Raw genomic sequence first — 211,222 nt, 5'->3', positions numbered from 1 at the left:
CGCAAATAGAGAAAGCCCTCGCACAGAAACGAAGACCCAACACAGCCAAAAAAAAAAAAAAAAAAAAAAAAAAAAAGCTCCTTAGGGGGATGATAATGGGGGAAAAGGCTGAGAAACACTGGTGTAGCGTGAGAATATAATTTTTCATCCAAACTGGGACGCTCCTGAGAAAGACAGACTGCTCTTTACAATCATGCTGGGACAATATGCATAAAGCAGACTGTCCCCATCAATTATGTGATAACTTGGATTTTCCATCATGCTTTATTGACACTTCTTTTATGGCTCTTCTCTTAAATTGCTCTGTATTATAGGTACTGATGCTTTTTTAATCTTTCCATCTGGGATGTAAACTCCTTGAGAACAGGCACAGTAACTCTTTTTTGTAGCCCTGCCTCATCTCTCATCATTTCTTCTTGAGCATTGTCTGGCCTCGCGATATTGAACTATCTGTTCTTTCCTGGACGACTCATGCTCTCTTGCCCTCTTGTAGCAAGCCTTGGCGATCCCCCCTAACACCACCTCTTTGCCTTCTCCCAGGGTGAGTTAACAGCTGCCAGCATCCCTGGTCCCACTCAGCAACCCCTGCCACTCTCCACTCCTGGCAGGGGGCTGGGCACAGGCATGGGGCGAGTCTGAGTCATGGTGTGGGGCCTCAGGTATATGTGAGGGTCTGCACTCACTGGGCAAACATCCCTACGCCCAAGGGAGTGTGACATTAAGTAGCAAATAAACACCACCACAGGTTGAAAGAGAGACCACAGAAGGAAGGAAAAAGCCTTTTTCATTCTTTTTATCACAAATTATGTAGCCAGCCCTGTATATATTCATTTAAGCCTCATCCCAGTAGAATAAAGCTCCATGAGAACAGGGACTTTTTGCGGGGAAGGCGGGTGTTTACTGCTATTCCCTAGTAGCTAGAGCATGACGCTAGATTCAGTAAATATTTGCAAATGAAGGTATATAAAAGCAGCTCATGGTGTAATCACCTGGTCCAGTTCATCAACCATACTGTAAGCTCTTAGAGGTTACAGGCTTTATTATTCATCCTAACAGCCTTTACACATAGCCCAAAGCCTGGTATATACCACAGGTGCTCAGACATTTGTTCAAAGACTATGGCAGAAAAAAAAGAGGCAGCAAGGTGGGGCTGAGGATAGAATGTCACCTGCCCTTCCTGCCTCTTAACATAGGCAATAACAAACTGCAGCTTTAATTAAACCCTTTGTCTGCTCTGGAAAGGGGTGCCTTCGGCTTTACATGAACCGAGTTCCTAAAAAGCAATCTGCGATATGCTAAAACCTGGCACAACTGCCTCACTCTCAATCTGACTCTAAAAACCTCCAAAGAGCCCACGATGGCAATGGTGCCTGCTTGGTTAAAAGAAAAAAATAAGTGAGGAATGGAATTAGGTGTCAATAATACTAATGTTCGCATTAACTAGTTAGCAGTGTCATGTTTGGTCTTTTTCTCATTTTTGCTTCAACTCTCCTTCCAAGACTTTCACCTCTCTCAGACTTTCAATCTGTCATGGAATTTTAATCCTCCCAAAACCAAAACAAAGAAATTTCTGTAGTGTCCCTCCACTTTTAACAAAGGCTATTCTAATTATGATAACTTTTAGTGTTCATTTCATCACACAAAATATAGATCACAGACTTAATGAAAAACCCAAAAGTGTTATAAATACATCAGGAAAAATGTTGTATGCCTATGTGTAAGCCAATGACTTGTTTACAATCAACTAAGAAGGACAAGAGTCCTTTACAAGAAAACAAACAAATAATCATCAAGTCCATACACCATTCAAGACTGAGAGCTTACTTATCCTCAAGATCTGTGGGGTGGGGGGATGGGAGGGAGGTCCCAACGAGGAGTAGAAAGATCCTGAGTTCACCTCTTCTCAAGGGCACACCGAAATCATAACTCTGTAAGTAGCAACCACTATCGATGAAAAGACTGAAACCTACTAGAAGAGCTCTTCTACAACAAAAGATATAAAGAAGGAACTGTGAGACAGGTAGAAGGGCCAGAGTTGTGATACCGTCAAGACCCTTACCCCGGGTGGGTGACCTACACACGAAAGAATAGGTACAGTTGCAGAGGTTCTCCCAAAGGAGTGAGAGGTTCAAGCCCCAGGTTGGGCTTACCAGCCTAGGGGTCCTGCAAAAACCCCCAGAGTATTTGGCCTTGAAGGCCAGCAGGGTTTACTTCTGAGGGACCCAGGGGACTGAGGGAAATAGAAACTCCACTCTCAAAGGGGGCACACAAAATCTCACACACCCCAGGACCCATGGAAGAAGCAGTAATTTGAAAGGAGCCTGGGTCAGACCCACCTGCTGATCTTGGAGAGCCTCCTGGAGAGGCAGGAGGCAGCTGGAGTTCACCCTGCAGACACAGACACTGGGGGCAGCCATTTTGGGGAGACTGTTCTACCACAAAGACAATGGTGCTGGCAAGCGCCATTCTGGAATCCTCCCTCTAGCTTATTAGTCTCAACACCCAGCCCCGCCACCACCCACCAGCCTGGAGGCACCAGTACTGGGACGATGACAAAGGCCAAGCAACTAACTGGAAGGGACACAGCCCCACCCACCAGCAGATAGGCAACCTTAAGAATCCCTGAGCGGGACTTCCCTGGTGGCACAGTGGTTAAGAATCCGCCGGCCAATGCAGGGGACACGGGTTCGAGCCCTGGTCTGGGAAGATCCCACATGCCACGAAGCAACTAAGCCCGTGTGCCACAACTACTGAGCCTGCGCTCTAGAGCCCGTGTGCCACAAATACTGAGCCGCGTGCCACAACTACTGAGCCCACGTGCCACAACTACTGAAGCCCGCATACCTAGAGCCCATGCTCCACAACAAGAGAAGCCACCGCAATGAGAAGCCTGTGCTCCACAACAAAGAGTAGCCCCCGCTAGCCGCAACTAGAGAAAGCCAGTGCACAGCAACGAAGACCCAAAACAGCCAAAAATTAATTAATTAATTAATTAATTAAATAGCATTAAAAAAAAAAGTCAATGTATTTCCCAAAGGCAGTAGTAAATACTGAGTATCTTTAAAAAAAAAAAAAAAAAGAATCTCTGAGCCATCTCTGGACATGGCCTTGCCCACCAGAAGGCCCAGGACCCAGCACCACACACCAGTACACAGGCATTAGACCTGGGATCCCCAGGAACCTGCAGCCAGAGAACCCTAGGACCAAGCCTGCCCACCAGTAGGCAGACACCAGCCTCAGAATCTACTGGGCTCTGGACCCACCCACCAGTAAGCCTCCTCTAGCCTTCAGACCAGCAACACCCACCAGAGGAGGGACACCAGTCCTGGGACAACTACAGCCCTGCAGCCTGCCATGACAGGACCCAGCCCTGCCCACCAGCAGGCCAACACAAGCTTTGGAATACCCCAGACCCCACAGCCAGTTGTATCAAGAACTGGTCCCACCCACCAGTGGTCCAACACCAGTTCCAGGACCCCTGGGTCCTACAGCCAGACCCCAGGACCTGGCTCACCCACCAGTGGTCAGGCACCAGCCCCAGAGTCTCCTGGGCCACGATTCTGTCCAACAGTGAGCCAGTGCTATCCCCAGGGCCCCCCAGGGTTCCAAAGCCAGCCACCTCATGACCCAGCCCCATCAGCCAGTGGCTGGCAGCCTCCACACAAGGCAGGGCCTGGCAACCAACTGACCCAGGGCCAGCTACACCTACCAGACCGCCCACAATAGTCAGCCCACCACAACAGAAGGACCCACGCAGCCCATGTAGGGGGCACCCCTAAAGCTTATAGCTCTGGTGACCAGAGGGGAGTGCACTGCTGGGATGCATAGGACTTCTAGAAAAGGCCACTTCTCCAAGGTGTGGAAACGTAACCAACCTACCAGATAGATAGAAATAAAAAAGGAAGTGAGGCAAATGAGGCAACAGAAAACCATGTTCCAAATGAAGGAACAAGATAAAACCCTGGAGGTAGGCAATCTACCCTAGAAAGAGTTCAAGCTAATGATAGCTAATGATCAAAGAACTGGAGGGAAGAATGGATGCACAGAATGAGAAGTTAGAAGTTTTTAACAAAGAGTTAGAAAATATACAGAACAACCAAACAGAGATGAAGAATACAATAACTGAAATTTTAAAATGCATTAGCAGGAATTAACAATAGACCAAATGATACAGAAGAATGGATCAGTGAGATGGAAGACAGAGTAGTGGATATCACTAAAGATGAATAGAAAAAAAGAATGGAAAGAAATGAGGATGGTTTAAGAGACTTCTGGGACATCAAGGGTACTAACATTCACATTATAGGGGTCCCAGAAGAAGAGCGGAAGGGGCAGAGAACATATTTGAAGACATAATAGCTGAAAAATGCCCTAACTTGGGACAAGAAACAGACATCCAAGTCCAGGAAGCACAGAAAGTCCCAAATAGGATCAACCCAAAGAGGATCACACTAAGACACTTTGTAATTAAAATGAAAAGATAAAGAGAAAATATTAAAAGCAACAAGCTACATACAAGGGAACTCCCATAAGGCTATCAGCTGACTTTTCAGCAGAAACTCTGCAGGCCACAAGGGAGTGGCACAATATATTTAAAGTGATGAAATGGAAAAACCTACTACCAAGAATAACTGCCAAGGCTCTCAATTCAGATTTGATGGAGAAATCAAAAGTTTTACCCACAAGCAAAAGCTAAAAGAGTTCAGCACCACCAAACGAGCTTTATAAGAAATGTTAAAGAGACTTCTCTAAGCAAAAAAGGCCACAACTAGAAATATGAAGATTATGAAAGGAAAAAGCTCATTGGTAAAGACAAACATACAGTAAAGGTAGTAAATCAACCATGTACAAAGCTAGTAGGGTTAAAAGACAAAAGCAGTAAAATCATCTATATCCACATTATGCAGTTAAGGGATACACAAAACAAATAGATGTAAAATATGATGTCAAAAACAGTAATCATGAGGGGAGGAGAGTAAAAGTGTAGAGTTGTTAAAATGTGTTTGAAATTAAGAGAGCAGTAACTTAAAATAATCATCTATCTATCTATTTATAGATTGCTATATATAAACCTCATGGTAACCACAAACCAAAAATCTATTATACCTACACACACAAAAGAGAAAGGAATCCAAACTCTAAGTATAGTCATCAAATCTTAAGGTAAGAGAACAAAAGAAGAAGAAAGGAACAGAAAAGAACTACAAAAACATCCCCAAACCAATTTAAAAAATGGCAATAAGGATTTACATACATGTCAACAATTACTTTAAGTGTAAATGGACTAAATGCTCTAATCAAAAGACCTAGAGTGGGGACTTCCCTGGTGGCACAGTGGTAAGAATCTACCTTCCAATGCAGGGGACGCGGGTTCAATCCCTGGTCAGGGAACTAGATCCCACATGCATGCCACAACTAAGAGTTCGTATGCCACAACTAAGAGTTCGTATGCCACAACTAAGGAGCCCGTGAGCCGCAACTAAGGAGCACATGTGCCGCAACTAAGGAGCCTGCAAGCCACAACTAAGACCCGGTGCAACCAAAATAAATAAATTAAAAAAAAAAAAAAGACATAGAGTGGTTGAATGGATACAAAAACAAGACCTGTATATATGCTGCGCACAAGAGACTCACTTCAGATCTAAAGACACACACAGATTGAAAGTGAGGGCATGGAAAAAGGTATTCCATGCAAATGTAGATCAAAAGCAAGCCAGAGTTGCATTACTAGTATCAGATAAAATAGACTTTAAAACAAAGACTGTTACAACAGACAAAGGATTACATAATGATCAAGAGATCAATCCAAGAAGAAGATATAACAATTGTAAATATATATGCACCCAACATAGGACCACCTAAATACATAAAGCATACAGACATTAGGGAGAAACTGACAGTAAATAATAGTAGGGGACTTTTAATATCCCACTTACATCAATGGGCAGATCATCCAGACAGAAAATAAATATGGAAATACTGGCCTTAAATAACACATTAGACCAGATGGACTTAATAAACATAGAACATTCTATCCAAAAGCAACAGAATACATCTCCTTTTCAAATACACATGGAATATTCTCCAGGACCAATGACATGCTAGGCCACAAAACAAGCCTCTGTAAATTGAAGAATATTGATATCATATCAAGCATCTTTTCTGACCACAATGCTATGAGACTAGAAACTACAAGAAAAAAACTGCAAAAGCACAAACAGGTGGAGGCTAAACAATATGCTACTAAATGAACGGATCACTGAAAAAATCAAAGAAGAAATTAAAAAATACCTAGAGACAAATGAAAATGAAAACACAACAATCCAAAATCTATGGGATGCAACAAAAGCAGTTCTAAGAGGGAAGTTTACAGTATTACAAGACCAGAACCAGATGGGTTCACAGGAGAATTCCACCAGACATTTAGAGAAGAGTTAACATCTATCCTTCTTAAACTATTCCAAAAAATTGCAGAGGGAGGAACACTTCTGAACTCATTTTACAAGGCCAGCAGCACCCTGATACCAAAAGCAGACAAAGATATCACAAAAAAAGAAAATTACCGGCCAATATCACTGATGAACATAGATGCAAAAAACCTCAACAAAATATTCAATTCAAACTGAATTGAACAGTACATTAAATGGATCATATACCATGATCAAGTGGGATTTATCCCAGGGATTCAAGGATGTTTCAATGACAAAATTCAGCGTCCATTTATGATAAAAACTCTCAACAAAGTGGGTATAGGGGGATATACCTCAACATATTAAAGACTATATATAGTAAGCCCACAGCTAACAGTATACTCAACATACTCCACGATGAAAAGCTGAAGGCATTTCTTCTAAGCTCAGGAACAAGACAAGGATGCCCACGCTGATCACTTATTCAACATAGTACTGGAAGCCCTGGCCACAGTAATCAGAGGAGAAAAAGGAATAAAAGGAATCCAAATTGGAAAGAAGTAATTAAAACTGTCACTGTTTGCAGATGACATGATACTATACATAGAAAATCCTCAAGATGCCACCAAAATCTATTAGAATCTAATTAATATTAGAACTAATAAATTAATTCAGTAAATTTGCAGAGTACAAAATTAATATATAGAAATCTGTTGCATTTCTGTATATCAACAACAAATTATCAGAAAGAGAAATTACGAAAACAATCGCATTAACTAAACTTTTTCTCCCTAGTATAAACAGTTTGGTTGAGGTATTGATATCTTCCACATGTTCTAGAACATACCTTCATTTATTCCTTCACTAAGAAAGAGAACAATAAATAGCTTAAATGTTTAAATAAATAAACATTCACCCTGGAAATGGAGAAAACAAACTTTATTATGATGATTTGAGATTTTGTGCATGGTAAAGATATACACATGAATCTTGTTTCTCCTATGTTTCAAGACAGAATTAATTTAAAGATTTATTGTAGACTAAAGCATCCAAAATACTGCGGTACGTAGGTAGCTATGAACATACAAACACTTTGATGCACAGCGTTCATTCTTTTCTTCAAATAGGCAGTCAGCATTTTGATTCATAAGAGAACAAATGATGAGAATATATCAGTATCAATGTCAGAGAGCACAAGACTTAGTGTTCTATGCACAAAACATATGAAACAGACCTATAAAGGTGGAATGTACAAAATTTAAAAAGAAAAAAAAAAGCAAGTGAAAACCCCTCATACTCATACATAGGATTGAAAGGCTATAGAATTAAGAATGATATAAAGAATTCTAAGAATACACTCTGTTCATGACAGAACATTCCCATGTCATAAAGCAAAAACATTGAGTTTAAGGCTGTGTTGCTTTCAAAAGTTACTGGAAGTGCTGTACATTCATTGGAACAACATAGCCAATTTATTCATCTGTTTTAGAATATTAATAGCTTTCATACATTCTCCACAAACAGACCACACAATCACTGCCACACAATTCATCTTCAGAAAGTTTAAGATTAACATCATGATTTGTAGCTTACGGTCATTTAAAACAAAACAAAAAAATTATTTATTTATACCAAATTTTTGATGGGCACTTCGTTTCCTTTATGGCAATGCTAGATTCCTAGTTATCAAAAATATTAAAATAATTGTAAAGTTTAAAACCCTGCAACACTTACAGAATGCAACAGTATTACGACTTCTGATTTTAAGCAAAATTAGACAATGTTTGCAGCAAATAACTTCAATTTTATCCTACCTGGAAATGTCTTATTTTTAAATTATACTAAAAATGTTCCTCCTTTTTCAGAAGCTGGTGAATAGGGAGGATAAGATAGAGTCCAAATGTACATAAAGATTTTTCCCATCTGAAGTAATCTGCAGATTACCTGATGCTTATTTGCTATTTTCTCCAATTAACTCAATAGGTATTACCAAAGCATTTATGTGAACCCTTCAGTGTTAAGGATCCATAGACACTTGCTAGCGTACTGCTTTTCCAGTTAACTCCATTAGGACATACCCTGTATATTTAGTAGTAGAATCAAGTGTGTTCTAGTTGCATGGACCTGTTAGCATTTATTTGTTTCAAATCTAGTCAAAGAGTAAATTAAAAGAAGGAAACTTGGGGACTTTAGTTACTAGAGATTAAAGTTTGATCAAGATACTAAGAACCATTTTTTTAAAAATGGCTAACAGTCATAAAGGCTTTTTATTCATGTGTTTCTAGGTGGTGAAGTGACTCTCCACCCACCTCCCTGTGTCCAGCAGGGGAGGTCTGTGTCAGAGATACAGTTACTAATATCTATAAGCGGGGAGGGAATGCATGGTCACCTACCTTTACATTCTAACTGGCAACATTTTGCCATAAGTGCCCAGGGGAAATCTGAATGGGTAATTTTTCAGTGCTACTTATCGTGAATGTATGACAGGTTCTGTACACTTGACAAAGAGAAATCAAACAATAATGGTAGCCCAGAAAAAAAGTCACTTATTTTACTATCCTTCTCAGTTTACTAGAAACCATTTTTCAAAGAATGTGACAAAGTTTCATTTAAATCTTGTCTATTCGTATCTTAGCAGCAGCACTTTTCCCCCTAAAATATGCTTACTAATACAGTAAATGCACATATGTATCCAAATTTGAAATGTTATCTATACTTTAACATATATGATTACACATATTTTGGGGAAAATATAGTGTTTCCTGGAGTGCCCATAGCATGTGTTTTAGTAACAGACAGTGGAACAGGTCTGAATCAAAGTATCTCTTCTTTCATTCCAGTTTCATTCCAATGTTGACATGTAAAAAAATTAGCTTTGTATTCAATCTACTATCGAGATATCCAGTCTCATATGGTATGATGGCTGGTTAATTTCTAAATTCACAAGTATAATTTAAATGTGCAAAAAAACCTCTTTAAGTAAACTAGTCTTAAGATCAATGGCCTATGACAGAATCTACATAGGAAGCCATTTTTACTTGTGAAAATAAACTGAAATTCATTTAACCAATTTAAAAAGTTTCCTTTTAAACATTCCAGGAGTTATCAAGGGTCTAGCTTATCTTTTATGCAGAATGTTAATAAACGGTAAAATGAAATTCCCTCACTAGAGTGTAAGCTCCAAGGGGGCAGGGATTTTTGTCTGTTTTATCCATTACTTTATCCCCAGTGCCCAGAATAGCCTCTGGCACCCAGTAAGCGCTCATTAAATATGAATGTTTAAATTCAAAGACTTATTTCACTGACGTTAGGAAACAGTGTCTTAGTTTAACATTCTAAAAATGTTATTGATTTATATAACTTTATCACGGACAGTCTCAATTATTTTGAAAATTCTACCTAACTAAAAAAATACTAAACCTAAATGTAAATCTTCCTGAAAAAAATTTTTTTCAGAGGTTGATTTGGGCATAATAAATTTGATAGATAATTGGAAGATTTCCCTTCTAAATTTAAAAGTCCTGTATAAGAGAATGGCTGAATTATAAATTAGTAAGCAAGAAACATCACATTCATATAGTTATACATGTGGGAAATGTTATAGTACAGTTCTAAGGTGCTTTCAGTGAAAAAGGTCCCAAAGTCATTATTGAAAATGCCAAACATGACATCCTGTTTGGTAGAACTGAGGAGAAAATTAAACAGTGGAAATAGACCACATCTTATTTTACAGTATTAGATTGACGAAATTATTCTCAACATTTTTCAAAATGCATTTATACTTAAAGTTAAATGTAACTCAAGTTCAAGTTTTTTTTCTTTTGACCTGTTTTTTGTTTTGTTTTTGAAAGCACAGAAGGCCATTTTCTGACTTAAAAGTCAGCCGATAACAAGCATTCCTGGAAAATGGCAAAAATTAAATCTGCTTTAGGGCTTGCTCTACTAGGACGGCTTTAAACTGTGCAGTAAGGAATGTGCTGAAGATGCTTCTGTCTTTCAGAGTGCTGCCTATTTCAATACACCGAAGATTCAGCTATATATATCTATATATGATACATTCTACCCTACCCTAATCATGTATATATAGTCCTTTAATGCCTCTACTAGTCATTAGACAATGATAAATAACCATAACATGCCCTTACCTGTAATGCTTTTGAGATAACACAACTTTGGTAACACTTGTTTCTAAAAGGAAACCATTGATCAATCACATGCCTTTGGTTGACACCATCAGTCCTCCAAAGGGCTGCTTATGGCTCTCTGTCCTAGGATACTGGTGTCCTACTACATGTGCTGACATTTTGCAGGAGGTAAAGCTTTCGCATTCGTGAAGTGGAAGAGGAGAGACACATGTGAGAACGTGGCACAGAAAATGTGACTGACTTTTTCTTGATTACATTCCAGTGCATTAATCTGGAGTTAACGGGGCCGGTGTAATATGCTTTTCAAAGTATTAGGAATTTCAGGATTTCCTGAAAATGAACTTTGTTTTTTGATACAAGGTGAGCAGGAGAGAGATGAAAAGAACACATGAAGAAGATCTTCGCTCTAACTCAGAAAGGATGGGAAATTTGCATTGATTTTTTTAAGTGCTAAACTCAAGACGCTTGCTAATCCCAGCTGGGAGGATTTTGCAAGACAGTTTCCGTTTTTCCCAAAGCAATTTATATGTAGCTACTGATAACCAAAAAAATGTCACAAGGGTAATACCTACTGTAAAAGTGAGGTTAGAAGATCCCCTGGGTCTTGTGACCGAGGTTAAATAAAGTATATAACTATAACAGATTTTGTTTTTGTTTTGTTTTTGGAAGCTCTGCACAAAAGCTACCACTCACAGGATTAACAAATACCTTTACATATTCTAGTTGCTTTTTAATGCTTATTTGATTTGCAAAATTAGTTTAACTACATAAATCCCTGTCCTATAAGCCATAGTTCACAGGTGTAAAACTCTGAAGTTTTTATAGATTCAGTAGAAGAGATTTCTTTTTTTTTCAACCCTAAATGTGGATTATGGAAATCAGATATGCAGTTTTTAAGGAAATCGTTACATTCAGAAATAACCTTGGAAAGTTCACCGATGATTCCTTCTAGCATGAACAGTCTAGTATAATCTGGTCTTGCGTCGAGAAATCCATTCCAGTTTATAGTGTAAGATCTTTGTAAGGGGGTGTCCAGTTGCCCACTGTTACTGTAAGTACCGATACACCTTGAAACAGTGGTTTCCAGAGTCTGCAACCACCACGTGGCCGTCTGAAGTTAGGGCCAGGCCTTGGGGGCCATAGAGTGGGTCAGCAGATGTGTTAATGTAGGACAAAAACGATCCACTTCCATCAAAAACCTGTAAATATAAAGTCAGAGTGTAATAGGAAAAGTTACAGTAGTACGATGAAATAGGGGTTAGACAACCCTTGATGTTAATGTTTTTGATACAGAAACACGTGTGCAACCCCCCAGGTTTGTTCAGGTCACTATCACAGAAAACCCCTCCCTCCACTTACCTTGCTCTCCCTCCCCTCACTCTCTATGCCCCACAGTCACTGACAAGGAATGTGCCATTGGCCATAGGATCTCACTTATACTCTTACAGTGGTCACATGTGAGGGGAATGGCCCTGGGTGCTGCCTGAAGAATAAATCATCCTTATTTCTCACTCTAAGCTTTCACTTTTTCCCTTTCCAGCCTCACATCCTTCTTTTATTCCCAATCATAAGAGAGAAAAATCAGCAACTAGACCACAGAAGAATGTCCTGAGTCACAATGTGCAACGAGAAAATAGAAATTACTTTTTTCCTTTTCAGAAAAGAGTAAGTTATACGAAGTCAATGGTTCAACATGCACATTTAGATAGAAAGTGGTCTTTTTTGGTCTGTAAGCTTCTGCTATGAGGAAATAAGAGGAACACTCCTCCTTCCCAGGCCCAGGCTGGTTTCTTTCAACCATTCTGGGTGGCCCGTAGGGTGTTTCAAAAGGCAGGTGTGATGAGGGCCACAATATAAACAGCTTAGCATCTGTGGTCCTATACAGAACTGCTCTGTGAACTTCGTTCCCTGTCTGCTTCCGGCTTCCCATCAGATATAGACGCCTCTTTAAAATGTAGGAGGTCCACTGGGATAATTAAGCAAGATAAATATACTAGAGAAATTAAAGCATACAGTATTACATTTAAAGTCTCAACCCTTTTCCTGAGAAGTGGATACCTATATCAGATTCAACTGCTCAGCTGCTGTCCTCACAGTAACATCAGAATGCTCCTAGATTTACCCAGAGCACCCTGTGGTCCCAGGTGCACTGCACAGACCCACACAGGCGAGGATGAATTGCCCTGTCTGTAAATGCATGTTTAGATCCATGCAGGTGACTACACAAGAGACATGGGAGAAAAGAAAAGTGTTTCTTCAGTGAGGACTGAAAAGCTTTGCTCTTAATTTAGAGGAAAATCAAAATTTTGTGTCACGGTCCCCTCTGGTAGTCTGACAAAGACTATAGAGCCCATCTCAAAATAGTGTTTTAATGGGTTTTTTCCAGAATGTAACCAGTTTTATTATTATTTATATCCAATCAAAATGCCAAATGCCATTCAAGATACCATTATTCCTAAAGCATGGAAACATATTTGAATTAATTATTGTTACTCTCTTTTTTGGTTCACTTTTTATTTTGAAATAGTTATAGATTCATAAGAAAGTTGCAAAGATAGTACAGAGAGATTCTGCGTACCCTTCATCCAGTTCCTCCCAATGGTTACATCTTCTATACCTGTAGTACAATATTAAACCCAGCAAACTGACATTGGAATGTGTGTGTATAGTTGTACATTTTATCACAAGTATAGATTAATGTAGCCACTGCAACCAACATACAGAACTATTCCATCATCACAAAGATCTGCCTCATGCTGCCTCTTTATAGTCACACCCACTCCCCTTCTCCCACCATCTCTAACTCTTGCCAACCACTATGTTTTCCTTCTCTATAATTTTGTCATTTTTAGAATGTTACCTAAATGGAATCATACAGCATGTGATCTTTTGAAAGTGGCTTTTTTTCACTCAACATGATGCCCTTGACATGCATCTAAGTTGTTGAGGGTATCATCACTCTGTTCCTTTTTACTGCTGAGTATTATTCCATAGTGTGGATATACCAGTTTGTTTAGCCATTAACCTACTGAAAGACATCTTGGTTATTTTCAGTTTTTGGCTATAACAAATAAAGTTTCTATGAACAACAATGTAGAGGTTTTTCTGTGGACATAAGTTCTCATTTCTCTGGGATAAATACCCAGGAGTGCAATTACTGAGTTATATGGTAAGTGTATGCTTAATTTTTTAAGAACCTGGCAAACTATTTTCAAGGCTGACTGTCATTTTACATTCACACTAGCAATGTATGAGAAATCTAGTTTTTCTGCATGCTCACCAGCATTTGGTATTATCAACATTTTTAATTTTAGCTATTCTAATAAGTGTGTAGTAATATCTCATCATGGTCTTAATCTGCACTTCCCTAATGTCTAGTGATATAGAACATCTTTTCATGTTTATAACCTCTTCAGTGAAACTTCTCTTCATGTCTTTTGCCCATTTTCTAATTGGACTGTTTGGTTCTTTTATGTTGAATTCTGAAAATCATTATATATTCCAGGAATAAGTCCTCTGTCAGATAGTGTGGTTTATAAATATTTTCTACCAGTTTGTTGCTTATCTTTTTATCCTCTTAACAGAGTCTTTCATTGAACAAAAGTTTTTAATTTTGATAAAGTCCAGTTTATTGATTTTGTTTTTTTATGGATCATACTCTCAGTATTATGTCTAAATATTCTTTAGCAAGCCATATGTCCCAAAGATTTTCTCTTAGAATCTTCTAAAAGTTTTATAGTTTTACACTTTTCATTTAAATCTATAATCTTTTTTGAGTTAACTTTTACATAAGATGAGGTTCATTTTCTTTCCTTTATGGAGATCTTAATTGTTCTAGCACCTTTTGTTGAAAAGGTTACCATTCCTCCATTAAATTGCTTTTGTACCTTTGTCAAAAAGTCAGTTGGCTGCACACATGTGGGTCTATTTCTGGATTCTCTATGCTGTTCCCTTGACCTATGTGCCTATCCCTCCGTTAATACCACCCAGTCTTGATTACTGCTGCTATAGAGTAGCTATATAACAAGTCATGAACTCAGGTAGAGGGATTCTTCTCTCCTTTTTCAAAATTGTTTTAGCTATTCTAGTCCCTTTACTTTTCCACATACATTTTAAAATAATCTTGTGTATATCTACAAGAATTCCTGCTGGGATTTTGCGTTAAACCTGTATGTCAATTTGGGGAGAACAGACTTTTTTCTTGAGTCTTGCAATCCATGAACACAGTATGTCTCTCCACTTATTGAGATCTTCTTTTCTTTTTTTCATTAGCATGTGAGCTTTCAGATACACACACTAGACATGCTTTGTTATTATATCTAGATATTTCCAGGTTTTCAGCAATTTTAAGTGGTACTGTATTTAAAATTTTGGTTTCCATGTGTTCGTTGCTACTATATAGAAATACAATTGAGTTTTGTATGCTGATCTTGTATCCTATGACCCTGCTGAACTCTCTTATTAGTTCTAAGAACTGTTTTGTAGATTCCTTGATATTTTTTTATGTAAACAGTCATGCTCTCTCCAAATAGGGAGAGTTTCTTTCTTTCTTTCTAATTTGTAATCTTATTATTTCCCTTTCTTTCCTTATTGTATTGGTTGGAACTTCCAGCACTAATGTTGATTAAGAATGGTGAGAGCAAACATCCTTGCCTTGCTCCTGATCTTAGAGGAAAAGTTTTCATTCTTTCACCATTAAGTATGGTGTTAGCAGTAGGTTTTCATAGACATTCTTTATCAAATTGAGAAAGTTCCTGTATATTCCTAGTTTTCTGAGATTTTAAAATCACGAATAGGTATTGAATCTTATCAAATGGTTTTTTCTGCATAAATTGATATGATCATATTATTTTTATTCCTTGGCCTTTTAACGGGGTGGCTTACATTGATTTTTTTTTTTAATTCTTCCTTTATTACATTGATTTTTAAATACTGAATCAGCCTTGCGTTCTTGGAAAAAACCCCACTTGGCCGTGGAAAGATTTTCACATATTGTTGAATTCTGTTTCCTAACATTTTAAGGAATATTAAAATATTCCTCATCTACATTCATGAGGAATATGGTCTGTACGTTTCTTTTTTGTACTGTCTTAGTCTGATTTTGGTATCATGGTATCAGAAGCTGAGTTGGAAAGTGAATTGTAAAGTGTTCCCCTGTCTTCTATTTTCTAGAAGAAACTGAACTGGTGCTAACTCTTCTTTAAATATTTGGTAGAATTCTCCAGTGAAACTTTCTGAGTCTGGAGATTTCCTTTGGGGGAGTTTTAAAATTATGAACTAAATTTCCTTAATAGCTGTAGAGCTATTCAAATTATTTACTTTATATTGGGTGAGTTGAGGAGTTTGTACTTTTTGAGAAATTGGTCCATTTCATCTAAGTTGCCAAATTGATGCGTGTAGAGTTGTTCACAGAATTCCTTACTATTTTTTTGATGTCTGCAGGGTCTGTAGTGATACTAGCATTTTCTGTCTTTTTTTCTTTGTCGGTCTTGCTAGAGGTTTGTTAGCTTTACTGATCTTTTCAAAGAATAACTGTTTCATTGATTTCCTCTTGAATGCAAATGATTTCTGATACTACCTTCACTATTTCCTTCCTTCAGCTTGCTTTCAGTTTTTGCTCTTCTTCTTCTAGCTTCTTGAGGTGGGAGCTTGGGTTCTTGATTAGAGACATATTTTCTTTTCTAATGTAAGCATTTAGTGTTATTAGTTTCCCTTGCAGGTAGAATGGTGGTTACCAGAGGGTAGGGATAGGGGAGAAATTGGTCAAAGTGCACAAACTTCCAGTTAGAAGATGAATACGTCCTGGGGATCTAATGCGCAGGGTGCTGATTACAGTGATAATACTGTGTTATGTACTGGAAAGTTGCTAAGAGAGTACATCTAAGTGTTCTTACCACAAAAAAAGAAATGGTAATTATGTGATGTGATTTTGAAATATATAAGTGTATCAAATCAACATGCTGTATACCTTAAACTTATACAATGTTCTATGTCAATTACATCTCAATAGAGCTGGGGGAAAAGAATTCCCTCTTGGCAATGTTTTAGCTGCATTCCACAAACTCTGATATGCAATATTTGCATTTTCATTCAGTCCAATATATTTTTAAATTTTCCTTGAGACCTCCTCTTTGACTCATGGGTTATTTAGCAAAATAATGTTTTTAAATGCATAAGACAAAATACATGGGATTATAAAGGAAAACAATTATATTAAAATAGAGTTATCAAAGTGCTACAGAACTGTGATATAGTAATATGTGTGCTTTTTAAATTAACACATTAAATAACAAGGAACAACGATAGGTCTAATGATGACTGTAATTTTTAAGTAGTGATCAGTATAAATGATAATTTGAGATGTCTACAATTGTAATACGAAAATTTCTGTAATTTCTCTTGGTGACAAAGTTATAGGTATTACTATAAGTACTGTGATTATTGCCTATATTCATAATTAAAGGAAATTATAATTTTCAGTTAGAAGTTAGTAAAAATAATGATGTAATATTTTTGTTCAGTGGATCGCTTAAATTCTAGCTACAGACGCTTTTGGGGTGTGTGGGATACACACTAAAAATCCCTGATTTAGAGGGTTTCACTCCGGTAATATGTTGACTTTTTTCTACTCCACCTTCTCTAGTTTGATTATTTACAGTCTAATTACCTAACCAATGAACAAATGGAAAACATTCCAGTCTGGGGTACAGATGATTCTCCACTTTCAACAAACACCAATCACTCTAAACAAATAAATCCGTATTTTAATCTACCTGGATCCTGCTGTTTCCCCAGTCTGCTACAATGATGTTTCCATTTGAATCCACTGCTACACCCGTTGGAGCATTAAACTGCCCATTTCCTTCTCCATTTGAGCCAAACTTCAACATGAATTCTCCTTCCTGATTAAACACCTGCATGAAATATTTTAAGATTATTTTATTTTAAATTAAAATAGTTAAGCAAACATTATGGCTTTTAAAAATATCTGAGCAGGTTATTTAAGACATTCTTAAAAAAGAGGGGGAAGTCTACAAGCTAGAGACCTCCATTCACTTGTGGTTCCCCAATTTACTGTCTAAATCTGATTTAGCATTTGTTAACCACTTCTTTTTCTAGCTTATATCTGGTTATATTGCTATGTGAAAAGACTTTTGTTATAAATTATAAAATATATACAAACATAAGCTAATACGAGTAAGTAGAGCTGTAATTTCCAACATTATTCTTTCTGCGTTTAAATTAACAGCTAATTTCAAGAACAGGCATTGTACTTCTAACAGGATGGATGATCACTCAAAGTTGAATCAGAAAGTAAGAGCTTTTTGTTAAGCCAGATACTCAGGATTTACTACCATTCTACTAAGTCAACAGAACAAGAAAGGGTGGTAGGCTGGACCACGCATTTATAATAAGGAAAATTCATCGAGTGAGTGAGTGCGTGTGTGCGTGTATGTGTGTGTGATGGCAGCAGGTGAGGAATAAGTAAAGGGCTTTTTAAAATAGATTTTCTCAGAATATATTTTAGTTAGAATAGAGAGTTTATACGACCCAAAGGCTTTGATGAATAGAGCCCATGAGAGAGGGAGGCTGACAGAAGTTGGGGCTAAACAGAACTCTTAAGAACTCTCAAATTCTCTAATATCTGATACGGTCAAGCACTGGGCTGTTGTAGTTAATTAAATATTCTTATTAATAGAGTGTTACTGTATATGTATCAACTGCAGATTACTCAGATTACTAACCTTGAGAGAATTAAAATTTTAATATGTGTTTAATGATAAGACTATAGTAAGTATGATTTTATCTCGATGATTCTGGTGATACTTTGAAACGTCAGGAATTATTTTAAGCTTCCATTATCATGCAACACGTGTAGAAGTACTCATTAACGAATCAGAAAGTGTTACATACAAGGCGCCCACGAGGATAAGGTTCCTAAAATATGGACCTGAGAGAGGTCACTATATCTGAGCACAGATCTAATCTGAAGACGATCTCAGGACCTTTTAGAGATTCTCCTATTGCCATCTCTGTGGTTATAAAAGATTAAAATGATGCTATTTCTTTTAGCTTTTTTTTGTCTTTTTGTTTTTTTGTTTTTGGGGTTTTTTCCACCGCACCACACAGCATGCGGGATCTTAGTTTCCTGACCAGGGATCGAACCCACATGCCCTGCAGCAGAAGCGTGGAGTCTTAACCACTGGACCACCAGGGAAGTCCCTCTTTTAGTTTCTTATGATGGGAAAGTGAGACACTTCCATCTCTAAAGCCTAAACTTTCTTTAAGGTAAAAAAAAGTCATGACCACTTCCTGAATTAATTACATACTTGCCAAGTAAGTAAGCTACCTCTTTGATTCTTTGGAAAGGACAGAGACAGGAGCCAGCTTTTCCTAAGATATCATTTAAAATCTTTCCTGACTCTTTTTATCTCCTTCACATAAACATTCTAGTTTTAAAGACCAAAAGGAGTGTTTATATGCCGGCGAGGACACGACCCATTATTCTCTGATCTTTCCCTTATTAAGTTGTATGGGGGAGGGATAAATTAGGAGTTTGGAATTAATATGTACACACTACTGTAAACAAAATAGACAATCGACAAGGACCTACTCTATAGCACAGGGAACTCTACTAAATATTCTGTAATAACCTAAGTGGGAAAAGAATCTGAAAAAGAATAGATATATATATATACATACATGTATAACCAAATCAGTTTGTTGTATACCTGAAAACACAACGTTGTAAATCAACTGTACTCCAATACAAAATAAATATGAAAAAAGAAGTTGTACAAATAATTTTTTTGTTTGTGTTTATCTTTCTGAGTTAGTATGTTTTCCTTGGCGTAGTTCAAACAGCTTACGTGCTTCTGCTCCATTTTGAAATAATGGAGAAGGCCAAATTTAGTCTTAACTGTTTTGCAATGAGAAAAAGGTATAAAGTGAAGGTAGCTAAAGAACTAACTAGCCCACTCATTAGCCCTGACCTATAGGTCTGGTTTTTACATTTACCAACAGGGAAGTGACTTGAATACTAGAACTCTTGTTAACTGCCCTGTGTTATATAGGAAACAAAAGCCCAACTATTCCATAAAAGCTATATGGCAACAACTGTCAAAGAAAAGAGAAAAAACAAAATGACTGGTTTTTTTTCCCTCTAAATAAGAGGAAAATTGAGTTTAAATAACTAAATTACCTCTACACTACTGAAAACTTAAAGTGTTTTCATAATCTTAATAATGATGTCACATATTTTCTATTTTTCCCATCTAAAAATGTCATTCCATTATTTATAAATTATTCAGATGAAAACATATTAAGAGGCAGAAGTATGAGCTGAAATCTTTTATAGCTTTGCTTTTTGATAACAAATTTTTATAGCACGTTTTTATAAGTCAGACGATAATCCTTTTCTGATTTCAAAATTCTGCTCACCTCAATACCACCTCCACTTGGAAGTCTTCCCTGACGATCTTAGCAACGGACATGTATTTTCTTCTGGATATCTACAGAACTTTATATGTACCTATTTTTTAAAAGTCATTCATTGCTCCTGCCTTGCAGTCTGGTCACTCACATATGTTTTATTTCCTCCTCCAGCACCCGTCAGGGCTGGTAAACAGGAGCCCTCCCACTTACCAACACTAGTTGGTTCAGAGAGCTGCCTGGGGCGTGGGGACGGGGAAGGCTCGGAGGCCACAGGTGTGCTTAGTAGAAAAGAGCAACCTGATTAACGTCACTGTCTTCTAGTGGGGGTGGGCAGCACCTATGCCAGGCTTTGCTGGCCTTTGACACTGTTAAGATCTATATGCATTTTCTTCTCGTTGAATGCGCTACAGTTAAATGAAGGATTCCTCTATAAAGAGAGTGAAGGGCAGGAAGCGTAATAATAGTCAAGTTATCCTTTTATAGTTATGCTCATCACACAGGACTGTTACAGCCCCCTGGGAGGACCCTCACAAGCCCAGGCCCTGCTGCCTCTTTGCTCTCTGTTTCTCTCCTCCTCCAAAGATTTTCCCACTGTCCTCTCCCTTTTGCCAAGGCTGGGCATTGAGGGAAGTGGGGGAGATGGGGATGGAGCCCCACCACTATGGTAGCAACTCTGGAGAGACTACACAGCAGGAAGCAGCCTTACAAGTAAGCAGCAGCGGGCACCATTTCCCCTCATCCTGCCCCGTCACCATGGCCCACTGTGCTCTCCTCTTTGCACAGGGACTTGACACCCATCTCAAAAGCTCAAGGCCTTTCCATTTACTCAGGTTAAAAGTACCTTCTTCCAGGAAGAGCTGGGGAAACGAAGCAGTGAAGAGAGAGTACCTTAGGGCGTTAAAATCCTATCCCCATCTAGCTATTCTAGCTGTCAACAATGGCAAATTGTTTTTAGAGTTTGGTTGCTCAATGGTTGTCTCTAAGTGCAAACTTTAGTCACTGGCCTACCACCTCTGCTGTTTTCTTATCCTCCCTCACATTTGAAATGCCTCACTTTAAAAAATTTAAATGAATTTCCTTACAAGGAAAGCTTTATATCACTTCTATAAGTGCAAACCAGTATGACTTGATGTAAACAGAAGGTAACTCTAAAAATATATACACAACTCTTAAAAGAAAAATGTCTTCCAGTGCACTGCCCAGGACCACCTGGCCTCCCCTTCAATGGGACACACATCACACTTTGAGAAGCTTGGTCTAGAATGTTATTAAACATTTTCTCTTTTCAGTAAGTGAGACATTGGTTTTCAATCACTTTAGTATTTCCTGGTTTGCTCATAATAAAGGTCAAATCTCTCTTCTCTCCTCTACCTAGTAAGAAAGATGTACTACTCGATTTGGGAGAGGGGGTGAGAGTTGTTTTCTCAGGAACACCAAGCGTGTGAAAGGATTCTAAGATGTATGAAATACACTACATGAATGCATGCCAGGGCTATTTCCCTCCCCACATCTGTGGCTGTAGCAGAGTCCTGATATCTAATTTTGTTTGAAAGGTCTTATAATGCAGAAAATTGAAAAAAGTGATCCATTTTAATTTACTGAATAGCCACGAAACGTTAAGCTTCAGAAAGTTCTGCCTCTCTAAGTTCAAGCAATTGCTTTTTTGAATTTCATTTTCAAGTTATCTCCATTTACACCAGTTTCAAATTAAGAAACTTATTGCCACCATATTTTGTTCACTTTTCTGACTCGCCAAAGTCTGTATGTCCAAATTAAAACCCGCATCTTTAAGGAGAAACAAAAATCTACTCTTTTCGGCTACCTCCCCTAGGTTCTGTGTGTATATATGAGTGTTATGTTTTCTCCCAGACTGAGTCCTCAATAAAAGCAGTTAAAAGTTAACAACAATTGATGTGTTTATGGTACCTTGACAGAATGATTATGGAAATCTGTAACAATAATCTCATTATTGCTATTTACAGCTGCGAAATGGGGACCTGAAATAAAGATAGGAAAAAATATGTGATGACCATAACAACTAAAATGATTACAACAACACAGTAGTTACGAAACTTCATATATTAACTTAGTTATTTAAGAAAGAACAAAGAATCGTAAACTCAGTCCTTGAAAGGTCATTCAGCCTGACCTCTGGCTCCAGATAACATGAATTCGATAGCATTCTACACTTGTGACTGTCTACTCTGCCTTCTTCCAGATCAAGCTAAGAGTTCCAGCAGCCCTCATGAAGTGGAATGAACAATAAGCAACAGGATTCATTCTCCGCACCACCATCTGAAAGTCACATCTGCCAGCTTCCCTGATAGTCACATAGGACCCTCAGCTCTCACTGAGGAGAGACATGGTAACTCTTAGCACCAATATGTAACATTTTTTTCAAGTAGAGCAGAAACCCACACTTTATAATTTTGGGTGACATTCAGAACCTGGCAGAACTGGAGACAAAGCATAAAAGAAAGGTTATGCAAATTAACGTGAATTGCCAAAAGCATCCTTTCCAAAAGAAAATTAATCAACTGTTTTCAGCCTCTTCTTGCAGATGTAAAAAAGGAAGTGATTGCAAAGTGGCACACCAGAAAAAGAAGGAAAAGAGACCGCCCTTCCTGTGCTTAGCAAATATTCTAAACTCCTGCTCTCTTATAATCACCTAGACAGGTGAAAAGTACTCTCATTCAGAAGCTCTTTAAATAAAGCTAGGTGGAACCAGGAGGTTCTCCATGGTTCCTCAAAGATTTTTATTTAAAAAATATTTTATTAAAGCTTATATTTTATTTAATGTTAATATTCGAAAGTTAGACTTCTGAGTTGTAAACTGCCACCAATAAAAGCCACACATGGGCTGCAGTTGAACTTACTGTGGGCGGAGTCATTGAGCAGCATCTAACCACGCTTTCGCTTAGTTTCCATCCCCAGTATCTTTCCCAAAGCCAGCAAAAACTCTGGGGATGAGGCGTCTTCAACATGCTCCAACATCATGCAAATGTGAGCAGAAGAGGCATAGAAAAGGGGGTTTACATATTACCATCGAGTGTACCTGCAAACTGCCTGTCCCCATTTCCTCGGCTACCAAACCTGGTGACTATTTTCCCGTTTGGCTGGAAGATAAACACGCAGCACGCCTTGTTATCCACCACGATGATGTGCCCATTGCGGTCCACAGAAACTCCTTTGGGCCCCATCAACTTTCCTGATCCGATTTTTGTCTGTTAGAAACAAGTGCAGAAATGAAGTTGAAAGCACTACAGAACATGAAGACAGACACTGGTGTCGGCAAACATTTACTTGACTGTTCAAACAGAGGTGCACAGGGCCACAATGAGTGTCTGTCTTGGAAAACTGTCTTTGTCACATCCATTATCTGTTACCGATATTTATAGGAAATCATTTTTTTAAGGAATCACTACCAAAAATGTTCTAGAATCTCCTTAACTAGGGCCACAGTTCCCTTGTAAAGAGGCAGTGTGGTATAGCAAGAGATCACCGGGTGAGGAGTAGGAAGACGTCCCACACCTGTCACTTGCTTCAGACACACCTGATATATAGCACAAATGGATTTAATTTCCTTAAGATTCAGATTCCTTATATATTAAAAATGTCAAAAAATGACTTCAGTCACTTCCATTGATATTTCTGGAATATGTATTAAGTAAAATAAAGTAGGTAAAGTGTTTAGTGTAGAGCATAGCACATGTTAAGCAGTCATTAAAGGGAAGGAGTCACTGTCATTATTATATGGCGTAATTAATATCGAAATTGCGAGGCATCTGCCATTGAACTTTACTACAATTAAGTTCCACACGGGTGGGAATCATGCCTGTTTTATCCAGCACTGTGTACTCAGAGCCTAGCACACTTCTTGGTGCCTAACAGGTACTCAACAAATATTTGTTCAATATATTAACTTCCAAAGTCTAGCATTGTTACAGGGTAATAATGATGATTGGTTCCAGTTTTCACAGTATTTTAAAATGACAGAAAAGCATTAGATTTCTATTAAACATATACCATATGCATTTAAAATCTTACTCATTTTTCTGACTAGACTATAGTTTGTATATAAATGTCTGTTTGTTGCAAGATACATGTCTTATACCTTTACTTTTCTACCTCCATTTTCTAGAGTATTTATAAAGTAGTACTTTACTCATTCACCCATTTATTCACTAATTCTACAAACACTGATAGAGCACCCACTACATGGCACCTGGTAGACAAAGATGAGTTAGACACAGCGCCTACCCTCTACAACATCTCAGTTGCACTGTCTACCGTGACGTTTTTAAAGTGACTGGTGTCAAATGTTCAATTTGGTAGATTTGGGAGAATTCAGTAGGCTATCTCAGAAGCCATGTGGAACAACGACCTGATGAGACAGGTCAAGGAAGGAGAAGGAGCAACCAAGGCGAGGGAGCGGTGGGCAAGAGGGACTGGGAGGTGGCAGGGACGGCAAGAACCGCGGTCCTCCCCGGCACCAGGATGGAAAAGGTCAGGGCGAAGCAGATCTCTCTGTGCTTTTATGAAGGACCTTCAGATATGTTACTGAACAAAGCAAGGTACAGAACAGTGTGTAGTCTGAGCCCATCTGTATTAAAGATGTGTTTGTATGTATACATATTCCTGGAAGAGAAAGTAAGAAACCAAATAGTGTTTCTATCTCCCAAAGTGATATTAGTGATGATAGGAAAAACTCTTATTTTATACTTCTCTGTAGGCCTATTTGAAAAATCTATTTGCATTGTTACTTTTTAACTTAAAAATTTAAACCCTAAAAAAAATTACATTCTCAAAGGTTCTGTTTTAGTCCCCTTATTTTCCCTCTCTCTGTTAATGCTGTCTGATAGGAATGTAATATAAGCTACATATGTAACTTAAAGTTTGCTAGTAGCCACATCAAAAAGAGAAAAAGAAACAGGGAAAATTCATTTTAGTTATATATTTATTTAACCCAATATAACCAAAAGGTACCATTTCAATATGTAGTCAGTATAAAAATTATTAATGAGCTATTTTACATTCTTTTTGGGGGACTAAGTCTTTGAAATCCAGTGTGTATTTTACACTCATGGCACATCTCAATTCAGACCAGCCCCCTTTCAAGAACTCAGTATCCACATGTGGCTTGTGGCTACCATATTGGACAGTGCAACTCTACACACTTCTAAAATCTCATTTATGCTATGGCATCAACTTTCACCTCCATGTGTAAGAGTCTCAAATCCATATCTTTAGTCATGGCCTATTTTACAGGTTATCACCTCAAACTCAACCAATGTCAAACCAAAAAACCAAAAAAAAAAAGATAAAAAAGAAACTCCAAACTAGCACCTCCTGATTTCCTAATTACTTTTATGACACCACAGTTAGTCCAGTCGACCAGGATCAAAATTTCAGAGCAAGATTCATCCTTTCTTTCACCAGTTTGAACCTCAGTTTCCTCATCTATAAACTGGCAGCTATGCTATTTACCTCCTGGGTCGTGCAGATTCTGAAGGATAAAGGAGACGGTCAAGCACGATCTCCTTCTCTCCCACCCTATCCAGCTGACATTATACTTGACTGGCAGGATTATCTTCTTTCCCCCAAACACATGAAGATACGTGCAGAGAGAGTATGGGGAGAGGGAGGGGGACCTTTCCACAGTGGAGGTTCAGACTTTGTAGGATCTTGTAAGTTTATAAATGACTGAGATTCAGATTTGATCTCTTTAGAATAAAGAGGTACATTTACTTAGGAAGGAAACACTGGCATTCTTGCAAGGGAATCTGTTGGTTAATTTAATTCTGATTTTGCGATCTAGCCCAAAGATCAGAGACTATAACATAATAGCTTGCAAAAAATATTATATACTTTCTTTCATGTCAGATGGTAGATATGTCAGTAGAGATCAAAAGGAAGAGAGGAAGCTCTTGAGTATTAACAAGAATATTATCACTACCTAATATTATGAACAGTGTTTGTTACTTAGAATGACTCAGCCATGTAATACCAAGTGGATGATAACTATGTAGCATAAAAACAGAAAATAAGGGGCCAGTGTCATTCTACTATATAATGAGAACTAGTGCATGTCTAAAAGAAGAAACTTAAATGTTGAACCAAAACCTCTTTTCCTTCCATTTCCTTTCATCACTCCCCCTTTAGCTGCACTAGATTCTACCAAGTGGAATAAGACAATGTGTCCTGACAATGTGTCCGCCATCTTAAACAGAACAATAAGCAAGGATATTTTAGACCCTGGCTTTGGAAAAGTTAAATGAAAGTATTTAACTCAACAAATAGGTCCTTAAATTGAAGAGGGAAGAGATGAGATATTTTAGAATATGTGGTGGCCAGGGGTCTCTGTATCTGTTCTGGGGTCACAAAAGTTTCCTAGATGGAGGGAAGATGGAAAGGAAAAAATTCGAGGCAGAGAGGAATGAAAATCAGGGCTAAGAAGTTGGTGAGTAAAAGAAAGAAAAGCAGATAAGAAATTATATCCCTAGAACTACTAGGAATAAATACAGAGAATCCACATTTGTGTTAAAAGTTTGTCTTTCTGAGCACCTGTTTAATTTTACTAAATTCCACTGAAGAAGAAAATAAGTCTCTCTCTGTTTATGGTCATAGTCATCAGACTTGGAGGAAATCCCATTAAACTACAAAAGTGTTTTCACTTGCTATCCTTTTACCCTTTGGGTTTTGATCAGTATCTATTAAAAAAAGGGAATATGATGAAACTACACCATATCCATTCCCCCAGTCCTCTAGGGGGCATGAGTGTTCTTTCGTGTTTATTCCAATTGTTACCAACAGTATTCCAACTATCAGAATCCAGTTCTTCCAAGAAGAAAGCCTATTACATTTAGAACACTGAACCACTGAATGAAAAATGCTTAATTTAGGAAACCCTTCTCTCTTAAATATAAAACCTTTGTTTCAATTTAATGTACTAGATACAAAATATTTCAATAAAGTAGATATAAAACTGTTTCAATAACTATTTTAGTGTTAGTTTCTAAATTTGAAAAGACAGGTCATAGTTTTGCTAGGGTATGAAACCAGAACAAATGAGTTGTCTCCAAACTAAAAGGGTATTTTCAAGAGGTCGCTTAAGAGTGTTCATTCTATTGATGTTAAACCTGCCATATTTGGGTATGTCTTACCACAAATACAATTATGAAAACAGAAAAGAAGGGGAGGAAGTTAGAAATGCAGAAAGGCAAAAGAACTTTCTGTGTATATTGCCATCATACAGAGTCATCAAATCTCTAGTGGGACAAAACAAATCAATGACAATTGAAGATTCTTGTGCAATACGGTAGAATTAGAGATGACAGCTTTTATTCTCCTAGATTGAAAACATGCTGCCCCATGCAAAACAGAGGCTCCAACCTGAGGGTGAATAATTACATAAGTAACTTCTTTTAATAAAAATGATGAGGTGACTGTGGTGATCCAATGACTTTAAAGAGGAAAATATAAATTCCTCCAATAAGAGACTAATGAGTGAACTTCGTGTATCTTCTGGATTCCAGAATCGATTATGAAGAGCATCATCTCTGTAAGTTTGGACAAAGAAGGAGTGACTACCAGGAGGTGGTATGAGGTCATGAAGCCAAAATCACAGCTGATCAAACAGACGTCATGTTTTGGGCAGGGTCATTAGAGGCACTGGAGAAGAACTCTTCTTCGATGCCTATTTCATACAAGGCACATATACAATCCAGAAATAAAATCTCATGTAACCCTTACCCAAATCCTATAAGACAGATTTTTTAAATCCAAATTTGAAATATGAGGCTATCGAGGCTCAAGGAAGTCATATAATTTGCCAAAGGCCAAACAGTTAATAAACCGTAGAGCTGGGATTCCAACGGTTTGATCTGAGTTAAAGCTGATGTTGTCAACAGAAAGAGAAGCCCGGACGGGGGAATGTGGAAGGCATAGTGAACATGGCCTTCAAAATACCTGTGACAAAGTGTTTCATAATCTTCTTGTGAACAAATGTAGAAAATGGGCTGGATGACAATATTCTTTGATGACACCTTAGAAGAGAGATTTCTGTTGTCATCAAAGGGCTCTCTACTCTTCAGTGACTGACCGGATGAAGAAACAGAGGATGATGCTGGGAGTAACAGCAAGTGCAGCAAATGATGGGATCCCTCCAAGTGTAGCTCACTCATATTTTTTCCATGAAGCTGGCCCCCGTTTTCTTTTCCCTCCAATTCCTATATCATATACTATAACACTATGGTTCTAGATTGTACCAAACAATTTATGATTGCTTAAAGGCTGACATGAATTGTTTTCTGTTATCTCTTGTGTATTTGTATTTTTTCCTCAAAAGGCTTCTACAGTTTTAAAAGGTAGGGACAATGTCTTATTAATTCTGTTTCTCCCATATCATCTATCACAGAAAGTACTGATAGATAGGAACTGAGAAAGTAGAAGGAACTTCATAAATGACAACTTGTAGGCTAATTTGGGAAATATAAATTGCCTCTTAATAAGCTTTTCTAAAGGTTGTTGTTTTTCATTGAATTGAGGTAAACCTGACAGTATTAAAAAAAAAAAAAAAAAAAGCATTATCCATGACATTTTCCACAGAACTAAAACAAATAGTCCAAAACTTTATATGGAACCATAAAAGACCCAGAATTGCCAAAGCAATCCTGTGGAAAAAAACAAAGCAGGATGCATAACTCTCCCAGACTTCAGACAATACTACAAAGCTACAGTAATCAAGACAGTGTGGTACTGGTACAAAAACAGACATATGGATCAATGGAACAGAATAGAGAGCCCAGAAATAAACCCACACACCTACAGTCAATTAATCTTCAACAAAGGAGGCAAGAGTATAAAATGGGAAAAAGTCTCTTCAGCAAGTGGTGCTGGGAAAGTTGGACAGTCACATGTAAGTCAATGAAGTTGGAACACACCCTCACACCATACACAAAAATAAACTCAAAATGGCTTAAAGACTTAAATGTAAGACATGACACCATAAAACTCCTAGAAGAGAGCACAGGCAAAACATTCTCTGACATAAATCGTGCCAATGTTTTCTTAGGTCAGTCTCCCAAGGCAATAGAAATAAAAACAGAAATAAACAAATGGGACCTAATCAAACTTACAAGCTGTTTGCACAGCAAAGGAAACTATAAAAAAAAATTAGGGCTTCCCTGGTGGCGCAGTGGTTGAGAATCTGCCTGCCAATGCAGGGGACATGGGTTCGAGTCCTGGTCTGGGAAGATCCCACATGCCGCGGAGCAGCTGGGCCCGTGAGCCACAATTGCTGAGCCTGCGCATCTGGAGCCTGTGCTCCGCAACAAGAGAGGCCACGATAGTGAGAGGCCCGCGCACCGCGATGAAGAGTGGCCCCCGCTTGCCACAATTAGAGAAAGCCCTCGCACAGAGACGAAGACCCAACACGCCAAAAATAAATAAATAAATAAATAAATAATAAATTAGATGCTTTAAAAAAAAAAAAAAATTAAAAACCCACAGAAAAACCAAAAAGACAACCTACAGAATGGGAGAAAATATCAATATTTGCAAATGATGTGACTGACAAGGGCTTAATCTCCAAAATATACAAACAACTCATACAACTCAACAACAAAAAAACAAACAACCCAATAAAAAAATGCACAGAAGAACTTAATAGACATTTCTCCAAAGAAGACATACACATGGCCAGTAGGCACATGAAAAGATGCTCAACATCACTAATTATTAGAGAAATGCAAATCAAAACTGCAATGAGGTACCACCTCACACTGGTCAGAACGGCCATCATTAAAAAGTCTACAAATAACAAATGCTGGAGAGGGTGTGGAGAAAAAGGAACCCTCCTACACTGTTGGTGGGAATGTAAATTGGTGCAGCCACTATGGAAAACAGTATGGAGGTTCCTCAGAAAACTAAAAATAGAACTACCATATATCCTGCAATCCCACTCCTGGGCATATACCCGGACAAAACTATAATTCAAAAAGACACATGCACCCCTATGTTCATACCAGCACTACTCACAATAGCCAAGACATGGAAACAAACTAAATGTCCATCGACAGATGAATGGATAAAGAAGATGTGGTACATATATACAATAAAATACCACTCAGCCATTAAAAAGAACAAAATAATGCCATCTGCAGCAACATGGACGTAACTAGAGATTATCATACTAAGTGAAGTAATTCAGAAAGAGAAAGACAAATACCATATATCACTTATATATGGAATCTGAAATATGGCACAAATGAACCTATCTATGAAACAGAAACAGACTCACAGACATAGAGAACAGACTTGCGGTTGCCAAGAAGGAGCAGGGGAGGGAGAGGGATGTACTGGGAGCTTGGAGTTAGTAGATGCAAACTATTACATTTAGAATGGATAAACAACAAGGTCTTACTGTATAGCACAGGGAACTATATCTAATCCCCTGGGATAAATTATAATGGAAAAGAATATTTTAAAAAATGTATAAAAGAAAGCAACTGAGCAAACTAATTGCTTTATAAAATGAAGCCACATTTAGGTTATACATGAGTAGATTTATGACAATGTCATTGTGACTCTCACTTCATTAAACTTAGATGTAATGAAGTCAAGATGTCTTTACATATGAAAAACTGAATATTTTATTGGATCTGAGATCCAAAGAAAAAGACAATTTCATCTTGTATTTCCTGTCCCTTCTCTCAACTGGCCAGTTGTAGTTAATCTTACCTTAAACTTCCCATCTGATGAGAAGATGCTAACCCATTTATTATCATAATCTGCAATGATTATGTCCCCACTGGGATGCAAAGCTACTCCCGTGGGCCGCTGCAGCTGCCCGGGAGAGCGTCCTCGTATGCCAAAACGACTTTTGAACTGTCCATCATTGGAAAATATCTGGAAAACAAATTACATTCATTGGAATGTGAACTAGCATAGAAATGAGTGGGAAAGACAGGCAAGAACATCTGTCATAAGTACTACAGGTCAGAACATGCAAACTCTATTTGAAGAAAAGTCTATACACACATCATAAGCTTCCCTTTCTTTCCTTGCATCTTAAGTCTTAAGTAGGAAACTATGCAGGTCTATCTATTTATCAGTGTAAGTGGTTAAAGGTATACAATTAGGGGCCATACCTGCACGCACTGGTTGTTACTGTCTGCAATTAATATCTTCCCATTTGTAGATGCTGCTACCCCTTGAAGATTTGTAAATTCCCCTTTATTTCTTCCTTTGGTTCCTAAAAATAAACGATAAAACCACAGAAAATTAAACAATAGAGAGTTAGATTTCTCAGTTTCGGCAAGAGAACATTCAGTCTTCTATAGGTAGCCTGAGAATGTAATGTTTTTTTAAATTACACTTAAAAAAAAAAGAGGAACCCCTCCCCTGACTTAATCCATATTCTACTAAACTTCTCTTCCAGACCAATTCTGTAAAGTCTTTGCAAAATCACCTTTTGGGGGGAAAATACCAATCTTCTCTTATTAAACTATAGTTGCATATTAACATGATTAAAATATATTTAGATTTCACAAAGACACAATTATAAAAACTAATGTTACAATTGAGGACACTTTCTGGGAGCGGGCCTTATTTGAGAGCTGTGCCAAAATCCCACCCTTTCACTCAGCAGCTCTTAGACACCTGGACACTTGACTTCCAGCACTTTTAACAAATCGTAAGGTCAGAGATGTTATAAAACTAGCGGACTGATTTTCATACACTGGAGTGATTTATTTTCAAAGACTCGGTATCTCATAAGCTGTGTATCTTTCTTGTAAAAGATATCCTGACCATGTTTTCTAGATTAAATAAATAAGAAAGGCAAAAGAAAATTAATTAATCCAAGTCATACTCTCATCCTTCTAGAGTTTCTTATGGAAGAGATGAAGCAGGAGAAAAAATAAAGCTAAGGTGACTACAGTTAACAGATGTTTGTTTTTGTTTCAAATGAAGTGTTTATAACTTATTTTAATAAGACCATGCAAATATTAACAGAAGGAACTTTGCTCAGAAATGACCAGGAAGGAGGTTTAAACTTTCATAGTTGGAGACAGCGCTATGCCTCAGTTTTATCATTTCATTCATATTCAAAATAGCAACTTGATATTTGTTTTTAGACGTCAATGCAGGGCCTCAGGAAAGAGTAGAAAAGATATGCTGCCGATGGCCAATGTCAAGCTCATGCTTAGACTGCTTAGGAACAGGTAGACTCTTCTGAAACTGGTTTTTGCATTTAGGAAGTAAAACTGTGATGTAATTAAACTCAGAACAAAATCAACAACAGAACTGCTGGGTGGACCATCTTATCACCTTGTTCTCACCAGACCTACAGGGTAGTTGCTTTATTGAGATCCTGGACCCTAACAAGATGACTCACCGCCTCTCTATCTCTTCCTAACATGAAACAAAACTCTGAGATCCAGATCCTCAAAAGAATGTCTTCTAGGTTGCAGGACAAACGATTCTACTTTATTTCAGATGTTTCAGCAGAGATGATCTTTATACCTGATCTGCACAGAATCCCTATAGTATTCAAGTCCATGGGATCAGCTAACACTCTAAAAATGGTGTGTTGGCATCTGTTGGTGGGTGGCAGGGAAAGGGGTGGTTGGCCCCTGAAGGAGGTATGTGCCCACTTTGTATTAGCTTTTGGTCATTCCTTCTGATGTCTGAGTAACACCTGGTTAACAGGTACAGCAAAACCGAAGGACCAGGAAAAGAAATAATTCTTCTAAAATGCTCAGTTTATAAATACTTTTTAAAAGGTAGTGGGGGCAAGGCCAGGTCTCTCAAGAATAAAAACTTAATTCATCAAAAACGTTGATAGGGCTTCCCTGGTGGCGCAGTGGTTAAGAATCTGCCTGCCAATGCAGGGGACACGGGTTCGAGCCCTGGTCTGGGAAGATCCCACATGCCGCGGAGCGACTAAGCCCGTGAGCCACAACTACTGAGCCTGCGCGTCTGGAGCCTGTGCTCTGCAACGGGAGAGGCCGCGACGGTAAGAGGCCTGCGCACCGCGATGAAGAGTGGCCCCTGCTCTCCGCAAATGGAGAAAGCCCTGGCACAGAAACGAAGACCCAACACAGCCAAAAATAAATATAAATAAATAAATAAATTAAAAAAACGTTGATAAAGGGCTTCCCTGGTGGCGCAGTGGTTAAGAACCCACCTGCCAATGCAGGGGACATGGGTTCGAGCCCTGGTCCGGGAAGATCCCACATGCCGCGGAGTAACTAAGCCCGTGTGCCACAGCTGCTGAGCCTGTGCTCTAGAGCCCGCAAGCCACAACTACTGAAGCGCGCACGCCTAGAGCCTGTGCTCAGCAACAAGAGAAGCCACCACAGTGAGAAGCCCACGTACCGCAACGAAGAGTAGCCCCCGCTCGCCGCAACTTGAAAAAGCCTGCGCGCAGCAACAAAGACCCAACACAGCCAAAAAAAAAGAAAAAAAAAACAGGTTGATAAATAGAAGCATGGAAATTATTAGCGGGATGAAGAACTGAGGACCAAATAAAGAAACATAATAAAAAAGAGTCCTACCAGTGAGACTGGAGAAGAATTGACCATAAAGAAAAACCCAGGCTGTTCTAGATCCTGCTTTTGTAAAATTGGAAATGCACCCATGGCTCAGAGGACATACAGGCAGGGGAAAGAAATACTGAAAACGGGGAGGGGAGTAAGAAGCATCTGCACAGAGTACATGAGCATTGGTTTGCTGTCCTTAAACCTGCCTGCTGCCCTCTTCTATTTAAACTTTGGTCCATCCTGCTAAGGACAAAGCCTATTCTATTCAGAGAAGGCTCTGCAGGCAGCAGCAGTTGAGTTTTGAAATGAAAGGAAAAATGGAGACACGTGCTTTAGTAGAAGTTCAGGGGTGCCTTAGTCAAAGAGATTTAATTGTCCTTTGGAAAAAATAGAGGTGATGCTGAAGGAAGGAAAATATATGAGCAAAAAATACTAGCACTTTTTTTTTTCTCTGCAGAAATAAACACACATTTTTGAGTGTCAGTATAAATGGGAAAGAATTGTACTTGGGGGTATAATTTTAAAACTTGGGAAGACATTTAGTTGGACTCTGTATCAGTACCACTTGGACCAAGGAGAAGGAAGATTCTGCCCAGTGTGAAATGAATGTGAGGATGCTCAGTACCTGCCATGAGAGCAACACACCTGCATTGCAGAGGACCACACTGCTGGCGGGAGGTTCTCCAACCCCCTCCAAGCTCCAGGCCGACGTGTTGGCCCCCCTGTTGTTCTTGGTCTCAAGTCAACTGGAGCTTGAGTCTGCTGCCCCACAGGTAAATAAAAAATCACAGGGTTGAAGGCACATCTGTTAGTCCCAGATTGCTTACATACTTTTGAAAGAGCTAGATGCAACAGGCATTGCCATTTAAATTTTATACTTGTTTTAAAAAATCTTTCTCTTTAAGCCACAGGGCTCGGTTTCCAAATAGCTGGGGTTGGCATTTTCGTAACAACACTTGATTCTTATGAGCATCTTTTGTCCTGTCAGAGCTATTGATCATCATTTTTCTTTTTTTTTACAAAAAACTTTATTTGTGTTTTTTTAAGTACAGCAGGAACATAGTGTTACTCCTAAGGATTAAAGGAAATCTACCAGCATACTCTTGAGAGACAATTAATGCTGACTATTTTTACTAGCAGTTAAACTAGAAAGAGCTTAATGTTGAGTAATGATGCAGAACTACAGCATAGTATCATTATGCTGAAATGCCCAAAGTCCAAGTGTTTGTAAAGTGTCTTGGGACCAAAATAAAAGTGTCTAACAGAAATTCCAGAAGTTAGAAATAATTTGGGGTCATGAGTCCCTCTTTAAAATATTTAGTAAATACTATTTAGTCTATAGAAAATTTCCCCACCCTCCACAAAGTATTCTAAATAATGAAAACTAGTTCTTTCATAACAAATATAAATGTAACATAAAACATATACAGTAGTTATAAAATCTTTTCCTGTCTACTCTGATGTAAAAGATTTCACTTGATGGTTAGATTTTGGCTAACAAAATGAGTAATGTGAGTTTTAAAAGTAATTATAAACAATTTGACAACAATTCCATAAGATAATTATACTTGTTTTCCCCAGATATCCCAGATTTTAAACTAGCCTATGAAGCACAGAATGAATTTTCAAACCAACAGCTTCTCATCTGTGCTCCTGCCCTTGCCTCCAGGAAGATGACAGAAGTAAGGTCCCTGGATTGAAATAGGGGATCAATAACTGTAAATTTCTCTCACCCCCACTCCAACTTAGTAAGAAAATTAATGCTAAATGAAACTAGATACTTAGAATGGGATAATGCAAGAGGATGAAATTGAGCCAAACATAGGGTCTAACACAGGATCTTTAACCAAGTACGTGTTTAATGTATGTTTGCTGATCTTTAACCAAGTACGTGTTTAATGTATGTTTGCTGAATGAATGGGTCCCTAAATGAATTATTAATGACTGAGTAAATTACAACCCACATTACATCATGGGAAAAGGAAGTGTTCAGTAATATTTACAGCACTGTCATATACATTCTCTTGTGCACTCACTATAACAACCCCAAGAGTTAGCAGGATAAATATTATCATTCCATTTTATAGATGAGAAATTGAAGCTAGGCATATCACAAAGGTAGGAAAGAGACAGAGCAAAGAATAAAACCTGGTTCTCCGGACCCTTTATATATTTTTTAAATACACACATTGCTTCTAATTGGACATTAGGATATCAGGTTTCTGAGGTGAGGATAATTACCCTTTGGGTTCACATGGATCATGCTTTCTCCATTAAATCTTTCAGAAAACTCCATTTTAACTGGTTCACTGCCTCCCTCACTAAACTATGAGCTCCCTGGGGGATGAGGCAACATCTGTCCTGTTCTCTGTTGCATCCTACAACACAGTGCAGTGCCTGACACTCGGTAAATAACAGTGGCATCTTTTTACATTTGAAATGCAAGAGGAGTTTCCAAGGATGAGATTCTCAAGGGGTGGGGACAGGGTTCCTATAATGACCTCAGATGCCAAATTAGCATGCTCTCCTTTCCTTTTAGGGAGGGAAGGTGATGGTTTGCAGAGATGAGGCAGGGAAGAGGGGCAAAAAATATACCTTCCTGTAAAGCCTCTGAACTCATGCTAAGTGATTTTACACATCCATTTGATATGACAAGAGAGCACACTGATCTAGAGTACAAATGAACGGTTCATTCAACACATCCCAAGGATTCATTAAGGTATGGTGGATGAATTGCATAATTTGAAACAATTCATCTGTAATTCTTTCACTCCTTCCCACCTCTTCAGGCTTCCCCTTTGTTCAATGATTTTTTTTTAGTAGCTGACAAAACCAGCTCATGATTTCTAGTCAGCAAACTCTGACAGTGCAGGGAAAAATAATCCCTGTGTTTCAAGGAATCAACAGATGCCCTAAGCCACTTCCTTACACTCCTTCAGGACTGTTTTGCAATTCAATATTAGAGTAAGACAATAACTCATTCACAGTGGGCATGCATTATGTTTTCAGGTGTGGGAGATGTCATATATCTCAACTTTGGAAAACCACAGTAGTTAAAGGACATTTTAGATGAAGAGGAATCGTCGTGCAATTGAAAAGGCAGGGGCATCAGAGTCACAGATGGCTTGGGTTCCTTCCTGAGCTCTCCTGAGCCTCCATTCCTTCAAAGCTAAGGATGATTATATGTTGTCCTGGTAATTTGGCTCTTGAGGGGCAGGGGCTGTAGGGCTGGGGGAGGAGTTCTGATTTGTAGCATTGGCCTGTTTCTATTGTGTAAATGCTACCACCACGGCTGATTTCAATGAATTCAGTAAAGATGCAGATACAAAATTAACATACAAAGTTCAGTAGCATTTCTATATGCTAACAATGAATTTTCTGACAAAGAAACAAAGATGTTGATCTCCCTGATAATAGCATCAAAAACAATAAAATACTTAAGAATAAATTTAACCAAGGAGTTTGTGAAAGATCTCTACTCTGAAAACTACAAGATATTGATGAAAGAAATTGAAAAAGACACAAATAAGTGGAAAGGTATTCTGTGTTCATGGACTGGAAGAATTAATATTGTTAAAATGTTAATACTACCAAAAGCCATCTATAGATTCAATGAAATTCCTATCAAGATTCCAATGGCAATTTTTACGGAAGTAGAAATAACATTCCTAAAATTTATATGGAACCACAAAAGACCCTGAATAGCCAAAGAAATTCTGAGAAAGAACAAAGCAGGGAGGCATCACACTCCCTGATTTCAAGCTATAATATAAGCCTATAGTAATCAAAACAGTATGGTACTGGCATAAAAACAAACAGACCCATGGAACAGAATCAAGAGCCAAGAAAATTACCCAAATATATACAGTCAACTAATACTTTCACAAGGGAGCCAAGAATACTCAAGCGAGAAAAAACCTGGTACTAGGATAATTGAATATTCACATAAAAGAACGAAACTGGACCCCTGTCTTACACTACTGACAAAAATTAACTTGAAATGGATTAAATATAAGACCTGAAACCAGGTTTAATTTCTTCCTAGAATTAAACAGGAATAGAGTTCCTTGACTTGAGCTCTGGTAACGATTTTTTGGATATGACACCTAAACCACAAGCAAGGAAAGCAAAAATAAACAAGTGGGACTACACCAAACTAAAACACTTCTGTCAATGAGCAAAAGAAACCGTCAATAATGTGAAAAGGACTTCCCTGGTGGTGCAGTGGTTAAGAATCTGCCTGCCAATGCAGGGGACATGGGTTCAATCCCTGGTCCGGGAAGATCCCACATGCCGTGGAGCAACTAAGCCCGTGCGCCACAACTACTGAGCCCGTGTTCTAGAGCCCATGACCCGCAGCTACTGAAGCCCACGTGCTTAGATCCCGTGCTCCAAACAAGAGAAGCCACTGCAATGAGAAGCCTGCACACCACAACAAGAGTAGACCCGGCTCACCGCAACTAGAGAAAGCCCACGTGCAGCAATGAAGACCCAATGCACCCAAAAATAAAATAAAATAAATTTATAAAAATAATGTGAAAAGACAACCTACAGGATGGGAAAAAATATTTGCACACCATATATCTGATAAGGGGTTAATATCTAAAATACATAAAGAACTCATACAATTCAGTAGCAGAAAACTAAATAACCCAATTAAAAAATGGGAAAAGGACCAGAATAGACATTTTTCCAAAGAAGATTCACCAAAGGCCACGTGAAAAGATGCTCAACGTCACTAGTCATTAGGGAAATGCAAATTAAAACCACAACAAGATACCACCTCATGCCTGTGAGAAGGGCCATCAAGAAAAAGACAAGAGATAAAAAATGCTGGCATGGATGTGGACTGTTGGTCCTTGTGCACTGTTGGTGGGATGGTAAATTGGTACAGCCGCTATGGAAAACAGTATAAGGGACCTTTGAAAATTAAAAATAGAGCTACCATATGATCCAGCTATTCCACTTCTGGGTATTTTTGCATAGGAAACAAAAACCCTAACTCGAAAGATACATGCACCCCCATGTTCACAGCAGCACTATTTACAACAGCCAAGACATGGAAACAACCTAAGTGTCCATCGATGGATGAATGGATAAGGAAGTTGTGGGCCGTGTGTGTGTGTGTGTGTGTGTGCATGTATGAACATTATTCAGCCATAAAAGGGAGAAAAATCCTACCATTTGCAACAACATGGGTGGACCTTGAATGTATTATGCTAAGTGAAGTAAGTCAGACAGAAAATGACAAATACTGTACGATCTCACTTATATGCGGAGTCTAAAAAAAACCAAAAAACAAAAAACCAAACTCAGAAAAGAGATCGGACTTGGGGTTACCAGAGGTGGAGGGCTGGAGAGGGGCAACTGGAGGTGAAGTAACTTCCCCAACTGTATGGGTAGGAAAGTGGCAGTGTTGGGGTTGGAACCCAAGGCTGTGTAGCCTCTGAGGCCACAGCTTTAACCATTCACTACATCCCCCCTACATCACTCAAGTCAAACAGCTGGAAGTTCAATTTGGTCCTCAAGTCCTGCGCTCTCCCTCCTAAGCGTGTTATAAATCTGCCATGTCCTCTCTACTCCACCGCATCACTCTTAATTCTGGCACTTGTAACAGCTCACATGGACTACTGCAACAGGAAGCAGCTCCCTGCTTCCCGGGGGACATTGTCAGTAGATCCCCTATAATGTCCCCAGCCTCTCTAAAAACCAATGTCTCAGCAAGTCGCTACATTGCATTACACTGTTCAGTGCCTCCCCATCACCCACATGGTTCTCAAACCTCAGTGTGCAGAAGCATCGTGGAGCTGGTAGAATGCAGATTCCTGGTCCCTCCCCCAGAGATTCTGATTCTGTAAATGCAGTATGGAATTCAGGAATTCTCATTTTTACCAAGCACCCCAAGGAATTCAAGTGCTTTATGGGAAACATAGGTGTACAGAACAAAGTCTCAGCTCCTTTTCAAGGAAACAGAACCTCTTCTCTGCTATCTTATTTCGCTTAACACTCCAGGTAATGGAATCATTTACAGTTCCCGAAACTACTTAGTTTCTCATCTTCTTTCCCTTCATCTGAACCTCCCTTTTCCTCCTTTCATCTGACTGACTCTTTCTCTTTCAAAGCCAGCTTAGGTTTAGATGTCATCTCTAGATCCTTCCTTAACTCCCTGCTGCTTGCCAGCCTCCTCCCCCACCCCACCCCAGCCTCTGAAGGCACGCATACTGAAGGTACCACATTTGTCACACACTTGTCCCCTTCCAGACTATGGCCTCCTCTAGGTCAGGGTCAGAATCTCACCCCTCCCATTATACAAGGACCCAGCCACATATGAGGCACATAGTAGGAGCTCAAACAGCAGGGGCCCATCTAACTACGGAGCTGGATAATCGGGGAGGAAGGTGAAAATGTGAGTCAAAATTACCCCTGAAAATCCTTTATATCGCCCAGAAAGTGATGGCTCCCTTTCACAAATACACAAAATTAACACACGTTATTTAGGGTGGTTAAATGAATCCTAATACATGTTTTATGAAAACTATGTAGCTTACAACATGAAATCAGTGCCTCAAGAAGCTCAGTATGTGGGACCAGTTGAGGGAACAGCAGAACCCCAGTTGCCAGCTTATGTGTGTAGTTGGATTTGAATGAATTCTGACTTCAGTACGTGCAGAGGGGGAACTGTTCTAATCATGAATGTTCCAGCATCATGGAACAACCACCTAACAACCTGACTGTACAGTACAGACAAACATAGAGTCCTAAAACAAAGCTATGACTGTAACAGAAAGCTGAACTCTTCTAATTATTTATATAAACTCTCCCCATATGTGGCCAACAGTATCGATTTTGAAAAGACAGGTTCTTAGGTGGCCAGTACTGTTTGTCTAATATTGCCTAGCACAGCTCTGTGCATGGGAATACATGTGATGATTGCCCTTGAGCTTAGTGCTTTGTTGCCTGGTCTGTGTGTCCCTGGGCTTCAAAACTGGAATCTGACAGTGGTGAGCAGCAAGTTAAATCATGCAGTAAGTCATGACTTGATTCGATTCAAATAGGCAAAGTACTTGGGCAAAGTGTTCTTGTGGTTTGAGGATTATAAATGATTAAAGATGTCATCTTTGACTTCAAGTAATGCGTAATATCATCAGGAAATAAGACCTCAGCAGAAATAATAATCCACCACAGTGGATTCGAAAAGAGAAGGTGGGACTTGAGGGAAGGATAAAACTGGGGAAAGAATTCACGGATGGAAGTGCCCAGGTGTGAAAGCATAGAGGGTGTTCAAGGAGCTGTGGACTCCAACACTCACCTGTCCAGCTCCTCTCCCCAGTGCCCCCACCACTTTCCACCCCTCTGACCTTTGTTCCCCATGCATCTTCTCATGGATGTGTCCCCCCTAAAACATTAATCACGTTCACTCCTCTTCCCCTTGCCTTTGTCCTCCACACTGGTCCCTTGCCCAGGATGCCATTTCAACTTGGATAAGTTGTACTGGTCCTTCACATCTGGTTTAAATTCCTTCTCCTAATCCATGCTATTAGTAGATCACACATCTGTCACCCCAAACCTCTGTTAAGTTCCTAGAGGGAAAAGATCTCATTTCTTTCATCTCTGTATTCCCATCACCCAGCAATGTTTTATGAGCTATATTACTGCATAATGGTGGTGTCTTTTGACTAGACTCTGGATTAGATTCATAAAGTTAGAGAGGAATGGATAAGTAAGACCCATCTCCCTTGCTGCTCTTACATACCTGAGGTGTTTAGCATCTGTTATAAGCTGAACTGTATCTCCACAAAATTCATGTTGAAGTCCAGTCCCAACCTCCAGTATCTCAGAATGTAACTGTATTTGGAGTTAAGATCTTTAAAGGTGATTAACTTAAAATAAGGCCATTAGGGTGAGGCCCTAATCCAATATGACTGGTGTCTTTCTAAGAAGAGGAAGAAACACCAGGGGTGTGCGTGCACAGAGGGACAACCATGGGAGGACAAAGCAGCCAGAAGGCGGCCATCTGCAAGCCAAGAAGAGAGGCCTCCCAAGAAACCAACCTTGCCGCCACCTTGAGCTTGGACTTCCAGCCTCCAGAACTGTGAGAAAATAAATTTCCGTTGTTTAAGTCGCCAGTCTGTGCTATTTTGTTATGGCAGCTCCGGCATTAATAAACCTGGACCTAGTGCCGTATGCCAGGTACCGTTCTAAGCATTTTACAAATGCTTCAACATTTAAACACCTTCCCACCAGTGCCAGTGAATCACTATGGCTGCATTTCTCAATGGGCAGGAGGGGAGAAGAGTGTATCCCCATCCCTCTAGGGTGGGAGCTAGGCATTCAGAATAAATATAGTTGGGGGAAAAACACCCTAAGAGATATATCTCTTTTCTCAGGTGAGAATCACAGGTGGAAGGGTGATGATTGATAATAATAACAATAGTAAAATGATTGCCACCATTAACTGAGCAGTTACTGTACATAGGCAAGTACCAGCCGTATTATACGAATTCCTTCTCATTTCTCCCCCACAGCAACCTTAAGAATTAGGTAATATTTCATTCCCTTTATTTTCGGAGGAAGAAACCAGGTTAAGAAGGGGCAAGCCAGTTGTCAGTTGGCAAGGAGAATCAGAATCAGACCCAGATCTGGGCCTTTTTCCACTCTGCACACTGCCTGGGAAGTGGACTGGGGTCACTTGGCTGGGGGAGGGGAGATTCTAAATGCGAGACTGAATTTGTTCTTAGTGCAGATCAATGGGGAGCAGCAAGGTCAATTGTTTTAGAAGAAAAGGCAGCAGGGAACACCTAACAGCCTTAATAGCATGTGCAAAAACAATTGTTCTCTTTATTTAGCTCCTCCTACATGCCAGGCATTAAGCTTGGAACTGAGTCCTGAGAAGCTGATATTTTTATCTTTTCCTTTTATGGACATGGAAACTGAAGCCCAGGGAAGCTGAGAGACCTGGTCAAGGTTGAAATAAGTGGTAGAACCGGAGTGGCAGGCCTGGGAGGCTCCAATCGTGCGCCTGTCGCAGCCCACCCACTCTACCTTGGCAGGTGTCTCAATGGCTTCTGTACCCACACTGCATAAATGGCCAGTGAATGCACAAGGGTCTCCATGCCCTGAACGGAGAGTTTACTTGCCATATCATGGTCTTTACGAAGATTCACCCTAAAGAATAATAAATAGTATAGAATACTAAATAATAAAGAGAAATGAATAATAATGGAGTAGCTTTTGCCCAAGAATGCTCCAAGGAGCCTTATTTTCCCAAGACGTTCCATGGAAAAAATTCTATGGTCAGACAAGTTTGGAAGTGCTGCCTGTTATCCCTCCACTGCCTTTGAGACTGCCAGTGTGGCAGTAAAACAAACAAACGAACAAACAAAAAACTGTGCACATCAACAGATTCTAAAGGCACTACAGTAAAAAAAAAAAAATCTGATTCCTTACTTAAGCTAAGCTTTCCCCAGTCTCTCTGAACCACAGAATTGTTTTTCTACATGTGTCAGTGAACATACCTCGCAGCACCCTTTTAGAGATACTGCATTGTAGGACTGAAGAAGCAGAAAGAGAAGCAGGCTGGAGCCACTTTTGGATATGGTAGCTAACATGCAGACTTTTTTCTTAAGAATTATCAAATTGTGGGGACTTCCCTGGCAGTCCAGGGGTTAAGACTCCATGCTTCCACTGCAGGGGGCATGGGTTCGATCCCTGTCAGGGAACTAAGATCGCACATGCCGTGTGGAACAGCCAAAAAATAAATAAATTTAAAAAAAGAATTATCAAATTGTTGGTTGTTTACATTTAGTTTGCTTTCTATTGAGAAAATAAACAGCTTCAAAAAATCTGACGCAATAAATCTGACAAGGGAAGGGCTATTTGCATTCCCAAATCTCGAGGCTCATCCTAAGCCTTCTTGCTTCTGCCCCAACCCCATTCCATTTTCCAGGTTTCCACCCACCCCTTCCTCTTCGGGGCTGCTCTCCAGCTACAGGCGACTGGACATGACAACTTGCAATGCACCATGTCCCTCACCCCCAGCCCTTACAATGAGGAAGCAGTGACAGGGAGGCATCAGACCCTCTGCCCACAGTTATAGCCCACGCTGGAAGATTCCAGAGAGATGCGTGAACTTATGTGGTAGGAGTATCTCTCTGCCTTGGGGTTAGGCAGGAGTACTCTAGACATTCCCACGGCGGGGCGGAGGGGAAGGTTGCCAACATTTCCTTTAAAATGTCCAGATTATGTACACAGTGCTATATTTAAAATAGCACAGGGAACTCTACTTAGTATTAGGTAACAACCTAAATGGGAAAAGAATCTGAAAAACAATAGATACATGTATATGTATAACTGAATCACTTTGCTGTACACTTGAAACTAACACAACATTGTTAATCACCTATACTCCAATATAAAATAAAAAGTAAAAAAAAAACTGCTACCAAAAAAAAATAAGTCCAGATTATGAGTGCTGTGATTTTTCTAATTCTCTTTTGTTTATTTTCAGTTTCTAATTTTCCATAATGAATATGCAGCACTTGTGTGTTAAGGAGGAGGAGGAAGAGGGGGTAAGAACGGGAGAGAGGCGGGGTGGGGGGGAGGGAGAAGGAAAGAAGGAGGGATGAGGGAGGAGGAGGGGAAAATAAATCATAAAATCTCCTGAGAAGGAGACTGCATGAGCTCACCTAATAAAATACACGCCTATCTCCCAGCACCGTCAGCCTTAGTTGTGACCTGCAAAGCTGCAATTTGCAACACTTTCCCAGTCACCCCTTAACCAAAGCAAAGCTCAGAATTCAGGTGCAGCGCCGCCTCCCCCTTACCCACTCGGAAGATCAGATCGTCTTCGATGGGATTCTCTTTTCGTTTCCCGGTGCTGTACATGCTGGCGGGTCTCTTCACCGCCTTCTGTTTCACATGGCCGCTCCCCGGGGACTTCACGCGCCTCTTCACGCCCTCGGTGGTGGGGGACACGTCCGCCGACCGGATCACCTTCAGCTTAAACGGGCTGCCGCGGATGTGCTGGTCGTAGAGCCGCAGGGACAGGGTGAAGTCGCCCTCCTTCTGTACTGTGTACAGGAACTCGTACGTGCCGTTCTTGTTGTCCAGGATCTCCCCGTCCGCCACGCTGCCGTCGGGAGTGCTCAGCTCCGCCGTGATGTAGGCGTTGCCCGTTTTGCACAGCTCGCCATCTTTGTCCTTGGTTGTTATGGTAACGGACATGGGCTGCCCGATGATGGTCTGCCGCAGCCCCTCGCCCGTGGCCACCGTCTCGGAGGCGACGGCGTTGGTGGTTAAAATCGTCCCGAGGTTGTGGATGGACTTCTTGAGCCCCTCGGTCTCCACGATGAAGTCCAGCTGGTCGTTTTCTCGCGGGTGCAGCGGAAAATCCTGGTCCGCCAGTTCGTTCAGCTTCTCGCTCATCTGCTTCTTCACAAGCAGCACCTCCGTCTCCGTGCCATGGTTGAGGGCCTGCGCCGTGAAGCTGCTGCAGCTCTTGATACTCTCCTGCCCCTCAAGCAGAGTATCCAGCTGCGACTGGAGGACCTGCGGGGAAACCAAGCCGGGTGAGCTCTTCCCAGGGCGCCCGCGCCCGCACCTGCCCGCGCGCTTGGCCCCCGGCAGGGGGTGTTCAGTTTAACCCAGGGAACCCCGGTCTCACGCTGAATCCTAAATCGCCTTACCAGCTCCTACTCTTTCCCTTCCTCCTCGCCTGTCTCTCCCACACACATATTTATGGGGTCATGTGTCTTGGATAGGCGCAAGCAGAAACGTCACCGACAGCTTGGCAGCCAGATTGCTATGCCTGAGATCTGAAATTTTATTCAGTATTCAGTATCTTTGTCTAATGTCCAAAGTTTCCCTGTCACCACCTAAAGGAACAGAAACCAGACAAATGGAAACTCCACACCTGAATATCGGAAGCTTTCATCCCTGGTTTTGTGATGGGACATGCAGAGTTAAACAAAGGCTGCAGTCAGGGTTCTCTCTGAAGTTGACTAACAGGTTGGTGTGGGTGAGAGAGCAATTAAGAGACTATTAGACATTACAATTAAGGAAGGAAAACAATCCAATTTAACCCTAAATCCTGAAAGCATTACTTGATATTCAACTTTGCCTTGTGTCAAGTTATCAAGTGGTACTTAAGGCCACAGAATCATAGTTTTGCTGAAAACAGAAGGAAGAAATAGCTGGATAAGCCACTAAATGAAAACTACTGTTTACTGAATAACAGTGACACTTAACCCATTTGAGTCCCCTTTACCGCTGGTAGAACACAGTAAGCTAGCGCCAGGGAGGCCCCGGATAGTGCACCTCTCACAGGATGTCTGTAGGAAAGGGTGGAGTCTTACTTTGTGTTTGAGACCATAGTTGACTTCCAGCTCCATAAGCAGCACGCTCTTGCGCACATTTAAAGTCTTCTGGAGTTCATCAAAGGTAGAGTGGATGTCATCCACAATGCTGGCCTTTTGGTCGGTTAACTGATGGATGATTTCTGAGATGAACTGAAGAGCAGAATCTATTTCTGGGAGCCTGGAAGACAGTTATCAGAGGTCGTTATTATAATAAGATCCACACGGAAATAGTAAAAATAAAAAAAAAAATCTATCCAAACACTGTATTTTGTCAAGAAATATCTTCTGTGCCTTTCATCATCTTTAAAAAGTAATAATTGAAGAACAGAGTGAGTAAGACATGACATAATTACTGCCTTTGAGAGAAGAGATTTTGAGGGTCCACGTCTATTTCAATCTACCTCAATCATTTAATTTTAAAAATTGATGGTACAAAGCCTCGAAGCTCTCAGAACCCCATGGCTTTTTCTCATACTCTAAATCAGCTGTTCTCTACAATGGATAAACAACAAGGTCCTACTGTAGAGCACAGAGAACTATATTCAATATCCTGTGATAAACCACAATGGAAAGGAATTTTTTTAAAAAGAATGTATATATATATATATATATATATATATATATATGTATAACTGAATCACTTTGCTGTACAGCAGCAATTAACACAACATTGTAAATCAACTATACTTCAATAAAAAAAATAAGAAGAAAAAGAAAAAATAAATAAATCAGGCATTCTCTAACTTGACATATTGATATTTTGGGCCAGATAATTCTTTGTTGCAGGTGGCTGTCCTGTGAATTGTAGGATGTTTAACAGCATCCTTTCCTCTACCCCTCCCCCCCACACAGCTGTGACACCAAATTGTCTCCAGGCATTGCCAAATGTCCCTTGGGGGGTATCATCGCCCTTGGTTGAGGACCACTGGTCTAAATATATAGCTGTATCTTTTTACCCAATCACATGAAAAACTTATCCAAACTCAGAGTTTCCTGGGAATTTCTTGCAAGTTTCCAAGTTCTTTTAATTAGTATAGAATAGCCACACTTTTCTCACTTCAACTTTTGGTAAAGAGATTTATGTTCATTTTGCTGTTTATTTCCTCTCTTTGGTCTTTCTCATGCATCACACAGCTACTCTGTTCCTTCATTTTCATGCCAAATAAAGAGCCTGGAAGCAGGGAAGGAGAAGGAAAATTGAGCACTTGCTGCTTAGGACCATTCTGCTGGGCTCAAACAGAGATGAGCCAGTCACAGTCGGCACAGTGGCTTGTAAGTGTGTCAAGAACAGTAGCTAAGAAAGGCTCTTCAGACAGCCTGGTTTCAGGCACAAATTTCAGAGATCTCCTGAGAGTGTATTTTCCTCGAGTATATTTTGTTCATTTAATCATACTAAGGTACAAAAAGGAAAACCACCACTCATAACAAAAGGGGGTTGGAATTTTACCAAGGGGCAGGGGATGACCCTCATCACTCACTAGTTTATGACTACAGGCCTATGATCAAAGGACAATTTATCTAGGTGTCATGAACCTTCTATCCCACTGGGACACGAGACCCTGAGGCCACAGGCGGCCAGGCAGGAGCCAGGCAGAGGTATGCACACCTTTTGTTGACAGCGTCCAGCTGGACCTGGAGTGAGGCCTTGTGCTGCTCCACCACGTCCTTGAGGGGGACTGTGGGGTGTTCCGCGTGCTCCCCCTCCGTGCACTCCCGACACATGGCGGTCTCGCAGGACTGGCAGTAAAAGTCCATCACCTGCGGGTGACACAAGAGCAATTCCAGGTTTGGTGCCAGTGACTGAGTGCTGACCATGCACTAGGCCTTCACTTGCACTCTCTCAGTGAATTCTCACAGCCTCCCCAGGATGTGGGCAGTATTATATCCAGGTTCACAGGAGAAAAGGAAAGACAAACTTTTATGTTCCAGGTCTCGAACAGAGGTGGATCGGACTCCAAAGCTGTTGCTATGGCCACAAAACCAGCTTTTCTTGGCCACTCCCCTAAGGCAGAACAGTATAGGCCTTTGGTGCTCAAACTTTTTGGTCTCAGGACCCCTTTCCACTCTTTATACATGATTGAGGATTCCGAATGCTTTGTGTTTATATGAGTTATATCTATAGCTATTTATTATGTTAAAAATGGAAACTGAGAAACATTCAAAATATTGATTAATTTATCAAAAGCAAAAATAAATGTTAACATTAATAATATAATTTATGAAAAGTATATTTTGCAAAACAAAAAATTGTGTGAGGAGAATGGCATTGCTTTTCATATTTGTAAATCTCTTCAGTGTCTGGCTTCATAGAAGACAGCTGGATTCTCATATCTGCTTCTGTATTCAATCTGTTTTGCTAGCACACATAGTAGAGTCTCTGGAAAATGCCACTGAATACTCATGAGAGGTTGAGAGTAAAAAAGGTAAATAATGTTTTAGTATTATCATAAATATAGTTTTGACCTTGTGGATCCCCTGAAAGGGTCTGGAGACCCATGAGAGTTCCTGGATTGCACCTTGAGAACGGCTACTGTTTGGATAAGAGATGAGCTGGATGCAACAGTTTGCATCCTGGCTCCACCACTTATGTGACCTCACCGTGTCTCAATTTTCGCTTTGGCAAATGGAGACAGTCGTGTAACGTACTAACCTACTTCATAGGGCTGCTATGAGGATTTGGTAGATTAATAGGCACAAAGAACTCAGATGATGCCTGGCACTGGCACGTAGTAAGTTCTTAATAAGTAGTAGCAGTGATGATGGCGCTGATGATATCATTTGCTTACCTGAAAATAAAACCACCTTACCCTGACTGTGGTGAACTCTCGGTATCAATATAACATAAAGCCTGAAGGTTAGTTTCCTTGTGAAGGCATTCCCCTTATTCTCTCAGCTGGAAATAACTTCTCCAATATTGAATTCCCAAAGCACTTGGGGTGGTGGTGGGGGGGGGGGGAATCTTTTTCTTGAAGTATAACACACATACAGAAAATGGCATAAATCCTAACACAGATTGATGGATTTTCATAAAGTGAATGCACCCACTAAAGCAATTTTATTCATACCCCTTTTATGAAATACTTATAAGATTTTAAGTTACTGAGCACTGAAACTCTCTCACCCAGAGCCTAGGTAATTCCCTGCACATAGTACGTCTATAATAACATTGCTGAATGTGTGAACTCTATGCTGTTTATAAGAGACTCACATTAGGTTGAAAGTAAAAAGATGGAAAAAGATATTCCGTGCAAAGAGTAACCAAAAGAGAGCTGGAGTAGCTATTCTAATATTAGACAAAACAGGCTTTAAGACAAAAGTTGTTATAACAGACAGAAAAGGACATTATCAACTATACTTCAATTAAAAAAAGGACATTATATAATAATAAAATGGTAAATCCATCAAGAAGATATAACAATTATTAATAAATATGTAACCAACAACAGAGTCCTAATATATATGAAGCAAAAACTGACAGAATTGAAGGGAGAAATGGAGAGTTCAATAATAATAGTTGGAGATTTCAATATTCCACCTTCAATAATGATACAACTATTAGACAGAAGATCAGTAAAGAAATAGAGAACTTGAACAACATTATAAACCAACTAGGCCTAACACACACATGTAGAACACTCTGTTCAATAACAGAAGACACATTTTTGTCAAGTACACATGGAACATCTTCCAGAAGAAACCATACATTAGGTCACAAAAGTCTCAATAAATTTAAAAAGACTGAAGTCATATAAAGTATCTTCTCTGGCTACAGTAGAATGAAATTAGAAATCAATAACAGAAGGAAATGTGGAAAATTAACAAATATGTGGAAATTAAATAACACAAACAATGAGTCAAAGATGAAATTACAAGGGAAAGTACAAAATATTTTGAGATGAATAAAAACGCAACATATCAAAACTTATGACAGTGCTCAGAGCAAAATTTATAGCTGTAAATGTCTACATTAAAAAGAAGATCTCAAATCAATAACCTAGGCTTCCACCTTAGAGAACTAGAAAAAGAAGAACAAATTAAACCCAAAGCAAACGGAAGAAAGGAAATAAAGATTAGTGTGGAGATCAATAAAATGGAGAACAGAAAAACAATAGAGAGAATCAATGAAGCCACAAGTTGGCTCTTTGTAAGAATCAACAAAATTGACAAATAGAATACTATGGACTGTTGTATGTCAACAAATCAAATAACCTAGATAAAATGGATAAATTCCTAGAAACACACAAACTACCAAAACTAACTTAGAGAAGAAATAGAACATATGAATAGACCTACAATAAGTAAAGAGATGAATCAATATTCAAAAAACCTCCAACAAAGAAAAGTCCAGGGCGAGATGGCTTCACTGGTGAATTCTACCAAACATTTAAAGAAGAATTAACACCAATCCCCAAACTCTTCAAAAAATAGAAGAGAAGGGAACATTTCCTAATTCATTAGGCCAGTAATATACTGACACCAAAGTCAAAGACATCACACAAGAAAAGAAAAGTAAAGACTAATAATCCCTATGAATGTAGGTGCAAAAATCCTTAACAAAATACTAGTAAACTGAACCCAGCTGCATATTAAAAAGATTAAACACCATGACCAAATGGGATTTATTCCAGGAATGCAGGGGTGGTCCACATACAATAATCAATATATGTAATACACCACGCTAATAAGATGAAGGGGAAGAATCCCACATGATCAGATCAGTAAATACAGAAAAAGGATTTGACAATACCCAACACCCTTTCATGATAAAAAACAAAACAAAACAAAACAAAAAACACATCAAATTAGAAATAGAAGGAAAATTCCTCAACTTGAAAAACGGCATCTGCAAAAACCCCACAGCTTACTTAATAGTGACTCCCTCCTAAGATCAGGAACATGACAAGGATGTCCACTTTTGCCACTTTTATTCAACAATGTACTGGAAGTTTTAGCCAGAGCATATAAGCAAAAAAATAAAATGCATCCAAACTGGAAAAGAAGAAGTAAGAATTTCTCTATTCAGAGATGACTTATATATGGAAAATCCCAAAGAATGTACACATGTGCACATGCACACACACACACACTATTAGAACTAACAAATGAATTCAGCAAAGTTTTAGGATACAACATCAACAAACAAAAATCAGTTGTATTTCTATACACTAGCAATGAACAATCCAAAAATGAAATTAAGAAAATTCCATTTATAATAGCATCCAAAAGAATATAAAATACTTAAAGAATAAATTTAACAGAGAAGGTACAAGACTTGTACACTGAAAACTACAAAATATTGTTGAAAGAAATTAAAGAATACCTAAATAATGGAAATAAATGGAAAGATATCCCATGCTCATGAATTGGAAGACTTAATATTGTTAAGGGGGCAATATTCCCAAATTGATCTACAGATTCAATGAAATATCTATCAAAACCCCAACTTCTTTTTTCACAGAAGTGAACAAGCTGTTCTTAAAATTTATATAAAATTACACTGGTACCCTGAATAGCCAAAACAATCTTCAAAAGAAGAACAAAATTGGAAACCTCACACTTCCCTATTTCAAAACTTACTACCAAGCTAGAGTAATAAAAATTGTGTGTTACCAGCATAAGGATAGGCATATAGATCAATGGAATAGAATTGAGAGTCCAGAAATAAAACCATACATTTATGGTCAACTGATTCTTGAAAAGGGTGCCAGGACCACTCAATGGGGGAAAAGAGGCTTTTCAACAAGGGATGTCAAGACCACTGGATATCTATGTGTAAAAGAATGAAGTTGAAACCTTACCTCACTCCATATACAAAAATTAACTCAAAATAGATTAACAACCTAAATGTAAGAGCTAAAACTATAAAAATCCTAGAAAAAAAAATAGGGTTAAATTTTCATGACCTTGGACTTGGCAATAGATTCCTAGATATGATACCAAAAACACAAGCAAAAAAAGAAAAAATAGATAAATTGGACTTCATCAAATTAAAAACTTGCGTATCAAAGGGCAGCACCAGGAAAGTAAAAAGAATGGGAAAAATATTTCCTAGTTATATATCTGATAAGGATGTAGTATCCAGAACATACAAAGAACTCCTGCAACTCAAGAACCCAATTCAAAAATTGTCAAAGGAATTAAATAGACATTTCTTTAAAAAGGGTAAACAAAAATGGCCAATTTTCACAGGAAAATACTCTAACATCATTAGTCACTAGGAAAATGCAAATCAAAACTGCAGTGAGACACCACTTCACACCAGCTAGGAGGGCTAGACTCAAAAAATCAGATAACAAGTATTGGTGAGAATGTGAAAAAATCAGAACTCTCATACTTTGCTGGTGGGAATGTAAAATGGTGTAATTCTATGAAAACAGTTGGTGGTTCCTCAAAGGTTAAATATTACCATATGACCCAGCAATTCCACTCCTAGGTATCTACCCAAGCGAACTGAAAACGTATGTCCACACAAAAACCGTACATGAATGTTCATAGCAGCATTATTCATAATAGCCAAAAGGTGGAAACAACCCAAATATCCATCAACTCATGAATGGTAAACAAATTATGGTATAATATTTAGCCATACAAGAGGAATGAAGTTCTGATATACGCTGCAATATAGATGAACCTTGAAAACATTATGCTAAGTGATAGAAGCCAGACTCAAAAGGCCACATATTGTAGAATTCCATTTATATCAAATGTCCACAATGGACAAATCCTTAGAGACAGAAAGCAGGCTGGTGGGTGCCAGGGGTTGGGGTGTCGGGGAGGGGATGCTGCTTAATAGGTATGGAGTTTCTTTGGGGGGTAATGAAAAACTTCTGGAATTAGATAGTGGTGATGTTTGGACAACCTTTTAAATATACTAAAAGCCATTGAATTGTACACTTTAAAGTGGTTAAAATGTTGAATTTTATGTTAAGTGATTTTAACCTCCAGTTTAAGAAATTGATTGCATCTTTGAAGAGATAGCAACAGACCTGGGTAGTTGTCCCTGGTTCTGTATCTTGCATGTTTCCTGGGAAGTAAAGGCCCTGAAATCATTTTGAAGCTCTACAACTAGTCATTCTCTAATGCTTGTGCTCAGGTTCTGACAGCTTTGACTCAAGCTGAGACTTCATTGTGGGAGGTGAGCAACTCAGTTGAACTCATCCATCTTGGGTGAGAGGACACTGGTGCTCCCAAGGGTGGGTGGGCCAGAGCCCAGGATGAGCTTGTTGTTGTTGACAGGTAGTCACCATCTGTGTTCATTAGAAGAGGAGATGGCAGGACTATATGCATAATAACGTGCTGAAAAGGATGGTCAGGGCCTTGCAGCCACCACCGCCCACCCCCCCACCAGGCTTCTGGAAGTGGGGGCTGATTAGTGGCAGGGCATTCTTTTTTTTTTTTTTTTTTTTTTTTTTAGTGGCAGGGCATTCTTAATGAGGATCTCTCCTTTGCACCTCTTAACATGCTTGTTAGGAAGGCACCTAAGCCAGCAACAACAGGGCCTAAGGATCATTTGTGTTCTGGGACTTTGAGGCATGAGCTCAAACGTCTGCTTTAAGTGCAAAGAACCTCTTAAATCACTGACGATTATTCCCATTTTTCTTTGTATTTGAACAATGCAGCCATGGCAGTTTAATTAGAAGACAGATAGTGTCACAGCACTTAAAGTAAATGACAGGCTTTCATCCACATGTGCTAATCAGCACCAGGCAGTTTATGAGGGCAACATCCTGCTTCATTGTTAATTACCCGATTTTATCGAATCGTTTGAATTGTTTTTAAAGATTTACCCATGGCAATTAACCACAGCCATTTATCTGTAATATTGCATGCATTTGACTTGAATATGCAGTGAGGACCCCTGTTTCAGAGCATCAGCAGAGAACTCCTACAATCTATGGTGGAACAATAGAATGATTCAAGACACACAGTAAATTTTCCAAGGCCTCTTGCTAGTTTATACGTTTTATGATTCCAAAGACTCATAATGACCCAGCATAGAAAAAGTGCTCAAAACACACTTTAAATAGCTTCATTCACCTCCAGGAGGATCCAACTCTTTAGAGTTAATTTTTAATGTGATTTGATGTGATATGTTTGGTAGAGAAACAGGGAACGTTTCAACCTAAAGGCTTCTTTACCTTTGCTGGAATTAGCATCTCTGTGAGTGTTTCTCCTTAGCAGCCTATGGCATCCAAGGGTCTCTATTGCTCAGGCATGCTCAGGAAATACATCTTTAGGAATTCTTTGTGAAGCTTTACATTTATTTTCTCCTATGATTATTAACTGTCTATAGATCGCCTGTGAATTTTTCAAGTTCTAAGCTCATTTTCTTTTGTGATATTCAATATTTTTCTTAATTAGTAAGTAAGTGCTCTTACACGGTAAAAGTTTGCTGGGGTATTTTATTTTATTTATTTATTTTTTTAAAAAAATATTTATTTATTTTGGCTGCGCCGTGTCTTCCTTGCAGCACGCGGGATCTTCTTTGCGGAATGCGGGCTCTTAGCGGACTCTTAGTTTCGGTATTCACGCGGGATCCAGTTCCCCGATCAGGGATCGAACCTGGGTCCCCTACATTGGGAGAGTGAAGTCCCAACCCTGGACCACCAAGGAAGTCCCTGCTCAGGTATTTTAAATAAGAATTTTACAGCTACTTTCATAAACTGACTGATTCATAGTTTTCTTCTTGTTCTGTCTTCACTAGATTTTGGTGTCAGAGTTAATGAGTATATCATAGGTGAATTTGGGAGCTTCCTATCTTTTCCTGTGATCCAGAAGTATAGATATTATGAACCATATCTGTTTTATACAGGTTTGAAAGCATTCAGTTTTAAATGAACTTTCACCAGTTTTTTTTCAAGATTATAGGTCGATTTGGGTTTTCTTGATCATTTGTAGTTTCCTAGATAATCATCCACTTCATTCAAACTTTCACTATAGGGGCTTCCCTGGTGGCGCAGTGGTTGAGGGTCTGCCTGCCAGTGCAGGGGACACGGGTTCGAGCCCTGGTCTGGGAGGATCCCGCGTGCCGCGGAGCGGCTGGGCCCGTGAGCCACAATTGCTGAGCCTGCGCGTCTGGAGCCTGTGCTCCGCAACAAGAGAGGCCGCGATGGTGAGAGGCCCGCGCACCGCGATGAAGAGTGGTCCCCGCTTGCCGCGGCTGGAGAAAGCCCTCGCACAGAAGCGAGGACCCAACACAGTCATAAATAAATAAATAAATAAATAAATAAAAGAACGTGAATTTCTTTAAAAAAAAAAAAAAAACTTTCACTATATTAGCCTTTAGCACAGAAAATTGATCTACTAATTTTAAAATCTTCTTTTTATCTATACTGATATCTCTTTATTAGTCCCAATTTGATTTATTTATATTTACCCTTTGGTGCTTTACCAGATGTCAGATTATTTCATTAATTAAAAAAAATTCAGCTCTTGTATATATTCATCAACACAATTGTTTCATTATTTTCAAACTCTCCAAGGTTATCTTTACTATTTTCTTTTTTTCATATGCCATATATTTATTTTAATGTTCTTTTCCTAACTTCTTGAAATGGACTCTTTTTAAATAAAATACTTAACATATAAAATTTCCTGAGTATAGATAATGACTTTATCTTATACATTTAATAGATAAAGCTTACACTTTCAATATTTTGTAAATAGTCTAATTTTGCTATTTTTTCTTTGATTAAATAATTATAAACTTTTAAAAAAGATTTGGGGTTTCTTCTATAACATATGTTACTAGTGTAATTTTATTGCATTGTGGTGCAGGAACTTGGTCTACACAACGGAAAAATACAGTGATTTTTAAAAAATGACCTATTATATGATCAATTTGAATTGCTCAAATTCTCACACTCTTAATAGCTTAGTTGAACAGATTTTAGTATATGCCTTTTTATTAGTGGGAGGCAGATTCTCAAGTGAAAGAATACTCTTTTCTCTGAAATTCATCCTTCCTTCTCCAAGTCCATTGATGCTTTTCTTGTTCTACCCCTTATCATCCCTCTTTTGGACGACTCAATACTAAACTCAGTTGGTGGTGCAGCCTCCAGTCTCTGCTACGCTGTTCCTCCACAATGCCATTAACATACCCACCGCCTGTTTAAAAGGTTTTAATGCTTCTCCACTGCTTATGGAACTTAGATCAAACCTTTCCTCGATGACATTCTTAGCTCATCACAATTTCTCCCCTCTATCTTTCCAGACTCATCCTGTATTCTCCAGCCCACCTATGTTCCCACCACCACTGGGGCATCTCCATGCTCTAGCTGTGCTGAACTGCAAGCTCATTCCTGAATTCCACGACACTCATGCCTTTACTTATTGATGTAATCTTTTCAGTTGCCATTATTTCTCATTCCACATGATTGTCCTTTACACCCCAAATTTGGACCAGTGTCTACAGAAGATCTCCTAAAGTTTCTAAAATTTTACTCCCCTATCAAGTCAGATCTCCAGAGAGCTCCATGCCTGGACTACACTTGAAGGGGACTCAGGTAGCTGATGGAAATGCCTTCCCAGACTAGTATTTAGAATGTGAGCCCCAGGAGGAGACAGCCTTAGCATTCACTAAGAGCTAGTGTGAGAAGCAGTCATAAGGGCACCCTTTCAAATTCCTTTTACAAAACTTACATGGTAACTCTCCCTTGGAGTACAGTGCGCAAAAAATCTACAGTTATCGATAGCCTGGTGTGCTTTTGATTAAATAATTAAGGATATGTAATCCACGATGTCTCTCTTGTTTTGGCTACCAAAACACTCAGGATGCTATTTCCTCCTGGTCTAGCTTTTATGATGTGTCAACTAGCTGTGTGACTTAAACTGTTCAAGTCTCAGTTTCTTTATCTATAAAATGAAGGTAACCATTACCAATTTACACAGAGTGGTGTGTGAGAAGCCTAGCATGGTGTCTGGCCATTTGTTTAAAAATATGTACTACTGACTTCTGAGAGACTGAATATAAAAATGTACACGGACCATACAAAAATAAAACTCTGACCCACAACCTGCCCAAGAAACCAACCTCCTTATATCCACAATGAAACAAACCAGGAAGCCAGCCTGCTATAAGTCAGACTGCTATCTCTGGTAACAATCCAAAAAGCTAAACAATAACTTCTGTACCAATTGACCCCAAATGGTTAGGACTTGATAATTAACAGCTTCTATAATTTTTGTCCCTGTTTCCAACTTAGGACCAACCAGAGAAAGCCAAATCTGTACCTCTAAGCAGTCACGTAGGATGTCCCCCTTCTAATTAGTTGGCCCCCAGCTTCCCCATGCCAACCACTCCCAATCAGGGCACAGCTGAAGCCTCCCCTTTTTTCCACTACAGAGCTTTCCCGCTCCTCTGCCTGACTTTGAGTCTCTGACAAAACATAAGTGATGGTCTGACTCCTTGTTACAGCAAGTGCTGAGTAAATAGCCTTTGCTTTTCCTCATTTGGTTGGTCTCTGTTTATATGTACACTTCCATGTGTAAGATGCTGTGCTGAGTGCTAGGGGTATAATGATGAACATGGTCCCTCCCTCTTGGAGCTCACTTTCTACAAGGAAAGCCAGCAGATACACAGCTGGAGGCAGGCAGAACACGGCAAATGTCATGAAGGAAATCAAGACAGTGGTATGATGGTGGGAAACCGGGTGTCAGAGGCGGTCTGCCCTAGAGCATGCGCTAGAGAGGACTGCCTGGTGTAGGAGAAATTTGAGCTGAGACACGGAGGGTGAGAATGCGCTAGACACATAAAGAGGGAACGAAGAGCATTCCAGGCATGAGGAACAGAGAGCAGCCAGGGCCCAAGGTGGGAAACCACTTGGCAAGTTCTAGGAGGCCAGTGAGGCTGCAGCACAGTGGGTCTTTGAGAGGTAGATCAACAGTTATTAGTTACGGCTAATAATTATTGCTTTGCCCTAAGAACCTCATGTTACTTCAGTGGTTTGATTATAGCAGTTTCAGACACTTTTGAAGTGGTCACTACGTAAAGAAAAAAATGAAATAAGCCATTAATTAGAAATAATTTTAATAGCTAATATTTATAGAGAGCTTACAGTATGCTTTCTATGACTAAAATATTTAATTCTCCAAATAATCCTGTATGGGAGACTGTTATTACTTTCCTTCTGCAGATGAGGGAGTGAGACAGAGAGTTTAGTAAATTTCCCAAAGCTGACACAGGAAATGAGTTTGAAGAACAGGATTTGAATCAGGCAGTCTGACTCCAAAGCTGGCAGTGAGCTGCTATGCAGTGCTGCCTCTTCAGGCTACACAGCTGCTGTGAATCCATGGTTTGATGGCAAACACCGGTCCTCCCGAGTTTATAATGGTTACTGTGTTTGCTGGCAGCAGGAAGTATGTTTGGAATCTACAGGCTATAATCTCTGATCAGGGATTCACATAACTTCAGAGTATTTATGATTAAGGAATAGGGTCTAATGGAGCATGAGAAAAATTTCCCTCACAAGAAAAATAAAACACTTTAAATAACATTTTAATAATCATTCTCAACTTGCAGAACTTATCTACTATTAAATCTTTCTCCATAATTTATTACACAGATGTTTGTGGGTCAAAGTATGCCCAGCTTGCAAACAGTTGTGAGTTTGCTCTCCTGGGGAAACCAACAATTTGTGCTAAGTCGGCACAATGAAGATTGATCTTATTATTTAAATAAGTTGGGTCAGGGCTTCCCTGGTGGCGCAGTGGTTGAGAATCTGCCTGCCAATGCAGGGGACACGGGTTCGAGCCCTGGTCTGGGAAGATCCCACATGCCACGGAGCAACTAAGCCCGTGAGCCACAACTACTGAGCCTGCGCGTCTGAAGCCTGTGCTCGGCAACAAGAGAGGCCGCGACAGTGAGAGGCCCGCGCACCGCGATGAAGAGTGGCCCCCGCTTGCCACAACTAGAGAAAGCCCTTGCACAGAAACGAAGACCCAACACAGCCAAAAATAAATAAATAAATAAATTTATAAATAAATAAATAAAACACTCATCTTAAAAAAAAAAAAAATAAGTTGGGTCAGAGAAAGGAAGCAGGCAAGATAGTCTGAGGACAGGTAAAAAGTGTTTTCAATCACTCATTTTCCAGGTGGAGTTCTGTTTCAGTGTATATACCCTCTGATTGACCAAAGCCTCCCCAAATCAAGCAGCCCCTCGGCCAGGCAGTGCCTGCAATCCGCTCACTTACATTCCCATCGTGGTTTGGGCAAGAGAGAGGCTTCCCCGCAGCCACAGCGGTGACTGTCTCCAGGATGGAGGACTCCTCAGCATTGCTGCCTGGAGTTCGCTGCAGCACGTCCATCAGGTTTGTGATGAAGAAGTTGTTCTGGAGCGCGGCCACCCCCTTCTCGGGCAGGATGGAGGTCTGGCGGCACACGGGGCAGGAGAGGGTTAGACTGTGGGCAGGAATGTAGTTCTGCAGGCACCTGTCACAGAAACAGAAGCGGGGCGGTCAGCACAGTGGGGCTCCTGCAGGGGGTACCAGACAGGTTCTCGGTGACTACAGGGCTACTTTGCATAACTTCCGTTGTGGTCTCCTTCACTAGGAAAAGATTAGTTCTGAAGTCAGTAGGTCACCTCACATTGGACTGGTCAACTGATCAGACAATCTCATTGACTTTGGTACTGTTTCCTCGAGCTTTGCCACACAGGCAAAGTGTGGTCCACAGGTGAGCATCACTGGCCTCAACGGGGAGCGTGGAAGAAACGCAGACTCGCAGGACCCACTCCAGGCCTGATGAATCAGATTCCCAGGCGATGTGTATGCACATTTAAGATTGAGAAGCACTGGCCTAGAATACCTAGTATGGCGTTCACGAATTTGTGGACTTTTACACAAATTGGAAGAAACATGTCACATTTTTTCTGTTAGCGCTGAAACTCTTTTTACATACAAAATCATAAGCAGATTTCAGATGTTAAAAACACATCGAAGTGGAAATGTTTTGTTTGAAACAGGGATGGGACACCCAGAGTCCCACCAACACCATCTCTTCTTAAGAGCCTCTCCTTAAGAGCCATCAACTTAATTCATTTAATCAGCGAAATGTATGGCTAATACAGTTGACCCTTGAACAACGTGCGAGTTACGGGCGCCGACCCTTGGTGCAGTGGAAAATCCGAAAATCCACGTATAACTCAGAGCCAGCCCTTCAATTACCCAGTTCCTCCACATCCGGGATTCTACACCTGCAGATTCAACCAACCGCAGATCTTGTCATCCTGTAATACTGACTACTGAAAAGAATCCGCATATAAGTAAACCCATGCAGTTCAAACCCGTGTTGTTTGGGGGTCAACTTTACTTCCCATAATCCTGTGATCACTTTTAAATGTATGAGGAAAGACAGGCAGAGAGAGGGTAAGTTACTTGCCCAAGGGACTTAGGCCGTCAGAGGCAGAGTGGTTGTTCAAACCCAGGCAATTTGGCACCAGAATCTAAGCTCGACATCACTACAGTGTTTCCCAGTTTCTCCAACAAATTTGAAAACCTCTGATTTCGCCCCATTTCTCTTATTTTGCAGATGGGGAAACTGACATCAAGGAGGTTAACTGACCTTCCCTGTGTCACACAGTAGATAGCACTGAATCAATACCAGAGATGAAACAGCTTTTGCTAAGGTCACTAGCGACATCTAAATCTAATACACGTTTTTCGATTCTGTCATTCATCAAGCTTGAGCACTGCCTCCCCACCCCTCCTTTTTATGAAACTTTATCTTTCCTTGGTTTCCGATACCACACTCACCTGGTTTTCCTTCTGCCTGGTCTCTTTTCTACTGAGTCAATATAGTTTGGAGTTAATCAAGGTTTATCGTAAGCCCTCTTCTTTCCCTGGGGTATTATATTATATTATAATGCACGATAAGCATAACACTCTCATATTTATGTTTCTTCCCACGGATGCCTTCTCTGAGCCCCATAACCGTACACCAACTGCTCTCTTGACATCTCCTCTTAGAGGTCTCACAGGTCCTAAAACTCAACATGTTCAAAACCAAACCCATGATCTTCCCGCACGCTGTGTCCTCCACCCATCAGTGAACTGCACCTCCATCCCTTCATCTAAGCAAACCAGAACCATGAGTCATTCTAAAAACAGTAATTCCCGTACTGGTCTTCACTGTCCACATGCAACCCATCACCAAAGCCTGGAAATTCCTCAATATCGTTCCAGCCTCCCCAGGTCTCTTCATCTGTATGAAGACACCCTTGCTTAGATGTCTGCAGTCGCCCTACCCCTGGTATAATGCCATCCACCTTGTACCCCCCTCACCCTTCTCCATACTGCAACCAGAGTGACCTTTCCCAAATGCAAAGCCGGCCATTTAAATCTCCTCCCCCTCACATCTAAGATGAAACCCTTCCACGGCTTCCACTGTTCTTACAATGAAGACAAGAATCCATATGTGGTAATATGGATTACCCACCTATACGATCTGGACCTATTTATTTTCTGTCTTTTCCCCTCATTTGCTGCACATTTGGGCCTATCTAAGTTCTTCCAAAGTGGTATAGTCCCTCTCACGCTACACCTTTGCACATACCTGAAATTCTCTTCTTCTGCTCACTCCCCTTTGCTAAATTAATTTTTCCTCATCCTTGGGATTTCTGCCTATTCATCACTTCTGCAGGGTAGCCTTCCCCGATTAGAGCAAATTCCCCTATTACGTGGTTGCCTGTGTACTTCTGGTATATGGCCTTTGTCACTGGTTTAATCTCACATTAATCTGAGTGAGTAGGTGTTTAATAACTGGCTCCTGCACTTGGCTGGAAGCTTCATAAGGCCAGGGACTGTGTCTGTGTCCTCCAAGCGCCACTGATGGCATTTTAGAACAAACGAGAGTAAGAGAGCGGCTGTCCACTGAGCAGCCGGTGTTTGTGCCCAGCAGGAGATGGAGATAAGGGGTCCTGGGTCTCTCTCCATGACAAGCCGTGAAGTTTTGTCTCTACATAAACAAAATTTTCCATCTTAGGGAAAGTTGCCAGCACCTTCAAAAGGAAATCAGCTCAATGCACACGATGCTAAAACAATTTCAACACATAGCATTCCCTAGGGACTTGCCATGGTGGGATCCTGAAAATCTCCAGCAGTAGCTACTGGATGGGGAGTGGAAGTGGCGTGGGCTAGACCTAATTGAGAGGGCAGGAGGCCAACCTCGGGCAGCCCAGAAGTGCTGCTTCTCACCTGCAAGAGCAAGGAAACGGGAGCCAACACAGCCTGACGAGACACTGAACACTGGGGAATGGGGCCGCCCTGCCAAGCTCAAGCTGAGTGGCTCTCAGCATCGTGTATAAAGAGTGCCCAGCTATGTCGACTGCTCCCTCTCAAGTAATGCCCTTACCATGTGAGCCCAGGAACCCATGGACAGTTAAAGTTGGTGGTCATTCTTTAGCTACATCCATTGAGTGAGAGGGAAAAAAATCACTCTCCATTTTGCCATTTTGGAATATGAATTTTAAAGTACTTAAGCCAAGGTATAAAATTATGAATAAAGTACAAAGTATCAGTGCCCTATATACCACCACTTAAAACAAACAAAAAACTGTACACACATGCACACACACACACAACCCCACAACAATCCAAAACAAAGAAAGCAAAACAAACAAAACACCACAACCACCAGTAACAAATCCACCTTCTCCATCCATCCATCACCACCAAAGATGTAGTTATTCTGTTGCAGTTGAGACCTTCCAAGGTAAATCAACTCAAAGCACGTTCAATGAGATAACAAATGTACCTTAAACTGGATGGTAAATGTAATTACCATTGATTTGAAGTCATTGGAAATATCAATTTCCTGTTCTATGATAGGAGGTAAAAAGTTTTAACTATGTGTATTAATTAATAAAAGAAAATGTACTTAATAAACTGCTATAAAACATAATTAACACATTTGTCTTTAAGAAAAATATGTAAACTTACTAGGGAAATACTAAAATTGGACCACAGATAAACTAATTACCAACAACATTTTTTTATGCTTAATTGCTGATGGGGTAAGTTGAATGAGAGGGTAAAAATATGTTTTGAAAACTGATTAATTCAATGTAAAAAACTATTCAAGAAATTTTTTAAAAAGAAGTGTGTTTTCAAAAATAAATAAATAAAAAATAATAATAAATAATTTTAGTTTACAAAAAAAAAGTGTGTTTTCATATGTAGCAAATTGTATATTCAGGTGATTTATAATTATTTAATATATATATAGCTTTTTTTCTTTATCTGAAACATCATCATGTTCAAATATGCCATTAGTATGTGTCTTCTGAAATACCTGTGGAAGAAAGCTCCCTCCTTTCAACTAACTCCTCATATATGTAGGTATTTTACCTGATTTGTTATATGGGAGAAAATGATAGATTTTTTTTTTTAAAGATTTTTTTGATGTGGACCATTTTTTAAAGTCTTTACTGAATTTTTTACAATACTGCTTCTGTTTTATGTTTGGTTTTTTGGCCACGAGGCATGTGGGATCTTAGCTCCCCAACCAGGGATCGAACCGGCACCCCCTGCATTGGAAGATGAAGTCTTAACCAATGGACAGCCAGGGAAGTCCTGAAAATGATAGCTTTTTAACTGGCCCTCACCAAAGATCCACCATGAGGGATCTATGGTTGGCAAAAACTGTTTCACAAAAAACAATGGGAAAATTTTTAAAAATTTTGAATCTTAAAATATTTAATGCTCCATCTCCTGTGGAAATAAATCAGTAGCTATTGGATTGCTTTCTCCCGCTTATAATAGTTCTTCTTTGAAATAAAGTACATTCTTGGCAACTCATGATTGCGTTTCTAGATGTCTATCAGAAGCACAAAAGATTTATTGTCTCCCATAGGTAACTGTAGAATTCTGGAAAGAACCCTTTGGCAGGTTGTAGGAGGTCAGTCTGTGAAACCCCCTTCTCTGAGCACAGAGGAGGCTTACCTCTCGCAGAAAGTGTGCAGACAGGGGAGAACCTTGGGATTCTTGTACCTTTCCAGGCATATACTGCAAATCAGAAACTGCTTGTCAATCTGGCGCACCACAGGACTTGGGATGTTGGTGGCTTCACTTGCCATCCTAGACCACTGACATGGGGGGCCGGCTGTCTTTGACCCTGCACGCTGCTGCTGTCAGACAGAAAAACCAAAACGGAAAAACATATAATAATCTGCAAATGCAAATCAATCATTGGTTTATTCGCTAGAGGCATTGTGTTATGAATACGGGTAGAATTCCGTGTTGTGACCTTGACATGACCATAACCAACCCTCATCGCTATAGAGGGTGTACAGTGAGGGGCCTATTTGTAGATCGATAAAGTAATCACAGGTTCAGCATGCAAAGAAAACAAATTAGAAGAAGGTATGTTGTACAAAGAGGTAGCTTGCTGGGAGACTCACAGATATAGAGAACAAACTAGTGGTTACCAGTGGGGGCAGAAGGGTGATATAGAGGTGGAGGAGGGGGAGGTACAAACTATTGGGGGTGAGACAGGCTCAAGGATGTGTTGTACAACACGGGGAATAGAGCCAAAATTTTGAAATAACTAAATGGAAATAACCTTTAAAAATTGTATTAAAAATTAAATTACTGCAAGAAACAAAGAAGAGGTAGCTTGCTGGGTTTCAAAGTGGGGGCAGCTGAAGGGATAAATACTTACATAGCCCTGCCTGTTCATGCCTTCAGCCATGACTATAACTGAATATATATATATAGTCTTATTATAGTCTATATTAAACAGAATAGTCTTATTAGGATAGAATGTGTTTTCCCAACTATTATACTTGAAGGGGGTCAAAATATGCCACCCCCAAATAAGCCACTTTGATATAAGGATTATTTTGAGCTGAAGGCGACTGAGAAGCAGCAGATGAGGAAGAGCCCTCACCCTCTGCTATCTGCCTAAAAGCAGGGCACATATTTCCCATTTGTAAAGGTGCCCCACTCTCCCATACCAGGAAGAGAAGAAGACTCTTAATCACCAGAGAGGAGTCTGCATAACAAACCTTACTAAACGACCCTTATCTACCATACATATCCTGGTCCCCTTCCCACAATTTACTGCCCCTTGGAGTCCAAACTCCCTTTTCCTTTGCTTAGTCGATTCTCCATAAACTGTGGTCTTGGGTCTAATGGCCTCTTCTTTTCTGTGAAGTCCCTATGCATGTAAAATTTAAACTAGTAAATCAATGAAGTTTAATAAAATATATATTTTATTTTGGAAAAATGAAATATCAATAAAATGTGTATACCTTTTTCTCCTGATATCTGTCTTTGCCAGTTTAATTCACAGGCTTCAGTTACAGAACTTAAGTGTATAGAAGAAAAGTGTTTCCTTCCCTACATACTATTAATCTCCAGGAATGAAATAATTACAATTTTTCATTAAAAACTTTGTATGGGGTTCAGAGTATTTTCTTCAGAACTAAAATGTGTTTGCCATGGAATGGGGACAAAAGCTAGAGGTAGTCTCTATTATTTTAAGAAATGTCTGTTGGTATTCGCATGTGGGCAACTGAGGGCCTGGTGAGTGAATTAATTCAGAGGAGGTTTCAAAATGTGAAAGGTCAGGCCAGAAAATGAGAATCGGAAGAGGGTAACAGAGAAAGCAGAGGGCTTGTGAAAGAATAAGGGAGGGAAAAATTACAACATAAAACATAGCTCCATTTATCACCTTAAAGAATTTCTGGCTTGTATCCCAGAGGGGTGAACCAAAGCTGAGCTAAAACTCACTACCTAATTTTCTAAATATTTGGTAAGGTGTCCACAGCCTCTTAATTCCCAATGGAAATGCTCTTTCCAAAAAAAAAGTAGTTAAGGTTCAATATGACCCTAGGCAGGAAGTAGTATTATTCCCATTCTATAGATTTTTAAAAACCGAGGCTCAGTTAGAAAGTTTGCCAGAATGCAAAACCCATGACCTTTTCACCCCTTAAACAACCACAACCCTTGACCTTGGGTTTTCAGAAAGCTGTGCAATGGAAGCTTGGTTTACATATAACATTTTAACTTGGCCTGGGACCTGTGTTTACAGAATCAACAATTCCACATTTTCTAAAGGAAACACTCTTTTCCAAATAAAAATGATGGTCTTCTTTCTCCCCTACCAAATCACCAACTTCTAAAAAAGCATGTCAACTTTTCTCCAGAAAATTCTGCTATTTACACATATTGGAGTATAGTTACAAACATGACACACCCATTTTCCAACTCTGTGCCTTCTAGGTAAGTTCTCTAAAGAGCATGATTAATAAACAGATCAAGCTTGTAAAAGCACTTGCTGTACAAGAGTGTCACGTTCAATCGGTGCATTAGTTAAACAGCGTAGGTGTGACATACCTAATTAGCCAGCATTATCTGCTAGACTTTCATAGACTGTTTTCCTAAAGAACCAGAGTAGAGAATGATACCCACTGATTGGATTAAATGCAGCTCTTCTCTCAGGAGCTCAAAATGTTGGCACATTGTCTGCTTTTCTTTAACTGCATCCCTAAGACATCAGCATAGGGAAGGAATGGATTTGTCTGGCTTTAAGATAAGGAAACCAAAGCTGAGGGTTTAAATGATTTGCCCAAGGTCATCCAGTAAAATCAGTGAATCAGAAAGCTCGGATTTCAAGATTTCTGCCTTATCTGATAAGTTGAGGTTACCTAATCTTAAGCAAGTTTAACACTTTCCTGGCATGTGTGAGTGTGTGTGTGTGTGTGTGTGTGTGTGTGCGCGTGTGTGTGTGTGTGTGTGTGTGACATAAAAATTGTAGAGTGCTCACTTCCGCAGCACTAATATTGGAATGATAGAGAAGATTGGTTTGGTCCCTGAGCAAGGATGACACGTCAATTTGTGAAGTGTTCCATATTTTTAAAAAAAAATCATATTAAACTTTTCAGTTAAAATCAGTTAAAAAGAATTTTATTTTGAATAGCTTTTGAAAATGTTCATTTTACCCTTCAAAATAATCAGTCATGTGGAGTACTGAAACAAGCAGGGAGAAAACATCATATTGGATTTTACTCTTTTTTTTTAACCTTAAATTTTGGATTTTTGGCAAGGAAAAAACATTTGTTTTAATCAAATGATATATGTTGACTAAATGAAATTTCCTGAGCTGACATTTTTATTCTCCAAAGTGGAAATAAAAGACATTTCATTCTAATTTTCACTCTAATTTCATGATAATTATTGTAGTGGGTGAGAGTAAGTCTTTGTCAGTATTGTTAATTTATATGGTAAATTAAGTTTACTCATTAGCAGTAATTTAAAATTATGACAATATTACAACCTGTCACAAGTGACCTGTTGAAGACATCTGGATTTCAGGACTCCCAGAATCAACACAAAAGGTTTCCACCCCTCAAAGAGCCCCAAACCAAGACTTTGCCAGGATAAGGATGGTTCCCTGAATATAACTGGACACCCACAGTAGAAAGGAACTTGACTACTCCTGAAGGGAAAATGGAGGCGCGGGGCATGCTCAGAAGCACTGTGGGAAGCCTTCTATCCAACGGAATATGCCGCAAGGAATGTACACGAAATATCCGACAGCCTTTCATCAAAGTGTTTGGGCACACCACAGTTTCTGGTCTCCTTTGATTAGCAAAGCTGTAAATACTTATCTAGACTCTCGGCTGTTCTCCTTTTCCCCATCTTGGTTTCTGAACTGTCAAAGATCCTTCTTACTCACATAACCAGCAAAAATAAATGTATGATAATAGAGATCAGAATATAGAACTGCTCTTCTGCTGGAGATCTGCAAAACTAATTTCTAGAGAGAAACACATGAAAACACACCTGGCTGGACTTCGTCTCTGAAGGAGCCAAAATGCTTTTGGATGCAGGAACTAGTACCAGACACATTGACAAAAGGCCAATAGAAAGGAAATGATACAGAAGCGAAGGCAGGAAGAGCCATTTTAAAACTACACAAATAGCCAACATTAGTGTAATATTGACATGAACCAGCTATGAGAGATCTTGTGTGGGGAGACCAGCTGAGGTTCCTTGTCGGCAGAAAACCAACAATACTGCTTACAGAGGGGTTCACTCCCCTCTCCAGCTCTTTGCTTAACATCACCTTCTCACTCTGACCATTCTGTTTCAAACTGAAACTTGCCCCTATCTCCTAGCACTTGCTACCACCCCCATCACTGCTCTGTTTTTCTCCATAGCACTGGTCTCTCTCCAATGCAGTATGCAACGTATTTATTTTGCATATTGTCTCCCTCACCCCGCCCACTAGGATGGAAAATTCATGAGGGCAGGGATTTTTATCTGACTGCTCTGCAGAAGTCCCAGCACCTAGAATTATGCCTGGTAGTAGTAGACATAGTAGACATTTTTTTTTTCAAATGGACTGAACAAATGAGGTATAACATGGGAACAGACCCAGTCCCAGTAGCAGAAAAGAGTAGCACTTTCTGATCTCATGTGAACATTTTCACTTGACGTCAGACATTACCTGCCTTCCTAAGTGATAGTCTAATGCTTAGCAACATAAGCCATGATCCAGAGGGTAAATATTTAGTGACGTATTTCAACACACTCACAAATGCAGGAAAAGAAATTGAGAACTATTGAAGGCACATATGCATGGAAATAAAAAAATCTAAGGAGGTTGACACATAAGTTCTTCATTAGTGGGGATTTGCCAACTAAACACAGCTTGTGTGGGTAAAAACAATGCAACCATCACAAAACAAAATCCTTGGGCATAGAAAAACCCTGTCCCAGCATTTCTTTCCTCACGTCATCTCTGGTATTTTGCCCGGCTCACTTTCTCAAACCTACAACTTGGTGGAAATTACAACCAAATGGAAAAGAAGAATTTGATAGGAGGAGATGAAATGAAAGAAAAATGCCCGAGTCCACAATTCCAAAGTTGAAACTGTATTTCCCATTCCAAATTATACCACTGAGATCAGAAAACTTTCCAAACCCTTTATTTCTGACACTAGAGTGAGGAAGAGGAGGAAAAGAGGATGGAAGAGAAAAGACAGACTGAAAGCATCTTCTGGAGAAGGGGAGGGAGTTGGTGAAAGCTCGTCTGGCTGGGCTAGGAAACATGGTTGGGAAACAGGTCAAGAATCCTTAGGAAAATCAAATTTTAACATGTGATTTGCGGGCAAGAAGCAGCATATTTGATTATAAATCACCTTAAAGGCACTAGATTCCATCTCTATTGTTTAATTTTATGGCATTCCTGGATTATGGCTTCTCTTTGTTGCCACGTAGCTGAATTTATTTATTAATATATTTACCTTTTTTATTGTGGTTGGGTCAACGACAGTGGTGCGGCCATGCTAAAATCAGCTTCCCAAGAAGTTAAAAATCTTCTTTTACATTTATAGAAAGTAGATCTTCAACCACTAGGATTATCTATAACTCCCAGTATGCTACCTTTTCCCTGCCAGAGCAGGTCATACCTAGAGCTCAAGGCACAGATTAAAACACAATTTTAAAAACAAAGTATTTTGAATTTTTCAACTTTATGAGCATACTATTATTCACCTTCAATGGAATTTGCATTGTTACTGAGGACTCAACCAGAGGAAAGAAAAGAGGACAATCTTCAGTGAAATTAAAACAGGGTGACCTATTTCCAGTTAAATCAAGCCTCTATCCCAAATGGCCATTTTGTAAATTAGAAAAGCCAGATACAATATCTTTCTTGACAGTAGGCGTGTGAGTGTGTGTGGGGGTGAGGAGGGGGACCTGAGGAGGCCGTCCACTTTAACTCCTGTCTCCAGGAAAGGATGTGCCCAAGCTCTCCAAGGGCTCTCCTTCTCCCCAGGGTCAGATGTATGACAGCTTCCCTAGATTGCTGGGATTTACCATATGGAAGTTGATTTTTAAGCCATGCCCCCAACTTGTCTTTATAATATTTATGCCTGTTTCCCCTACCTCTTTCCTTAGTAGAGATAACTGTTTGTCATTACCTTCTTCATAAAAGTCCTCACCGTTTGTAGTCAGTTCTTAAGATTTGCTTTGGGTTTTCAGGGCTTCCCTGGTGGCACAGTGGTTAAGAATCCGCCTGCCAATTCAGGGGACACGGGTTCGAGCCCTGGTCCGGGAAGATCCCACATGCCGCGGAGCAACTAAGCCCGTGCGCCACAACTACTGAGCCTGCGCTCTAGAGCCCGTGAGCCACAACTACTGAAGCCCGTGCACCTACAGCCCGTGTTCCACAACAAGAGAAGCCACCACAAGGAGAAGCCCGCGCACTGCAACTAGAGAAAGCCACGCCCAGCAGTGAAGACCCAGCGTAGCCCAAGATAAAAATAAAATTAAAAAAAAAAAAAAGATTTACTTTGGGTTTTCTAAGTTCCAGAAGGCTGGCCCTGTGTGATGAAGTGTTAAGTGGTCAGGCTAACTGACCTTCACTTTACAGTGCCCTGGGACAGTCAGGGTGAGTGGGGTCTCCTGTGCCCACATTCATCACCTTGCCAAGTCTCTTCCCTTGCTTTCCTTGGGGACTACACAAAGAGGCTGAATATTCTGGGAAAGGCAGAGGGCAGCCAGGGCCCTAAGCTCTGGGAGTTGGGTGAGGCTGGTAAGAAGGGGGAAGAGAAATGCATTCTACATCAGAACTTCAAAAGACACAGTCCTACAAAACAGCAACCCCCTCTTTGCCCGGGTGGATGGAAGCATATTATTTAAATCTGTTGTTTATTAAAATAAATGTTTACTTAAACTATTAAGTTTTCAAGAATAATAATAAAAAGCACTTAACAGAGTGCTGTTAAGTGGAAGCTCTTGAGAATATGAAGGCAGAAGAGGGCAAAGTAGGAAAAGGTAGACAGACTAGCATGCAAAAAGCAGGAATTAATGTCTCCTCCAATGATGCTATTTGAATAATTATACTGGGCTTCTTTTTCTTCAGTATTTGGTCTAATCTAAATCTTCAAATTCTAGAAGGAAACCTGATCAGTTAAATTCAAACAATCTGCATAATAATAATATTCAAAGAACCCTAATAGCCAAGCTCATTATAGAGCATATTCTATAAAATCTACACTAAAATTCTTACATAAGTAATAAAGGGGTACAGATGGCATCAGAGATTTTTTTTTAAAAAGCAATTACAGGTGTGTGCAAATGAGAATTTTGCCACAATTAGAAGTAATTCAGTCACTTTTTTTAAAAGAAAAAAAACTGATTGTAAATAATGTGGTAGCAATTTTTTTAAAGTTTGAAAGTACTTCTCTTCTATACATCTCAATAATACACACAAATGTTTGGTTAAAGTCTTAGTTTTATCTGAGAGATAATGAAAAAAAGCACACGGGAGTAAAAAAATTAAGCTTAGTTAAATTCTTAAAAATTGCCACATATTTAGGATTTTTTTCCTACTTAATAAGGATAGATAAAAGAAAGTCATGAGTTTGGAGAAATTCATGTCTAATGGTATCCAAGTGAAGGACATTTTTATTTCTGAGTAAGACAAAGAATGAGTAATTTTTACTTTATTTCACAAGCAACAAAATCCACTCAGCTTTTGTTATCATATAAATAAAAAAATTAAGTCATCTCAGGATTATAATATTAACTATGGTGAAAATATGTATATATTTTATTCTCCATTTTAAAAATGTGTGGGTTATATATACGCTACATTCCTATTTCTTGAAACAGCACATTCTATCAGAGAACATTTTTACTTCAGCCGTGTTTTAACCTTTCCGATGCCAATCCCTTGTGTCTTTCTAGGAGAAAATTGGAAAGAAATACTTAGAGGTTTAGGAAAGGCCACTATTCTCATCTCTGCAACAGAAAGCTGCTTTCTTGTACCACAGCACACAGGAAACTTCTCATTGTGTGCTTGCTTGGGAGGGGCGTGCATTATTTAACACTACAGTGGCTTGGGAAAGATGCTGCTAAAGCATCTGCCCGAAAATACTGAAAGACACCAGAAAATAGGTTCACAGTAGGCAGGAGTGAATCCTAATACTTAAGAGATTGATTCAAGCAACTGCGCAAACAAATGGCTCTCCTTACATATTCTAATTAAAATAAAAACCAAGAACAAAAAACCTCTAACAATTTATTCACAAGGAATAAAACTACTGTAAAATGATCTAAGCCAAAGAACCGAACTAATAATTTTTAAAATGCCTCATTCTGAATTGAGATCTGTTCCTTAAAGCTGTGACACTGAAACCATCGTTTAAGACAGAAATATCATTTTACCTTGATGTTCAGAAATCTACTAATTAACATTTAATTTTTAGTTTAAAATAAATAGTCTTCCTACTTGCTCTCCTATCCCGCCCCCCTCCCCCACCAAATAAGGAATAATGACAGGGTGGGGCATCATTGTTTCTGCAAAGATGATACAAAATGAGACCCACTGTTTCAGGAAGCAAACCTAAGGTCCAACCCAGGTTTTTTTTTTCTTTTTTTTCTCCCTTCTGTGTAATGCTACCATTGAACTCCACCCAGATTTGAGCCTATTTCAAAGGCAGGGAAAAAAATGTCAGAAGAGACCCCAAATGATCTCCTGCATATTTTCCAATTATCAACGGCATTCAGAATTCAGAGGGTCGAGGCATGCATTATGAATGAATGGGTTTCCAATGGTAACTGGGAACTGTGGCACTCAACCCCAGGGTTCTCTAACAGAGGACACAGTGGGGGAAGGGTCGAATCACACAGTCTCCTCCACCCTGGGGTACCAAGGAAGGAATCCTGCAAATTAAACACTTCATCCCCATCTTTGTACCCAGCAGAGAGATGCACGGGGAAAACAAATCTTATATTTAAAATATAGGCCGACATACACATTAAAATAAAGACTAGTAAAAATAAAGATCTAGTCAGATCACATTAGAAACGTGATAAGAAAAATCCTGCATGACTTTCTCCCTATTCTTGTTAATTTGACGCTTTTGTTTAAGCAGAGTGGGTCTCCCTCTATCTTATAGTTACAGAGCATACAGCATCACCATGAGAGAGAAGGGGTGGGGGTCTCGGGGGAGCCAGAACAGAGACAGCAGAAGAAATTAGTTATTCACCTGGCATAAGACTAAGCAATCCGAACATTTAGGACCTACCCATTTCTGCAGACAGACTAATTAACGAACGAGGCAAAGAATTCAATCCTCCCCGGCCTGGCGCTGCAGCCCCGCGACAATCCACAAGATCAGTGCACATTTCTGCTAACATCTCAAGTTTGGAAACACCATGCAAAGAGACTGGTTAAAATTCCCTACCATGCAGCGCAGCCATCATCAGAAGCCCAGCATATCTTCCGCTCTATGGAGTGATGTACCAGCTCATGAACAGAAGAGAGGAAGAGAGAACTGGAGGAAACAAGAGAAGGCTCAGGAAAGTCGGCAGCAAGGTTTCTGGGTCATTAACAAGTGGGAGACCCCTTTCGGTATTCAAACCAATCAATCTTTATCTTACAGGACATCTTTTTCTCACTCAGCGTCTGTTGAAAAGACTGCAGCAGACCAAGCAAGGGATTATGGGATAGGGATGCAGCAGCTAGCTGCAATGAGATTCGTGGGTGGCTTGCTTTCCCCTCTGAGTCAGCAGTCAGCTGTTTCCACGTTCTGGTGCTGGGCCGCTGGGGTCCATCACCAGAATGTGGTTGCACGGTTACCAGGGGGAGGGCTGCCCGTGCACATCTCTCGCGCCACGCAGCCGGGACAGGCGCCGGGTTACAAGTCGTAAAGAGGGTGTGCTGTTAAGTAAGCAAAAGGGGATGCAGTGGGATCCCAGATCCCAGAAAGAAAACTAGGCACATGGGACCTCAGTTCGAAAATTTCAAATTTAGAGGAGTGTTTTGGGTGAGTGTGAGAGCACACACTCACTTTCTTTAGTAAGGAAAAAAAAAAAAAAAAAAGAGCTATTTCCTTAGACTTTTTAAGTAGCTTGAAACACCAATGCAAATTTTTAAAAATGCAAAACAGCCCAGTTCAACAAGCCTCTACTACCTTTTCCCTTCTTGATATTTACCCAGAAAAGGGTCTATAAAATACAGTTCCTCAAAGTCAGATAATGCAAATGACATTTCCCTGCTTTTTGTGGTTCTAGTCATTTACAGAAAAATCATATAAATCGACATTTACTTCATTCAGGGGGTGAACAGAACCTTTTGTTTTTCTGATGACGCAAAAGTTTTCAGTTTAAAGGTTGAGAACCTTGTCAAACTTGACATATTGACATAACCCCTATAAAGTCATTCAACTGATTTTGAAAAGCTTTGAATAACATAAAAATGACCAGAAAGAATATTACAAATAATACTTTAGAATTAAAAAATCTTACATATCAGAATGGAAGTCATAATCATTCCCTTTTCTACAGCAATGGAGGTAGGGAAACCTATTGCATTCTATTCCTTGGTTAGTTACTAGCTTAAAAGTAGACACTAATCATTTTCTTTAAATAATTAAGACTGAATTTGCATATTTGATGACATTAGTATTCATCACATTCTTTCCATGTAGTCAGGCATTGCAGTTAGCCCTGTGAAGGGGCACTCAGCTCTGCAGAGGGGAGGGGGGTCACAGAGAATTCAGTCAACTTGACAGACTCAGGAAAATGCAGACGTGCCAATTCTGGCATGCTCTTCCGGGTGGTACATAGTTCTCAAAAGCCCAGGTTAACACCCTGCTTTAGAAGTTTTGTTTTGTTTTTAACAGCTTTATTAAGATATAAGTCACATGCTGTACAATTCATCCACTTAAAGTGTACAATTTCCATCATTAAAAAGTCACAAATGATAAATGCTGGAGAGGGAGCAGAGAAAAAGGAACACTGCTGGTGGGAATGTAAATTGGTGTAAGCCACTATGGAGAACAGTATGGAGGTGCCTTAAAAAACTAAAAATAGAGCTACCATATGATCCAGCAATCCCTCTCCTAGGCATATATCTGGAGAAAACTCTAATTCGAAAAGATACATGCACCCCAATGTTCATTTCAGCACTATTCACAATAGCCAAGCCATGGAAGCAACCTAAATGTCCATCGACAGAGGAATGGATAAAGAAGATGTGGTACATATATATATAATGGAATATTACTCAGCCATAAAAAAAGAATGAAATAATGCCATTTGCAGCAACATGGATGGACCTAGAGATTATCATATTAAGTGAAGTGAGAAAGACAAATATTATAAGGTATCACTTATATGTGGAATCTAAAAAAATGATACAAATGAACTTATTTACAAAACAGAAAGAGACTCACAAACATAGAAAACAAACTTATGGTTATCAAAGGGAAAAGGCAGGGGGAGGGATAAATTAGGAGTTTGAGATTAGCAGATACAAACTACCATATATAAAATAGGTAAACAACAAGGTCCTACTGTATAGTACAGGAACTATATTCATTATCTTGTAATAAATATAATGGAAAAAAACTGAAAAAGAATATAATTGAATCACTTTGCTGTACACCAGAAATTAACACAACATTGTTAATCAACTATACTTCAAAAAAAAAAAAGCTGTACCCTTTAGCTATCACTCCCTACCTTCCCATACCCCACAGTCCTAAACAACCACTAATCTACTTTCTATCTCTATAGATTTCCCTATTCTGGCCTGTAAAGTGAATGGGATCATATAATTTGTGGTCCTAGGCATCTGGCTTATTCCACTTAGTATAACATTTTCAAGGTTCATCCACATTGTAGCATGTGTCAGTACTTCATTCCTTTATATGATTGAGAAATATTCCATTGTACGGATATAGCACATTTAGTTTATCCATCTGTCAGTTGATGGACATTTGGGTTGTTTCCACTTTTTGGATATTATTAATAATGCCACTATTGTGTTTGTGGGGACATGTGTTCTGTTCTAGAAATTTACAATTTAATTAGAACCAACTTTGGAAACTACAGGCAGGCAAACCCCACTGCATGTTACAATGTCCTCTTCCTAAGACAGGCCATCACAATGGTACCTGACTTGCTAAGACGGGAGTCCCCTCTTCTTCTCATGTGTGTTTCTGATGAAATTTACTGACCACGATGAATCCAGTAGCCAAATTCTTCAAAAGCAGGTCCTCCCCTATGACGTTCCTCTCCCCTGACCTCTCTTCTTCTCTTCTTCCACTCAACCCAAACTCTGGGGCGTGCAACTGGACTGAGTCTCTGTTCTCACAAGATGGTAGAGAAGTGGGAGAGATCCTTGGTCTTGTTTCTGGGCTTGTAGTCAGAGAAGGTTAACTTACTCTCTCAGTCATTCATTCCAATGAACACTTAACTGAACGTCCAGCATGTACCAGGCACTGAGTAGGCACTGAGGATACAGAGAAGAATAGACTGGTTTCTCAGCCCTCAGGAAGGTCAGAGTCTAGTGTGGGAGATGGGTTAGTAATCAGGCAATTGCAACTGCGAATGGTAGGTACCTTGACTGGTGGCCGTGGCTGTTGGTAAAGAACGGCTCAGTTGCTTTCTGAGTTGTAGTCTGCTTGTATTGAGACCTTATGCAGCCAGAGTGCGGGGCCATAAGAGCAGAGAAGAGCCCAAGATCCTTGGGATTGAGTCTGCTGCACACCTTACTGACTTCTTGGAGCTGTCTTTCCCCTCCCCAGTGTTTCCCTTCAGTTGAATGGACGGTAGAGAGCTAACCGTCATCAGCCAGTTTGACTGCGATGTACACTCGGGAAGTGTACAGACAGTGCATATGCATAAGAACAGGACAGGTGCTAACTGAAGTGGGTTTGGCAGGATCCTGAGAGATACAGAGATCTGAAATTTATTGACCATGTATTATGTGCCAGGTTCAATCCAAAGCCTTTAATATACCATCTATCTATCCCTAATCAAGGACATTTCCCCTAGAAAATAAACTCCTTAGGATGGCATATAAGGCCACTTGTGATCTGGCCTCTGCTTTCCTCATTTTTTTCTTCCCCAATCATACTCTTGCTCCTAAGTCACGTGACTGTTCATTTTTTAGCAGTGGTTCTCAACCAGGGAACGGCACCAGTCTCCCTGATGGAGTGGTGAGGTATGCATTTGTAAATGGGAAGAAGCATTTTTGACTGTCATACTGATTGTGTGTTTGGGGGTGGGGGGGTGGGGAGGTACTGTGACGTTTTGTGTCTGAGGGCAGGGATACCTGCCATCCTCCAATGCATGGGAGGGTCTCATACGAGTACCTTTGTCCCCTCAAATTGCTGATAGCACCCCCTTTGAGAAACACTGTTCTCTAGGTTCACACGCCACTTGGTCTGAGAGGAATGCTCATCCTCTCCTGACTCCTTCACCTGGTTAACTCCTTCAAATCCTCCAGAACTCAGCAAAGACACCCGCACTCTAGGGAGGATTCTCTGCGACTCCTCCAATCCCAGACCCTCCCACCCCCGTCTGGATTGGGTATCAACCCCATGTGCTCCATAGCATTCTTTGCTGAAAATTACTGACAGCTCCATCTTTTACCTCTAATTCCCCAGCCCCTATGCCTGTCACATAATAGGTGCCCAATAAGTAGATGCAGAATGATGGAAGTCCTTCTATTGATACAAATGGATGAGTGACATAACATGATGTAAAGGTAAACGCTCATCTCAGAATTAGAAAATAGTTGGATCAGAGACCATTAGGGAAAGGCAATTCTTCATATCTGATTGCTGGTTTAGAATTTAGAAAGCACCTTCATAATATAAAGCAAAGCAAACCCAGAGACCGAGTGTAACAGGGAAGAACAAATCTGACTCCACATTAGCTCTTTTTTCTTTTACTTTAACCTTTGTATTCTATTGCTTTTGCTACAAGTTAAGAATGTTGCCTATTGTCTGAAGTATGCCGGATAGCCCATTCTCAAGGCTCTGACCTCTAAAGGTATAACACTTTTCCATTCATATAGAGATAAAAAGTTGCAGAACAGAGCATAATATCTTGTTGGAGGTTTCTAGGAACATTGTGACTGGACCTCCGTGGACAGCTGCAAGAACAAAGGATTCCGGCATCAAGAGGTTTGCTGCAACCAAGCACACCCCGTCCCCTTTTAGTATAAAAGAAGCCTGAATTCTAACTCGGGGAAGATGGTTCTTTGGCACACTAGTCCACCATCTTCTTGGTCTGCTGTCTTTCCAAACAAAGTCACTATTCCTTGCCTCAACAACTCGTCTCGATTTACTGGCCTGTCATGCGGCCAGCAGAACAAGCTTGGACTTGGTAACAAGAGCAGACTTATTATTATTTTAGTGGAAACTGAAGTTCAGAAAGTTTACAGGACCGGCCCAGAATGGAGTAGACATTAAGCAGTAGAGGTGAATTAGAGTTCAGGCTTTGTGACTGGCATAGTTCCGCTTTCAGTGTGTACAATGCCCCTCAAGGATGGGCAAAAACTGAGACAGTTATCAGGCAATTCTGCAGTGGAACAAAGCCAGCTGATTAGAGAAGTGATGTGTTTCAGTGAGAGAGAAATACAGTCAACAAGGAGGAGGCAGCCTGAAATCAGGAGCCTGTAAAGTCTGCCCAATGCAATCATCATTTAGTTTAGTTTTTTTCTTTTTTTTTTTAATCTTTGCTTGCAAAAGCTTTTATGAAAATTGTTGCCAAATGGTCTTCTGAAAGAAGATGGTAAGGAAAAATTATTTCCTGCCTTCAGTTCAGGCTTGAGTGAGTGGAGAATAGATATTGTTAGGATGGATTTCACAGGTCAGCACCCCACATGGGACCCCTCAGAACCAGGCTCTTCCAGCCAGTCCAGACTCTTTGCAACCAGTTTGAGTGAGTGGTTTGGCTTGGACCCCAAGAGGCTCCTTCCTCTCTATTGGTAGAGGTTGCAGAGACCCTCCCCCAACATTGGGGGTTAGGGGCCATTCTTTAGTGGCCATGGGGAGATCCTAGACCAAACAGGACTGTTTGAAAATAATGGTGATGAAGCAGAACGGATCTTCCCTTTAAAAATGTCCTTAAAAAGAGAGATGGTCCAAGTTGGCCTTAACCTAGTGGGGTTCTGCGGATAAAAATAGAACCAGCTCACCCAGTTACAGCCCAGGAACTCACACCAGAACTGGTCTTGGGATTACCATGCAATCTGGCGGTAGGGGTGGGGATTACCATTTAATGCTATATATTTCACAAATAATTATGTGCCAGGTGGTATACTAGGCACTGATGACACAAAAATAAATAAGACATGAGCAGAACCTCTCACAATCACTCCTGGGGACAGAGTTTTCTGCCTCCAAGTCACAGGCAAGTTGACTGGGTCTCAGGTGTCAGGACAGGCCTTCCCAGACAGGCGGTGTGTTTGCAGTAAAGGTGACCCAGATCAAGCACCCTGATTCCCTGCCCAGTATCTTAGCATCCCCTCAAGATGCCTGTGCATTTCTAGGGGGTGCTGCTTAATGCTGATGACATAATCCAGGCAGGGTCTGCCCAGCACAGAAGAGAGGGAGACCCATCGTTTTCCTTGATCTAGGCCGTATCCTTTTATTATGACCTCTGAGTTCATTTTACCTTTCTTGGCACTTTTGTCATGTTGAATCATATTGAACAGATAATTAAAATTCTAATAACTCTATCAAAAAAGGAATTCCAAATTGGTCTGGTATAATTTATTCATATGGAACCTAGGATGCTTTCTTTTTCTACATGCTTGTAAACCATCCCATTAACACTCCCCTATAAAATTACACTTGATAGAGTTCCTTAGCTTACAATTTGTGGGTTTGATCTTTGTAAATAAAAAGTATATTTGCCCACCTCCAGTCTTTAGGAAACTCACCTTTTCCCTAAGATCTCATAAAAATCAGGATCTGTGATTTGGCAATCTTGGCTATGTATTATTTTAAAAAACCTAGAATGTCATTTACTGAAGCCAGGGGGTTTAAAATTTATTTAGGGCAATTGAATTTTCTATTTTTACCTACTGTATTTGTTTCCTAGGGCTGCTGTAACAAAATACCACAGACTGGCATGACTTACAACAACAGAAATTTATTTTCTCACACTTCTGGAGGCTAGAAGTATAAAAATCAAGGTATCAGCAGGGTTAACTTCCCTCCAGAGACTCCAGGTGCGGATCCTTCCTGTCTCTTTCAGTATCTGACGCCCCCAGGCACTCCTTGGCTTGCAGGTACATCACTCCAATCTACTTCTGCTGTTACACGGCTCTCTTCTCCCTGTACGTATCTATGTCTTCACATGGAGCTCCCGTCCCTGTATCTCTGTTTTTTCTTCTTATGAGGACGCCTGTCATATTGGATTACGGCCCACCCTTATAGAGTGCGACCTCATCTTGATTATATCTGCAAAGACCCTATTTCTAAAAAAGGTCACATTCATAGGTACTGGGGTTTGGGACTTTAACATATCTTTTTGAGGGACGTAATTCAACCCATAATGCCTACTGTGGGTAAAAGGCTAACATGAGGCCTGGGCTGACACAGGCCCACCTGAGAAGGACCTGGCTTTCCCACAGCACTGTTCTCTCAAAAATAGAGTTGAGATAAATGGAGAATGTTCTATCTGCCTTGTTTCTGGTGTGCATTAGTGGAGCTGTGAGGTGGCCGCATAACTAGGATGGCATAAAAGGTTGGTGGGAAAAAGGGAGTACGACGTGTGTGTGTCAAGGTGAGTGCTACACACCTTGGCTCTCATCCCTGGTACACACCCCAAGTGGGTGAGGGGCAGAGAAGCTTCTGGGCCTCCCGATGAGATGAAGGTGCTGTATCTCCTGCTTTGCCTCCTTTACCAGTGCTTACTAACCATATTATTAAATTAAAGACTCTTTGTGTCTTGTGAGTCTGATTGGCAGCTTGAACCCACAGCTGTGCTGCTGGCCTCTCCTGGTCTGAGTTCCTTCTTATTAGCCCCCCGAAGGCCCTTCTCAGCTTCAAGATGTCCTATGCACAGAAGACTCAAGCAAAGCACAAGGCTCTGCCATTCGACATACATCAGACACCCCAGCAGCATGCTTCCTCTTCCTTATTCTTTGTCTTGGTCTGACTATGACAAAAATAACAAGTAAAAGCAAGCACACTAAGTGCTCTTCTGTTTTGCCTTCTTTTGGCCTGGCTAATTTTAAGCTGACTGTCCTGAGTATACCTGGAAGATAACGTCCCAGTCCTAACTCTGGATCCCTAGTTACACCGATGTCCACACTGATGAGCACATCAGGAACCAGCGTTGTTTTTCTCTTCATCAGTTTCGTGATTACACTTTTCATTTGGACAATTAAATTCAAGTCAGTGCCGAGTTCCTGCTTGCCTCAGCGGTTTACTTTGTTTAACTAATCACTGCAGGGGCTCTGACTACCAGGTTGAGATTTATTAGAGTCAGGGATCCCAGGTAGCAAATCTCCCTCGGTGACTGCCCTGCCAAGGCCGAGGCCGCAGAGGCCGAGCCCAGACCTGAGCTGGGCGGGGTCGGCAGAGGCCCGACCCGCAGGCGCCGGGAGCCGGGAGCCGGGAGCCGGGAGCCGGGAGCCGGGAGCCGGGGATGGCTGATGTGGGTGCGCCGCTGATGATGCCTTACTGGACGCTGACTTCCTCTTCCCCATGTTCCTTCCTCTCTGTTCCATAAAGGGGATTATTTTTTAACCAACATGTAGTTCAGACAGAACCTTACAAAAGTTCATGTCTGTTGACCACGTAATTCCGCTTCTAGAACTCTATTCTAAAGGAATAATCACAGATACGGGCCATTCTCCCACAGCCCGGGCTTCCCAGGCCAGGCGGAGCCCGGAGAACATTCACCGGTCGCCACACCACCCCGTGGTGGTTTCTATGGCAACAGGCTCCTCCCCATGAGGCCCTCTGCGTAAAGGCGTCCGCGACTCAGCTTGTATTTTAAATCTCCTACCCTCCCCCCCCGCGTCCCCGCCCCGGAGGTTTCCTTTCCTAACCTTATTTCTCACCGGGAGACAGGACGACTCTATAAAATAACTGATTCAAGTGGTGGCGATGGCAGCGGTGCCGATGGGGTGGGGTGGGTGTGCGGTGGGGAGTCAGGCCCTTTACTGCGGCGACAGAGTTTCAGGGATCGCCCAGGCCTGCCCCCTCGCGAAATGTGGTTGCGCCAACTGCGGCCCTTTCCCATCCCCAGGGCTGCGGCTCTCCTGCCTTTCTCCAGGCAGGGTTCCGCATCTGAGCTAACGTGACCAAGGTGCCACGCAGTCAAGGGGAGACTTTCTCCCGTTAACAGGCCTGAGTTTCCTGAGGACTTCTAGAGCTCTGTGCTCTAACGCGAAGGGTGGTACTACAGGAGGAAGCTGGGCACCTTGGCAGGGGGAATAATCTGAGGATGGTGGAACTTGGCATCACCCGCAGGAGGCTGCCTCCCCCGTACCTGTAATCAGGAGAGATTATTTTCCTAAGCAGCGAATGCGGCACACGCCACACTGGTCACGTATATTAGAATCATACTGCGAATGTCAGCATGAAGCTGTAATTAAGGCACAGGCTCTGGAGACACATCTGTATTGGCTCTGCAATCAGGCTGCTCCTTGCCTCTGTAAGCTCATTTGTGAACTATCACCTCATAAGGCTGTCGTGATGATTAAATGGTATAGCGTGTAAGTGTCTTAGCACCTTGCTCAATGCACAGCGAGTCTCAAGTAACTATGACCAGGGCAGTGGTGGAGAGTATGGGCCTAGGGCCAGGGTGGGTTTGAGTCCTGGCTCTGCCAAATATGACTTTGAGCAAGTAAGTTAACCTCTCTGTGCCTCAATTTCCTCCTCCGTATAATGGGGATAATAACCTAGTTCATTGGGTTATTGTGAGAATTAAATGGTTTAGTCTATGAAGAGAACCTACCCCAGCGCCTGACACGCAGCAGTCAGTTCATGTACTAGTAGAGCAGTGGTACTAGCAGTATCACCTCTATTAGATTTGAGTTCCTTTAGGAATGACTAATGAGCCCCTTTTGTATTCCTAGAGGCTGGCTCATGTAGGGATTCAAAAAACATTTATTTGAATGAATGAATAGACTAATAATATACTACTCCCCATTAAATTCTTTTCTTATTCCAACGAAAATAAATCAAGAAATGAGAGTGGGCAGAATCATGCAAAATCAGAAACAATGTATCTATCCACTTTTCTCATCTTGGAAGGACAGGCCTCCCTTGGCCTCCACCACTTAACACTGCTGTCTCCCAACTGGCTTTGACACAGTTGAGGAAGAGGCTGCAGGGCTACTTTGTTGCTCTGGGTGAGTTCTCACACTAACTCCCCATCGCAGGTCAGCCCCAGGAAGGAAGAGGTCTCTGCTCCAGCTCCCCTGCCCCTCGTTCTGGTGACAAACAGCCCTGGTACTTTCTGCTGGTCAGCAGCCAGTTGAAATGAGTCCTCATCAGCCAGTTTCTCGCTTTTAGACTCAGCAGCCTTCTTGGAAAGATAAGAAGAGAAAGGATTCCTTTTGGCACCTTTCCAAAGTTTTTCCCTTTGATGAAAGTCATCCTCTCTAAATGTAAGAATGGGAGGCCTCGCTTTCATGTCCTCCTCTGAATGGACTTGCTCTAAATACCGACGGGCCCAGCCCTCTTCCCTCCCTCAGCAGTTGGCAACGTGTCTGGGCTGGATGCCAGGAAGCCACGGTGCCACCAGAGGCGAGGGGATCAGGGGCAGGAGAATGCGAGTAGTTAGGCCGCAGCAGACGGGTGTGCACACCAGTCACGTCAGGCCTGCCCAGCCCAGGGCGTCCTGTGAGATCTGGTACCAGGTGAGCCACCTTGGTGCCAGGCGGAGCCATCCATGGCCTGAGGGCCAGTGCTGGAGGCATCCCGACTCTTCCTTGATAATGTCTTTCCTCTTCCTGTCTCTCTTCTTCCCCTCTTCTCCTGCCCTCTCCCTCCTCCCCACCCACTTCCTTCATTCAACCAGCTTTTAATTTCCCTCTACTATGTGCTGGGCACTGTGCGGGGGTCCACATTCAGTCACCATCCTTAAGGGGCTTGTGCACTCTCATGAGAGACAAACATAAAGTCTCAAACATAAATTAAACTAATAAAAATAAATTTGATCTCAAACAATTTTTATCTGTGGCCTCCACCTCAGACCCAGTGAGGACACTCACAGGTGTCGCTCCAGCTGACTGGGACGGCGTTCTCTGGTGGATGATATTCCGGACTCTGGAATCAGAAAGATGTGCATGCAAATCCAGCCCTGACGCTGACCAGAAGTGTGATTTGGGGGAAATTACACAACCTCTCTGACCCTCCTTTTCCTCCTCTGTAAAATGGCAATAAAAGGGTTGTTATGAGGATAAAATAAGCTAATGCCTGAAAGACACTGAGCACAGTGCCTGGCACACAGTAAGACTCAAAAGACATCAACTATGGTGGTGGTTTTAATTACTCAAGCCTGGGGGTCAGCAAGCTTTATTGGTAAACATTTTAGACTTTGTGGGCCTGTTAACACACTACCTGTTAGAACTACTCAACCCTATTGTCATAGAGTGAAAGCAGCCATAGACAATATGTTAAGAAGTGTAGCTGTGCACCAATAAAAGTCCATTTATAAACACTGATTGTGAAATTTTATATAAATTTCATATGCACAGAAAATTATTTTTCTTTTGACTTTTTCCCCACGCACTTAAAAATGTAAAAACCAATCTTAACTCACAGGCTATACAGAAACAGGCAGTGGGCTGGATTTGGCCCACAGGCTATAGTTTGCCTACCCCTGATCAAGCCTAATGAAAGGGCTGGTACTTCCTTTCATGGATTTTGCCTCAAAGGGAAATCCAGTTGGTGGGTCCATAATACCCTAATTCAGTGTCTACTTCAAGCCTGACTAACTTTAACAAGGGTACAGACCAACCCAAGGACAGCAAAAATCTCATAAAAGAAAAACAATACCTACAATTTACATGTGTCCAAGATAAGAAATAGAACAGAAAATCCGTTCCTTAGATGTACAATCGCCCTGTGTTTTCTAGACAAAGGCAAGCTGTTTCCACAGGTGCAAGAATTAGCAATGTGTGTACTTCACTTCTCAGGGCTGTGTACAGAGACACCCAGCTGTAGGAAACGTCACAGAGGGTCCCAACACCCCTAAGTTTTATACAAAGGGGGTGAGAGGAAACAGAATGCATGGTGAGTGAAGAAGGCTGGGGAAAATGAGGGTGGGCAGGAGAGACCTGCAAGAAAACAGGCCAAGTCCCACCCCCCGTGGAAATCAAATTGCAGATGATTGTTTATACAACAGTTAGGGACCCCAAGTAATGCCACATAATTTCTAATTCCCGCCTTTCCTTGCCTCCTCCCAAACTTCCTCAGTATCTGCAGATGGAAATAGGACTTTGTGCTTTACTTTCCACTGCAATGTAGGAAGGTTTTCATTCTCTAGTTCATATCAAATTCCTCTCAGGCCAGACATTCTTTCTCTAATGCTATAAAAAGGCCATATTCTAGATACACTGCAATTAATAATTAAACTTGTTTCCCTTGACCCAGAGGAAATGCAAAGACTTCCTCATAAAGCCATTCCAAGAAACAAATCTGTTCTTGTACATCTTTTAAAAACTATACACACTACTATGTATATAAAATAGAACCAACAAGGACCTACTGTATAGCACAGGGAACTATACTCGATATTTTGTAATAACCTGTAAGGGAAAAGAATCTGAAAAATAAATAGATATATATGTATGTATAACTGAATCACTTTGCTGTACACCTGAAACTAACACAACATTGTAAATCAACTATACTTCAATACAAAATAAATTTAAACAAAACAAAACTGTGTTATCCATGTCCTGCTCTCATTATTGGATGAAGAACCTGCTAATCCTGCCTGACTGAACTGTTGAGTGGCCCTCAAGGTCGGACGTCACAATAATGTCCTCTAGCTTGGCGGGGACTCTCCCCAGGAGAAGCACAGCTCAGTCACAGACGTATATATAGTTCAAGTCATCAATAACCTGCTGGCTCCGTGCTGAACTGCCTCTCTGTTTTAACTGCTACCTAATGTGGAAAGAAAGCAAGGCTTCTTTAGAAAGGAAAAAGTAAGGAGCTGGGATCTAGGAAGGAACCTTGGCCAGGATTTACCTTGGCAGGGAGGGAGCACCCAATCCTCCCTCCCTGCCCATCCAGAAGCACAAGTCCGAGGTCAAAGAACCTGGCATTTTCTTTTATCTTTCCCATACCACATGGCGTGGCACTGGCACTCTCTAAAGGGATACAAGCCACCCCTCTGTCATATGGATCTTCAGTCTCAGACCTTGTCATATGGATCAAGGGCATAAACTCCATCACTTTCTAGTCCCACTGGGGGCCCAGTTCACCACCCCAGCTCCTGGCCTGAATCCTGATCCACATCCCATCTTGCCCCAGCAGAGCCTCTCCACCAGTGACTGGAAGCAGGAAGGCACAAGACTCTCATCCTTTCAAAGACTCAGTAGTATTTAAAGTTGGAAAGGACAGAGAGATGATACAGTCCCATGGTTTTAGAGCCGCAAAATACTTTCTCTATAAAGACCTGGTTCTGATCCTGGGGGCCCTGCCAACTTGCTTGCCTCTCACTTTGCTGGGCCTGACACATCTCTTCAGAATACCTAGAGGTCTTGTGGCCTCTGTGGCCATATCTAGTCCAGATCACCAGTGTATAGACAATGAAACAGGCCTGGTGAGGTGACGTAACTCCCTTGATGCCGTACAACTAGCTAGTGGCAAAGCCTGACCCTGAGTGCACTCCTCTCTCCATTTGGCCCCTGCCCTCTCTACACAGGCAGACCTGGGGAGCTGTCTTTGCAGGCTGCCTGGGTTTCATTATGATTCCATTAGTTCTCTGGAGACTGTTCCCCAACAGAAACAACCGGAAATACAAGCACAGGTGTATGTCTTGCCAAGTGAAAACAGAAAACTGTATTGAGGAATAACAAACAGCTCTCATACTACAGCTGGTCTGCTTGAAGAGTTAAAGGTTCAGAGTTTATGAATATGCAAACCTTGCAGTCAAACAGCAGGAGTTCCCAAGATAGCAGAGAAACAGGAACCTGCCACAAAGGATGAGAGTACTAAAAGGTTAAAATGCCGGCCATCCACTCAGCAAAGGGCAGGGAAAAAATAAACCATGACATCCTGTTAGAGCGGGATTCATAGAGAAGGCAGGCTCCCGGGAATAGAAAGGAAAAAAAAGAAAAGATACAAGAGAGGATATTTACCAACTTTGCACAGTTAAAAAGCTGCATATCTTCAGAATGACCTTGACAATAAAAATCTGACACTAAAATAAACACAGAAGAGTGGAAGTTAAATCATTAGCTGTTGTATAGACTGCATATGAAGCCTTTTCAGCTAGTCAAATTTGAGAGTAGGGTAAAGTGAGAAAAAGCACACAGGTTTACTCAGAAGAGCGTGCTGTTGACATCAGATGGCCAGTGTGTTCTGGCCCTTCTCTTTTCTGTTCCCTGATGGGCCCTGGTAGAATTTCCATTCTATTTTTAAAAAGCTATTAACACATGTTTGTTTGTCCCCAGAAATGGAAATAGAAGAACCCAGTCTTAATTTAGACTTGCCCATAAAGCTGATTCATGATATAAACAGGTTTTATTTCTATTTTTCTTTTTATTCTAACAGGGCTCTCCTAGCAGCATTCCGGGACCTTTCTCCAGCCTTCCTGTGCCCTCAGGCTCCTGCTCTTCCCTCCACTATTTCTGACTTTTCAAGAACCAGTCAACCGGGAATTCCCTGGCCGTCCAGTCATTAGGACTCCGTGCTTCCGCTGCCCGGGTTCGATCCCTGGTCGGGGAACTAAGATTTTGCAAGCCGCGTGGTGTAGCCAAAAAAAAAAAAAAAAAAGGACCAGTCAACCCATTACCTCAAGTCCACTGAGATCTCAAGTCCAGAGAAAGAGGCTGCCTCTTGTTAGGAAGTGGCAAAATGACTGTGTCTTCACGAGGGAGGACTCTCTGTGCCTACCGTCCCACTGCTCCCAGCCCCCCACCCCAGGTGCAAGGCTGGCTCTCTGCCCAAATGATGCCTCCTCCCTGAGGCCTCCCCTGACCCTCTCATTGTAAGTGGGTGTCCGCCCCTTTGTTTTTTAGCACTTTACCCTGTTGGAATCCTGTATGACAACTGTGACCGCTTGTAATGACATATCTTTTTGCACGCTTGGTTAGAGCTGTCTTCCCCACCAACCTGTAAACCCCATGGGGACAGGGTCCTACCCCAAGGATGCCACAAGTGCACGTGCAGTCCTGGCACGTGGCTTCCAATAGCGCACGAGGCAGACCCACCAAGAGTCGGCCTGCCTGCATGTTCCCGGGGCTGGACCAGAGCGCCTAGGAGAACATAGTCTCACTGGTCAGGTGCTCCTGTAAAACACCTCCAGAAATACTTGTTATGATTGAACCTCCACTAAAGATAACTTTGAGCTTTATTTGTAGAAGGGATCTGCTAGGAAAATGGTGTAAGCAAGACGATCAGGACAGTGTAACCTGCTTAAGAGTTACATTCCAGGAAAAGGTGTTCGTACCACTTACTGAAAATGTTTTCATCTGGTAAAGGTATGCTTTATAACACACTTACATGGGTGCTGGATAAGTGTAGATCTTGGAAGTCAGAAAAATAAACAGGTTTTTCGATATTCTGTAACTCACCCTTGCTTTTTCATGTATTCTGAATTAGTGAGCCCTCACAATATGTAGAGTCCTAGAAGCAACAGAGAAAAGGATACCTTTTACTCCCAGACTAAGTCCTTTCACAGTGGGTGAAGGTAGCCTATTAAAAGTTATTTGATATTCTTTTTTTTTAAGTAAGAGAAAAATACTGCTTATGCAAATACATCGTTTTGAAAGAGTAGTTCAAACTACAATGTAAAACCTCTTCCTTCAAATAGGGAGCCTAAAACCATATTGGAAAGAAAACACTACCAAATAAGATGTGTCTCGTCATTTTTATTGCTTGGCCTTAAGTATCTGCCATCTTATTAAAGGGAAACTTTTCCAAAAATAGCCTCTCAATCCTTATGCACAGTTTGGCAGTAATAATCTTTTACATTTAAGTAAAATAAGGAATTATGGATGTGATAGTCAGCTTTTTTTAGTGATCCTATCTGTCACTGCAGGAAGTCCAGATGCTCTCATGCACAGGCATCTTATGCTTCTCTAAAATTCTGCTTCTGATTAAGCCAAAGATGAACAAGGGAGATATTACCTGATTAACAGTCATGTTATTTGTTGAAGAGAAAAGAGGAAAGTGGAGAGACGGGAAAAGGAGAGAGGACCAGGAGCAGGCCACTGATTCGTGACATGCATTTATCCCTTCCTGCCCTCCACTTTCACTCAACAATGATGTTACTGCTTTACCAGGCAGCACTTCTGCACAGAAGGGGAACTCAAAGCAGTATGATGGTGATTCTTTGACGATTACAAATAAGGAGATAACTTTTTCTCTAGATCACAAGGGACTAGAAAGAGAATAAGAAAACAGAAAGGCAAAAGAAAAAGAGAGCTGCCTATACGATAAAAATCTCCAGAACAATTCAATCAAAGCCAGAGTTACTTTCTGAGACTTCCCTGGTGGTCCACTGGGTAAGACTCCGCACTCCCAATGCAGGGGGCTTGGGTTCGATCCCTGGTCAGGGAACTCGATCCCACATGCATACTGCAAGTAAGGAGTCCGCACACCACAACTAAAAGATCCCACAACTAAGACCTGGTGCAGCCAAAATAAATATTAAAAAAAAAAAAAAAAAGCCACAGTTATTTTCTAACTGGGAGATTGAGCACTAATCTCACTATGAGGACCCCACCTTCATGACTTCATCTACCCTAATTACCTCCCAAAGGCCCAATCTACAAATGAATACCATCATATTGGAAGGTCACAGCTTCAACATCTGAACTTTGGGGCAATCAAACATTCAGTCCATTACAGGAGCCTTTAGGTTTTTGTACAAGAGGGTCTGGACCTCTTTGGCCTCTGTGACCTCATATCCTGGTCCCCCCTGAGGTGACTAGAGCACTGAAACCACTCCAGGTCACTGGACACACTAAGATCCCACGACCAACCGTGGGACACTTAAGCCCAGCTGCTGCAATGCACGTAATTGGGGCTGGAATTGCTGCACTTATTGGCTCCAGGCTTGCCCTCCAACAAGTTTTCTATGAAGGATTTTAACTGCATTCATTCTAGGCCTCCAGAGAGTCCTGAGTTATTCCTCTCCCTGTGTCTTTTAAACCTTTGTGCTTTTATACATGCTTTCCCTCTGCCTGGAATCCAATCCTTTTCTTCTCTTGCTAGAGATTCAGTTGATACATAACCTCTATTCTGAAAACTGTCCCAGTAGCCCTTTCACTCAGGCAAGGTATTCATCCCTCCTTGTATATACTACTATTGCAGTACTTATCACTCTCTGCAGCAATTATTGGTTTAAACGTCTGCCTCTCCTACTAGAGAGTGAGCTCCGGGCCTGGGCCTTACCTGTCTTTTTATCCCTGGATATAGCAGGGTCTAGATGTAAGTAAGTGCTCAGTAAATAACAGTCACTTATTCTATGAATATTACTTTTCCCTTACACACATTTTGGTTCATGGTATGTGAATGGCAAGGAAACTCACATTTATTTAGCACCTACTATGTACCAGGTTCTATGTTAAATACCCCATTTTATTCTCAAGACAAATTTGTAAGATAGGAATCATTGGTTTGAATAAAATGGAGACCAAAGAACCATCTTATTAGAAATAGGAGAAGAGTATTTATTCAAAATGTCTAGGGACCTACCTAATCTATTTTGGATTAATAATATTTCTGGAGCTTAGTTATCTTAACTCTAAAAGAGCAGTGATTGAAAATGGGGCTTTACAATCCCACTCCTAGGCATGTATCTAGACAAAACTATAATTCGAAAATATACATGCACCCCTACGTTCATTGCAGCACTATTTACAACAGCCAAGACACGGAAACAACCTAAATGTCCATTGACAGATAAATGGATAAAGAAGATATGGTATATATACATAATGTAATATTACTCAGTCATTAAAAAGAATGAAATAATGCCGTCTGCAGCAACATGGATGAACCTAGAGATTATCATACTAAGTGAAGTACGTCAGAAAGAGAAAGACATACTATATATGATATCACTTATATGTGAAATCTAAAATACAACACAAATAGCATATCTATGAAACAGAAACAGAGTCATAGATATAGAGAACAGACTTGTGGTTGTGAAGGGGTGGGGTGGGAGAGGGAAAGATTGGGAATTTGGGATTAGCAGATACAAACTATTATATATAGGATGGATAAACGACAAGGTCCTAGTACATAGCACAGGGAACTAACTATATTCAATATCCTGTGATAAACCATAATGGAAAAGAATATGAACAAGAATGTATATATATGTATAACTGAATCACTTTGCTGTACAGCAGAAGTTAACACAATATTGTAAGTCAACTATACTTCAATAAAATTTTTTAAATGGTGCTTTAACAAATACCATGTGTTATATGAATGACTGAAATTTAACATTTAGCATAGTCTGGACCTACCAAAACATGTAAATGACCAAGAACCACCCAACTTGGCATTGACAGTAAGACCGCCTTGATGTTAGTGGAGCGGTCCACCATGGTCCAGTTTACCCTGCATTCAGTGGATTGTGTTGTTGCAACACCACCCACTAGTCCTTTGAAGCTGGTGGATCACAGCATCCCCACTCACATTGTTCCTCAGCGCAGATGTTCTTCAATAATCACACTGCATGATTTTAAAAACTGGATGAAAAAATTCTTTAAAAATAATGCCACTGTTTGGATACTTCTGGTGTTCAGATGCCCAGATAAATGACCTTTTATTGTCCTGATTTTGTGGTTTCCTAGGACTAACATCAAAAGCGCACAGAAGTCATGTTTTGGTTATCACCAATATACTCCACATGTCTCTCCTGTCAGTAAGGGCAGATGTGATATTTCACAACAGCAAACTCATTACCTTTACCTCCAGGAAATCTGCTTGGGTGTAAATTGTGAAATGTGTTATGCCACATAGCATGCCTTAATAATTTTGGAAGTTAGGAGCCGTCAAAACACATACACAACTGAGAACTGGCAAACTTTCCCTAAAAACTGTTGTGTTAATTTGGTTTGTCAACTTGTTCCTGAGTACTGTTTGGACTCAGACACACAAAAGCTACAGCCACCACCACCTTAAGGCTCACAGTTACTCAGGGGTTAGATGGAAAGAGGGGCAGAAGCACAAATAAAGGTCAGAAGGTCCAACTGCCTGGCCCTTTTGCTTAGAGGAAGGAAGTTCAGTTTCATGTGTAAAGAAACTGAGCTTTAGACTGTCTGGACCCAGGACCAGCTCTGAAGGTCATCCGCACCACCACGGCAGATGGCCCGTGACACACCTCAAGCTTTGCACGACCAGGGAAGCTGCAGACCACAGAGGGATTGAGTTGGAGAACAAACTACCAATGGACCTTCTCGTCTTTGAAAAAAGAAATAAAATTAGGTTTCAATGTTTGTAAGCCCATTCATAGACTGTTCTGATCCTCCAGTTTTTTGCTTGATAATGTAGAGTATATACATATATATATGCATATACAACTACCACCCACCAATGTGTATGTGTATTTACATCTTCACATTTCATTTGACTCTTTGTTTTATTAGTATGTACACTCCTAAGTCACTAAGAACCATAAACACTGGACTTGAAGGTATATTAATTCTAAAAGAAACCAAACCACTAATTAGTCATTAATTCATCAAACATGCTTATTGATACAATGGTGGTGTACAATGTGGTTATACATGGTTATATATATATACAATGTGGTTATAACATGGTGCCAATGTACAGTTAAATGAATTATATTTAAGAATCAAAGGGCAAGGGTTAAACTCTAATCTCTCCTACCCCAACCCCCCAAAGTTAAAGCAGCAAGCAGAAAGGAGAGCCAGATCTGGCTGATTTTCAGTTCTGTTTGTTTCCTTACTTACGAGAAACGACAAGTAACATGATGTTCCAGACGCTGGAAAGTTCACATAGAAGTTTAAGACACAATTCTAGGACTCAAAACACTTGCCGTCAAAACCAAATATGTACATAAGTTGCTGGATAGAGAACAATCTTCTCCAGGAGAGAAGACCGTAGCAGATTGCAGAGGGTGCAGAGGGGGATGGAGGAAAGTTACTTTTGTTTATTAAAAAATGGATCAGAAAGGTTCTGGAATTGTCATATAGTAGCATTGAAGAGGGCTTCACAGGGTTTGTGGGGCCCACTCCACAGGGAGGGAAAACAGCCTGGTTTTCCATGGTTAAGGTAGAGAAAAATAGAAAAGTCTGGAACACTAAATAGAAGCCATCTTGTGGGTAGTCCTAACTGCCAGTGTTAACTGCCGGAGTGCAGTGACCAGAGCAGTTTGAGAAGCACAAGGGAATGACAGAACTCTAAGAGAACTAATCTGGTTGCAATTAACAGAATGAATTTCCTGAAAGAGAGAAGGCAGGAACACCAGTCAGGAAGTAATTACAGCAGTTTGCTCATCCATCCATTCATTCATCGAGGATACATTTATTGATCATGTAATATATTTTCGGGCATCTGCACGCACTGAGGGAGACTGGGATACGGCGGTGAACAAGGCACAGAGCCCTCAGGACTTAGAATCCAGGGAGAAAAAAGGCATCACAGTTCAGGAGGCAAGAACTCTGATGGAGCTGAGCACAGGGTGCCCTGGAAGGTGACCCTTGGGTTGAATCTTAAGGGTTAGGTAGGGGTTGGTCAAGGGAAGAAGAGTGGGAAGGGTAACTGGTCAGAAGGAACAGCTGGTACAAAAACACTGATCTTGGACAACCTGACACATTCCGGTCTGCAAGAGGCTCTGGTCCAGAAGGATGTGAACTGAATCTTTTCTTATTTATTAAAAATAATTATATTAAATAAACTACAATCATAGCCATTTATTCATTAAGTACTTAGTATGTGCCAGGCACTGTTCTTTACACTGTTGATTTAATCCTCACAACTCTATGAGGTAGACATTGCTATTCCCATTTTACAGATGCACAAACTGACTTCAAGTGCCTCAGAAATTTGCTTCTCAGAATCACACAGCTATTGGGATTAACATATACACACTACTATATGTAAAACAGATAATCAACAAGGACCTACTGTATAGCACAGGGAACTCTACTCAACGCTCTGTAATGGCCTATATGGGAAAAGAATCTGAAAAGGAATAGATATATGTGTATGTATAACTGAATCACTTTGCTGTACACCTGAAACTAACACAACATTGTAACTCAATTATACTCCACTATAAAATAGAAATTAAAAAAAAACTATAAAGCAACCAGGACTAAAATAAAAATAAAAATTCTTTTTAGTACTTAAAAAAAAAGAAAAGAATCACACAGCTATTAACTATTGATTAGGGGATTCAAACCTAAGTCTTTCTCACTCGAAAATCAACCTTGAGCCCTGAAAAGACAAGTAAGAGCTATACAACAGAAAGATGGAGCAAGCATTCCAGGCAGAGGAAACCTCAAGGCATGCATGTGTGGGCCACCAAGCAAGTTGGAATGATCAGAGAGTGAGGCACAAGGCTAGGGTGGGAGAGATGAGGGTGGAGAGGCGGTCAGAGGCCAGGCCATGGTGGACCTCGCTTTGTAGGCTGAAGGGTGTGAACTTTAACTTGGAACCCGTGAGAGCCATTGAAGACTTACACACATGAAAGCCTGGAGGGGACAGACACATGCGCGCTGAGGTGTGGTGAGTGGGGAAAGACTGCTGGCAGAATCTCACTAATCCAGCGAGTCTTGATGGTGACCACGCTCAGAATTCTCTTCCTAGAAGAATTAGTAAGATGATGTTCAGACAGCCTAAGTGAGAGGGGAGTGATGGCAGCTCTCATAGAAAAGTGGACTCCAGAGCACAGGGGTCTGTGTGCTTGGGAGGGGGGATGGGTTGGTGGGAGGGGGTGGATCGGAGAGAGAAGGTGCTGATGAGTTGAGTTCAAGTTTAGACTGTTGGGTTCACAGTTCTAGTCTCAGAAGAAAGGTCTGGGTAGGAAACAAAGGTTTGGGTTATAGATCTGGGCAGGAAAAGAAATCATCATAATAAGCATGGACTATTAACCAGGTACTATTAACCATGGACTATTAACCATAATGCTTTCCATGTATTTTCTCTGTAATCCTTTCAAGAACCATATGAAATAGATATTGTTATTACCCTCATTTTACAGACTATGGTTCCAACTAAGCCACGAGGACATTAAATGACCTGCCAAGGGCCACACTATTAGTAAAGGACCCATACACCACACCTCAATTTCTCACACATTTGTGAATGCGATCCACGCTAGAAACACCTTTTACATTGCCGTCCAGTCCAGAAATGTGTATTTCACTAAAACCAAAGTTGCCTGAGACCACACTTAGCCCCCTGCTGCCTTCTATTCTATTTCATTTTTTAAATAGGCTGCTGGCAACCCACAACTTGATTCACAACCTGCTCGTGAAACCCACAGTTTGAGAACGGTTGTTCAACTCCTCCTACCTCCCTCGCCTGAACTGGGTGACAGCGGTGGGACCTCAAAGTTGAGGAGAGATGTCAGCGACATCATAGACCCCAGGAGGGAACTTCACTGCAGGGTGATTTAAGCCAAAAGTATAACATGATGAGAAGTGAATCTCTTTTGCCAAATTTCACCCTGAGGACCTGTCTGTGGAAGCTAGCCCTTCGGCAGTGAGTCGTTCACTGGCTGTCACACACATTTATGGGGATGGAAGCCTTTTTTGCTGCCAAGTGTTTACACTGTATGGTTCAGGAAAAGATGCAGATGCACTTCGGAGAATATTGAAGTTGTTAGTTCTAACATTGCTACAGTATTCCGTGGCAGCAGAATGTGGGCACACAGCCCAAAGCAAACCAAATTCCTACAGACAGTAATTGCAATAGGAAACAATACCTCCAAGGAGGAAGTTATGGAATACGGCAGTCAACATCTTGCTCAGCAGGAAATGATTTTGCTGGCAGGACTTTAGGAATCCACCGCCAAAATATATCATAGACCCTGAATGTATGCACTCTCCCTGCTGCCTCATAGGAAGAGGGGAGATGTTCCTTTTCACTGGAATTAACCTGTTCTGAGTGGCCTCCAGGGTCTCACTCCCTCAGTTAACCCTTCCTTCCTCTTTAGCGCCACCATTTTCTCCTATAACATAACTTCCCTCCCTTCTGACTTCAAATACACGCTAGTTTCCTCTCCAAAAGCCCCTCAGCACGCAGGAATATTGGGGGAGCTGCAACTGCTCTCCATGTTGGTAGTGGTGGTGGTTACACAACTGTGTGCACTGTCAAAACTCACAGAACTGAACACCAGAAAGGGTGAATTTTACAATTTGTAAACTGTATCTTTAAAAAAACATGACTTCAGAATAACCGCCCCCCTTTCTGAATCCTGCCACCCTGTGGTTACGTCCTCTTTCCCCCCACTTGCTCTCCCTGTGGTCTTCATTTGAGCTAAAACCCAAGTCTTCCCCCAGGTCACCACCCCCACTGCTTCCGCCCCCCAGTTCTCCTCCTATTCCCTTCCCACTGCTTCCGCCCCCCAGTTCTCCTCCTATTCCCTTCCCACCCTCTATAGCTCCTGAAACTGCTACTAGAAACTCTCTTTTAATTCAGAACTTCGCTATCCCTCCTCTACCTCTTTAAACGCTGCTGCTTTGACTTCCTAGCAATCCTCTGACTCTGGGAATTTGCCAAAATTCCAAGCCCACTGCCTTCTCCTTCTGTATCCTCTCCCTCAGAGATCTCGCCCACTCTTGTGGATTAGAGGACAGCTTGAGTGCATCTGACTCCCAAATCTATGTCTACAGAGAGGACAGCTGGCTTGGGTTCCCAGTGACCCAGTGGCCATCTCCACTCTGTCACTGCCTCAAATTCAGCACGTGCAGCTGCCTTTGCCAGCTGCCCTCACTGGTGTGGATGACTTCACCGTCGGTCTTTCTCCCAGGCCAGAAACCCTGGGATTCCAGACAGTCATCAAGATCAAAGCAGGTAGCACAGCGGAAATGCTCTTGTGAACTGCCATGTTCTAGACTGATTATCATTTCTACTCCTGAAATCTTTTCAGCTACTCCTTTGAAATGTCTGTAGATGTCACCTATTTTTTTCTCCATCCTCTGCTGCCAGCCTACAGCTCCCTCCCTTCCCTCCAGTGTACTCTGTATTCTGTTGTTTGTCTATCTTTACTGAAACAACCTTTCCCCCCTTACTCTGCAGCTCAGGACTCTTTAAAACCTCCTGTCATGCATGGGCTGAATTGTGTCCCCCCCACCCCGGAAAAAAAAAGATGTGTTGAAGTCCCCCAGTGCCTCAGAAAGACCTTAGTTGGAAATAGGTCTTCACAGAGGTGATCAAGTGAAAATGAGGTCATTAGGGTGAACCCTAATGCAATATGACTGGTGTCCTTATAAAAAAAAAGGAAATTTGGACACAGAGAAGGAAGACGACATGAAGAAACAGGGAAAAGACCATCTACAAGCCAAGGAATGCCTGAGGCCACAGGAAGCTAGGAGAGAGGCATAGAACAACTTCCTCCCAGCCCTCAAAAGGAGCCAACTCTGCCCGCACATGTTATGGACCAAAACACCAGTCCATGTTTCTCCATTTGGCCCTAAAGGTCTTTGATCTGGCCCCATCTTCCCCATTCAAACTTAATCCCACGACTTCCCTACTTAGACCTTCTGGTCAGTCCCTCCTCCAATCAGATGTGTCTCCCTCTAATCTACATCTGAAAATGGCTCTCCGCCTTTGCTTGGGATGTCCCCAACAGCCTATTATACCCTACCCACTTCTTTCTCCCATCTAAACCTCGCACATTCTTTAAGCTCTAACTTTAGTCCCTCTTCCTCCATTACACTGTCACTATTGTTTTCTCTCCCTTCTCTGAACTGTCAATGTACTAATCGTCTGTATCCTATAAACTGACACCTGATCGTGTCTCGTTCACATAGTTCCTTAATGGTTTCTTGTGTAATAGTCTCGGGTCTTGAGTTAAGTTTTAAGTCCCCATTGCAAACCACTTTTCCAGACACCTTTGGAAAAGTGGTTTCCAATTTGTTTTCTCAGTAAAACATCCTTTCGTCCAGATCTTCCCACAATTCTTGTATTATTTTATCACATAACATCCAATCAAATATTACTGAGCATCATTTGGGTTAGCGAGAAGGACATCCTAGCTGTGATTTCTAACTCTTCCTTTCCTGGAAAAGTCACTGGACTTCCCAGAGCCTTACTTTCCTCACCTCTAGAATGTTACTTCTCAGAGTCATTGTAAAGATAAGATGGAATGATTTATGTGAAAGTGATTTTTAAAAGGTAAAGATTTGCTCAAATGTGAGACTCAATCATTATTATCATCTCAGTGGCAAGTTAGCTGACCTAGTTAGCTGCCTTGTTGAAGAAATTATGGGTTTGAGTCAAGTGAGCTGGTTCTTCTAGATTCGTGCCACCTGGACCAATAAATTTCATGACTAATAGAGTGGGAAGAAGGATGGAGAAAACCGCAAAGCACATCCAGTGGGTCAGCAGGGTTATCTTCATAAATAAAAGATAGATAGCGTGCAGTCACCTCAATCTACCTGAAGGCATGCAGCACCCCAGGCTCTCGGAAGACATACCTGACAGTCCCTGACACCATCAGCTCTGGTGCAATAAATCTGCAGGTAATATTATGCCGAAGTCAACAGGTTTAATGTTTTGTTCTGTTTTTATTTGGTGATTTAATTCTACTGGTTTTATGACTGAAAGCTAAACAAGAACTGCTAAATATGCCTGAAATACAAAAAGCAAGTCAACCTCTGTCAAGTTAGAATCTCAGTATGGTTCATCCCATGAGCATATTGAATCAAAGAAGAGCCAAACTCTCTCCAATTTCCAAAGAAGACAAGCTTTAGTGGTATATGGAGTTGATGTGTTTGGTAAGTATTCACATCCCCAAACCACCAAACTTTCCCCAGCCATATGAATTTAGACTTGTTGTTTTTCTCAATTTAAATGTTGCTTTTTTTAAAGGGGTTAAATTAACTTTTTTTCTTTTACTTCACTTTGGTACTTGTTCCAAAAACTTTAAAGCCTGGGCAACGATTTTGAGTGAATTAAGTGATCGGTCTTAAGTTGTGGATGCCAAATACAGCCTGCGTGTTAAGAATGTAAGTGTTGCAGCAATTTTTATGTGTAGAATTCAGAAAGCTGAGCCTTGGGTCTCTACGGCCTGGAAGATACATCTAGGAGACAAGCAGGAGGTCTGAGTGTCTCCACTAGGAGTGACTCCCTCCCTCTGGTCTGCTGGTGACCTCCTGTCCCCACGGGCCACCCATCGACAGATTCCAGCTCAACAGCTGAATAACGCAGATTGAAGACTAAAGTACTCGTAGAGAGACCTGGCAGCACTTTGGTGAATGCCTTTACCCAAGGGACTTGATGAAGAGGAAATGGTTTGGGAAAAATATCTAAGAAAAGAAATCCATTCAGTTCTATTTAGATTTAGTTCTAGCATGGAGCATGCTGTGTGGAATAAGCCCCGAACATGCTAAGAATATCTTGCCCTGCATTACAAATTGAAAACCAGCTCCCATGCAGATGGAATTCAGAATTTTATAACTCAACAAATCTGCTCCCTCCCATTACAGAAACTGCTTTTAACTATTCAAAGCAAATTCTTAATTATTCTTGACAGGTAAAGGCTTTTTTAGAAAGTAGTATGAATTTGATCTGTGATAGATGCTTATTAAAAATTGAGAAGCTTTGTTTAAGAATTTCCTCAAGTAAAAGCCTTATAGAGGAAATCCCAGAGAGATCCTATTGTTTTTTTTTTTCTTTTAATGACATTGTGTTAAAAATGAATAAAACATACCTTCTTCTGTGGGGTCTGTAGCTGAAGCAGAGACATTAGAATAAATGTCACAGGAAAAAGGAACACTTTGCACAGACACCCCCTCACACTCCCGAATCTTCCCGTTTCAGGCTCCTAGATCTTTCCATGTTGTTTTGGTGGGTGGCTTGCAGCTTCGAGTGGGTTTTTGAGCCTTCAGGCATCAATTACTCTGTACTTCAGGTTTCTGGATTGAGATGTTTGGGGAGGGAGGGGATGAAAGACAGTCGAAAGGTAATTGCTACTTGATGGCTGAAAGCAGACAAAAGCAGCAGGAAGACCCCAGTTGGCCTCTGCTCATCCTTCCTCTAAGCAAATGGCACCCCGTCACATTACTTCCTTGTACAACATGACTGTGTGACTTCCAGGTGACCTGGGGCAAAAGACAGCATTTGTCATCTAAGGCTCTTTTGTTGTAGAGTAGGTAGCACAACAGATTTATGGGCGCGTTGCTTCCCTAAAATGGAAATAGCTTTGTAAAACAAGACTTCTTTTTCATGGTACCAGGTATCTGGAGAACACGTTCTGTAGCTCTTTGTTAAGTTTGGCTCTGATCAATGTCCTCATTATTGGCTAAGATTTAGAAGAGAAAGGCACCTAATTTTTGCCATTTCTGTTCTGCAGCTATCAGGATGCAAACATTCAACCCTTTCGAGTACCTTTTTATCGTCTTCCCTTGGGTGACTTCTGATTGGTCACACTAAAAGAAGAAGGGTATCCAGGATATGTGCTCACCTTTCATAAGAGGTTCACTTTTACAATCTCCTTCCTTGACTAATCTGGCAATTATTTTGCCTTTCATAAGCAGAATCCAATGCAGGAAGATCTAAATAGACATTTCTCCAAAGAAGACATACAGATGGCCAAAAAGCACATGAAAAGCTGCTCAACATCACTAATTATTAGTGAAATGCAAGTCAAAACTACAATGAGGTATCACCTCACACCAGTCAGAATGGCCGTCATCAAAAAGTCTACAAACAATAAATGCCGGAGAGGGTGTGGAGAAAAGGGAACCCTCCTACAGTGTTAGTGGGAATGTAAATTAGTACAACTACTATGGAGAATAGTATGGAGGTTCCTTAAAAAACTAAAAATAGAGCTACCATATGATCCAGCAATCCCACTCCTGGGCATATATCCAGATAAAACTATAATATGAAAAGATACATGCACTCCAATGTTCATTTCAGCACTATTCACAATAGCCAAGACATGGAAGCAACCTAAACGTCCATTGACACAGGAATGGATAAAGAAGATGTGGTGCATATATAAAATGGAATATTACTCAGCCATAAAAAAGAATGAAATAATGCCATTTGAGGCAACATGGATGGACCTAGAGATTAGCATACTAAGTGAAGTAAGTCAGACAGAGAAAGACAAGTATCATATGATATCACTTATTTGTGGAATCTGAAAAAAAAGTGATACAAATGAATTTATTTACAAAGCAGAAACAGACTCACAGACTTAGAAAACACACTTATGATTACCAAAGGGAAAAAGTGGGGGCTGGGATAAATTAGGAGTTTGGGATTAACATACACACACTGCTATATATAAAATAGACAAACAACAAGGACTTACTGTATAGCACAGGGAACTCTACTCAGTATTCTGTAATAACCTATAAGGAAAAAGAATCTGAAAAAGAATGGATATATATGTATGTATAACTGAATCACTTTGCTGTACACCTGAAACTGACAAAATATTATAAATGAACTATACTCCAATAAAAAATTTTAAAAAAAAAACAATGCAGGAGGTAAGCAGAGGGAGCCCTGGACATATGCTGAACAATACCGGAGAGCCAGCTGCCCCAAATCTGCAAGGAGATGATTCACTCACCAATACCGAGGAGATGACTGTGCACTGAGATACAGCCTGCGCTGCCGCTAAAGCAAGCTGTGCCACATGAAAAGATGCTCAACATCATTAATTATTAGAAAAATGCAAATCAAAACTACAATGAGGTACCACCTCACACTGGTCATAAAGGCCATCATTAAAAAGTCTACAGGGAATTCCCTGGCAGTCCAGTGGTTAAGACTCCACGCTTTCACTGCCAAGGGGCCAGGTTTGATCCCTGGTCGGGGAACTAAAATCCCATAAGCCGCACGGCATGGCCAAAAAAATTTTTTTAATTAAAAAAAGTCTACAAACAACAAATGCTGGAGAGGGTGTGGAGAAAACGGAACCCTCTTGCACTGTCGGTGGGAATGTAAATTGATACAGCCACTATGGAGAACAGTACGGAGGTTCCTTAAAAATCTAAAAATAGAATTACCATATGACCCAGCAATCCCACTACTGGGCACATACCCTGAGAAAACCATAATTCAAAAAGAGTCATGTGCCGTGGAGCAACTGCGCCCGTGAGCCACAACTGCTGAGCCTGCGCGTCTGGAGCCTGTCTGTGCTCCGCAGCTGGAGAGGCCACGATGGTGAGAGGCCCGCGCACCGCGATGAAGAGTGGCCCCCACTTGCCGCAACTGGAGAAAGCCCTCACACAGAAACGAAGACCCAACACAGCCAAAAATAAAAATAAATAAAAAAACAATTCTGTACATATTAAAAAAAATTAAATAAAAAAAAGAGTCATGTACCAAAATGTTCATTGCAGCTCTATTTACAATAGCCAGGACATGGAAGCAACCTAAGTGTCCATCATTGGACGAATGGATAAAGAAGATGTGGCACATATATACAGTGGAATATTACTCAGCCATAAAAAGAAACGAAATGGAGTTATTTGTAATGAGGTGGATGGAGTTAGAGTCTGTCATACAGAGTGAAGTAAGTCAGAATGAGAAAAACAAATATCATATACTAACGCATATATGTGGAATCTAGAAAAATGGTACAGATGAACCAGTTTGCAAGGCAGAAATAGAGACACAGATGTAGAGAATAAACGTATGGACACCAAGTGCGGAAAGCAGCGGGGTGTGGTGGTGGGATGAATTGGGAGATTGGGATTGACATGTATACACTGATGTGTATAAAATGGATGACTAACAAGAACCTGCTGTACAAAAAAAATAAATTAAATTTTTAAAAAAGTCTACAAGGAATTCCCCGGTGGTCCAGTTGTTAAGACTCCACGCTTTCACTGCCAAGGGCCCAGGCTGGATCCCTGGTCAGGGAACTAAGATCCCATAAGCTGCGTAGCATGGCCAAAAATTTTTTAATTAAAAAATAAATTTTAAAAAGTCTACAAATAACAAATGCTGGAGAAGGTGTGGAGAAAAGGAACCCTCCCACACTGTTGGTGGGAATGTAAGTTGGTGCAGCCACTATGGAAAACAGTGTGGAGGTTCCTCAGAAAACGAAAAATAGAATTACCATATGATCCAGCAATCCCACTCCTGGGCATATATCCAGACAAAACTATAATTCAAAAAGATACACGTAGGGCTTCCCTGGTGGCACAGTGGTTAAGAATCCACCTGCCAGTGCAGGGGACACGGGTTCGAACCCTGGTCTGGGAAGATCCCACATGCCGCGGAGCAACTAAGCCCACGTGCCACAACTACTGAAGCCCACGCACCTAGAGCCCATGCTCTGCAACAATAGAAGCCACCGCAACGAGAAGCCCGTGCACTGCAACAAAGAGTAGCCCCCGCTCGCCACACTAGAGGAGCCCCATGTGCAGTAATGAAGACCCAACCCAGCCAAAAATAAAATAAATAAAATAAATTTATTAAAAAAAAAAAAGACACATGCACCCCCATGTTCATGGTAGCACTATTCACAATAGCCAAGACATGGAAACAACCTAAATGCCCATCAATAGATAAATGGATAAAGAAGATGTGGTACATATATACAATGGAATACTGCACAGCCATAAAAAAGAACGAAATAATGCCATGTGCAGCAACATAGATGCAACTAGAGATTACTGTACTAAGTGAAGTAAGTCAGAAAGACAAATTTCATATGATACCACTTATATGTGGAATCTAAAATATGACACAAATGAACCTATCTATGAAACAGAAACGGAATCTGGACATAGAGAACAGACTGGTAGTTGCCAAAGAGGAGGGGGTTGGAGGAGGGATGGAGTGGGAGTTTGGGGTTAGCAGATGTAAGCTTTTATATATAGAATGGATAAACAACAAGGTCGTACTGTATAGCACAGAGAACTATATTTAATATTCTATGATAAACCATAATGGAAAAGAATATTAAAAAAAGAATGTATATATATGTATAACTGAATCACTTTGCTATACAGCAGAAATTAACACAACATTGTAAATCAACTATACTTCAATTAAAACTAAAGCAAAGCGTGCTGTTAACCTTGAACTACACAAAAAGGGGAGGGGTCAGAACTGACCCCAAGCTTCCCTTCTTTTGAGTCCTGCAGGTTCCTGCCCTTTCCCTTCCCCATCCTGCGCCTCCAGTTCACTATCTTCACTCCCAGCAGAATTATAACTAAGGCAGCCTGCCCAGCTACAAAGACAGCTGTGCACCCTCCCATTGTGTCCAACAGTGAGGATATCCAGACAAGCTAACAAGATGCAAATCCCCTGCAATGTGGCTAATGCCTTTTTTATCCCTAAGCAAAGGCCCAGAAAATTCATTCTTTTAGGTGGTTTTATAATATAGCTTTGACACCATTGTCGAATGTGCAACACTAATTTAAATAAATTGCATGTGGTCAGCAAAAGAGACAGTTCTGTCTGTTTAATCCGAGAGGTTATTTTCATGATTAAAGAGACCTGATGTCGTCCTCTTAATTAAGGCAAATCTCAAGGATAGCTATGCCCCCATTATGGGTCATTTTGATGCTAGCCTGGTCACTGTCGAACTGCTTGGTGGCTGGGGAAGGAATATTATAGGAATAGAGTCTTGCACCGAATAGGAGTCTTCGGGATAGGTAGAAAGTGTCACTTTGTCTGGGTCGTGTTTAAGAGCCAAGAACACACCTTCTGCTGCCAAAGGAATCAACTCTCAGGTCAAGGGGCCATCATGAGTCCCTCAGGAATCTGAGCTGAACTACAGAGGGGGTTCCTACCACAGCCCTAGACCTGGTTTCCTAGGTGAGGAAATCAGAGAACAGGTGGGAGAAAGGTGCTCGCTAATGTCTAAAGGTACCACCAAGGCTTGAAAATCCCTTCAAGGCTTATGCTCTGCCTTTTACACTATTGTACTTTTCAGATCATAAAGCAGGGGGTTTGAAACATAGTATTTGTTCAATAAATCGTCTTGATGGCAGACTGGGCTGGAAACACAGCTTTCCTTTCTTCTACCTGATTGGACAGAACACTCTAAAACAAAACTGGGTCTAATCTTTCACATTTTTGGTCTTCCGTCAGATCTCTCTTTTCAGGAGTCTTAATCTGAGAACCTTTCCATGTTGTTTGCTTCCTGATCCTCACAATCGGCATCCCTGAAGGTCAGCAATGAGAGTCCTAAAATGCTAGTTCTGATCCTAATAGGAAAGAAGCAGGTCAGCCAGACTTTATGCCTCTCCCCATACTTTGGTTTAAATCAATTACTATACTTAAACTAAAAAAGACATCCCTCAAACAGCAGACATTCTGAAACCTGAAAAACATTTCTAATGAGACCGTGATTTAGAAAGCTAATCAACTCCCAGAACTCCAATTGCCTCCAGCATATTTGTACAAACTGCTCTGGTTCCAGAAGTCTGCATGTTGATTCATTTTACTGCAGTCAGGTTGGAAGAGAACCAGTTTCACAACTTCTATTTGGGACCTTCTAAACTGTCATAAATTAATAAAGATGCTGACCGATACAGTGTTTTTGTCTGACTCAAGGACACATCCTAAGCTTCCTGGCCAGCCCTTCTGCCTAAATAAATTTAATCTAGACATCCAGTATGTCAAGAAAAAGAAGGTATTGTAAATTCTAGGGAGAGGATATTTCTGTTCAAGGATTAAGATGAGATTCAAAGGCAGGATATGCAAAAATAATAGTTTTACATAGGAAGGAATCAGTATTCATTAAGGCAAAATATTTGCCAACAAGAGCTCAAATTCTGAGGTTGAATTTCCACTAAACTCTTTCTTTTTTATCAGTTTATTTCTTTAATTTATTTTTGGCTGCACTGTGTCTTCGTTGCTGTGCGCGGGCTTTCTCTAGTTTCGGCGAGCAGGAGCTACTCTTCGTTGCGGTGCGCATGCTTCTCATTGCGGTGGCTTCTCTTGTTGCAGAGCATGGGCTCTAGGCACGCAGGCTTCAGTAGTTGTAGCACTGGGCTCAGTAGTTGTGGTTCTCGGGCTCTAGAGCGCAGGCTCAGTAGTTGTGGTGCACAGGCTTAGTTGCTGCACGACACAGGGGATCTTCCCAGACCAAGGCTCGAACCCATGTCCCCTGCATTGGCAGGTGGATTCTTTTTTTTTTTTTTTAATTTAAATCCTGGCACTTTTTTTTTTTTTTTAATTTATTTATTTTTGGCTGTGCTGGGTCTTCATTTCTGTGTGAGGGCTTTCTCTAGTTGCGGCAAGCGGGGGCCACTCTTCATCGCAGTGCGCGGGCCTCTCACTATCGTGGCCTCTTTTGTTGCGGAGCACAGGCTCCAGACGCGCAGGCTCAGTAATTGTGGCTCACGGGCCTAGTTGCTCCGCGGCATGTGGGATCTTCCCAGACCAGGGCTCGAACCCGTGTCCCCTGCATTAGCAGGCAGACTCTCAACCACTGCACCACCAGGGAAGCCCCCGGCAGGTGGATTCTTAACCGCTGCACCACCAGGGAAGCCCTCCACTAAACTCTTAAAAGCTGAGTGGCTGGTAAACAGTTGGCTTTTCTCACTAGGTTTATTCCTCTTCATTTCCCCTCTAGCTACTTATCTCAAAGGTTGCATATACCAATTCTTCTAAGAACAAATCCTAGCCATATCAAAGACCTACCATTCTCTTCCAGAGAAAATAAACTAAACTCTCAGATAACTTGCAGTGACTTTTTCGGACCTGCCGACTGGCAGGTCAGTCTTGAGGTCTGATATCTAAGAGCATAAGAAATAATGCTGGATACGGAGCATGCCAGTGCCTCAGCCTTGACTCAAGGTTTTTAAGAAAACAGTCTCAGAGAAGCCTCTCAAACAGATATTCGGGAAAGTATTATATTTTTCTTACGAAACCCCAAAGGAAAACCATCCCCGTTCCTATCTGCATCATTAGCAGCAGCAGCAAAAGTGTACTGCCAGCACCTGCCAGCATAAACCTTTAGAGCCTGTATAAATCAAGCTAAGATTGTCTTTTGGGAATTTATAATCCAAGATGGATTTTGGTGTAAACCAAGCAGTGTCATTTTTAGTGGAGTAATGAGAGAAGAAGAACATGTTATCTTCCCAGATTTTAGAATTTCAGTATGGCACTTTGAAAGGTTTTTTCAGCATTGCTGTATTACCAGATTGGGTTATCTCTGTTGAGCAGCCAAATTCTCACCTGCAAGCAGTGGCTGGAGAGGTGGTGAGTTACTGCTGCTCAGAAAAGGCCAAATAAACAGATCACGCCTGAGCCCCAAGGTAAATATCCAGCCTCTTTCTAGAGTAAGCAGTGGACAGAAACTCCAATGACAGAATTCAACCTTAGGACAGACCAAAGAAAAGGTCAGAGTGTGTGCTCTTAATTCTCAAGGAGACTCCTTAACCCACTTATATTCAGTGTCTTATATGCGAAGTTCTTTCTTTCTTTTTCTTTTTTTAAATTAATTAATTAATTAATTAATTTTGGCTGCACTGTGTCTTTGTTGCTGCGCGCGGGCTTTCTCTAGTTGTGGCGAGCGTGGGCTACTCTTCTTTGCGGTGCGCAGGCTTCTTATTGTGGTGGCTTCTCTTGTTGCAGAGCATGGGCTCTAGGCACGTGGGCTTCAGTAGTTGTGGCTCACTGGCTCTAGAGCACAGGCTCAGTAGTTGTGGCGAACGGGCTTAGCTGCTCCACGGCATGTGGGATCTTCACGGCCCAGGGCTGGAAGCTGTGTTCCCTGCATTGGCAGGTGGATTATTAACCACTGCGCCACCAGGGAAGCCTGCAAAGTTCTTTCCATTTGTGTTTCAATATGAAGCAGAAATAAGCTGACCAGACAATCAGGAAACCATGCAAGTCAACATTAAAATGATGATGCAAGAAAAAGAATTCAAGATGTAGGTGCCGAATTTGCTTTTGAAAGATACAATGGAATTTCCAATGGAGGCTTTAATAGACAAAGAGTTTTCCAGGGAAATAAAGGCAGGATTTGGAAAAATGTTCTGAGAATACTGATAAGGGGACACTGTCATCTAAACAAGTTGACTCTAAAAGGTAATTATATCCTAGATTCCATGATCCAAAAGAGTGGCATGGTATGTACCTAAATAAGACAGTATAGAAAACGGTAGGGAAAAAAGGGAGGGTCCAGGAAAAAGAATGTGCCAATATGGCGGTGATCTGGTGCTATCCTCTTGTACCCAGTCAGAATATGAATTATCTCACCATGAAGACATTTCATTAGCGTAGGTGGCCATGCCCGACTCAACCAAATCTGTGTTTATCCTGAGGGTGGAGGGAGGTCGAGTTTTTGCTTGTTTTTTTATAATTGATCCTTAATTGCTAGATATACTTAGGTTTGAAGAGGAAGGAACAAAGTAATGTGCGTCATAAAGAATTCAATCAAATCCCTTGCATCTTTGGTTAAGGTTGTGGTATCCCAAGGATTCTGAGTCATTCCTGCTCTTTTGTTTCTTTCCACCGAAAGGCAGGTACTAGGTCTGCAGGGTTGTAATCACGTGGCAAACTGAGACTGGAGGTCAAGAGAGCAGGGTGGTAGTGAAGCAAGCACATTACCTCTTCCACCCCCCGGTAAGGACTCGGAAATACAAGGAGCCGCGCAACAAGCCCATAACTGTATTCTAAAATGACTGATGGAAAAGTTACTCTCCATTTTTAGAAGAAAATAGGCTAAAAACTGTCTCGTGGGGGAAAAAAGGCATTGGTGAGCATACCCTACCACCCTAGGGGCTCAGCCACTCTTTGGATGTCTGGAACTCTAGGTGCTTTAAAATCAACCATTTCAAAAGCGGTTGAATCTAAAGCTGTCTCTATTCATAAATTAAGGTTGCTGAATTCTGGGGGGAGGGGAGGGGTGAAGACCCAGTTGCCTGTGGGGTTGGATTACAGGTGGGAACGAATTTTGAGTTCATAGAAAGCTTGGGATCTGACAGGCACTTCATGCGACAAACGTTCCTCTCCACTCCCAGCCTCTTACCTAATTTGTCCGCAGCATGCGGTTTGCAACATGGGGCATGTCTTTTCATAATGTATCAATCCAAAAAAAGCCCTGAAAACCCTCAAGAAATCAACATCGCTCTCCTCTAAGAAGCCAAAACTGTAGCATGAACTTGGGCAGAGGATCTGAGTAGAGACTAATTAGGAAGGAAATCGGTTTCAGCAGTTGGTTGTAGGGAAACGACCGAAATGTAAAGAGAGAAGGAAACCCATCTTTTCAACAATTATTACATCTACTGCTTTAAGGTTGCAGAATATCTTTTCTTTTCTTTTCTTTTCCCCTCAGTTGCAAAATGACGAGAAAAGCGTTTCTTCCGAAGCTCGGCGCACACCTTTCGGGACTGGCGGAGAGTCCCCGCCCCAGGAGAGCGAGGCAGGCGCGGGGCTGGCAGCCGGTCCCTGGCGCCCGCCCCATGCACACCCCCGCCCCACCGCCTAGGACCCGGAAGCGGAGCCTCCGCCGGCTCCGCACACCTCGGTCCACGCAGACCTTGCCCAGAGGGGAGGCTCCATGGGGCCGGGTCGGGCCCACCGGCGCAGCCGCGCACGCACAGCCCGGGCCGCGGCCCAGCAACAACCGACTTACTGAGCGACGGCGACCCGCTCGGCGACAGAAGAAGCGCGCACGGCCCGCGGCGGGTGAAGCCACGGCACCGCCCGGCGCTCTCGGGCTCTATGCTGAAGCTGCGAAAACCCACGAGCTGAGGGAGAGCCGCCTCCCGGCTGGATCCCGAAGAGCCTCAACTCGGTGTCCTCGCTTCCAAGAGGCGCTCGGATCGGTCACTTCCATCCTGTGCTCAGGCCCGGGGCTGAGACATCTGTTTTCCATCAACCGCGCGACCGCGGCAAATCCTGGATTACGCACTGCCCGGCGCCCGCGGCGTTTCCGGCCCCCGGCGCGGCCGCTAATCCCCGCACACGCAGCAGGCAGAGCACACGCAACGCGGCGCCCGGTTCCCGACTGCTTTCCGCGCGCGCTGACTGCGGGCTCCCGCGGCCCGCCGCGGGGGAGGACCAATCGCAGTCCCCGGGCAGAAGAAGGGTGGGCGCGGTTCTCAGGGCTACTCCCGAACACGCGTCCTCCCCCCAGCCCTGTAAACACGCTGCAAAGTCTGTCCCTTCGGGGGAATGACTTGTTTGCCCTGGCTGCAAAGGGTCAGTCTCTAGGACAGAATGGCTCATTACTCAGAGCAATCACAACTCCTGAAAGTGAGAGAGGAAAAAAATCTCTGCGTTTACTTTCAGTAAATTCTGACAATGTCAACGAGGACACAATCGGCACCGAAAATGAGGAGAAATTACTGCGTCTCAAGGTCTTATATTTTACTCTGTAAAGCAGGTTAGGGTAGGGAGTCTCCCCCCTCCCTCCCCTCCTCTTCCTTCCGCCTGGAAACATTTGCGTGTACCAGGCACTAGGCTGAGAAAAGAAAGTTGGAAAAAGCCTGAAGTCTCTACTCTCAAGTGCCTTACTAGTAGCGGGGCGGGGGGAGAGAAAGGGGGTGGAAGCCAACAGTTGCAGTGCGTTGTGAAATTGCTGTAATAGTCTACGCTCAGAGGGTTGCTGGCACCCAGAAGCAGGTTTTGAATCATGCTGGAAATCAAGGAAGGCTTCCCAGAAGAGGCTGCATTTGAGTTTTGAAGACTGAGCGGGCATTAGGTAGAATGAAGACAGGTAGGAGGAGATCTGAACGTCTGTATGTCAGCAGAAAGCAGGCGAGAGGTGCAAAGGTGAGAGATGGGGTTATCCAGGGTGGCAAGCAGTCAAACCATAAAGATCTTATCAGCTAAACTCCAGGATTTGACCTTTGTTTGGAAGCTATGAGGCCCCTCTGAAGAATTTTAAAGCAGATAAGTGAGTTGATTAGATTTGTGTTTCAGAAAGATCGCTGTGGAAGGCATCTGGAAGGGAGTGGAGGTGGGTTTGGGGTGGACAGAAAAGACTCCAAAGATGTGTGAGAGGTGTAACCTTTAGTATTTGATGGCCCGTCACAAGGCGGGGAGCAGAGTTGTAGGCTGTCACTCAGGTTTCTGACAGTGGGCAATGGGGTAGATTCAGCAAGAGACAAATGAAGAAGGGGGAACAAGTGGCATCTGAGAAATGACGAGTGTGGTTTAAGAGTTTCTAGTTTCTATGGGGCTTCCCTGGTGGCGCAGTGGTTGAGAATCTGCCTGCCAATGCAGGGCACACGGGTTCGAGCCCTGGTTTGGGAAGATCCCACATGCCGCAGAGCAACTAGGCCCGTGAGCCACAACTACTGAGCCTGCGCGTCTGGAGCCTGTGCTCCGCAACGAGAGAGGCCGCGATAGTGAGAGGCCCGCGCACCGCGATGAAGAGTAGCCCCCACTTCCGCAACTAGAGAAAGCCCTCGCACAGAAACGAAGACCCAACACTGCCATAAATAAATAAATAAATAAAATTTTTTTAAAAAATGAAACTTTAAAAAAAAAAAAGTTTCTAGTTTCTGTGGGCTATCCAAATGCAAATGTCCTAGCAGACAACACTGCCACATAGATCTATAAGGTATTTGGGGGTGTTACGGGCTAAAAACATACATTAAGCAGTTGCCCACCTGTAATAGAAGATACGGGGGTAAAAGAAATTCACATTTGCTAGGACTGCCATAACAAAGTACCACAAACTGGGTGGCTCCAACAGAAGTTTATTGTCTCACAGTTCTAGAGGCTAGATGTCCAAGATCAGTGTGTCAGTGGGGCCATGCTCCCCCGAGGGCACCAGGGAAGGATCTGTGCCAGGACTCTCTCCTGGCTTCTAGTAGTTTTTTGGCTCGTGGCAGCAGTACTTCAATCACATGGCTTTCTCCCTGTGTGAGTGTCTGGGTCCAAATGTCCCCTTTCTATAAGAACACCAGTGATACCTGGATTAGAGGCCACCCCACTGCAGTATGATCTCATTTTAACTAATTACATCTACCCTTATCTCTATTTCCTGTTTGGAAATTACCCTATTTGCATATAAAGTCACATTCTGAGGTACTGGCTGTTAGGATTTCAACACGCGGATTTTAGGGGGACACAATTTAACCCCTAATATTCACAGTGCGAATTCACAGCAGGATTGAAGGGACTTCCCCAGGGGTCCAGTGGTTAAGACTTCACCTTCCGATGCAGGGGGTGCAGGTTTGATCCCTGATCGGGGAGCTAAGATTCCACATGCCTCCTGGCCAAAAAACCAAAACATAGAACAGAAGCAATATTGTAACAAATTCAATAAAGACTAAAAAAAGAGCAGGATTGAGTTTGGAGATGTGGAGAAACACCAGTTTTAAGTGGACAAAGAGAGCAGCTCTGGGTGGAAAGTGAGAGAAAAATGATTAGAAAGGTACAAGGGGGGTGACCCACAAACCATGAAGAGAAATGTTTAAGAGAGGAATGATTAACATTGCCAGATGCTTACAAAGTCAGGCAAGACAGAGCTAGAAATTGCCATTGCCTTTGGCAGTGTGGTAGTCATTGGAGAACTGTCAGAACACATGAACTTCAAAGGGCTTGTTTAGCTCCAATATTTTGTTACTTTAAAATCGCTGTCCAGGGACTTCCCTGGCGGTCCAGTGGTTAAGACTCCTCACTTCCAACGCAGGGGGCGTGGGTTCAATCCCTGGTCGGGGAACTAAGATCCTGCATGCCTCTTGGCATGGCCAAAAAAAAAAAAATTAAAATAAAACAATAAAATAAAGTCATTGTCCAGCAAACTCCCTGAGGGAAGTGGGAGGTGGTGGACATTTGTTTGACTTGTCTCCTACAACCAACCTCCTTTCTCAGCCTCCTTTGCAGTTAGGGCTCGAAACTGCGGCCTAGGCTCTGGCAGTCAGGCGGATAGATGCTAGGCTTCGGTCCGGATGAAAGCAATATGGGAAATCAGACTCTAAGGAAGCTGCTTTCTGTGAGGTGATGGAGTCTGGTGGGAGGGTATGGAGGCCCAGAGGCAGCAGGGGCGGAGGTCCTAGATGCCTGTGCCCGGAGGAGCGGTACTGGGGCTCATCCTGGAACCATCCTGTGATACCATTCAGGCATTGTTCTCAGTGGGGTAGCCTCCAAGCCTTCAAGAAATGCAAGTCTCTGTATTTCTTGAAGATTCTCTGAGTCATGTAATATTCTTTTAAAAAAACCAAAAAACAAAACAAAACAAAAAAACCCAAGCCCACAACTGCTTTTATTGAGATATAATTCACATAAAATAAAATTCATCCATTTAAAGTGGACAACCCATATATATAAAATAGATAACCAACAAGGACCTACTGTATAGCAAAGGCAACTATACGCAATATCTTGTAATAACCTATAAGAGAAACGAATCTTTAAAAAAAAGATATATATATGTATAACTGAATCTCTTTGTTGTACACCTGAAATTAACACATTATAAATCATACTTCAATAAAAAAAAAGAATCTTCAAAAAAAACCAAAGTGTACAATGCAGTGGCTTTTAGTATGTTCACAAGGTAGTGCAACCATCACCACTATCTAATTCCAGAACATTCTCATCAACCTGAAGAGAAACTTCACACACACTAGCTGGTCACTCCCCATTTCCCCCTCCTCCCAGCCCCCAGCAACCACTAATCTACTTTGTGTCTCTGTGGATTTGCCTGTTCTGGACATTTCATATAAATGGAATCATACACCACGTGGCCTTTTGTGCCTGGCTTCTTTCACTGAGCAAAATTTTTTTAAGATTTATCCATGTTGTAGCACATATCAGTACAGCATTCCTTGTATTGCCAAATAATATTTCATTGTCTGGATATACTACATTTTGTTTACCTGTTCATCAGTGGATTGTTTTCACTTTTTGGCTAGTATGAATAATGCTGCTATGAACATTTGTGTACAAGTTTTTGTCTGAAATATATTTTCATTTCTCTCGGGTATATATCTAGGAGGAGAATTACTGGGTCATGTGGTAGTTCTATGTTTAAAAATGTGAGGAACTGCCAGACTGTTTTCCAAAGCAGTTACATCATTTTACATTACCACTAGCAATATTATATTAGGGTTCCAATTTCCCAATGGGTATAAAGTGGTATCTCATTGTGGTTTTTATTGGCATTTCCCAAAGGCTAATAATGTTGAATATCTTTTCATGTGCTTTTTGACCATTTGTGTATCTTCTTTGAAAAAATGTCTATTAAAATCCTTTACCCGTTAAAAAAATTTTTTTAATTGTGGTTAAAAATACATAAAATTTACGACTTTAGCCATTTCGAAGTGTACAGTTCAGTGATATTAAGTACATTCATTCACATTGTTGTGCAATCATCCTTCTTTGCCCATTTTTGTATTGTTATTTATTTATTTTTGGCTGCATTGGGTCTTCGTTGCTGCACGCGGGCTTTCTCTAGTTGCGGCGAGTGGGGGGCTACTCTCTGTCGTGGTGCACGGGCTTCTCACTGCGGTGGCTTCTCTTGTTGCAGAGCACAGGCTCTAGGCGTGCGGGCTTCGGTAGTTGTGGCACGTGGGCTCAGTAGCTGTGGCTCACAGGCTTAGTTGCTCCACGGCATGTGGGATCTTCCCGGACCAGGGCTCGAACCCATGTCCCCTGCATTGGCAGGCAGATTCTTAACCACTGCGCCACCAGGGAAGTCCCTTTAATTGTCTTTTTAAATTTATTTTTTATTTTTTAATTTTTATATTCTGGAAACAAGTCCCTTATTGGAATATGACTTGAGAATATTTTCTTAAATTCTGTAAGTTGTTCTTTCACTTTCTTGATGGTGTTTTAATATTCTTTAACGAATTCCATTTATGCTCAAAGTAACTAGTGTTAACACTAGCTAAGAGCATTGACAGATGCGCTGGGTTCTGTTAAATACCATCTTTTTCTACCTTTTTTTTTCTATAACAACCTGTCTCATATCACACATTCTATCCAATATTGCCTTAGAACTTTGTTTTTTTTCCTAAAGCCTTTCCTATTCTATCTGAATCCCACCCCATGATATTGTGATTTATAATAAGAAATACCTATTTGGTCTTCGTTCCATTTCTGGCACAGAGCTCCTAAAATTCTTGGAATTTCCTAAGTGATGAGACCCATAAGAATGTCTTTTTTTACGTTAATGAGGTGACTTTTGGACCACACCTAAGGATGGGGGCTGGTTGCCAGGAGAACCAACATTGTCATTTGAGGATTGCAATGTTCAGTCCACACCCTGACCTCTGGGGAGGGGGAGGGACTGGAGGTTGAATCAATCGCCAATGACTAATGATTTAATCAGTCATGCCTATGTAATAAAGCCTCCATAAGAACTCAAAAGGACACAGTTCTGAGAGCCAGGTTGGGGAACACATGGAGATCTGGGGAGAGTGGTATGCCTGGAGAGAGCATGGAAACTCCTCACACTTTCCCCACACCTTGCCCTGTGCATCTCTTCCATCTGTCTGTTCCTGAGTTATAGCCTTTCATAATAAACTGGTGATCTAGCAAGAAAAATGTTTCTCTGAGTTCTGTGAGCTGCTCTAGCCAATTAATCGAGCCCAAGGAGGGGGTCATTGAAACCTCTTGCCTGTGGCCGGTGGATCAGAAGCATAGGTGACAACCTGGACTTGTGACTGGCCTCAGAGGGGGTGGAAGTGGGTGGGAGTGTGTGTGCGGGTGTAGTCTTGTGAGACCAAACCTTTAACCTGTGGAGTCTGATGCTCTCTCGAGGTAGCAGTGTCAGAATTGAGCTGAATTGTAGGACACCCTGCTGGTGTTGCAGAGAATTGCTTGGTGGTGTCGGGGGACCCAGCCCCCATACAAACATTGCAAATTGTGCTCAGAACTCTTTTACACCCACATCTTACATTTCCTGGGCACAGACCCAAAGTATCAATGGCCACAATTATGAGCATAACTTCCAGCAGCACTTCCATTTATTTGCCACCTCTATCCAGTCCCAGTGCAGACCCCTGCAGCCCTGTGCAGTGACCCCCCCCACCCCTCCCCTCCACTCCCCCCTTTCCTGTTACAGTGCCATATATTCACACAGAATCTAATGAATGAGATCAATGTCCTATTTAATCTTTGGATCATTTTCAGTGCCCAGGACAAGGCTCTGCAAAAATTTGGAGCACAATAAATGCATGTTCCATGGAACCGAAACTTGTGCCTTATTTCCTTGTGTTTTTTTATTCTAAAATTATATTTATGCAGTCCTTGATTTTAAACTTTTCTCTTAATGACCACCTTCGGGGGATTAGGGCCTGAAATGGGCAGCAGGGCAATCTATGATGTTCAATTTATGACTGGAGGAGCGGAATTCTTTGGGGAATTCATCTCTATGAGTTTGTGAAATGGGGAAAGAAGGTAAAGCTTTACAGATAAAGTTCTCAGGACCCAGAGAGGAGCTAAAGAGTAGTATTGGGGGCATCACAGGTCTAAGGTGAAGTTATTTCCTGGCAGATTCTTCTGGGGGGTTGGGCTTCATGACTACCATTGCTCAGTGCTTTGGGGCTACTTAGCCTTTGTAGGCATCTCTGATCTCACCTTCTGCTCCTGGGCCTGTACAGCAGTCTTCAACTCTTCTGAGCAGGTGCTAACTGCAGGGCACCTGTTGGAAATAGCTGGAAAGAGCTCATGTTCATTCAGTCATAGGTCCATACACAGAAATCTGTCGCATTTCTATACACCAACAATGAAAGATCAGAAAGAGAAATTAAGGAAACCATCCCATTTACCATTGCATCAAAAAGAATAAAATAGCTAGGAATAAACCTACCTAAAGAGGCAAAAGATCTGTACTCTGAAAATTTAAGATGCTGATGAAAGAAACTGAAGGTGACAAAAAGAGATGGAAAGATACATCACGTTCTTGGGTTGGAAGAATCAATATTGTCAGATGACTATACTACCCAAGGCAATCTACAGATTCAATGCAATCCTTATCAAATTACCAATGGCATTTTTCACAGAACTAAAACAAAAAATTTCAAAATTTGTATGGAGACACAAAAGACCCTGAATAGCAAAAGCAATCTTGTGAAAGAAAATCAGAGCTGGAGGAATCAGGCCTCCTGACTTCAAACTATACTATAAAGCTACAGTAATCAAAACAGTATGGTATTGATACAAAAACAGACTTATAGATCAATGGAGTGGATAGAAAGCCCAGAAATAAATCCACGCACCTGTGGTCAATTAATCTATGACAAAGAGGGCAAGAATATACAATGGAGAAAAGACAGTCTCTTCATTAAGTGGGTACTGGGAAAACTGGACAGCTACATGTAAAAGAATGAAATTAGAACACTCTCTAACATGATACACATTCAGTCATAGGTCCAACTGTCTATTAAGCACACACCTTATACAAGGCACTGCTCTGGGCACAGAGAGGAACAAGATTCATTTCCTATAATCAGGAGTTCAGTGACGAATAGAGGGTCAAGACAAGCACAATTAACTATCATCCAAAGCAGAATGGACCTCCAATAAAAGAGGCATAAAAGCTGTTTTGAGGATTCAAGGGAAGAAGAAATCACCCACTTTTTCAAGTAGCAGGAAAGGCTTTATGGAAGGTGGGGAAGGAGAGCTAGGCTTTTGCTTAGATACTCAGGACCTCTAAATCATAATCCCTGTTCTCCAGTAGCTCCCAAACCAGTTGGGATGAACATCATACATACAGTGGCTCCAATTCAAGACCATACATGTTAAGATCAGTATGAAAGAGTCATAGAAAAGCTAGAGATTATTTCCTATTAGTGTAACCGCGAAATACTTTATGGAAGGGTGGACTTGGGCCCCAAAAGGTAGAAAGGTTTTATTAAAATGCATATTTTGGACAAAAAGCAATTAAATGCTCTAGAAAATTTGGAAAACCCAGCAAAGTATAAAGAATAAAATAGAAATCATCTATAGACCCACTAGCTACAGAAGAATACATTGCCAGACATACAATATGCTTAATAAATATTTGCAATATGAATAAATATCATTACAATTTATTATCTCTATTTTTTCCTCATGTATATTTTTATTACATACATAATTTTGGAAAATGTTTTTTTAAAACATTTATAATATGCAAATTTATATCAGTAAAATTATTTGAAAACACATTTTTAAACAGCTGAAGAATATTCCATTAATTGATACATCATTTATGCAGCCTATTTTCCAAGAGTTCACATTTAGATTGTTTCTAAATTTCCAATTATTATAAATTAAACTTCAGTGAAATTGTTAAACACACACCTTTGAACACACCTCTGTATTCTCAGCATAGATTCCTGTAAGTGGCATTATCCCATCAAGGTGTATTAATATTTCTGGGGCTCTCAAGAGAGTAAAACATTGCACAATTACTTTCTAGAAAGGTTGTAACAGTTTACATTCCCATTAGCAATGTGTGCCATGAGACACACACCCTCACCAGCAGTATCATTTTAAAATATTTGCTAATCTGATAAGGAGAAAATAGTAACTCATTGTTTTTAAATTTTGTATTTATTTGATCACTAGTGATGTGGAACATTTTAAATATGCTCCCTTCCATGAATATTTCCTTTATGTTGCCAGTTCATATGTTTACATCAAGTGTTGTAAGTGAAATATTTTGGTTGGGGGGAACTTGGAAAGACTCTTCTGTTCTCTCAGCCAGTCTTGGTGCTCTCATGGCTTTCTTTGTGTGAGCATCCTGCCGTGGTAAGTGTGATCTTATTTTTTAAAGATACAGTCTCATTCCTTCATTTTCCTCTCTCTCCCCCTCCCTCTCCCCCACACAGCACAGCCAGCTACATACTTCATCTGGTGCGCAAAGAAACTGGTCTGTTGCAACGCTGGAGAAAAAATTGATGGCATCAGAATTACTGAGACAAAGTATCCAGATTGTCAAGGGCCATTTAGTCACAGTGACTCTTTTTAAGTACTGATTTCACAGCGTGACCAACCTGCTCTTATGCCCTAAGATTAGCCTCCACAGTGCTCCCTCCTGACTCCCTCAGTTCCAACTGCACTGCACTTTCCTGCTTCCTGGTGCCCACTCCTGCTGAGCCTGGTGTGGCCTTGTCTACATCTTCCCCAGTCCACAGCCTGCCTGTCCCTGATTATGATGCTCAAATGGTGGCCCTTGGAGGAGGATAATCTTTTCCTCTGAATCCTATAGCATAGCACGGTGTCTTTTAAAGAATCTCCAGCCTTCCAGGTATTCTGGTTCTTTGTGCATGCAATCATCTCCTTCATTACTTTATATAAACTCCTGGAGGCATCTACTTGAGTAGGGTCTATGTCTTCTTTATGTCTGGAATCCCATAGTACAGTTAGCAGAAATCCAAAAATGTTTTACATATTAAAAAATTAAATGTCATTTAAGAGAAACACTAGGGGGAAAAAAAGACCTACTTTGAAAGGGAAAACAAAGCTTAATTTTTCTTTTTAGGCCGTGCAGCACGTGGGGTTTTAGTTCCCCAACCAGGGATCGAATCCACACCCCTGCATTGGAAACATGAAGTCTTAACCACTGGACTGCCAAGGAAGTCCCAACAAAGCTTAATTTTAATTGTAGTGACTCTGGTAATGTTATGGACTGAGTTGTGCCCTCCCTCAAATTCATATGTTGAAGCACTTACCCCCATTTATTTCAGGGATATTTGGAGACAGGGCCTTTAGGGAAATAATTAAGGTTAAATGAGGTTGTAAGGTGTGGCCCTAATCCAATAGGATTAGTGTCCTTATAAGAAGAGGAAGGGACACCAGAGATTTCTCTGTCTCCACATGCAGAGTGAAAAGACCATGTGAGGACACAGTGAGAAGGCTGCTATCTACTAACCAGGAAGAGGGCTCACATCAGAACCCACCCATGTGGGCACCTTGATCTTGAACTTCCAGCCACCAGAACTGTGAGAAAATACATTTCTGTTGTTTAAGCTACCCAGCCTATGGTGTTTTGTGATGTCACCCTGAGCCGACTAACACAGTGGTGAGATATTTGGTAGAAATGGAAGAAAGTCAGTCTAAATAAAGGAATATTAATAACTTAATCAAAGAACTTGCAGAATCTCACGTTGAGACTTTGGCAGGGGGTGGGGGTAGAAACTAAAGGAAGAATTGGGAAACATGGCTCCTTTTGTCGTGTCATGAAAGGTCCTCATCCTGCAGCCACTTCAGTCCTCTGTGGCAGAGGAATAAAAACTGATAAAAATTACAACTGGAGTCCAGGAACTAAGAAATTGAATGGGGCTAAATAATTAATTTTAGATCAAATATAAAGTCAGTAGAGGGAAATAAGCACTAAAATAATATTTTAAAACAATTGGGAAATTGATAAGGAAGTTGCAACTGGCTTCCATTAGAGTAAGAGCATACTTTCTTATAATGTTTTCTTGAAATGATGATATATTGATCTTCTTGGGCTGATCCATTAGCCATGGAAAGATGTACCTGAGTCTTTAGGGACATTACTGAATAGAGGCATCAGGCCATATCACAGAACCCAGTACCTCAAAACCAAATATTAAGGAAGAACACATTAGAAAGCGAAGACAGAAAGAGAACAACTCTCTCTGGGGTCATAATCATTGCTCTCAAATCCTTGCCAAAAACTCATTCATCATAACTCTGACTATTTTAAATTTGCGTCATACTTTTGAAGTTTCAAAGAAAAAAACCTTTCTTGGACAAAACCAAAACTATAGAAACAGGCAAAGGACTTTTTTAGAACTGTATTTCTTAGGAATATTGTGGTTTAATGTCTATTCAATTTTCATATTAGAGATGAGAAAAAAGGGAATCAAGAAACTGTTTCTTGTAAAATCTCCTTTTATCCAACATGTGGAGAAAACATGGTGATGACTGAGTCATTTTCTTATTCTTTACAATGGATTCCAATGTATTCTATCCCTAACTTCCAAAAGGTTATATTTAATAGTTTTTTTTTAAATTAATTAATTTATTTGGCTGCGACGGGTCTTAATTGTGGCATGCAGAATCTTTCGTTGTGGTGCTCGGGCTTCTCTCTAGTTGTGGTGCACGGGCTCTAGAGCGCACGGGCTCCGTAGTTGTGGTGCGTAGGCTTCAGTAGTTGTGGCTCACGGGCTCTAGAGCACAGGCTTAGTTGCCCCGTGGCATGTGTGATCTTAGTTCCCTGACCAGGGATCAAACCTGTGTCCCCTGCATTGGCAGGCGGATTCTTAACCATTGGACCACCAGGGAAGTCCCTGACAGTTTTTTTTTTTAATAAATTTTGATTTCTAAATTTTTAGAATTGCAGCACAGTTGATTTACAAAGTTGTGTTAGTTTCAGGTGTACAGCAAAGTGATACAGTTATACATATATATATTCTTTTTCAGATTCTCTTCCATTATAGGTTATTAAAAGAGATTGAATATAGTTCCCTGTGCTATACAATAGGTCCTTGTTGTTTACCTATTTTACACATAGTAGTGTGTAAATAAACTTTTATTAAGTATAAATTACAAACAGAAAAGTGCATAAGTTCTAAGGCAATAGCTTGATGAATTATCACAAGGATAATTCATCCTTGTGATAACAGGGTAAACACCACCCAGATCAAGAAACAGAACATTACCAGCACCTCAGATGCTCCCACCGAAATGTAGTTTTGAGGCAGACATATATTTTATTTTCATAAAAATAATATCATTAATGATAGTAAATGCCCGGATTCACTGACAAAATCCAAAAGGTTTATGGACACGTCGCCCAGGGGCTCACCCAACTTTTTAGATTCCTTAATCAACTGCATAGCACTCATGGGAATACAAATTAGCATAAGTATCCAGTGTTCCTGGAAAATAATTTTGTGATATATGTCCAGATCCTTAAAAATATTTCTATCCTCTGCCCTATTAATTCCAGCTGCAGAATCTTTCCTGAAGCAGTATCAGAGGTGTGGTCACAGACCGATGTCTAGACAGCATCATAAGACCAACAGCTTTGAGATAACCTCTGCCACCTCCTAATTGTGCAACCTGGGACAAAATATTTAACCAACTGCTCTGGTCTCATTTTTCTCATTGGTTAAACAGTACTAATAGTAGTCACAAAGATTAAGTTAGTTACGATGCATAAAGAACTTGAAACAGTGCCTGTCACCGTAAGCAGTTCAATAAATGTTAAGAATTATTAGCTATTATTACAGAAACATTCATCATTATATTATCAATAATAGGAAAAAATTTTGAAAGAAGTTAAATAACCAGAAATAGGGGCCGGTATCGCATATTGGTTAAAAATGCAGCTTCCGGAGCCAGAATGCCAGCCTGCCCCTGACCAGCTGTGCAACCTTGGACAATTTTCTTAACTCTCCGAGGCTCAGTTTCCTCACCTGAAAATAGAGAATGATGATACCTACCTTGGAGGGGTAACTGGTTCATATACACAAAGCCCTTAGAACAGTCCCTGGCATACAGTTGGTGCTTAATCAGTGTTAGTCCCTCCATTTTAAGTGCTGGAGCCTGATGGCTCTGTGATCTACCACACGCACAAAGCTCCCCAGTCCAGGGCTGGGAAAGTACGTGCCTGGGAATTGGAGGAGATCAGAACAAAACCTAAGTTCCCTTGGCGTTAATAGAAGGACTTAGAGACACAAGCCTCGGCCTGGGGGCTACGAGCTGGAAAGAGTAGTTCCACGGGCTGCACCAGTACGGATTGCTCTGATTCAAAGGAAAAACGAAAGGCCCCCAAACAAAAACTCCCACCGCAGTAACAAACAAGCCTTGGCGAGAGGAAGGAGCTGCAAGCTTTTCCTCCTCTCCAGCCCCGCCCCACTCCGCCTCTTTTCTTCTCCCTGCCTGCCGCCCCCAACCCCTTCTCAGGCTTTTCAGAGACTAAAGAACAAAAATGGAGGAGAAGGGAGATTTACAACCACTTGGGGGAGGAGATCTGCAGTATCAGCTTCCACAGAAAGAACTGGGAGCTGCTCCGATGGGACTCCCTTCCCCACCCGGATCCTAAAGCCCTCACAGGGGTGTGGATACAAGGACGTGTTTCCACCCTAAAGGAGCAGGTTTACAACCAGCCTTGGAAACCCGGAAGGTATTGAGACGTTTCTCTGACCCAGTGACTCCAATTCCCGGAAAGGACAAGGAGCAGCGGTCGCCAAGCCCTCCTTCCACCCGACCCGATTCCGCCCTGAGCCCAGGTCCCCTCCCTAGCGGCAGCTCCCCTCCCCCGAGGACCCTGCCCCTCGTAATGCGCCCCAGGTCTGTGTGCAGACGGCGGCTGGGGAGCCCCGGTCGGCAAGGAGGCCCGTGTTCCCTGAATACCCCGGACAGCGATGGGGGACGCTGGGCGGCTGCCAGGGACCTCTCCCACCCGCCAGCGACAGCGCAGACAATGCCACCCCTGCTTCAGTGCCTGAGCTGAGTGTGGGAAGAAAGCTGCTTTTCTCAGGCCGTGTCACTGCCTTTCCTTGTCACAGTTCCAGCAAGCCCTCTGGGGCTTGTAGGGTCACTGCTAGAGGGGTCTTTCCATTTTCTTTTCCTAATAGACTGGCATTAATTAATATTTATGCTGCGCCCCCAGTGTGCCCAGATCACAGAGAGTATCCAGAAGACACAATACCCTGAGGGTATACTGAAATGGGCCACATTTCTGAGAAATCACCGATGGCTGCTGTTTTCTCGTTAAAAATGCTCTTAAGATAATAGAATCATCCAGTGAGGAGCACAGGTCAGGAATCCTGTATCCTAAGAGTCCTGGTTTTTGTCGCTTGGTTCCCAGTGCAAGAACCTGTGTGTCAGTGACACAGCAAAGAGACTCGGCTCTCCTGATCAGTCCTGGAAATGCAGTGATGGTCCAGGTGCCCGCCGAGCGCTTGAGGACCATGGAAGGAGGTGGCCTTGCAGATTTCACAGGGCTTTTGCACTAAGAGGCTCCTCAGAAAGATTCTGCTTAAAGCTCCTGCAGTTAAAGTGAAATCACCCAGTGTTGCAACTAGGAAACTATATGGACTTGAAACTACCTTGGAAAACACGTGAGTGCTCTTTATGGTACATAGTTCTGAGGCCAGGTTACAGCTTCAAAGTTCAGCGTGAACTCTGTTTTACCCTTGTGGGCAGAGTGGGAGAAGTCGGAGGGGGGAAAATGCACCCAATGAGAACTCTGTCCTTGGAGGGTCCCTGGTGGGATCTCAGTGAAGATAGGCTTAGCTCCCTAACACACTGAAGAACACACATTGAACACGGCCTGCCCTGACCAGGTCTGTACCGAGGCTTTGAGGATGCTCTAGACTTAAATACCTTCCTCCTACACAACCATTAAGGATGGACAGCATTTGCCAAGTTAGTTCCAGAGACCGGTGTCAAGAAGCATATCTGGTGTTTGTAAAGTCAGAGGTTGGCCCTTTGGCTCCTTGCGGTTTCTATACAGTCAACCGGTTGAGGAATTTCACTGAAGTTCTATTTTGCACAACAGCTGCAAAACATTAAGTGTGCCGTTCCCTCAGTGTTGACTCATCAGGTATGGTACTAGAAAGCAAGGGCCAAGAGTGGGCAAACACACCTGGTAGTTAAAGACCTACATACCAGGAAATGCTCTCCTTGAAAGGCTGAACAGGACTGCAGGTGTGATAAGGGATCGTGTTCCCAGCAGGTTTGGCTTGAGGTGAGATGATGCTTATCTAAATGGCTCCCAGGGGCTCCCCAGGGGATGAAATCCCTGTCTATGGTTCTGATCTGCTTTCCATCTTTCTTGATGGGTCCTTTTAACATCCAGGATGACCAAATTGCATGCTTATTAATTATCATTAATTGCATGTGAGTGGTGGTGTGAGTGTGTCTCACTTGACAATTTAAGTAGACAGAGAATACGTGAAATGCAAGGGATTATAAATGTAAATCAAATTGGGGTTCCATTGCTCTAGGTAGGGAGGGCTTGGGAGAGCCAAGGTCACTGGGCTCTCTGTCCCTTAGCCATCTGCAGGGCTAACCTTTGTAAACTCACACGTGTCAGTCTGTGGTATGGATGTTTTTCAGGCCACTTGTCTAGCCCCAGATTTGCTTACAGCTCAATACCTTGCTTTGCAGGTTCTTGCTTGTGTAGCTTACAGAATATTTCAAGGTTCCCTGCTTGGAACCCTCTACAGCATCATCTAGAAACCTCAATCAGAATGGATGAGACGGTTCATCTGAGAGGGAAAAGGGATGATTCCATGCCAAACGCTATGGAGGGATGTCTACATGTTCTGTCATCTCAATCCTCCTAACAGCCCAGTGAGGTGGACATTATTACTCCCATTTTCAGGTGAGGCAAATGCGAACTGGAGGGGTTCAGTAACTCGACAAAGTCTCCAGTAGTCACTAGAAACCAGAAGACCTGGGATTCAAGTTCAGCTCTGTTTGAGCTATGTTCTGGTCTTGGTGCATCCTACTTTTTACAAAATTTATTATGAAAAATTTAAACAAACACAAAAGTAGATGATGGAGGACTTCCCTGGTGGCACAGTGGTTAAGAATCCACCTGCCAATGAAGGAGACACGGGTTCAAGCCCTGGTCCGGGAAGATCCCACATGCCGCGGAACAACAAAGCGTGTGCGCCACAACTACTGAGCCTGCGCTCTGGAGCCCGTATGCCACAACTACCGAAGCCCACGCGCCTAGAGCCTGTGCTCTGCAACAAGAGAAGCCACCGCAGTGAGAAGCCCGTGCACTGCAACGAAGAGTAGTCCCCGCTCGCCGTAACTAGAGAAAGCCTGTGCGCAACAAAGACCCAGTGCAGCCAAAGATAAATAAATTAATAAATAAACAAATAAATAAATAAATTTATATTGAAAAAAAAGTAGATGACGGATCCCTAAACATCTACTACCCTGATAAAACAGGTGTCAAGATCTTGCCACTTTGCTTCATCCTTATGGAACAATTTTCTTTGGCTTCATTTTCTGTCAGTTTCATCTCAGCCAGAATCACTCGTTCACTCACATGCTAGGTTTCAACCACACTAAACGAGCAGTTTAGTTGTTCCCTGAATACTGCCTCCTGCCTCTGGACCCTTTGGCTCAGTGGTTTCCAGCCCTGGTACACAGATGTTCACAAGACCCACCACTGACCGACCACATCAGAGACTTCTAGCACTAGTCACCCTTCCCTCCATGTCCATTTGACCCACTCCTCCTCCGTCTTCAAGACTCCCTTCTGGAATCCTCCCTCTCTCCACGAAGCCTTCACTGATATCCCCAATCTGGCTAAGGGTGCTCCCGCCCACCCTCCCACTGCGCCTCGTACATATTTCTATCATAACTCTGCCCTGGTGGTTCTCCAACAGACTGTGAATTCTTCCAGGGCCGACACCATGCTTCTGAGCTCTATGTCCCCAGGGACTTGCACATAGTAACTAGGGATCTGTAAATGTCTGAGCGAGGAAGGGAGGAAGAGGAAGAGAGCGGCAGGAGAGAAAAGGAAAGAACGTGAAGCCATCCTGGTTCCTAACCCTGCCGGCCTTGGGATGTGAGGAGCCCCTAGCACCTCTTCGATAAGCGTTTGGCACGAGAGTTGCCTCCATTGCAGGACGCAGTGTGGGTCTTAAAACAGCCAGCTGGTGGGCAGAGAGAATAAGAAAGAAAATGACGGTCCATCCGCTCGCCCCTGCTGATCGCCCAGCAACAGCACACCTCCTCCCTCGCCTCGTGTGGCCCTCTGCCCTGGGAGAGGTGTCTACTCCGCCACAGGGGGCATCCAGGGTCATGAAATCAGGCACCGATGAACAGCCCTCTGCCCTCGCTCACTGACATGCCCAGGAGCGCTGGCGAAACCCATTTCAGGGCTCAGCCCCACCTCTCACGTGATGTCCTCTGGCTCCACGGGCTTCTCTCTTGGCTAGTCAAGGACAAATGCTCTAATCGCCCGTGGCTTTCCGTCATTCCTGAGCCCCACTGCAGCCGGCCTTAGTACCCTCTGAGCACTTTTATGGGGCAATAAAACTTTACAGCCTGCAGCTCTAAACCGTTCCCAAATTTCTGAATAGAACTATTTATGGCAAACAAGACTACTACGGTTTGCCCTTTGAAAACACCAGCAGATCTTAGACCCTTTCAAAGCGGGTTGGCTGAGTTACACGGGCTAACAGCTGGCTTACAGAAACCCCACAGTGGCAAAGCTAAACTCCCGTCTGTGAACAGCTAAGTTAGAAAATAAAACAGGCTTTGAGTCTCACAGCATCACCGAAGTAGCCCTACGCTTTGCCTCTTCCGTGTTGCTTTGGTGTCAAACCCGCTTGCTTGCATCTCTCCCCAATTTTTTCCTTCCCTGCTCCTTTCTTGGCAGTGTTGACAGGGATCCCTATGAGCTTCGCCTGCAAATCCAGAGAACCAATCTCTTCCTTCCGTCTTTAGCAGGCAGAAAATTAAAACCAGGAAAAAGCTAGCAATTCAATCACAACTTGTTTCTCCAAAACAGTGCTCAGGATCAACCAGCCAGCCCAGAAAAAGCATCACCACACACTTAGAAGAGAAGCGCCCTTACCGGTGTTCCATATCAGCCACTCCAGTGCATCAGAGACGGGCCCCAGCCTCCTCAGATGTGGGGACTCAGCTCTCTGCAGCCCACAGACAATCGGATCCATTATAGTCATCAGGCTGCCCAGTTAAAGGGTGGCCCTTACAAAAATATAAACAGCTTGTCAGCACAAGCCAAGGGGGCGGGGCTGCAGCCTCAGGGGACAATGGGAGCCAATGATCAGCCTCTTTGGGTTCTGTTAGCTTAAGATATTGTGTTTCATTTTGAAGAAGGGGAGACAGAGAGCGAACACTGGAAGGCCCAACCCAGCAGCATGAAAGGGGTCCAAGTTGAAAAGTTTAATCACCGCTTGCAGAGCATTTTCAAGGAGGAGTTTGTGTGCCTCGCACATAATAATATATATTTTTAGAACTCACAGACATTTGTGTTGCACTAGCCATCTCTGGTCTCCTGGGGATAAAAAATGTAGTATTCGTTGGGGTAGAATGGAATTTTTCAATCAAAGAACAAAGGAAAGGAACAAAGTCCAAGGACAATGCTTTCATGACCCACTTATTTTGTTGAATATAATATCCGATCAGACGTACTCACTACATCTACAGAGAAAATGCTTGATTTGATACGTTTGTCTTCAGAACCCAGAGAAGTGGGCTTATTTTATTCCCCAAATATAAATGCCTCACATTTTTTTTTAAAATGCTCACTTAATCTGATCATACTTACGCACATGAAACAGAAGTTAGTTCCATGTATTTGGGAGAAGGCAAATACACTGGCTGTTGTCTCTCTTCTGAGTTTAACTAAATTCTGCTTGTAAAGCTACTAGATCAGCTTAACCTTTCAATACCCTATGACAATAACCAAGAACCAGAAAATAAACTGTGGCTTTTTTTTTCCCTGTATATATTTCTAAATAATACACTGAGGTAAAAATAAAGTTAAGATCCATTTGGCTGATTTGTGGTATCAGGTAAATTATAGGCAAACAAACTTTGAGAAAAATACAGTCATTGCAATTTGGAAGAGTCTCCTTATTTATAAAGGGAAGCACAGTAGCTATCAAAATTAACTAGCATAGAAACAGAAAAATGTTGAAATACTGGGTTGGCCAAAAAGTTCATTTTGGTTTTTCCATAAGATGTTATGGAAAAACCTGAATGAACGTTTTAGCCAACCCAGTATAATCATTTCCACAAATTTTGTATCAAGCCTTCTGACTTTGATTTTAAAAATAATAATTCAAAGACACTGTCCTTTCTGATCTATGGTAATTTTAAAATATTTATGATTCTGCCACTGATGTTTAATTTGTATTGAAGCGAGATTCCTCCAGTAGCTTCTCTAAACAGTGCTTGAGGTGGCTTCTGGCCCTTCTATTCTTCCATTGATTCCAAAGGAGCTGTTACATCTGTATTTGCAAGGCTCTGGATTTTAAAGTAAAGGTTATCTTCTGGAAAAGGTCTAGTTTTCCTCGAAAGCATTAAGTCCCTGTCATAAAAAAAGCTTCAGGACACCAAAAGCATGAACAAAAGAAAAAAACAGATAAATTGGACTTCATCAAAATTAAAAGCTTTTGTGTATCAAAGTCCATTGTCAAGAAAGTGAAAAGACAACCTACAGAACAGGAGAAGTATGTGCAAATCATATATCTCATATGGGTCTAGTATGCAGAATATACAATGAACACTTACAATTCAACAACAAAAAGACAAATAACCCAATTTAAAAATGGGCAAAGTTCTTGTAGAGAAATTTCTCCAAAAATGATATACAAATGGCCAACAAGCACATGAAAAGATGCTCAACATCATTAGTCATTAGGGAAATTCAAATCAAAACAATGAAGTAGCACTTCACAACTATTAGGATGGCTATTAAAAAAAAGAAGTGTTGAGGAGGATAAGGAGAAACTGGAATCTTTGTACAGTACATTGCTAGTGGGAATGGAAAATGGCACAGCTACTGTGGAAAACAGTCCTTCAAAAAGTCAAACATACAACTACCATGTGACCCAGCAATTCCACTCCTGGGTGTGTAGCCAAAAGAACTGAAAACAGGTACTCAAACAAATACATGTATACTCGTGTTCATAGCAACATTATCCACAGAGAGCCAAAAGGTAGAAATATTCTAAAAGCCCATCAACAGATTAATGGACAAATTGTGGTATATACATACAGTGGAATAGTGTTCAGCCATAAAAAGGAATGAAGTACTGATAAATGAAGTACTGATAAATGAAGTACTGATACTTCAAAGAAATGAAGTACTGATACTACAGTATGGATGACCCTCAAAAACATTATAGTAAATGAAGGAAGCCAGACACAAAAGGTCACATATTGTACAATTCCATTTATGTGAAATATCCAGAACAGGTAAGTCCATAGAGACAGAACGCACATTGGTGGTTGCCAGGGACTAGAGGGAGCAGGGAAGGGGGAGAAACTGCTTAATGGATGCAGAGTTTATTTTAGAACTAGATAGAGGTGGTGGTAGCATAACTGCAGATGTACTATATGCCATCGAATTGTTCACTTTAAAATGGTTAATTTTATGTTTTATCTTACTTTTTATAGCTTCACTATCTTCTGGATTCAACAGGAGACTTCCTTGAAAGGTCATCCCATGAGTATACTGAAAATTTTTTTTTTTAATTTTAGAATTTCATTTATTTTTATACAGCAGGTTCTTATTAGTTATCCATTTTATACATATTAGTGTATACATGTCAATCCCAATCTCCTAATTCATCACACCATCACCCACCCTTGCCACTTTCCCCCCTTGGTGTCCATACGCTTGTTCTCTACATCTGTGTCTCTATATCTGCCCTGCAAACTGGTTCACCTGTACCATTTTTCTAGGTTCCACATATATGCATTAATATACGATACTTGTTTTTCTCTTTCTGACTTACTTCACTCTGTATGACAGTCTCTAGATCCATCCACGTCTCTACAAATGACCCAATTTCATTCCTTTTTATGGCTGAGTAATATTGCATTGTATATATGTGCCACATCTTCTTTATCCATTCATCTGTCAATGGGCATTTAGGTTGCTTCCATGACCTGGTTATTGTAAATAGTGCTGCAATGAACATTGGGGTGCATGTGTCTTTTTGAATTATGGTTTTCTCTGGGTATATACCCAGTAGTGGTATTGCGGGTCATATGGTAATTCTATTTTTAGTTTTTTAAGAAACCTCCGTACTGTTCTCCATAGTGGCTGTATCAATTTACATTCCCACTGACAGTGCAAGAGGGTTCCCTTTTCTCCACACCCTCTCCAACATTTGTTGTTTGTAGATATTCTGATGATGCCCATACTAACTGGTGTGAGATGATACCTCATTGTAGTTTGATTTGCATTTCTCTAATAATTAGTGATGTTGAGCAGCTTTTCATGTGCTTCTTGGCCATCTGTATGTCTTCTTTGGAGAAATGTCTATTTAGGTCTTCTGCCCATTTTTGGATTGGGTTGTTTGTTTCTTTAATATTGAGCTGCATGAGCTGTTTATATATTTTGGAGATTAATCCTTTGTCCATTGATTCGTTTGCAAATATTTTCTCCCTTTCTGAGGGTTGTCTTTTTGTCTTGTTTGTAGTTTCCTTTGCTTTGCAAAGGCTTTTAAGTTTCATTAGGTCCCATTTGTTTATTATTATTTTTTTTACTTCCATTACTCTAGGAGGTAGAACAAAAAGGATCTTGCTGTAATTTATGTCAAACGGTGTTCTTCCTACGTTTTCCTCTAAGAGTTTTATAGTGTCCGGTCTTACATTTAGGTCGCTAATCCATTTTGAGTTTATTTTTGTGTATGGTGTTAGGGAGTGTTCTAATTTCAACCTTTTACATGTAGCTGTCCAGTTTTCCCAGCACCACTTATTGAAGAGGCTGTCTTTTCTCCATTGTATATCCTTGCCTCCTTTGTTATAGATTAGTTGACCATAGGTGTCTGGGTTTATCTCTGGGCTTTCTATTGTGTTCCATTGATCTCTATTTCTGTTTTTGTGCCAGTACCATACTGTCTTGATTACTGTAGCTTTGTAGTATAGTCTGAAGTCAGGGAGTCTGATTCCTCCAGCTCTGTTTTTTTCCCTCAAGACTGCTTTGGCTATTCGGGGTCTTTTGTGTCTCCATACAAATTTTAAGATGATTTGTTCTAGTTCTGTAAAAAATGCCATTAGTAATTTGATAGGGATTGCATTGAATCTGTAGATTGCTTTGGGTAGTATAGTCATTTTCACAATATTGATTCTTGCAATCCAAGAACATGGTATATCTCTCCATCTGTTTGTATCATCTTTAATTTCTTTCATCAGTGTCTTACAGTTTTCTGCATACAGGTCTTTTGTCTCCCTGGGTAGATTTATTCCTAGGTATTTTATTCTTTTTGTTGTAATGGTAAATGGGAGTGTTTCCTTAATTTTTTTTTCAGATTTTTAGTCATTAGTGTATAAGAATGCAAGAGATTTCTGTGCATTAATTTTGTATCCTACAACTTTACCAAATTCATTGATTAGCTCTAGTAGTTTTCTGGTGGCATCTTTAGGATTCTCTATGTATAGTATCATGTCATCTGCAAACAGTGACAGTTTTACTTCTTCTTTTCCAATTTGTATTCCTTTTATTTCTTTTTCTTCTCTGATTGCCATGGCTAGGACTTCCAAAACTATGTTGAATAATAGTGGTGAGAGTGGACATCCTTGTCTTGTTCCTGATCTTAGAGGAAATGCTTTCAGTTTTTCACCACTGAGAATGATGTTTGCTGTGGGTTTGTCGTATATGGCCTTTATTATGTTGAGGTAGGTTCCCTCTATGCCCACTTTCTGGAGAGTTTTTATCATAAATGGGTGTTGAATTTTGTCAAAAGCTTTTTCAGCATCTATTGAGGTGATCATATGGTTTTTCTCCTTCTATTTGTTAATATGGTGTATCACACTGATTGATTTGTGTATATTGAAGAATCCTTGCGTCCCTGGGATAAATCCCACTTGATCATGTTGTATGATCCTTTTAATGTGTTGTTGGATTTTGTTTGCTAGTATTTTGTTGAGGAGTTTTGCATCTATATTCATCAGTGATATTGGTCTGTAATTTTCTTTTTTTGTAGTATCTCTGTCTGGTTTTGGTATCAGGGTGATGGTGGCCTCAAAGAATGAGTTTGGGAGAGTTCCTTCCTCTGCAATTTTTTGGAAGCATTTGAGAAGGATGGGTGTTAGCTCTTCTCTAAATGTTTGATAGAATTCATCTGTGAAGCCATCTGGTCCTGGACTTTTGTTTGTTGGAAGATTTTTAATCACAGTTTCAATTTCATTACTTGTGATTGGTGTGTTCGTATTTTCTGTTTCTTCCTGGTTCAATCTTGGAAAGTTATACCTTTCTAAGAATTTGTCCATTTCTTCCAGGTTGTCCATTTTATTGGCATAGAGTGGCTTGTAGTAGTCTCTTAGGATGCTTTGTATTTCTGTGGTGTCTGTTGTAACTTCTCCTTTTTCATTTCTAATTTTATTGATTTGAGTCCTCTCCCTCTTTTTCTTGACGAGTCTGGTTTATCAATTTTGTTTATCTTCTCAGAGAACCAGCTTTTAGTTTTATTGATCTTTGCTATTGTTTTCTTTGTTTCTATTTCATTTATTTCTGCTCTGATCCTTATGATTTCTTTCCTTCTACTAACTTTGGGTTTTGTTTGTTCTTCTTTCTCTAGTTCCTTTAGGTGTAAGGTTACACTATTTGAGATTTTTCTTGTTTCTTGAGGTAGGCTTGTATAGCTATAAACTTCCCTCTTAGAACTGCTTTGCTGCATCCCATAGGTTTTGGATCATTGTGTTTTCATTGTCATTTGTCTCTAGGTATTTTTTTATTTCCTCTTTGATGTCTTCAGTGATCTCTTAGTTATTTAGTAACGTATTGTTTAGCCTCCATGTGTTTGTATTTTTTATGTTTTTTTCCCTGTAATTGATTTCTAATCTCATAGCATTGTGGTCAGAAAAGATGCTTGATATGATTTCAATTTTCTTAAATTTACTGAGGCTTGATTTGTCACCCAAGATGTGATCTATCCTGGAGAATGTTCCATGTGCACTTGAGAAGAAAGTGTAATCTGTTTTTTTGGATAGAATGTCCTCTAAATATCAATTAAATCTATCTGGTCTATTGTGTCATTTAAAGCTTCTGTTTCCTTATTAATTTTCTGTCGGGATGATCTGTCCATTGGTGTAAGTGAGGTGTTAAAGTCCCCCACTATTACTGTGTTACTGTCGATTTCCTATTTTATAGCTGTTAGCAGTTGCCTTATGTATTGAGGTGCTCCTATGTTGAGTGCATATATATTTATAATTGTTATATCTTCTTCTTGGATTGATCCCTTGATCATTGTGTAGTGTCCTTCCCTGTCTCTTGTAACATTCTTTATTTTAAAGTCTATTTTATCTGATATAAGTACTGCTACTCCAGCTTTCTTTTGATTTCATTTGCATGGAATATCTTTTTCCATCCTCTCACTTTCAGTCTGTATGTGTCCCTAGGTCTCAAGTGGGTTTCCTGTAGACAGCATATATGTGGGTCTTGTTTTTGTATCCATTCAGCGAGCCTGTGTCTTTTGGTTGGAGCATTTAATCCATTCACATTTAAGGTAATTAATGATATGTATGAAAATTTTTTAAAAGAAGATTTATTCAATTCAATTTATTCATTCATTCATTATTTGTGTATTGTTCCACATCTGTTCCGCATCAGATACTGTGGGGCAGTGGGTGCCAGGAGACCCACTTGCACCCTCTCTATCAAAGGTGAGAAAGAACAGGACCATCCAACAGGGAAAGGAACATGGCAGGCAGGGTGAGAGAATTAATGTTTGATAAATGGCTGCTACCTGCTAGGTCATCTCATGTTTGATCTCATTTACTACTCGAAACCACTGGGAGTGGAGGTGGTTAGAATTACTGCTCCCATTTTTATCGAGGCAGAAACTGAGAATCAGAGAGTTTAATTACCTTCCCAAAGTCACCCAGCCCATAGTCAATGGGGCAGGTTCTTTCTCTTCCACCAGCTTCTCCTTGAGCAGAGATGTGTGAGAAATGGAATCCATTCCCAATACAGGAAGAAAAATACATAGACTTAAATTTACTAAGAAGCATTTTAGGTGTCAAAAAAAGCAGTGTGGCTCTCTTTCTAATGGAATAAAGACACAGAACCAGGGGAAAAAATAACATTGTCAAAGGCTTACTCAGAAAGTTTCATTTTCAGAAAACAACCACAGAACTTTGACGCAGAGGAATTTTCTAAGTAATCTGACCAGATACCCTAGTTTTTCTGATGGGAAATCCAATTCCCTGCAAAATTAAGTGACATGCCCAGAGTTATACAGCAAAATAGCAGCAAAACCAGGGCTCAGATTCAAGTCTGTTAACTTCTATGCCACAGACACAAAATTAAGAAACCAATCCCAGATTAATCTTTTACTGAGTAGATCTCAAATTCTCTACCTGTCCATAGAATTAGCAGACATAATTTGACTCTCTATTATAAACTCCGAGTGTAATGACCTACAGCATATATTTGATGTTCTCCGAGAGTTTACGATTTCTTTCTTCATGTAGTTTGTTAAACACCAATAAAGAAGAGAGAGATTCACAAGTTATAATTTGGGAAGGATTATCTTTGGACTCAGTTGTTTTTAACACAGGTAAGCCTCTTGGAAAGCTGGAACAGGAAATGAACTGAGAAAAAGGAGAAGGAGGAGGCTCTGAAAACATAGAAAGGAGACTTTGCCAGGACTTTCATCAAGAAAACACAACCAGGTAGGACTGAAACTTTCTGAGCATGCTGTCCCACACACCCCTGAGGCCTGTTCTTTCCTGACGCCTGTATCCTTTGGCATTGGCCTATTGCTGTTATTAAACATAATACACAAAATAATTACAGAGGGACATATATGTTCTTTTAAAAGATGGGGAGATGACATCATTACTTTCTAGATTTCAAACCATTAGATTATGCAATTCAGAAAATTGCTATACCCCCTTTGAGAACACTCATTATCCAATTAAAATTTTACCCTTGATCCGAAACAGCTACCTCTTAGTCACCCAGTTCTTGGCAACCTGAAGCTTCAATTACCCATAAGCAGAGCTTCACCCAACCCTCCTAAGAGCTGAAGCCTCAATTAGCTGACTTAGTTCAACATCCCACAGTGCTCTTGTTATCAAGCCCCTGAGTTGCCAACATACAACGCACTATACTGAAGGAAAACTATTAAATGGTCTACTGATATATTTTTGAAAGTGATGCACACATAATACTAGATTCTCATATTAGCAGAGCATACGGTTAATAGAATTGAGTAGTCAAAATAGAGGTCCTTTGGGTAAAATATGGATGAATGGTCAGACGCCTTAAGTCTTCTCAGAAGATTCTGGAAATTATAAACTTCTAAGGCTAAATCCTTTACTTTCTTTTTAGGAAAATATAAGTGATCAATAGGCAACATGGCTTAATAAAGAGGAGAAGCTGAAATTTAATCATCAGTGGCGTTGAAGAACTTTTTAGATAGAAGGAATGAGAGTTACAATATTTTCTTAACTTGACAAAGCTTTTGATTTTGTTCTGCTTAGCTGCTCCTTAATGCATTGTCAATTATGGATAAAAATCATTCATTCTTGGTCTGCCCACAACCTGTTAAAGAGATGAATAGTTCTAAACACATTCCACTAAATTTTCATCATCCTCAAACACACTTGTTCTTTGCAGATGAGGCATTTATAACTAATTATGTGGATGTTCCAATATTATTATTCTATTTGACATCTTTGTACTTCTCTGAGGAAGACAGCAATGGTAATGCTTAAAGTCAGGTTCATATGAAGATGGGCCATGAAGAGGACTCTGCTAACCACACATCAACATGAACGCACTTTTATTTTTCCAACCATGCTGGCGGATTTTTACAAGCCTCCTATAGTCTTTTGCTCTGTCCCTAAATGAGCAATGGCCCACATTTGCAAAATAATGCTTAAAGTTAGGCTGTAGCCGTGGAAAAGAGAGGTAAACTGACTTATATGGTGGACCAAGCAATGACCTTGGGCCCATCTGCTCACCCAGCCCACTGAGCTAAAGCATGACAAGCTTTGACACCACAAAGGCTTTCAATTAGTCTGTAAAGATCATGAGGGGGGGTTGCTGACAACCTAGCCCAGAATTAAGCCCAGGACCCATAAGAAAAGGTCCTTCCAAGAATAATGCAGTGTTTTCACCAATAACCCATATGATGGAAGAAAATGTACCACCAATTTTGAGGAAGCTACAAGTTGAGCCACCCCTTCAGAAGTGGGAGGAGAACTTAATAACAGAGGTAAAAATATGTATACAGCATCTGCTATATGCCAGGTGCTGTTATAAGAGCATATACATGTATTAACTCGTTTAATCCTCCCAACCAACCCTAGGCAGCAGGTACTCACACTCATTTTACAGACAAGGAAACTGAAGGTTAGAGAAGTTAATGAATAGCCATCTAGGTAGAGGTAGCCAAATACCAAGAAAATAAATTCTAACAGGACTAGTTCCAAGAAGGAAAAACAAACAGCAGAAATAAGATATAAGGGGAGTTCCCTGGCGATCCAGTGGTTAGGACTCCATGCCATGGCCCCGGGTTCAATCCCTGGTTGGGGAATTAAGATCCCGCAAGCCATGTGGCACCAGCCAAAAAAAAAAAGAAAGAAGATATAGAGTTATAACCAGCTAAGGATAGTAAGGAATAAAAATACCTAGGGGCCCTGCATTAGTTTGCTAGGGCTGCTGTAACATATTACTGTAAGTGTAAAACAACAAAAATTTATTGTTTTACAGTTCTGGAGGCCAGAAGTCCAAAATCAAGGTGTTGGCAGGGTTGGTTCCTTCTGGAGCTCTGGTGAGACCCTGTTCCATGCCTCTCTTGTACCTTGTGGTGGGTGCCAGCAGCTCTTGGCTTACAGCTGCATCACTCCAATCTCTGCCTCTGTCTTCACAGGGCCTTCCCCTCAGCGTGTCTGTGTCTTCTCCTTTGATGTTGCTTTAAGACCACTCGTCATTGGACTTAGGGTGGGCCCTAATCCAGGGTGATCTCATTTTGAGATCCTTACCTTAATTACAGCTACAAAGACCCTTATTCCAAATAAGGTCACTTTTGAGGTTCCAAGTGGAATATCTTTTGTGGGCCACAATTCAATCTACTATGAGCCCTGCGAAACCTCCAGGGCCAGGGAGGGTTCCTCATATCAGAAAGGAAGAGAGGGGCAAGTGTACTTAACCCTATACAGGGAAAATCTGCTGAGCAAAGGTGTTTCTACCACCACCCCTCATCCCCAACTTAAAAAAAAAAACTAAGAAGAAAAGAAATTATTTATCAAATCTTAGGAAAAGGTGAAAGTTTTCAACTTAAAAGCCTTGGGAAAACAACCCCAAAGAACAGATTTATGGATCTGATCATCCCCAATTTTTTGTGACTATTTTTGATAAGTTTTGACATAAATGTGCACCTACGAAATCATTACCGCAATCAAGATAAGAATATATCCATCCCCTCCAAAAGCTTCCTTGTAGCCCTTTATAATCCCTCTCTCCTGTCCCTTCCTGTACCCCAGCCCCAGCCCTAGGCAACCATGGATCTGCTTTCTGCTACTATCGATTAATTTGCTTATCTAGTATTTTATTTCAAAATGGAATCATACAGAATATAGTCCATTCAGGATGCTAGAACAGAATACCACGGACTGAGTAGCTTGTAAACAACAGACATTTATTTCTCACAGTTCTGGAGGCTAGAAGTCCACGATCAGGGTGCCAGCATGGTGAGGGCCCTCTTCCTGGATGCAAGTGTCTGTTTGTATCCTTCTGTGGTGGAAGGGAGTAGGAAGGTCTGTGGGGCTTCTTTTATACAAGCACAATCCCACTCATGACGGCTCCACCCTCATGCCCTAATCACCTCCCAAAGGCCTCAACCCCTAATACTATCATCACACTGGGCATTAAGATTTCAACATATGAATTTGGGGGGGACATGAACATGCAGACCACAGAAACTTCTTTTATTCCACCTTGTTTTGAGATTCATCCAGGTTGTTGGGTGTATCAGTAGTTCATAATTTTTTATTGCTGAATGGTGTTCTACTATATGAACATAGCACAATTTGTTTATCTTCTCACTTCTTAAAGGAGTGCTTTAATCAGTGAATTAATTTGATATTCCAAGATTGGGGGAGAGATGAGAGAACATGAAGGGTAATTTCTCAGAATCTGGGTTTTCCTCTATCTCTCCTCCTTCTCTCTCCTTGCCTCACCTCCAAATTATTTTCACATGCTCAGGCCCATGTCCACACTTCTTTCCCCAGCCCTCATTGCATCAACCATTGGCCCAATGCTGCCATTGGCTCCTGAATTCCACGCTGGAGAGAAGGGTCCTAGTAAGGCTGCTGCTGAAGCCTAATTTAGCTGCTTCTCGTCAGCCTTTCCCGAGGCCCACTCCTCTCCCCATGTCTACCTGGGTCGCCCCACCCCTGCTCTCACTTGCATAGGCCTCCCTTATTTCTTTTACCTCTTCCGAGTTGCCAACTTCAACTCTTCTACACTTGGGTGTGATCCACTGCCTCATCTCCAACATCCGTGCTCAATCACCTTACCCAGAGAGCATCCTATGGTTGGCCCCAGCCCAAATCTGTGCAGTTTTGGGTTTCTGTCAAATATATTTCAGTTAATTAGGGGAGGCAGCATGGTAGTGTTTGAGAGCACAGACTCTGGAACAGGCTGCAGGTGCCTCTGTTTCCTCATCCACAAACTGGGGACAGTAATAGTCCTACTTCATACGATTGTCATGAGGATTAGATGAGATATATTTGTGAATAATTTAGAAGAGTGTTTAGCACATAGTAAACATTATATACGTTTTCCATAAAATAAAGAGATAAAAATAAATGTTCAAGTGCTCTTTCTCATCACAAAGAATTCTACTTGCATTCATAGATTTATTCATCCAAAAATTATTTATTGAGGAGCTCTTTGTGCCAGGAACTCTTCTAAGAGCTGGGGAATAAAGCAGTGAACATAACATACACAAATTACTTTCTACTAGGGGAGACAGACAGCACACGAATTGACAACTAAAAATATAGACCATGTCTGTTAAATGCCGTGAGGAAATATAAAATAGCCTAAAAGGACGATTGGGAATTTCCAAGGGTGGGTTGGAGTGGGCTGGGCTGAACGAGACAGCTGTGGTGAGGATGACCAGGAAAGGCCTTGCTGGGAAGATGCTCTCTGAGGGAAGACCTGAATGGGCCCAGGGAGACTGCCATGGGGCTGCCTGGGGAAAGACCATCCTTGGCAGTGTAAATAACAGGTACAAAGGCCTAGAGGCCCTGGCACCTAGTTGTTCAGGGGCTATTGTGGATTGGCTGACTGTGGATGGGCACAATTTGTTGAACATTCATTAAGTTCATGCGTTTTACTTGCAGACCTTGACGTTTAAATTTTAAAAATATCTTGACTTTTTTTTCCTCTAAAATGTTTAGAGATTGAGACTTTGATTGTGAATTTAGAGCCTCAACACTTTTTAGCGTATGGATACAGTGCTGGTTATGGTGGAATAGAAGTGAAATGAGTTGGCCGCGTGGCACTGTGGTTACACAGTCACCACGATGCTCGGAGCAGTGGGCGCTAGGAACGACCCCATTGTCCTCAGGGCTTCACTAGATGACTGACCACTTAAATCTGGGCTTAGCATCCAACAGGGAATTTGGAGATAGTTGAGGGGCTTGTAGCAGGAAGTAACTAACATAATAAAAGAATTGGAAAATAAATCCAGAAGGGACATTTTAGGATCTGAGCATGCAATTACTTAGTATGAAGAAGAGATGCTTATGTGTTCTTACCCATTTCCTCTGAGAACAAACTGGAAGAAAACTGACTTGACTTGCAGCATGATGACTTTAAGGACATTTGTAAACAAACAAATGAACAAACAAAAAACACTGCAGATTGTTTGACCCCCAGTCTCTGAAATTATTGAAAGGAAGGGGAATATATATATATATATATTCCTACAAAAAACAGGAAGCTTAGCTAGCATCTCCCTAGAATTCTGCCTGAGTACATTTCCCCAAGCACAGCTTACTTGAGTTCCACTGAACCCTGTGGTACACTGAATCAGTTGTACAACTATGCATTCTGATTTAAACATTTTTAAGCTTAAAGGTACCCATGTTCCTCATTATTGTGTTCTACACATCCACTTGATGGTAGCTGTCCAGTTTATAGTGATTTCTCCTTCTCTGGGATGGCGCATGACACGGAGGTGGTCCCCAAGGGAGCTGGTCTTTCTCGGCCTTTGGATGGAATTGCTGGCAGGTCCCCAGTAGCTTTTTCAGTCACATGCAGGTAATTGAAAGCTCTGACAAGAGTCTGTATTTATAGAGACCCTATCATGCGGCACACAGTTCTAAGAGCACTAAGCATCGTTTCCTTCAGTCTCACAACTTCATGAAGTGTTGTTAGAAATGTAATGTTGTATATGTGAAACTTTAAAATATATATAGATACGGATTTTACCAAAAAATTTAAAATACAAATATAGAAAATAAATAAGTAAAGGTCTGCTGAGCACTTTCAATACCAGGAAAATCTCATTTCAGTAATTTGAATGCCTTATAATGCAAAAAGCACAAACAATAACCAGGAAAATTTGATAAATAGAACTTTATCAAAATTTAAAAACATCTGGTCTCCTGGGGAATTCCCTGGTGGTCCAGTGGTTAGGACTAGGTGCTTTCACTGTAGTGGTACAGGTGCAATCCCTGGTTGGGGAACTAAGATCCCACAAGCCACGCAGCAGGGCCAAAAAAAAAAAAAATCTGGTCTCCAAAAGACACCATTAAGAAAATGAAAAGGCAAATCACAGACTGAAAAACAATTTTAGCAACTATATCTGACAAAGACTTGTGTCCAGACCATATGAAGACTCATACAACCCAATAATCAGAAAACAAATAACAATAGAAAATAGGACAAAACATTTGAATAGGCATTGACAACCGAAAGTCTATGAATGGCCAATAAGCGCATAATAAGATGCTCAACATCATTAGTCATCCAGAAGATGAAAATTAAAACTACAATGAGATAGCACTACAAAACCACTAGAATAGCTAAAATTTAAAAATCTGGGCTTCCCTCGTGGTGCGGTGGTTAAGAATCTGCCTGCCAATGCAGGGGACATGGGTTAGAGCCCTGGTCTGGGAAGATCCCACATGCCACGGAACAACTAAGCCCGTGCGCCACAACTACTGAACCAGCGCTCTAGAGCCCGTGAGCCACAACTACGGAGCCCGCGTGCCACAACTACTGAAACCCGTGTGCCTAGAGCCCGTGCTCTGCAACAAGAGAAGCCACCACAATGAGAAGCCCATGCACCGCAACGAAGAATAGCCCCCGCTTGACGCAACTAAAGAAAGCCTACATGCAGCAACGAAGACCCAATGCAGCCAAAAATAAATAAATAAATAAATTAATTAATTAATTTAAAAAAAAATGTCTGACATGACCAAAAGTTGTCAAAGATGTGGAGCAACTGGAATTCTCATACGTTGTTTGGAGGAGTAGAAAATGGAAGAACCAGTAAGGGAAAACATTTTGACAATTGGTTCTACAGGTAAACACACATCTATCAAACAACCCAACAATTTCCACTCCTAGGTAATTACCCAGAAACAATGAAATCATGTACAATGAAGACTTGTAAAAGAATGTTCATAGTTTTATTAATATTAGCCCATATCTGGAAAAAACCCAAATGTCCATCCATAAGTGAATGGAAAATAAACTATAGTCTATCCATTCAATAGAGCACCACTCAGCAATAAAGAGGAACAAACCTCTGATACACACAACATGGATAAATCTCAAATATATTACACTGAGTGAATGAAGCCAGACAAGAAAGAGTACATACTGGTATGACTCCATTTGTATGAAATTCTATAAAATGCAAATTAATCTGCAGTGGCAGAAGGGAGAAGATCAGCGGTTAGCTGGGGCTGGAGGAGGATAGGGAATGGCTGTCAAGGGGCACAGGGAACTTTTGGGGATGGTGGAAATACTGTGTGTCTTGACGGTGTGGTGGGTATGCAGGTATAGACAGGTGGACAAAGAACGTCACCAGTAAACAAAGGATGCTGTGGCCATCAAGCCATCAGCCACTGCAGCCTGAGGGGATTCAGGATGGAGAAAAACATGATACTGGCCCTAGATAGCTAAGGCACCTATCAAAGGACCGACTTCAATTAAGTTCAGACTCTTGCACAGAAGAGTACACAGGAAAGCACTAAGTTCATTAACTTGAGATGTCTGTTTTTCTTTAATTAACGGTAATCTTTTGATGTTCCGACTACCTGATCTTTGTTGCAAAAACTCCTGTACATCCCGGCTCCTCCTTGTCTATTTGGAACAGTCCCTCAGAGCTCTTTGAGAGGCTGTTTCTGAGGCTTAAGTCCTCAGCTAGTCTGCCAAATAAAACATAATTCTCAGCTTTTAGGTTGTGCTTTTTTTTTTTTTTTCAGTTGACACACAGTTGTCAAAACTCAGTGAATTGTGCACCCCAAATGGGTGCAGTTTATTGTATGTAAGTTAGACCTCTTAACAAAGGGAATTTTACCCCTTCCAGTGTAGCAATGACAACTTCGACCCCTTGGTTTATTTAGGGCTTCTCCTTCCCTGGTTCCTTTATGCTTTCATCCTGGAAACCTGAGTGGAGATATGAGGAAAAATTGGATTTTTTTCTTTCTGCTAGATTTTACTTACTTCTCCCAATGCTGTGAGGTTTCTGACCTTCTAGAGTTACCCTAAGGAGGGAGAATTGGGGAAAGATGGTCACAGTCTTTGGGTACAGATATAATAGGACACTGGTACCCTTGGGACTTGGCAGATGTCTAAAGCTGGCACTTGTCTCCTGGAAGGCTTTTGGGGGCCTTGGAGCTTGCTGGGTTGTGAACCCCAGTTGGAATTCCCATGATATGGCTGCCACTGAGGGTCAGTGCCTCCTCATTCAGTGTCGACCTCACACAGACTCTCCCTTTGTCAAGGCCCAGGCATTCCTCCACGCAGCCCTCTTGGGCAAGGGCCTCTTGAAATGGCTCCCACTGGACCCTCAGGAGAGGGGGACTTGTCCCCACCACCTGGGGGCAGCAGTGACTCTCAATGTCACCTTCTTCCTCTCCCTCTGTCTCATACTAGTCCTTACACTCTTACAGCCTTTGGGATGAGTGTCAAACTCTGAACAATCCTCTTGAATTTCCTGTTGTCACGTTGTCACGTGGTTTAAGGTGAGCAGGAAGCACACCCTCTCTCGGCCATGGGCGGGGGTGGGACAGGGAAACGCACACAATGACAACCTTTCCAAGCCTCAAAGTGGGTGATGGGCTCAGGGCCACATAACAGGTACTGGTCCCCGCCTTGGTAAGTCCTTCACGGAGAACTTATCTTGCTTTTGCTCCTGACCGTAGGTGGCATCTACTAATTTTTTCTTGACCTTTGGAGCCTTTGATTTCACCGATACAGAAAGCATTCTGTGTTAGCATTCTAATTACATGTATATGATTGGTGACTGTAAATACCTACAAATAAATTCTGATATTTCCATGAAAATATTGCTCAAACTTTCTGAAATTAGAATTTATCATATTTGTGATATGGTAATAGATCCTTAATTAGAGTTATATCATATAGAATTTTCTCTTTGTAAACAGTGTGTTTTACAAGCATGATTTGAATTTTTAATACTGGGAAAAAAATTTTGCAGTACAAAAACAGCCTTTACTATTTTGTGGCAAGGGAATTTATTAGAATTGATTTCTTTTTCTGGAAAGTACCAATAAATGTAATATCATCAATCTACTGGGGCAACTCCAACAGTTTGTGTTTTCCATAGACCAGCTTCCCCATGCAGGCAAAGCTTATTTTCTCATTCTTTCCCTTCTGGTGGTTTCTTAAGGTCTAGAAGAGCAGGCTCCTTTTGATAACAAGAGAGATGGGTGGCAGACAGGGAGCGGCTCTAATTCATTCAGAGCACAGGGAAGAAAGGCCCAGGCTTGAGAGAGCTGTGCCTCCCTTTCAGGGACTTGGCAGCTGGGACAATACTTGAAAAGCTGCCCTCAGGTGCAGCCGGCTAGCATCTTAGATTCTGTGTAACTCGAGAAGATTCTGTTCCAGGCTGTCCCTTGAGTCCCAACAAGAATTCCTTCCTTAGTGACAAAGCATGAGAATGAGGCTCTTGCAGTTCCTTTTACGGACTTTATGAGGATGAAATGGTTCAAATTTTTAAAGATTCGCCTGACGTTTAAGCACTATTTCCTAGTAAGTCTCTTAAAAACCCTCCACATTTCTTCTGCTTCTTTAAAAGTATGAAATTCTGAAGGTATTCACATCCCGTCTTTAATTTCCAGGTTGAGTCAGCTTCACTGCATCACAGAATGTTAGAGCCAAATGTAACCTAAGAGGCCTTTACGTCATAGATAAGGAGATGGTGACCCAGGGAGGCGAAGTGGCCCAGTTCCCACCACTCTGCCCGGACTCCAGCCTCTCCGCCAGCCTATCACGGGGGCTCTCAGCCTCGGCCCTCTTGCTATCTGGGCTGGAGAATTCTGTGTGTGGGCCTGTCCTGTGCACTGCAGGATGTTTAGCAGTATCCTTGGCCTCTACCCACCAGAAGCCAGAGCACCTCTTCTCCCTCCTCCGTGGTGACAGCCCAAAATGTCTCCAGACATCGCCAAATGTCCGGTGGCAGGGGGGCGGGCAAGGTGGGGCAGTGGCGAATCAGCCCTGGTTGAGAACCGCTGGTCTAGCAATTTCCTCAGCCCCCTTCCGACGGTGGGCTAAGGGATACCCAGTTTTAATAACAAGGTTGTCTGCACAAGCCCCCCTTCCTTAGTTCCCTTCCCCTAACCAGCTGCTAATCGAACTCAACCTTTCTCATCAAACTCCTCCTCAGTGAGAGATGAGCCCCAGTTGGGTTAACAGGCCCTCAGAAATCAGTCCTCCTCAGGTGATTTCCTGTCTATGTACAGCCTCCCCGACTCCTTTCTGAGCTCCTGAGAGTGGAGGTGCATCCTCCTTGATTGGCGTAACTCAACCCATGGCCGCCCCTACTGCCTGCAGTGCTATAAGGACAAAGTAGAAGCACCACCAAGGCCACTGGCTAACCAACTCTTCAGGAAGGCTCTGTTCAAACACAAAGGCACAGCTGCTCAGATCACACATGTAAACATCAGAGCAAAGGTGAAAGGAACGTCCCTTGGAAACTGACTCAAGGGCAGTCGCTCTAGGGCTCAAGACCCACGGAGTCATCCGGAGAACGCACAGGCGGTGAGCACACAGAGGTAAAGTCTTGAAGATCGACACTCTTTTTCACTTTATGTAAGTGAGGCTGGAACTCACTTGAGGTAAAAAGGCCAACACGGTAAAAATGAAAATATTCCTGAGATTTCCAAATGTATATACTGTATGATGAGTCTGTCACTTAAGAAACTAACCATATTAGGTGCTCTTTCAGCCAGAAAGCTTTTGTGGAACTCTGCTATCAGGAAACTACAGTCAAAATGAAAGAGACTCATTCATTCATCCATTCACCCATTCAAAAAATACATGGGAAGAATGTATGTGTAAAAAAGGATGAATCATTATGGAACAATGCTGCTGAGGGAATATCAGAACTCCCTGCTAGGGAGTTTGTCCTAGAAAGTGGTATTTGAAAGTGGACTGTATTTGACTCCCCAAACTAGGCATGGCATCCTCACCACAGAGAAGATGATGGGGCAGATGGGTGCTCTGGGTGGCGTCGCCAGGTGTGAAGGGTGGGCCTGTACTTCTGGTGAGGGTTCTCGTATCTGAGAGACCCCATGCCACTTCCTGAGGACAGGAAAAAAGCAGCAGTACTGACGGTAACATCCTGAATTCCAGAGGGCCGATCTTTGCCATGCACACGGGAATATCACTGTGAGGCCAATCACAGGTGAGCAATGCTGAACCCATCCCTCCTTGCACCTGGGATCCAAAGCCCCCCCAGGCTACAGCTGGGGAGAACAGGCCCTCTTCAAAGTGCCCAGAGGACTTCCTGTCCCTCAAGCTACTCCTTATCCTCCCATTTATGGACTGAATATTTGTGCCCCTGCCCAAATTCATATGCTGAAGCCCTAATCCCCATATGGCTGTATTTAGAAATGGACCCTCAAGGAAGTAATTAAGGTTAAAAGAGGTCATAAGGGTGGGGCCCTGATCTGACAGGATTAGTGTTCTCACAAGAAGAGACAACAAAAAGCTCTGCTCTCTCTCTCCACGTACACACACTGAGGAAAGGTCGTGTGAGCACACAGTGAGCAGGTGGCCATCTGCAAGCCAGAAAGAGAGCCCTCTCCAGAACCCAGCCATGCTGGCACCCTGATCTCAGATGTCTAGCTTCTAGAAGTATGAGAAAATAAATTTCTGTTGCTTAAGCAACCCAGGCTGTGGTATTTTGTTATGGCAGCCCAAGCAAATGCCCTGCCCAAGGTAAAAGGCCCTTGGTTCACCCAGTCCGTTCTGGAAGCTCATCACCATGCAGCCTGGCTTTTACACTATTGAGTGTACATGCTTTACCCTGATGCTCCCACTGAATCTCTGCGAGGTTGGCAATTGTCATCCTCACTTTACAGATGAGGAATGTGAAGTTTAGAACAGTTAAGAAACTTGCCCAAGATAAGACTGACCTGTGTTGTGGAGCTGGAATTATATAGAACACAGCTCTGAAAGCTCCTTGTCGTTCGACCCACACCTGCAAGGGCTGCTAACTTCTGCTTGGGCGTTTCTCTCATTGCGAATCTCTGACCTTGCTTATTCCTTCATGGGGCGCCCTAGGCTCTTTCTCACCCACAGGCCAGGCCCCTGCATTCCACATCCTCTCTCTTGGATGAGCTTCCTACAGATTCGGATGTACTGATCTGGCCCTGATCTCACATCAGCCTCTCCCTTCCTCTATAGCACTCTGGACCATCCTGTCTTACCCCTTGGGTGTAGCTCAGGTTCTCAGCACCTGTGTGCAGAGCTGCAGCTGGAGGCATGGTCCATATCCCTGTTCCAAGCTTTGTCACCTTCTCAATACAGCCCTCCGCTACCTAGCAGATGTCTTTTTCTTTTCCTTCACACAATGCAGGAACATTCATCATCCCGCTGAGGCCACAGGGCTTCGTCATGGGAATGGGAAACACTGCAATGGTGAAATCATAAAGACGACTCTGAGGGGTGGGAAGCAGCCCATGCATCGTCTCCCAGGGACGGCACAGACACGAAGGCTGCGTCTGCAGAGACAGAGGTGGCTGTGCACCAGCACAGGCAGGAAAGGCCCCGGAGCAAGTGGCATCTGAGGCAGCATCGTGTGGTGGGCTCAGGCTTTGGGGCCAGGCGCCCATTCATTCATTCATCAAATCTTTATGGTGTTCCAGGTCCTATGCTGGGTGTTGGAGATACAGCAGTGAACATGCTCTCTGGGGAAATCAGACAATAATGGATCACAGGCTGGGACAACGGCTCTAAAGGACTATCCAGGGTGATGTGATAGAGGGTCCAAGGGACAGGAAGTGCATCTTGAGGAAGTGGGGAGAGCACCCTAGGCAGAGGAAGGAGCAGCCCTCAGGTAGGGAAGCACTTTTTGAGAATGAGGAACACAAAGAGGCCAATGGGGCTGGAAGACAGTGACAGTTCTACTAACTTAACTCAAGAATTAAATTATTCTGAAACACCTGATGGTTTTGGGAAGAAATCCACAAAATCATAAAATGAACAATTCTATATTGTATGCACTCCAAATACTGAAAATGAACTCTTTTTAAAATTTTACTGAAGTATAGTTGATTTACAATATTGTGTTAGTTTCTGGTGTACAGCAAAGTGATTCGGTTATATATATATAACTGAACTCCCACTCTATCCCTCTCCCACTTCTCCTCCCCTTTGGCAACCACAAGTCTGTTCTCTATGTCTGTGAGTCTGTTTCTGTTTCGTGGATAAGTTCATTTGAGTCATATTTTAGATTCCACATATAAGTGATATCATATATTTGTCTTTGTCTGACTTAATTCACTTAGTATGATCATCTCTAGGTCCATCCATGTTGCCGCAAATGGCATTATTCTGAAAATGAACTCTTGTTCCATAACGCCAACACTGGGTGGGCGTCTACTACATGGCAGGCACTGTGCTCACTGCTCTTATTTTCATTTAGTAGCTCACTCAATCCTAATAACAGCCCTATGGAGTGTGCCCTACTTACAGATGAGAAAACTGAGTCACAGGCACACGTTACCCAAAGTCACATGGCTGAGAAGTAGCAGGTGGGGGCTCGAACCCATGCTCTCGGGCTCCAGGCCTGGGCTCAGTCATGACACCACCTCTGACATCTTTCCTCTAAGGCCCTTGGAGAAGGGCAGCTACATCAAGAAGCCTGACTTGGACTCCAGTCTCTTTACTATTCCCAAGTTCTATGATCTCAGAAAATACTCAGTGTCTGCAAGTGCAGTGGTTCAGGCTGCGGCCTCAGGAGCCTCACCACCCCAGAGCCCCCACCGCTCTGGCTTCACTTCTGATTCTGAACCAAAGGATTTCTTCCTCACCTCCTATCACGTATTATCTGTCCAAGGGCCTCAATTTTGTCACCTGTAGAATGGGCTGCTGTGAGTCCTCAATGGACTAAAGTGGGTAGGGAGCCTTCTCGGCCCTTCCCTAGCTTTCCCCTCAAATACCAGAAGGAGTCAGAGGCCCGGATGAAGCAAACCTGTTCATTAGGACTCAGCCTCACCATTTTCTAGAGCACGCCCATTTCTAAAAGCAAAGTACTCCACTGCCAGACAACTGTCTGGAGGGTGGAAACGCACGTCTTCTGACTCCTGTCCAGCACCCTCCCCAGCACAGGGCGCCAAGTGTCATCTGGGGACAGGAAGGGAGTCATGAGCTGGGCCACGAAAGGGGCAGGGCAGCCAACAAGCATCTGACGGCCCCAAGTAAGCAGGATGCCCTGTGCGTGCTGCCTGCAGCCCTGGTCTACAGGAATGCTGGGATTGAGTCCAAACAAGAGGGGAAGGGTGCCAGGACTCATTACTGCCACATCCCTGTCTTCTGCATTCTGGCCCCGTACCCTTATCCTTGATGGAGGAGGGAAGGCTGAAAGCCAGAGCTGCCTTCAGACCGGGAGGTGGTGGGGTGCAGGACCACAGTCTGCACAGCCTCTCACAGTCCGGAAGGTGTTTGTTTGGTGTAAGTCTTTCTGGTGTGTCTGCTGGGGGCTGGGAAGGCAGTGAATCTTCATTCTGTTCAATGGCTATCCCAACCTGACTCAGCCCTTGGCCATCACATGGTCCTTGCCTTGTGTGCTAGAACCACTCCCCTGGCCTGACACTTGTGATCAGAGCTCATGGGGCCTTCAGAACTGCTTCCTTTCCCTAGCCTGCCTCCTAAGGGCTTTCTAGAGAGGCAGTACTGCTGAGTGGTTAATGCGAACTGCCTGGATGGGATTCCACCTCTTCTGTGAGATCTGGGCAGGTCACTGCACCACTGTGGGCCTCTATTTCCTCATCTGTAAAATGGATTTAATCATGGTAACCACTTCAAAGAGTTGTGATTGAAACCGAGCAGGACCCTGTGGGGTCACCCGTTTCTTGTTTGTAGGCAACAGACTCCAGCCTCCATGACCTTCCCTGAGTTCCAAAGAGCAGGTTCAAACAGTTGCTAATCGGGGAAGGGAGGGGATGCAGAGACAAGGGAGGAGCAGTCAAGAAACAATAGTGCAGCCCTGGGGCAGGTCCTGGTTCCCCCTCACGGGATACACATAACACTATCTTTGAGCTCTTTACAGAACTAAAACCCCCAACAAATGGAAGACATTAACTAGCTGATGAAGCATTCTTCATTCCAGAGAAGGTCACAGTTTGATAACCACAGAAGCTCATCAGGAGATCACCTGAGACCAGATTAAACGATTGCAGGCCCTGCACACACCCTGATCCTTATCAGCAACCCCACCCTTGAACCATTGCTATGAAACTGCTCATCAAATCTTCCCTGGTTGGGACACACAGTTTTTGAGGGCATTAGCCTGCTGTGACCCCCTTTGCCTGGCAAAGCAATAAAGCTGTTCTTTTCTACTTAGCCCAAAACTCTGTCTCCGAGACTCAATTTGGCATCTGGTGCACAGAGGCCGAGTTTCGGCATCATGATAAGAATACATAAGTATGTACTTAGAATGGTGCAAGGCTCTTTATGTGAGAGTTAGCTCTTGTTCTCATTATTATTACAATTATACATGTTCACTCTCCTGTGGTCCTCTTCCTCAGCCCTTGTCACTTCCTACACCCCCAGAGGGCTCTATGTGACACTTGGGACAAATGACGGGCACATCTCTGAGGGCGGGGCACCCCTGGTGCTCAGGACAATGCCTGGCACAGTGGGTACTTCATACATATGTACTGAATGAATGAATGAATGCAGTGCTCTGTAGGATGCCTAGGAGCTAGCAAGAGTGGTTAGTATTTTTCCCAAGGAATTTTTTTTTTTTTAAATTTCTGGGCAAGATTGCAACCCCCCCCCCACCCCAACTTGCCTTTCAAAGGCTTTGTGCTCACACAGCTAAGACTTGGGACCAGGAGCCCTGTATCTGCTTCCAGCCATGTCCCAATTAGCTGCAACACCTGAGGCTGTCTAAAGCCTCTTTTTTCTGATAAGAATAACAACACCCAATCCTAGGGGTGTGGTCAAAATTAATGAGATGGCATGGGAAATGGGCCATGAAATTTGCAAAAGAAAACCTTACTATTTATTCCCGTAAAGCAACATTATTTAAAATGTACCCAAAACACATTGAGTTAATGGGGCTGTTTATTTATTGAAGACCAATTCCTCTTCTTTAGTTCCCTTCCCAGAGGCAAGGGTACAGTGTTATCAGCTCTCTGAAGATAAAGCAAATCCATTTATTCACTGCAGCTTTCAAATGCAAAGTGAAACTATCCATCCTCATCTCCTCACCAGCTTAAATAAAACTTCATTTAGTATGTATTCTGAACACCGGACACGGTTTGGAAGAGAACTCCAGGTCTTCATTCCTTGTCCAGTTAACCATTATAGATCGGGTGATGAAAGTCTCACAGATAAGGCTGTCTTCCCCCTGAGGAGGCACCCTAAGCGCACGCAGAGCCACGGCCATCTCCATTCTGGGCCCCGGCAGGCATGCTGCCACAAACAAGGTGTTGATCTTCTATACATTCCTTACAAACCACTGAGGTGCCAATCCACCTTTCCCCGGGACTGCAGCTACCATTTGCTTCCAAATTCAGCCATCTGAAAAAAAACCTGTCATTATGTTTAATAGTGACTTATGCCCCATTTTTTGCACGATATGTACCATCAGAATCCAGAGTTGCTATATCAATATGAAGCTGAAGGCAGTTTAATAAGAGCTTCATGACGCAAAAGCATCCTTGATATACCATTTTCCAAGGTGGGCTCCATGGGAGAGAAGCAAGTAAGAGAGAGAAGGAAAAATTAAAAGTTGGCAACAAGAAGGCTGGGGACTGTGAATTAAACAGCCTTCCTTACTGCAGAACTTCTCAGAGCTTTTAGTGTATTATTATGTATTGTGAACATTACAGTATACATGATCCTCAGACAGAAGATTATAGTATACACGATCCTCAAATTGGTTTGACCAGAAATCATTTTTCATTCCCCTTGCCTCAAAACCAGTATCTCAAGGAACTATAAAAACTGCTTATTAGCATAGCAAACTTTTCCACAAAATAGGCCTTTTTACCCTCTATCAACTGCAAAATAAATATTACTCTTGTGTCTCTGTAAGCAGCAAGAAGAATATTACTCTTTTATTTTTTTATTTATTGATTTGGTTGCTCCGGGTCTTAGTTGCAGCAGACGGGCTCCTTAGATGCGGCTCACCCGCTCCTTAGTTGTGGCATGCAAACTCTTAGTTGCGGCATGCATGCGGGATCTAGTTCCCTGACCAGGGATCGAACCTGGGCCCCCCGCATTGGGAGCGTGGAGTCTTAACCCCTGCGCCACCAGGGAAGCCCCAGAAGAATATTACTCGTCTGCCCAGAAGTATGGGAGGCAGCCAGAAGGCGCTAGAGTCTTTATTCCGACTCAAGATATCCTCTTCAGTTTGTTTTTTTGTTTGTTTGTTTAATAGTCTGTCCTCTTAGACCAAAACCTTCTGAGGGAATAATCTTCAGCAAGTAGAGTAATTGGTCACCGGCAAGTGAGTCTCCCACGAATCCCGTTTGGCTGAGTGGGGTGGGGTGGTGGTGGAGCGCTGTTTGAGATGGCAGAGTATTATGGCACCTATAGCCTGCGAGCGTCACCCACTGCGTTACGTGAACTGTATTCAAGGGGGCCGGCCTGACGGCCCAGCCGGGCCCTTGGGCCACAAGTTCACGGGGGCTGCTGGGCAGAAGCGGTCTGTGTCCGGTGACCTCATGTGGTGGAGGCTGCTAATTGTTTGCTCACTGTCCATCCTCCTTTGTTCCATATACCAGAAGCCCTGATGTAAAAAAAAAATTGTTTTTCATGGAAAGGCATTTTATGTGAAATACAGCAGTGTGTACATGTCAATCCCAAATTCCCAATCTCTCTCTCCCCCCCGACCCTTCCCCTCTGGTAACCATAAGTTCGTTTTCTGAGTCTTTTTATGTTTTGTAAATAAGTTCATTTGTATCATTTTTTTAAAAAAGATTCCACATATGTGTTATCGTATGAAATTTGACTTTCTCTGTCTGACTTACTTCACTTAGTATGATAATCTCCAGGTCCATCCATGTTGCTGCAAATGGCATTATTTCATTCTTTTTTATGGCTGAGTAATACCCCATCGTATACATATACACCACATTTTCTTTATCCATTCATCTGTCAATGGACATTTAGGTTGCTTCCATGTCTTGGCTATTGTAAATAGTGCTGCTATGAACATTGGGGTACATGTATCCTTTCAAACCATGTTTTTCTCTGGATATATACCCAAGAATGGGGTTGCTAGAAGCCCTGATTTTTAAATGGACCCAGGAATACCTATAAAGGATTCATTTCAGAGGTTCTCTTCCAACGAGCTGTGGCCAGAGACTACGTTTGGACCAGTGAGATGTACGTGGAAACACTGAGTGACAACTTCCAGGAGACCTTGTTTTAGGACAGCTGACCTGGGCCCTTTTGTTCTCCCTCACCTTTTTCTTCAAACCCTTCCTTCCTGCTGACTAGATTGAGGGAAATGGCTGGTACTTAAGCAGCCCTATTAGTCCATGAGGTAGAAGCCAGTTACAGAGGGTACCCAAAAAAACATGAGCACTGGAGTCCTAGACCCTGACAACTTTATGAACTGGGCTACTCACCTCTGGATCCCTTTTACCTGAGAGAGAAATACATTTTCCTCTTGATTAAGTTATTGTGGGTTTTCTGTCACAGCTGAATTGTCTTAACTAATGCAATAGATAGCACCTAAACATTTTCTTATTGGGAAATAATTTTAAACTTACAGAAAAGTTGCATGCATATTACAGAGAATTCTGGTATACTCTTTATCCAGATTTGCCAATTTGTTAATATTTTGCCACGTTTGCTTTATCATTCTTAACCTCTCTGTTTCACTTTCCCTTCATGCACACACAATTTTTAACCACTTGAGAAGGACCTGCGTACATCATGCTCCTTTACTCTTAAGTACTTCACTGTGAACAAGGACAAGAGCTCCCACATAACCACAGTCACCAAATTCAGGAACTTTAGCATTGATACAGTACTATTACAGAATCTATAGTTCATATTCCAATTTTGCCAGTTGCCCCAATAATGTCTTTTCCTGGACAGCTACATGTAAAAGAATGAAATTTGAACATTCTCTAACACCATATACAAAAATAAACTCAAAACAGATTAAAGACCTAAATTTAAGACCAGATACTATAAAACGCCTAGAGGAAGATATAGGCAGAACACTCTTTGACGTAAATCATAGCAATATATTTTTGGATCCACCTCCTAGAGTAATGGAAATAAAAATAATAATAAACAAATGGGACCTAATTAAACTTAAAAGCTCTTGCACAGCAAAGGAAACCATAAACAAAACGAAAAGACAACCTACGGAATGGGAGAAAATATTTGCAAACAATGCAACCGACAAGGGAATAATTTCCAGAATATACAAGCAGTTCACACAGCTCAATATCAAAAACAAACAAACCAATCAAAAATTGGGCAGAAGATCTAAATAGACATTTCTCCAAAGAAGACATACGGATGGCCAAAAGTCACATGAAAAAATGCTCAACATCACTAATTAGTAGAGAAATGCAAATCAAAACTATAATGAGGTATCACCTCACACTGATCAGAATGGCCATCACCAAAAAGTCTATGAATAATAAATGCTGGAGAGGGTGTGGAGAAAAAGTAACCCTTCTACACTATTGGTGGCAATGTAAATTGGTGCAGCCACTATGAAGAACCGTATGGAGGTTCCCTGAAAAACTAAAAATAGAGTTACCATATGATCCAGCAATCCCATTCCTGGGCATATATCCGGAGAAAGCTATAATTTGAAAAGGTATGTGCGCCCAAATGTTCATAGCAACACCATTTACAATAGCCAGGACATGGAAACAATCTAAGCGTCCACTGACAGATGAATGGATAAAGAAGATGTGGTATATATATATATAATGGAATATTACTCAGCCATAAAAAACAATGAAACAGTGCCATTTGCAGCAACATGGATGGACCTAGAGATTACCATTCTAAGTGACGTCAGACAGATAAACACAAATATCCTATGACATTGCTTATATATGGAATCTAAAAAAATGATACAACTGAATTTATATACAAAACAGAAATAGAACAGAGACATAGAAAACAAACATGGTTACCAAAAGGGGGGGAGGGATAAATTCAGAGTTTGGGATTAGAATATACACACTACTATATATGAAACAGATAACCAACAAGGACCTACTGTATAGCACAGGGAACTCTACTCAATATCTTGTAAAAGAATATTTATGTGTGTGTGTGTGTGTGTGTGTGTATATATACACACACACATATTTATATATAACTGAATCACTTTGCTGTATACTTGAAACTAACACAACATTGTAAATCAACTATATTTCAATAAAAACTTTTAAAAAAATGGACAGTCTCATTAAAAGTTATTAACCATAAGAAAAAGTTCAGGATCCAATTAGAATCATATATTTATTTGTTGTATCTCAGATAACCATTTATTTTTTCAGATAACCATTTTTAATGGAGTATTTCTTAAAAAAAAAAAAGAAAAAGAAAGAAGAATCCAGATTAAAAAGAAATCAGATTATTTGCATACCCAGCTCACCGCCACTTCCACCTCTTTACTGATTCACAAATCCGCCATTCTCCTGCTGTGAAGCTCAATTCTAGGCCCCTGAATGCAGCAGCACCCCCGCCCCAATGTGTCTTTCTAGATCTGCCCACACCCCCTTCTCCCATTGTTCCCCATGCTACTTCCAGGAGTTCTGAGCGTCCCAGTCACAGCGAGGCCGTGGTAACTTCAGTGTTAGCAATTCTCACCTACGGGGTAGTCAGGAGTGGAGATCACCCCATCGTGCACACCATTTCCAATAACTGCCTGATGGACTCAATACACTGGAAAAAATTGCACGGGCACTTGACAAAGAGGCGGGAACAGTGATCATTTAAGCCTCCTGGATGTAACCAGCCATTAAACAGTTGTCTAAGTTTTGTTCAGATGTAGCAGCAATCAATATCTTGAATGCATTGGATAAGGTGACTTAGGAGGTAATGATTTATTCATCCTTGAGGGTTTATTTCCACCATATCTGTCTCTACGGCAAGAAGCAGGCTTGCTGACAACCCATCGCTGATGTACAGCACAGCTCTCCGCATCTTCACTGAGCTTATTCTTTAGGCACCAGTCATTTCCTTCCTTTTTATAAGGAAAGAGATAGGATTTTTTTAATTAATGAAATTTATTAATAGGCCTAGATGAGTGTATTACTAAAATAGTCTCTCTGCTCCCAAGAAAGAGTTACCGAGGAATCATCGGGGGTGGGTTGGCTGCCACTCTGTGGGGAGGGCAGGAGGCCTGATAAGTGGGTTGACAAGGACCCCTCCTTTGGACACCCTTGGGGATCCTGCTGATGAGCCAGGGAAGCCCCACACCTAACGATAACCCCACTGGCCTAGGAGACACTTATGTGCTGTTTCTCTCCATTGAACTTGGGTCTCAGGCTGAAGCCTGGAGACTCCTGCCAGCTGGAAAGAATAGGGATGGGGTGGGGGGGTCATTGACTGCACTTTCAGGGAAGACCGCTGTCTGCATAATTGCTGCCACATCTTCAAACTGCAGTTGCATTGATTCAGAATCACTGGATGGGAGAGGAGAAAACCATGGTCAGTGCAAACGTTTCCCCTGAGAAGGAAGCCGTTGTTAAAGTACTTCCTGCTGTGGCTGTCAGGTGGGCGCCCTTGCCCTTGCACATGCTGTGATGGCCGAGGGTGGGCCGGCTTAGAGGGGAGCGGGGCTCCAGGCCAGAAGGCAGAGAGAAGAGGTGTGGCGGGCCGCTCCCACCTGTGACCTGGCACTTCTGGGGTTGTCCCTCCTGAGGCCACTATGAGAATGTGTCACCTGCATTTCTTTTTTAGGACTTTGAACCTAAAGATGGAGATGTCAGTGCTCTAACTTCTGTCCCCATCCAGCTGTAGCCCCACTGGGATGCTGCTATATCTCCCACAGTGGATACAGGGCAGGCACACAGCAGGCCTTCAATACACATTTGTGCACTGAAGGAAGGATTATGATCTAACCCAGAATCCCATCAACAAAGACACCGTTCCAGAGGATACTGGGAGTGAAGAACTCCTGAAAACTGGGCACCATCAACGCCCTCTAGGAAGTGTTTCCTGAGTCATCTAAAAATCACTGTAATGGACAAATGCCCTGGTTTCTAGAAAGAAAAGAAAAGAAAGGGAAAGGGAGGTAGGGAAGGAGGGAAGGAGGGAGGAAGGGAGGAAAGGAAGGAGGAAGGGAAAAAGAAAAAGTCAGTCACTAAAAACAGAGGCATGGGAGGGACTATAAGAGAAAAAATACAAGAGACAACCAAATGCAATGTGCAGATAATTTCCATTCTGATTCCACAAAGTATAAAAAAAAGTTTTTGTGACAACCAATATGAATATGAATGAGGTATTACATGATATTAAAATGTTACTGTTAATGTTATTAGGTATGTATGACAATTGCATGGTAGTTATGTTGTTGGTTTTTTTTTTTTAAGTCTTAGTCTGTTATTCATATTGAGTATTTATAGTTGAAATGACCTGCCTGGGATTCGCTTTAAATATAACAGCAAAAAACAAAACAACAAAAAGTTGGCAGGGAAGGGACACGGCTGGCAAAATGTTGGTAACTGTTGACACTGGGTTTGGATTCATGGAGGTTCATTATCCCATTTTTTCTATTTTCTGTGTAATTTTGAAACCTTTCAAAAGAAAAATATTTTACAAGTGGAATCCACAATCTCCAACCCCTGAACCAGGTTGTATCATCTTTTTTCCATTAGTTAATTTAACGCATATTTACTGAAACCCTGCTATGTGAAAAGCATTGAGGTAGGAACTGTGAGGGGTACAGAGCTACATAAGACATGATCAAATATCAAATATGTACGGGATAAATATCTCCGGTGGTTTATATTTGGTTGCCTGGGCATGGAAAACCCTGACTCTTCCTGGAAGCGGGGTACGCTCATCAGTAGTCAGCAGTCTCCATTCTAAAGCTGGCCACACCCCTTACTAACCAGGCCGTCTTGGACAAGCCACTTATCTTTCCTAAGCCTCTGTTTCCTCATTTATAAAAAGCAGCTAATGGTAGGACCCACTTCGTGAGCTGGTTATGAGTATTAAGATAATAACAGGCTTAGCCTAGTACCTGCTTAGGCTATTGATACAGAGCCAATGACAATAACCAACATCATGATCTGGTTAGAGCAGCCTAGCAGTGGCCCTTTGTGCCATTAGAAAAAAGTGCCCTTTTCTCAGGGCTGGCACGGCCAGGAACAAGGGTGAAGGGCTTGGCTGGTTTTACCCCTGGCTGGGCTCCCCGGTGTAGGGCTCAATCTGTATATCATATGTGGGGCCTCGGAATACGTTTCCCAGGCCCATCCTGATCCCCCTCAAATTTCCCAAAAGGAAGGAAAGCTCCAGAGCTTGCCTACAATTGAGCATGTGGATGAATGTGCTTAGCATTCAAAAAGCACATTGGTGCTTGGTGCTGACAACTTGTGTTTGGGGGTTATTGTGGCAGGGTTGCCAGGTTAAGAAAAAACAACCACCTATACAGCAGATGCTTTACAACTAACTCCCCCCATGCCCACTCTGCCCTTCTACCACCAGGCTTAACCTCACAGGGCTTGGGTCGTGTTAAACATGCCATTCCTAGTGCTCAATCCTATTGATGGATTTTAAAATTGTATTTTCATTTCTCCTAAATGATGGTAATAGGAATGGTGACTAATGTATTAATGTAGATTAATTGCTTGTTTTACTGGGAATGAAAGTTACTTTATCACTAGTCTTGATTGTCCCTTATTTTGTTTTGTCTCCTCTTTCTCCTCCTCCTCCTTTCCGTCCCCCACCTCCCCCTGCTCCTCCTCCCCACCCCCCTTCTTTAATTAAAAGGCAAACACTGTTATGGCCAACAATCAGGCCATTCACTTCAGCAAGTATTTTGCTATGTGGTGGATTGAAATGTACCATCCACATCCCAGCTGCAGGTGCCATTAATGCTTCCATGGACAGTCACACAAGCGCATATCTGTTTTGTAGATGCAGATGAAGCTAGAATGTGCCTGACTGCGTGGATGCCATTGTGAAGGGACACGTGTCTCACTCATGCAAAGCACTGGACTGTAGGGGGAAATGTACATGGTTCACGTGTACCACATTCAGGACTTTCAGGCATGGACAGATGCCACATGTAGACATTCAGAAATCAAAAATGCAAATATATTCAAATCCATTCCAGACTATCTGGACGGCTGGAGAAATATTTCACAAGGTTGGCGCTTTTGTCATTGTTATGGCCAAGGATCACAGGGAGCCTTCATTAATATTAACATCTCTACAAATACTATGGCTTAGGACTATCTTTTCTAGTAAAATGCCCTATAATTACATATACATTTGTATACATTTATAAATTTTGAATTACACCAGAAAAATGACAGATAAAAAATGCTGCCTCAAATAGTCAAGGGAAATTAAATCCAAATTCATATACCAAGGTAGATCACAATAGCACAGCACATTACACAGTTTTTCTTTGACTAGTCCGATAACCAAGACAACTGCCTTCCAGATAACAAGTGTAGGGATAATTTTAAAAAGCAAACAAGAAACATTAAATCTATATTAAAGCATGGTGTGTGAGTCTACATTTTCTGAGGCATGCCAGTCACAATGATACATTTCTTCCAAGAATCTGCTTGAAATATTGGCTCTAACTATGTCATGAGTAACAACCTCTCCACCCTTCAACGTGGAGTGACTTCTTGAAGAGAACAAGGTGCCTCCAGTACCACAGAATTTATATCAAATGAAAATCTTTTAAAGAAATTTGAGTAAGTGCTAGATTAGAGCTGGAAAAGTCAACACTTTGGGAATGTATTTTAAAGATCTTTTAACAATGCAATTAAATCAACCGCTGTATATCACTATGTTTTCTAATTTAAGACACAGTATTTTTATATCTTTAAGCCTGTTAAACTGGTTTCATTTGAGAAAATGGAAAATTAACATTTTGAGTTATTTCAAAGAAGGTCTCTATAGTTTTAATCTCAATCAATCCTGATTATCCACTATGTGTATATTAAGGTCTTCTTCTAACTCCATGCTTCCCATTGTCTGCCTTTGGTCACTTTATAGCCATATACATTTTTTTTCTAGTTTCAAAAGCAATAAATGCTCTTTGCAAAAGTTCAACTATCATCTATTATCCTACCACACAGAAATGATTACTTAACAATTCAGCATCATGTCAGATGGTTTTCTAGGCAAACATACTAGTAAAACAGTGCTTATTAAAACAAAATAATTCACAGTAATTTATCATTTCTTTTACCTTCCTACCAATAACATATCATGGATAACTTCCCTTATGGAAATGTTTGGGTCTATAAGCCTATTTTTTGGTGTGTAGCTGCATAGTATGCTGTTTTATGGATGTAACATAATTTATTTAACCAATCCCCTATGTAGATAAATCAATATTACAGACAAATGCAAAAAAAAATTCTTGTATATATACCTTTGCAAATTTCTCCTATTTAAAATGTTTTCTTGGGACTTCCCTGGCAGCCCAGTGGTTAAGACTCTGAGCTTCCAATGTAGGGGGAGCGGGTTTGATTCCTGGTCAGGGAACTTAGATTCCACTTACCCCATGGTGTGGCCAAAAAAGAAAAAAATGTTCTCTTTACATATAAGTAGCTGGTTATATTTCCCCTGTTTTATTATTTTCTTTAAATCACCATAGATAAATCAAGAATTAAGTAAGTGACAGGGAAATTGGCAAATGAGCCTTGGAAAGTACATGTTTTTATATTTTATATTATTCAAACCCTTCGTATTTTGTCATTTTCTATGGTTTTGAACCAGAGAATCTGAAGAAGAGAAATTCTAGGTGGAGGGATTTAGGGACACTTTCAACAACAAGCATAGGCCCTTGGGGGACAGAACCTCAGGACTGTCTCCTTCTTCCTGAATTGTGTTCTTAGTGAGGGTTTGACCAAAGACTGTCTGCATCTCTCCTCTCCTGCACTTCTCTTGGGGCAGTTGCTCTACTCCCATTCTTACTGTGGGAGGTGTCAGGTTCTCTGCATCCCATAGTCATACTTTTCCCAGAGGCAAAGGGAATTCAGGAGCTGAGGACTAGCCCATGCTAACTCTAGGTATGGCGTGTGGTGGTGAACTGGAAACAAATAACTTGTTAAAAGATTCCAAACATGAAAACCGAATAAGATTTCAAAATAAATTTTGTTTCCTTGCCATTTTGTTGGACTGCTTTTGATCCTTTCGTAACACAAAATTTTCATTCAGGACTTCTTTCTATGTTGCAATTTGCCATTGCATCATCCTCCTGTCATGGTATATTTCTCAATGGGCTATTTGTTTAGAGACCTTTTTCTTTTCTTTTTGCCAAGTTCTGTGAACAATGAATTACTTCAGTGGGAAACTCCATACCATCTTTGCAGAAAGATCATGTGTGCAGTTGTATTCCTTTGTGCTTTCATTGGTTTGGTTGTACAAGAGAAATCATTTTAAAAATACAAAATCAATAGTTCAGATTAAAGAAAAATAAAGTCTCTTTAACCTGAAAAAGAAATGTGCTCTTTTCTTCCCTGAGCATTGCGATGTTCACCTTTAGCATGGAGTCATGAACTACAGGGCTTAGGGAACTTGACCAAGGTCACAACCAAGATATGAACCCAAACAATCTGGCTGCAGAGTCCAAATTCTTGATATTATATACTATATGGCTGATTTCACCACACACACCCAGTTTTGTGTTTAGGTAAAAAGTTCAAAAATTATTCAAGAGGAGAATTTAATCTGAGTTCACCAGACGGACTCCTGGGAGGTCAAAGCACATCAAACTGAAAGCTAAAGATTAAAATGAAGTCTGTATAACGAATGATAGGCATTCCAGATTCTGTTCTCTTTCATGCTCCCAGAATGGTGAAAATCAATTTTATCCATCCAAAGCAGAAGAATTCTTAGGAGACTTCTTAGTCTTAGAAGAAACTAAATGTTCCCATTAAAGAAAAATCCTTCCAACACTGCCTTCTGGGGTCTCCCGAAGAAAAACTTGGCTCACTGCCAGATCATTCTTCAAAGGAGGTCCACCAATTACCAAACCAACCAATTACACAAAGACTGCAATCACACATTTTAGAGCCTCACTCTTAACTGTGTGTGGACAAAGATCTCCAGACACATGAGTCTGAAACAAACAAATAAAAAGAATGGAACTCAGAGGCCATAGAAACAATACAGGGAGTAGAAAAAAGGTTTTTAAAAATCCACTGTGTTTAATATCTTTGGAGCCAAAAAAGAAGATACTGCATCCATGAAATGACAAGATATTTTTTAAAAATTAAAAAACAAGAATGACACCTTAGAAATTAAAAATTTGAAAACAAAAGATCTCAATGGCATGAAAGATAAGAAAATTAGATCAGTTCAAGTGGTGTGTTGTTCAGCTAACCAGAGTTCCAGAAGAGAAACCACGAGGAAATAAAAGGGAAGGAATCAGTAAAGTGAAAATAAAGTACATTTTCCCAGAAATGAAAAGCATGAGTTTCTGTATTAAAAAGGGCCAAGTGATCAGAATAATTAATGAAAAAACACTCAAATCATGGCAAATAGCTGTGAAATAGCAGAATATATAGGGAGAAAAAACACTGAAGGAGATGGAGAAAGGGAATGAATGGCAAAGGACTTCCCAGTAGCAATAATGGAGACCAGAGGCAAGTACATGAGCCTTTAAAATTCTAGGAAAAACTATTTTCATCTAGAGATTCTATACCCAGCCAAACTATGAAGTGTGTGGGTAGAATAAAGACATTTTCAGATATACAAGGACTCAGAATTTACCTTGTATGTACCCTTTCTTTAAAAAGCTACTGGAGGATGTATTTCAGAAAAACAGAATTAAATCAAGAAAGAAAAAGACACTGGGGTCCAAGAAAAGAGAATCCAACACAGAAGAATAGACAAAAGCAAGTCTCCAAACAACAGCTCACTGGGAGTAGAGAAAAAAACAAAACAAAAAAACAGTCCAAACTGGAGAACGAGGCCATGTGACACATCTGCTAGGACAGTTGAAAAAAATATTAACAATTGGCCCATAGAAAATCTAATGAAAAAATGAAGTGTTTATTAGCTCTGGGTAAAATAAAATGCAGTATACAAACTACATTGCTCAGCAGTGACAGCATTTATATAGTTATAATGTAAATAATGATTTAATCAAGACTTGTACTATAACTGAGTTGTGGGGAAGGAAGTGAGGAAACAGAGTATAAGAGAGAAAGCTAAATTCTCATCTCCTGTGACTGAGAGTCAACAGATAATACCCAAAATTGATCAGTAAACGGTAGTGTATGTATATGTAAGGAAATCTCAGGAAAAATATATGAGGGGTGGGTGATATTGGTTGCCTCCAGAGAGGGAATTAGAGAGTCTGGGGACCAGGGTTAAAAGGAGACTTTTCATTATTTTTACCCTTTTTTCTTTTGAATTTTGAACTATGTTGATATACTACCTTTTTGAATAAAGAAAAGAAATAATTAAAAAGAAATAGCAGAAAGAGGATAATTTTTAGAAACATGAAACAGCTAATGAAAAATGGTTAAGACTGTTCAAAGGGGTTGTTTTTAGGAAGGAGAACTGGGGGATGGGGTAACAGATAAGAGCCTGCTGTATTTAGGTATAAGCTTTTAACAACACCATTTTATTTTTAAAATGAAGTGCATGTATTTATATAAATAAAAAGTCAAAACAACATTAGACTATGAGAACAATTGTAGAGGTAAACTAGGTGAGGTGAAAGAAAACTGGCTACAGCAGGAATTTATGCAGGTGTCAACCCTGAGTGAGCAAAATGTTAATGTCTTTAATAAAACATTTTTCCCCCCAAAACACTTTTTGTCTAAAAAGGTACAGTAGAAAATAAATTTGTATGAGAATAACAAAAATAAATACTACTTAAATCTCAAAGAAGGGACATGTTTCCTAAGTTTCTTTACGTCGCAGCACATTTTTAACATGTAAATCTAGAAAACTGATCCCAGAGTACATGACATGAGTTATGATTTTAAAGAATCAATAATCTACAAATTTCAGAAATCTTCAGTAACCACCTAACTGCATTAAAAAGCAACTAAAGAAAGTAGTCTTGAATATGGCTATGTATACTTGGGTAACATAAAGGTTAATTTTTCCATTACGTCTTGGAAAAGCTAGGTTCTTACATGTTTTTAGGATTCTGATGCCAAAAAAAATCTTACCCCTCAGTTCCAGAGAGCATGATACATGTGTCAACCCCTTTAATTCACTTGATCCAGTGTTTACTGATCACTTGGGCACAAGTGGCCAAAGGAAGATTCTCCCAGAATCTTGGGCATCATGGTTTCAAACTCTGTAGTCTGTTGGTGCTGCCCCACAAGGAAGAAGAGTCCTTTTTATTAGCAAGATGTCATTTTAACTGAAGCCTGCAATAAGAGACCAACCCCTGACATCCCACTTGCTCTGCTGCAGTCCAGAAACTGCTGCTTCTCATTTACTCACTCACTCATTGTGATGGTTAATTTTATGTGTCAACTTGGTTGGGCCACAGGGTGCCCAGATATCTAGTCAAACATTATTCTGGGTGTTTCTGCAACTGTGTTTTTGGATGAGATTAACATTTTAATTGGTAGAGTAAAGCAGATTGCCCTCCATAATGTGGGTGGGCCTCATCTAATCAGTTGAAGGATTAAATAGAACAAAAAGACAGCCCTTCTCCCGAGTAAGAGCAAAATAACCAGCAGACTGCCTTTGGACTTCATCTGCAATATTGACTCTTCCTGCCTGATGGCTTTTACCTGGAACATTGGCTCTCCCTGCATCTCCAGCCTGCTGTCCTCCCTACAGATTGGACTTACCAACCTCCAAAATCACATTAGCCAATTCTAATCAGTCAATCAATCAATATCCTATTGGTTGTGTTTCTCTGGAGAACCCTGGCTAATACACTCATTCAAACAAATGTTTATTTAACATATACTGTGTGCCAAGCAACAAGCTAAGCGCCAGAATAAAGAGTTAAAACGACGGTCCTTACCTTTGGAAACTTAGAAGTTTGACAATAATGATGACAACAAATAGTTTCTCCTAAGAGTAAGTTGGCAAGAGAGAATTTACACATGAATTTCATTTAGGAGCTTGAGACTTCATCAGGCTTATTCATGATTAGAGCCTGATCAAATTTGCTTAAGTACTTGGCTTTTCCAGTCTTGCCTTATCTGTTTTTTTCCAGTGGATGGAAGGTTCTAGTGAAAAGCTACAACTTTCCACACCCTAATAGGCCAGTTGCTGAGGACACAGTGCATTCACCTGCTGGTGGTCCATGCAGCTACCCTTACTACACTTCTGAGTGGGTCTTAGACACAGTTTCCCACCTTGAAATACTGGCCAATAGTCAATCATCCAGGATATTTGCTGGACCTGCCTTGTACTGGTTGGTTTATGAGAACTAGATGATTCAAAGAAAACTAGTACTGGTCTTGTCTGTGAGAATTCTTTGAGCGTGAACCATTCACTCATTAGAGAACTCTAATGAAATCCAAACTGGGGAACAGACTATTCCAAAGGATTCTGCTATGTCTCATACTGTATGAGAGTAGAGTAGAGTGTACTGGAAAGAGCTATGGCTTTAAAGTCAGACAGGTTTGAGGCAGACTCCTGGGCCTGCTTCTTAGTAGCTGGTGACCTTGGACAACTGATCCAGCCTCTTGGACCTTGTAAAATGAGGACAACAGTACCTTCTCACAGGATTCCTGTTAGGACTCAATGGGATCCCAGCTGCACAGTGACGAGGACAGTGTCTGCTATATAGCACACATGCGAATCCACGGAGTGTTGGTGGATCTTTAATCCATCTCTGTGCTTGTAAAAGCAGTAGGGTTGGTTATAAACATTAGTTTGCAAAGCATTTCTTTATAAAGGAAGGATTACAGTTCTCATTTCAAAATTTTGTGTTGAGCTTTTTGAACAAAGGACCTACGTTAGTTCCAAGTAAAACAAGATCTTTGTTACTCAGAAAACTAGAGGATGGGTGGTAAGTGGATGTCCAAAGAATCTGGCCAATGAAGAGTTAATTCACATTGGCAAGAAAACCGTGCCTGGTCTCCCTCTCCCTCCTAGGGAAACATAAATGTGAATGAAAGAACAGAAAATGGAAGGCTTTACTGTTTGTGAGGCACAGAGCTGGCCCCCAGCCCTCCTCGCCCCCCTTTAAAAATGAAGCCTGGAAAATAATCATCTTCTAAAAATCCTGATACTACCTCACAAGACTGATTTGTTTTCCTTTGGGGAAACTAATGAGATCAGTGATTTTTGCTGGATTATCTCAGAAATGCTTATGCTTAGGAACTTGGTGAGGGGGGAGAGTCAGATAACCAAGTTTACTCCGCTTCAAGATTATGTTTAATAAAGACAAACTCAAAGGAATTAAGGAAAGGAGGGAGGGGAGGAGTAGGGAGAAAAATTTCAGAGAAACATTTCGCTCAGAAGGGTTATAAAAACACTCTCAAAACCACAGTGTGAAGACTGCAACTGACTCATATTCTAAAAATAACACCAAACAATTCTGGAAAGTTGTAAAATAGAGATATAACAATGGAAACATATTGCTCATTGCCAAACCAAAAGCATAGTAAAGTTGCAACTTTTACTTAAAAGAGCTAAAAATAAAGGGTTGTGGGGAAAAGTCCAAGAAGAATAATATGCTAGTGGAAATGAGGCAATCCTATGTATTTAATAAAAATTTTTGAGTAGTGAATTTTCACAAGGTTCATCTGTCAAAGAAGTAACTGGCAGTTAGAGTTTATCACATCATTAAACTCAGAGCTACTGTTAGTTCTCCAGGAAGGCTGGAGGCCAATACAATACTGATCACAGATCACACAGTTTCCTGACAAACCATCTTGAGGGGCAGTCTTCTCACAGATTCAGAGGAGTGTATTTAAATTCTGGTTAATCTGTCCAAGTCTCAAAGTTTGAATTACAAACACAAAAAAGAAGAGAAAAAAAATCCAAGCAGAGATTCAAATGGTCATAAAGGAATTTGTAAAAATTTCGTGAGCTTTTTTGTAAGTGGTACAAGACATTTTCCTTTTCCTAAAGATCCTACGATGGTTCCATATTGTCTTAAGAACAAGTTCAAATTCCTCATTCTTTGAGGACATTGAAGTTGGGTAGGGTCTTACCATATGTCTTTCTTGTTAACAATACTCATGACAGGTTAATCATCTGGGTGCCATGAACCATGCTGAACCCTTTACATCATTTCCCTTTATTCCTTAAAATAATGAAATGGTCGTCCCCACTCATTGATGAGGAAACTCATCTATGTGTGTTATGCAAATTGGTCAAGGTCACACACCTTTGGGATACAAATACCGATCATCTGCCTCCAGAGAGAAGGCCTGTTTTCTTTCTCTCCGGTTAACCATCAAAAGTGAGCTGCCAACATGAAAAGATGCTCAACATCGCTAATCATCAGGGAAATGCAAATCAAAACCACAATGAGATATCACCTCACACCTGTCAGAATGACCTTCATCACAAGAAAGAAAGAAAGAACTCTCCTCCTTCCAATGATTATAAACTATTTTCCTTAAAAAAAAAAAAAAAAAAAAGGAACCCACACAACAAATGTTGGTGAGGATGTGGAGAAAAGGGAACCTTCATACACTGTTGGTGGGAATGTAGATTGGTGCAGCCACTGTGGAAAACAGTATGGAGGTTTCTCAAAAAACTAAAAACAGAATTATATATAACCCAGGAATTCCACTCCTGGGTATATATCCAGAAAAAACAAAAACACTAACTCGAAAAGATACACTCACCCCGATGTTCATAGCAGCACTATTTACAATAGTCAAGACATGAAAGCAATCTAAGTGTCCATCAACAGAGGAATGGATAAAGAAGACGTGGTATTTATATACAATGGAATACTACTCCACCATAAAAAAGAATGACATTTTGCCACTTGCAGCAACATGGATGGACTTGGAGGACATCATGCTGAGTGAAATAAGTCAGATAGAGAAAGAGAAATAGTGTATGATATCACTTATATGTGGAATCTAAAAAATACAACAAACTAGTGAATATAACAAAAAGGAAACACACAGAAATAGAGAACAAGCTAGTGGTTACCAGTGGGGAGAGGGAAGAAGGGAGGGGCAAGACAGAGGTAGGGGATTAAGAGGCATAAACTATCATGTATAAAATAAGCTACACGGATATATTGTACAATGTGGGGAATATAGCCAATATTTTTTAATAATTATAAGTGGAGTATAACCCTTAAAAATTGTGAATCACCATATTGTATACCTGTAACTTATATAGTATTGTACATCAACTATACTTCAATTTAAAAAAAAAAAGGTAAGTTCCCAAATCCATGACTTTTGAGCCACTGCTTAAGCTGTCTGCCTTTAGGTGAAAAATACCTCCACCTTCTCTGCTTACCTTTCCAGTTCTAGACCATTCCTCAAAGCCCTGGAGCCACCACAGAGCACCTGATTATACCCGCAAGCATCAATGTCCCCCTTTCTGGCTTTGGCATAGAACAGACTGTCTGTGTCACTTGCTCCCACATTTGATTAGTCAGTCTAGCACTCCACCTAACACTTTCTTTGTTATACTCTTTATCTGTTTTTGTGTGTGTAAATCTTTCTTCTAAACATGATGGCAAGAGCTAGTTTTTAAAATGGTCATATGCTTCCTTCTTTTTTCATACTTAGTGGGAGAAACAGGGTAACTATTTCATAGATTTAATTTAAAATTTTCTGCATTTTGGCAACATGGAGGGACCTAGAGATTATCATCCTAAGTAAGTCAGAAAGAGAAAGACAAATACCACATGATATCACTTACATGTGGAATCTAAAATAGGACACAAATGAACTTATCTATGAAACAGAAACAGACTCACAGACACAGAGAACAGACTTGCAGTTGCCAAGGCGGGGGGCGGGGGAGGGAAGGATTGGGAGTTTGGGGTGAACAGATGCAAACTAGTATATGTAGGATGGATAAACAACAAGATCCTATTGTATAGCACAGGGAACCATATTCAATATCCTGTGATAAACCATAATGGAAAAGAGTATGAAAAAGAATATATATGTGTAACTGAATCACTTTGCTGTACAGCAGAAATTAACACAACATTGTAAATCAACTATACTTCAATAAAACTTAAAAAATAAAATTTTCTGCATTTTGGTTACCCACTATATATAACTACACATTAGGATAATTTACTTTTTGGCTTACCACTATATGGTGATGAGAATAATCTACTTTAAAATAAACTTTCCAATGGAATTGTTTTTTTAAACCCTTTATAGTTCATATCACTGCATAACTGAACTTTTCTAATATGCTTATTAATCTCATATAACAAGAATATTTGATCATGCGGACAGAGATGAACTGAATAGTCATGAATATATAGTTGCATTTTAGCCAACAGTATCAAATTTCCCCTTAATCCATTTTTCTACCACCATCATGAAGAAATTCAAAAAAGTGGAATGGAGTTTTACCTTTTCTCTCTGTCCCTGGACACACATAAAGAGATCTTCTGTTAAGAGTAATTTACTAAAAAGAGCCAACAGGAAGTTTATAGAATGGAAAGGCAACCGGGTAAACTACCTCAAGAGAAACTAGAAGCTGCATGCGTAACCCTGGTAGACAGCTCACGGGTCAGGATGCTCCACAGGCAACCTGTCATTATCAAGCCAGAAATGGACGGAACTTGCTGTTCCAGGCATTGGAGGGCAGGCAATTGGTATATTTAACAGTCAGCCTGGGCTATGGCGGGAAGAAGGACAGACATAAAGGGAAGCTGATTCCAAAGAACACTCTGAAGGTTGGTCCCAGGACTAAAATGAGCACGAGTGGGAGCAGTCTTGTATACGGCCCATTCCTGAGCCACAGTCCTGAGGCTGCACGGTGGTGTGAAGTGAGTCAGAGCCTCAAAGGGACCTCACAGCGCCCCATCTTACATCCAGGTCCTCCGAAGCTGGTCCCCGGCCAGTGGCAAAGGCTGATGGGGTAGAATGTGTTCATCTAGGATTCCCATGGGAGAATCAACCACTTTTTTTCATGCAGTCATTAGGAGAGAGGAAGATTATACCAGAGTAGAGCATCCTGCCGCAGCCTAAGGCCTTGGCAGCTCAACATTAGGGCTGGTATGGCTTCTGCCCCCTCTAAGACACTAATTTCTGGGGTTTGGCACCCAGAATCCAACCAAACACCTGGATCCTATTTCCTTCCCCCTTCTCAGGGCTGTTTCCACATTCTAACTTCAAAACTCTCCTTCCGGGGCTTCCCTGGTGGCGCAGTGGTTGAGAATCTGCCTGCTAATGCAGGGGACACAGGTTCGAGCCCTGGTCTGGGAAGATCCCACATGCCGCGGAGCGACTGGGCCCGTGAGCCACAACTACTGAGCCTGCGCGTCTGGAGCCTGTGCTCCGCAACAAGAGAGGCCACGATAGTGACAGGCCCCCGCACCGCGATGAAGAGTGGCCCCGCTTGCCGCAACTAGAGAAAGCCCTCACACAGAAACGAAGACCCAACATAGCAATCAATCAATCAATCAATAAAATAAATCTTTAAAAAAAAAAAAACAAAACTCTCCTTCCTTTCTCCTTGATAGTGAAATCCTTGATCACGGGTACTGCTTTTTTGACTGGAGAGCCGAGGGGCTGGCAAAAGGACTGAAGACAGCATGGCCGTGGCTTTGGGAGGTTTTTCACAGCCTGTAGAGGGGAGCCAGGCATCTGTTCAATTACTCTGGTTTTGCCTGCCTACCCAGAGCCTATGGGAAGCAAAAATGGCAGCTGCTAAAGAGTGCTTTTTTCATTTACGTACCGTGCCGCCTTACTTGACAAAGCTGTTTTGAACAAAGCTGGCATCTGCTCGTTGCCCTGGGGTAAGTGGTCATCTCCTCTGTGCTGAATCCCTGCCACTGTGCACACCCAGGTCTGTGTGTCAGCCCGCAAGGCTGCCTCGTGTCTGGGGAGGGAGGTACCACCCTGGTCTCAGCATTACAGTGGGAGGAACAGCCAGAGAGAGGCAGGTGTTCTGCCTTCCTGTTACTTCACCTGACCCCACATCCGAACAAAATAACAGCAGCCCTAAAGCAGAGGGAAAAGGCAGGGAGAATCCAGCCAAGTCGCATTTTAAGGTCCTCTGGGTTTTTCTACTTCTGGCTAAGTTCTTATCTGTGGAAAGTGGTGTTGAATGCCCCCTCTTTGCTCGTGGAGACACACCTTCTTCCGTTGCTTATGCAGCTTAGGGAAGGCTTGAGGGAAATTTAAAAGATGTGTGAACTGGGAACTTTTGAAATCACATTTCAACATCAGTACTGCTTATATGCATGGACAATTTATGGTACCCATTCCCTCCCCGCAACCCAAGTGATAGCAGAAGGCAGCTTCAGGACAGTTCCCAGGCCTCCCATAGAACGGATCAAGCCTCCAATCCTCACTCGCCTTATCTCCGCGATCAGCAGAGGGAGCCAGAAACTCTGAGTGGTAGATGTTGGGCAGGGGGCATGCTGGTTACTTCTTACCTCGGGGGCCTGTGGGCACTATCCCAATCCCCAGGGCCAGCACCTTTAACTTACAGTCAGGGGAAGCTTAGGGAACAGAGAATGTTTCTTCATTCAAATAATCGAGAGATCTATCAAAGTCTACAAATAATAAATGCTGGAGAGGGTGTGGAGAAAAAGAAAACCCTCCTATACTGTTGGTGGGAAAGTAAATTGGTGCAGCCATTATGGAGAACAGTGTGGAAGTTCCTTAAAAAACTAAAAATAGAGCTACCATATGATCCAGCAATCCCACTCCTGGGCATATACCTGGAGAAAACTATAATTTAAAAAGATACATGCACCCCAATGTTCATAGCAGCACTATTTACAATAGCCAAGATGTGGAAGCAACCTAAGTGTCCATCAACAGATGAATGGATAAGGAAGATGTGGTACACATATACAATGGAATATTACTCAGCCATAAAAAGGAATGAAATATTGCCATTTGCAGCAACATGGATAGACGTAGAGATTATCATACTAAGTGAAGTAAGTCAGACAAAGACAAATATCACATGATATCACTTATATGTGGAACCTTAAAAAAATGATACAAATGAACTTATGTACAAAACAGAAATAGATCTACAGACAGAAAACAAACTTATGGTTACCAAAGGGGGAAGGGGAGGAGGGATAAATTAGGAGTTGGGGATTAACATATACACACTACTATATATAAAATAGATAATCAGCAAGGCCCTACTGTATAGCACAGGGAACTATACTCAATATACCTTATAATAACCTATAAGGGAAAAGAATCTGAAATAGATACATATATACACATATATGTATAACTGAATCACTTCGCTATACACCTGAAACTAACACATCATTGTAAATCAACTATATTTCAACTTAAAAAAGAATAAATAGATAAAATAAATTTACTAAAACAAATAACAAAACAAAGCAAAACAACAGAACTCAAACTAGAAGAGGTCCTGGGATAGGCTTTATTCCAGCCCCTGCTCCTCCCCTGAAGAGAAGGCACAAGTCTGTGGCTGAGGTTGCCTAATCTGGCCTGTGGGATGTGTTTTGTTTGCCAAGCACAGTTTACTTTTAAATGTTTTACTCTTAATTAGTTGCAACCCTTAAAGATCTGAAGATTTCATATCAATAAATAGATAACTGGATTTCCAGAAATCCTTGATAAAGCGGAAGATCTGGCAAAGCTGGCTGACATCCCCGTGTGGAACATAGCTGCCTTCCCTCCTTAAGCCCCAGCAGCCCCTGGCCCTCCTCCGGCATGTATGCTCCCTGTTGGCCCCTGCAGCCATGGACTTTGCCCTCTTAGGCATGACCAATGTTTCCCTACCTAATGTTTCACCTAGGAAGCTCTGACAAAATTCCACACCCATGTTGAGACCAGTGAAGGCAGAATCCGGGCCTAGGGAGGGACCTGGGCCTTAGAAGAGTTCTAAAGTCCCTACATGATGTGAACAGGCAGCCAGGTTTATGGAGGGCTGGGGCTAGACCATGAAGGGCAGATGGTAAATTATTCTCTTTTGGAAGCTCCTCAGTGCCTCATTTTATTATTTCACCATTTTAGAAGTTCATTCTAGTCTATCGAAACCTGGTTATCTCTTATTCCATTCTTTTCAGAACCTCACCCAGCCTCAGGATTTTAAAAAAAAGTTTTTTTTGAAAGCTTCTCCTCTTTCTGCTACATTGTTATTTTGGTTGCTCCATTCTGAACCCCTCCTCCAGTGTCTCCACATTCTTTTTAAAGTTCCATGGACAAAATTAGAAATAATACCTTAACCATTATTTTACTAGAGTGGAATTCAGGAGGGGCATTTATTCCTGGTTCTATCATATCATACTTAACACCTCAGAACCACATTAATTTCTTTTCACAATGTCTTTTTTTTTTTTTAAACTTATCATCTGGTTTTTGTTAACAAGGAACTCATTTGCAAAAACCTGAGACACCACACTCCAGGATGGAAAACCAAGTTTGGGGGCAAATAAAGCACCGAATATCAACCCTCGTTTCCCTGTTAGAGGGACATCAAACTTCCTCAAGGGCCACAACCTGATAATGTAAAATTAAAGAGGCCATATGGGGAGCTTCCTGGTGGCCTACTGGTTAGAATTCCGGGCTTTCACTGCTATGGCTGGGGTTCAGTCCCTGGTCAGGGAACTGAGATCCCTCAAGGCATGGCGTGGCCAAAAATAAATAAATAAATAAATAAATAGACCATATTCATGTCCATGACAGTTTTACTTCTTTACTTATACATTAATTTCCTCCCAACAGGCTAGTCTGTTTTTAGGGAATTTCCAAGCTAATTTGATAACTGCTTTTCTTAGGGTTATTTAATTTTTTTTTTTTCCATTTTGTAGGCTTCTCCTTTCTTTCCTTTTTGTTTTCATTAACATAATCCTCAACTATCAGGTTATAACAGAAAAGCTGCTTAGCGGGAGACGGGATTGGAAGACCAGCATCTCTCTATTATTTTGTTGTGCTCATTTTATAGATCAGGAAACTGAGGCCTGGAAAGGCTCCCCCACCCCACAGCTGACTGCCCACACACACAACATCGGAGGAGTCCTGGCTCTGGCCGGGCCCCTGGGCAAGGTGAACCTTACCTGACGCTGGATATCAGACAGCACAGCAAGAAATCCAGCCTCAGAGATGGCAGAAGTGAGGCTTTCGATACTATGTCTCGGTATCACACATTCGGGCCTGAACCAGATCGACATGGAAACGCACACGAAATATTGAACATGATATTCCGGAGCCAACTGACACTGTTAAACGCTCCTTGGAACCCCTAGGGGAAAGCCAAGGTTCTTTAAGAAATATACAAACCAACGAGACACCCTGGCATGATGCCAGCTCTGGAATGTTGGAAATCTTGTCCAGAAATACATATAAAACCGAAGCTGAACTTAAAGATTCCCTCTAGCAACCAATATAGTAAGAAAAAGCACACCCCTTCACACTCATACTTCGGGGAGAAAAGGGAATTATTTACGCATGGTGTTCATAAAATATCTGCCCTGTTAGAACACAGTGTGAGAGGAGGCGAAGGGAAGGAGCGAGCTCGGTGTTTGGGACCTGACGCCCAAGAGTCTTTTAAATCGCAAAAGAATCCGGACGGGCCGCCGTCGGGAGGCGCGACCCTGTGGCGCGCGATGCTCTCGGAGGTGCCTCCACTCCTGGGTCCCCGCAGGCCTGGCCGCGGTGGTCACTGCCATTGCACAAGGGTCCTCCCGGGCGGGAGGCCTAATCTCATTGTTTCGAGCCAACCGTAAAATGCAGCTTCTCCCCTTTCTCAAAAAGGACCCGAGGTCCTGGGGGCTGAACAGCACTGTCTACCTCGGCTGCCTAGGCCCGAGGTCTTTTCTTTGTGCATCCGTCCCCAAAGCACAGGACCAGATCCCAAGGCGTGCGCTAGAAACCGGGCGCTCCAGCCTCCTCTCGCAGCCACCCCGGTTGTCGCCTCCTTGTCGCGCCAGCGCGCACCACCTACAGACAAGGCGTGGCGAGGCGCGTCGCGAGGCCCTCCCGCAGCCCGATCCCCCGCGGGCCGGCCTCTGCTCCCGCTGCCTTTGCGTCCCCGCCACTAGGCTGGAAGCCCTAGGAGCCGAGCCGCCTGCAAGCAGTGCGGAGCCACAGATACTCACGTTTCCAAGTGTTTTCGTGAAGTGCGCGCACTCCCCGCGGCCACTAACAGAAGCCAGAGAAAGCGCTCTGAGAGCCGCCTTTCAGGCAGCGAGAAGTGACAAGCTGGCGCCCCGCTGAAAGCCCCTCATTTTCTACAAGCTCACTCAAAATGCGCCTCGGTGCCGCCAGCGCAGCTGCCAGGTTTAATAACTGTGTCAGACAGCCCCTCCCCCCAAAAAGAGACACAAAGATGACAGGCTGGGGACCAAGGAGCTCATGTTCGACCGCAGTCACCCTGCCTCATCCCTAGCGATGCCGCAGCTGGAATGACTGCGCAGGCAAGGACTGGGAAAAGGTTCAAACTCCAGCCTTGACCTAGGAATTCTCCAGAAACCTCAGTTCTTTCCTAGTCGCTCTGAGCATAAAACTGATACTCTTCCCAACGATACTTGTGAAACAAAGCAAGAGGCGAGTGCCTTCCCAGTTAACCCAACCTGCGTCTCAAATGTAAAGGGGACTTAGAGGAACGCAGCAAACCTCAAACCTCTTAATACTTGATTTTCTGGGCACTGGTGGAATATCCTGGCACTATGCAAAGCGCAAGAAGCTCATCAAACTGGGTTTCGCTCACGTTTTGTCGCGCACACGAATGCTGCAGCCTCTCCAGAGGACACTGGCCAGCAGAACCTTACTGTTTGGGGGGGGGGGGGCTCCTTCGCAGCTCCTCCTCGACCTGGACCATCGCCAAAGCGCGGGCAGCGCCTCGAGAGCCACTGGGTTTTTATCAAGCCGGAAGGAATTAGTGGTTCTGTTTTGCATGTGAAATATCCCACCAAAGGTAGTGCTTGATAAAATATAGTACATATATAACCCATACAGGGCGCTAGGGGCCCAGCCCCGCCCCGAGGGTTCCTCCCAGCGCCACCCGCTGCGCCCGCCGCACCTGCTTCTGCGGGGAGTGGTTTCCGTGGAAACTCCGGAGAGCCAGTCCTCTCTTCGGACACGCTGTTGCCCTGACAACTGCGACCTAGCATTAGGCGGTCCAGGAAGGATGGCAATGGATGCCTGCTTTAAATCACAGATTCAGAGAGATTCTCGAGGGTGGGAGGGCAGAAACAGGAGGGCAGTGAGTGATATTTGGGAATGGAGGCGGAGCCGCGGGAGCCTGCTTGTGGGTGGGGATAGTGGACATCGCAGGCCCGGGGGACCGCATATCTCCCCCCCCTTCCCCCTCCACTAAACGAATTTACACTTGGTTTTAGAACAAATTCCGTCATTCTCGTCAGCATATTTACTTTTCTCTATTCTGCTTAAGATACTATATAAAAGTTATTTTGCACAGACGGAGCACTAGCTAGTTCCCGGTAGAAGTGAGGAGGGGCCCACAGAGATGTGTGAAGCCGAGGGGAGACCTCGTGTGAATAATATTTGACTGTGCACTATCAGGCCACGGAAAACACACGGCTACAAAATTACACTCATGTGATGGTTTGGGTGGGGAAAAGGAGAAGGATGGATGAGGCTATCCATATATGTTTAAAAGGCTCAATGTTTGTATGCCATCTTGTTACTTCTGGGTATGGGCATTTTATACTCGTCAAACAAGTCGGTATTCAAAAGTAAAATGAAACAAGTTAATGTGCTTTGTGCAAGGCACAATAGGATTGCAGACAAGTACACACATACCCCATATTGGTTTGTCCTTATTCTAAATTTTATGTTTCGTATCTGAGTTATTGAAAGTTTAAAATCAATGGCATATTTGAATTGAGGAGATTTTACTATACACATTATAATAATATGATGATTTTAATTAACCTCTGGGTTGAGACTGAAATACATATATTTGTATGTATGTGTGTGTGTGTGTGTATACACAAACTCATCTCTTTAAAAGTCATAAATGCATTTCTGTTAAGTTCCACATGCACCTAATTTTCATAAAGGAAGTGATATTTCTATATTTTAAGAGAACAGTTTCTGTGAAAGAAAACATACAGGAAATTTTTGTCATAAAGCAAAGACTTTCATCAAGAAGAGCCATCTAATTTACATGTTTTGAAAATCCACATGCTGCATCCTGAATCTGCTTTGAAGCACATAATTTTGGAATCATGTGATGTGATGTTTATTTGCAAATGAAGATCTCTAAAACAAAAAAGTATAGCCAGCAATAGAATAGTCATCCACCTCTCTCTCTTATTACATTTCAAGTTTGAGAAAATAAAAGTATCAAGAAGATTATCTTCACGTCTAACAAAATTTAACAGTGAATACTGTAGAAGACAGAAGAATAGGGGTAAAGAAGTTAAAAAATACTAAGCAATGAACCATTTAAAAATATCGCTCCAAAAAATAATTAAGAGGAAGACGATTATGTTTAAAATATCGTATTCATAGGTAATATTAACTGAGATTCAAAACAGTAGATAGTTATGATCCCAATTTTTTCAAAGTTATTTGTGTGTGTACCTGTACATATGACAATGATGATACAGGGGAATTCTTGGCTTTACACTTGCCTATATCACTTGCCTATATTCCTCTACACTTGCCTATGATTTCCACAACAAATATTACCAGTGAGAGCAGTGCGGTAGGCTGCTTGAAAGAGGAGGCTCAGAATCAAATAGCCTTGGCTTAAGTCCCAGCTGACGCTTCCTGGCTATGTGTGCTTTCTCATTTGAAAAACTTGGCTAAGAATAACACCTTCCTCATAAGGTGGTTGGGAGGATTAAGTAATATAAGGCCTCAGCACAGGGCCTGGCACTGTGTTCATTATAGCAAATACATGAATCCCAATTTTTAGGCTATTTTTCCCAGGATTTTAATTCTACACTGAATATTTTTGAAACTTCATTTAGAAATTATTGTTTCATATATGCAATGTTGTTTACAGTTGTCCACAGTTTTTACCTATATTTCCCATCATTCCTTTTTGCATCTCAGAACTTCCTCTGGGATTACTCTCCTTTTCCTTAAAGTACATCCCTAAGAACATTCATAGTGAGGATTTTTGTTACTGAAATCTCCCAGTTTTGGTTTGATAATGTCTTTCTTTTGATTTTGTTCTTGAAATATGGTTTCACCTGACATATAATTTTAGGTTCATGGTTGTTTTCAATCAGCACTTTGAAGATAGTCCACTGTTTCCTGACTTCACTGTTGCTAATGAAGAATAGCTGTCGTGTAATTTTCACTTTTTTTCTAGGATATCTGTCAACTTTGAATGTTTTGTTCTTTGTTATGCTCTTATTCCATTATCTTATCTCTTTAAAAATATTAAACACACTTATTTAATATTGTATGCCCAATCATCCAGTATTCATAGTCTTTACAGTTTATTGGCGCACAAGACTCTCAATTCCTTATTTATTTAGTGATTTTTATTTATTGTGAATTCACATACCTTTGAACTTTATCAGCGGGACCTCTTTGAGTCCTGTGTTAAAGTGAAATGCCCAGGTAGATGGGCTGGGGAGGTGGGAGCACTACCAATATGGGACCACTTTAAAATAAATTTTATGTTTAAAGTTTTCAGGTCCATGTAGGAGATGTAAATTTCAGGCTCAAACACTTGCGAGTGGAAGCCTAAAATTGGAAGTACTTTAGGCAGAGTTTTCTTCCCAGTGCCAGGACTGAGGTAGGTAATATTTCCTTATGCAGGCAGGTTGTGCTCTGGTATAACCATTGTGCTGTCTTTCAGGGGTTCTGGCCTCCCACCCTGCTCAAGCCCACTGCTTTTTATCTCCTGCCTCCTGGACGTGGCTCATTCAAACTGAGACTCTGGGGTTGGCCGGTGCCCCCTCTCCTTCATCCCACTCAGCAAAAGCCTGCTTTCCCCCCTACAATCAAGCTTTTCAATAGTTCTGCCTTCCCTTTACTTTACCACCAGCTCCGCAGTGCTTTGAAAGAGTAAGACAAATGATTCAATTTTTTTAAATAGGCAAAAGATTTGGACAGACATTTCACTGATGAAGACGTATAGATAACAAATAAGAACATCAGGGAAATGCAAATTATGAAATACCACAATGAAATACCACTACGCAAGAATGGCTAAAAGATGAGAAAGACTGACAGTATCAAGTATTGCCAAGAACATGGAGCTACTGCAAACCTCAGATGTTGCTGATGGGCATTTAAAATGGTATAACCACTTGGGAATCAATTTAGCAGTTTCTTATGAAGTTAAACATACATATATGTATTCGTTTTCTATTGTTATAACAAAACCACAAATTTAGTGGCTTAAAACTACATTTGGTTTTTTATCTCATAGCTGTGAAGGTCAGAAGTCTGGGACAGTGTGGCTGGGTTGTCTGCTCATGGTGTCACAAGACTGAAGTCAGGGTGTTAGCCAGACTGAGTCTTCTTCTGGAAGCTCTAGGATGAAATCCGCTTCCAAGCTCAGTGAGGGTGTTGGCAGAATGCAATTCCTTGTGGTTGCAGGACTGAGGTCCCCATTTCATTGCTGGCTGTCAGGTGAGGTCTTCTCTCTTAAGGCTGTCCATATTCCTTCTAAGGGGTCCCCTCCATCTTCAAGTCAGTGAGGACACATTGAATCTCCCCTGTGCTTCACATCTCTCTGACTTTCTTTTTTGTCTAAAAGTTTTTAAAAGGCTCACATGATTAGATTAGGCCCACCCAGCTAATCTCCCTTTGCCATGTAAGGTAACATAATCATGGGGGCGATAGCTCATCATATTCACGTGTCCCACTGACACTCAAAGGGGAGGGAATTAGGCAAGGGTGAGGGTCATTGGGAGTCTTTCTCAGAATTCTGCTTACCATACCATATGAGCCAGCCATTCCATTCCTAGGTATTTACCCAAGAGAAGTGAAAATATATGTGTACCCAAAGACTTATAGGTAAATATTTATATCCACTTATTCATTATAGCAAAAAACCAGAAAGAACTCAAATATCCATCAACTGGTGAATTAATAAAACAGATTGTGGTATATCCATTAAGTGGAACACCACTCATCAACAGGAAAGGAGCAGACTCCTGCCATGCACAACAGCATGGAGAAATCGCCAAAGCATGGCGCTCAGTGGAAGAATTCGAATACTGTTGGTCTACTTTATTCTGAAACCTGAAACTGGCTCCCATACACAGAGGGCAGGAAGAGACAGAAGAAAGAGGCAGACCACTTCATATTGGTAGGTGGCAGGTTTAATATCCAAGGGAACTTATTTACAAGGCTTGTCTGGGGCAGCTGCAAGATGAGTCAATCTTCACACCTGCCTGCCAGAATCTTAAAAATTTATGTTAGAGGCCTTAACTTAGTTTAGTCCTGTATACTGTCCCAATGGCCTCAGCACCACATCACCATCTCCAGGCTGCGTCCTTGGGCGGCTTCTAGCACAAGGAAGGCAGGCAAAGCTCACATTCCAAGGACAGGGGAGGAGGTAAGGAGCCTCCAATTGCCCAGCTCTTGGGTCAACTATTGGTCATGTCCTCTTGATGACCTCCTCCAACAAACAGAGAAACTACATGCTGTATGACTTAATTTATATGACGTTCTAGAATAGGCAAAACTATAGTAATTGGAAATAGATCAGTGGTTGCCAGGGGTGAGGGGGAGGGGAAAGGACTGACAATAAGGGGGCACAGGGGACTTTGTGGGGTGATGGAAATGTACTGTATCGTGTTTGTGGTGCTGGTTACGTGACTCTATACATTTGTTGATATTCACTGAATGGTACAATTAAAATCAGTGAATTTCATTATATGTAAATAATAACTGAACAGAATGGACAAAAAAGACTAAGGTTTTTATATTTTATCCAGCATTTTACGGTGTTCTATACTGGGAGTTTCTCTACCCATTTAATCCACAAAATTCATCTAAGACTTTCTTAACTGTGTATAAATGTGCCTGTATGTTTCATGCCTGGCCCTTACCCTCAGTGGAATTGCACAGTCACTTGGTTATTGTTTATCTCCTCTGGGCTAGACCATAAACCCCATGTGGACAGGGTCATGTTCACCACTGTAACCCAGGACCTGCCCAGAGTGGGCCTTGGATAAATATTTGCTGGATAACAAAAATATTTGTTGACTAAATGAATAGCCCCTCTCCCAGAGCTATTTGGAACACTGGAAAATCTGATTCCACATCTTTCTTCCAGCTGATCTCTTGTTACCTTCAATTCTATTACTAAAACATTTTCTAAACTGTAATTGAAAGTTGGAGTTAGAAACCATTCATTTAGCCCCATTACGTTATAGAAACCACTTATCCTCGCTTCTGTTTTCTGGGCTGGAAGCCCAGGGTGCACTCAGAGTGTCACCACATGGGCTGAGAGGGGAGAAGTACAGCAGCTGAGGCTGAGTCTTTGGGCTGCTCTGGCTGGACCACCCCTCACCCCCGGCCCCTTCCCGATTTCCTGTCATTTCCAGTCCTCTTTGGTCACAGCAGACTAAGCACCCTATTTCACTCCAAGGCTTAAATTCCGTTTTCTCTTTAAGGTACACATGATTCATCTAAACTTTCAAAATATACGTATATTAGCATTAGTCAGAGGGCAGTGTCATTTAAGATCAGGTGATCTCAGTAACATGAACAGAAACCAAAGAATGCAGAGCCCGCTGGGCTGGAGCCAACAGCACCCTCAGAGGAGAACAGGGCCAGGAGGGCACCAGACATATTTCTTTGTTTAGGAAACTAATTAGGCCCTCCATTCATTTGACCTTGGTCTTTGGTTACTTATTTGTAAATGTCACACCCGCCACTGCCCCCCACCTCCCCCTTCCAGGACAGAACCAAGGTACAAAACTGCCAAGTGCTAAAATCCTTCCTGGTTATTGTGATCTATCAACAGGGAAAGTCAGGTGAGAAATAGGTATTTCCCTTGCCTTTGCTTTTAGTATACAAATCTGTAAGCACAAATCTGGTGCTCCCTCTTAAAAATGTAATATAGTGCACATTGGCTATTTGCTACCCAGCATTTAACATCCCAGCCTGGCAACAGATGCTCGAATTTCCAGAGAAAGTTTGGCTTGGGTCAGATTGAAACTAAGTTCCAGGAGTGGGCCCCATAATCTTAAACCAGTGGCACACCTGCTTGTGCCCGCAACTCACCTGGATTGGCACTAACCCAATCAGAGCCAGTGAGCCACAGGAAGATATTTGCTGAGACTCTGGGGAAAAATAAACCTTCTTTTTCTTTTAGCAATTCTGGGAGAACAGACTATCCTTTTTACTCTGGATAGTATGGTATGAGAATGTGACTTTTGGAGCTGCTGTAACCATTTTTCCATTAAGGGAGACCTTGGAGCTGCCTTTGTGGCCACCTCATGGAGGCTGAGGATAAAACCAACACCATAGAAGGCAGAGTGGGGAGGAGAGAAACCTGGCCCTAGGTGGCATCTGTTGAGCTGCTGGATCAAACCTCACCTGAAGTCAGCACCTCTAGATTTCCAGTTACCACTGTATCAATAAACTCCCTTTGTCTTATAAGGCAAACTGATTTCAGTTTTCTGTCATTTACAATTTTAAAATGTGACATTTAGTTTAAGGATGCTCATATTAAAACTACAGTGTCATTTAGACATTGCCTAAAAGTTCTATTTTGCCTAGATTTTTCATAAATCTTTCACAAAAGTTTGGCAACTGTTTTTCAAACTTTCAGAATTCTAACATGCAGACACCAGGTTGACTGCTGCCCAATGTCCTGACACTCAGTAATTCCCTGATCTTTGTAAGGCTTTTCTACTGCGATGCAACATAGAATGTTATGTGCCAGTTCTTGAAGCAAAAGCCTAGAAAAGGCCAAGGAGAAAAACTAGAGGCACAGGAACAGAGGCATTGTTGCTACTTTGTCTGATCCACTTGAGAAGATTGGATCCTCAAAATGAGAACAGTAATTCTGAAGAACATCAGTAGCATGAAAAATGTATGGTACTTGTGATCAAAGACAGATCCTCAGGGTCTGATTTACCACCTTTATCTTAAAACTTTCATTAGTGATTTGATACGAAGAAAACTTCTTTTATTGAGCAAACATAAGTTTATTTTTTCCATCTTATGGCTCTCAAATGAAAGTGGTTGACATTTATCACTGCTGACTGTATGTCAGACACTGTGATATGCTTCACCTCATGTGATCCTCAGATAATCTTATAAAGTTGCAACTTCATTTTACAGATGAGGAGACTGAGGTTCAGAGTGGCTAAGTAAGAGACCACACAGCACGTGTGTGACGGAGCTGGGGCCCAACTCCAGGTCTGAAGCCGAAGTCCCTGTTTTAACCAGTTCTCCATATTTGTCTCCAGCTCAGCCTGTCCACCTCAGTTCAGATTGTTCCAGCGTTTCATCCAAATAACAGCCAGTCATTATCCCCTTTCGCTGCTGCACTCTATCATGAAAGCATTCTCTTGTCTATAAGTGAACCATCCTCCTCCACTAGTCCTCTCTCAGGGCTGGACACACAGGAAGGGAGGAGCAAACAAACACTTTGCAGAGGTGGGAAAGCTGTGGGTTCTGAAGATCACACTTAGCTCTCCCACCCCATCCATCAAAATCCTACGCACCCTTCGCCAGAGACCACCCTTCTCAGACTGAAGGAAACAACTCCCTCTGGGGAGGCTCAGAGCCCTTCATCTCCCTTCCCTTTGTCCTCCAGAACTGAGAATACACACCTACTGTGCGACTGCACACCTACTGTGTGCACCGCTCTTTGTGTACTTGTCCCATTCTTTCCATGAAAACGTTGCCTTTTCTCACTGTTGTAACTCAGAGTGCATAGCATTGGCCCAATGTATTGAGTCAGTAATTTTTTAATAGAAAAAAAGAAAGAGAAAGAAAAAATGTGAACGGCAGCATGCTGCACCACAGCTGATGGGTCAACAAGGGGAGTGGGCATGTTTGGAACACCTACTCCAGGTGCTGGATGCAGGTCCTGTATTGCAGCCAGCCGCACTCTGGGAGGCGGGACCTCTTCTCACTTTATGGAGAGGGAAACAGATGGGGCTTGGCCTGTAACACCCAGGGAAGAGCCAGGGCTGCAGCCGGGGGGGTGACCGGGAGTGCGCTATGAGAAGATGCAGGACTGTGGGTACCAAAAGCTGCTGGGATTCACCCTGGAGCAGGAGTCAAGCCCCCACATGACACCTAATGAAAGGCTGAGGGGACCACGTCCTAGAGTGAGAAACAAGAGGGAAGGGGGTGGGAGACCAGGGATGTGGCAAAGGGCCAGAAGCAAAGGCAAACTCATTTTCCCTCCATTCTGCCCAAAGTAACCACAGCCCTAACTGGGAATAAAGTCCGCAGGAACTAACTGGTAAGGGGTGCCTGCTACAGAGGACAAAAATCAGTCCCACGGGTTCTTGGAACTTGACTGAGCGGCTTGCTTCCTACTAAGCAGGACCTTCCTCCAAATTCCTGTTAAACCTCAGTTTCTCCTGATTGTACGGACACTCATTACATGGATTTATGACATTTTGTTTAATAAAATTTCATCCTCAATTCCCTGTCTTCAACAACCTCAACAGAAATGTGCCTTTCTGGAGATGGGGGATGGTGATGGTTGTGCAACAATGTGAATGCACTTAGTGCCGTGGATCTGCACTTAAAAATGGCTAAAATGGTAAATTTTATGTTATGTCTATTTTATCACAATTTTTAAAATGTGATTACCAAGCGCTTACCAAAACTCTTCACCAACTTCTATTTAGGTCCTGTGACTTTATGGTCACACCCAAATCGTCCGGAGCCTGGACTTTTAATTGTGCCCTCCTCCAAGTGTTCCCTGCCTGCCCTCCACCCAACATCAGTCCCCCCCACCCCCTCCTACCCTGCAAGCCCGGTCAGTCCCGAGGGGGCAGGCACAGGAGGAGATATTTAGCTGTGGGTCTCGCTCATGCCTCCTGGTGAAGCCTTATTGCCTGTGTCTGCGATTTTAGAAACAACGTACATCAAGGCTCAGCAGTCCCTGGCCTACGAATGCACAGTGCATAGACTGAGCTCCTGGCAGAAGGGGCATCTCTGGGGAAGATACTGGGCACGAAATCACTTTCCCTGCAGGTGCTGGAAGCAAAGAATTTCCTATGTTCTACCAGCACGTGGTAGGAAACAACCCTCAGGGTGAAGACAGAGGCCACCTTTCAGATTGTGTTTTATAGCATCTAGTTTCTTCTTTTAATTCATCGGGCATGAGAAAGATCCCCATTCATATTGCCTAAATCTGCATTCACTGGATTGTAAAATTCAGAAATTGACTCAAAAGAGGCCAGAGTACTCAAGTGTTATAGATGTGTTTCTGTGTTACAGATATACTCCCAAAGAGTGGGGGGAAATCAATTGTTGAGCGTGACAATGACAGCTAACTTTTCCTGAGCGCTTCCCTGCACCTGGCACAGGGCTAACTTTCCCCCCATGCTTTGTCTCATGGAATCATCCAGGCAACCCTATGCTCAGGGCACAAATGAGGAAGTTTGGCACAAAGCAATTCCTTAGCTCACCCCAGATCCCAGTGGGTATACATGGCAAAGCCAGACTTGAGCTCAGGTGGCCTAAGATCAGAGCTCTACCTAATGTTAGAGCTCTTTCTTATCACCAAAGTACAAAGGAACCTTGTAACAACCTATAAAAGGGCTTTTGATAAATCCTTTCAGGGAGAAGAGAAAGATTCAGCACTGAAGATGATTGGACCATAGTTCTTTCCATTCTGTACATTCAGACTTTCATTTATCAGATTTTAAGTGTAAAACATACTTTCACACAGTTCACCTAAGATGTTTTGTGGCACATTTAACATTTCATTGTCAAGGCAACAATCCAAATATGGTAATCCTTAGAACTTGGAAGAGGAGCATATACATCACAGTCTGTAGAAAATCAGAGAGAAATGAACATTTCTGCTACCAAAGCCTTTTGCTGAAAAGAAGAAAAGAGGCACTTAGCTCTCTGAGTAATAGAAGCCTTCTGTCATTTTAGATAAGCTGCCAGCCACCGACCAACCAGAACCCACGGGCCTGGGGCGGGCATCCTTGTTCAGATAAAGGCTGCACATGACCAGAGCAGGAAATAAAATAAAACCCGAAAAGCAGTTCTGAGGGTGATGAGAAAGATTCTGATGCTGATGAGATTGTTTGGCACTTTCTCCCTTGCAACCCACACCAGCTTTTGTAGTTTCCTGGGAACACTTGATCCCATGATGTTTGCAGTCAGTGATTCTCGGCTGGAACTGGGTCGTGGGCTGTTCTAGAGGTGATGCTGCTGGTCTGTGGAGTCCAGGGCTGGAGCCGGTACCTGGGGAGCAGCGTCCGCCCTCAGGAGGCTCTGGCCGTCCCTAACGCTGTGGGTTCAGGGCTCGCTCTCATCCTCAACCCCACCCCTTAGCCCAGCATTCTTCCACCCTCACTCCTGAGATGCTCCTTCCCAACAACTCAGACTGAAGGATCTTTGATGTTAAGCACCTGCCATGTGTCTGCTGCTGAATCCATGGGGGGAAGGGGAATACCTTTTAAAAATTTCAATAAAGTAATGGGAGGAAACCATCCCCTTTGAAACCTTCCCTTCCTGCTTTCTCCTGTTGAAACCATTTTTACAAAAAATAGAGAACTCCCCCAAGACATATTAAATAGAATCTGACTGAGGAAAATTCAGTTTTTCAGACACACAGAAATGTTGTGTCTGTCATCTGGCAGGTCTGAAGCCGAGTAGACACCACGCTCTGTCTGGCAGTCGCTGGAGAATCCTGTGAGTCATCTGTGATTCCTCATCCTCGGAGTTTAGGGAGGGGCCGGGGACGTAAGCCAGGAGAGCAGGGTTTGGAGAGTCTCAGACTCAGGAAGCTTCCAGACTTTCATTTATGGTTTTTGGATACAGTCCAGCTGGGTAGGGAGGGAATTACCTGCAGCTCCTGGCACCGCTCAGACTGTGTGTCCCAACACGGGCTGGATAGGGGAGCAGGTGCTGGAAGTTAGGAGCCGGGCTCTAGGGCACTTTTGGTGATGCTACAACGACCAGAAGCAGATGTATCTGCTGGCGCCCTGGCTGACAGTCGTCCAAGATTAAGTCCAAGATTAAGTGAATGTCTCTCCCTTTCTTACATAGCTCACACTCTCTTATTCTGTCTGCATGAAGAGTGCAAATGGCCCATTTTCTTTTTCTTTTTTAAATACATTTATTTATCTTATTTATTTATTTTTGGCTGTGTTGGGTCTTCGTTGCTGTGCACGGGCTTTCTCTAGTTGTGGCGAGCGGGGGCTACTCTTCGTTGCGGTGTGCAGGCTTCTCATTGTGGTGGCTTCTCTTGTTTGTGGAGCACAGGCTCTGGGCACGCGGGCTTCAGTAGTTGCAGCATGTGGACTCAGTAGTTGTGGCTCGTGGGCTCTAGAGCGCAGGTTCAGTAGCTGTGGCGCACGGGCTTAGTTGCCCCGCGGCATGTGGGATCTTCCCAGACCAGGGCTCGAACCCGTGTCCTCTGCATTGGCAGGCGGATTCTTAGCCACTGCACTACCAGGAAGCTCCCCATTGTCTTGAAATCACAACTTTACTTCCACCCGTGTTGAAATCCCATGCTCTACCACGTGTGGCACACCTTGTCCTGGGTGAACTTCTGGGGCAGTTACATCTGTCATTCTCGCCGCAACCCCCCCCCAAGAAGGGCCTGTGAATACCCCGCTGCTGCCCCGCCCCCACCGTGGGCCGTTCCCTGGGCGTCTCTCAATCCGCAAAGATGCTCCTGCCATGCTTGCTGGAAGTCTCATTATGATTCTGGAAACACCTGCTTGGCGTTTCCCTGCTTTAGTTTCTGCTTCAAAATGATTCTGTCAGGGTTTTATGTCACAATCACTTTCCTAGTCAGTTTTTTCTACTTTTCTCTTTTGAAAATCATAATGCTGGTGACACTTTGAAATCCCACTAGTACACACGAGGAGGGAAAGCGAATAAAAACCCTCATGGTGTCTACCCTCTGTGCCAAGAACTTTGCTTATGACTCATGTGAAAGTGCATCAAGAAAATAGCAAGGGATCATATTGCATATGTGCATGTGTGTGTGTGTGTGTACATATATCATTATTGAACAGTAACAATAAAAGCATTTTAACAAAACCCCACCCATTATTCTTCTACTAACGCAAAAAATACTTTTGTAGTTGTGCATTCCATTCCCACCTTTGCCAAATACATACATTTTATATGTTAGATCACAGAAAACATACAGTTTTATTTGCTGACAAAGGAATTCCTATTGACAGTGGTTTCTTTCTTTGCACCTCCCCCAGAGCATATCAGGTAATCCACATTTCTAGTCTAGCAATTATCTCCCTACACCACAATTAATATTTGTGTATCATTCTTTCCTGTCGCTAGAGGGGAGAGAGCAGGACCCATTTATCTTTACATTCATAGAATCCAGCATGGTGTGCCTGGTACATAGCTGGCACCTGATAAGTACCTGTTAAGGGAGTGATAACAAGTACAATGCAATCTGAGTAGATTAGTCTAGACTGAGGTTATTCTTGCTCCAGGGACTGTGAGTTTGTACAGAGTCCAGAGACCATGGAATCCTAGACATTTAGTACATGGGATTAGAGGGGGCACTCTGAAATTTTCAAAAAGCACACCCATAGTAAGTTCTCAGTAAGATGTAATCTGCAAGATGCACAGTAGACATGCAAAGGCACCAGGAAAGATGAGCCACAACTTGAGCTGTTGCAGCTCAGCTCTTGGTCAGAAGCCTAAGGTAGACTTGCTGTATCACTGGCCTTGAGGGCTGCTGATTGCTGAATGTGATTTGAAAAACTCAGAACTCACATAGCATTCAGCTCTAATTAACCATAGTGATGAAGAACATACACCATTTGAAGTAACTAACAATCCCCATTATGATGATCAACCTCGACCTGAATCTGCACTATACAGATGAATCAAGTTCAAAGCAAATAGCAAATTGAAAGGCAAATTAAATTTCATTGGCAGTGAAATGGTCTGAGAGAGATTCTAGAAAGATGGCAGTGGTGAAAGAATAGTTTTTTTAATCACACCAAATTTCCTCATAAAAAGCAACAAAGTAGCAAAACCAAAACCCCATGAACAATCTTTACAATGAAGCTGGAATTTAAACCACCCCCACGAACCCCAAACTACAAGTAGATGAGACACTGACAGACCGTTGAACAGGAGAATCCCAAAGTATCATCAAGTGTTCACTGGAAAGCATGATGCAGTTTGATAGGGGCAGATGAAACCAGAAGGGGTCCATCCAGTCCAAGAGTGGGTGAATCCAAGAGGTCCATGGTAAGCTCAGTCTAATCCCTATGAACCCTCAAAACAATCCAGCCAGAGCCCCCTTCAGGCACAGAACTCCACGTGGAGGAGAAACTATGCAATCAAAATAGAGCAGGACATGGACAAGAAAGACAGGAGAGAGAAAGTCCAGATAAAGGTAATGAAGGGAAACAGAGCCAGGAAATCTCAGAACACAAGTCACACACACACACACACATACACACACACGCACACACACAATCAAAAAACAAGAGGGAGTTCTGTGAAGATAGAAAAGCTACCCTACCTCCTTCTAAAAGTTGAGAAAAATTAATTTTTCCTATAAACAAACAATATAAAAAGTCAAATTCCATATAAAGTTCTTAAGGGGGAAAAAAAGAGTGGAATAACAATATTCAGACATTGAAAGTATACCAGAAAAAAAAGTTCACAGGAAAGATCACAGATATAACATTCTCTTTCAAAATGAGCTAAAATACATTAAGAAAATGATACAACTGAATAGACATTCCTTCAAAGAAAACATAGAAATGGCCAATAAGTGTATCAAAATATGCTCCACATCATTAGCCATCAGTGAAATGCAAATCAAAACCACAATAAAAAATCACTTCACACCCACTGGGATGGCTATAATCAAAAAGACAGACAGGGGCTTCCCTGGTGGTGCAGTGGTTGAGAATCTGCCTGCCAATTCAGGGGACACGGGTTCGAGCCCTGATCTGGGAAGATCCCACATGCCACGGAGCAACTAGGCCCATGAGCCACAACTACTGAGCCTGCACTTCTGGAGCCTGTGCTCCGCAACAAGAGAGGCTGCGATAGTGAGAGGCCCGCGCACCGCGATGAAGAGTGGCCCCTGCTTGCCACAACTAGAGAAAACCCTTGCACAGAAACGAAGACCGGACACAGCCAAAAATAAATATAAAAAATAAAATAAAAAAAAAAGACAGACAATAGCAAGTGTTGCCAAGGATGTGGAGAACTTGGAAACTTCACACACTGCTGGTGGTGGTGCAGCCACTTTGGAACATAGTTGGCAGCTCCTCAGAAAGTTACACAGAGTTACCATATGACCCAGCATTTCTACTTCTAGGTATTTAACCAAGAGAATTGAAAAAAATATGTCCACACAAAAACTTGTGCATGAATATTCACAGCAGCATTGTTGATAATAACCCCAAAGTGGAAACAACCTAAATGACAATCAATTGATGAATGGATGGACAAATTGTGGTATATCCATACAATGGAATATTATTTGGCCATAAAGAGGAATGAAGTGTTGATCCATGCTACAACATGGATGAACATATGCTAAGTGAAAAAGCCTGGGACAAAAGACCGTATATTGAATTTCATTTCTATGAAATGCCCAAATATGAAGATCAATAAAAACAGAAAGTAGTGTAGTGGTTGCCTCAGGAGTTGGGGGGAAATGGGGAGTGATAATGGGTATAGAGTTTCTTTTTGGAGCAATGAAATGTTCTAAAACTGTGATGGTTGCACTTTTCTGTGAATGAAACAGAGTTCCCCTAAAACTGAGTTCCTCTGCCGAGTCTATAATTAACCTCTCTATGTGAAACGTTATTCCCTCTTTGTCCAAAACATGTTCTGCTGAAGATTGAGGAGTAACAAAGAAAAGGGTGATTGAAACTGAGCAGGACACTGTGGGGCCCTCCTGAGCACAAAATCCTTTATGTGTCCTTCATATCTTGTTTGTAGGAAAAAGTCTTCGACCTCTTAGACCTTCCCTGAGTTCCAAAGGGCAGATTCGAAGAGTTACTGCTTAGGGAAGGGAGGGAATGCAGAAACAAAGGAAAAGCAGTCAAACAATAGGGCAGCAGTAAAGCAGAGCCCTAATTCCCCCTCAAGGAATATACATAACAATATCTTTGCGTTCTTCTGTAGGAATTAAGGCCCCCACTCAGGTGGAGGATGGTAACTTCAGGCTGAGCACAAGATTCCTGGAGCACCGCCCTGTTACCTCACCACCAATTTACTTCTGACCAATTAGAAGAAAATCACACACTCTGCAGCCCTCATCCCAAAATTTGCCTTAAAAACTCTTCCCCAGAAACCATCGGGGAGTTTGGGTATTTTGAGCACAAGGCACCAGTTTTCTTTGCATGGCCCTGCAATAAACCTTTCTCTGCTCCAAACTCCGATGTTTCGGTTTGTTTGGCCTCACTGTGCATCAGGCACACGAACTTGGGTTCGATGACACGAATACAACTAAAACCCAATGAACTGTACACTTTAAATAAGTGAATTGTATGGTATGAGAATTTTATTTCATAAAGCACTTATTTAAGGGAAGAAAATTGTAAAAGACATAAAAGAACAATATAAACTAGAATTCAAAACTCAGAAATGAGGTGATAGAATTCAGAAAGAATTAGAATTAAAAGAAAAAAATCATTTCAGAAATGAGGACTAAACTACAAGAAACAACAGATTAAATAAAAACAACAGATAATGTTTTAAGAGACATAGAAGGTGAAAAGGAAGACATTTTTAAAAATCAAAAAGAAATGAAAGATATTAAAAGGATTCAAGAGAAAGTGACAAATATTGGAAACAAAGAAGATCAAACACATAGATAGTAGGAGTTTCTAAAGAAAAATATCAAAGCAAGGGAAAAGAACAAACACTGAAAACTATAATTCAAGAAAACTTTCCTGAAATGAAAAAGATTTGAAACTATGTATTGAGAGATAACACACATCCTGAGTATTGACAGAACAATCGACGCCAAGATCTATTTTAGTAAAATTACTGGAGTTAAAAAGAAAAAAAGGAAGAAAGAAAAGAAAATACCCTTTTGTTGTCCATGCAAAACTAATGAGAGACTTATAAGAGAAAGAAAATCAGATTTTCATCAGAAGAAAACAGAATAATATATTTAAGATACTCAAGAAAAGAAAATGTGAGCAAAGATTTTATATCCTGCAAAACTGGCTTTCGGGTAAAAGGTACAAACTGTTATCAACATCAGAGAATATTGTTTCCATGAGCTTTTCCTGAGGAATCGATTAGAGAAAGACTCTCAAAAAGCCAGAATGATTAGAGATACATTGATATATGGACTGAGGGGGGAACATTAGACATATAGAACTAAAACTAAGTGAGGGTTAAAAAGGAGAGTATATAGTGTGTCACGGCTGAAAGTGCAGACAATGTGAATATAGAACAAGTATAAAAAATAATAGAGGAGAATAGAAAGAGCACATGCAAAAATTTTAGACTATTCTCAATAATTTTATTGGTGATGGTAGTAATGTTATTCTGAGACTGTTATATATGTAATGTGGACTAAAGCAAATGAGTATTATGGATATACTAATTCTATCATCCCTTGAGAACCAGGATTGTCGTTTTCAAGGAGATACAACTATAACAGAAAAGAGATTATAAAAAACCTGAAGTCCTGAATTGAACTGGAAATATCAGTAGAAATTCATGAGATATTTTATCTCTATCTATCAATCTATGTATTGATATCTATGTATCTACCTATCTATTGAAAGAGGCCTAGAAACAATCACCCAATCCAGTTGCAGTGAACATTTCCAATACTCAGACAGTGGCTTAAAATACCATTTTCCACTAAAAGAAACCAAGGCTTCCTGGAGAAATGTTTGAATCCCGGTACAGTATTAGCCTGGACTATCTTGTCACACAAAATAGGAGTCAACTAGCAAAGACCACTAGAGTCATGTCAGAAGGACTCAGAAACCAACTTGAAGGGGCACCATTGACCAAATAAGGGACAATTTGAGAATCAAAAAGTATAATAAAGGCTACCAACTGAAATCATGAAATATTTTTCAATTCAGGGTTCGTAAGTCATTTCTTTTTTTTTTTTTTTTTTTTTTTTTAAATTTTATAGCTACTTTATTTATTTATTTATTATTTATTTTTGGCTGTGTTGGGTCTTCGGTTCGTGCGAGGGCTTTCTCTAGTTGCGGCAAGTGGGGGCCACTCTTCATCGCAGTGTGGGGACCGCTCTTCATCGCGGTGCGCGGGCCTTTCACTATTGCGGCCCCTCCCGTTGCGGGGCACAGGCTCCAGACGCGCAGGCTCAGTAGTTGTGGCTCACGGGCCCAGCTGCTCCGTGGCATGTGGGATCTTCCCAGACCAGGGCTCGAACCCGTGTCCCCTGCATTAGCAGGCAGATTCTCAACCACTGCGCCACCAGGGAAGCCCCATAAGTCATTTCTACGTACTCTATTGTTTGAGGCAGTCACATGCCCTCCCAGATTCAATGGGAGGGGACACAGACCCCACCTCTTAAGCTCAGAAGTGCCAGAGAATTCACAGCCATGTTTTAAAACCATCACAGGAATGAATTCATTTTCTCAGAAACTGGTAATTAAAGCAAAGAAAATTAAGCTATTTCTATGTGAATGGTGCCACTGAGAAAGCAAACACAATATGAAGGGAAGCCACCCTTTACAAAAATGTCCAACTAATGAATAATAAAAATGATTAAATAAGAATATCACAATTTTGCAGACCTCAGTGAATTAATGGAGATAGATGTTGAGTAGCAACAGCGGGTAACCTCACAAAAATAGAGACTACCAGTGATAACCTGTCTTGTGATGAAAGAAGACACCACCACCTGGAGTCCTGCAGAAGGGACTGAACGTGAGTGTGATCCAGCCTCCGGATCCAGCTATGAATGTGCAGGATATACAGAGGACGGGGGAGATGCTGGATTGTACCCACAAATCCGCAGTCATGGAGGCAAAGATCGAGAAGATGCAAGAAATGTTTAAAAAATACCTAGAAGAATTAAAGAACAAACAAACAGAGATGAACAATGCAATAACTGAAATGAAAACTACACTAGAAGGAATCAATAGCAGAATAACTGAGGAAGAAGAACAGATAAGTGACCTGGAAGACAGAACGGTGGAATTCACTGCTGTGGAACAGACTAAAGAAAAAAGAATGAAAAGAAATGAAGACAGCCTAAGAGACCTCTGGGACAACATTAAATGCAACAACATTCGCATTATAGGGGTCCCAGAAGGAGAAAAGAGAGAAAAAGGACCAGAGAAAATATTTGAAGAGATTATAGTTGAAAACCTCCCTAACATGGGAAAGGAAATAGCCACCCAAGTCCAGGAAGCGCAGAGAGTCCCATACAGGATAAACCCAAGGAGAAACACGCCGAGACACATAGTAATCAAACTGACAAAAATTAAAGACAAAGAAAAATTACTGAAAGCAGCAAGGGAAAAATGACGAATAACATACAAGGGAACTCCCTAAGATTAACAGCTGATTTCTCAGCAGAAACTCTACAAGCCAGAAGGGAGTGGCATGATATACTTAAAGTGATGAAAGGGAAGAACCTACAACCAAGATTACTCTACTGGGCAAGGATCTCATTTAGATTTGATGGAGAAATCAAAAGCTTTCCAGACAAGCAAAAGCTAAGAGAATTCAGCACCACCAAACCAGCTCTACAACAAATGCTAAAGGAACTTCTCTAAGTGGGAAACACAAGAGAAGTAAAGGACCTACAAAAACAAACCCAAAACAATTAAGAAAATGGTCATAGGAACATACATGTCGATAATTACCTTAAACGTGAATGGATTAAATGCTCCAACCAAAAAGACACAGGCTTGCTGAATGGATACAAAAGCAAGACCCATATATATGCTGTCTACAAGAGACCCACTTCAGACCTAGGGACACATACAGACTGAAAGTGAGAGGATGGAAAAAGATATTCCATGCAAATGGAAATCAAAAGAAAGCTGGAGTAGCTATACTCATATCAGATAAAATAGACTTTAAAATAAAGAATGTTACAAGAGACAAGGAAGGACACTACATAATGATCAAGGGATCAATCCAAGAAGAAGATATAACAATTATAAATATATATGCACCCAACATAGGAGCATCTCAATACATAAGGCAACTGCTAACAGCTATAAAAGAGGAAATTGACAGTAACACAATCATAGTGGGGGACTTTAACACCTCACTTACACCAATGGAGAGATCATCCAAAATGAAAATAAATAAGGAAACAGAAGCTTTAAATGATGCAATAGACCAGATAGATTTAATTGATATTTAGAGGACATTCCATCCAAAAACAGCAGATTACACGTTCTTCTCAAGTGCGCACGGAACATTCTCCAGGATAGATCACATCTTGGGTGACAAATTAAGCCTCAGTAAATTTAAGAAAATTGAAATCATATCAAGCATCTTTTCTGACCACAACGCTATGAGATTAGAAATGAATTACAGGGGCTTCCCTGGTGGCACAGTGGTTGGGAATCTGCCTGCCAATGCAGGGGACACGGGTTCGAGCCCTGGTCTGGGAAGATCCCACATGCCGCGGAGCAACTAGGCCCATGAGCCACAACTACTGAGCCTGCACGTCTGGAGCCTGTGCTCCGCAACAAGAGAGGTCGTGATAGTGAGAGGCCCGCGCACCGCGATGAAGAGTGGCCCCTGCTCGCCGCAACTAGAGAAAGCCCTCGCACAGAAACGAAGACCCAACACAGCCAATAAGTTAATTAATTAATTAATTTTTAAAAAAAGAAATTAAAAAAAAAAAGAAATGAATTACAGGGAAAAAAAAGCACAAACACGTGGAGGCTAAACAATATGTCACTAAATAACCAAGCGATCATGGAAGAAACCAAAGAGGAAATCAAAAAATACCTAGAGACAAATGACAATGAAAACATGACGATCCAAAACTTATGGGATGCAGCAAAAGCAGTTCTAAGAGGGAAGTTTATAGCTATACAAGCCTACCTCAAGAAACAAGAAAAATCTCAAGTAAACAATCGAACCTTACACCTGAAGGAACTAGAGAAAGAAGAAAAAACAAAACCCAAAGTTAGCAGAAGGAAAGAAATCATAAAGATCAGAGTGGAAATAAATGAAATAGAAACAAAGAAAACAATAGCAAAGATCAATAAAACTAAAAGCTGGTTCTTTGAGAAGGTAAACAAAATTGATAAGCCATTAGCCAGACTCATCAAGAAAAAGAGGGAGAGGACTCAAATCAGTAAAATTAGAAATGAAAAAGGAGAAGTTACAACAGACACCACAGAAATACAAAGCATCCTAAGAGACTACTACAAGCCACTCTATGCCAATAAAATGGACAACCTGGAAGAAATGGACAAATTCTTAGAAAGGTATAACCTTCCAAGACTGAACCAGGAAGAAACAGAAAATATGAACAGATCAATCACAAGTAATGAAATTGAAACTGTGATGAAAAATCTTCCAACAAACAAAAATCCAGGACCAGATGGCTTCACAAGTGAATTCTATCAAACATTTAGAGAAGAGCTAACACCCATCCTTCTCAAACTCTTCCAAAAAATTGCAGAGGAAGGAACACTCCCAAACTCATTCTGTGAGGCCACCATCACCCTGATACCAAAACCAGACAAAGATACTACAAAAAAAGAAAATTACAGACCAATATCACTGATGAATATAGATGCAGAAATCCTCAACAAAATACTAGCAAACAGAAACCAACAACACATTAAAAGGATCATACACCACGATCAAGTGGGATTTATCCCAGGAACGCAAGGATTCTTCCATATACGCAAATCAATCAATGTGATACACCATATTAACAAATGGAAGGAGAAAAACCATATGATCACCTCAATAGATGCAGAAAAAGCTTTTGACAAAATTCAACACCCATTTATGATAAAAACTCTCCAGAAAGTGGGCATAGAGGGAACCTACCTCAACATAATAAAGACCATATACGACAAACCCACAGCAAACATCATTCTCAGTGGTGAAAAACTGAAAGCATTTCCTCTAAGATCAGGAACAAGACAAGGATGTCCACTCTCACCACTATTATTCACCATAGTTTTCGAAGTCTTAGCCATGGCAATCAGAGAAGAAAAAGAAATAAAAGGAATACAAATTGGAAAAGAAGAAGTAAAACTGTCACTGTTTGCAGATGACATGATACTATACATAAAGAATCCTAAAAATGCCACCAGAAAACTACTAAATCTAATCACTGAATTTGGTAAAGTTGCAGAATACAAAATTAATGCACAGAAATCTCTTGCATTCCTATACACTAATGATGAAAAATCTGAAAGAGAAATGATGGAAACACTCCCATTTACTATTGCAACAAAAAGAATAAAATACCTAGGAATAAACCTACCTAGGGAGACAAAAAACCTGTATGCAGAAAACTATAAGACATTGATGAAAGAAATTAAAGATGATGCCAACAGATGGAGAGATATACCATGTTCTTGGATTGGAAAAATCAATATTGTGAAAATGACTATACTACCCAAAGCAATCTACAGATTCAGTGCAATCTCTATCAACTTACCAATGGCATTTTTTACAGAACTAGAACAAATCATCTTAAAATTTGTATGGAGACACAAAAGACCCCGAATAGCCAAAGCAGTCTTGAGGGAAAAAAACAGAGCTGGAGGAATCAGACTCCCTGACTTCAGACTATACTACAAAGCTACAGTAACCAAGACAATATGGTACTGGCACAAAAACAGAAACATAGATCAATGGAACACGATAGAAAACCCAGAGATAAACCCACGCACCTATGGTCAACTAATCTATGTCAAAGGAGGCAAAGATATACAATGGAGAAAAGACAGTCTCTTCAATAAGTGGTGCTGGGAAAACTGGACAGCTACATGTAAAAGAATGAAATTAGAATACTCCCTAACACCATACACAAAAATAAACTCAAAATGGATTTCAGACCTAAATGTAAGACCAGACACTATAAAACTCTTAGAGGAAAACATAGGAAGAACACTCTTTGACATAAATCACAGCAAGATCTTTTTTGATCCACCTTCTAGAGTAATGGAAATAAAACCAAAAATAAATAAATGGGACCTAATGAAACTTCAAAGCTTTTGCACAGCAAAGGAAACCATAAACAAGACGAAAAGACAACCCTCAGAATGGGAGAAAATATTTGCAAACGAATCAACAGACAAAGGATTAATCTCCAAAATATATAAACAGCTCATTCAGCTCAATATTAAAGAAACAAACAGCCCAATCCAAAAATGGGCAGAAGACCTAAATAAACATTTCTCCAAGGAAGACATACAGACAGCCAAGAAGCACGTGAAAAGATGCTCAACATCATTAATTATTAGAGAAATGCAAATCAAACCTACAATGAGGTATCACCTCACACCAGTCAGAACGGGCATCATCAGAAAATCTACAAACAACAAATGCTGGAGAGGGTGTGGAGAAAAGGGAACCCTCTTGCACTGTTGGTGGGAATGTAAATTGATACAGCCACTATGGAGAACAATATGGAGGTTCCTTAAAAAATTAAAAATAGAATTACCATATGATCCAGCAATACCACTACTGGGCATATACCAAGAGAAAACCGTAATTCAAAAAGACACATGCACCGCAATGTTCATTGCAGCACTATTTACAATAGCCAGGTCATGGAAGCAACCTAAATGCCCATTGACAGACGAATGGATAAAGAAGTTGTGGTACATATATACAATGGAATATTACTCAGCCATAAAAAGGAACGAAATTGAGTCATTTGTTGAGACATGGATGGATCTAGAGACTGTCATACAGAGTGAAGTAAGTCAGAAAGAGAAAAACAAATATCATATATTAATGCATGTATGTGGAACCTAGAAAAATGGTACAGATGAACCGGTTTGCAGGGCAGAAGTTGAGACACAGATGTAGAGAACAAACATATGGACACCAAGGGGGGAAAACCACAGTGTGGTGTGGATGGTGGTGTGCTGAATTGGGCGATTCGGATTGACATGTATACACTGATGTGTATAAAATTGATGACTGATTAAAAAAAAAATCCAACTATCTTTACTGAAAACAAACATCCTACACACCCTTATTATTCATTCTGTTTCTAATCTTTAAAAGGGAAGGAGTTTTAAATCATATGCTTAAAAAAATTTATATAGAGGAAGAAAATAATTGATTTGGTTTTTAAAATAAAATTTTGGCTATAAAGTGAAGCCATACCATTTATTTATTTATTTATTTATTTTCCAAGTTTGTTAATCTTTTATTATGCATAGGAGATTATAGAAATTTTGGCATTTTAAAAAAAGGGACATTGGGGGCTTCCCTGGTGGCGCAGTAGTTAAGAATCCGCCTGCCAATACAGGGTACATGGGTTTGAGTCCTGGTCCAGGAAGATCCCACATGCCGCGGAGCAACTAAGCCTGTGCACCACAACTACTGAGCTTGCGCTCTAGAGTCCGTGAGCCACAACTACTGAGCCCACGTGCCACAACTATTGAAGCTCGCACACCTAGAGCCCATGCTCTGCAACAAGAGAAGCCACAGAAATGAGAAGCCCACACACCACAACGAAGAGTAGCCCCCACGTGCCACAACTAGAGAAAGCCCACACGCAGCAATGAAGACAAAACGCAGCCAAAACTAAATAAATTAAATAAATAAATTTTTTAAAAAAAGGGACATTGGGTCCTGACTTAGTCTAAATCCCAGAAACCTAATGCCATAGGTTTATTATACTTTGTGAGAATGAAATTCATTTAAGTGAAATACCTCAACTATTAAGACAGTATCTGAATCAAAACAGTGAAAGCCAGCTATGAAAATTATACAGTATCCATTTTCCCAAGCAACTTAATTTTAAATCAGTGATCCATATTGATGTATAATAATAAACTTTTTTAAAAAATAAAATGAATATTTATTAAGTGAATGAATAAAAGTTGGCTGCACATTGCAATCACTGGGGACTCCAAGTGATTACAAATGCCTGGGTACCTCCCTGGATGTGCTGATGTAATTATTCTAGGGTGTGGCTTGGACATCAGGTTTTTTTAAAATTTTGTTTTATTTTTTAAATTTAAATGTAAATTTTTATTTATTGAAGTATAATCGATTTACAATGTTGTATTAGTTTCTAGTGTATAGCAAAGCAATTCAGTAATACATATATATACTTTTTCAGATTCTTTTCCATTATAGGTTATTGCAAATACAGTTCCCTGTGCTATACAGTAGGTCCTTGCTGTTTATCTATTTTATATATAGTGGTGTGTATCAGTTAATCCCAAATTCCTACTTTATCCCCCTTTCCCCTTTGGTAACCATAAGTTTGTTTTCTATGTCTGTGAGTCTGTTTCTGTTTTGTAAATAAGTTCATTTGTATCATTTTTTTTTTTAGATTCCATATGTAAGTGACATATGATGTCTTTCTCTGTCTTACTTCACTTAGCATGATATTCTCTAGGTCCATACATGTTGTCGCAAATGGCATTATTTCATTCTTTTTTATGGCTGAGTAATATTTCATTGTATAGATGTACCACATCTTTATCCATTCACCTGTTGATGGACACTTAAGTTGCTTCCACGTCTTGGCTATTGTAAATAGTGCTGCTATGAATATTGGGGTGCATGTATCTTTTCCAATTGGAGTTGTTGTCTTTTCCGGATATATACCCTGGAGTGGGATTGCAGGATCCTATGGTAACTCTATTTTTAGTTTTTTTAGGAACCTCCATACTGTTCTCCATAGTTGTTGCACCAATTTACATTCTCACCAACAGTGTAGGAGGGTTCTCTCTTCTCCACACCCTCTCCAGCATTTATTATTTGTAGACTTTTAATGATGGCCATTCTGACTGGTGTGAGGTGATACCTCATTGCAGTTTTGATTTGCATTTCTCTAATAATTAGTGATGTTGAGCATCTTTTCACGTGCCTGTTGAGGCCATACCTTTTAAAGAAAAACTATTAAAATAAGGTGTCTTCTTGTCTCTCCAAATCACTTTGAAAATTACAAAGCAAAATATTTTATCTTCTAAGATAAAAGCAGACCCTTTAAATGCACAGGACTTATTAAATTTCTTTTGTGTTCTCTACCAAGAAAATTCAGATGCAGGGCCTGTTTGATAACCAGGCCACTGCTTCCTGAATTTGCAATTAGTGGATTGTCCAGAAGGGGGCACTTGTTCCCCAGGCTACTCAACGGACGCTTGACGGGGTGAAGCAGAGCAGCTAAGAACAAAACAGACACAACCCACCCAGAGGACCAAGAACAAAAGGGAAAATTTTTTAAAAGCAAAAGAAACTCAATATTTAATGCTGCCTCCTGTAATCTCCACAAACAGCCTAGAACTAGGCCACAGCTTGTCACAGACAGGCTGAATTCTGAGTTATAAAAATAAACTAGAAAAGACCTGTTCTTTTTTTAATGATATTGTTTGCTTAGTGTAATAAATTCCATCCTAGTAATACCTATTTATCCAACAGCCAGTTTTGCCTGACTTGTGTTTTCCCAGAATGAGATGCACTCAGACATTGCTGAATCCAAAACCAATAGATTTAAACATGAATCATGCATTTGGTGGGACAAAATATAAGTGCTCTGTTTGGTAAGTTAGTGGTCAGACACTCAGCCTCCCCCGAATCAGGCCCCATGTTGTCCCTGGCTTTGTTCTGGTTTACTACTGAAAACACATCCCATCCACATGAAGAGCTTTCCTCAAATAATTATACTTTTAAAAACTTAGAGCAAATTTCATGGTCCCGTTTTTAAGAAAACAGTAACCATTCCTCAGCAAACACAAAGAGAGGAATATTTCAGAGTAAGCAACTCAAAGCAAACAAATGGAAACCCAGCCCCTTGTTTACTTACAGGTCTTTAAGCTCCTAATATTGACATTAGTTCCTGAGGTCTCCTGTGCATGTTCTTTTCTATAGCAAACAAGAGTGCTTGAATCTATAAAGAGGCAGGTTTTGCTGCTCCAGAAAGATGCGTTATTTGTCTCCCCAAGGACAAAAGACAAGTAAACGGTTCGGAAGAGCTGACAGGCTGAGTTATTGGAAGCAAGGGGCAAGAAGTCTCGGTTAGCAAAATAAGCTCCTTTGCATAAGCTATAGCGATGCATTACAGAATCCAGGATAATGACCCAGAACAAGAGACGGACAATCGGAAGATTACAGTGTCTGAGAAGGATTCAGCTACAGCTTTTTCTTAGGGTCTGTGTTAAAGTATTACCTTGAACTTCAGCATGCCTCTCCAAAAGGTATTTTTAGAAGCAATTATGTTAAAAGCTTTGAGCTCCTTGGAGTTTTATCTATACGGCTATCTCTTGGCCTAAGGGACCTTAAGGTATTGAATTAAGTGAGTTTCCTCTTAAAAAGCAAGAGCTTCTCTATAGAAAGACAGCAGCTACACTTGCAGCACACAAGCTGGAACACATCTGAAGAAGGCCAGGTGCTCTGGGGAGGAGGTGAGAGTGCTTGCTGTCAGCAGTCATTTTCCCTCAAGGGATAAATGGATGTATATGTATATAATCCATTCTTTTTCAGATTCTTTTCCCATATAGGTTATTACAGAGTATTGAGTAGAGTTCCATGTGCTATCCAGTAGGTCCTTGTTGATTATGTGCAGACTTGATAAAGGGCTCATCCCCTTCCAGGATGGTCTCTAGGAAAAGGACTAGATGGCACATAGGAGAGCCCTCTGCAGCCTTCCTTCCCCTGTCCTTTTTGATTTCCTCTCTGGATGAGCCCAGTCACCCCTGCTATGACCACCTGCAGACCCAAAGCCCGTTCAGCCAGAGCTCGCCCTTCCCTCAGGTCACATCCTCCATCAGTGACGTTTTCAACTTCTGTGACTTCCCTCTCGTTTTCTAGTGCAGGAGGTTTTATCCTGGGGCCTTAAGGATGGACGATTTCAGGGTCTGGAATGCCTTGAAGTCATATGTGAGAGGTGTGGTTATAAAAATGTGCATTGTCTATTCATAATAGCCAAGACATGGACATGTCCATTGACAGATTAGTGGGTAAAGAAGATGTGGTATACATATAAACAATGGAAATACCACTCAGCCATAAAAAGAACGAGATAATGCCATTCACAGCAACATGGATAGACCTAGAGATTATCATACTAAATGAAGTCAGACAGAGAAATACAAATACCATATGATATCACTTACACGTGGAATCTAAACTATGACACAAATGAACCTGTCTATGAAGCAGAAACAGACTCACAGACATAGAGAACAGACTTGTGGTTGCCAAGGGGGAGGGGGTTGGGAGGGATGGATTGGGAGTTTGGGGTTAGCAGATGCAGACTATTGTATATAGGATGGATAAACAACAAGGTCCTACTGTATAGCACAGGGAACTATATTCAATATCCTGTGATAAACCATAATGGAAAAGAATATGAAAAAGTATACATATGTATAACTGAATCACTTTGCTGTACAGCAGAAATTAACACAACATTGTAAATCACCTATACTTAAATAAAATAAATAAAAAAATAAATAAATAAAAATATGCATTGTTTTCCTTAGAGGATGAGCTTAAACTTTCATTGGCTTCTCAAAGGGATTTATAGCTCCTGAAGGGCTGTGGAAATCGCCCCAGAGGGATTGTGGGGGAACTGAGGTTGGAGAAGCCGCATTGACTCAGGGACTTGACAGGTAGAAGAGCCCCAAAGAGCTGACAGAGCCTCCCATCCCACGATGTCTAGGAGACCAAGGGACCTCAGAGGTCATCCCATCCCAGTCGTTGATTTTATAAATAAGGAAACTGAGTCTCTAAGTCACCCAGGGTGGGCATAAGCCAACACCTGGGTCCCTAACTCTCACCTGGGAGCTCCTTCCATAATACCACTCAGGATGATCAAGTTCTTCTAGTTCTGATCCTGGAAGTTGTGGGGAGACGTGGCAGGAGAAAGATGACCTCCAACATCATCAAGGTCCGTTCAGACTTTACAGGGTTTACATAAGCAGCATATTGTTGGGAGCATGGCCTCTGGAGTATGGGTGTGAGTCTTAACTCTGCCTCTTCTATGTGACTTTAGGAAAATTATCTCACTCGATGTGCCTGTGAAGTGGGAATAATAGTAGCACGCACCATATAAGATTTTGTTGTGAGGATTAAATGAGCATATATCCCATGTATATAGAAAAGGATCTGACACGTATTAAGCACTTGGTCTCATCCTCATCTATTATTGATATTTTACAAGCGTTTATTGAGCACCTATTATATTTGAAGCATCATAAGAGATACTAAGGATACTAATCAAGACAAAGACACAGTTTATTCCCTTCAGTCGGGTGGATTGTGGGGGAACCGCGGTTAATTAAAATGTACTGTGACAAGAGCCTCCTCGATAGTGGCTGGCCCAATGCCCTTGGTAACTGGGAGAGGCATCAACACCTAATGTCTTACATTTTTCATGAGACTCAAAATGCAAACCTATACAGGTAAACCACAGTCTGCTCTGTGGATCTACCTACCAAGGGACCCTGGAGTGATGAGGGAACACCATATGCCAATGCAAACATTAGGAGCAGGGTTGACAGGAGCTCCGCGTGGCAGTTTGGGATTGGATGAAGGAGCAAATTTGGGGGTGAGGGCCATGGGTTGGGGAGAATCCGGGTGTGAGGACCAGATGCTGCACCAGCTGCCAGAACATCCTGGGATCTGCTTACACCCCAGAGCTGATGGCCAACAGGTGCAAAGACAAAGAGAAGGAGAGCTGGGCTGACTTCCTCCGTTGTGGCTGTGTATTCTGTGATCCTTTTTGAAGGCATGTGGCCAGGACCCCAAGCCTACCAACCCTCTGGGTTAAGTATAAAGCCCTCTGTATTAGTTGGGGTTCTCCTGAGAAATAAAACCAATAGGACATGTATATACAGAAAGAGATTTATTTTAAGAAATTGGCCATCCCACTGTGGACGCTGGCAAGTCTGAAATTTGCAGAGCAGGCCAGCAGGCTGGACACTCAGATGGGAGTTGAGGATGCAGTAGTGAGTCCGAGGGCTGGAAACTCAGGCAGAGTTTCTTTGCTGCCACCTGGTCTCTCTTCAGGAGACCTCAGTTTTTGTTTTTGTTTTTTTTCTTAAGGCCTTCGACTGATTAGATGAGACCCACCCACGTTGTGGAAGATAATCTGCTTTTCCCCAGGTCGACTGATTTCAATGTTTATCACATATAGAAAATATCTTCACAGCAACATCCGAAATGGAGTTTGACCACACAACTGGGCCCGTTGGTCCCACAGCCTCGCCGAGTTGACACAAAGTGAACCATCACACCCTCTGACGCCAACACTCACCAAAGGCTGTAAGCCCATGTGAAGGCAGAGGGAAGGAGAGCCTTTTAAGTTTAAAATCCTAGCAAATCTGAACCTTTTCTCCCAACTCTCGGTGACCTTGTCGCCTCCTCTGCAAAGGTGCTCCTGGTTCTGTGCCAAGAGTATGTCCCCATCCCCTGTGGAGCCAATGTTGCCTGTGGAGCCAGTGTCCCCTGTGGAGCCAATGTCGCCTGTGGAGCCAGTGTCCCCTGTGGAGCCAGTGCCCTCTGTGGAGCCGGTGTCCCTCTGTGGAGCCAGTGTTCCCCGTGGAGCAAGTGTCCTCTGCCTGCCCCATGACCCTGTCAGTTCTGGGTTGTAACCATGTTTATTCTCCCAACCCTGTATTTCATCCTTGGACCCCCAAGGGCTTAGCTTTCACTGCACCTACTGCGCACAGCAAGCGCTCAACAAATGTTTGTTCAGTGATCAAGTTTCTGCTTCTGGAATTCTGCCTGAGCCTACAAGACTGGGGAAGAGAGGAATTCAAGTTCCCTGTCAGACCTTGACGCCCAGAGAGCCCAGCACCTGCAGAGGCAGGAGCCTGTGTATTCATGTTAGACCTTGAACTTACCCAAGCCCACGTCATGGCACGATGATGAACATGACTCTTCTATGTAACGTGCTAACAGAAATGCATATTTGTCTTATTCACCATCAGATAGCAGCTATGAGTCCCTTCCTCAGGAGTGGGAGTTCAAACTAAGGATCCTGATGTGGAAGTTTCCAGACCCAGTTCTCTGGGCTTGTCTCTTGTTCAGCCCTTCCTGTACCCTGAAAGCATTTCTTGGATGCTGACTGGCCCAGGAACATAATCCCAGTGCTCAAGGAATGCATGGCCTAGGGCTCAAGATTTCCCTTATATCTTCATAAAGAAATGCCAGATTCACTTGATATTTTGCCATAAGGAAATATAGTGAATCTTGGGTCAAAATGTATGCTTTTTCAATGACTTCACCGTTAAACTTGACGCGAAATCAGTGCTTTGGGCGTGGTGAGGCACTGGGCCACTTCAAATTTGTGCCATTTCTTCTCTAGCAAAATGTGAGATATGAGTGTCCCATATCAAGCTATAATTTCTGATACTTTAACCACTGCAAACTTGGAAAAACCCAAAGTCAGGGAGGAAAACTCCCTGCTCTCCCCCTTTCTCTGGCCAGTGCTTCCAAATTGAACTTGGAAAACCAGGGGGAAGAGAGAAAAGTTTCCTTTGTAATTATCATAAGATTAGCATATTGTGGAATTTTAGATTACAAATTAGAAGGAAATTTGTCCAGAGGGTTGCTTTATAAAACCCAATATGGGGACTTTCCTGGTGGCACAGTGGTTAAGAATCCACCTGCGAATGCAGGGAACACGGTTTCAATCCCTCGTCCGGGAAGATCCCACGTGCCGCGGAGCAACTAAGCCCGTGCACCACAACTACTGAGCCTGCGCTCTAGAGCCTGTGAGCCACAACTACTGAAGCCTGCGCGCCCTAGAGCCCATGCTCCACAACAAGAGATGCCAGCGCAATGAGAAACCCACGCACTGCAACGAAGAGCAGTCCCTGCTCGAGGCAACTAGAGAAAGGCCGAGCGCAGCAATGAAGACCCAATGCAGCCAAAAATAAATAAATAAATAAATAAATAAATAAATAAATAAATAAATAAATTTATTTATTAAAAAAAAAAAAAACAATATGTCTCAAAGTACAAAATATCCTTCCGTTGCATCTTGTATTACTAAGCCCACCTGTACAATGTCACCCCTGAGAACTCTCTCTTTTGCCATCCGCGTGCTGATGAAGCATGGGAGGTGAGCGTTTCATTCCCACATCTGGCTCAGGAGAGCACAGCTCACGAAGTCCTTACAGTGTGCATCACAAAGAAAAGAAACTAGATTTGAGATATTTTCCAAATAAAGTACAATATTTAAAACATCCAGCTATTTCACGTCTAAAGACTTGCATTTTAGCTGTAGGAGTTAGACTGATGTGGAATTTCAAGTCAATAGAACCTGGAGAGCAGTTTTGACAACACGGCAGCCTGGGCTGAGATGACCTCTCCCCAGTGACGTGCTGGTAAATGTTTCACAACCAGCTCTTCCGAAATGCTGTATGTGTATATAAGCTTATCACACATTTTCTTGATTTAAAGGATGTGTATAACATACAGTTTACAAATAATAATTAAATATACTCTTTACAGTAGATTTCATATCACCACTTGACTCTCACAGAATGCGTTTGTTGAGTTTTGCAGACCACTTATATCTGTAGCGAATCTCTGTTTGCAGTCCAATCATGATTTGACAAATGGAGTTGCATTTTAATCTGCTAACTCATTTCCTAATAGGTTTATTGTTATAAAATCTGGTACGTGACTCACAGTTAAACTATTTCTCATGCTTAAACAGATTATATTCATTAAGTTGAAACCTTTTACAGCCTCAGCACTAGATATGACATACTTTTAAATTTAATTTGCATTATTAATATTTTCTCATCACCTTCTTAATTCTAGACCAGGGATTAACAGACTATGGCCAATGGGCCAAATCTGGCTCGAAGCCCGTTTTGTAAATAAAGTTTTATTGAAAAATAGCCACACCCATTTGTCTCCATAGTATCTGTAGCTGATTTTGCACTGCAGGGGCAGAGTTGAGTAGTTACAACAGAAACCGTGTGAACCACAAAGCTGAAAATACTTACTCTCTGGCCCTTTAGAGAACAAGTCTGTCAACCCTTGATCTAGATGATCAACAAATGATAAATCAAGCCCTGATTTGTGGTATTAGCAGGCTTCCATGATGTAGGTACTCCCACCGCAGTCAGTTTCAAGTTACCAACGTGACGTCACTGAATGCAGAGTTGGGAAGAATTGCTGAGTAGAAACCATCACACAGAAATCTGACCACACAGATACAGTAGATGTAAATGACCTCAAGAGCATAGAGAACAGTAAAATGTCCAATAATTTGCAAATGACAAGTGTTGAGTTTTATTACCTGTGTTTTTATTATAATGTATTTAATTGTGAGTTTCCATAATTTAATTTTTAATAATGGCTGTGTTTAGCAACTGGCTCGTAAAATTCCTAAACATTTAATAATCAGTTCTTATGAACTGATACAGACCAACTCCAGTACACCACTGCCACCACCCTAAACTAAAACTCATGGGAATGCTGGTTGAACTATAACATATCAACTATAACAGGTGCTAGAAACAAAAAGGGAACTTGGAGCCGGAGCTGGAGTGGTGAGTGAGCTAGAAATAGGAGAGTGGGCCAAAGGGCCAGGGGATGTCAAACCCTCAGGGTTGCAGGGCCTAATGCCCAAACGGGGACAGCAGCCATGTCTGGGTGTGTGCAAGATAACTGAGACCCAGTGTTAAACAGGGACCATGGAGGGCAGCCCCTATCTGTAAAGAGATTAGAAAACGACCCAGCAGCCCAAGTAATGGCAAGGAAGCATGTCTCAGGCCTGGGCAGATTTTTTTTTAATCTTAATTTTATTAGAGTAGAGTTGATTTACAATGTTGTGTTAGTTTCCAGTGAACAGCAATGTGATTCAATTATACATATACATGTATTCATTCTTTTTCAGATTCTTTTCTCATATAGGTTATCAGAGAATACTGAGTAGAGTTCCCTGTGCTATATACAGTAGATCCTTGTTGGTTATCTATCTTATATATAGTAGTGTGTGTATGTTCATCCCAAGCTCCTAATTTATTGCTCCCTCCCACCCCGATACGTTTCCCCTTTGGTAACCATAAGTTTGTTTTCTATGTCTGTAAGTCTGTTTCTGTTTTGTAAATAAGTTCATTTGTATCATTTTTTAAAATTAGATTCTACATGTGAGTGATAGCATATGATATTTGTCTTTCTCTGTCTGACTTTACTTAGTATGGTATTCTCTAGGTCCACCCATGTTGCTGCAAATAGCATCATTTCATTCTTTTTTATGGCTGAGTAACATTCCATTGTATATATACACCACATCTTCTTTATCCGTTCCTCTGTTGAAGGACATTTAGGTTGCTTGCATCTCCTGGGTATTGTATAATAAATAGTGTTGCAGTGAACATTGGCGTGCATGTATCTTTTTGGATTATGGTTTTCTCCAGAGATGTGGGCAGAATTTTTTTTGTCTCTTATGAGAAATCAAAATCCCAAGCTTGTGTCCAGTGTGGATGTGAGGTCCAAATTCATACTATCTGCAGGTTGAGGGGATTACAAGTCAAAAATTACTATAAAAATTGTTCCTGAACCAGTAAAGTCCTAGGGCCAGGGCAGAGGCTAACATTTTTTCTCTGACAAACAGGTTCCAAGTTCCAAGTCACAGATTGGGAGAATGCCCAGAAAAATAAAGAATCCTACAACTCAATAAGAAAAAGACAAACAATCCAATGGAAAAATTAGCAAAGAGTATGGAATTAACAATTTGTGGAAGAGGAAGTATGTGTGGCCATTAAATAATGGGGGAAAAAGCTCTACCTCATTGGTAATCAAAGAAATACAAATTTACATAACAAGGGCCTAGCATTTCATACCTATCAAATTGACCAAATGTTAAAGATGCTAAAACCAAATATTGGCAGGGTTGTGGGAAGGTCAGAAGCCTCAGCCAGCACCGGTGGGGATGTAAAAGTCACCACCACAGGGGAGAGCAATTTGTTATCCAAACAGTGGGAATGGAAAACAGAAAACGTCAATCCTTGGGGGTGGCTAAGTAAATTGTGGCAATATTCATACACTGGAATACCACGTATCAGATAAGATGAACCAAATAGATGTATTAATATAGATATATTTGGAAATACTTAATGTGAAACAAACAAAAGAAGGTGCAAGAGGCTTTTTGTACCTAAAAAGGAACCGAAATACCATATACTATGGTATATAAATAAACACACTAAACAACAATATATATATTGAAGTTATTAAACCGTGGGTGAGGGACACATACCAGTTTCAGGGTCATTACTTCTGGAGAGGAAGGAAGGGAAGGAGATAAATGGGATGGCAGTGAGGACTCCAGTTGTATTTATAAAAATTTCTTTCTCTCCAAAAATGTATGAAGGAAATATTGCAAAATGTTAAAATGTGTTCAGTACTAATGTTTGGCATGTGGGTATCTGTTAAATTATTTTTTGTGTCTTTTTTGTGTGAGTTTGAAAACTTTTTTTTTTTTTTAATAAATTTATTTATTTTATTTATTTATTTT

General features: G+C 41.4%; 1 protein-coding gene and 1 pseudogene across 11 annotated transcripts; one reads left to right on the top strand and one right to left on the bottom strand.

The window, feature by feature from the left end:
• Nucleotides 1–7,334: 7,334 nt before the first annotated feature.
• On the bottom strand, nt 7,335–127,500 carry TRIM2 (tripartite motif containing 2). Of its 11 annotated transcripts, none has more exons than XM_007189427.2 (12): nt 127,409–127,500; nt 63,830–64,014; nt 59,084–59,321; nt 47,497–47,648; nt 45,888–46,068; nt 44,358–45,081; nt 31,141–31,244; nt 30,731–30,898; nt 23,034–23,214; nt 21,917–21,987; nt 17,329–17,469; nt 7,335–11,754 (listed from the first exon to the last, which is right to left on the bottom strand). In XM_007189427.2, exons 2-12 carry the CDS (start codon nt 63,961–63,963, stop codon nt 11,602–11,604), a joined length of 2,247 nt encoding a protein of 748 aa, XP_007189489.1. In that variant the 5' UTR covers nt 63,964–64,014; nt 127,409–127,500; the 3' UTR covers nt 7,335–11,601. The 11 variants fall into 11 exon arrangements, with proteins under 11 accessions (XP_007189489.1, XP_028024090.1, XP_057402688.1 ...); XM_028168289.2 differs by having other exon boundaries at nt 63,830–64,011; XM_057546705.1 differs by lacking the exon at nt 127,409–127,500 and adding an exon at nt 109,571–109,981.
• On the top strand, nt 66,649–66,747 carry LOC114238750 (U6 spliceosomal RNA; annotated as a pseudogene).
• Nucleotides 127,501–211,222: the final 83,722 nt, after the last annotated feature.

This window comes from Balaenoptera acutorostrata, chromosome 5, assembly GCF_949987535.1.
Source record: "Balaenoptera acutorostrata chromosome 5, mBalAcu1.1, whole genome shotgun sequence".
Taxonomy (NCBI): Eukaryota; Metazoa; Chordata; class Mammalia; order Artiodactyla; family Balaenopteridae; genus Balaenoptera; species Balaenoptera acutorostrata.
This window is presented reverse-complemented; position numbering and strand designations above follow the sequence as displayed.

Coding starts and splice junctions, on each gene's coding strand:
- TRIM2 (XM_007189425.2), bottom strand. Junction 46,069..47,496: donor CTGGACGCTGTCAACAAAAG/GTGTGCATACCT, acceptor ACTGTCTTCCAG/GCTCCCAGAAATAGATTCTG. Junction 21,988..23,033: donor GTTTGCAGGTACACTCGATG/GTAATATGTAAA, acceptor TCTTTATTTCAG/GTCCCCATTTCGCAGCTGTA.